Source organism: Trichoderma ghanense (genome assembly GCF_004382785.1).
Source record: "Trichoderma ghanense strain CCMA-1212 chromosome Unknown scaffold_0, whole genome shotgun sequence".
In the NCBI taxonomy this organism is placed as follows: Eukaryota; Fungi; Ascomycota; class Sordariomycetes; order Hypocreales; family Hypocreaceae; genus Trichoderma; species Trichoderma ghanense.
Window position 1 is genome coordinate 2,405,680 of NW_027395663.1, and position 266,874 is coordinate 2,672,553.

The 266,874-nt window shown below is 54.9% G+C and overlaps 83 protein-coding genes across 83 annotated transcripts; 42 read left to right on the top strand and 41 right to left on the bottom strand.

Moving 5' to 3' along the window:
* Positions 1 to 1,581: 1,581 nt before the first annotated feature.
* Positions 1,582 to 2,404, bottom strand: CCMA1212_000817 (uncharacterized protein; the record flags this gene model as incomplete). The annotated part of the gene is made up of 2 exons (XM_073698271.1): positions 1,582 to 1,933; positions 2,145 to 2,404. The coding sequence occupies 2 exons, from the start codon at positions 2,402 to 2,404 to the stop codon at positions 1,582 to 1,584; spliced, it is 612 nt and encodes a 203-aa protein (XP_073563328.1).
* Positions 1,609 to 2,452, top strand: CCMA1212_000818 (uncharacterized protein; the record flags this gene model as incomplete). The annotated part of the gene is made up of 2 exons (XM_073698272.1): positions 1,609 to 1,902; positions 2,111 to 2,452. Coding segments are annotated over 2 exons (636 nt in total), but the record flags the coding sequence as incomplete, so codon positions are not given.
* Positions 2,453 to 3,483: 1,031 nt separating this feature from the next.
* On the bottom strand, positions 3,484 to 3,831 carry CCMA1212_000819 (uncharacterized protein; the record flags this gene model as incomplete). Its single annotated transcript, XM_073698273.1, has 2 exons — positions 3,484 to 3,735; positions 3,790 to 3,831. The coding sequence occupies 2 exons, from the start codon at positions 3,829 to 3,831 to the stop codon at positions 3,484 to 3,486; spliced, it is 294 nt and encodes a 97-aa protein (XP_073563335.1).
* Positions 3,832 to 10,577: 6,746 nt separating this feature from the next.
* Positions 10,578 to 12,365, bottom strand: CCMA1212_000820 (Transcription initiation factor IIA large subunit; the record flags this gene model as incomplete). The annotated part of the gene is made up of 3 exons (XM_073698274.1): positions 10,578 to 10,662; positions 10,753 to 11,705; positions 12,246 to 12,365. The coding sequence occupies 3 exons, from the start codon at positions 12,363 to 12,365 to the stop codon at positions 10,578 to 10,580; spliced, it is 1,158 nt and encodes a 385-aa protein (XP_073562788.1).
* Positions 12,366 to 13,740: 1,375 nt separating this feature from the next.
* Positions 13,741 to 15,279, bottom strand: CCMA1212_000821 (WD repeat-containing protein slp1; the record flags this gene model as incomplete). Its single annotated transcript, XM_073698275.1, has 1 exon — positions 13,741 to 15,279. One exon carries the CDS (start codon positions 15,277 to 15,279, stop codon positions 13,741 to 13,743), a length of 1,539 nt encoding a protein of 512 aa, XP_073562789.1.
* Positions 15,280 to 16,037: 758 nt separating this feature from the next.
* On the top strand, positions 16,038 to 18,470 carry CCMA1212_000822 (RING finger protein B; the record flags this gene model as incomplete). The annotated part of the gene is made up of 3 exons (XM_073698276.1): positions 16,038 to 16,467; positions 16,545 to 17,475; positions 17,540 to 18,470. 3 exons carry the CDS (start codon positions 16,038 to 16,040, stop codon positions 18,468 to 18,470), a joined length of 2,292 nt encoding a protein of 763 aa, XP_073562786.1.
* A 2,068-nt stretch (positions 18,471 to 20,538) lies between these two features.
* On the bottom strand, positions 20,539 to 23,373 carry CCMA1212_000823 (Transcription factor SFP1; the record flags this gene model as incomplete). Its single annotated transcript, XM_073698277.1, has 4 exons — positions 20,539 to 20,640; positions 20,695 to 20,875; positions 20,942 to 21,988; positions 22,469 to 23,373. The coding sequence occupies 4 exons, from the start codon at positions 23,371 to 23,373 to the stop codon at positions 20,539 to 20,541; spliced, it is 2,235 nt and encodes a 744-aa protein (XP_073562787.1).
* Positions 23,374 to 27,347: 3,974 nt separating this feature from the next.
* On the top strand, positions 27,348 to 28,071 carry CCMA1212_000824 (uncharacterized protein; the record flags this gene model as incomplete). The annotated part of the gene is made up of 2 exons (XM_073698278.1): positions 27,348 to 27,487; positions 27,567 to 28,071. The coding sequence occupies 2 exons, from the start codon at positions 27,348 to 27,350 to the stop codon at positions 28,069 to 28,071; spliced, it is 645 nt and encodes a 214-aa protein (XP_073562785.1).
* Positions 28,072 to 28,077: 6 nt separating this feature from the next.
* On the top strand, positions 28,078 to 28,476 carry CCMA1212_000826 (uncharacterized protein; the record flags this gene model as incomplete). The annotated part of the gene is made up of 1 exon (XM_073698279.1): positions 28,078 to 28,476. The coding sequence occupies one exon, from the start codon at positions 28,078 to 28,080 to the stop codon at positions 28,474 to 28,476; it is 399 nt and encodes a 132-aa protein (XP_073562783.1).
* A 4,887-nt stretch (positions 28,477 to 33,363) lies between these two features.
* Positions 33,364 to 34,135, top strand: CCMA1212_000827 (Respiratory supercomplex factor 2-like protein; the record flags this gene model as incomplete). Its single annotated transcript, XM_073698280.1, has 2 exons — positions 33,364 to 33,997; positions 34,062 to 34,135. 2 exons carry the CDS (start codon positions 33,364 to 33,366, stop codon positions 34,133 to 34,135), a joined length of 708 nt encoding a protein of 235 aa, XP_073562784.1.
* Positions 34,136 to 35,039: 904 nt separating this feature from the next.
* On the bottom strand, positions 35,040 to 36,683 carry CCMA1212_000828 (Tip elongation aberrant protein 1; the record flags this gene model as incomplete). Its single annotated transcript, XM_073698281.1, has 1 exon — positions 35,040 to 36,683. The coding sequence occupies one exon, from the start codon at positions 36,681 to 36,683 to the stop codon at positions 35,040 to 35,042; it is 1,644 nt and encodes a 547-aa protein (XP_073562781.1).
* Positions 36,684 to 37,574: 891 nt separating this feature from the next.
* On the top strand, positions 37,575 to 40,072 carry CCMA1212_000829 (uncharacterized protein; the record flags this gene model as incomplete). Its single annotated transcript, XM_073698282.1, has 3 exons — positions 37,575 to 37,835; positions 37,880 to 39,864; positions 39,991 to 40,072. The coding sequence occupies 3 exons, from the start codon at positions 37,575 to 37,577 to the stop codon at positions 40,070 to 40,072; spliced, it is 2,328 nt and encodes a 775-aa protein (XP_073562782.1).
* Positions 40,073 to 40,662: 590 nt separating this feature from the next.
* CCMA1212_000830 (Peroxisomal membrane protein PAS20) lies at positions 40,663 to 42,073 on the bottom strand (the record flags this gene model as incomplete). Its single annotated transcript, XM_073698283.1, has 3 exons — positions 40,663 to 41,369; positions 41,435 to 41,914; positions 42,025 to 42,073. The coding sequence occupies 3 exons, from the start codon at positions 42,071 to 42,073 to the stop codon at positions 40,663 to 40,665; spliced, it is 1,236 nt and encodes a 411-aa protein (XP_073563378.1).
* A 1,817-nt stretch (positions 42,074 to 43,890) lies between these two features.
* On the top strand, positions 43,891 to 45,526 carry CCMA1212_000831 (uncharacterized protein; the record flags this gene model as incomplete). The annotated part of the gene is made up of 2 exons (XM_073698284.1): positions 43,891 to 44,404; positions 44,550 to 45,526. The coding sequence occupies 2 exons, from the start codon at positions 43,891 to 43,893 to the stop codon at positions 45,524 to 45,526; spliced, it is 1,491 nt and encodes a 496-aa protein (XP_073563377.1).
* Positions 45,527 to 46,186: 660 nt separating this feature from the next.
* Positions 46,187 to 48,572, bottom strand: CCMA1212_000832 (uncharacterized protein; the record flags this gene model as incomplete). The annotated part of the gene is made up of 4 exons (XM_073698285.1): positions 46,187 to 46,760; positions 46,825 to 47,983; positions 48,033 to 48,266; positions 48,350 to 48,572. The coding sequence occupies 4 exons, from the start codon at positions 48,570 to 48,572 to the stop codon at positions 46,187 to 46,189; spliced, it is 2,190 nt and encodes a 729-aa protein (XP_073563380.1).
* Positions 48,573 to 51,306: 2,734 nt separating this feature from the next.
* On the top strand, positions 51,307 to 51,849 carry CCMA1212_000833 (uncharacterized protein; the record flags this gene model as incomplete). Its single annotated transcript, XM_073698286.1, has 2 exons — positions 51,307 to 51,311; positions 51,366 to 51,849. The coding sequence occupies 2 exons, from the start codon at positions 51,307 to 51,309 to the stop codon at positions 51,847 to 51,849; spliced, it is 489 nt and encodes a 162-aa protein (XP_073563379.1).
* A 1,058-nt stretch (positions 51,850 to 52,907) lies between these two features.
* On the top strand, positions 52,908 to 57,821 carry CCMA1212_000834 (ATP-dependent bile acid permease; the record flags this gene model as incomplete). Its single annotated transcript, XM_073698287.1, has 4 exons — positions 52,908 to 53,264; positions 53,303 to 53,989; positions 54,059 to 57,199; positions 57,258 to 57,821. 4 exons carry the CDS (start codon positions 52,908 to 52,910, stop codon positions 57,819 to 57,821), a joined length of 4,749 nt encoding a protein of 1,582 aa, XP_073563773.1.
* Positions 57,822 to 58,222: 401 nt separating this feature from the next.
* CCMA1212_000835 (uncharacterized protein) lies at positions 58,223 to 60,792 on the bottom strand (the record flags this gene model as incomplete). The annotated part of the gene is made up of 3 exons (XM_073698288.1): positions 58,223 to 58,923; positions 58,980 to 60,518; positions 60,576 to 60,792. The coding sequence occupies 3 exons, from the start codon at positions 60,790 to 60,792 to the stop codon at positions 58,223 to 58,225; spliced, it is 2,457 nt and encodes an 818-aa protein (XP_073563772.1).
* A 1,057-nt stretch (positions 60,793 to 61,849) lies between these two features.
* Positions 61,850 to 63,386, bottom strand: CCMA1212_000836 (Vacuolar protein sorting-associated protein atg6; the record flags this gene model as incomplete). Its single annotated transcript, XM_073698289.1, has 2 exons — positions 61,850 to 63,237; positions 63,302 to 63,386. 2 exons carry the CDS (start codon positions 63,384 to 63,386, stop codon positions 61,850 to 61,852), a joined length of 1,473 nt encoding a protein of 490 aa, XP_073562889.1.
* A 739-nt stretch (positions 63,387 to 64,125) lies between these two features.
* CCMA1212_000837 (uncharacterized protein) lies at positions 64,126 to 67,191 on the top strand (the record flags this gene model as incomplete). Its single annotated transcript, XM_073698290.1, has 1 exon — positions 64,126 to 67,191. The coding sequence occupies one exon, from the start codon at positions 64,126 to 64,128 to the stop codon at positions 67,189 to 67,191; it is 3,066 nt and encodes a 1,021-aa protein (XP_073562886.1).
* Positions 67,192 to 67,980: 789 nt separating this feature from the next.
* On the bottom strand, positions 67,981 to 69,432 carry CCMA1212_000838 (Casein kinase II subunit alpha; the record flags this gene model as incomplete). The annotated part of the gene is made up of 6 exons (XM_073698291.1): positions 67,981 to 68,097; positions 68,161 to 68,580; positions 68,657 to 68,851; positions 68,897 to 69,123; positions 69,238 to 69,279; positions 69,360 to 69,432. The coding sequence occupies 6 exons, from the start codon at positions 69,430 to 69,432 to the stop codon at positions 67,981 to 67,983; spliced, it is 1,074 nt and encodes a 357-aa protein (XP_073563005.1).
* Positions 69,433 to 70,453: 1,021 nt separating this feature from the next.
* Positions 70,454 to 71,846, bottom strand: CCMA1212_000839 (uncharacterized protein; the record flags this gene model as incomplete). The annotated part of the gene is made up of 3 exons (XM_073698292.1): positions 70,454 to 70,998; positions 71,360 to 71,483; positions 71,562 to 71,846. 3 exons carry the CDS (start codon positions 71,844 to 71,846, stop codon positions 70,454 to 70,456), a joined length of 954 nt encoding a protein of 317 aa, XP_073563774.1.
* Positions 71,847 to 72,917: 1,071 nt separating this feature from the next.
* Positions 72,918 to 73,962, bottom strand: CCMA1212_000840 (uncharacterized protein; the record flags this gene model as incomplete). Its single annotated transcript, XM_073698293.1, has 2 exons — positions 72,918 to 73,417; positions 73,959 to 73,962. 2 exons carry the CDS (start codon positions 73,960 to 73,962, stop codon positions 72,918 to 72,920), a joined length of 504 nt encoding a protein of 167 aa, XP_073563185.1.
* On the top strand, positions 72,963 to 74,795 carry CCMA1212_000841 (uncharacterized protein; the record flags this gene model as incomplete). Its single annotated transcript, XM_073698294.1, has 2 exons — positions 72,963 to 73,539; positions 73,969 to 74,795. 2 exons carry the CDS (start codon positions 72,963 to 72,965, stop codon positions 74,793 to 74,795), a joined length of 1,404 nt encoding a protein of 467 aa, XP_073563296.1.
* Positions 74,796 to 75,843: 1,048 nt separating this feature from the next.
* On the bottom strand, positions 75,844 to 76,290 carry CCMA1212_000842 (uncharacterized protein; the record flags this gene model as incomplete). Its single annotated transcript, XM_073698295.1, has 1 exon — positions 75,844 to 76,290. The coding sequence occupies one exon, from the start codon at positions 76,288 to 76,290 to the stop codon at positions 75,844 to 75,846; it is 447 nt and encodes a 148-aa protein (XP_073563186.1).
* A 3,056-nt stretch (positions 76,291 to 79,346) lies between these two features.
* CCMA1212_000843 (uncharacterized protein) lies at positions 79,347 to 82,578 on the bottom strand (the record flags this gene model as incomplete). Its single annotated transcript, XM_073698296.1, is given in 3 exon segments — positions 79,347 to 79,455; positions 79,581 to 80,674; positions 80,690 to 82,578. 3 exon segments carry the CDS (start codon positions 82,571 to 82,573, stop codon positions 79,347 to 79,349), a joined length of 3,087 nt encoding a protein of 1,028 aa, XP_073563297.1. The 5' UTR covers positions 82,574 to 82,578.
* A 1,048-nt stretch (positions 82,579 to 83,626) lies between these two features.
* Positions 83,627 to 84,578, top strand: CCMA1212_000844 (uncharacterized protein; the record flags this gene model as incomplete). Its single annotated transcript, XM_073698297.1, has 2 exons — positions 83,627 to 84,048; positions 84,167 to 84,578. 2 exons carry the CDS (start codon positions 83,627 to 83,629, stop codon positions 84,576 to 84,578), a joined length of 834 nt encoding a protein of 277 aa, XP_073563298.1.
* A 315-nt stretch (positions 84,579 to 84,893) lies between these two features.
* CCMA1212_000845 (uncharacterized protein) lies at positions 84,894 to 88,583 on the bottom strand (the record flags this gene model as incomplete). The annotated part of the gene is made up of 3 exons (XM_073698298.1): positions 84,894 to 85,004; positions 85,077 to 85,355; positions 85,434 to 88,583. The coding sequence occupies 3 exons, from the start codon at positions 88,581 to 88,583 to the stop codon at positions 84,894 to 84,896; spliced, it is 3,540 nt and encodes a 1,179-aa protein (XP_073563299.1).
* A 175-nt stretch (positions 88,584 to 88,758) lies between these two features.
* CCMA1212_000846 (uncharacterized protein) lies at positions 88,759 to 89,187 on the top strand (the record flags this gene model as incomplete). Its single annotated transcript, XM_073698299.1, has 1 exon — positions 88,759 to 89,187. The coding sequence occupies one exon, from the start codon at positions 88,759 to 88,761 to the stop codon at positions 89,185 to 89,187; it is 429 nt and encodes a 142-aa protein (XP_073563193.1).
* Positions 89,188 to 92,234: 3,047 nt separating this feature from the next.
* Positions 92,235 to 94,067, top strand: CCMA1212_000847 (Superoxide-generating NADPH oxidase heavy chain subunit A; the record flags this gene model as incomplete). Its single annotated transcript, XM_073698300.1, has 3 exons — positions 92,235 to 92,347; positions 92,433 to 93,916; positions 93,991 to 94,067. The coding sequence occupies 3 exons, from the start codon at positions 92,235 to 92,237 to the stop codon at positions 94,065 to 94,067; spliced, it is 1,674 nt and encodes a 557-aa protein (XP_073563210.1).
* A 707-nt stretch (positions 94,068 to 94,774) lies between these two features.
* On the top strand, positions 94,775 to 96,075 carry CCMA1212_000848 (uncharacterized protein; the record flags this gene model as incomplete). The annotated part of the gene is given in 3 exon segments (XM_073698301.1): positions 94,775 to 94,781; positions 94,794 to 95,186; positions 95,282 to 96,075. The coding sequence occupies 3 exon segments, from the start codon at positions 94,775 to 94,777 to the stop codon at positions 96,073 to 96,075; spliced, it is 1,194 nt and encodes a 397-aa protein (XP_073562821.1).
* Positions 96,076 to 98,074: 1,999 nt separating this feature from the next.
* CCMA1212_000849 (2-isopropylmalate synthase) lies at positions 98,075 to 100,463 on the top strand (the record flags this gene model as incomplete). Its single annotated transcript, XM_073698302.1, has 8 exons — positions 98,075 to 98,082; positions 98,170 to 98,221; positions 98,262 to 98,326; positions 98,386 to 99,121; positions 99,183 to 99,207; positions 99,259 to 99,322; positions 99,382 to 100,279; positions 100,353 to 100,463. 8 exons carry the CDS (start codon positions 98,075 to 98,077, stop codon positions 100,461 to 100,463), a joined length of 1,959 nt encoding a protein of 652 aa, XP_073562822.1.
* Positions 100,464 to 102,239: 1,776 nt separating this feature from the next.
* Positions 102,240 to 107,299, top strand: CCMA1212_000850 (Uncharacterized protein; the record flags this gene model as incomplete). The annotated part of the gene is made up of 2 exons (XM_073698303.1): positions 102,240 to 105,826; positions 105,892 to 107,299. 2 exons carry the CDS (start codon positions 102,240 to 102,242, stop codon positions 107,297 to 107,299), a joined length of 4,995 nt encoding a protein of 1,664 aa, XP_073563182.1.
* Positions 107,300 to 107,878: 579 nt separating this feature from the next.
* Positions 107,879 to 110,719, top strand: CCMA1212_000852 (Cell division control protein 1; the record flags this gene model as incomplete). Its single annotated transcript, XM_073698304.1, is given in 5 exon segments — positions 107,879 to 107,883; positions 108,425 to 108,471; positions 108,608 to 108,804; positions 108,817 to 108,960; positions 109,052 to 110,719. 5 exon segments carry the CDS (start codon positions 107,879 to 107,881, stop codon positions 110,717 to 110,719), a joined length of 2,061 nt encoding a protein of 686 aa, XP_073563181.1.
* A 7,316-nt stretch (positions 110,720 to 118,035) lies between these two features.
* Positions 118,036 to 118,362, bottom strand: CCMA1212_000854 (uncharacterized protein; the record flags this gene model as incomplete). The annotated part of the gene is made up of 1 exon (XM_073698305.1): positions 118,036 to 118,362. A coding segment is annotated over one exon (327 nt), but the record flags the coding sequence as incomplete, so codon positions are not given.
* Positions 118,363 to 120,927: 2,565 nt separating this feature from the next.
* CCMA1212_000855 (uncharacterized protein) lies at positions 120,928 to 121,308 on the bottom strand (the record flags this gene model as incomplete). The annotated part of the gene is made up of 1 exon (XM_073698306.1): positions 120,928 to 121,308. One exon carries the CDS (start codon positions 121,306 to 121,308, stop codon positions 120,928 to 120,930), a length of 381 nt encoding a protein of 126 aa, XP_073563183.1.
* A 684-nt stretch (positions 121,309 to 121,992) lies between these two features.
* Positions 121,993 to 123,568, bottom strand: CCMA1212_000856 (DNA damage checkpoint control protein rad1; the record flags this gene model as incomplete). The annotated part of the gene is made up of 4 exons (XM_073698307.1): positions 121,993 to 122,801; positions 122,858 to 122,924; positions 123,266 to 123,363; positions 123,430 to 123,568. 4 exons carry the CDS (start codon positions 123,566 to 123,568, stop codon positions 121,993 to 121,995), a joined length of 1,113 nt encoding a protein of 370 aa, XP_073563865.1.
* Positions 123,434 to 125,629, top strand: CCMA1212_000857 (Histone acetyltransferase GCN5; the record flags this gene model as incomplete). The annotated part of the gene is made up of 3 exons (XM_073698308.1): positions 123,434 to 123,659; positions 124,381 to 124,503; positions 124,577 to 125,629. Exons 1-3 carry the CDS (start codon positions 123,450 to 123,452, stop codon positions 125,627 to 125,629), a joined length of 1,386 nt encoding a protein of 461 aa, XP_073563864.1. The 5' UTR covers positions 123,434 to 123,449.
* A 1,079-nt stretch (positions 125,630 to 126,708) lies between these two features.
* On the bottom strand, positions 126,709 to 127,683 carry CCMA1212_000858 (uncharacterized protein; the record flags this gene model as incomplete). The annotated part of the gene is made up of 1 exon (XM_073698309.1): positions 126,709 to 127,683. One exon carries the CDS (start codon positions 127,681 to 127,683, stop codon positions 126,709 to 126,711), a length of 975 nt encoding a protein of 324 aa, XP_073563416.1.
* A 1,783-nt stretch (positions 127,684 to 129,466) lies between these two features.
* CCMA1212_000859 (uncharacterized protein) lies at positions 129,467 to 130,186 on the top strand (the record flags this gene model as incomplete). The annotated part of the gene is made up of 1 exon (XM_073698310.1): positions 129,467 to 130,186. One exon carries the CDS (start codon positions 129,467 to 129,469, stop codon positions 130,184 to 130,186), a length of 720 nt encoding a protein of 239 aa, XP_073563415.1.
* Positions 130,187 to 130,549: 363 nt separating this feature from the next.
* Positions 130,550 to 131,580, top strand: CCMA1212_000860 (Thymidylate synthase; the record flags this gene model as incomplete). The annotated part of the gene is made up of 2 exons (XM_073698311.1): positions 130,550 to 130,635; positions 130,686 to 131,580. 2 exons carry the CDS (start codon positions 130,550 to 130,552, stop codon positions 131,578 to 131,580), a joined length of 981 nt encoding a protein of 326 aa, XP_073563846.1.
* A 781-nt stretch (positions 131,581 to 132,361) lies between these two features.
* CCMA1212_000861 (uncharacterized protein) lies at positions 132,362 to 134,184 on the bottom strand (the record flags this gene model as incomplete). The annotated part of the gene is made up of 3 exons (XM_073698312.1): positions 132,362 to 133,836; positions 133,901 to 133,988; positions 134,059 to 134,184. 3 exons carry the CDS (start codon positions 134,182 to 134,184, stop codon positions 132,362 to 132,364), a joined length of 1,689 nt encoding a protein of 562 aa, XP_073563134.1.
* A 1,786-nt stretch (positions 134,185 to 135,970) lies between these two features.
* On the top strand, positions 135,971 to 136,955 carry CCMA1212_000862 (Mannose-P-dolichol utilization defect 1 protein; the record flags this gene model as incomplete). Its single annotated transcript, XM_073698313.1, has 2 exons — positions 135,971 to 136,623; positions 136,689 to 136,955. The coding sequence occupies exons 1-2, from the start codon at positions 136,027 to 136,029 to the stop codon at positions 136,953 to 136,955; spliced, it is 864 nt and encodes a 287-aa protein (XP_073563132.1). The 5' UTR covers positions 135,971 to 136,026.
* Positions 136,956 to 137,461: 506 nt separating this feature from the next.
* On the bottom strand, positions 137,462 to 138,181 carry CCMA1212_000863 (uncharacterized protein; the record flags this gene model as incomplete). Its single annotated transcript, XM_073698314.1, has 1 exon — positions 137,462 to 138,181. One exon carries the CDS (start codon positions 138,179 to 138,181, stop codon positions 137,462 to 137,464), a length of 720 nt encoding a protein of 239 aa, XP_073563133.1.
* A 766-nt stretch (positions 138,182 to 138,947) lies between these two features.
* Positions 138,948 to 140,137, bottom strand: CCMA1212_000864 (Quinone oxidoreductase-like protein; the record flags this gene model as incomplete). The annotated part of the gene is made up of 2 exons (XM_073698315.1): positions 138,948 to 139,854; positions 139,944 to 140,137. The coding sequence occupies 2 exons, from the start codon at positions 140,135 to 140,137 to the stop codon at positions 138,948 to 138,950; spliced, it is 1,101 nt and encodes a 366-aa protein (XP_073563137.1).
* A 1,435-nt stretch (positions 140,138 to 141,572) lies between these two features.
* Positions 141,573 to 143,021, bottom strand: CCMA1212_000865 (Protein PNG1; the record flags this gene model as incomplete). The annotated part of the gene is made up of 2 exons (XM_073698316.1): positions 141,573 to 142,428; positions 142,510 to 143,021. The coding sequence occupies 2 exons, from the start codon at positions 143,019 to 143,021 to the stop codon at positions 141,573 to 141,575; spliced, it is 1,368 nt and encodes a 455-aa protein (XP_073563138.1).
* A 1,379-nt stretch (positions 143,022 to 144,400) lies between these two features.
* On the top strand, positions 144,401 to 144,867 carry CCMA1212_000866 (uncharacterized protein; the record flags this gene model as incomplete). The annotated part of the gene is made up of 2 exons (XM_073698317.1): positions 144,401 to 144,481; positions 144,577 to 144,867. Coding segments are annotated over 2 exons (372 nt in total), but the record flags the coding sequence as incomplete, so codon positions are not given.
* A 3,388-nt stretch (positions 144,868 to 148,255) lies between these two features.
* Positions 148,256 to 150,993, bottom strand: CCMA1212_000867 (U3 small nucleolar RNA-associated protein 4; the record flags this gene model as incomplete). Its single annotated transcript, XM_073698318.1, has 2 exons — positions 149,957 to 150,993; positions 148,256 to 149,898 (listed from the first exon to the last, which is right to left on the bottom strand). The coding sequence occupies exons 1-2, from the start codon at positions 150,963 to 150,965 to the stop codon at positions 148,256 to 148,258; spliced, it is 2,652 nt and encodes an 883-aa protein (XP_073563136.1). The 5' UTR covers positions 150,966 to 150,993.
* Positions 150,994 to 152,081: 1,088 nt separating this feature from the next.
* On the top strand, positions 152,082 to 154,376 carry CCMA1212_000868 (Xylosyltransferase oxt; the record flags this gene model as incomplete). The annotated part of the gene is made up of 2 exons (XM_073698319.1): positions 152,082 to 152,300; positions 152,355 to 154,376. The coding sequence occupies 2 exons, from the start codon at positions 152,082 to 152,084 to the stop codon at positions 154,374 to 154,376; spliced, it is 2,241 nt and encodes a 746-aa protein (XP_073563920.1).
* Positions 154,377 to 160,693: 6,317 nt separating this feature from the next.
* Positions 160,694 to 161,898, top strand: CCMA1212_000869 (Acetate permease A; the record flags this gene model as incomplete). The annotated part of the gene is made up of 4 exons (XM_073698320.1): positions 160,694 to 160,698; positions 160,827 to 161,273; positions 161,347 to 161,773; positions 161,821 to 161,898. 4 exons carry the CDS (start codon positions 160,694 to 160,696, stop codon positions 161,896 to 161,898), a joined length of 957 nt encoding a protein of 318 aa, XP_073563460.1.
* A 1,922-nt stretch (positions 161,899 to 163,820) lies between these two features.
* CCMA1212_000870 (putative transporter MCH2) lies at positions 163,821 to 165,323 on the top strand (the record flags this gene model as incomplete). The annotated part of the gene is made up of 1 exon (XM_073698321.1): positions 163,821 to 165,323. The coding sequence occupies one exon, from the start codon at positions 163,821 to 163,823 to the stop codon at positions 165,321 to 165,323; it is 1,503 nt and encodes a 500-aa protein (XP_073563440.1).
* A 670-nt stretch (positions 165,324 to 165,993) lies between these two features.
* CCMA1212_000871 (uncharacterized protein) lies at positions 165,994 to 168,614 on the top strand (the record flags this gene model as incomplete). Its single annotated transcript, XM_073698322.1, has 4 exons — positions 165,994 to 166,027; positions 166,091 to 166,150; positions 166,221 to 166,455; positions 166,523 to 168,614. The coding sequence occupies 4 exons, from the start codon at positions 165,994 to 165,996 to the stop codon at positions 168,612 to 168,614; spliced, it is 2,421 nt and encodes an 806-aa protein (XP_073563439.1).
* A 194-nt stretch (positions 168,615 to 168,808) lies between these two features.
* Positions 168,809 to 169,879, bottom strand: CCMA1212_000872 (Cytochrome b5 reductase 4; the record flags this gene model as incomplete). Its single annotated transcript, XM_073698323.1, has 1 exon — positions 168,809 to 169,879. The coding sequence occupies one exon, from the start codon at positions 169,877 to 169,879 to the stop codon at positions 168,809 to 168,811; it is 1,071 nt and encodes a 356-aa protein (XP_073563985.1).
* A 1,195-nt stretch (positions 169,880 to 171,074) lies between these two features.
* Positions 171,075 to 173,985, top strand: CCMA1212_000873 (uncharacterized protein; the record flags this gene model as incomplete). Its single annotated transcript, XM_073698324.1, has 2 exons — positions 171,075 to 171,301; positions 171,420 to 173,985. The coding sequence occupies 2 exons, from the start codon at positions 171,075 to 171,077 to the stop codon at positions 173,983 to 173,985; spliced, it is 2,793 nt and encodes a 930-aa protein (XP_073563441.1).
* A 1,591-nt stretch (positions 173,986 to 175,576) lies between these two features.
* On the bottom strand, positions 175,577 to 177,279 carry CCMA1212_000874 (uncharacterized protein; the record flags this gene model as incomplete). Its single annotated transcript, XM_073698325.1, has 3 exons — positions 175,577 to 175,765; positions 175,841 to 177,069; positions 177,174 to 177,279. 3 exons carry the CDS (start codon positions 177,277 to 177,279, stop codon positions 175,577 to 175,579), a joined length of 1,524 nt encoding a protein of 507 aa, XP_073563263.1.
* A 687-nt stretch (positions 177,280 to 177,966) lies between these two features.
* CCMA1212_000875 (uncharacterized protein) lies at positions 177,967 to 178,932 on the bottom strand (the record flags this gene model as incomplete). Its single annotated transcript, XM_073698326.1, has 2 exons — positions 177,967 to 178,416; positions 178,477 to 178,932. 2 exons carry the CDS (start codon positions 178,930 to 178,932, stop codon positions 177,967 to 177,969), a joined length of 906 nt encoding a protein of 301 aa, XP_073563258.1.
* A 1,317-nt stretch (positions 178,933 to 180,249) lies between these two features.
* On the bottom strand, positions 180,250 to 181,006 carry CCMA1212_000876 (uncharacterized protein; the record flags this gene model as incomplete). The annotated part of the gene is made up of 2 exons (XM_073698327.1): positions 180,250 to 180,812; positions 180,919 to 181,006. 2 exons carry the CDS (start codon positions 181,004 to 181,006, stop codon positions 180,250 to 180,252), a joined length of 651 nt encoding a protein of 216 aa, XP_073563438.1.
* Positions 181,007 to 181,153: 147 nt separating this feature from the next.
* Positions 181,154 to 182,718, top strand: CCMA1212_000877 (uncharacterized protein; the record flags this gene model as incomplete). The annotated part of the gene is made up of 4 exons (XM_073698328.1): positions 181,154 to 181,209; positions 181,273 to 182,326; positions 182,383 to 182,544; positions 182,602 to 182,718. 4 exons carry the CDS (start codon positions 181,154 to 181,156, stop codon positions 182,716 to 182,718), a joined length of 1,389 nt encoding a protein of 462 aa, XP_073563437.1.
* A 941-nt stretch (positions 182,719 to 183,659) lies between these two features.
* CCMA1212_000878 (Subtilisin-like protease 2) lies at positions 183,660 to 185,175 on the bottom strand (the record flags this gene model as incomplete). Its single annotated transcript, XM_073698329.1, has 4 exons — positions 183,660 to 183,829; positions 183,902 to 184,097; positions 184,154 to 184,456; positions 184,543 to 185,175. The coding sequence occupies 4 exons, from the start codon at positions 185,173 to 185,175 to the stop codon at positions 183,660 to 183,662; spliced, it is 1,302 nt and encodes a 433-aa protein (XP_073563454.1).
* An 8,848-nt stretch (positions 185,176 to 194,023) lies between these two features.
* CCMA1212_000880 (GPI mannosyltransferase 1) lies at positions 194,024 to 195,490 on the bottom strand (the record flags this gene model as incomplete). Its single annotated transcript, XM_073698330.1, has 3 exons — positions 194,024 to 194,299; positions 194,416 to 194,674; positions 194,775 to 195,490. 3 exons carry the CDS (start codon positions 195,488 to 195,490, stop codon positions 194,024 to 194,026), a joined length of 1,251 nt encoding a protein of 416 aa, XP_073563836.1.
* Positions 195,491 to 196,036: 546 nt separating this feature from the next.
* CCMA1212_000881 (Translin-associated protein X) lies at positions 196,037 to 196,940 on the top strand (the record flags this gene model as incomplete). The annotated part of the gene is made up of 3 exons (XM_073698331.1): positions 196,037 to 196,218; positions 196,290 to 196,307; positions 196,367 to 196,940. The coding sequence occupies 3 exons, from the start codon at positions 196,037 to 196,039 to the stop codon at positions 196,938 to 196,940; spliced, it is 774 nt and encodes a 257-aa protein (XP_073563837.1).
* Positions 196,941 to 198,530: 1,590 nt separating this feature from the next.
* On the top strand, positions 198,531 to 200,858 carry CCMA1212_000882 (putative secreted lipase; the record flags this gene model as incomplete). The annotated part of the gene is made up of 3 exons (XM_073698332.1): positions 198,531 to 198,748; positions 198,812 to 199,072; positions 199,134 to 200,858. The coding sequence occupies exons 1-3, from the start codon at positions 198,536 to 198,538 to the stop codon at positions 200,856 to 200,858; spliced, it is 2,199 nt and encodes a 732-aa protein (XP_073563838.1). The 5' UTR covers positions 198,531 to 198,535.
* A 1,010-nt stretch (positions 200,859 to 201,868) lies between these two features.
* CCMA1212_000883 (Bifunctional transcriptional activator/DNA repair enzyme Ada) lies at positions 201,869 to 202,555 on the top strand (the record flags this gene model as incomplete). The annotated part of the gene is made up of 1 exon (XM_073698333.1): positions 201,869 to 202,555. One exon carries the CDS (start codon positions 201,869 to 201,871, stop codon positions 202,553 to 202,555), a length of 687 nt encoding a protein of 228 aa, XP_073563839.1.
* A 904-nt stretch (positions 202,556 to 203,459) lies between these two features.
* CCMA1212_000884 (uncharacterized protein) lies at positions 203,460 to 204,272 on the top strand (the record flags this gene model as incomplete). Its single annotated transcript, XM_073698334.1, has 1 exon — positions 203,460 to 204,272. One exon carries the CDS (start codon positions 203,460 to 203,462, stop codon positions 204,270 to 204,272), a length of 813 nt encoding a protein of 270 aa, XP_073563832.1.
* Positions 204,273 to 204,819: 547 nt separating this feature from the next.
* On the bottom strand, positions 204,820 to 207,645 carry CCMA1212_000885 (uncharacterized protein; the record flags this gene model as incomplete). Its single annotated transcript, XM_073698335.1, has 1 exon — positions 204,820 to 207,645. One exon carries the CDS (start codon positions 207,643 to 207,645, stop codon positions 204,820 to 204,822), a length of 2,826 nt encoding a protein of 941 aa, XP_073563833.1.
* A 762-nt stretch (positions 207,646 to 208,407) lies between these two features.
* CCMA1212_000886 (Respiratory supercomplex factor 1) lies at positions 208,408 to 209,238 on the top strand (the record flags this gene model as incomplete). The annotated part of the gene is made up of 3 exons (XM_073698336.1): positions 208,408 to 208,463; positions 208,534 to 208,604; positions 208,706 to 209,238. 3 exons carry the CDS (start codon positions 208,408 to 208,410, stop codon positions 209,236 to 209,238), a joined length of 660 nt encoding a protein of 219 aa, XP_073563834.1.
* A 264-nt stretch (positions 209,239 to 209,502) lies between these two features.
* Positions 209,503 to 211,386, bottom strand: CCMA1212_000887 (Restriction of telomere capping protein 5; the record flags this gene model as incomplete). The annotated part of the gene is made up of 2 exons (XM_073698337.1): positions 209,503 to 211,257; positions 211,321 to 211,386. 2 exons carry the CDS (start codon positions 211,384 to 211,386, stop codon positions 209,503 to 209,505), a joined length of 1,821 nt encoding a protein of 606 aa, XP_073563835.1.
* A 1,073-nt stretch (positions 211,387 to 212,459) lies between these two features.
* Positions 212,460 to 215,110, bottom strand: CCMA1212_000889 (uncharacterized protein; the record flags this gene model as incomplete). Its single annotated transcript, XM_073698338.1, has 2 exons — positions 212,460 to 214,500; positions 214,569 to 215,110. 2 exons carry the CDS (start codon positions 215,108 to 215,110, stop codon positions 212,460 to 212,462), a joined length of 2,583 nt encoding a protein of 860 aa, XP_073563831.1.
* Positions 215,111 to 216,543: 1,433 nt separating this feature from the next.
* CCMA1212_000890 (Monoacylglycerol lipase ABHD12) lies at positions 216,544 to 218,070 on the top strand (the record flags this gene model as incomplete). The annotated part of the gene is made up of 6 exons (XM_073698339.1): positions 216,544 to 216,656; positions 216,734 to 216,807; positions 216,892 to 217,089; positions 217,154 to 217,161; positions 217,237 to 217,936; positions 217,988 to 218,070. 6 exons carry the CDS (start codon positions 216,544 to 216,546, stop codon positions 218,068 to 218,070), a joined length of 1,176 nt encoding a protein of 391 aa, XP_073563170.1.
* A 1,285-nt stretch (positions 218,071 to 219,355) lies between these two features.
* On the top strand, positions 219,356 to 221,241 carry CCMA1212_000893 (Glycylpeptide N-tetradecanoyltransferase; the record flags this gene model as incomplete). The annotated part of the gene is made up of 3 exons (XM_073698340.1): positions 219,356 to 220,089; positions 220,189 to 220,771; positions 220,840 to 221,241. 3 exons carry the CDS (start codon positions 219,356 to 219,358, stop codon positions 221,239 to 221,241), a joined length of 1,719 nt encoding a protein of 572 aa, XP_073563169.1.
* Positions 221,242 to 221,512: 271 nt separating this feature from the next.
* CCMA1212_000894 (uncharacterized protein) lies at positions 221,513 to 222,808 on the bottom strand (the record flags this gene model as incomplete). Its single annotated transcript, XM_073698341.1, has 2 exons — positions 222,523 to 222,808; positions 221,513 to 222,454 (listed from the first exon to the last, which is right to left on the bottom strand). Exons 1-2 carry the CDS (start codon positions 222,706 to 222,708, stop codon positions 221,513 to 221,515), a joined length of 1,128 nt encoding a protein of 375 aa, XP_073563168.1. The 5' UTR covers positions 222,709 to 222,808.
* Positions 222,809 to 223,563: 755 nt separating this feature from the next.
* CCMA1212_000895 (uncharacterized protein) lies at positions 223,564 to 224,679 on the bottom strand (the record flags this gene model as incomplete). The annotated part of the gene is made up of 4 exons (XM_073698342.1): positions 223,564 to 223,803; positions 223,868 to 224,155; positions 224,224 to 224,419; positions 224,555 to 224,679. 4 exons carry the CDS (start codon positions 224,677 to 224,679, stop codon positions 223,564 to 223,566), a joined length of 849 nt encoding a protein of 282 aa, XP_073563167.1.
* A 420-nt stretch (positions 224,680 to 225,099) lies between these two features.
* On the bottom strand, positions 225,100 to 226,338 carry CCMA1212_000896 (Glutaminyl-peptide cyclotransferase; the record flags this gene model as incomplete). Its single annotated transcript, XM_073698343.1, has 2 exons — positions 225,705 to 226,338; positions 225,100 to 225,628 (listed from the first exon to the last, which is right to left on the bottom strand). Exons 1-2 carry the CDS (start codon positions 226,328 to 226,330, stop codon positions 225,100 to 225,102), a joined length of 1,155 nt encoding a protein of 384 aa, XP_073563166.1. The 5' UTR covers positions 226,331 to 226,338.
* Positions 226,339 to 227,457: 1,119 nt separating this feature from the next.
* CCMA1212_000897 (uncharacterized protein) lies at positions 227,458 to 229,140 on the bottom strand (the record flags this gene model as incomplete). The annotated part of the gene is made up of 4 exons (XM_073698344.1): positions 227,458 to 228,453; positions 228,515 to 228,661; positions 228,779 to 228,915; positions 229,062 to 229,140. 4 exons carry the CDS (start codon positions 229,138 to 229,140, stop codon positions 227,458 to 227,460), a joined length of 1,359 nt encoding a protein of 452 aa, XP_073563165.1.
* A 1,750-nt stretch (positions 229,141 to 230,890) lies between these two features.
* CCMA1212_000898 (uncharacterized protein) lies at positions 230,891 to 231,615 on the bottom strand (the record flags this gene model as incomplete). Its single annotated transcript, XM_073698345.1, has 3 exons — positions 231,508 to 231,615; positions 231,364 to 231,452; positions 230,891 to 231,292 (listed from the first exon to the last, which is right to left on the bottom strand). Exons 1-3 carry the CDS (start codon positions 231,608 to 231,610, stop codon positions 230,891 to 230,893), a joined length of 594 nt encoding a protein of 197 aa, XP_073563164.1. The 5' UTR covers positions 231,611 to 231,615.
* A 4,750-nt stretch (positions 231,616 to 236,365) lies between these two features.
* Positions 236,366 to 237,201, top strand: CCMA1212_000899 (PX domain-containing protein YPT35; the record flags this gene model as incomplete). The annotated part of the gene is made up of 2 exons (XM_073698346.1): positions 236,366 to 236,845; positions 236,992 to 237,201. 2 exons carry the CDS (start codon positions 236,366 to 236,368, stop codon positions 237,199 to 237,201), a joined length of 690 nt encoding a protein of 229 aa, XP_073563163.1.
* A 2,142-nt stretch (positions 237,202 to 239,343) lies between these two features.
* CCMA1212_000900 (IQ domain-containing protein IQM6) lies at positions 239,344 to 241,098 on the top strand (the record flags this gene model as incomplete). Its single annotated transcript, XM_073698347.1, has 1 exon — positions 239,344 to 241,098. One exon carries the CDS (start codon positions 239,344 to 239,346, stop codon positions 241,096 to 241,098), a length of 1,755 nt encoding a protein of 584 aa, XP_073563698.1.
* An 854-nt stretch (positions 241,099 to 241,952) lies between these two features.
* Positions 241,953 to 243,764, top strand: CCMA1212_000901 (uncharacterized protein; the record flags this gene model as incomplete). Its single annotated transcript, XM_073698348.1, has 1 exon — positions 241,953 to 243,764. The coding sequence occupies one exon, from the start codon at positions 241,953 to 241,955 to the stop codon at positions 243,762 to 243,764; it is 1,812 nt and encodes a 603-aa protein (XP_073563697.1).
* Positions 243,765 to 244,697: 933 nt separating this feature from the next.
* CCMA1212_000902 (Transcription initiation factor TFIID subunit 2) lies at positions 244,698 to 249,405 on the top strand (the record flags this gene model as incomplete). The annotated part of the gene is made up of 2 exons (XM_073698349.1): positions 244,698 to 248,378; positions 248,449 to 249,405. The coding sequence occupies 2 exons, from the start codon at positions 244,698 to 244,700 to the stop codon at positions 249,403 to 249,405; spliced, it is 4,638 nt and encodes a 1,545-aa protein (XP_073563700.1).
* A 759-nt stretch (positions 249,406 to 250,164) lies between these two features.
* On the bottom strand, positions 250,165 to 251,741 carry CCMA1212_000903 (uncharacterized protein; the record flags this gene model as incomplete). Its single annotated transcript, XM_073698350.1, has 3 exons — positions 251,544 to 251,741; positions 250,387 to 251,452; positions 250,165 to 250,300 (listed from the first exon to the last, which is right to left on the bottom strand). Exons 1-3 carry the CDS (start codon positions 251,737 to 251,739, stop codon positions 250,165 to 250,167), a joined length of 1,398 nt encoding a protein of 465 aa, XP_073563699.1. The 5' UTR covers positions 251,740 to 251,741.
* A 1,404-nt stretch (positions 251,742 to 253,145) lies between these two features.
* On the top strand, positions 253,146 to 258,461 carry CCMA1212_000904 (Transcriptional regulatory protein SIN3; the record flags this gene model as incomplete). Its single annotated transcript, XM_073698351.1, has 6 exons — positions 253,146 to 253,754; positions 254,471 to 254,571; positions 254,623 to 255,196; positions 255,259 to 256,086; positions 256,155 to 257,858; positions 257,922 to 258,461. The coding sequence occupies 6 exons, from the start codon at positions 253,146 to 253,148 to the stop codon at positions 258,459 to 258,461; spliced, it is 4,356 nt and encodes a 1,451-aa protein (XP_073563694.1).
* Positions 258,462 to 259,488: 1,027 nt separating this feature from the next.
* Positions 259,489 to 260,873, bottom strand: CCMA1212_000905 (Acetyl-CoA acetyltransferase; the record flags this gene model as incomplete). Its single annotated transcript, XM_073698352.1, has 4 exons — positions 259,489 to 260,491; positions 260,560 to 260,632; positions 260,692 to 260,741; positions 260,809 to 260,873. The coding sequence occupies 4 exons, from the start codon at positions 260,871 to 260,873 to the stop codon at positions 259,489 to 259,491; spliced, it is 1,191 nt and encodes a 396-aa protein (XP_073563693.1).
* A 1,336-nt stretch (positions 260,874 to 262,209) lies between these two features.
* CCMA1212_000906 (Pre-mRNA-splicing factor cwf10) lies at positions 262,210 to 265,447 on the top strand (the record flags this gene model as incomplete). The annotated part of the gene is made up of 5 exons (XM_073698353.1): positions 262,210 to 262,229; positions 262,297 to 262,433; positions 262,510 to 264,650; positions 264,722 to 264,809; positions 264,882 to 265,447. The coding sequence occupies 5 exons, from the start codon at positions 262,210 to 262,212 to the stop codon at positions 265,445 to 265,447; spliced, it is 2,952 nt and encodes a 983-aa protein (XP_073563696.1).
* Positions 265,448 to 266,874: the final 1,427 nt, after the last annotated feature.

The window sequence follows — 266,874 nt, forward strand, 5'->3', positions numbered from 1 at the left end:
CAAGTAGTGGAGCGAAACCCTGCTTGTTAAGCACAGTAAAACGAGTGAGGGTGTCTTGAGCCATGAATCAAGTGGCACTTCTGCCAAAATAGAAATCCAAGGGCGGTAGACAGAAGAGGGCGAAAGGGGGGAGAATGTAACAGCTAAGCATCGCGGGGAGGCGCCCGCTCGAAGGTAAGGGGCGAGAAACATGTACATCCGCCGCAGGGAGGATGATTGTAAGAGGAGGAAGAGACAGTCCCACATTGATGATTGGCTACCAAACAGGAAGACGGTTGACTGAGCACAGCAGTCATGTCCTGGCCGGACACAATGGCATGCATGGCGCCTTTCAACACGCATCATGGCAGTAAGACAAGATGGGCAAATAAATCAAGGAGTAGATGGAGCTGAGCAGGCGGGCAGGACGGTGTAGGGCAGCCAGGCGTACAGCAAGACAGATAGCAACTTACATGAAGAAATCCAACTGGCCGAGATGCCAAGGAGGTGACACAGATACAGATGTATGTGGTACGAGGGGGGTGCCGCGCAGATGCCGTAGGTCAGAATAAGCGATGATCTCATATGATTTTGTGACCTGTCGGAGGCAGCTGCTGTATCAACTCTCACGAGGCTCCTTGATTGAGGTTGGAAGTCCTCGACCGGGGTCACCTGAGCCACCGGAGCAACCAATTTGCAGCACGAATGCAGCGACAAGCAAGGGCGGAACCAGAGGTGTGAGGCAAAGGAAGGGCGCAGTCGTCCCAGGCAGCGGCGTAAAGCTCCGGTTGGAAGACACAAGCGAGTGACGGCTGAGAGAGCGGAGAAGGGCGGTATAGAAAATATAACGACTCCCAGGGTTGAGGTTGACACTGTCGTTCGGTGGACTGCAAAGAGAGGGGGAGGACGGTTAGCCCTTTAAGACTGGCGCGAAACTCGGGTCCGGAGTGGACCAGCGGCTCAGCGGCTGGAGAGACGATGTCGACGGATGCCGAATTGAGAATTGACAGACGGCGGTTGAGAGTCGTTGGTTCAATGACAAGTGTCGCGAGCCCGGGATCAATGGCCTGCCTCGCCTACTAGCCAGCAACGAAGAGGCAAGGGGTGCAAGTTGGTGAAAGTTTGGGCCTTTGCCTCGTCTCCCTTCTTGTCTCTGTTGGTGCCCCAGTTCGACGGCCCCCAAGGCTGATGTTGAAGCTAGGTAATTGGAATGGATGACGAATGAAGATGTGATTGAATTGGGTTGGATTCGTAGAGCAAAAGTGCAGGAGAAAGGATCGATTGAGTCGAGCTGGTCTGCCCGTCTTGAAGGGGGCGAAAAAGCGAGGGAGCGAGACAACTGCGCAGCGACGGGACGAGAGATGAGATGTGAGAAAGCAGAGGGAGGGACGGCAGAGACGAAACGGCGAACGGGATCCCGAGAAGCTGGGACCAGCAGCAGCGGCCGGCAGAGGAGTGCGAATAACAAGCACGGAGAGGCAAGGTAAGGCAAGGTATGAATGCTCTGCCTCGACCAGGACACCGATGATTTGCTGGCTGGTTTGGCGCTAGAGCAAATGAGCCCCAAAGCCTGAGCAGGTCAAGTGGAGGGAGAGGTTGAGGCTAGCCGTACTGTACTGTAGCAGCAGACGAAGGAAGACGCGGCGGGCAGTGGAGGTTCGAAGCGGAACTCGAAGTCAGTTGCTGGTCGACGCTGGAGCCAGGCAGGGCTGCTTCTTCTCCAGTCTTCCTTGGCCTTCCGCCCTGGCCTGGCCTGACCTGGCTGCTCTCGCCCTCGCTCCCTGGCCGCGGGGATGCCTGTGGTTGCTGCCGTTCTGCTGTGTCCGTCCGGTTGTGTTGTGCTTGTGGCGCTGCTTCGGGCTCGGGCTCAGGCTCAGGCGCTCTCCGGTGCTCTGGATCTGGTGGGATGCTGCCTGCGGGTCTGTCGATGCTGGCTGGCGGTTTGGCTCCAGCCCTGACGTCGTGCAGGCACAGACACAGTCACAGGGGCAATCGAGCACGAGCTGACAAGAGACGAGACGTGACGAGACGAAGCACAGCCGGACAAGGCGAAGAAGGACCATATGGGTGTAGAGGCAGAGGCAGAGGCAGTGGTAGAAAAAAAAAAAAGTTGAGGACTCGACATGGGCAGCGAGTCCCAGGCCAGCTTTTGGCACCTCTGTTACCAGGAAAAGATTTGGGTGGTGTGTGGCGTGGATCCAGAAGCACTGGACCCAAGATGCAGGAGCTGCCGCCGCCGTTCAATTGGGGTTTGCTTCTGGGCTTGCAAGTAGGGGCTACCCATGGCTGCGCTGCGGACGTGTACCCGGTCCGCTTGGCTGAGGTAGAGATACGGAGGCTGATGTTGATCCCGGGCTGCAACTGGTGCTGGCAGCGCTTGCTGCGGAGTACTGCTGCAGGTATGAGGTACTGCAGTACGCGGCATATCGGCGCCAAGGCGGTACCGCTACCTTGCCTCTGCTCCCTGCGCTAAATCCGTCCCGTGCGGCCCTCCTTAGTAGTACGATAGTCCACTGGCCACTGCCGCAAGGCCATCTCATCTTGCTCGGGCCGCTCTCCTACTAATGATACGAGTAGTAATACTTACCCTTACCTTACTCGTAATACCGTGATTCGTTCGGACCTGTCGCCATGCAAATTCTTTCTCTTCACCCAAGGTATCTTGCCAACCCACACACTGTCGGCTCTCATCCGCCGAAGCGGCGGGGGAATTCTGCTGCCGGCCGGCTTCTTCATGCCCGGCACGATCACGGAGCTCTACGTCGGTTACCGTGGGCCTACCGAATGCCTTGCTCTTGGGTTAGACAAGGTGTCTTGAGAGCCTCAACCTCGACAGCAAGTAAGTACATGCTCCATACGTACCACCAGCATAGGTATAGGTAAGGTAGGCTAAGCCTGCATCGACGCTGGTGGCTTTGATGGGGTGCGACGGCTTGTGCAAAGCAGCTTTTGTTGATGACCAACACCCAACAGCCCGACCCCGGGCCCTCCATCCCCGGCCGCTCTGTTGGACGTCCTTGCATGGATTTTGGGAGCAAATAATGTTGAGGCAAGCCACACGCTCGTACGCCCCCAGGACTTGATTACATCCAGACGCTCGTCATGCAAGCTGGAGAGCTGATGGCCGTGTATTTGGTATCAACCTCAACCCGCCAGCTAATAAGATGCTGAGCTGGTAGCAGACCTGACACGCATACATACATGTAGACTACAGATACACGCTCGCATGCATGCGGCATGCCTCGTCAGTCTCCCACAGCCTCTCGTCTGTCTGGGTCGATCCGCCTCTCTTCTCCCATGCTGATTCGTCCAGCGGCGCCAGCATCATGGGCTCCGTAACTGCGCGTAGTCCTGCAGGTCCTTAGCCACTGCAACGCACCTCTGGGCCTCACCACACCCTCACATGGCCTTGTGCTTGTGTGTCTCATTTTACAATGTTGTACTTCATTTCATGTTATTCCAGCCAAGAGAACATTTCGTGCCTCGCCTTTCGCATCCCTAGTCCTACATGCTGCCGCCGCTGATCGTAAGCCCGTCCGTAGAAGCCATCTCACGCCTCAGCCCTCGCCCCAACAAGCCAGCCATCATTCCGCAGACCCGGGAGTCTCGAAGCCGCGGCTCTCGACTCTTGGACAGGCCCCACGCCTCCGTTCCCCACGCCCACAAGCTCCGGCCCACCCACCAGCATCTCTGCCGGGTACTCGTACTTACGCCTACACCCGTACTTGTACCCATCTTCAGCCTCAAGTCTCGTGGCTTGTCGTTGGTCGTGCAAGTAGAGCTACCTTGTCTTCATGGGCGTGCTCGTACCATCCCTGCTCGAAGCCTGGGGATCCCTTTCTGTGCTTCCATGCCTCAACTGCGGCTGACCCTTAGTGCCCGCTGCTAGGGGGGGGGGAGGGTGCTGGCTGGTATCAGATCAATGCGCTGCTGCTCCTCAACAAGGGCTGCTCCCAACCCTGTCCGTCATCAACGCCTGATGCTTGAGGGCATTCGCGGCGTCGTTGCCAGCTCCAACGAGGATATAGTGCAAGATCGCTCGCCGCCCTGCTTATAGACACTAGGCAGTTGAAGTGCCGGTGAGACTCTGCCGGAGTGCTTGTGGTTTACCTTGTACCCGTACACACATACCCTGGTAAGACACCTCACTTTTTTTGCAACGGTTAGCCCGCACAGTTTTTCTAATCTCAGGGACTACCAGCACTCCTGCCCGAAAGTGGCTCAACGGTTCTGAGACACTTGTGCCGTCTGCTTGCCTGTTCTCCAGCCTTTATGCTCCCTCGGGCTTACATACATATCTTGCGGCACGGCACTTTCCGTCTCTTCTCGAGGGCCCACCCTGATGTTAAGGCACGGCTAACACTTACTTCCAGTTGTGAGTAGTTTGACGCCGCCTGGAGATACTCCCCGCGCAAAGGACGTCCGTCCATGGACCAACAACGCGGACTACATGTATGCAGCCCATGCCCGAATCCTCTCTCTACTGTGCCGGGATCGACCAGACGGCCATCGGTGACCCTGCTTGGTAGGGCAAGTCGTCGTCCTGCACTCGTTGCGAGGACAGTCGATCCTACCTCGGGACTTCTTTCAATGCTTCGTTCTCTGTGCGGAAAGCGATTCCTACAATGGGCTCCCGGATTACCTTACGCAGAGCCTTCGTTTCTCACAAGTAGAGGCGAGTACGCTTTCTGGAGCCATATCATACGCGGAATCCGGCGTCTTAGTCCTAGCGGTTCGTCAGTCCAGTCACCAGCGCTTTGGCTTCCACGCTTCAAGTACGTGTCCACAATCAACGAATGCATCTGACGTACGACGTGGGACTATCCGGAGGCCCGTGGTGCTTTAGCATCTCCTGACCGTCGGTATCCATGATCCCAGCCGAGAGGTGTTGGCGCATGAACAGAGAGGGAAAAGACGGGGTAGGTAGACAAAGGGCGCGTACCTAGTCTTCAGCTTGCAACGGAGCACCGTGGATTCCAATTTGGTCCTTAGCCCGCGTTGATGCATCATTTTGCCCAAGATGGGCCGGTTCCGTGGGAATCGGAAAAGCATCTTGTGTCCAGGGATGAGGCCCATATGTATGGAGTACGTATGCAAGTGCTACGAGACACCAGCACGGCGGAGAATGCCGGTACGAGTGCCTGGGGGTCCTACGAGATATCACTGCTTTCCCCACGTTATGACTATGGGTCGGACAAGCAAGGCTCCTGCGAAGGGATCAAAGGCAAGAAATTACACTGCTGTCCTACGTCGTGCTGACGGGTACATGTATTCTGTCCGATTATTATCTTGTCTTCTCCTCTCGTCCTTGGTAAGACCAGCTCATCAGACCTTGTCCCGGCGCGACCCGCCAATAGTCCCACTTGAGACGGCCAAAGTGTAAGTCGACCAACAGCAAGTTCTGGGCACCAAGCATAGACGATCGACGGTGTATTGGCCTCTGAAACCACTGACCACTGACCTGAGGCCCGGCCGGTCCTCAGGTGACTCGTGTACACGCTGATTTTCCCGCGGTATATGTGACTGCATGTCTCTTGTTAACGAGGCAGTAATCAAAAGGACCACGGCACAACGACGGCACCGGTGTTCACGTGGCCGATTCTACGACCGTGAGACTACGGAGTAACAATCCCCTCGATGCTGGCTTGACATCATCTGCTGTACAAGGGTAGAGGCCCTGGCACTGTTCCGTCGCATTGATCTGATCACCCATGGCTGCGGCCGTCCACATTGCAGGACCTAGAACTTACCAACTTTGGTAGTACGGAGGGAGTACTGACCTGCCTACATGTACCGACTTACAGACAAAGTACTTCGTTTCTATACACAAGAAACGGTTTTCGGAGTCCTGCGTGAAGACGTTAGATCCGGGCATGTGAGAAGATCACCTGACGGCAGCCATAAGGTAGGATTACAGGAAGCTGTAAGGCGGCGAGATAGTATGGACACCTCGTGTCTTAGCATCCGCTACATACAAGTGTCTACATAGAAGTAGAACCTGTAGCATAATGCTTCATATCCGCACCACAATGTGTATCTCATTATAACTCACAACAGGCTGATATCGATGATCATCATCCCTCACTCAGCGTGCGGGTGCTCGTTCTCATTCAATGGCAAATCAGACTACTTTTACCTACCGTATGCTGTAGGCACTCTTGGTGCTTCTCACATTCTCGCGAGACGACAGAGAAAGACATCTGGCGTACGGGCCAATACATGTATATAACATTAAGAATGATACAGATTGCAAATGCTTTACGGAGCACTTCATACACGTCGTTCGCCCCGCATATCCAATGAATAACGGATCGAGATACCTACCTAGGTAGTCCTTCCATTGCACGTTTCAATCGCTGCGGGCCAAGCTCATATGATGCCTGGGGGTGTATCAGATAAAGCTACATGTACCTCACGGGAGGTACCCAGTAGTGGTATGGCTGCTTGTGGCAATACGTTACTGCCAGACCTACTACCGCTCTAGGTAAGCGGTCACACCTCGTCACTACTCGGATGCACCTTCTCCTCAGGTTCCTCCATGGAACTCAAGCTCTCGCCTCTCCCTCCGCCTCACATCTTCCTTCTTTCATCCTCAACTTCCTCCATCACCCCTGACGCTGATGCGGTCTTGCACGGTGTGGTCCGGAACCCCGCGCCCCAGCCGTTCTCCGTATGTACAGCAAGCACCGCACTTTTCGTTCAAGTCCTAACACGCGAGGACACCGCAACGACCATTCAAGCCTTGCGAAGTCCGCCACCTCATAGCATGGCCTCGATATCCTGGAACCAACAACTCACGGCAGCCGAACCTCCCTGCACACTTGAAGGGCTAAGCCTCTGTGCAAGTGGTGCCGGCGGGGCTTGTCGAGAGATACGATGTAGCCGCGCCCAGAATGCATACCTTCTGGAGTTACTCCGTACTGCTACCGCAAAGAATTCCATGCATGCAAGTCAACAGCTTGTCGAGTTCTGGGAGCGGCCATGCGCAGTCTAATCACCATCTCAACAGCTCCTCAGCAGCTTCGACAATGATCTGTTTGCATCGTCGCCTTCTCACTGATGAGGCTCTGTCCAGGGTACCGCGGGCAGCGCTGCCGGGAGGCAACGTCCAGCTGGGGTTCCCCTGGCCATGGATCGGCTATTCGCATGACAACCTGCCCCATGCCATGCTCCTTCTAAACCTCAGCCATCTGTGGCAGTATTCACGCCAGGTTAAAAGGCTGATTCTGAGAAGGGGCTCATGAAAGTAACTTCTTTCGGGGTCCTTGTCGACTTGGAAAATATTTGGCAACTCCCAACGTCGTATCGCGCAAAGGAGGGGGCCACAGGACGCTCCATAGGAGGGTCGAGCTAGCATCCTTTGGCCAAACGCATAAACTTGAAGAACCAACAACACACCATCTCGACGACGACTTCGCCGAAACGAAAGACGCTCTCTCGGCCTTCGTTTCCTTGTCTCCTTACCTCAGACCTGTCTCCGTATATTACCTGTCACTTCTTCGCCCTCCCTTCTCGCCACCCCTTTGCAGCGCTATCTGGGGAGTCGCCAGCAATCATGGTGTTTTTGACTACTCCGCCAACCTTGGGACGTCTAGTTATTCCAACTGCCGACTGTGGTCACATCCCGCTCTGGCTTGCGCCGCCTGCAGATTGATGGTTTGCTCAAACCCCGATTCTGGACGTTGGACGGTATGAGCACCTGAACGGCTTGGCTTTCTTAAAGCCTTCTCCCTGCTCAGGCGTGTACATACAAGTACTCTGACCGGGCTGGTGCTAATTAAGCATCCTTGAACCCTGTCGAGATGTTTCATTCGCCGCACTAAAATGCTGCAGAATCGACGCTGTTGCAGCGGACTTTGCGCCCCGTATCACCTGTTCTGGACATCCACAGCGCGGCTGACTGTCGCGGCGGAAGCGAATGGGTGTTGAGAGACTTTTCCAAACGAGCATCTCCAGATACCACTGTCGTGGCACGCCAAGGAGAAATACAACACTCGCTACTCAGCATAACATCACCTACGGCATCACGATGCTGGTACTTATGACCGCCTACCGACGGTTTGGTTACTGGTCGGTAATTTTATTGCCGGGCGGGACAAGATTAGGGTGACGTCCGTTGCGACAGCGATGTGCTGGGTGGGTGCGCATCGACCGGGATCGCGTCCTTCACTCCCGCTTCATGTACTTCGTACATCCCTACGGAGTACTGTACGGTAGACGGCACTGGCTCGTCGATGCCATGGTCATTTGGAAGCCAAGAGGAGCTGCACAGGATTCTACGTCACGTCTACATACTGGAAGGTGTTGCTTTACTCCGCAGTCGGCGTTGCTACTGCAAGAGTCCCTCTCATGAGCGCACCAAGTGATGGCGTTCAACCTCCAGTCTTGGCTAACCAACTCGGTTGCCCATGCCGGCAAACCACAGATCCGTGGTCGCAATGTGGCGTTACTTGTCTGCCAGTTGGAACTCAATGAGACTTGAGGCTATAACAAACGAGCGGAAAGGGCCAACCATTGTCAAGGGCCTCGGTGAGTTGGCATGACCCGCTTATCCGCACTTTCATGAGAAGAACAGAGGATCATTCGAAGCAACGTGCTGAGCACCCTCTATCACACTACGTACGGAGTGCAGAAAACCATTTCCATGTAAATTCCGATCATTCCGATCACAACTCTACAACACCGACATGGAAAGGGCGAAGCGTACCCTCGCCAACACATACTAGCCTTTGTCTGAATCATGGGCTCCCCCGAGGTCCCAACTGCGCCGTCTGCCTCTGGCCTCCTAATGGCGGTCCGGTGTACAGTTCACACGCTAGTGGAACGCAGATCACATTTGCTCGTGAGCGATAGGTCCAGATTCAACCTTGCAAACGCGACAAGGAATAGACGAAGCCATCCAGTTCCACCTGGCAACTCCTTCATCCCCTGTCGTTCTAAATATCTGCACGCCGTCCCGCTAGTCGTTAGCGCCGCTCGGTGAACCGGACTGTCGGGTCGAGAGAGTAGGGGTACGAAATTGCGGTAAATGCTCTGGGAGTCGCAGGATCGTAAGTCGGACTCTTGGGCGCAGAAAGCCACTCGAACAGCACGGTCGTCTGGCAACCGAGTTGGGTCACATCCTCCAACATTGTCGTACGCAAAGGCTTCTTCATGCGGAGATACTGCCCCATCTGCCCTATACTCAAGGAAATCTCCCAGAAGATCCCAGAGAGAAGGTATGTAAGATGAAGATGGCTGGCCAACCCCGCGCTCCTTCAACTGTCCGAAGGAATGGTGTGCTCTTCATTAACCCTTATCGAATAGGTAGCCTCTAAGACCGTACCGGCCCCAAGACCTCAGCTCTGCCAGGTTGGAGCTCCGACGCTTCTTACTCTGAATCGAGACTTTTCCTCCTGACTCTCTCATCGCTCTGACTGTCATCACGGAGTCGCCAGCGTGGGCAGCTCGGCATCAGCGAAGGGTCGGCGACAGCGAAAGGTTTCAGGCCCTCGACGCTACGCAAACGCGCGGGAGCGGATCCGCGGCAAGCGGTCGTTTACTCAGGCCGTTTTCTCTCTGCTGTTGCCGTCATCTGCCCGGACCAATAGCCCCAAGAAGCTTTCCAGCGGCCCTCCCTGCCCCTTGTCTTAGTAAATGCCTCAATTGGCCTTTTGCCGCAACACAGAAGTTCCCCCGGCTTGTCTTGCTTTTGGAAAGGCACGGTGTGGACGGCCAGCCGTGGTCGGCGGTCTGAAGATGGCCTGTGAGCCAAAAACTATCTCAATCCGGCAGGCCAGAAAGACGGAGCGGGTTGTCGTGCTTCGTTTAACGCCGAGGCGGGAGTCCCAGTCGGTTCAGCTATGACAGGCCTTATGAGCGGAGTACATAGGTAGTGTTACTGCCAACTTGGTACCTAGGTAGCTGTCATGATGGGCGATGACTCCGGGGCAAGTGGTTTCCTGGCATTGCCTCGTCATCCATTGCACGCGCATACTATCTGTGCCCCTTGGCTTCTTGGTCTCTGGCCCATGCCATATAGAATTGCATTTCCTCTCTGCCTCGAAGTAAGATGTATACATACATATCTGCAGCGCAGTCTGTGGCCTGTCCCGGCCTCGTTGTGCTGTGCTCTCGAAAGGCCTTAAGGGAAGAAAGAAGAGAGAAAGACAGCCAGTTGCCACTTGAAAAGAAGAAAAAGAAACGTCAAACGTCCATTCTTAAGGGAAGAGAACCCCTTCCCTACCAGCGACTGCTCCGTGACTGCAAAACCAAAAGCCCACCTTGACCATGCATGTGAATTTTTTTTTGTTCTGTTTCCCAGTTTGATTGATGATTATTCCTCCCTTTACTTTTTAAGGAGACGAAAACGCAAGTGACAGGAAGATGATACGAGGGGAAAATTGCGAGCAGAAAGCTTGAGTAGGGCATATAGAGGTATAAATGGTACCAAAAGCGGAAAACGAAAAGTGACTATCGCGACACCGAGAGACGAGCCTGAAATCGAGAGCGAGCCCGAGCCTAAGCTGAGAGCCATGGCTCGTGCAGTATTATGAGTAATGTTCCGCAAAACAGCAAGCACGGACGAGTTCATCTTCCCCTCCCCGTCCTTTCATGGACTACCATTCGTACTCGCCGGTTGCTTTGTTGAAGACGTACTCTTTGCCGTTGACGGTGAGGACGCCGTCCTTGAGAGTGCACTTCCTGTTGCAAAAGTCAGTAAGAAGGGGAATGGCAAATAACAGGGGCTCCGAACTTTGTCTCTTCAGACAAGCCTTGGGACTCTGCACTCACCACTTGTTCTTGACGCGCTGGACCTTGTCGTACATGCACAGCATGATGTGACCGAGGCCTTCGTCATCAACCTCGTCGTCATCCCGATCCTCATCGGGGTCATCCAGATCGGAGTTGATGGCGTCCTCATCAATGTCCTCGTCATCGTCTCCGCCATCATAGGCGGCCACGCCGCCGCGAGCCTTTCCTCTGCTTCTCTGCTTCTGAGCGGCACTTGCCGTGGACTGGTGTTTTGTGGCCTCTTTCAGCGACAGCATCAAGCCGCCTCCCTCCATGCTTTTAGCCTTGGCAGCCATCTGCTCGTGGAGGATGCGGTCGATGTCAACTCTGCCGAGCTCTTCGGGCTTGCCGTTGACGCCATGCCGTAGAAGAACGCCTTCGAAGCTTTCTTGTTCATCATCCTCATCAGAATCGCCCGCCATGGAATCTCCGGCGCCGTCAACCTGAGCGTTGCCCAAAGGCTGCTGCTGTTGCTCCGACGGGTGAGGTGGCTGCTGCGGCAGCACAGGTGTCGAAGCCTGTCCCTGCTGCGGAGACTGCATCTGAGGCTGCTGCCCCATGCGATCCTGTATCGCATTGATGGAGCCTGCTGCTCGCACTCCGTATTGAGCTTGGAGCTGCTGGGCCGCCCGGTTGGCGGCAACGCTGTTCTTGTTCTCCATGCTGTTATAGTTGGGGTAGGGCATGCCGGGCTGCTGAGTGCCGGGCTCCTGCTTGATGCCGGGCTCTGTCTTCACGTAAGGCTCCTGCTTGATGCCATTTTGCGGCAGGCCGCCTGGCGGGCTCGCCGTCGGCAATGACAGTGGCGCGGAGAACTGAGCTTGTGTCTGGACAGGCGTGGCTGTATTGTTATTGTTGGGAGGGGGTGCAGCTGCAGCTGCTGGGGGAGGTTCCGGCTTGGGGTCCCACGGAAAGCGAGCCACGTCGAGCTGAGAGAGCTTCTGTTGCCATCCCTGATGAATCGAGTCAGTATATGGATGAACAACTGAATGAGTGAGCAATTGGTGTGGTGTGTTGGTGTTGAGCTTGGTCACACGTGATGCATCAAAGACGAAAAAAGGACCAAGGGAAGAGGTGGCTATTGGCGGCCCAATCAGGCAGCGCCGCCCGCTGTCCTGCCTGGAGTCACTGGACTCGTTGCCCGTTGGCGCGGCCGGGGGGGGGGGGCTCTGGACTTAAAAAGGGCCCCAAATAGTGCTGTGTCGCCCCCCGATCCCCCCGATCCCAACCCGCCACTCCTCTCCACCCCAGGTTTCTGCTTCCCCTCCCAGGAGGTTTTGCGAGGCGTTGCGCAGAGCATGTCGCCGTTGCGGGCAGAACATGATGGGATTTTGGTGTTTTTTTTTCCCCTTCTCTCTCGTCGGGGGTGCTGCCAGCGAGATGCAGGCGTCGCTTGTTTGATGGATCGTAACGATGGCGGGTGATTGAGAGGGCAGCAAAAAAAGCGGCTCGCAAAAGTCGGGAACAAAGAACAAGACTCTGATCTGACTTACCAATCGCAGCTCCTCCAGCACGGCCTCTTCAACGCCGCTCTCTTCGAAATCGACTCGCGAGCTGTTGATCACCTCCTCGATGATCGTTTGGTAGACGTTTCCCACGGCTGAATTCGACATGGTGGGCAACAACAGTTCGGTCCTACACCGACGTCGATTGGGGTTGCTGCTGGGTGCCTTTTTTTTTGGGTTTGCTTTGCAGCCTTTGCGATGCCGCAACCGAGATGCAAGACACGAAAAAGATCAAGGGCACTTTGGTGAGCCCGTTTACCAGCTGCAGGGTCAGCCGGCAGGGAGTTATCGCACCGTAGCCCGATGGCGGCAGTCAAAGTCTCCAGCAACAGACTGTCGGAGAGGGGGATGGATGCGATGTTTGCTTATGAAATCGTCCCAGCGGCGCGAATGTCTCTCCTTTCTGCTTTCTTGCTTTCTTTTCTTTTCCCTTCTTCTCTTCTATTGACGAATCGAACGAGCGCGCAGCCCTATCACGAGACGGGCGTGTATCGACAGACGTCCACAAGTCGGTGGGTAACCGCCTCTCGCAGGCAGCCAAGCAGCTGGACTTGACTGGGTACCTGTAACTGTCGCCGCAGCCGCTTCAGCAGGGCGGAGAGGAAGAAGAGAAGGAAGACAGAGCCTGCAGTAGGCACTGATGGAAGTAAAATCTTGAGCAGAGCAATGCGTAGAATTCGCTGTAAAATTCCGGGTGCGCGTGCAGCGTCAACGATGGGCGAGTTCAAGTTCACCGTTTTTGGCGTATGTCGGTCCAGCAGCAAAAGGTATGCAATGGTCAGAGTTGGCAGCGCCTGGTAGAAGTGCACTTCTAGAGGGCTCGGTCGCTTAGTCATCCCCCAATCCAGCGGCTGAGTGATCCGCCCACCAGCGGCGGCTTTAGCGGTGCGTTAGCGGGCGGCAGCGCTGGAGCTGAAAACACCAAGAATCGCCGTCTGGGGAGGCTCACGATGGTTGGGTTGAGATGTATGTTCTGCTTATCCAAGATATAAATCACCCCAGAGCCAAAGAGCCAAGGCACAGGACAGATCCGAGGCTATACAAAGTCACGAGACTGCAAAATGATTAAAGCAAACGTTTTATTGCAAGCTACCTAACCAAAGCCCCAAAGACGTCATACATCAAACCGAAACCACCCGTAACGCCTCCAACGCCGTCCATTTTCCCATTCCCTTGAAACCAAAATCGCTGACAGTCCCTCCTAGTATGCAGCAGCTAGGACCTGTTACATCAAGCAATATACCTAATCCATTCTTGTATTTCTCTGTCGTGTTCGTCTCAGACATCCCAATCATAGCTCGTGTCAGATGGTTGACCCATTCCCATGTGGCCGCCCGTGGTGAAGCACTTTCATACCACGTGCCCGTTTCCCCAACGCCAAATTCAAAAGCAGACTCCGCCCAAAAGTAAGAGAGTAGACGCCGTTGATGAGGTTTTACTCTGGTGTTTTCGATGACTTGAAATCCGCCAAACGAGGTGCCATCTAGCGAATCGTCATGTGCTTGGCCATGTCAGCCTTTCTAGAGGCGGCTGAGGCCGCAGCACTGGCTCCCGCCCTCTTCTCGAAGATCTTCCAGAATTTCAAGCTCTCGTCGGCGGCGGCAGTGGCAAGCATCTGGCCGTCAGGGCTGAGGCAGCTGTGCAGCACACGACTCTCGTGAGCAGGAAATTCGATGTTGCGGACCAGAGTAGGATAGCTCCAGACGCTGAGAGAGTTGTCTGGGAACCCGCTCGAGCTCACAATTTCGCGGTGGTGAGGGCTCCAGCGCAGAGAGGTGACTTGTGAGCCGGTATCGATGCTGTTGACGCGAGCACCGGTAGTCGAATTCCAGAAGTGGATGTGACGATCGTAAGAGCCGCCGCCAGTGGCGAGCAGGTTTGTGTTCCATGGGCACCAGGCGAGCGCCTTGACGGCCGCCTTGTGGTTGGCCTTGGTGAACTTGGGCACCGTAAGAGAGCGGGCGTCCCAGATGGAGACCAGGTTGTCGTTGCCGCCCGTGGCAAGCTGGGCGCCATCGGCCCGCCACTCGAGCCCGCAGACCTCGGAAGTGTGAGAGACGAGCTCGGCAATCTTGTGCTTAGCGATGCGGACATCGTGGTTGAAGACAAGGCCACTTCGGGAACCGGTGGAGAGGAGATGCTTGCTCCAGCCCATGACGCCAACACGGGTGTCGTGTCCGAACATGCTCCGAATCTTCTGGCTCTCGGCCACGTCCCAGATCTGGACTTCGCCCGTGCCGAGGCCAATGCCCACGTAGGCACCATCCTCAGACCACTTGACACTGCTGACGTAGGTGTCGGGAGACGTCTCCATGAGGCAGTTGACGCTGCCCTCATCTGCGGACCAGACGTAGACGCTGCGCTCCAGACCGATGGCAACTTGGTTGCCGGAGCTCCAGTCCAGCAAGTTGAGATAATAGTCATCAATCAGACCAGGTGCGTCCAAGACACGCTCGGGAGCGGTGGCAATGCGTCGGCGAGCCTGGCCGGAGCCGGCACTACGCAACGGTCGGTTGTACTGCTGGCGCAGATCCACGGGCTTGGATGACTCCGGGGGAGCAGGCTTGAACTCCAGAATGCGAGTCTTGAGGCTCACACCGCAGACGTCGGCAAGTGAGTCCTGGTAGGCCACGGTGTTTGGCGAGGGACGAGAGTAGCTGTCATCGTCTTCATCGTCGAGGATGCTCAAGCCCTCAAAAGCAGCAGCGGCGTCCTCATTCTCTGGAGAGGCGGGTGCCATCGGTCCCTCTGAGATGCTTGGGTTGGATCTCTTCTTCTTCTTCTTGTCGGGAAGGTTGGCCTTGCTTGACCCGATGTTGGCAATGGCGGAACTGGCAGCCCGGTTGGGGATGAAGCGGTCACCGCCTTGGTTGACTGTCGTCTTGGACGTCTTCTGTCGAAGCGAGGGCTTCTTGGTCTTGAAATTGAGTGCCTTGATTGGCGAAGGAGTAAGCGGAACTCGTCCACCCGCCGCAAGGCCTTTGGGCGTCTTAACGGGGGTCGAAACTGCCGCAGTAGACATGGTGTTTGATATTCGTATGATATATCAAATGATCATATGTTTGTGGACAGAGGATACTGAGTGAGCAGTGATGAGGTTGCGAGTTGCAGTAAAGCTGTGAGCATTCGTAACGTTGCGAGCAGCAGGGTGATCGTGAGCAGTCAAGGCAGAAGGGATGTTGTATGTGTGTGTGTGTGTGTGCTCGTAGGACTGCAGAAACGGTGAAGATGCCGGCCGATGGTATATATATGCGAATCTTATTTACTTAGTCCACCGCCTGTGTTGTCCGGGCAACGACGAGCGGCGGATTTACTGCCCTTCCGAAGATGCGCCTTCGCGACAGCCCAGATAACCGCCGCGCGGCTAACCGCATATGGCTAGGCGTGGCGCGGCTACGACGTTAGGACGGAAGTCAAAGAAAAAATCAAAAACTGAAAGGTACGTACCTGGTCGGGTGTGGGCATCGACACGAACTTCTTTGTCTGCTCCGCAAATCCGCGACCCTCATCTCACATGCGCCGTCCAAACGCTTAACCTACATCATCCTCCGCCGAATCCACCGCCGAGTCTCGTCACCGTTGGCGCGTGCTGAAGCCAGCTGTCGTCTGGTTCCATCGCCATCCTTCGCTTTCTGTTTACTTGTTGTCGTCGCTCTTCTCTGCCGCGAGCCTCCTTTTGCCTTTGAACCGCCAAGCCACGCTCGGTTGCATTTGCTCATACTTTACACGAAAGGTTCCCGCTTGAGATGGTACTGAGTTTTTGACGCGGCCAGCTTCATCATGGCGCAACCGTCGACCCCCGGCCCAGCCTCGTCGTCCGTCAGTCTCTTTGGTCAAACCCCGGCAACCCATGCCGGTGGGACGCCGCAGCCCTCAACGGCCAGCCAGACCTCGTCGGAAACCCTGAGTAACGGTCAGGCGCCAGCCTCGGCGTCCTCCTCGAACAATACCTACATCATGCCGAACTCTCCCCTCAAGGCCCGCCCTCTGGCCGATGGCTATCGACCGAAAGTGACTCGCACGCTAGGACAGCGGCCTGCGTGCCTCGTCAATGCTTCAGTGACCTATTGCGGTAACAACCAGATTTACGCTTTTGGTGGCTTCGACCAGTACACGGACGAAGTTTACAACCATGTCCTACGCTTGGACCTGACGAGTCACCAATGGAGCTTGGTCGATAACTATGGCGATATCCCGGGAGTGCGCATGGGTATGTGTCATTCGACGTGCTGTTTACCAGGCATCTTCATTTCTAGGACAAGTCACTAATCAGCATCTCTCGTATAGGCCACACGGCGACCCTGTACAAAGGCGACAAACTACTCGTCTTTGGCGGCGAGAACGAGCATCGAACGTATCTATCCGATCTCATCATATTCGACCTGAAAACTGCGCATTGGACACAGCCTCTGGTATCTGGCCCGATCCCCAAGGGCAGAGCAAGACACGCCGCGGTGCTCCACGAAGATAAGCTGTTCATCATTGGTGGCATTACTGGCCAGAACAACTATGTGTTGGACGACATCTGTTACCTCGATCTCAAGACGTTTACGTGGTCCAAGGCATGGCGCTTTGTCGGCCGCTTCGATCACTCTGCCTATATCTGGGGCGACCGCGTCTGGGTCTTTGGTGGTCTCAGTGAGGACATGGACAAGATTAGCGATTTGTGGTGGCTTGACCTCAAAGGAAGCCCAGAGTTTGACTCCCGGCCCCATTTTGGCGTCTTAGATCGCCATTCCGCCGCTCACAGAACTAGCAGCTCTCCGAGGCCGCCTTACACCCTGGCACCCAATCCCGTCGTCGGCACCTCTGGCTATGCTGCCAACTCAAGGACGGCTCAAGTGAATCCTCCGTCATTCCAAGTCAAGTCCTACGCGCCCATGGCGCCGGGAACCATATCTGCCCTCAAGTTCGTTTCTGGCCCGACTGTGCCCTCCCAGGGTTCCGGCATCCATTTCCACACATACTCTTCGGGGACCTTGCTGGACTTTGTGACCCCCGCGGCCACCATCACGCACAGAGAATGTTCCTTGTCGGCCTTGGATCTCAGTACGCTGAGGTGGCAGAAATTGGCCGATGGCCGTGAGATCTACAAGACAGGATATAGGTGGCACTACTGCACTATGAATGAAGACGGAACCAAGGCGTGGCTCCTGGGCTGCCCAGTTGATCCTGCCGCAACCGATCTGGGACCGAATGGTTATGAGGAGTATTTGAGGTAAGGATGAGACAGCTGAGCTTGTGTTCGCGACGCTTCAATGACTGACGTTTGCGATCTGTAGTGACATCATGGAAGTCGACCTTCGGCGATATGGCTTCCTTGGGAACAACCTCGCACCAGAGACGCTGGCCCAATCTAGACCTTCCTTCGCCAACAGGCTATCTGATCAACCTTCAAAAGGCTTAGGCGCTGATCTTGCCAAACTGTTCAACCAGCCTCCCGAGACAGGAAGCGGCACCGACTTTGTCATCACGGCTCTTGCAGACGACGCTGATAGCGATGAGACGCTCAGCTCCGGGCTGATACGAGCCGACGATGCCAACCGAGAGCAGAGCTGGCTGTCGGCCGATGCACCGACGTCGATGCCAATCCACGTCCACAAGCTGATTCTGCAAGCGCGCTGGCCGCACTTTGCGCGCTTGTACAACGCCCAGATGGCGGAGTTCCACACCAAGAAGATGCACATCCCCGAGCCGTACTCGGTCGTCAAGGCGTTCCTCCTGTACCTCTACACCGACAACATCCACGGCACGACGGAGGCGGACAGTGACGCCACCACGGACCTCTCCGACGTGGCCGGACTCTTGGTCATGTCCAACATCTACAACATCCCGCACCTTCGCCTGCTGTGCGTAAACCGCCTGGCCAAGGAGCTGGACGTCGAGCATGCCTGCGTCATCTGGTACTGCGCGGGGCTGGCGAGCGAGGAATGGCTTCGGAAGAGGGCGGCGACGTTTTGTATGACGCACTGGGGCCGCATCGTTCGCACCCAGGGCTTCCTCCGTCTCCCCCGCAACGCCCTCGTCGAACTATCACAGGAGATCGACATGGAAGGCCGAGTGGTAGCAGGCGACGAGCTTGAGTGGGGGAGCGTATCGGGCCGGTACAGCGATGGCACGGGTCATGGCACTCGTAAAGAGAGCATCAGCAGCAGTACCCAGATGCAGATCGTCGAGTCCGATGACGATGACGAGGACGTGGAGATATCGTAGACTGAGGGGGATGGGGAGGAGTGACACGCTTGGCTAGCGGATATCTGGTCGCTCAGCTCCGCTCCACGAGTACAGTATGTCCTCTGTTGTTTACCCCTTGTTTCGGGTCATGATCATCCTAGGCCTCGATATAGGGGACGAGCTGAGCTTTTGTGCTTGGGTGCTTGTTGAGAGAAGGCGCATGCGGGTGTGAGGGCTTTCTTTGTGCATGCGGCTTTCCTTTTGGTGTTTTGGGGCCCTGGATTTCCTTGTTTGTTCGAGCATTTTCGGGAGTTGGTTGCTTATGACTTTGTCTTGATGCTATACCTTCCTTTATGACCAAGTCTGTGTATGTCGTATCGGGTAGCCAGCTGTTCGATCCGTAGGTAGGTATCTATAGACGATCTATATGAAGCTGTGTATTTTCCTGCCTCTTTGGGCCTCATCAACCTTCTCGATCACCCTTGGACAAGGGGCTGCACATCATGTGCCCTTTGGCTCACTTACCTCAGAGTGCTTGACTTGCATGGGAGCGACGTCGCACATACAGTACATGGGAAGAAAAACACAGAGGAACCTTTGGCTATTTGCCTCAACAGGGCAAGGATGGACAAATCGTAAAGACAAGGGACAGGGACGACGGTAAACCTTGTTCACAAGCATGTGCGAAATACCACATACGGAATCCAGTCGTGAGATCTAGCCGAGGTATCTCACTTATCCCAGCCATCACGAGAATAGCACATAGTGGTACATGTATAGGTACAGACACACAGACACACAATTTCAACAGCAAGTTCTTTTGAGATGCATCTTTTTCAACTTTCCCCGTAACAGCACAGATAGCTCCATTCTTCTCCTTTAGACTTCTCTCTCTATGACCGTTCCTGTAAGAAGAAAAAGGAAGAAAACGGAGAAGACGACGTTTAAAAAAAAAAAACACCAAAGGAATCAACTTTTTATGTACCCCATTCCCTTTTTTGTTGTTCGTACTCCACCACCCAAGCAGCAATCTTCCTTCTTCCTGCTTCTTTCAAAGCCCCCCTTCCCCAGAGAAAACCCTCAGCAGACATAGACGACAGTGCCGCTTGACCCCAATGCACCTGGTTTGGGGGGGTTCAACACGAGAGTGAGTAGAGAGAAGAGAGGACTTTGCGAAGACAAGGAAGGGAGGAATCCAAACAGTGTAAAACAGACATCAACAAAGTAATCATCAAAAGAACCAGGCCGAAGGGGAGATGAAAAAAAACGAGACAAACACCTGTTTTTTTGCGTCCAGTGCAGTTACCCAGTCTTCCACAAACACGTCATAAAGAGCAACACCGCCGATCATACAAAGTCGTAATGTAAAGCAATCTTCCGGTCTTTCCCCTTTTTGCTTGCGAAAAAAGAAGTCTTATCTTCACTTCCTCATTCCAGATTGAACCGCCTCGTTTCCCTTCCGCATCCTCTCTTCGGGCGCTTTTCGTCCATTAGGAAGCGAAAGCCTCTTGTTCGCTGTGCCAACCGGCTGTCTATAGAAAGCGTACAGCAATAGAAATAACGTCATAGGTAATAAAGTCGAGTGAAGGGTCTTCTTTGGCGACACTCAGCAAATGAAATGTCCTTCCAGTTCCGGCAATATGGCCGTGGTAACGTAAATTGCCACTTGTAGTGTTGAGTAGCCGTCTGATGACGGGAGGATCTGCTCGGCGCTGCGTATAGTGGGGTTGAAGCGGCAATCGCGCCATTGAATAGGGGAACCTCGATGGGGGAGATGAGGTGGTGTATTGAATCTGCCGGCCGTTGATTCATGCTTCTCCGGGAAACCAGCCGTCGGATGAACGCCGTCGCCATATGCCGTGCATTGCCAACATGCAAAGATTGCATGTATATGTAGAGCGAGCGTGAAACCGTGACCGTGAATAGACAGTTCCAGGCAGGGAGAGCGCGCTGATCACAACCAGATGATGAGCCTCCATCCCCACATGGATCAGCACGGCTAAAGGAACCAAGCTATCACTACTGCCGAGTCCGTAACATCGCTCGTTGGCTCGGACTAACCCATGCCGCTCAGGCGAGTCGAGCCGACGTATGCTGTGCGAGTCGCTCACTGCAGCATCACGTCCTCTCCGATGCCCGGCAGATTCAGACCTGCGGCAAGTGCTTGAAGTTTAAACTCAGGGTTGCAGGGAAGCGAGTGAGATTTGTGCTATGAGACCGTCAGTGTGCGAGAAGATGTGGCTGCCGGACCGTGCAGACTTACGTATTTCAGGCCGTTAAGATTCTTGTAGCGCTTGCCGCATGTTTCGCAGTTGAAGGGCTTCTCCTTTTCCATACCAAGGGTACCTGGATAGGGTGCACTTGTCTCTGGGTTAACAATCGAAAAGGTTCCATCGCCGTTCTCATGCAGCTGCTGCGTTTGGTGACCGTGAGCTTTGTGGTATCTGTTTAGTGAGCATGGAGGTTAGTAGGTTCATCCTGAGTCAAGACCGCGAAAATGGTTAGCTTACTTGAGTCCATTCTGGTTCTTGTATGCCTTCTCGCAACCGATAACGGGACACTTGAAAGGCTTGTGCTCTTCCGGCATCATCATGCTCTGTAGTCGGGCGAGCAGGACCTTGTTGGCCTCGGGGTCCGCAAACTGGCCGTGAGTCAAGCCGAGCTGCGCAAGCTGTGCTTGTATAGATCGGTTGCCCTGAGGGAATGCGCCGTTGGGGCTGAAGAGATGCTTGCCGGGGTCATTGATGCAGAAATTGGAGTCGTTGCCGTCATTGTTGTTGTTGCCGTTTCCAAACGTCATGTCGCCGAGGTCGGTGGCGTCGCCGCCCATGGGCATGCCAGGCAGGTCTTCGTCCATCTCGCTCATGCCCGTCTGCTGAGCCTGCTGCTGCGGCATCTGCTGCTGGGTCGTGAGCGTGGGAGTGTTGACAGACGAGACGGTAGGGTTGTTCTGGAACCCAAAGCTCTGGGCTGCGGGGGTGGGCGGCTGGGACGTTCGGAGGCCCTGTGTGATGCCAGAGGTGTTCATGTTGAGCTGTGGCCGCTGCTGCTGGCCGAACAGCTGACGTGTCTGGTGCATCTTCTGGCTGTCATCCATATCCATGGTGCCGAGGGCATCGTCCATTTCCATGTCAGCAACAGCATCCATCTCGTCATTCATGTTATTTATTGAGGTGGACATCTGAAGCATGGAGGAACCGAGTCGCTGAGAACCGCCCATCTGGAGACCGGGACCGCCCATCTGGCGCTGCTGTCCCATATGTTGTGAGCCTTGGCCGGGCGCCGGGGTCGACCTCGTGCTGGGCATCTTGGGCGAGCCCTGAATACCCAGGGCGCCGAACTGGTTGAAAGCACTGTTCCTGACAGCGCTGGGGCTGGCTTGTGTATGCGCCTCTTCATAGTGCTGAAGCAAGTCGTGAAGGTTGGGCAAGATCTTGCCGCAGCATGTGAAGTCACGCATGAAGTTGGCCTCGAGCTTGGGTAAATACGATGAAGAGTGGAATGACGGAGACTGATATGCGCCACCCGTAAACGGAGAGGTACTCTGCATCATGATGCTGTGGCAAATTCATGTTAACAGTTGCTGGTATCAAGGAGAATTGACGCTGCATTTCGCAGGCATGCTCTGTATGATAGCCATGGTATTGTGAGGTAGCGTGCCACAGCGGGGGGTCGCTTTGGTGCGAACAGGAGGGGAAGAAGGGATTGGATAAGAGGGAAAAAAAAAAAAAAAAAAAAAGTGATGATGTAGTTGACTGCGTGTAGGGTTCAAATGCCTCTCACGCCGGCTCATTGTCCTCTCAGAGGAGACCTCGGCAGTGCAGGCTGACGCAAATTGAACAGAGGCGGGTTTCCCTCTTTTCTCCCCCCTTTTGACAGGATGAGGACGACGGTGATGGCGGTGATGTATGTGGTTGGGGCAGGCTTGGAGGAGTGCGGCGGCCACAGGATAACACAAGGCCGATAAGGATAAAAAGTGTAGAGCACGATGCAGGGTGGGATAACACCAAGGAAAAAAAAAAGGTTCCACGACTTACTCGTCCCTGACGAAGCTGCCAAAAGACATGCCTCCCCAGCTCATGCCTCCCATGAGGCTGCCGGCGAGGCTCTCGCGACGATTCCTGTTGACATTGTCGCGGTTCTGGATGTTCATTGAAATGGGCTTGGGGCCGGCGCTGACAAACGAGTCCTGACGCGGGCGAGCCATGCCAGGATCGAGGCCCGGGCCGGTAGTCATGGCTGCGTCGTCGCAATCGCTCAGGTCGATGTCGAGGTCGAGGTCTATGTCGATGGCGGCGTCGAGTCGAGGGATGGCGAGGAGCTTGTCGGGCGGCGGGCTCTGCTGGGACTGGCGGAGGGCGGCGGTCCAGGAACACGACGACGGCGACGGCGACGGTGCTGAGCCGTCCTTCTGTGTGCGCAGAGCGGGGATGGACGAGAAGCCGGAGCTGTGTCGAGGCAAGGCGGGAGCAGCGGATAAGGATGCAGTCGCGAGCGCAGACGCAGACGCAGACGAGGCGGAGGGCGCTGTTGCGAGAGGGAAGTCGGGAGGAGTCGCTGGTTGGGGCGAGGATGATTGAGACGACGAGTCGAGCGAAGCTGGCGGCGACATGGACTCGGACGAGGCGGCACAGGCAGCCAAGGACGGTCCGGCATTGGCCAGTGAGGCGCTGGTAGCGGTGCTGGTAGCGATGCTGGTAGCGGTACCGGCCGGGGCGCGCTCAGTGGCGACGGCACTGGGACTCGAGCTGGGACTCGTCGTACCGGTACCCGTCCTGGTACCCGCCGCCGTACTGGCTCTGGCATTGGCACTGGCGTTTGCAGTGGCGCGGTTGTGGGCTGGCCGGGCGAGGGCATTGGGGCTAGCGCTGGCGGCCGTGGGGCCTGGCACTGGCCCAAGGTCCTTGTCGGGGCCCTGGAACCACCTGAGGGCGCTCTGCATCCTCCCGAGTTACAGGCACCAGAACAGAGGGGACCAAGGAAGCAGGGGAGACGTAGCAGCGGAGGTAGGTAGAGGGTGAGTCAAGGGACGAAGGCAGGACGAAAAAGCAATTGAACGCAGGCAGCGAAAATGGCACCCGACGGCACAATCAGGAATGCAGACAAGGCGAGTTTGCTCAAGAATGCGCAATCCTCCAAGCAGTCAGTTCCGATCGTTTAGGTCAGCCTGACTGCAGGGTGACGCTGCAAAGGCGTGCCAACGACTTGTTTCCTCCCGGTCCAGAGGCGGGAAGAGGTAGGCCGTGAAGCGCGGAGTACTTGGTACGGACAAGGTTCGCCGACCCTCAGCGGTCCAGCACCGTCGGCGCTACGGTGTAAGCGGGCGGGCTGTAGGCGTGCGGAAGTCGACTGGCTGTACTTGGTATCTTGGGACGCAAGGCAAGGTGTCGATTTGACGACGCTCACCAGGCGCAGGGCTGGGGATGCAATGCAAAGTGAACACGTTGCCAACACTCGCAATCAGCATGCGGTCAGAGATGATAGAGCGAGAGAGAGGACCAGAGCCGGGGACACGACGGAAGGATGAACCAAGGTTCCGCCGACGCCGTGAGAGCTTGGGTGTGCCTGGGAGAGCGAGGGTGCTGAGTCTCGGTATGTCACCCGTCGCTGTATTTATTGGAATCTTGGACCGCGCGAGTCGTGTAGCCCAGAGGCTCGGGAGACCTGACCAAGTCGATGGGTACGAGGTCAAGGTATGGAGGCAAGGTAGGTAGCTAAGGTAGTGCGTCCGCCCAAGGAGAAGAGCGGCGCGGCCTGTATATGTTATTGTTGTCGGGCGACTGTTGATTGACGGCTCTGGGCTGCATGCAAACGGCAGCGAATGGCGGCTGCAGGCACTCGGTGCAAGAGATACGAAGGGTGTAAGTCGGTTGGTTGGTCGGTTCTTGGTCGCTCAAACGGCGAGGTGCATGCACGGCTGGCTTGTCGAGGTGCATCAGTCACACACTAAGATACTCTGCACGGGTTGGCATGCCATGGCATGGCAAGCTGCCAGCGCCGTTTGCTCGATTCGATGATGGCACCGTGGTCCGGCCCTGCGAGCGGTCGAGGCAAGTAAGCACTGATCGATCGAATAGAGCTCGGGAGTTGAGGACGCACGGAGAGGCGGAGGGAGAGGAGGGGGGAATGGAGATGATGGGGAAACCTATGGGGTGGGATCTCGAGAGCGAGCAGCACGCATCGAGGACGAGGACGAAGGACAGGTCCAAGGTGCAAGATGGTTGACGGCATGATCACCACGACGAGCATCCACTCCTCACCCACACGCTCAGCGACATCCTGGCTGGCCTCAAGCCCCTGCAAGCCTGGAGCACTGATCACGGTGCGGCGTGTCAGTAGCCACAGTGCCACAGGAACAAGGGTTGGCGCTAACGGTTAATTGGACGGCTTCGTCCATTGCTGCCATTGCGGGAAAGCTGGCTGGCTTGGCCTCTGTTTCAACGTGCTGGCTGAAGTATTCCGCGGATAGTATATAGTGCCACGGTTGCGTGGAGTGGCAAGGATGGAAGAATGCAACGTAAAGTCTGGCTGGCTCTCTTCAGATTGCACAGCCGGCGCCCCAGGAGCGGACGTGCAAGGCAGCGACACAACAAGGCTCAAAGTGTCAAGTGTTAACTTGTACTAAGTGCATGTACACACTAGTACATTGGCATGCACATGCAGACGCTCACTAACGGAGGTCCTAGGCATGGGAATCAGCAGCAGTAGCGGCAGAATGGGCAGCAGCATTCATGCTGTGTGCCTCCTCATCCTCGGCGCCCGCGTGCACATATTAACAACATGAGCAATCAAGTGCATGATGATGCCTCAGTCCACCGCACAGGTGCCCGCTGAAATCCGGCCAGAGCAGGGGGACGAGGTCGTCATTGATCGGTACATCCTCGGCAGGCCGGTGCTACCACATGTGCATTACTTGTGCGGAGTACGACGCATGCGAGTCGACCACCTTGGAATCACGACTCGCCGGCCCTTGTCCTGTCCAACAAAGACGTGATCCTGGGTGAAGGTGTACTGCGGCTGTGGTCGTGCGGAACAAGGGACTCTTTGCAGCGCCAAGTGCCAGCAGACAGTGTGGCATGGCACACAACCAGCCCTCCGTGGGGGTTTGTGGCCGACTCAGACATGTCCCTGACGGAGCACATGGTCCAAACAGAAGCTCGGTCAGGACCAAAGCAGTAGTAATGCAGGTCAACGACGATGAATTGCCCGGTGCGCGATAGTGCTACAGTACGAGCTACTAGCAGTGGTATTAGGTCGCAGTCAGATGCATCTCAGCTCAGGCCAAGGTTGCCAGCCATCATCAGACTAAGGCGCTCTTGGTCCGGATGGGCCTGCGGTGTATGGACGTAATGTGCATCTCATCTCGCAGCAGTAGCGCTCGACCGGCGGCCTTCCCAGGACCTTTGTCCGCCCAGGCTTCCGGAGATCAGAAGTTACTCTGTTCGCTTTTACCTCTTCCGGACGATTGTCATCTTCAGAGCTGGTTGTAAGTCCGTTTCCACGACTCCCTTGGGTGGCAAGGGGCGCCATACCAACACCTTACTAGGCACATTCTACCGGGTTCCAGTACCAGCCTCGTACTTCATAAGCTATGATATATCGAGATCACAACAACCAGGCTTGTCATGCCGGAAGCGTGTCGGTGCTTTCAGGCGGGCCGGCATATCCAAAGCATTTAGCCAGGCAGCCAGGATGGAGTCCTGTATTCCACACCCGTACTCGTAGCACTGCTCCGTACGTTCCTTGGCACTTGGTCTGACCCCAAGAGAACAAACGCCATCTTCCCAGAATGCACAGCTCGGGTGCCAAGGCGCCAGCCACTCCCATTTGAGGGGATAACCCAAAAGCAACTTGAGTTGAATGCCATGTATTGGAACACGGGGGACGGAGCACTCCGCAGTGCACGGTGGTAAGGCCCTATGACATTTCAGGGACGAAGTGGTAAGTATAGTACGGAAGCAATTCCACCGACTAGTAGCAGAAACCCCCAATGGCCCAGTTGACTCGCTCCGTATACATGAAGCAGCTAGTATTGCGTACTAGCACCGACTTCGTCTGAAAGCACCTTTGCTCCGGCCACGTCGACAAAGCCAGCAAATGCGCTTGCAATCCCGCAGGCCTCGACCCGACAATAGCAAGGCGTCGGAGATGCTGTTGGCATCCCAAACCAGCCGGTGCCTGGGGCTACCTGACGGCCAGTCGCATTATCCAGCCCAGCCCATGGTGGCGTCTGGTAGTTCGTGTGTCGTGGTCGATACACCAAGCCACTAGCATCGACGCTACTCGAGGACTGCGTTGGAAGTGGTGAGCCACTGTGCAGCGCCGTTGCTGTGGAATGGAGCTCTGCTTTGACGGGACGGTTGACCGCCGGACGGTCCTCCTGTTGCCACCGGCGAGTAAGAAGCCATTTGGTTGTTGCTCGTACGGCATACTCCGTGTTTTGGCTTGCAGCATCAGCTGAGTGTGATGAGCCAAGGATTGAGATCCGGGGAAGAGGCGCATGCCGGGATCAACTCCGAAGCAATGACAGGAGGAAGAGCAAGGAGAGTCTCTTGAGCTGAAAGTCAGACAATACCTTACCGGTGCCTCACAGACGTAGACCGCCGAACGGTACCTAGCAGGTGTCAGGTAATGGCAGATTCAGCATCACCACGTTTGTGCCACCCGCGGTACCTTAGTAGGTACCTGGTACTTAGACGCAGCTTGGCGGGCAATGCCGTCAACCCGCACCAGGAATTTTCGTAGATGCCCGCACGAGTCTAGAAGTCGTCAAGAGGCTTCGCCCACTCTTTCCACGCAGAGGTTCGACTTGGGCAGCAAAGCATCACCTCACATGGTCGCCCGCTAGCCTCTGATCAGCCTCATCTGGCTGTGTCTCTTTCAGCCTCTGCTCTCGGTCCCTCTGCATCATGCATCATGCGTCGCCTCTCACCGCTCAGACTCCTCCACACAGGGCATCTCTACGAGAAACGGAGCATGAGAACCGACACTCGATCGAGAAACGCGGCGCTTCGTGATCCATGGGCTCTCGGCCACTATTCCGCAGCCGCAGGACGGTGAGCAAGCAGTAGTTCCGTTCTGTCTGATGCCGGCATGCCTACATGTATCTAGTTGTTGCTAGTGTTGACCCTCCAGCCTCGACTCTCAGCCAGAGCTACGCGATGATGTCAGGGACCTGTCCTCTTCATCTCTCGAACCAACGCCGCTGCAGATGCAGGCGCGGACTTGGACAGTTGCAGGGCTGGCCGAGAAATCTGGCAGGGTCTTGGACACCGCCAGATCTCCAATAGCGCCAGTGACCTGCAGTTCGCCCTTGACCCTCCAGCGAGCAAGCAGCATGAGTGGTGCTGGGCGTGACGAGCGATCGATGTGGGAGCATCACGCCAACATTTTGACAACTCAACATGTCCGGTTGCGAGCCCTGCGCACAGCCATTCAGGAGGCGGCGAGAGCAGATGTGCGCGTGTCTTCCTCATGCAATCTGAAGCTCAGGGCATCAGAAAGGCCGCGATTGGCGCCCAAGATTCCATCCGATGCTCTGCAATTACCACAAACAACGGGTGCCCAGCCTTTCGTACATGTACGTGGACAGCATACCTCGAACCTCGACTCCTCCAACCCATACCGCACTTACACCTAGGTGTGTATGCTTACCTGTCTTTTTCAGTCGTCTGCGTTATTACGGTCCCCAACAGAATTGCCAACGATCCCAGCTCAAGCAGAATCACCGATGAAGCACAGAGGGCGCACATACGCAATACTGCATTGTAAGGACTTGCAACAAAAACTACACCAGAGCAGCTCCATGTTCCCCTTGTTCGGGCCGTCAGCGTCGGAGGGTCGCATTCCGGATTGTCAAACGCTTCAAATTGTCCTTCGCGGGGCAGGGATTGCATCGCAGTCGCGTGCGTGCGTGCGTACATACGTACATACTGTACGGAATATCCATGCATATCGATCAATGAAGGGCACCTGCAGCTCGCCAAGTCCATGCTCCTGGCTCTCTCCGAATGCAACGCTGCAATACGAGCATCGACTGGACTGAGAGCTACCGCCACGATTCCGCGCCCCATCAGCCGAGTTGTCATTTTTGACATCACAAGGCCCAGGCGGGATCCATCTTGCAGTGGGACATATCTAGATGGAGTTTGATCCTCGGTCGGGTCATTGCTCGGAGCGCTGGATGCGCCTCTGCCGCCTCGCAGCTTGAGTCATTGCCGGCACATGGGTTTGAAGCTATATCCATTACGAAACGCAAATTTCTGTTGCCTCGATTATTATTAACCAAGGTAAATCTTCTCGACATGGGGATTGGCATACCGAGACTTGCCAATGGCCTCATGCCGGCGGCTTGCATGTGGAGAGGTGAGCCGACGCAACATCGGCTCTGTTGGTCTCGTGCTTTGCTTCAAGTCAAATATTGTTTCTCAAAGTCGCGTTTTTGGCAAGCCGAGGTTATAATGTCTTTTCTACCGGAAAAGATCAGGGACGAGAAAGCTCAAGAATACTGAAGAAGCAGCAGCCACATGCCGGCTTGCCAACGGGTTCCAGACAATGTCTGTTGTTTCCTCATGTCTTCCTATCCCCCTTCTCCCCCTTCTCCTCTGCCTTACATCCCGATTCCGCACATTGACGCCGGTTCTCTACAGTTATACGCCCAAGTCCTGAAACACACCTTTGACCTGTCTCGGTAATGCTCGAGACATGTCAACGCAGCTCTCAAATGGGTAGGTTGGAGAAGGGGTTCTGAGCACAGGACCTAGAACAAGCCACCCTGGGTACAGGCCGGGCCTAGCCGTGGTGACCTTGGGGTTGAGGATGGAGGAAAAAGTCCGTTGAGGAGACCAACAAAGTGTTTCTGGCATCTCCGTTGGCTTGCGCAACCAAAGCCTGTTTCGTCATGGCGTCTAGAGCCCAAGTGGGTGCTGCGGTCGACTTCGGCATCTCATGGAACAAATGGAACCCTTCCATGGCTTCTTTTGACAGGGGTCAGGCAGCCACCATTCCATTCCATCCGCCACGAGAGACGACTCGCCTTCGTCCGCTTTGCGCTAGCGGTTGCGAAAGTCTTGGCTGGAGACGTTGGACCCTAGATGCATCGTCTCAGCGCATTTGTTCCACTCGTGGTGTTGTCGATCGTTGCTTCAACATTGCCAGCCAAAGCACACTCCACCTCGGCTCCTCGCCTAGCTTTACATATTGCAAGTCAGTGTCTGCTCCGTACGGCCGAGAGCCATTTACTCGATGAGCAAGGTAGCCGAGCACCACCTTGTGACTGGTATTCCGTACAGGTATGTAGATAATACCTACTACAGTAGTACTACAAGTCCTACGTAGTAGTATATCCGGTGGATATTGACAGAAGTCTGATGCGAACGGGTACAATTCGCCTCGCTCTGTCAACCTCGTGGTAGGTAGATTGGTAGCAGTTGAGCTCCAAGGCTACTACCTAGTGCTGGCCGTCGCATAAGCATATTCTACTGCTCCATACTTCAGCAAGACCGTGCTTGAGCCTATTGAGCCGAAACCTGTATTTTTAGCACAAAAGGCCCGAGAGCGTTCCTAGTTGTCTTTCTTTTGTTGCGCATGGACTGCTATCTACGGTCCGTGTTGGTCTTTTGCGGTGGTTGTGAGCGGGCGTTTATGTGATCGGGGCGTTGAATGTTCTTGGGCAGGGAACAGCATGGCAGCAGCTTTTCCATCTCCCACCTATATACCACATCTTGCCGACCGCATGTCGACAACTCTGTCGCGACAGATTCGGACAAGACATGGCACGTTGCCTGTGTTCATTCCGAATATCAGATGTACAGAAGTCATCTCGACCATCGGAGAGTCATTGGCGACATGGCACAGCAGGGAAGGCGGGACAAGGCGTTGGCTCAGGAGGCTTCATCTGATTCTCCATCGACCACGAAACTGTAGGCTTGGTGTTGTTAGTCGTGATACAGACGCCTGACAAGATGACGTTGAGGGTTTGCTGGAAATTACAGCATGGGGCCGGCAGATGTTTAGATCTCGGTTCTTGTCGGTTCTCCCGACAATCGGTCGGTGCGTGCCCCTGCATGAACTGTGTTGTGTAGCAGCCAACTTGCATGAAGCTGCGGGCCTAACAACCGAAGTGACCATTCTACCAGGTAGGACGCATCGTGAAGTGAGTGTTTATCTCAGTACCATATCGGCTGCTGTGGTACCGGTTCGCTCGGTGGGCGGCAAGCATAAGAAGTGAAGTACAGGGCTATACAGTCAAGTTACTATCGATTTGCTCTTGTGGGACATTGGAATACTCTGGTGGTGCGGTGGCCGGAGGATGGCCCGGCTTCCGGGGAGACGGAGAGCAACGTCACGGCATCTACGGGGCCATATTGTCTGCCCCGGACTGAGGCGGTACATGTCCCTCTTGATGAAAGGTCAGGAGGCGAATTGCGATCTAGGGTTATTTATAGTCTTATGGGGTATAAGGAATGGTCCGACGACCAACGTGCAGAGGCAAGTGCCTTTCTCAACTACGTCGTGATAGGTGCTCAATGTATAAGCTTAACCGCCTATACACGTATATAAGCACGCCGCTCCAACTAACCCTGCCATGATACAACCGATTCTTATCAAGCTAAATCATATCAGATCGTCCATGGCATCCCAGGGGTCGCCGGCAGACATGGGTGGTCTGGTGCCACAGAGATATGTAGGGGTTTTAATAAGGCGCTGTAGGTTTTTTTTTTTTTTTTTTTTTTTTTTTTTTTTTTTTTTTTTTTTTTTTTTTTTTTTCTCGGCAGCACATCATGTCGATGGGGGGCTGGCGCCGGAAGCGTTTACCGACCGATAGTGTCACACGTCGTCGGCTCTAGATCCGAAAGGAAGTGGCAAATACTATCTGATATGGTGGTGTCATGAGGTGCATACGTGTAGGATCCAAATGTGCTTGACAGCTGAGGTCTGAGGTCTGGGGCTTACAGGGTACCTAGATGGCTGGCGAGTATATCAAGATGTCTGATGTGTGATGACCAGTTCTATGTAGCTCAATGATATTTCACGCTTGTCTAGTCAAGAGAATAATACGTGACGTTTCGTATGTATGTTTTTGGTGTCAGCTGGCCGATGAAAGCCCAGGCTGAGTAGTGAGCGTTGGCAATAGGTGTATGCTGGACGCCCTGCCAGATCATACCTACTTTACGATGCAATGCCGAGTTCCGCAGGCTAGGTAGCTTACACATGAATCTCCATTCTGTTTGGAAACCGAAAATGCAAAATCAACTGCGGAACAAGTCGCGTAGAATATATTTGGAAGATTCACAATCGTACGACCCGAGCTGAAGCGGACCGCGCCGAACTTCTAGAAGGAGGCATAGGGCGGAAGTTGGAAGTCGGGGGGGGGGGGGGGGGGGGGGGGCGGCCAAGATAATAAGCTCAAGCTCGTACGATGTTGCCGCCGCGCCGCTCCCAAGAGTAACAAAAGGGTCGTTGATAGTAGCAGGGGCACGTGAGACGATATTTTTGCGGAGGGAGCCGCTCGCTCGCGTGGCGGCTTCTCACCGAGTTGAACGCGGCCAAAAAGCAAGTTTGTTGTATGAAATATTCCGCATGGGGGGCTTTTTTTTTCTTCTTCGCCGCCAAAGACGATGCCGCAAATGCCGCAGCTGCGGCCTTTTGACAAGCATTTTGTGTTTCCTGCTGGTGCGTTTTTGCGCCGTTTTACATAAGCCGGGGGCCGCCGCCGCCGCCGCAGGAATAGGCACGAGGTTCGGAGCATGTAGGAACAAAGCACAGGAGAGAGCGTCAAAGGCTGGTCTGCGCTGCTGCGATGGTTTTGGGATGGGGAAAAATCGATGTTAGTGCGTAACGTCAGAATCCTAACTGATAGAATCTCGATTGGGCGTGACTGACTTTTGCCGGCATCAAACTTGGCAGGGGAGAATGAAGCAAGATGGAAGAAAAGAACATCGTAGAGCTGCCCGGACGGAGATGCGGGAACCAGACGGGAATTTCTCGGTGGGGAATTCTCGGCCTTTCTGCTGGCGGGCGGGGCGGCTCGGAAGGCGGAATCAGAGAAATTTTCTGTAATAGGATGGATGTATGTGCAGTAATCTGGTGTTCTGCAGTGGCTATCGCTTGCGGCGTGTTGACATCATGCCGCTCGGGGTGGGTGTGACGCCTCATCTCGCTGTGACCTTTGGACCTAGTGCTAGTGCTTGGGATGAGCCCGGCTTGCTATATGTACAGGGCGACTCGCTTGCCATCCGGGCGCTTCTCAGTCTGTTGTTGGCATCATCGCATCAGCATCATTACATACATGTTCCACCGGCATTGACGACATTGACTTGAGTTCGTCTGTCTATCAAAACACAAACTGCCTGCCAAAAAGCCACGCATCACCTTGAGCTTGGTTCCTGACCCCTTCACACCTGAAAACAACCATTTACATCATCGTCTCCAAACACCTATAAGTCTTCACACGACCGCCTGAATTGGTTACCAACGAATACTTGTACTACTTTCGATTCTCTTCATTAAAACACGCTCCATTTCCGAGGAAACCATCGTATCGGCCACAGTTCCATCCCCCGACCGCCGAAGCCTCGACCCATCCCATACCAGTCTGCTGCTCGGGGACCCACCACAGCTTTTCTGACACCACACCCACCACCCCTCTTTGCCGCTGCCTTTGCCTCTGCCGCTATCTGAGCTCGTCTGGGGTATCAAATATCGCCCGACTGCGCACGCCTTTTCTCCTCTCTCCGTCACATCAGCAAACCTCCGACAGCCATTGCGCTTCCCGCTCCAGCCGGCCTCGATCCTACATCGGCTTGCTTTTTCCCGAATTAGCCTATCCGCCAGACACACGCATATATAATACAGCTCTGAGCTACCCACACCTTCCTACGACCTTGAGCAACACCATCACTTGATTGTTCCACCACCACCAACAGCCATCATGAAGGTCCTCACCAAGGAAGAAGAAGCCGCCCACTACCGCGCCGTCGTCAAGGGCGGCATCGTCGGCGGCACCGTCGGCCTCGCCATCGGCGCCGCGGGCGTCGTCTACTGCTCGAAGCGCTACCCCAGCTTCCGCGGCCTGACGCTGCCCTTCCGGGCCTTCCTCGTCACCTCCACCGGCACCTTTGGCGCCATCGTCCAGGCCGACCGCGCGGGCGTCGAGTTCCAGAAGAGCAAGGACCCGATGACCAAGTACCGCGACGCCTCGCAGCGCGCCCAGGAGGTGATTCGCGAGAACGAGTCGGCCTACGAGCGCTTCCTCAACTACGGCCGCGAGCACCGCTACAGCATCGTCTGCGCCTCGTGGCTCGCCAGCATGGCCGTCGCCTTCGCCATGGTCAGCCGCGCGCCCATGAGCACCCCGCAGAAGATTGTCCAGGCCCGTGTCTACGCCCAGGGCCTGACGCTGGCCGTCCTCATCGTCTCGGCCGCCTTTGAGATGAACGACGCAAAGAACTCAAAGGGCCGCTGGGAGACGGTCATGGTGCTTGACCCCAACGACCCGGAGCACAAGCACCTCATTGAGAAGAAGATCCACCACGAGGAGTACGAGGGACAGGATCTGTGGATGGGTGAGTTTGCTTCCCTTTTCCGATGTCGAGAGAAAGCAGCTGGCTAACACGTAGTTTTCCTTAGACATGGTTGAGGCCGAGGAGAAGAGATTAGCTGCCCGCAAGGCTGCGGAGCGCGAGCAGAAGCAAGCCCAGTAAGCTGCTGAATGCACCTCACTCTCCCGCCCATGGCAGCTATCAGGGGCAGATGCTTCGCTTGAGGCTCTGCACCAGTGGTGTGTCATGGCATGCAACTTCTCGTCCGTCACACCCGGTTGTTGAGGCCGGTGTCTACCTACAAACCTCAAATACCCGTCGCACACAACGCCATATAGACATGTATCAACTCATGGAAACTCACATATTTCTAAAACAGAAAATAACACTCAAAACTACACGATTCAAAGAGGCTCCCTAGCATTTGGGTATTTGAGGGCGGAGCTACTGAATACTCTCCGTTTCCTTTTCGTTTTTTTTTTTTTTTTNTTTTTTTTTTTTTTTTTTTTTTTTTTTTTTTTTTTTTTTTTTTTTTTTTTTTTTTTGGCTGGGTGTTTTTCGTCACGGATAGAGAAAAAGAAGAGGCTACAATTCGAGTTGGTGACGGGATCACTGGGTCTTTTTTACTACTTGTTCAGCATTTCTTCTGCATTATGGGCGCGTTTGCATTCGCCTTGGCTATTCATGGGTGGCGCGAACGAGACACTGTATATATATAGGCACCGTTACGTGTACTTTTTCTTGTATAACAGAAACAGAAGAATTCAAGCAGATGGTCTTATGATACAGTCTTCTTTCAGACTGCCGACATTCGATTTTGGTAATGAAAGATAAAAAACAATCAATAATCAATAGTCTGGTTACATCTCCCCTTGATAGTTAAAACTCGTGGTGTTCGCTGCTGTACAATTACAAAGGGGAAAAGGAATCGACCTTTTCTATGCACGTGCTTTATGTGAAAAACAATATCAAAGACCTGATGACATGAAAAGGTATAACAGAGTAAACAGTTCAAAGCTTCCGACATATGCTCTCCCTCCTCCTCTTCTTCCTCGTCCCATCATCATCATACATCAATCGTGAAATGGCTGATTTGCGAGTAATACGCATGCACCGCCAGCTCCAGAACCATCACGTCGCCAAAGACGTCGCTGCCGTCAAAGCCTCCCACGACGAGCAGCCGGCTATCGTACAGCACCGTGCCGTGGTACCCGCGCCCGCTGGGCGGCATGCCGTATGCCTTGCGCCGGTCCCACGTCATGGTCACCAGGTTGAGCAGCAGCACGTCGTTGCAGTACTCGTGGCCGTCGTGCCCGCCGATGACGAACAGGTACGAGCCCACGATGGTGGCCGTGTGCGAGAGCCGCCGGAACGTCATCGGGATGTTGACCAGCTTCCAGATGTGCCGCTCCACGTCGTAGATCCACACGTCGTCGAAGCACTCGCCGCCGTCCGAGCCGCCAAAGATGATGAGCTTGCTGCCGACCATGTTGGCCGTGTGGTAGCCGCGGGCCTTGGGCCGCCGCTCCCGCGCCCCCTGGGCCGGCTTCTCGGCGCTCGAGATGAGCCGCCACGACATCTTGCTCGTGTCGCTGACGTCGAGCCGCCAGATGTCGTTGAGGGCCCGCACGCCGTCGCCGCCGCCGAAGACGTAGATGCCGTTCTTGTACAGGCACGCCGTGTGCGCGCGCCGCTTCGACGGCAGCTTGTCGCCCACGATGCGAGGCTTGGACCACCGGAAGTTGACCGTGTCCAGCACGTACACGTCGTTGTAGTACGCGGGGCCGTCGCCGCCCCCAAACACCACGAGCTTCTTGCCCACCGCCGTGCACGTCATGGCCCGCAGGGGCATCGGGATGTCTCCCACCATGTGCGGCACCGACCAGTAGAAGGAGTCGGCGTCGAGCACGTACATGGCGTTGAAGCACGTCTTTGCGTCGCAGCCGCCGAACACGTATACGTTGGAGCCGATGAGCGTCGTCGTGTGAGCCCGCAGGTTCGAGTGCGGCGATCCGGACACTGGCGCTTTCGACCAGTACATGCCGGATGCCGGCGCGGGCGACACGTCTGGCCCATCGTCGGGTCTGGGCAGCGGGGGGAACGTGGTGTGCTTGCCGGGCACTGGGCGAGAGACGATAATGTTCGATTGGCGAGTCGAGATTGCGGACGTTGTCCTCGACGACGCAGCCGCGGTTGCTGGCTTATGGTCTGCTTCGGCAGGGGTTATGTCGGGAACGGGGTTCGACGCGGCCGTCATCTTTCTATGCCCGGGAGCTGTTGCCGGGCGAGGCGGTGGAGGGGGGTGCGAGGCTGAGATTGCCCTCTGCCGCAGAGGCAGCTCGGCGGCCCCCTTGCCGCCGCGTTGGTGATCGCCGGGGACGTTGCTCCTGGCCGCAAGCTGGCCCGGCGTGTGGCTCCTGGGCAACGGCAAGATCGGCTCTTCGTCCTCCATCGCCGCGTATCGGGATGCCTTCTCCTCCACGGCTCCGTGTCTCTCGCGCCTCTCCTCCTCTCCGCCGTATGCACTCTCCGGCTCGTCATCGTCGTCGTCGTCGTCGTCGTCGTCGTCGTCATCGTCGAACATCAATCGATTGCCAGAGGGGTCGGCGCCAATGCTCTGGGAGCTGTGCTCGGGGTGTCCTGAGCTGAAGGTTGACGCCTTGTTGGGAGATCGGGTCGCACTAGCAGACGGCTGGCCCAGATCCTCCATGGTCTCGCCAACTGCTCCTCATTGCCCCCTAGTGGAGAGCAGCTCTGGAGGTTTGGCAGCACAATTCGCGACGTCTCACAGAGGGACGCGTGCAGTCTTGGGAGCTTGACTCCTTTGACAAGGAGACTGGGTGCTGGGCTTGAGGGGGTTTAGTCTGGCGTAGTGGGGTGGCATCAATTGGGTCGGTCTGGCTGTCGGTTTCGACGCTGCTGCTGGGAGACTTGTGTCTAGCGGCCTGGCCGCTGAAACGCCGAGCCCTGGCGATGGTTATAGCGGGGTGGGATAGGCGCTGTAGGCGCTGTAGCGGCTTGGACGCTGTGACGTATCGAGGGAGTTGCGATTGATGGATCTCTTGGTTGCGATAAGCGTTTTTGCGAGGTACTGGACATCGACAAACACCAGGATCGATGGATTCTCCTTCTATTTATGTTCAGTTCTTTTAGATTTTCGAGTACTAATCTACCTTCAGCGTTCAATGGCTTTGCCGTTCATGGAATTTATCAGTTCTCCTACTTGAATTCGCCACCCTTTGAAGTCCTGAATACGGCGGGTTCTAAGAAGAAACAGCAGGAGCGGCTCGACATTTCACCAGCCACACACACCAAGACTATTCACTTCAACATCCATATCGATAAAGTTTCTAGCTCCACTTCACTCAACTTTTCTTCATTGCATCAACCACCAAGCCTGGCTCGATAACATTTTTGCCCTGCATTCCGTCCTCAATTCTCATTTGAGGGGAAGATTTGACTTTTTTACTTGCATTTGGCCACGGCAGTTGTGAATTTCAAAGCAGCCTACATCTGTTAAGAGTCTCCCAGTCTGAGGTTTTCAAAACAGACCAAGCGACCATCTTCCTACCAACGTTCCTCACAGCGTCATCAGCCCAACATGGCTACAGGATCTGATATCCCCATGGGTGGCCCATTGCCGGAAGTCGAGTCGCATTCCGAGGAGCGAGCTGCGAAGCGAATTAAGATTGACGACGCAGCTGCTCCCCAGGATCAGAACGGAGAGACTGGCCAAGACACGACTCGCCCTTCTCAGAACGACAACGCAGCTCAACCCACGCCTGAGGCTTCAAATCCATCGCAGGCAAATGGCGAACCGGCAGACCGTGTTAAGGGCATGGCTTCCATTAAGAAAGAGCAAGTGCCTCATCCCAGTGTTTCACACATGATCTCAACTAACTTGAGCACTCTAGGTATCTCATCGACATGTCAAGGAACCAGGACGAGCGTCCTCCTGCTGTGGATGATGACGCCGCTGAGGGCCGTGGCACAAACGGCCGAGACCGGCCTCAGAGAGATGGTGAAGACTCCAGATCGCAGGGAAAGAAGGGAAAGAAGAAGGCAAAGGGCCAGAATACGGATCGCTCTTTCGGAAGATTTGACGATGCTATTCCCCTCTGTAGCAGCAGGGCCTATTCCCCGGAATTCTCGCCAAAGGAGTGCCGCTATGGTGACTCGTGCAAAATGTGCCATGACCTTCGCAAATACCTGAGCGAGGGCCGTCGAGAGGACGTCGAAGCTCTGGGCGGGAAATGCCCTGCATTCGAGGCTTATGGCTACTGTGCTTCGGGCTGGAAGTGCCGGTTCGTCAAGAGCCATATGCAAGAGATCGAGCACGCGGACGGCAGGAAGGAGCTGGTCTTGAGCGATAACCGTCCCCCCAAGGCAGAGCCCAAGGAGGCGCCCAAGCCCAAGGAGGATGAGTCTGCTGAGCCAGAGACATCCGAAGAAAAGGGACCGGATACTGAGGAGCGGGTGAAGAGCGAAGATGAGCTGCGGCCTGATATCTACAACGTCGTCACGATGGGCCAAAAGATTCAGCTCAACCGCAAGAGACTCGACTTCACCAAGGCGGACCAATACATTCAATGGCTGAACCATGAGGGTGGCATCAGCCAAGATTTCCATCATCGCCGAAAAGACCAACCGGCGATGGGACTCGAAGACCTCCGAGCTCGATTTGTCGACCCGCCATTCAAGCCATCCGAGAAGCGTCGCCTGTACTTTGGCCCAGAGACCCCGACGCTTGCTCCTCTTACTACTCAGGGGAACCTTCCATTCCGACGGCTGTGCGTAGAGCTCGGCTGTCAGGCCACTTACTCGGAAATGGCCTTGGGAATGCCTCTTCTTCAGGGCTCCAAGCCTGACTGGACACTGATGCGCGCCCACAAGTCTGAGATTACGCCCCCCAAGATGAACCCTGGAGCCATCCCGTTGTTCGACGACTATGACAACTCACGCGATCTCAAGTTTGGCGCCCAGATTTCCGGTAGTGCTCACTGGGTTGTCACCAAGGCCGCCGACGTTCTCAACCGCTACTGTCCCCACCTCCGCCTCATTGACCTCAACTGCGGCTGCCCAATCGACAAGGTCTTCAAGGCCGGCTCTGGATCTGCGCTGCTGGAGGCCAGTGGCAAGATGGAGCGCATGATTCGAGGCATGAATGCCGTGTCTGGCGAGATTCCCATCACCGCCAAGATCAGGACAGGAGTTCGCAAGGATCGACCAACAGCCACCCAGATCATTGGCAAGCTGGCCTTTGGAGCTCGCGAGCATCGCGAGCGCCTCGGGGCTCCTGGATGCGCCGCTCTCACTCTCCACGGCCGCAGCCGCGAGCAGCGGTACACCAAGACGGCGGATTGGGGCTACATTGGCGAATGCGCCGCCCTCATCAAGACCTACAACGAGGAGAAAGCCAAGATCACCGACACCATTGCCGAGCCGGACGAGAGCACGCTGCCCAACGCCAAGGATGGGCGCATGTACTTCCTCGGCAACGGCGACTGCTTCTCCCACGTCGACTACTACGAGCACATTGAAAACGCCCGCGTCGACACGGTCATGATTGGCCGCGGCGCCCTCATCAAGCCCTGGATCTTTGAGGAGATTGAAAAGGGCCAGTACCTCGACAAGTCGTCCACCGAGCGTCTTGGCTACATTGAGAAGTTTGTCAAGTACGGCCTCGAGGCCTGGGGCTCGGACGAGCTAGGCATCGGCTACACCAGGCGCTTCCTCCTCGAGTATCTGAGCTTCGCGCACCGCTACGTGCCGATTGGCTTGTTGGAGCACTTGCCCCCGCGGTTGAACGACCGGCCACCGGCGTACAAGGGCAGAGATGAGATGGAGACGTTGATGGCGTCGGACAACTACAAGGACTGGATCAAGATCAGGTACGTTTGCTGGTTTCTCTCTTTTACCTATTCTTTACCCCCCCCATAGGCGCTGTANCTCCTTCTCTACATGGTCTGCAAACTATTATCCTGATGATAGAATATCAATTGACGTGTACATAACAGCGAAATGTTCCTCGGACCGGTTCACCCAGGCTTCCAGTTCCAGCCCAAGCACAAATCGAATGCCTACGAAGCTGAAGGCTAGTGGGTGGTGCTCGACACCGCAGTCTGGACCGCATAACCGACGTCTGGACCATGAGACGAAACCGTTTTGCTACAGCCCTGGGAGGGCCTATCGTGGACTTGACAATTGATGAGCAAATGACTGGCTTTTTGAGAACATTCGGCTTGTTAACATACGCAAGATGGTAGAATATTCTTTACTCAAGAGATTCACAAGATTTAACTGGTCATTGATGCTGTTCCAAACTTCGTAACGTAGATTAAGAGAAAAGACATATGTAACAACTGATAATACAATGGTAGTAACCAAGACACGCCCACGCCCGACTTTTGTACAACAAAAGAAGATCATCAGATCAAGGGACCTTATCCCACCATCTTCATCAAAGCCCATTGGCCTATTGTTTCATGAAGCTAATGTGGACAGAATGTACGTTTCCAAGATGGAAGCTCTTCGCTCTCAACTCCCGCGATGTAGTAATATTGACAAGGTGAAACAAAGAAAGTGACAAAAAGGTCGCCCAAATGAAGGTTTGAGAAGAAATGAAATGAAATGCTTTATGCCCTTTCGTCATTGCGGCGCAAACCAAGAAGAAGAAGATGATGATTCGTTCAAGAGTAGAAGTGACTCCTCTGCATGCCGTCAGCAGTGGCGTACTCCTTCTTGCCCTCCTCTGACGTCGACGAGCCGGTCAGCGAGTTGGTCCTGCTGTCGGGAGCGGCCTTGAGCTTCTTCGGTTCAGACGCAGATCGCTTGAGGACCTCGAGGTAGGTTGAGGGCAGATAGCCCTGGCGGCCGTCACGGCTTCGGCAGTGCCACCACTCGCTGGGCTGGCCGGCAGGGTCGTTCTTGCTCAGCACGGCGACGAGGTCTCCCTTGCGGGCCTCCAGCTCCATGCCGTTGGGCTGCTGGGGCGTAAAGTCGAAGCGGAGGCGGCAGAACTCCAACTTGGCGGGGTCAACAGGCTTCTGAGCCTCGAGGGCCTGCAGCTCGAGTCGCTTCTCTTCCTCTTCGGCGTTTGCGGTGATGCTCTTGATGAGCTTCGACATGAGGTAGGGCAGGCCAAAGGCGGCGAGGAGGAAGAAGAGGAGGGGCTTTCGGCTGGCCTTGGGGGGCTGGGGTGAGCCGCCGGGGCTGCTGGATCGACCCTGGAATCGGGCAAAGTCTGAGGGGGTGAGGGAGGCGGCATCGGCCGGGAGGGGACGGCCGGTGAGCTTTGCGAGGAGAGTACGGATCCAGCGGATCAAGGTGAAGATTCCGAGCAGAGATCCCAGAGTGTCGCGCAGGTTGCTGAACTGCTCGGCAACGGAAATCATGGCTGTTCCACGCATTAGCAACCGAAAGGGCGAATAAACGGGTAGTATGTCGACAATGTAACCTTACCAAAGAAGGAAGAGTGCGTGGCCATGTATGTGCTCTCGAGCATCTGCGCAAAGCCGCCAAAGGCAGTGACGACGCCCTCGAGCATCTGGAACGTGGCGGCGGTGCCGTTGCTGAAGCGGTTCGCCAGGCTGTTGGGGTCGCCCATGGGCATGCCGCCATACATACCGCCGCCGTACATGCCGCCCATGCCCCCGTATCCGCCATACATGCCGCCATAGCCTCCATACCCGCCTCCAAAACGTGAGTAAGGACTTGAGTAGGGGGATGAGTATGCGCTGTTGTAGGCACCATAGGGCGAGGCTCCCATGGCTCCCATGGCCCCCATGGCGCCGACGCGGGAGTGGGCGGCGGCGTTCTGGTTGATGGAGGCGGAGAGCGATGCAGGACGCTCTGGTATCGGGGGAGCGTCCATGGAGGCGACTGATGATGCAGGCGATAAGGGCGCTGCTGATGAAGAGGCTGGCGAGGAGGGAATGTTCACTAGGGAGGGAGGCGAGTCAGCATGTGAAGGTCACGAGCGAGCGCGATCTGGTCTAGAGCAGAGCAGATGCGAAAGAAACACAAGAAGCAGCTCCGACGGTTGGACTTACGTGAGGGACCAGCACCAGCTCGCTCCCAGGGCTTAGGTGGCGAGGCCATTATGAGGGGGAAGTGTGTGAAATGAAGAAGGAAAACAACAACCGGGGTATCACAATGTTATTGCCGCGAAGGGAGCGCGTGCGCCTGTTCGAATCTCGCTGAGGTGTGGCTGGTAATAATAACAATAAGGAGCAGAAGAGGGAAGAGGGCTGGTGTTGCCGAAGGATCTGGTTGATGTTATTTCGTTTCGGTTTTTTTCAGCTGGGGCTGTGACAGGCCCCAGTGTGTAAGGGCAGATAAGCGACTGGCACGACGACGGAATCGGCAGAAGGCAGATGGCGCAAGATCAGGCGTGGGCGATGGATGGACGCGACGAGTCTCGGCGATGGAGACGAGATCTGATGAAGGCCGGGACGATGGACGGAGCGGGAATTGAGAGGGAACGGGTTGGAAGGGGGAGATGCGATAAGCTAAGGCTCGACAGAGGCCGAGCGAAATGGAAGAGGTTTGAGGGGACACAAGCGGCTGGAGGCTGGAGGCAATCGAGTCCACACTGCAATCACAAGCCCCGGCTTGGAGGTAATTAATCGACCTGGAAATCCCGGGGCTCGCGTGGGCTCGCACAGGGTACGGGCTGAGTACGACCTGCCCCGTCCCTGCTGACGCGGCGCAGGGGGTACCGAAAAGGTATCTCCCTTGCAGCTTGCCTTGCTTTGCCCACTGAGGCGGAGCCGCGGGCTGGGGGGGGAGGAGAAGCGGGGCGCCGCGGGCTCCTGCTGGATTTGCTGGTTGTGCTCAGTGTTTGCCTCGGCATTTCCATGACGACCGACGGCTGGCTGCTGGCCCGACCTGATTTGTACGTCGATTGTGTACCGATTCGTACAGTTAGTAATACGGGCTGCATCTCGACTTGGTGCTAATGTACAAGTACATACGAGCAACTGCGCTGCACTCGACTGCACGTCGCCGCTTGTAGCGACCTCTGTAGCGGAGGCGGGCACTGCACTCGCTGAACTGGATGGTGGTGCGCGACCAATTGATTGCTGTATGGGTACAATGACAACGTCCCGTCAACGCAAGGACGACATGCCGTGTCCAGCAATCACAGACCGTATTTCTATATGAAATGCGGTTTTATTACATTATGTGACTGCTTGTTTGCCGCTCTTCATTGGACTTGTGCCAGTCGTCGGCTCAACCGCAGACGCGCAGCTTTTCAGCTCTCAGCTTCCCAGAGCCGCGGTCCGTCTCGGCCTGTGACTGGCTGCGAGGTTGCATGAGCCGAGTCTCACGCATATGATCCATGGCGATGCATGCGCATATACATACGAGTACAAGCAACCTGTCAGCATTAAAATGAGAATACTAAGCATGCACCCCACGGCTGCTTTTATCTTGACTGACGATTGGCTCAGAGCGCATGTGGGATTGAGATTTTCCATGGCAGTCAGCGGGAGAGTTGCCTTGCAGTACATTGGCTATGGATATCTGACATGAGCGTGCGTGCGCTGCAGTTGCAAGAGATTCGAACTGGTGCACAACGAAAGTACTCCGTACGTATACGCCATCTGCATGCATGCGCATTTGGGCATCAGCACCCCGTTGGATGAGTCGGAATGAATGCCAGAGGAACTTCAAGTATGACCCTGTAGACGATGACAAGTATATGTCTTTCACGGTGTTATAGAAGTGAGATGTGTTGAAGTCGCAAAATGGGCTCTCAACCATCACATGAAGGTGCTGATGTGCTAGTGCGTAATAGACAGTACCTACCGACCGTAATCTACCTACCAGGTACTACCTAATTGTAACTGTCCGCTCTCACCATGACCATCCCGTCAACTTCACTGCATCACCATCAAAACCCACCGCATCTCATGGACCAACAACGCAAACGGCCTCCCAGCCCAGGCCTCATCCCCAACCCTCTCATCAAGAAACGAAACCTCGACTGGTCCCTCGACTCTCCAGCCTCCCATCTCCCTCCACCTCGCCCCATATCACCCCCTCCTCTCGCCAGCAAACCACCACCAGCTCCCCCCTCGACAACCGCCCAGATCGAGGCCGGAGCCGTCCAGATATCCGACCACCTGGCGCGCTTCTCGTCCTCCCTCTCGTCGCACCTGCGGCCGACATCGGCTGACGTCCCTCGGCTGTCCATCGCCCGCTACGCGCGCCTGTACGAGAGCTGCGCGGGCAGCCCCGGCGGTGCCCATTTCGTGGTGCATCAGCACGACCACCCCGTCGCCGGCACCCACTACGACCTCCGCCTCCAGATCAACGAGACCAGCAGCGTCAGCTGGGCCGTCATGTACGGCCTGCCCGGCGATGCCAACAGCAGCCGCCTGAGCCGCAATGCCACCGAGACTCGCATCCACTGTCTTTGGGCAAGTCTGCTGTCTTGTCTTTGATTCGCACCGCTGACATTACCACCGCTTGTCACTGTTCTACTAATCATATCACTTGCTTCATGGAGTATCACTCCAATGATATATGTACCGTCTACTGACCGCTGAACACACAATACGTATCCGAGAACAGAACCACCTCGTCGAAACGGCCTCTCCAGACACAGGCTCCCTCCTCATCTGGGACACAGGAACATACTCCGTCCTCCCGCGCCGCAGCAAACACGCCCCTCCAGACGACCCATCCTCACCGCCAGCAGCAGCGGCATCAGCAGCCTCCTCTCCTCACTCATCACCGCAGCAGCAGTCCCCTCCTCCTCCTCCGCAGGAGACGGCCCAATCTCTGCTCCACGCCGCCTTCCAGACGCGCAAGATCCGGCTGCGTCTCCACGGAGCAAAGCTCCCCGACCCGTACGTCATCAACCTGCGCCTGACCAGGTCGGAAGATGCCGCTGGGCGGTCTAGGGGCCTGAGGACGCGGGCTGTGGGGACGAGGAGGCGGCGAGGGAGGACTGCGCGGGTTCGGCCACGGGAGCCTGAGACCAGTAGCGATTCTTCTTCTTCTGATGATGATGATAGTGGTCAGAAGCATGATGATGGCCTTGATCTGATCGAGGGAGAGAATAAACAGGAGCTCTCTCGACATCAGGCCAATCAAGACGCACCCTCCGTAAGCGAGGAGCATCTCGTACAACAAGACGCACAAGTCCATCTCACAAACGCCTACCGCGGCGCATCCAACACCATCGGCAGCGTGTACCAGCGAAAATGGTACCTCTCGCTCGACCGACGCGCCTCCGGCTTCACTGAGAAGCGGCGTCACGGCGGCCGCAGCCTGTGGGAACCTCCTCCTCCTCCGCCTTCTTCTTCTCCTCCGCCGGCAGCAGCAGCAGCATCGTCGTCGTTGTCGCCACCGCCCACTACAGACGATGGCCATTTGTCGGGCCCAGAGCCGGGATCTTGCCGGCTCTCGTACCCGTTTTACGTCCGGGGGCCGCAGTTTGAGCGGAGCGTCGTCACGGGCCGGCTGGCGGAGGATATTCTGCGGGATGAGGGCGTGACTGGCTTTGTTCCCAGGAAGGGGTGGATGCCTGTGCTGAAATGAGTGTCTTTTGAAGAGGCGATGATTGTTTCTCTCCTAGGCCGTCTGAACTTTGCACTTTGCATCATCGGATACGAACAGTTTATCGTCGACATCGTAACATTTGACAGCATATGCTGCTACATCAAAGAGTAGCTGTCCCTCCCGTAAAGCCATGCGTCAAAATCAGGTCAGTCATTCAGACTTTGCTTCTCTAAATAAACTAGTACCTGGGTAATAAACTACCATACTGCTGCATTTTTTTGCCCTTACCGATTCTGCCTGCTCCCACTCAGTGACTGGGCAAACAGCCCATGTCCAGCAAGATACCGAGGGAATAAGAAACAAAGCAAAGAAAGCTGGCATCCTAGTTACAAACAATTGGATGCAACGTATCCTCATGCAGGCCCCATCTGCTGCCAAACAAGAAAACAAACTACGCCAAGCCGCAAAACGCCAGTCTATGCCAGTGACAGTCGGCACCCACCATCATCCCTCTATATAGTGGTTGACCACGTTCCTCGTCTTGTCGACGTCGAATGCCTAGCTCCACCGGAGGAGTGCGAGACTTCGCGTAGAAACACAATAACTCGCTCTAGAAGACACAAACGATAGGAAAGAAAAAGGGGAGGAAAAATGGGTCATCGAGACCAGAACGACGACCAGAAAGAAGAGTAAGGGACGTCACGAGTTAGAGATAAGAGTGGGAGCGATTCTTCTCTTCTTCGGCTCCTTGCCCTCGTCCTTCTCTGCTTCGTCGGCGTCTCTCTTCAAGCCCGCAGTGGCAGCAGTGGCAGCTCCAGGTTCGGCTCCGGGGACCACTTTGGGCGTCTCCGGAGGCGTGGTCAACGGCACGCCTGTGACCCTGCCGGAGCTGGCGGCCGTGATGGATGGCACACTCCCACTAATGAGCGGCGGGTTGCTCACGACACCAGAGGGCTGTGTGGCCACAGACGACGTCGAGTTCGACCTTGCCGGCGAGGATGGGCGCTGAGATGGACCTGCCGATGTGGACGGCGGGGAGGGCGCCGTGAAAGAGCTTGCCGAGCTGCGCGACTGATGCTGCGGCCCGCCGGCGAAGGGGGAAGGGGAGGCAAAGTTGGACGTGGGCGTCGAGGTGGATGCATTTTGGCTGGCCGAGACTGCCTTTGCACCAACCTCGCCCTTGTAAACCTCGCCGAGCTCGCCAGGGGCAAAGGTAAGCGTAGAGCAGAATCCGTCCGACGACGAGATAATGAGAGTGAGTCCATCAGTTGACCTATGCCGGTATCACGAGTTAGCCTGCATCATTTCACAAAAATCGAGCGACAGCATATACGCACCAAGCCAGATCGGTAAAGGTCGCGCAGTGCAAGTTGCTAACTATGCATATCGGAGTCTTCTGCTGTGTATCATAAAGCAGGACAGAATCCTGGGTGGCAACTGCGTACACCATCCGATACGGAAGGGCAAAGGCAGGCTTTGGGCCCGGCGTCGAGGCGTTATTTTCGGCTGCTGTCCCCTTTGAAGGAGCAGCCCCTTCGACGGCGGCGGCGGCAGCAGCACCAGCGTTATTCGAAGTGACTGTGGGCAGCGGGGGAGGCTCCATGACAGAGGGCGTGGTTGATGGCTTCGAAACCGGATCCGGGAGGGAAGGTATGCTGTCTTCTGCGGAAGAGGTGTCAATGGTGACATGTTTGGTCACCGGCGGAGACTGGCGGAGGGTGTAGAAGATAGGAGAGCACTTGACAACAACGGACGGCTTTTTATGGCCTGGCAGGTGAGCGATCGGAGGCTTGTTGATGCCACCTCGAGTGTAGATATACACCGTATTGATGGTTTCGTAGGTTGGCTTTGCGTCCTTGTCCGTCTGGTGCTGTGTCTGGTACTGCCCGGATGGCGTGAGCAGAAGGCTTCCGTCAGGAGTAAATGTGAGTCGTCGGAAGAAGGAGGTGAGGGTCTCATTCGCGTAGAGGCTTGCATTCTTCGCTCCTAGGGCCCAATTGGTGCTGAGCGAATGGTGAGGCTTCGGCGACGTCTCCATGGGCATGACGGCGGGAAGTGGCAGCGAAGGCGCTGGGGAGACCGAGCGGCGGGACGAGAACGAAGACCGACGGCTGTGGCTGAGTACGCTCGGCGGGTTCATGGGATGAGGGGCGGAAGTAGGAGTGCTCGGGGCTGAGGGGGCCGGTGATCCCACAGACGTAGCCGAGTCCACGGTGGACAGCTGGGCTCGGTGACCGAACTCGGGCGGCGCAGGGCTGCTCGAGGAAATTCGCCGAGGAGGGAGATCCGCCTTGATATGGCTCGCTAGCCGTGGCAGTTTGTCGTCCTGGCTTAGGGTATACTGGCCGTCCTTGGTCCTGAGAGAGTAGATGTGTACGGATCGATCGGACGACTGAGTTGCAATGTACTCGTTCAACGGGTCCCAAGTCACTCCCTGCACGTAGTGGCTGTGTTCGGCGATTTGCCTGACGAGGGTACCTGAGGGCATCGTGTTAGCTGCCGGCATGTGGCACGTAGCATGACAATACCTATTGCAAGGACACACCTGAGCTGGCGTTGTAGATTCGAGCTATGTTATCCATGCTGCCGATGATGAAGTAAACGGCATCTGGCGACCATGCCAAGTCGTATATCTCGGCTCCGCTAGAGCGACACATGTGCTTGGCTCTCCAAGACTCCTTGTCATCCAGACCTTCCGATCCAAAGTTGGTGGTCGGAATCTCGCTGGGAACCCATAGGATGACATTGCCGTCGTCGCCGGCCGAGGCAATCGTCTCTCCTTGAACGCGGCACCCATTGTTAGTTCTCCGACGCTGGAAACGGAAAGGGCAACAATTGTATGGATGGAGGGCGAATGCTTACCCTTGGGAGCCCATCGCACCACGTTGACCGCCTGGTTGTGCTTGGAGAGCGTCGACAGATACTCGACCTTGCGTTCGGGGCCGTCGGCTTCGACCCTCCAGACTCTCACGTGGTTGTCACCACCAGCCGTGGCCAGGCGGCCCTTGCCGTTTGGCTCAAAGTGGGCAGAGTAAATCGGGGCATTCTGATCATGCCAATTGATGATGAGCGGCGAGGCTTTCATCCTGAGTTGGTCGTGTTAGGGTGGCTGTCGGACAAGCTGCATGGAGGAGCTTCTGGAGCTGCGTTTGGAGGAGGTGCAAGACACGATGGTTGCGCAGCTGCGTCGTTGATGCGACGTGCTGAGGAAGGCTGGCTGGATGAGGGAACAAAGACGGTACTTGAAGACTCGGGCTGGCCGGCAGCTGGTCGCAAACGCGTGCAGAACGCTGGCGGCAGAGGCTCGTGGTTGTCGAAGAGTCAAAGGGCGGGAGATGGGAGTTGGAAAAAAGAGGCTGGCCCACGACAAAGAACCTTGGGAAAGCTTTCCATGCTGCTTGCCGTGGAAATATTATTGGCGCCGGCCCGGCTGAAATCGAGGGGCGGCAGCAGCGTGATCAGCGCACTGGGAGGCTCCACCAGCTGCCAGAGGCTACGAGGCCAGGCTAGAGCCCGGCTGGAGGCTACGGCGCGGGTGGTGACCTCCACTGTCCACCATCTCTGGGGGGGCTGGGCTGCACTCCAGCGCTGTTGCAGGTGCCGAGTCCAGTCTGGTTGCGGCGCCGTTTAGGGTGATTGGGTGAGCTGCCAAGGAACCGCCCTCCTGCAGCAGCAGCCTCATGATGCGACGACCGCGACGACCAGCCCTGGACACCGCCGGCAGTCGTACGAGCACAAACACGGACGCATTCGACAATATTCGCAATTGATTCATCAGTGGTGTCGGGGCACAAAAGACGAGTCGAGCTCGGCCATTGAGCGTCCCAAACGAGACGAATGTTTGCCCTACGCCTGCAAGTCAAAAAGAACATCCAAGAGCCAGTGTCAGATGCCCGCCCAAGTCTGCCGCTGTCTTTGCTCTGCTGATTGGCCCGCCCTCGTCACATACGGGATTTGATACCTGGATGTCGCATCTCACACAACGCAGAGTCTCGACGCCCTGCATCACGCCGCACCAGCTGCTTTGCAATCGCCCGGCCAAACAAGCCACGGAGCACACCTGGCTGGCCTGGCTGAGGCCTGCATCGAGACGGACCATTTGATGCGTTTTCAGTACATCATATTGACGGCTAGTGGTCGCGAGATCCTGTTGCCGCGCCCTACAACTTGATTGGCATGGAGTTGGACAGGCAACACGCTCCAATTTCTCAAAGCATCTCTTTGTTGCTGCCACTGTGAAGCACCTACCGCACTGATGATCTTCCATTTCTCATGGCTGACTGACTGCATGGTTCTGCCCTGCCCCCCCGCTCGCCCTCCTCTTTCTCTTATCCCGCTTTCCTTTCTTATCCCTCAGACAGGGCGTTCAGGTGTTGGCATTCTCTTGCGAACTCGTTGCATAGCTCTTATCGAACGGACCTAGACAACTCGCTACAGAAACCAAGCATACCCATGTAGCGAGAAACGCACATACGATATACGAGGTTCTGACATGGAATCAGCATCTCAGGTAGAAGCACCCTTGCAAAAAACGGCCCGCTTCAGATATTCACAAGAACTAGCAGAACGCGGAATCGACGATGGAGAGGATCAAGGTCGCTTTTGGCCTTCCCTACCTTATGCTCCTGGGCGAGACAAAGATCAGCGAAGCAGACATATACTCAACTAACAATCTCTTCCCCAGGCGTTCCTCCATCGTCCGCTAACACTGGCATTCTACGGAGTAAATTTAAGCGAGATCTATCAATCGGCTCCAGGATGGTCCAGTTCGTCCGGTGACGGCCCCAGAAACCGGCGCGGTGTCCTTATGATTTGCCCGCAGACGAGACCAAGATGAATCCTTCGACAAGATAGTCGTCAGACTAAGGCTGAAGGGCGGCATGGCAGGGAGCCAATCACCAAGGGGCCAATCATCTGTAGCCAGCGCCTCGTGCTCCCAGAAAGCGGGAGAATCAACTGCCTGGTCTGTTACGAAGATGCTCCGGCTCTATGCCGTGTGTCAGGTGGCCAGAATATTACAACAGGCTTCCGTCATATTCGCCTACTCCCTGAATAAAGTGCATATAGCAGCCACGATGTCTAGTGACGCGGTGCTACCCTCGGACTGGACTGCTCAGACAGCGAGCTCCCATCCGATAGCTCAGCACCGCAGCTGCTGCTGCTCAATGCGATGCAACAGTGCAGGATGGCATGAACACTTGGCGATTGAGATACGCGACTTCACTCCGATGCGATCAGCCTGCTGGGCGTTCACCCAACACCAAAGCGTGCGCCGTGTGAGTCACTCCACGGCCTGACGGATTAGGCAGCCCTCCGAAAGGTCATTCGCATGCGGGTTATATTAAACGTCGGTGGCTAGAACGTGCCGCTGGAAGCGTATGTTGTGCTGTTATCTCTAATGCCGTCTTCCTTCTTTTATTCTTGGGTATGGCCCGACGACGGTATTGAAGAAACACCGACCATCACTTGCGCATCGGCTGGAAAAGCTAAGAATTGCTTCGCAAGAATCTTTCGTGTGCTCGTGATGGACGTGGTCGCTTTATTGTACATGCGCCTAGCCTTTGTTTGACAGAGGCCATGTCTTGACCACCGATATACGAGGGTACCGCACCCAGAAGTTCTTCAAGCCCACCGCATGACTGTTTGGTGAATCGCGGGACACATAAGCTAACGGCTTTGGTATGTGCCTGTATGGAAGCTGTGCGGGCCTATGCGATTTGGCCGCAGCAAAAGCATGTGCTTTATTATCGCAGCCAATAGGTATGTAGGTATGTATGTATGTATGTATGTACGTATGCACAATGATAAACCGTTGGACAATGAAGTAAGTCGATCAAAGGATACACTTCCTATTTTGCATATGAGTGTTTCGCATTAGTCGAGCAGAGGCCGCGGAGAGAGCGGTGAGATTTGACCTGAATGTTGGCTGTCATGGCACGGATACGACGGTGAATCTGCGCTTTGAATCTCTTCTGTCTCGGGAGTCGAAAGATAACAATGAAACAAAGACGATGTATCTGCCACATGGGCCCGAACGTGTTGAAGATGATGTGTCACGAGAGGATGAACTACGTCGTTTCTTCAGGACGTGGATAGGAGAGGACAGCGCGGCGAGCAGCTACACGATGCTCTTCCCAAAGCGCTGGAAGCAGCGTTCTGGAGCCAATTGGTCGTTACTCTATGCGAGCGTAGTTCCATTCCGAATGCCCATGGCGGCGGCATCGAGCCAATCAGCGGCAGGCCTGATGGCGTTGCTCAAGGCCCTTTTGATGAGGCCTGGCATCAGCCAGCATCTGGAGATTCTCGGTTCGCGATATGCTGCCGTCTTGCATGTCTGGTGGCCTATTGCCGGCCCGGAATAGGGGGAAGTTTGGTCTTCTTGATGTTCATGCTGATGCCTTGGCCAGCGATCAGGCACCAGAATGATGGATAAATAGTGATGCCTTGATACCTAGTGCGAGGTGGTTTGCATCAATTTCTTGCTGCCTCGTTGCCTTCGTACGGAGAATAAGGGTGTCTAGGTAGTACTCCTACTTAGGCAGTAATATAGGAGAATGCCTAGGTACCTACTGAGAGGAATCAATGGTGGCAGCCTGAGGCATACGCAACCGCTACCTCAACCTCAGAGCTGCTTTCGGCAATCACAGGTATTACATCTTGGTGCTCCTCCTCCGTGCTTCTTCCAAGGCACGGTCGAACGACTCCCAACTGAGCCTATCAAAAGTGCAGCTATTTCCTGTCCAGACAAGCGCCTGGACCCTTGCCCAAGCTCCTTCTGGCTCGCCGCAACCAAAGAGCATAATAGCGTACTATCCTGATCGAACCAACGGCGGGCTGCCCCAGGCTCCGACACACACACGAGTACCTACAGACATCCACACCTCCCAGCCAGATGCTCCGTACTAGGGGAGCGGAACCACGGAGAACGGCTGCCTCTGCTGCTTCCCACGCGCCTGAGATGCGCTATCCGGCCGGGGTATCCCAGGAGATGCAGCGGCCTGCGAGCTTGGAGGATTCGACGTTGCATCTGCTAGCCTGCGGGTGCTGTGGATATCGCAGCTTGGGAGTCGGCATGGCGCTCCTGCGATAAAACCGCTTTGGCCTCTCGTGACGCGAACCGACTGGATGCTGATAACTACGACGCATCTTCGCCTGTGGTTCATTTTTTTTTATCTGGATTCATATTTTCATTCCTTATAGCCGTCGCCGTTCTGCTTCCTTCCTGTTCATCGCTTTGCGTCTTCTGCTTGGCTGTGGGCAGAGAGCGCTCTGCTCCGTTGCTGCGCAATCCATCCCGCGTGCTCATTGATGCTCCCACTGACGTCCGTGAATTACTACTACTGCTATCGGCTTCAGTAAATCGCACCAGCTCCGTCGCCTTGAGCTCCAGCCGGTGCGCCGGCGAGCGTTTCTCGCCGTGATGCCTCACCAGCTTGTCCTCGGCGCTATTGCCAAACAGGGCGACCCCTTGGGCTCTTTGGTGCTGCCAACCTCCATTGCCGGTGCGGCCGTTGTTGGACTTCTGACTCTGCCTGCTGTCTTTGCTCTTCTTCACCAGGTTCGCAATCGAACGCCCAAGGACAACTTCTACCAAGATATTGACGGCACGAGTACGCCCGAGGCTGTTGCTTCGTTTTCGAACAAATGGCCCAAAATTGCCATTCTTGTCTCTTCTTTGACGACTTTCGGCCCGTCCCTGGCCCTCTCCATCTTGTCTACCCTTCATTCCGATCAAGACGACCTCTTTATTCCCAACTGGCTGGCAACTGCTGCTCTGGTAAGTCCAACCCTTCCCGCAAACACCAATCAGCGCAGTTGATGCGCAAAGTGGCTAACAGCTCTTCAAAGGGTGCCATTGTTATCCAGGCCGTGTGTATCTTTGCTCACCGGGCCCCTGTCAAAGCCCATGATCTCGGCATTTGGGCATTTGTCTCGACATTTATCAGCATCTTGATCATCCTCCTTCACTCGCTCCACGCTGTGCAGCTTGGTGTTACAAAGGATGATCCCATCCTCGTCCTTCGACTGGTCAGCTTGGCGGTCGCAGTCCCATTGCTGTTTGCAAACATCTCAATCCCGCGTCGACCTGTCGTCTACTGCAAAGACAGACCGGTAGATGCGCAATTCACAACATCTGTCCTCAGCCGATTCACTTGGTCTTGGGGAAAGCCCCTGGTAGCGCTGGCGTCAAAGAAGGGTGATCTGGACGAAAAGGACATTCCAGGACCGGATCACAACTTCAGAGCCCGTGACTTGGTCGAGGCATGGAACAACTTCAAATTCGAGGGCCCGCTTCTGAGGAAACTTCTTCGGGCTTATTTACCTCTCTTTGTACTCCAATGGGTTGTCACCATCGCTCGCTCGTTTGTCGGGCTAGGGCCGTTTTGGGCGATGCTGCGTGTGATTGAGCTCCTCGAACGAAGCTCTGGCTCAGGCGAACGTCCAATGGGTCAAATATTGGCATACATCATTTCCCTTGCCGTTTTCTCTCTCTTTTCGCAGGTACGGGCAAACCACCGCTCCTTGCTAAGTCATGGAAAAAACACAAGCTGACTTATACTTACCGGACAGTGGCTGCAAGGATGGGTCAACTGGTTCGCAATGTACAAGACATCAATCCCTCTCCGAGGCCAGCTTTCGGCCCTGGTCTTTGAGAAGTCTTTGAAACGCAAAAATGTCAAAATCGCAGAGAAAGAAACCCCAAAGCCGGACGGAGATGCCGCCGAAAGCGCCAACGACGCGAAGAAGCCCGAGGAAGAAGATACCGTTCTCAAGTCTCGCCAGGCCATTGTGAACCTCGTTGGTGTTGACGTTCGCCACGTCTCCAACCTCGCGTCCTACCAGTTTTTCATCATCAGCAGTTTGGCAAATCTTTTTGTATACTGTGGTTTCCTTCTTAGCTTGATCGGTTTCTTGCCCTTCGCTGCCGGTATCCTGGCCTGGGCTCTCGTCATGCCGGTCAACACATACGCCACCAAGTTTTACATGAAGTACCAGGCCAAGCTCATGAAGAACCGTGATGCCAAGCTGGCCATTGTCAACGAGGCGCTCTTGGGTATTCGCCAAATCAAGTTTTCCGCTTTGGAGGATCAGTGGGAGAAACGTATCCAGGAAGCCAGAGAGCAAGAGCTGACGACCTTGAAGAAGACCTTCATGGCTGACTCTGTGCTGTTTGCTTGCTGGGTGATTAGCCCGATTTTCCTTGCGGCTGCCTCGCTGGCCGTCTACGCTCTGTTGCACGGCAATCTGTCCGCGTCGGTTGCCTTCGTCAGTATTAGCATCTTCAAGAGCCTGGAAGCCACCCTTTCAGCTCTCCCCGAACTTCTTACGGCTTCTGTCGATACACTTGTTTCAATCCGGCGAATTGACAAATACCTTAGCGGTCCTGAGATGAAGAAAGTTGTGTCAGATGGCCCGGACGTTGCTTTCGACAATGCCACCATCTCTTGGCCTGTTGATGTCGAAACTCCCGACGAAGAGCGCTTCATTCTCAAGAACATCAATCTGTCATTTCCCGCAGGCGAGCTTTCTGTGATATCTGGCAAAACAGGAACGGGAAAGAGTCTGTTGCTTTCCGCTGTTCTTGGCGAAGTCGATCTTCTTGAAGGCGCCATTTACACACCCCCTACCGTACCGGCGCTTGATCGAAACGACCACAAAGCTCATCCAGGAAACTGGATTCTTCCTGGCTCCGTTGCGTATGTGGCCCAGACACCTTGGCTTGAGAGTGCTTCATTCCGAGACAATATCTTGTTCGGCCTCCCCTATATCGAAGCTCGATACCAAAAGGTTATCGAAACCTGCGCGCTGAAGAAGGACCTTGAGATGTTGGCCGATGGCGACAAGACTGAACTTGGCGCCAATGGAATCAACCTTAGCGGCGGTCAGAAATGGAGAGTTACCTTGGCCCGAGCCATCTACTCACGCGCCGAGATCCTCGTCATGGACGACATCTTCAGCGCTGTTGACGCTCATGTTGGTCGACACATTTTCGAAAAGTGCATCAGCGGCGACATCTGCGAAGGGCGCACCCGAATCCTGGTCACGCATCATGTCGCACTGGTTGAATCGAAGGCCAAGTACTTGGTTGAACTTGGCGAAGGCACTGTCCTGCACGCTGGCCTGACATCGGAGCTTGCCGAGGACGGCACCCTGGAAAGGATCAAGACCAACGAACAAACGCAAGAGGAAATTCAGCAGGAAGAAGCAGCCGCTGAGGCTTCAACGGTCGTCAACTCCGAAGAGGCGTCCGTTGCTGGTGCTGATGGAGAATCAAGCGGAAGCACCGCCGAAGGAGAACCAGCCAAAGACAAGGCCGCCAAAGACTTTGTCGAGAAAGAAACTCGCGACAAGGGAAAGGTCAAGAGCCGGATCTATTTGACCTATCTCCGGCACAGCGGCGGTTGGCTCTTCTGGATCGTTCTCGCCCTTCTATTCTCCAGCTTTGAGGCAGGGAATCTGGCTCGTAATTGGTGGGTTAAGATCTGGACAGAAGGAAGTGAAGAGCAAGCTGGCGGCGTGCATGCGTTTGAAGCAGAGCAGAAGCATGGCTTCGCATATAGCTTGTCCTTCCAACATGGCCCTTTCCATGTTGCTTCCGGCCTGCTGAACACCGAGTCGAAGGAGCACAACTTGTCCTACTACTTGTTGATCTATGTCGCTCTCTCGGGCGCCAGCGCATTCGTCGGGACGCTGCGCTTCATCTGGTCCTTCATCATGAGCATCAGGGCTAGCAGGACCCTGTTCAACCTGATTCTCTTCACTGTCCTACGGACTCCGCTGCGTTGGCTCGACACGGTTCCCGTCGGTCGCATTTTGAACCGTCTCACGGCCGATTTCGACATCATCGACAACCGCATCAACATGGACTTCGGGCTCTTGCTTTGGCGTGGCCTGGGCCTCGTCGGTGTCTGCATCGCTGCTAGTCTCGTTTCACCTTATATCCTCCCCATGGCTTTCGTTTTGGTCTTCTTCGCCGTCGCTGTTGCTAAACAGTACATGGCTGGCGCCAGACCGATGAAGCGGCTCGAAAGCACCTCCAAGTCACCCGTCTTTGAGCAGTTTAACGCGACATTATCAGGCGTAGCGACGCTCCGAGCCTATCAGAAGACCCAAGTATATGTGGAACGCATGCACGGCCATCTCGATGCCTGGGATTCCGTGAGTATATATGGCAGCCTGTTCAATAGGTGGATGAGCTTCCGCATGGCTTTGATCGGTACTGCATTCAGCTCCATCGTTGGCGTCGTTGTTGCCTTGTCGCCTTATATCGACGCCTCCATGGCTGGCTTCACATTGGCGTTTGCTGTGGACCTTTCCGGAAACATTCTGATGACTCTTTGGAGCTACACGAGCCTGGAACTTGACATGAATGCTACAGAGCGTGTCATTGAATACGCAGACCTCAAGACGGAGCCACTGGATGGCGAGAACCCCCCCGCGGCCTGGCCCACGTCAGGAGATATCGAGGTCAAGGACCTTGTCGTTGGCTATGCTGAAGAGCTCCCGGCCGTCCTGAAGGGTGTGTCATTCAATGTGAGGAACAACGAGCGAGTCGGTGTTATTGGCCGTACCGGCGCTGGAAAGTCATCCCTGACTCTGGCTCTCTTCCGTTTCCTGGAGGCTCGTTCTGGTACCATCTTGATTGACGGCGTGGATATTTCCAAGATTGACCTCCACAGCCTACGGTCACGCTTGGCCATCATTCCCCAGGTAAGTAACAAAGATGATGTTTTACTATGCCGACTGCTAACGTGTGAAATTCTCATAGGACCCCGTACTATTTTCTGGAACTATCAGGAGCAACCTCGACCCCTTCAACGAGCGCACTGACGAGGAGCTCCGCGAGTCGCTCCACCGCGTCCACCTGGTCGACTCGCAACCGGCAACACCCGCCAACGAGCCATCCTCTGCCGCCGTCTCAACCGCCTCCCCGGCCAACGTCAACATCTTCCGCGACCTCTCGAGCGGCATTGCCGAGTCTGGAGGCAACCTGTCCCAAGGCCAGCGTCAGCTCCTCTGCATGGCTCGGGCCATTGTATCCCGACCCAAGATCATGGTGCTCGACGAGGCCACCTCGGCCGTGGACATGGCCACCGATACGCTTATCCAGCGCAGCATCCGCGAGGAGTTTACGGACAGCACGCTCATCGTGATTGCGCATCGTCTCAGCACGATTGCCGACTTTGACCGCATTCTCGTTCTCAGCGAGGGTGTCGTGGCGGAGTTTGGAACGCCGAAGGAGCTGTGGGAGAAGGAAGGGGGTGTGTTTAGGGATATGTGCGAGAGCAGTGGTGAGAGGGATAAGCTGCGTGAGACGATTTTGGGTAAATAAATGTGTGGGCTTTAGGGGTTGGTAACGAAAAGTTAAGACGGAACGGGGCATAAAAGAGGTGAAATTTTCATGTATAGTTTGTTTTTTACATTTGCTGGAATAGCTTCTTCTTACGTATTCTGGTATACGATGCAGTCAGACTCAGCAGATTAATTGCTGCAAACATACTAGGTAGACTACCTGAATGATTCTTTGAATGGTCATGATCTCGTGTGTCATCATTGGTAATAAGTCTAAAGTATCTGATCAGTCTGGATAACATTCTTGCATAAAGTCATAAGATCCCCGACCCCATGTTAGAAAAGGGGGAAGAGGTTGCCATTTTCCCTCCAAGTGCTCGAATGTGACAAACGTGTGAACAATCTGAATAACTTCAATCCTTGTATTCGTCATCACTCCCGTCAATTAGCTGCTCCGTCATCGCTATCCCCATCATAGTCGACATCATCCGAGCCTGCGGGCACCACCGACTTGATGTAGTCCTTGAAGCCCTTGCTCATCTTGACCACGGCGCGAATGTGCTTCTCTCCGATGGTAACGGTCTGCAGCCCCTCTTCATTGGAGTCACTCTCGGCCAGCGCCAGCGCCGTTTGCATGGCATTGCGAATCTCTCTTCCGTTCCACTTGAGGGCGCGGACCTCCTGGCTCGACCAAACAAACTCGCGAGCCGCCATGGCGACGCGGATCTTGCCGCGGGAGTCGCGGTCCAGGCGGTCAAAGTTGTGAGTCCAGATGCGCTCGCGCTCCTCGTCGCCGAGATTCTTGTAATGCAGCGCAACGTGGATGCGGCTGAGGAAGGCAGTGTCAAAGGAGCGCACGCGGTTGGTGGTGAGGAAAAGGACGCCGCGGTAGTACTCCAGCGCGCGGAGGAAGACGGAGACGAGGCCGTTGCGCGAGATGTTCTTCGCACGGCGGCGCTCGAGATAGACATCGGCCTCGTCAAGCAGCACCAGGGCTCCGTAGCGCTGGCCCAGCTCCAGGAAATAGTTGAGGTTGGACTCGACGCGGAATGCGTCGATGCTCAGATCGCCGCTCGTGAGGGCAATGAGCGGTCGATTGGTCAGCTCGGCAATGCACTCGGCGGTGCACGTCTTGCCAACACCTACGTCCACTGTTAGCTCTGTCTTCTGCACTTTCTCAGTGATTGTGATATCGCACCTGGAGCCCCGTGCAGCAGGAAAATGCGGCCCTCGCCCTTGTTGCGGATAAAGTCGTTGCCCCAGGGAGCGACCTGACCGTCGACCCCGGTGGTATATTGGCCGATGAGGGCTCTCACAGTCATTTTGATGTCGTCGTCCAGGACGAGGTACTTGAAGGCCTCTTTGTCGGGCTTGACCGGGCTGAGATTAGCAACGTGGAGGTTCCCCCAACGACGCGTGCCGAGGATGAATCCCGGGATCGTCTTGCTGAGAACGTGAAAGAAGAGGTCGTTGCTGGGAGGCGCGTCGCAGAGGGGATCAAGATCCTCAAACCCGACGTACGGACCATCGTCCTCCATGACCCGACCTTCATCACAAACAGTGCAACCGCATCTAGGGAGGTTCTGAGGAAGGAAGTCTTTGTTCGGAACGCCTTGAGTCACACGGCGGCGACCAGGAGGAGGATATCGCCTGCCCTCCCCATCAGGAGCTGAGTCGTAGAACTTGTCGAACCCAGAAGCATCGCAAATCACACGACCGTTCATAAAGCCAGTTGGGCCACCAGGAAGTCTGCTGCCAGAGCCTGAGTTGACAAGAAGACCATCGTACTCCATATACGTTGGTCGCTTCAGAAGCTCCCAATATAGCCTGCCTTCCTCGACGAGCTTCTCACGCATCGTGCGATTACCCTGAGCAGCAACGTCTTCCTTCCAAAACTTTGCAGGAATGACTGACAAAGAGCTTATAGCTTGCTCACCCGGCCATGGCGTGACAACATAGCTCTCCATGAATCGACCAACCTTGACGCCGTTGGACTCCAGCAGCCAGCAGCTGATTCGATAATTGTCGAGGTTACCGTGGGAACGATTCCCAACACCGACACTGCTGATGACGAATGCCGTCCAAATGTCGTGTTTCTTAGTGTAAATGACCTCGCCGGGCTTAAGAAGCAGCCAGAAATGCTCAAATGTGGCTGCAGGCGTCTCGAGCTGGTGACGCTCCTCTTCCTTGCTGATCTCGTCCTGGAGGCTCCCTTCGAGGAATTTGAGAAGGACATCGATGTGCTGGTTTGTCGTCTCGATATATTCAGCACTGTGCCCAACAGGCTGGTTTTCGCGGTACTCGGACAGCTCCTGGCGGTGATGATACAGCACGCGATAAGGTGCGCTGATCTGGACAGACTTGCCGCCGAGGTTGAGGTTTGGGTAGTAACGGACGACGGCTCGAAGGGCATTGATGAGGTACTCCGAGTAGATGACCATCAAGGGAGTCTCGGCTTGAGGAGTTCCCGGCGGGTCATAGTACTGCTCTTCCTCGGTATAATAACCCTCACTTCGATAATCGAGGTCATCAAAGGCAGACGTAATGGGGCGCTCCATCTGAGGCCGTCCTCGACGAGGGTGAACCATGCGCCTGCCATCATCAGGCCTACCGTCAACGCAGACAGTAGTGACGATCTCAAAAATGGGCTTCTTGACAAGTTCGCCCCCCTCATCGGCTTCATCGTCCTTGATCTCATAGGAAGTCACATTCTCAAATGGCTTGGAGCTTTGTTGGCCTGCCAGTCAAGCGATCAGCAGTGGATTCATCCCGGTGGAAAGAGGTTGCAACTTACGCCCAAGAAAGCGTCTAGTGCGGGAAACATGATTGAGGGTGTATAGGACGTCAGGCACCTCGCCGTCGACAGCATACTTGGGTCCTCGCGAATTGGGCAGCATGCTGCGCGGTCCCAGCTCCTCAAAACCTTCGCTCATGCTGTCCTCGCGGGAGTCATAATCTCGGCTCGGGTGTGCACGAACTTCGTACTCCCGAACGATGCGAGGGCCGGCCATGATGTCTACACGGTAGTTCACAAAAAAAAGGAGTAGAAAAGACGAGCGTGAAGAAGTAAAGCAAGGTACGGGGTCGATGGGCGAATATGGGGTACACAAGAGGAAGTGGAACGGATCAAAGAGAGTGTTTTGCTTGATAGCAGCAGACAGACAGACAGACGCCTTTATAGTCACTAAGACTCTCAACTCATCGACTGAGATGTTGGCCACTGAGGCAGGAAGTGTATGTGATGCGTTACACATTGGCTTGCTCCAAGGCAGCAGCCTGGTCGCAGCCAATCCAGGCTAGTGAGGCTGTCTGCCTGACGCTCAGCCCGCAGGAAGCAACCGATGCCATGCGATCATCAATCAGGTTTGAGCTTATGCACGACAATCGCCGGACCATCACATCAGGCCTGCAGTGCGGGTGAAAGCCGGCTGGGAGCGAATGCAACGGAGGGGAAGCCTGAAAGAGGCTGAGAACCGCACCGCTCGTTGGTCCAAACCCGCGCTCTGTTGCCACTTCTCATGCAGCTGCCTGGGGGCTGAAGGATCATCTCACAAACATCCTGAGGGGATGGAACTCCGTCGGGCCACCTAAGTCGTTAATTTGAAGTGGCGAGTTGGCGGCAGAGACAAGTTGTGCGGCGTGAAATTGCTGTACAAGGAAGATCTACTCGCCGCCGTGACTGTGAAATCAGGATATCTTCCTCCCGTATTACTGATCGTTGGTAAAGAATTGCCGTCTTTCCCTAATCAACGAGGGGTCCGGCTCAATGTTCATGTTCCATTCATTCTTCTTTTCGCCCTGTTGTATCTGGCATATGCCTGTTGGGCTGTCGTGAATCGCTTCGCAGAGCTGACAGTGCCTAGCTCTGGAGATTAGCGTGGCAAACGGACTTTCAGTGAATGTAAGACGGCATATACAAGACAAATAAATAGGGGATACAAGAAGGAGTAAGTCAGGTCACATACCCGAGATATCCCGATGCAAGAATGCTGGTAAAGTGGGAGTGAATAGCTTTCCCGCAACACATGGAGCTGATGCCACGGAGCCCTTTTTTCTCGTCTCACTGCTCTAGGCACCGTTTCTCGCATTCGAAGTCACATTGCTGGCGTGGGCAAGCAAGAACTTGCAGCATGTAAGTGTGAGTTTGCATGCTTTGGTCCATCCATCGTCTTGTGCAATACCGAGCTTGATGCTTGTTTCCCCTATCTTGTCTCCCTCAATCTTGTACGGAAGGGTCAAGGGGACGCCCGTCGATTCTGTTTGCTGTTGGACAAAGACACCTAGCTGGCGGACTAGCTCGAGAAAAGCGACCATGGCAGTGTCGAACTTGCGGTGCATAAATGTGAGTCCAAGCGGCATGTCTCCTGAGCTGTACAACTCGAGAACATGCTTCTTTGGAGGTGCGTGCATCGGTCTCCCGCCAAGCCTGCTGGACGCCGGGTTGGAGACTTCGTACCGGATGATCTTGGAGGTGCTTCCCAGGGGCACAGGATCATAGCCTTGAAACTTGTAACCGAGCTTATCGGCAACCGTCACCAGCAGGAGCAGCGCATGGCCCCAAGCGGCATTGACTTCTGGCCAATCCACGGGCTTATTGGAGAGCCTGCCGAGGCGCAGGCCGTTGATGGTAGCAAAGCTTCCGTCGTGGCTAATGCAAAACGTGTCGTTGTAGACATTGGACCGTTGTAGCTTCTCCAGCAGCTGCGAGTCATTGTTATACTTTGCGTTGACGCTGTCGCGCTCGGCCTGGAACTCTGCCATTTTGGCGGCAAAGGCGTTTCTCTCCCTCCAGAAATTCTCCTCCTCTTTGTCCAGCTGGCGTGACTCTTCCTCCAATGCCCAAACTTCGTCATCCAGAACATCCTTCTCGGCTTCCAGCTTCTTCAACTCTTCCATTGCAGCGGTTTTGTCCTTCTCTGCCTTTTTCAGAGCTTCTTTCCAGGCTTTGATGTCCTCTTCACTCGGCTGGTTGCTCTGTACGTCTTTAAGATGCTGAACATAGGCGTCCCTTTCCTTGGATGCGGCATCGAGCTTCTTCTGAAGGCCTTCCACCAGCAGTTCGGTACAATCCACACAGACCGGGTGATCGATGTCGGACCTGGCGGATAAGATCTCGAACAGCCGGTTGATCTTGTCTATGTCGTGCCCCATGTCTGCCTGGGGCTCGTCTTCGGGGGCGCCATTGGTGCTAGAGGCTCGCCGGCGAGGAGGGATCATTGCTCGTTCCTTTTGCTGCTGCTGATCCGGCAGAGGATGCCCAACCTGCGACTCCGTGAGGTAGATGAACGACATGGTGTTATCGCGGGGCTGGCCGCCACGGTACCGCTTGAATGTCGGCGCGCCAGCATTCTGGGAGACTTTGTCGTAGAGAGACTTTCGCGATTGCTCCTGTGCTTGGAGTGCTGACGGTTGCGCGCTCGAGGGCTTGATCGCTGCTTGCGGCGATGACGTTGCTGCTGTACGACGATGTGATGAGCAACTGCGTGTACCTTTCGCGATAGCAGGATAAGCAATACATACAGACGAGAAGATCATATGCGGCCGGGTTGAGGTCGTCGAGAGAGCTGTCGAGTTTCAACGGTTGGCGGCACTTTTGGCAGTGCATCTTGAAGGCAGGGGAGATGGAGGAGGGGGTTCGGTTGAAGGCTGAAGAGTCCTTTGCATGCCCTGGCTGTCGATCGGATGAAATAGATGGATGACGGGAGACAAGATTGAAGCGAATGAGGCCTTGCAGTGTAGTGAGTGCGCTGAGTGCAACTGTGGGCTCTGTTAGAATCCGATCGTGAGTTGAGGTGGGAGTTTGGTAGAAGTTGAGTACGAAGCAAGTGGCATGGAGGTGCAGTGAATGGCTGTATCTTGTGACGCCATGAAGGAGCATGCCAACATGAAGCCCCACTCGACACTTTTGGCTTCCACCTGTCGGCAAGCCCACAGAGCTCCAGATAGGCAGCTCTGCCCTGTGAGCATGGATCGTTAGTGGACTGACAGCGCTGTATTTCCAGCTTATCAGCGCTAGACTGCCCTGGCAGTGGAGGTGCAGCCACTTAACGCGCAGCCGCGAGCCGGCCGGAAGATCGCGACGCGAAGCTCCTTCGCGGTACTTGCACAAGTTCCCTCAATCCCTGTCGCACCCCGTTGCTCCCGCAACCAATCTTTTCTATCCAAGCTTCAACTTGTCGCATTTTCGCCCAATTTCGAAGCTACAGGCCTGCCGGGTGGTCGGCAGTCTGCAGTGCTGAGAGCCAGCCTAGCCTCAGTGTTCTTTTCAATATCAATTGGCATTATTCCTCTTTTCTCTCTGTAGCTGCTATACCAGCGTCAACACCCTTGAGTCCGGTCTAGCCATGGAACCGCCGGCAAAGCGCCGCCGCATGAGCCAGCTGCTGCTGGACAAGGACAATGCCGACGAAGACGACGACGAGCTTGCCTTTCGGCCGTTCGAGGTCGAGGCTAAGCGAGACCCCGACTACAAGCTCTCTGTCGAGCGAGCCTATGCCGACCAGCGGTTCCAAGCCACCATGGCGCATATCTTTGAGAAGTACGGGCGCGACTTCGAGGGCATCGGCGACGAGATCGATCTTGTGACGGGCGAGATCGTGGTGAACAACGGCCATGTGCGCAACATGCGAGACGAAGGCGACGTCGGAGACGGCCTACGGGGCGATCTGATGGACGGAGAGGACGACGAGGACGAAGGAATCCTGCTGGAGGATCTTTATGGCGACGAGGAAGAGTACGAAGAGGAGGAGACGAGGGAGAAAGGGAAACCTGTCGGCGTTGGAAGAGAGCGAGCGCATAATGGCGACGATGCAGACGACGATGACGACGATGACGACGACGAAGATCGTATAATTCAGGGTCGCCAGGCAACTCGCGACTCACATTCAACGGCCTTGGTGTTGGGGTCATCGTCGAGGAACGCATTACTCGCCCGAACCTCGCCATTTGGCGCGCACAATGCAAACCCCCTGCACTTTGAGCCTCCTACAGAGCTTCCCTTTGCTTCTTCAGCATTCACTTTCGACCGATCACCGTGCGCTTCAGAGCCCTGGGGATTCCCCGGTCAATACGCCGACCCTCTGTGGGATCGACCTGATTTGTTCACAGTCCAGCGGCCACCGAGCCAGCAATTGCCACTCAAACCTAGTCGTTACCATTTTCCTGCGCGAAGCGGCGAAAGCTCAATCTGGGCCCCTGGGTCGAGGTTTCGAGCGGACGAAGAACCTCTCCCATCTGCATTTGCCGCCACATTTGGAAAGCATTTGCTTCCGAAGAGGAAGAAGATTCTTAAGCATCCACTACTGCTCCCTTCTACCAAGCCGAATGAACATGGTGATAGCCGCAAGTCAGAAGCTGAGGAGCAGGATGAAGAGGACGAGGATGTAATCTTGACGGGGAAGAGATCCCGAGAGAACCCAACAGAAGCTACCGGGCATGCCGAAAATCTACGCCAGTCCAACAACTCAGCCGGAGAAGAGGCTGGGGAGAGGGGAGGTGAGGGAACCTCAAGCGACAGCGGCTACAAGTCCGCTCAAAGCACACGGAGGAGCAGAAAGCGGAAACAAAGGGCGGACGACGGATCTATGAGGGACGAGGCCGTCCAACCTCTTGGAATATCGAGAAAGGCTGCCAATTCAAGACCAAAGAGACTTCCGCACAAAGCAAAGAACTCAGACCAAAGGGCACCATCACTTGAGTTGCCCGCTGAAACAAACGGCTGCAGACGCTCTGGACGGATGAGGAAGCAGGTCGAATACTTGAACAAGATTTCTTGGGCTCAGGCCTTGGCAGAGCAAAGGGCTGAAAAGCAAGCCATGTTGCTTCCTGCGTCAGACTCACAGAAGATCGACGGCGAGGACGACGACGAACATGCGGAAATGGGGAGTAGCACTGAATCGAAGTCAACTGATGAGGATCATGCCGCCCTGACAGAATCGGAGCATGACTGTATCCCGGACTCGGCCGCCGATGACGATGACGATGACGATGACGATGACGAGGAAGAGGAAGAAATAGGGGAAGCCGAAGTGGAGGAGGAGGTGGAAGCAGAAAAGGAACAGGAAGAAGGGGATGAATCAGAAGAAAGAGAAGAGGAAGAAAGAGAGGTTTCACCTCCCATCATCGACCTAGCGACTTCACACGAACCCCAGGTTCGCCAATCCCGTATCGCGGAGCGTCGCAGTATTCAGGTACCAGCTGGATTTCCCTTCAAGACGACCGATTCTGGATACCTTCTTTCCGACGACGAGGCTCCCACTAGTCTGTCCAAGCCAAGGAAATCAATTTCGCAGAAGAGGCACGAGGGCGTACTCCCGTTACGAGAGATCCGCAATGTCAAGGCTCAGGCGCAAGCCGAAATCTCTTCGTCGGATGCCGGCAAGGAAGGACGGCAAAATCAATCTGGCAAGAAACGCAGACATAAGGCGGATGCCGTGATTGGCTCGTCCCCCACGGGCAATAAGAGCAGCAGTGGGCATCCTGACGTCCCATCCGAAGACTCCAGCGGCGTGGCTCCTTTGTCCTCGTCTCCCACTCGCTTCCTATCCCGAATCACCCTCAAGGTGTCCCTAGACGACACGCCTCAGCCCTCGGACGCCACGTCAGAGGAAGCCAAGCACCAGCTTGAAGCTATCCAATCTTCAAGCCCAATTGCTCGCGTCAGTGAAGACGCCCTGAAGCCCACAACCTCGAAGCAGAGGAGACGCCAGTCCAGGAAGCCCGTCAGCCCCGTCATCGAGCAACTCAACGCAGCAATCGGCCAGCTAAAACAGCCGGTGGAACACACAGCCCTGCCCACCGTCATTGAAGACAGCTCCCACGAGACATGCGACGATCTCTCTCCCGTCGAACCTCCTTCTCCCGCCAAGGCTTCTCTGCACGATAAGCCGGCTCCTCCGTCACCTAACCGCACACTCTCGTCTCCCGAAGCAGCACCTCGACCATCCACACAATCTCCCTCAAAAGTCCTCCCAGGATCCCCAATCAAATCCCCCACAAAGAAGCCTTCAAAACGTCCTGCCGCCGATGAAACCGAAGAACCTCTACCATCTCAAAGCAACCCGCCCCAAACCCCCCGTCGCCCCCACCGCCGCCTCAAAGTCCCTTCTTCCCGCCACTCCATCCTATCTCTGCTATCCGACGACGAGGACGAGGACGAGGAGATTGACGAGCTGGGCCGCAACCTGGCCGCGATGCCCCTCAGGTTGCAGAGTTCCGTGGCGCAGACGACCGCGCGCAAGGTGTGGAGATCCAGCTCCCGCACCCGCGAGGTGTATCGCACGCCTGTGAAGAAGCGGCCTTCGGAGCCCGTGAGCCCGGGGAGCCTCGTCAAGACGCCTGGAGGCACGCTGAGGGCTTGTGGGGTGGATGGGTATAGGTGCGGACGGGATTTCTGTTTTACTTGTTTGTAAGGGGGGGAGGGGCAGTATAAAGCAGAGTTATGATGGCTATGATGACTTGGAAGAGGGAAACTACTTGGTCGATAATAGTCTAACATATCGGGATGGTAGTCTCGTCAACAATCTTCTTCTCTTTTCTTGCCAAGTGCAAAGGGGGGATCTACAAGAGATAGGAAACGCAGTGGAAAATGGCAATGTATTACCCGCTACCTCATATTAGCTACCCACAAATGAAAACGAAAGAAAACAATCAAAAACAGTGTTCCAAATCATAAAATGAGAAGCGCGTTAAAACCATGCATATATGTTGGGATTCGCTTTCCTCCCCCTCCCTTCCCATCCTCGCCATCCGAGTTTGTCATATGCCCCCCCGAATCTCCCGAAAACGCCGTAGGCCGACTGACTGAATGCTGTCCGAGCTGACGGGACTGATCTGAGTAAGATCGGGGTCCCAGATAATCAAATGAACTGATGAAAAAGTTGGAAGGAGGGCGAGGGGGTAAGTTGGGGGCGGGAGAGGGGGGAATGGAGAGACATTTTTTTTGCTGGCTGTAGTGATTTCCTAACCGCTCGCTTTCTTTCTCATATCCAGCACCCGATATTGTTGGTCACACCTCCCGCATGCATGACATGTAGATTTTTGTCGTTGATCAATTTTTTTTTCTTTTTACCCCTTCATTTTTTCTTTCTTTCTTTCTTTCTTTCTTTCTTTCTTTCTTTTACCCACGACGTTATCTCAGATGGAAATGAGATACTCGAGAGGATCAAAAAGAGGGCAAGGAAAAAAGACGCATTATGAGCTCATGAGGACTTGTAAGGACCTCCGTTGGCACCAATCAGATTTTGCTTGAAAACTTCAGGATCCCGAACAGGGTCGAAGTAAGGATGGGCCTGGGCCTCCTTTGCGGTAAGACGCTCCTGTACATTGGGGGTTAGAAACATGTCTCCAAGCAAGGAGCTTTATCAGGAAAATTCACGAACCTGGTGATCGTAACGCAGCAGCTTGTCGAGGAAATCGATGGCTTCATTGGAGACAAACCGCTGGTTCTCCGATGTGACAAAGCTGTGCCAGGGTTTCTTTTGGAAGCGTCCCAGAATATCGTCATACTGCTGGTCCAACTCGATCTCGTACTTGTCGAGGTAGTCAAAGAGGTCATCCGTGCCAAGAACCTTGGCGATCTTGACCAGCTGATCAGAGTTACTGTTGCCGTGGAAGAAGGGCTCTTTGCGGAAGATCATGGAGGCGAACATGGCGCCGAGACTCCACATGTCGAGGCTGTAGTCGTACTCCTGGAAGTCGACGAGCAGTTCGGGGCCCTTGAAATAGCGAGAAGCCACACGGACATTGTACTCGGTTCCAGGGTGGTAGAATTCAGCCAGACCCCAGTCGATCAGACGAAGCTATCATGTCAGGTCAGTCAGTGGCGGTTCATCCTGGGTGTTGTGAGAAAAAGCAGGGGTGGCAGTGCGGCGGTACCTTTCTGTTCTCATGATCGATCATAACGTTATGAGGTTTGACGTCTCGGTGCATGATTCCCTTGCTGTGGCAGTAGTCCAGAGCCTTGAGCAGCTCGAGAATGTAGAACCGCACATCCAGGTCGTTGAACTTGGGGTACAGGCTTCGAAAGTCGGTGTTGTTGACGTACTCGAATATGAGGGAAGGCGTCTTGCTCTGTGACACGCCAGACGCAATTCCGCGTTGTTCTCGTCAGCTCACGACACGAATGAGGAGATAGAAGGTAGGTATGGCATGTCGGCCACTGACCTGCGAGTCCCTAACGACATCAAGCAGCGCAACAACGTTGGGCCCGCCGGCCAAGTTCTGCAGGATCTTGATCTCCCTCTTGATCTTCTTCTTCTTGACGGGCTTGAGGACCTTGATAACGCACTTCTGGTAGTTGACAACGTTGATGCCCTCGAACACCTCGGAGTACTTGCCACGGCCTAGGGTTGCGCAAATCCCGGGTTAACCACGCGTCCCTGATGCCCAGCAAACAAGCGCACAAGAACAAGGGGAGCAAGCGCATAGACGAGCGGGACGCAACACGCAACACATACCAATCTTGCGGACGACCTCGTAGTTCTCGAGAACCCCCCAGCCTGTGATACGCCCAATGGGTTAGTCCGCAGCCTCCTCACGTGCATGTTTGGATGGGATTCAAAGGGCAGGATCTCCGCACTGATGTTGACGCTGTCGTAGTCCCAGTAGCTGCGGGGCATGTTCTGGTTGACGTCGGCGTAGACGCGCGCCATCTTGGCAGGTCTTTGGTCGCGGGTCGGCGACGCAGACGGAGATGGCGGATGGAAGGACGGCGGGAGGGCGGAAGGAAACGATGCTGGCGATGCGTCTGGGCGAGGCGCTGGTCCAAGACTTCTGGCGACGAAGGGACGTGAGAATCAGTTGCAGAGGTGGGATGTGCCGCCCGGGCCACGGCTCCACTGTTTGGCGCCAGCTGCGAGCCCCCATTGGCCGCCGCGCTTATCGCTTAGCCGGTTTTTTTGCTGGGCAGCAGACAGCCCGCTGAGTCAGGAAAAGGTGCTGGGCGATACTGACGGAGCTGTAGCTTGCAACAACCAGCCCTTCTGTAAGAACTCCATCGCCACATGTGAACGAGCTGGATCGCATGCATTCGTCTTGTAGGGAGCAGGGGCATCGTATACCAGCTGCCTTACATGGGGCCATCATTCAGTGGGAAAAAAAAAAAAAAAAAAAAAAAACTTGGCGCGTCGAATCACAAGTCATTTGCTTCGTTATTTGGGTATCTCATTACAGATCGCAGTGCCATCCATTCCTTTCGATCCAGTAACATGCTATGATTCATCCTTCCCATCCATAACCTCGAAATATCATCGGGCTCATCATTCATTGATATCCTGACAAACATCAATACCTGCCTCGCTTAAATATCATGTTAGTTCAGACACACAACCAAATGATCAACGAAACAAGTGAATAGACCGCGTAGTCTCAGAGAGAAGATTAAAAGAGTTCGTCACGCCGCTATTGTCAGCCCTCCCCAGGTTTGGTCATTGGTTCTTCGGGCCTCCATGCGCGATCTGACTAAGGATGACGATACAAATGTTCTCATCACGATGCGGTAAGGGCCGGGGTGGGAGATGAAACAAGTGAGTACCTACTTTTTGAGCTGCCATGGGATCGCATCAAGCTGCAAATCTGCTCGAAATGCAGTACCTTCTAGTTGTAGCGGAAACAAACAGGCGGCTCGCCATGAGCCAGAGAACAAAGCCCCATGAGTGCCCCAGATGGTCGGCTTCAGTCGTAGTCGAGAGAATCGAGCCCTGCTTCGACCACGTCCCATGTTCGCTTCCGCAAGTCCGGCTTGGATTCCTGCTTGGCCGCCTTTGACTTCTTCCTCTTCCTCTTCTTGCCTTGAGAGCCAACGGCGCCGCTTGAGTCCTGTGCCGAGGCAGTCCCTATGCCATTCGCGGAGGCATCTTGTGACAGCTCTGGCGCTTTGGATTCGGCTTGCTTTTCCTGTTGCCGGCGGAGCTCTCGAAGTTCGGAGTGGCGGAAGATGGCAATCTGCTCGTCGGTAAGGGTTCTTTTGACACCATCTTCATAGTATCCAAGGCCGTCATCTTCTTCCTCGTCCCACCAGTCCTCGCATGGTTGAGCCTCGGGGGTCTCCTGTGGCGGAAGACTGGTGAAAGTATGACCAAAGTCAGCGGCAGCCTGGCTTGAGAAGTGACTTTGCTGAAATGCCAGCAACTCGTCGCCTGTTATCTGCGGTATCTGGAATGGGAGCTCGTCAACAGCCGACATCGTCACGCGCTCCTGCAGGCTAGGAGGTGGTTGGTCTAGGCAGCTGAAATGGCGGGATTATCAAAAAGACGTCCTGGGTCACGTGCTCCGGAATGCCGCCCAGCAACCGAATGAATCGTGGGCGTCGGCGCCACGTCTATGCCAAAGAAAAGAGGTAGGAAATGGAAATGAAGATAAGAGAAGAAGAGGAAAGGGTTGAACAGTGCCAGTTGGCTTTTTTGCCGGTCATTTTTACTGGGCTTGATGCTGTTGTGGTGCAATACCAGCCAGGCCATCGTCATCTCAGTCTAGGTAGACCGGAGCAACGCCAATGCACTCTCAAACGCCCGCACAACCTCTTCGTCTTATCATGCCATTAGCATTAGGCCAAGCAAGATGCATGTCGATGATACTCACGATGCTGCTGCCTCTGGGCCATCTTTTCCTCGGCGATGTTGACAAAACGCTGCCGAGTCTGCAGACGCTTCACCGCTCGCTCATCGTCGTAAGCTGAGGCAGCCGAAGACCATACTTGAAAATACTGCATAAGAAAAAGAGCGTTTCCCCTTGGTCAGAAGGCATTGTAATGGAACCAGTGAGATTGAACGGCTTGTCGTACCTTGGCAAGACTTTCGGCCTCTTTGAGGATTTCTCGCTCCTGCTCGTCCGCCTCCACCAGCGCCTTCTCGTACCGCGCTTCAAAATCATCCCAATCAAACGGCCCAAGAATGCCGGGACCATTGGGCGTCAACCCGCCATTCTGCTGCTCCTCAGGCTCAGGCGTCTGAACCCGTGCCTGGCGAGGCCTGTCGAAATCCAGCACGGCTGTCTCGTCCTTGACGTCCTCCTTCGTCCCATAGACGGGGAGGCTATCCGCGCCATTTGGCGATTTTGATGAGGCCATGGGGAGAGGCTGACGATGCTCCGTTGCGGGCGGTGGAGCGGGAGTGATGATCCTTGCGCCTTGTCGTGGTCGCTCTGGCAGGTCGTGCGTGGCTGCGAAGGGGCGCAAAAGGGGGCTTGTTGAAGCTTCGGTATTGGCTCCCCCCGTCTTTGCTGGGAGGGAGACTGAATCAGGGCGGAGCCGGTCCGGCGAGGCGACTTGCAAGCTTGTTTGTGTCGCGATTTCTGTGAGGCCGCCACCAGAGTGGACGCGCGTGTGGCCGGGCCGTTTCGAGTTGAATCAATCGGATCTCGCCAACCGAACAAAGATTGGATGGTCGGAAACAGAAGACTGGCAATAGGCGCAGCGATGTCGCAACTCCCGCCCAGTGAAGAGATGCCGCTAGCTGCCGCAATCGACGTCAGTCTGAACGATTCACAGGAACGCTTGGATGAACAGAGGTTGTTTCCAGGCAGCAGAAGCTTCATCTTCCAGTCCATTCGATGTCTGGTTGAATCAGGACAATGAATGACAGATAAATGGATCGGCTGTTTGTATGTACCTAGGCGCAGTCTCTCAGTGCAGGCACCGGCCGATAGTTACAGTGGATGCAGGCCGCTGAAAGCTTTCACGGCAGCGGCACCTCCCACTTAAACGGCGCTAGCAGTGGAGAGCCACAGCAGCCGCCTCCCTTATTAGCCTTCCAGGTTCCAGCACTCGAGGCTCGTTATCGCACTGGACCCCGTGATCTCATTTGCTCAACCTCTGCCCTTGACATCCATGTAGGCAGTCATCTGTTCATCCATCTCATCTCTCTCTTCTTTATTTCTTTCTCTGTCACTCTCACTCATATACACCTCCCTGTCTTATAAATCGACGGGCCCATCGAAACCTCGAGAAACAGTTGCCCCTGCTCGCTCGCTTCTTCCGCCGTCTCTGTCCCGGAGCCTCTTTCGGAGCCTCACGTCACTCTTCATCCCATCCTCCATGCCGACATCTCGTCTCTGCATCCCGCCATCCACCTAAGACTCACTGTTCCCTACCTTACTTTACCTGATCTTACATACCAATCTGCGCGCTCCTCTCAGGCTTTTATAAAATCTCCTTTGGCGAGAAACCGCCAAGCTGGCCTCCGACATGGAATGCGACATCTGCCACCGCCCGCACGACGCCCAGCGCCGTCCGTTCCTGTGCGCCGTAGACGCCCGGAACAAGATCTACGACGGCCGCATGAAGCACCTGCAAGTCGTGCTCGAGAGCGACGCGCTCAAGGCGCAGATCAACGATCTCCTGGAGGGCTCCCGGCCAAGCAAGCACACCTGGGACGAGGCCGTCGCTCGCACGCAGGCCGCGGAGCACAAGACGGACGAGATCCTGGCCGCCGCCGATAAGCTGCGCGACGAGATCAAGGCCGCCCGAGACGAGATCCAGGCCCGGAAGGCGGCGCTCGCTCGCCGGAGGTCCGATCTGGCTTCCGTCTCGGCCGGGCTGGCGGAACGGAGGGCCAAGCAGCTCAAGGACGTGGAGAAGTCGACTCAGATGCTCCGGTTTCGATGGTCGCAAACCGCTGAGGACACGGCGTCTACTCGGACCTTCCTATGTACGGAGGCCGTCCGGCTCTACGGTCTCAAACGGGTGGCGAAGAAGGGCATCACGGGGCGCTACGAATATAGTCTCGGCAGGATTCCCATTGTCGATCTAACCAGTATGGACTGTGAGTCTTTCCCATGTTTCCCAAGCTTCCTTTTGCTCCCCAATTCCCCCGCTTCCCTTCCCTGTCCGTGTCTATATAAAAAAGAGTAGGAAATAGGAGAGTTATATACTAGAAGAAAAATGAAAAGAAGGAAAAAGAGAAAGGCAAGGAAAAAAAGAGAGGTATATACAAGACAAAGATGAAAAGGAAAGCAAGGAAAAAAGAGAGATATATACAAGACAAAAGATGAAAAGAGAAGGAAGGAAAAAAAGAGAGCTATTTACTGGAGAAGATGATAGAGGATGAAAGAAAAGCAAAGAAGAGAAGATGAGAAAGAAGAAGAAAGATGACAGGAGAGAAATAAAGACACGAACAGAGAAGAGAGGAAGAAGATGAAGAGCCCAAAGCAAAAACCAACCCGCGTCAGGAAACATGCTAACTCATTCCCAGCCCTTGAGCCCGAGGTCATATCCACCTCTCTCTCCCACATCGCCCACGTAATCGTCCTTGTCTCCCATTACCTTTCCATCCGCCTTCCTGCCGAGATCACCCTCCCTCACCGCGACTACCCCCGACCAACCATGTTCACCATCCAAAACTCCTACCGCCACGGCGATGTCACGTTCCCCGGTACCCTCGTGACCGCCCCCCTCTCCGACACCCCCTTTTCCAACCACGTCCCTCGACCTCGACCTCTCTTCGTGGACAAGCCTTTGACGCAGCTGTCCAAAGAGGATCCCTCCGCCTACTCTCTGTTCCTCGAAGGCGCCACGTTGCTCGCCTATGATGTCGCCTGGCTTTGCTGTTCGCAAGGCGTCAATATTGGCGACAGGACCTCCTTTGAGGACATCTGCAACATGGGCCGGAACATGTATAGTCTGTTGATGAACAACCAGTCGTCGGCCGCTGCCAAACAGTATTCGATTGGCGCGCCAGGAGGTGATGGCGACGACGGTCCAGGCTGGATCGGACGCTTCGCCCACGGCTCAACCTTCTACTTCCTGGCCGGCGACGAAGGAACCCAATTGATCAAGTCCTTCAAGCTCCCCAACCCCTTGAAACTCGCCGATAAGCTGAAGAAGAAGCTTCTCGGAGACGCGCCCGCGCCCGATTGGGAGGTCCTTGGCGATGATGAATGGAAGGACGAAGGCTCGGCTGGCAACGGGGCGTTTGATCCAAGGGCTGCGGGAAGCAGGAATGGTGGCGGTCTTTTTGACGGAAAGGACTCGCCGAGGACTAGCAATTCGAATGGGTGGATGAAGGTCAAGAGCAGATGATTGTAGACTCTAGACCAGCATGAAATGAGAATATTTTTCCCACCCAAGAGTTCCTTGCGCTGCTGTGATGTGATTGTCTCCGTGTTGGCTTGGCCGCGTTTTTGATTTGTGCAGCGTATTGCTTGACCATTTTATGTCCAAGCTTCTTTTCTTTTTCTTTCTTTTTTTCTTTTTCTTCTTTTTTCTTTTCGGTAAATTGTATTTGATGGTTGCCAGCATCCCTTTTGGAGCTTGGATCTGAACATTTTATGTTCATTTCTTGAAGCCAACACTTTTCTTTCTGGAGCATCACAGGTGGACAGTTTATGTTCACGTTCTTCTTCTGCGTGCCGCCCTTTTCTTTTTGAGGCGGCAAAAGTGGTTGTCGAACATTTTATGTTCGAACTTGTTGTATCTTTGTAGTTGTAGTTGTAGTTGTATTTGTAGTTGTTGTTTGTTTGCCGGGGGATGGTTATCATCAGAGTGTATGTGATCCCCAGCAAACTTGTCCGAATGAAGATCTGCTTTTGCGTCTTCATGATTCGGACGAGAGAGAGAAACAGTTGTAAGTCAGACAGGCCATTTCTGATTCGTAGAGTATGTACTCGTTCGTATTCATTTGTTGGTCCTGCTGTATGCTTCTCTTTCTTTCAAGATGAGCATGCTTGTGGATATGGAGATGTTCCTTTTCGTGCATTGCTCGGCGACTTGGTGTTTTCCATGGGTCGGTCATGGTTTGCTCCCAATTCGAGAGATTCATTTCCCTCCCGTTTGGGGCCAGTCCAATATGAATCCGTTTGATCCACAAAGGAGGGCATCCAGACACTGTTTCCCCCCCATGTTCTTGGATGATGGATTCGTTTCAAAGGTTTTGGTAGAGGTCGCCGACAGCCTGCTCCTAATTCGTGAGATTCGTTTGCCTCACGTTTGGGGCCAGTCCTTGCGGAGGGCGAGCTGCGACATGTGACCCCTAGAATTGTTGTTTTTTCCTTGCAGCGTGTGTGTGTGCGTGTGTAAGGTAGTCCTTGATCGGTGAAAGTGTTCCATCCAAGAGGCAGCACGTGGCTTGTTACCAATTCGAGAGGTTGGTTTTCCTCCCGTTTGGTGCCGGTCCTGACGGAGGGCAGCCACGGCTGAGTGTTTTCCAAGTCGCAAGGCGTGAAGTTTTGGTTCGTGCCTTGTTTTTGGGCTCCAAGCTAGAGGTGCTGGTGGGCATCGGACCTATATGAGAAGTGGTTCCGCTCAACTCAATGGTGAAGACGATGATCCGTGATTGAGAGTTGGATCGTAATCTGAGATTGTCTCCTTTGAGGATCGGTTCGAGTCTGAGGTCGATGTCCACCACCGCGTGGGTTTCGGAAAGGCGATGAGAATCTGGATTCGATCGCTTTCGGAATTCGCGAGAGTGTTTCTCGGAGATACCGCTGGGCGAAATTGATCGCAAAGAGATTGACAAAGATGGACCGTGTGCGCGGCGGCTTGAAATGGTTGAGTCTTGTCGCCGCGCGGTGCCCATGGTAGCGGTATCTCCCGAGATGCGCCAAGAGACCAGAAGGAGATGATCATGATGAAGATAGATGTCGGTGTCCTCTGGTCTCTGGCAGCTCTGAGTTTGATGAAGTCCCCGTTTTGCGTGCGTCGTGTCATGATGATTGGTTTCGACGCACCATTGAAAATCGCCGCGCAGGTGAGTCAAGATTTGATGTAAGTGCGCGATGATTCTCTGTGTTTGGGAGGATCAGATAGCAAGTGACTATTGGTGATTGATGCAGTCTCTGATCACTCCCAAGTTCCCCGTTTGATTGCGTTTGCAGGAGGATCAGAAAGCGAACGGTAGTTGCTGCCCCTGACCTCTCCCAAGTTCCCCAATGTTGTGCGTCAAAGAGCAAAATAACAAATCGACTGTGATGCTCTTTGACGCATGTGCTTTCCCCAAAGCTGTGCGTCAAGGGCGTGAAAAGTGATGGTTGGTTTGGCCCTCGACACGAGGGACATTGGAATCTGGCATAGCTAGCGATGAATATGATTTGCGTGTCCCCGTTCGCTATCATGCGCTCGATTCCAATGTCCCGGTCCCGGGAGCAAGATGATGGTCGGATCACAGCTGCATAAACTTGCGTCTGTGCAACGGCCATGTAGCATGGTTGAGTCTGGTCTGGTCTGGTCTGGTCTGATGCGGTGTGGTGTGGTTTGTTTGAAGGAGTACTGTGTTTGAAGGAGTACTCGGCTCGAATGGAGTACTCCGTATGGAGATGTGCTCCGTTCGAAGTGGCTGTTTGTGTGGAGGTCCAGCCGGAATAATATCCAGTTGGAGGTTGTTTGTATGTGGACAACTTCAGAGGAAGTTATCAGTTGTGTGATGGAGGACTTTGTGGAAGTGGTAGTTGTTTGTTTGATGAAGTCCTCCATATGAAGTAGTAGTTTGTCTGTTTGAAGATACTGCTATGTTGATAGCAGTTCTTGCTGTGTGACCGAATCGTGACCGAACCAGATGTTGACCAAACCCAAAGACCCTCCCATATCCTGCCCCCAGGACATGTGTCGTTGTCGAATTCTAGACTGTATTGTTCGAATCGACAATAACAGAGTGGCAGGCAGGGAAGCAGAGCAGAGCTGAAGCGAAGGTAGTTGTTGGTTGGTTTTTTCGCTCTGCTCCCCTGCCCGCGATGCTGACTGAACGTGTTTTGTGCCGAGCACACGTCGTAAAGGCGTAGGTTGTCGACGTGGCTCGGCATCATTGCAAGTCGGAGTGTGCGAGCGAAATGAGGGAGAGTGAATAGTGTTTGTTCGCGTCGCTCCTCCGACTTGTCGCAATGATCCCCGAAATTTGGTGTGTCCAAAATGTCGAACTGGTGTAAACTGTTGTCGACATTTTCGGACTCTCCTGGGAAAGGCGACTCGCGACTGATGACTGCTGAATCATGAAGAATCATCCGTGCCCAAGTAGATATAGCCGCGCCTTTCCCAAGAAACAAAGAAAAATGTATGGTTCCCATCATACCGTGTCATGGTGTTGACACTTGGACAAAGCGATCGCAACAACAACAAAAAGAGACTCGAACAAGAAGAGTGTCGTACAGATATATGTCGTCGTCGTCGTCGAAATCGCTTGTCCAAAAAAAAAAAAAAAAAAAAAAAGANAAAAAAAAAAAAAAAAAAGAAAAAGAAATATAAAAGGCAATATAAGGCTCTCTCAATGGTCCATAAAGAAAAATGCCACGTCAAATACATATCCTCACAATATGTATCCAACAAAGGGCCAAAGTAAGCAAAACGGTCGGCGGACGACTGAAAGAGTGAAGTCGTATCCGCGTTCCAAGTCCCTGACAGAAGACATTTTTTTGCCCAGGTGCCCAAAAACCATATCGAGAGAGCCTCAAGCTCCGCTGCTTTTTTTCTTTTCTCCCAGTCGCTTTTCGAATCTCATCGTGTGTCCAAAATGAAGAATATTCAGACACGATTTGAGCTCAGCTCCCAAGAAATAAGAAAAGGAGTGATTCGACCTGCGCAATAACCAAGATTTGTCGAAAATGTCGGATAACCAAAGAGAACCGGAACTCCAACAGGCGAAAGGAAAAAGGAACTCTAACAGGCGAAAGGAAAAAAGAAGAAGAAGAAAAAGATAAAAAGCAGTCGTAGAGCTCGTAATTGCCGTATCATCTCGTATCATCATCGTTCATCGAACATTAAAGATTAATATTAGAAATTAAAAATTAATCGTTCGGAAAAGAAAAAAAAAGATCCATCAAAAGGGAAAAGAGCAAAAGGATATGAGCCACCACGCTCGTCCTTCATCGCTCGTCCGCGTTGCCCAAACGCTGGACTCCCCGCCGAGCCTCACTCTCTCGGATCGCCCTCATAACGGCAGGCGATGCGATCGTCACGGTGGCCGGTGCCTCGTCAGCGGCATCCGCTCCGCCGTCGACATCCGCTCCATCACCCGTGAGGGTTCGGAGGGACTGCGGAGATCGAAGCTGGGCATCTCTCTCCGCTGCCTCTGGCGAGCGAATCTGAACCGAAGACTTCTCCGGGCGCCTCGCGTGAAAGAGGGAAACAGGTTGTTGGCGCCTCCTCATGATGTTGCGCAGGTCCCTTGCCAGGGCTTCCTTCACGGCCTCTGGGTCGGGCTTCTTGACTGGCTGCGGCAACGGGGTCACGGGTGCGGGAGTCGCGGGCAGGATGGTGTTCCCGCCGGGGAAGAAAAGCCCCCCTACCTTGATAGGCGCGACGTCAACCTGAACCACTCTCTTCGGCTCGGGGGTCACAACGATTTCCGGAATGTTGGCTGGGGCCGGAGTCTCGGTCGCGGGTGGCTGCTCTTCAGCAACCTCCTCTCCAGGGGCCAGGGTGGCCTTGTCGTCGTCGGGGGACTCAGAACTGCCCGCCTGGGGCTGGTCCTCTGGAGTTGGCTCTTGCGCCTCTGCGACTGGCTCCGGCCCGGGCACAACAGGGTCGGCTGGGGCTTGCTCCTCCGTTGAAGGTTCGTCAGCGGCGCCTTGGGTGGTAGGATTGCCCTCGCTCGTCCGGAAAAGGTCGTTGAGCGACCGGTTGGTGGCGCCAGCGCCCGCCATCTCAGGCGGGAATGCCCACAGGGGAGTGGGTTCGATCTGCTGGCGGAGATCGAAGAGATCGTTCAACGATAGATTGGTGGAAGTAGCACCACCGGGGACGTCGGCCATGCCTGGCGGGAACGCCCACAGAGGAGTGGGTTCGATCTGCTGGCGGAGATCGAAGAGATCGTTCAACGATAGATTGGTGGAAGTAGCACCACCGGGGACGTCGGCCATGCCTGGCGGGAACGCCCACAGAGGAGCGTCCTCGTTGTCAGAGGCAGGCGATGGCGACCGAGAAAGGTTGCCGGGTGCTATTCCGAGCAGAGCGCAAATCATCTCCTCCTCGAGGGACGATCCAGGGGAAATACCCGGCCGGATCTCCGCTTCGCGATGAGGCGTGGATGGCCTCGACGGGACCTGCGGGGGCAAGCCGTCGTCGGACCATGCGCTCTGCTCTCTCCAATCTTCTTCACCTTCTCCCGTAAAGACAAAGGGCCATCGCGGGGGCGAGGCGCTCTGCGGGGAGTCCGGAGCAGCATCCGGAACAATGTCGTCGACGTCGGGGGTTGGCTCTTCGGGTTGCGCGCTCTCGGTGACGGGGATCACCTCGATGGCGGGGGAAATTGGCCCGTTGAGTTCCGTCGGGTTGCTGGTGGGAGGGACTGGCTCCTCCGGCTCTGCCATGTCCACGACAGTGACAGGCGGGATCGCCTCCTCCGGCTCGGCCATCTCCACGATCGAGGATGGGGGAACCGGCTCCTCGGGCTCTACCATGTCTACGACGACAGTGGCAGGGGGGATTGGCCCTTGGGGCACCACCATTGCGCCATCTTCGCTTGAAGGCTGCTGCTCCATGGTGACATCGCCGCCGACATGCAAAGTAAGAGTCAACCGAGCCAAAGCTGCGGTTAGGGACTCTACCTCGGGGTCGGCCGCGGCGCCGTTCAGATCCAAGGACGCCATTTCCTCGTCCAGGCCAGAATCCCGAAGGATGCCCAGACCGAAGAATTCCGAGATTGGCGAGTCCTGGATGGTGTCTGAGTCGTCGTCGAACGAATCAAAAGGTGCAGGCCGGGCAAAAGCCACGTCCTGCATCACTTCGTCGTCGTCGTAGGCGTCGGCGCCAGGGAACGAAACAACGACATCGTCGGGAACGGAGCTGAGGAATGATGCAAACGCCTCGAAATCGTCGTCATTCACAAAGCTGGCCTCCGGTCCGTCGGTGTCGGCGAGAAGGTTGTCGATCTGGTGATCGAGAAGGTCGGGGTCCATGCTGGCATACTCGTTGTCCAGGTACGGCAGCATGTCAGCGTCTGATGAGAGGCCCATCTCCAAGTCGATCCCGTCCTACTGGGCCTCGACAAGGATCTGGGCGCCCTCGACAACAGGCGACAAGGCCATACATCCGCGGGTTTCATCGTGGACGCCAGGAGCCTGACCAGCAGGGGACCATGGCGCCACAACTTCCAATGGCAGGATGGGTACCGGTGAACTGGGGTTGCCAGATGGGAATACGAGCCGCGGTACCAAAAGGTCGACGTCAGCCATCTCAACGTCGAATTCCACCTCAATTGAGGCCTCGTTCTTCGTGGAACCTTCACCTTCCGCCTCAACTGAGACCTCGGGTTCCTCGGTTTGGGCTGAGTCGATGATCATCAGCACGCCGTCACCTTCACCTTCCACCTCAGTTGAGGCCTCGGGTTCCTCGGTGCGGTCTGTGTCGATGACCATGGGCATGCCGTCTCCTTCCACCTCAGGTGAGGCTTCCGGTTCCTGAGCTGCTTGGGGTACCTTGGCGGCTGACATGGCCTCGCCCTCCACCTCAATTGAGGCCTCGGGCTCGTAGGCCGGGGCGCGCACGAACAGCGAGCTTTCACCCTCCTCCTCTGGTGAGGTCTCGGGTTCCTGAGCTGGGCCTTCACCTTCCTCCTCATGTGAGGTCTCCGGTTCCTCGGCCATGAAGCCGTCTCCCTCCTTCTCGAAAGCGAATTCGGGTTCCTGGGCGTGGCTGTCCGTGCATCCCTGTAGCGGGCCTTCACCCTCCTCCTCAGGTGAGGACTTGGGTTCCTCGGCTGGGAAGCTTTCACCTTCCTCCTCATCTTCGTGCGAGGACTCGGGTTCCTGGGCCTCCAGGCTATCAATACACAGCGGGCCTTCACCCGCCTCCTCCGCAGAGGACTTGGGTTCCTCGGCCGAGCTTTCACCTTCCTCCTCATCTTCGTGCGAGCACTCGGGTTCCTGGGCTCTGCTGTCTTCGGCACCTTCCAGCAAGCCATTGCCTTCCGCCTCAGGTGAGACCTCGGGCTCCGGTGCCTTGGGGCCGGCTCCGACCAGACCTTCACCCTTGGACTCCTTCTGGTCCGCAGGTTCCTCGGTCTCCGTTGATTTGCTGGCAGTCGTGGCGTCGTCGGCGACGGGATCCGACCCGGGAACAGCAGTGGGCCAAGCAGAGGACTGGACCGCCGGAGCGGCAGCCTCCCTTGACTGAGGCACTGGTTCGCTGTCGGATGGTGTCGGCGTCGGATCGCTCAGCTGCTCAGCTGCGATCTTCGCTTGTTCCTTTGCTGCCCTGACCTCGGCGAGCTTCTGTCGGGCCCATTCCCTGATTCGGCGGTTCTCGGCCACCTGGTTAGGGTCGTAGGGCTCCCGAGGGGTGGGCCGCTCGGTTCGCCACCACTGGACTTCGACTACTCTCGGATTGTACTTCAAATACTCATCGCGATAGTAGTCGAAGTCGGGAAACATGCGGCGGTAAACTCGGTCGCCCCAAGACCTGGGCGTCATGGGCGAGTAGCATTCGACGACATAATCCGTAAGGTCGAATTCGAACTCCATGGCGTGATGGATTCGGCGGATGATGGCGTTGGCGACAAGACGAAGAACCTCCTTCAGGCCGGCCCAGATTGTCAAGACAACGAAGGGCGAGGCCATCAGGAACCACGCGAGAAATGTGCAGTCAATCGCGAGATCGACTTCACGACGTAGGTCAGCCGTCGCCGACGCCCAGGGCTTCCAGTACCGAAGCAGCGAAAGCCAAGACGCGACGGCGACGAAAAAGTTCTTGTCCGGGGCGAATGCTACGACAAGCGACAGGTAGGCAAAGACCGCGGGCCATAGGGCAATGGCCACGTTCGTAAGCACCCACACGATAAAAAGGAAGGCCCAGATGGGCAGGAAGAGGTTGATATCCGCAAGCGAGGCGTGCTTGGGAAGGGGAACGAGGGTAAAGATGGTTGAGAACTTCATCTTGTCTGTCAGTGGTGTGAGGTCGTTCGTTGGTGTGTGCGTTGGTGCTTGTTGATGATGATGGTGGTGGTGATGATGATGATGGAAACTGGAGAAAGAGAGAGAAGCGAGGGAAGAGAAGAGCTTGGGGGGCGGGGGGGTTTATTGTTTTTTCTAGCTAGGCACCCGTGCGCACATGACCTCGCTTCGTTCTGACCAATTGAGCGAGTTTCTGAGGTTCTCACCTTGTTTTCGTGGGCGGGAGTGTTCGCCAGCTGGCGAGTCGACAGGGCCGAAGCAGGGCATTGCCTCACTTTTTTCTCACTTTTGGGGCCCCGTTGACAGGTGCCAGCCCTGAAAGTGAGACGGCCACAACAATATTATCCGAGTTGGCAGCCAGGCGGCGTGCACGCGTCACGCGTTCGTGGGTGGTGGTGAAGTTTTGCGTGGGATCGCAATGGCACGGCTCCCCTCGAGGGCTTGGTGTTTTGGTCCTCTACGGCGACACCCCGGGCCGCTCAGCACCACCACAACTGGATCAAAAGCAGGAAAAGTCGAGGCAGGCTCCTTACTTATATACCTATGCGCATGCGCTCGCCGTTTGCTATTTTTTTCTGATATAAGCCGCATTCTTTCGCAGTGTTCCTCGTGATGCCGTCCAGTCGTGCCGTCTAAAGCAGCGACATGTCGTTGAATCAAGCTCGCATCTGTGTCACTGCCCCCCCACTCCCCTAGTCAGCCAGCTCCTGTCGCGCAGATACAAGCTCCCGCTACTGGCCAGTCACTAACTGAGTTTGTACATCCAGGACAGGGGTCACAGTGAGGGGCAGCGCCTGCCGCTCCTTAGTCTGTCTGTGCTTGCTCTCCGCCAGCTGCAGCTCCTCCTAACAGCCATCAGTATTACCCAAAAAAGTGAAGACACAGAATCATCACAGGACCGACAATTGACAAACTCGTCATCTGGCTAGCATTGCACTCACTTCCCCTTCAGCTTCCTATATACCCGCTGCCACTTGCATTCACGGCCTCAAGTCACGCCTCCCGCTCAGCTTCGATTCACCGCCGCCGCCCGCCATGGAAGAATCATCGCCATCCGCCGCCGCGGCTGTCCGTCCGCTGCGCATCATCGCCGTCGCGTCCTTCGTCCCGTCCTTCGCCCTGAGCATCGCCCACGGCGTCCTGTCGCATAAGGCCGTTCCGGCTGTCGGCCTGGTGCCCCAAGCCGTCTCCGTCGCCACCTCGATCGCGCTCCTCCGCTCCAGCGCCAGCGCCAGCGGCCAAAGCGCCGAGCCCGACGTCGAGTCCATCGACTCTGCCGGCCGCAGCACCTTTTCCGTCCGCGCCTTTCTCACGCATCCCATCACCGTCTTTGTCCACGATGTCCTTCTTGCTGCTGCCATCATGGTCGTCCTCGTCTTCACCTGGACCCATCACGGCCGCTCTGCTTCGCTCAGTATGCTGGCTGCTTATGCTACGCTGCCTCTCTTGACGAGCTTGTATGTACATGTACTGCTGCTGTCCCCCCACGCCCCTCTGAAGATGATGGATGCGGATGCCCGCATTCGGCTCCTTGCATGCTGTGGCTTGAAGATTTAATTAACGTGCGCCGCGCAGCTTCTGCCACCTCCTCGCCGCGGCCCTGGCCGTCTACCAAGGGCTCGCTATTCACGGCCTCTTACAGTGGGTTGCCTGGCAGATCCTTCCTCCAAGTTGCCCCAACTGCGAGCACCACCTGCGGCCCACCTCACTGCCCGAGATCCCCTGGTTCCAGAGCATCAAGAGTTTGAACTTGGGTCTAAGATTCCCGTGGCGCCCTAGTGATGACGCGCCCTTGCTCGCCCCGTTACTGGCGGAAGACGACCCTGAGCGCTACCGCGACGACCCTGAAGACGACGAGACCACGTCGCAGCCCCAGGCAGTCGAGGTGCGACCGAAGAGGACTCGTAAGACCAAAGCCACTCCCGCACCATCTGACGAGGCCTCGGAGACCGACCAGCTTGGGGACTCGTCTGTGAGAGCTGACTAACTGGGGTCAAGGACAACTGTTTTGATACCGACAAAAGCCTTGCTCTGCGGTAGAATCTGCTCGAAAGACTGCGATCAATACTCCCGGGGTCGCTGTCACGTCAATTTCATCTGCAACTATGCCTACGCTGCACACGCCATTTGCCTCACGCGTCTTATTTCTTTCTCAATGGGAAACATCTTGGGGCGCAAGTCGTTTAAAGGAGTTGCTATTATCTTATCGTATATTTAGACTAGCCACCGTCATTACATCATTAGACCGTCGTCGTTTGCTAGAGAATACATGATATCCGTTCCTTGCCTGAGCCACAATTGCTTATACTTCAGTCTCGACTCCGGCTTCCTTGCTCTTGTGATCGAGCATGCCGCTAACACTGTTTTCAACCTTGTCCACCTGATGCTTCATCCACTTCGCCGTCCGAGGCGCCTACACCAGCAGTTAGCTTTTATCCATACCATGAATGTTGTTGACCTTCTTTTCTTCTGCCGCATGTCTTACCTTCCACTGCATAAGACCTCGGTGCTGTCTGTGCAGAGCTTTGTCTCTCCGCTTATAGTCTCGTACTTGGTCTATGGGACCCTGCTTGTGGTCGGGACTGCCATCGGGGACATACTCGTGCTCATCGGAGCTATCGCTGTCACTCGATACTTCCTCGTCCACAATTCCCGCGGCCTTCTCCATCTCATCGTCCCCAAGAGTGTCTCTTGCAGCATCGATGACTTCCACAACGTCTTGCAGTTGCTCGCTACTGTTGGCCCATTTGGAGTGCGCGGCGCCCTATCAAACAATGTCAATGAAACTCTCTTGTCGTTGTTTCGGGGAGCACAAAGGGTAGTTGGAGTGATGTCAACTTACCATTCCTGGCCAGAATGCGACTTTGAGCTGGAGAGTCCCGATCCTTTCGCCACACTGATCCAAGCAGCACGATGTAGCTCTGTTGTAATCGCCCTTCCAGATTGGCAGCTCCAGCGTCGTCTCTTCTCCGTCCGCAATGTCTTTCAGCCAGAACACGCTGAAAGCAACAACCTCCTTGCTCAAAACTTTCTTGTCTTTGAAGGCAATGGACAAGCAGCTGCCGTATCTCGTCTGCACGGCAAGGTTGAGCGGCCGCTCTCTGCTCGCAGCCCAAGTGGCCTCGCCTGATCCTCGAGGGTACATTTTGGCGGAACTAATGTCAGTTTTGAGCTTCAGTTTCGCATGTCGCAAATCGTCAGGGCAGTCTGGGCTCGTTGCAACGGGCTGCACGTTGACTGTGCCATACTGCCAGCCGAGGAGGCTGCGCGGGGCCTGAAGCTGGACGCTGCGCCAGACCATGGACAGTCGAATCTTTCCACAGCCGATGCCTCCAGAAATGGGCCAGAACCCATTCCTCTGCGAGCGATTCTTGAACACTTCGCGCAGAGGCAGATGGACGATACCCAGCAACGGGTCATCCTCGTGCGTCCTCGCATCCCTCACGGCGACGTAGACTTCGCAGGACTTCCAGTCTCGAATGAAGCGCTCGCAGTTTGCGTTGAAGAAGGGCTTCGTGTTCTGGGGCTTGGTTCGCGTTCTGTAGGTCTTCTTATGATTGATGATTACGGTGCAGTAGGCGCTCGGCAGGCCTTCCCCAGTCTCCTCGTCGCTCGCATTTCCATCCTTGTCGTTCGGATTCTTGCTCAACTGCTGAATCTCGAGCCCCGTGATATTGTGAATTTGTAAGCTAAAGATGCCGCTTGGGTATCCGTCAGGCGGCGGTGCCGAAATGATCATGGCATCTTGTTCCGACTTCATCTCCTGCATCTTCAGCTGCTCCAGCTCTCCATTGTCGTGATCAGTTGATGACTCTTTCAGCATGGCTTCTCGGAGCTTGCGGTCGCAGCTCTTGCTGACTTTTTCTTCAAGCTGCTCCATCGATCTGACCTCCGGATCATGAGTCTGCTGCTCGAATTGGCATTGTTGGATCCTGGCTTTTGAGAAGTATCCAACGCTCCACTCGAGCTTCCCGGGCATGTCGTCTCCAGATTTGAGTGCTCGGAAGCCATCCGTACGGTGCCACATGTGCCCGTTGGACTCTTCCCTTTGCATCAGGTCTTTGAGATCCACCTCAACCCGCCCGAGGTCGTCATCCGCCGTGAACCGGTCAGAGTCCCAAAGCTGGATGCGCAGTTTCTCGTCAATGTTGAGCTCTTCGGGGGTAACCAACATAAAGCATGTCTCGTCCCAATACGGTTCCATTTCGGCCTGTAGAATGCGTGTGCTCCAGAGCACCTTGCCAAACTTGGCCCATCCAACAGACACGTATGGATCTGAACCGGAATTTTTGACGAGTGGCATGCCGGAATCTCCCATCTTGAAGTCGTACCCACGCTTGATGTGGACCATGACAACACCCTTTGCGTACGTGTCCTTCTTGAAATCATCGCCGGCAAGCAATTCCTTGAGATTCAGTGTGAGACTCTTCGGTGCGACATATTGCGCCATTGCCGCATCGACAGCTGACTGCACGAAGTTGCTAATGAACGGCACGTCCATGATGTTCAGCCCATGCTTGCTCAGAGGAACACAGCTCAAGTCGACTTTTGGCTGGCCGAGAAGTGTCAGGGTACACAGATCGAAAAAGGGAGGATCAGGGGTCAGCTGGAGACGCAGCCTCACGGTGCCCACTGCGCCTTGCAAATCAACCCAAACGGGAACCTTGATGTTTCCAGGAAGGTAAAAGGCCAAGTAGAGATGCATGTCTTTGCTTCGCTCTTTGAAGGATTTGCTGGTCGATCGTGTCCTGTAGGCGAAAGCAACCTCCAGGTTGATGAAGTCACCTTCCTCCGCCTCCATGCCCCGTGAAATAGATTGGTCGCTTTCGCTGTCCGCATCTTCCCCTCCAAGGCTTGTATTGCTGCGACGCTTTTGGTCTTGATCGGACATGACCTTCCCGTCCTCACCGACAGCCTGGGCAGCCGCTCCAGTGGGCAGCCACCGGATGCCGAGGATGCGCATCGACTCGCTGCCTTGTCCTATGTCCTCGACGCTGACCATGCGCACCATCTTTGGCAAGGAAGCCTGCATGACATCCTCCAGCATATCTGCCAGGCTGGCGAAAAGGTCGGGGTTGATGAGCGGCCACACGGAGCTGAGCAAGGAATTGAGCCACAAGGTTGTCTCTCTTTCGTGCTTCTCGGCCTGCTGCTCCATCTGCCGACGCTGGGAGCGCCAGATCTCGTCCTGGATGGCGTCGTCCACTTTCTTCGCTGTCCAGTCTCTTACACCGAAAATCAAGGCACAGAATGCACCTGCGCCCGCAGCGACCAGGGCAAGCCATGGCAGCGTCCTTTGGGCGGCAGTCTTCCATCCCTGATCTTGATGGGCGTCTATAAGCATCACCTCGCGGATCATGAAGGTCACCACAAAGATGCCGCATGCACCAGCCAGCGAAACGACAAACCCGCGGTTGCTTGCGCGACAGACTTCCTGGCGCAGGAAATCGAGATCGGGCGGCGGGAACTGGTTCATCAATGCATGATGCTTCTCTTGCGAATGGCCTTGTTCTTTGCGAAGCTCAGTCTCGGACTTGTCCTTTTCTTCGAGTCCCGAGGTTCTTTTCGACTGTTCAAAGGGATCTTCGTTGACGTCCAGTTCTTTCAGGGCACTGTCTGTGAAGTCGTGAATCTTGATCGGTAGATGAGTGACCGGATCAGTAACCTCACGCTCGGCCCTTTCTTTCTTGGATTTTTTCTTCTTCAACTTTTGTGGACTGAGTGTTTCGGGGTCGAATTCTGAGGTGTCCTGGATAGGGTTGTCGCTCTCTGACTGAGACGCTTCCGCTTCGCCTTCCTCATACTGACTTCGATCGTCCCCGGGATGACTCTGGCATGGCTGTTCATCGACAGCATCTGCATCACCCTCTAACGCATTCTGTTGTCTCTCCTCTCTCTCCTCCTTGTACTTGCCAATGGTCGGGATCGGGTGTCGTTCGCTGTATGGAGCTTCGTAGTGCCGGGCATGTTCGACGTCTTCCCTGCCAGCCATAGTGAAGGAAGCTTGCAAGTGATCAAACCACGTGTGTACACATTGAACAGGATTCAAAGACGGATAAGGTCCTCATTCTACTACTAAGGAAGTTGTTCAAATGAAAGCCTTTATTATAGCGATCGAATTCACTTGTCTGGCCTGGCCAACAAATTCCTTGATGACGGCAGCGACGATGGCCCATCGTTCGATCTGGGCTGGGGATTATCACAACTACGTCATGCGCGTCCAAACACGGGCCAACCCCACACGGCAGCACGGTGTTGGACTGGGCAGGTGCGCTGCGGCATCGCATTTCATTACGTTGGCCGCGCTGCTCAGTGGCCACTGCCGAGACACCCAGAAAAAAGACAGCGAACGGCGATTGGCCTTTACGCGACGTTTTGCTTGCAACGGAACGTCATTCATTCATGCGCAGCTTCACTTCCAGGCTGTGCGACTGCACTCTGCCATGCAATTCGACCAGGATCGCCCGTGTGGTAGCAATGGAGCATCAAGCAGTGCCAGGTCGCTTCGCGAAGCACCAAAAAGGGACACCAACCGCCACTTGTCGCCCCTACGAAAGGAATTGCACTCGGCAAAGGCCAGCTGTGGCATGCCCTAGCCCGTCTGATGTGCATGCTCGCCGCCGCAAAAGGAGGCCGTTTTCGCGCGGCGTCGATGCTGCCCTGATCGTCCTCGAATCGACAGGCATTCCTACTCGAACGGTATCAGCGTTGTGGAACCTGTCAGGACCGGTTAGACGAGCTGCAGGTCTGACGGCGGTCCAGGAGTTTGTTGCTTCCAGGTTATTCAATTGACGTCGAATGAGCTCCAACGAGCATCGGGCCGTGTTTTGCTTTCTGCCGCACGAGGGCGTGACGCTTCTCGTCCTTGAATTCTCCTACACGCTATTTGTCGTCCTTGCATTCTCCTACACGCTATATCCGGTCCTGTGTGCTTCGTATTCGGGTTGCCAATTAGGGGCAGGGGCTGCTCGATTTGTGGCCTGCAGTCGTAGCAATTCGCAGCATTTCGGCGGTCGAAGCGCTTGGGAAGAAGGCCGGTTGTTCAAGATTCGCAAACCATAGAAGCAGGTTGATTTAGAGCATGCGAAAGGCATTGTTTTATAGCCAAACTGCTGGATCCCGCCACGTGAGAGATTCGCAGAAAAATCGTACGATTCTTTCATCATCGTACGAATGTTGCCTCAGATGTCTCGATGCTACGTCTGCCAATGCAAACAGCCGCCTCTAATGCTGGCAAGGCCTTGCAGGGCCCAAAACCACCGACAACATAGGGGCTCTCAAACGCTCGGATGGATGGGGCCGCAGGAGCTGGGCTAAAAATCTACGGGGTCGAAAGAGGACAAGGCCGAAGCGAAGCCATACCCAAAACATCTTCGTCCAGGTTCTGTGCGCGAAAGTGGCAGGGCGTCCATCTATCACGACCGCGAATGTTTTAGGTTGCTATTGCTGCTCGTTTCAGTTGGAAGTAAGGTAATATTACTACTACTGAGGTTAGTTTCTGTGAAGACCGCCCTCTCCAGCAAGGCGAGACGAACAGCAAGGAGGAAAAGAAACTTGGCAGATCCTGGCTAAAGTCTGGCATCAGAGGCCAGTCACAATCAATACCGAGTTAGGCCGCACAGACGCAAGATGTCAAATAAGGTACCTACTACTGTACTTAGGATACTGGCTAGGTATGGGTACTCATGGGGAAGGGATACCGGGAGCCGCCAAGCTGGGACACACCAAACAATTGAAAGCGAGCACTCTAAAATCCGGTTGTTTGATTGGAAGGATTTTTGACAAGCAGATGAAGATACGGCTAGATTGTTCCGTTATACTCACTGCCAATTGCGGAAGCCAGCCAGCCCTCTCAATGATCCTCCAGATCCTGCTCTGATATCGTCAACCAACAAGTCTGGAGTTTATTCGCCAAAGCAAGCTCATTCCGGGTGGACGGGCTTGGCGAGAATCCCATAGGCCGGAAAAAGAGGCATTGCCGTTACAGCATTGACACATGGTTCGATTTGACAGCTGGGTCATCCGTCCAACAGCCGATATCACCAGACACGCTGCTTGGTGTTTGGCCAAAAACAGCAGATCGAGTTGCTGCAGAGCAAGCCAGCCTCGTGGCACGTCCCTTCCGCACAGAAGCTTGTCCTGCACACCAGACGAGACAGGGGTCGCGAAAGCCATTTTAGCTGTCCGTCACCGTGCAGCTTGGCTCAGGGGACACAAATCGAATCGCTTGTTGGCCAGCCATCTGGCGTTTTAAGCGCCGAGCCCCGGGCCCGTTGCCTCTTTGGGCCTGGCATCGCGCCTTGCCGGACCCTGGCGCTCTGCGGCAGACCAGTCACAGCGCATCTGGGGCCTCCACGACAGATGCGAGGACACAGATGGGCGGCGGCTTCGGTGTGATGGCTGATGTTCTCGACGGCTCGTCCAACTATTTATGGGATAACCAGCAGCAGCTGGAGGCATAGCAGCGTCCCAGGAGCGGGGGAACCTGGATGGCGGGCATTTAGAGCCTGCAGGTGACGTGAAGTCAGCGTCCAATCCAGGTACAGCTCGGGCATCGTTTGTGGTCTGGTGTTTCTTTGACCGGCCTGCATCTTGACCCATTACATACTTGTACCACCGGGGCTGTCCGTTCTGTCCTGAATCTCCCACCTCCTCCGCCTCTGTGGCATCTGCAATCTCAGAGCATCTCCTTCGTCAGATTGCCCGGGCACTTCTGTTGAAACATTGCAGCCCGGAGCCCCGTCGAAACAGCAAAAAAGGCTCGTCTCGTCTCGAACCCTCAAACACACACGCCCCCAGCAGCCACTCCCCTGAGCGCCGCCCCAAGAACGCCCCTGGACCAGCGCCCGAAACGCCGCTACAGCAGCCCCTCGGCCAGCTCTCTCACACTCGCCGTCGCACAATCCGCACGACAGTCTCACTTTTGCGCCGTGATTCTTCGCCAAATTTGCAGCTGCTGGCCTGGAGGCTGCCGGCCCGCGAACCCTCGCTGCCTCGTTCGGCGGATCGCTTCACTGCTACAGGGGCCTAGGTAGAGTTTCAAGCCACAGGGAAGCTCTGCATCCGAACAGCCTGGCTTGGAACATTGGAAGGAGCCAAACCTGGAGCCCATCAGTTCGGATCAATCCACCCTCCGCGACCAGCCGCCGTCTTTATCACCGCCTGGCTCCCAGATTCTCGGCTTCTTCTCTTCCCTCCTCCCCTCAGCTGTCGTCAGGCGGGCCGAAAATTAGCAGCCGTTTTCTTTTTCCTTTCTCTTCTGCGGACGTCCCGTTGGGCCTTATCCTTCAATCCTCTGCTGGCTCAGGTCACTCTTTTGATTGTATTTTCTTAATCACAACCTTCGTTCCCCAGCGACTCCGAATTTTGGCTCCATCATTTCCTATTTCTCTTCTTCCTTGAACGTCCAATTCGAGGTGGTCCCAAAGTCGACGTATAAGAGCCTGAGGATTGGTGGTTTTGGAAAGGAAAAGAAAAGCAAAAGCAGGGCAACACTGTTGTTCGGAGCCAGAGGATTGCGTGTATCTGGGTAGACCCAAGGGCGTCTCGTTTTAATATTCCAGCACTGTCGCGGGCGACAATTTAATTCCAGGGCTTCAACTATCAAGAGGAGGGATTCCGAAACCGAAAATACCACCCCAAGATGGCCGGCCAACTTGGATACGGTGAACTGATCCGCAAGCAGTTCACCGCCCAAAAGCTCTTCTTCCACTTTCTCTTCTGGACATTCCATTTTGGCATCTTTGCTTATGGATGGTGAGCTCATACACGTCCCGAACGACTCCGCTTCGGCCGGAGGCAGCGAATGCAGTCTTGATACCCAGTACTAACATGTCGCCAGGTACAAACAGGCTGCCGATGACAGACTGGCGGGTCTGAACTCACTCAAATTCTCAGTATGGATCTCTCGAGGTGCCGGTCTGGTGCTCAGCGTCGACTGCATGCTCATCCTGCTGCCCGTCTGCCGAACCATCATGCGCTGGATCCGGCCCAAGATCCGCTTCCTGCCCCTCGATGAGAACCTGTGGATGCATCGCCAGCTTGCCTACTCGCTGCTGTTCTTCAGCATCTGCCACACGTCCGCCCACTATGTCAACTTCTACAACGTCGAGAAGAGGCAGATCCGCCCCGTCACCGCCCTGCAGATTCACTACGCGCAGCCCGGCGGTATCACCGGCCACGTGATGCTCCTCTGCATGCTGCTCATGTATACCACTGCTCATGCCCGTATCCGCCAGCAATCCTTCGAGACCTTCTGGTACACGCATCATCTGTTCATCCCCTTCTTCCTCGCACTCTACACCCACACCGTTGGCTGCTTCGTCCGCGACACAGCCGATGGCTTCTCGCCATTCGCCGGTGAGCAGTACTGGTCGCACTGCATTGGTTATCTCGGATGGCGATGGGAGCTCTTCACCGGAGGCTTCTACCTGATTGAGCGTCTGTATCGCGAGGTTCGTGCCCGCCGCGAGACCAAGATCACTCGTGTCATCCGCCACCCGTACGACGTTGTCGAGATCCAGTTCAACAAGCCCTCTTTCAAGTACAAGGCTGGCCAGTGGTTGTTCCTCCAGGTGCCGTCCATCTCAAAGTACCAGTGGCACCCCTTCACCATCACGTCGTGCCCCTTCGACCCCTACGTCTCCGTCCACGTCCGTCAGGTTGGTGACTTCACGAAGCAGCTTGGTGATGCTCTTGGTGCTGGTGCTGCCCAAGCCAAATTCTACGACGGCGTCGACCCTATGGGTATGTACGAAGTCGCTCTGCAGAACGGCCAGCAGATGCCTGCTCTGCGTATCGATGGTCCGTACGGAGCTCCGGCCGAGGATGTGTTTGAGAACGAGATCGCTGTCCTCATCGGAACTGGTATCGGCGTCACTCCGTGGGCGTCTATACTCAAGAACATCTGGCATCTCCGCAACTCTCCCAACCCTCCCACTCGTCTTCGCCGTGTTGAGTTCATCTGGGTGTGCAAAGATACCGGCTCTTTTGAATGGTTCCAGACGCTTCTTTCTTCCCTGGAGGAGCAGTCCAACGAAGCTGCTCGTGTTCCTGGCAGCTCCGGCGTGGAATTCCTCAAGATCCATACCTACCTCACCCAGAGGCTGGATATGGACACTGCCCAGAACATTGTGCTGAACAGTGTCGGTGCCGATATGGATCCGCTGACTGAGCTCAAGTCACGGACCCAGTTTGGCCGACCCAACTTCGCCCGCCTCTTCAGGACCATGCGTGATGGTATCCTTGACAGGACGTATCTCGGCGGTTTGGAGGGAAGCATGAAGACGACTGTTGGCGTCTACTTCTGCGGCCCTTCTGTTGCAGGTAAGCTTTCATCATCTCTAGCATACTGCTCTTGAAGAACATTCTTCGCTGACATGTCAACCTTCACTATTTAGCTCGTGACATCAAGACTGCTTGCAAGGCTGCCACGGCGCGCGAAGTCGAGTTCCGCTTCTGGAAAGAACACTTTTAATTTGAAATGCCACAAAGATCTTACCGAAATTTCTCTGTATACCAGACAATACCAATTTTCTTTTTTGTTCTTCCCCCGTTTCATATTGCAAAGGATTGATATCGAGCATGATGGTACATGTGAACCTCGTAGGAGTTCACGTCTATGGGAGCGCAAATGGCCACCTTCAATCTATTAGTAGCAAGGGGGCAGCAGCGGCATGAGGTTGCGGACGGCCACTTGAGGTTTTGTGGAAAACAAAGACATGTGTTTTCATGACGAATTGCTTTTAATAAAAGGGCCTAAGGTTGACTTTATGCCTCAATATGTTCAATCACACTTCGATTTGTGTTCAATGTGCGCACAAGTCTTTCATATGACAATGGAATGAACAAATGCCACAACAATAAAAGGACTTCACACTTGATCATTTATCAACATATCCCTTGAGCAGTGTAAGCACTTGCATGTGAAAGACACTGTCTTGAGGACATTGCCAACGGATCCTAAATGTAAACGGCATAAGAAGATGCAGGACTGACCGCTAGTCTGACATGTTACCGAGCATCACCACATCTATAAGAGCATCCTTCTGCATATGAACCTCATTCGCCCCTGTTCGTATTATCGCAACCGTACAGTCACAACTTGAACTCGAGCCGAAGACTCGCTCCGTAATGCCAACCAGCCAGAAACCCAAACGACACAACAGCAGTGTCTCCGCAAAGATGTCTCGTCAGCTCAAAGCCGTTAACCCAACCCAGCGCACACTTCCCTTCTCCTCGCTCCTAAAGAGCATCCCCGACGAAAGCCATGAGAAGACATTCGCAATGCTTCATACAGAAATCACGGAATTCATCAAGAACGGCATCGGCAAGAAGATCGCCAGCACAAGCAGATCTCTCTGGACGCTGAAGCACTCTGCAGAGTTCCTGAGCCTTGCGACCATGGTCGCTCGACCGGGTGCTGACGGGAACTGGGAGAAGCTGCTTGGGTCGCGGCCGTATCGGTGCGCTCTTTTGACGGGCGTGGTGATGATGCTCCTTGAAAAGCATGTCTTTTCGGATCTCTTGTTTGGGGCTGGGGAGGAGCAGGCGGAGGTGCTGCGGATGGAGGACAGTTCCATGGTCAACGTTGAAGGTGCGTGATGTCCTCAATGGAGCTTCTCCAGGTGGTTTCGAGCTCTTATTTTCCATGGGATCCTTTGCTGACGGTGAATGTGTTGAAATTTGCAGGCTTTCGACGTTCGGCCCTCCGCGCAGACACCAACAGAGTCTATCTCGAAGCAACAGGCGGCATCCCTCCGCTCTTCTGGAAACGCGTAGACAGCATCACTGCTCAAATCACGGAACTCCTGACCCCTCTTTCCGCAGCCGTCGGAGGAGAAATCGCGTCGCCGTCACCGTATCAAGCCCTGCACGACATTGTTGCACTCGCAGGCTGGCTCAACATCGCGATGCGACTCTCTCCCAAAATCACGACTTTCGAATGGGTCCAGCCCGGCGAAGCATATCGACACAGCTTCGTCTCCGTCGGAGAGGACAAACAGACGAACACAGCTTCATCCGAGGCCCGTCGAGTCCGCGCTCGCGTCATGATCTCCACGACACCGAAAATTACGCGACATGTGCGCTCCAGCAAGGGCTTCTTCGGAGGCACGGAGACGTACGACGTGATGAAGCCGCTTGTGTTTACATACACGGGGCGCTTCAGGGACTGGGAGGACAGCGTTGGTGTCTCTTCGCTGCAGGGTCATGTCCGTAGTAGGCTACTTTCGTCTCCGATTCCGCTTTTGCCCTTGCTGGTGAATGCTGTGCGACTGCTGGCGTTGGCTTGCCTCGTGGGTGTGTTTGGGCTGGTGGTGTTTGGGGCTTGGAGTTGCGTGCCTGGGGCGTATCGCGAGATGATGCTTTTGCCGATTCGCTTGTCTTTTCGGGGCTTGAAGTGGTGGCTGGGTGTGATTGTTCGGCATGGAGAGGTGAATACGCGGTATAGTATGGTGAATACTGGCTGGTCTTGGACAGGATAAGGGCCTATATCTGGATACGGTTGTCGACGCGAGTGTAAGGTAAGAGGAGGAGACATGCAAGGTAAGGTAAGGTAGGTGGCGTTTGGCGTTGATAATACCTTGGTAAGAGAAAACGGAGCACGGAGTTTCTGTGCGCTTTTCGATTCAATCAGAGCCGGATTGGTGCATTTATCGTTCATTGACCCAAAGGAAAGTACCTGTATATATCGTGACTATGTGTGCCAAGTGCTCAATCTTCATGGGGTTCAGCGTGACAAGATGGTCCAGGTCAAAGCTTTGCGGTCGCCCATTAGCATTCTACGCACCTTGAGGAGTATGCCTTGAAGTTTTCTTCACCACGGGCAATTCATTCTGCCCCCCCGATGAAAATATTGTGCTTCTACGAGCCATCATTTCTTGCACTTTTCTCACAAGGTTGGTTGGACTCGTTTGGAGGCTGAGTGCAGGGTAGGCTGCTATTATACAAACGGAGAAGCGAGACAACCCCTTTATGTAATGAGAGAACCTAATGATCGTCACCTCACAGCCCAAGTGATGTGATTAGTGATGTGATTAAATGGGTGAGTGAAGCAGTGATTTGAAGGTGATGCTGATTTGACGACGAGGGAGCTTTCTCATGCCGTGCGCCCCTTCCACCATTGCGAGTACAACGAGTCAACACCTTGTTCAGGCATTTGGCCTGCATCTTGATACTTATACATAGGTACGTACGTACCTGGGGTGCCTGGGTAAGGGACAGTACCTACTTAACGTGACAGTGCAATTACTCTAGACTCGTCGAACAACTTTTTTTTTCAGATTGTAATCACGTCTCAGTTTTTGAAATCTCAGCCGCAGACTTGGCAACAACATCACGGACTCTGTCACGTGAGGTGGGCAAGGATCACTGACGTGAGAAGGTTGACCCCTTGCATGCTATCACCATTGTCATCTCTTGCTTCAGAGACATTACTACCAGAATGTCTGGAGCCCGTGGCCAAGTACCTAGTAGAACAGTAACTGATGTCGACGTTCATGTTCCACGTGCAGGATAGGCAAGGTGTCGACAGGCGAGTCTTTCCTACCCATCTGGTAATTGACCTCAACAATGTACCCTCGACTCCATCACACCAGGCACCTCCCGTTCACACTTCCCAGTAAGTTCTATGCAAGTTCTAGACTATTGGTTTGACAAGCCGTCACAAACCACATCGCATCATAATTAGATAGGTGGCTTGGTCTATAGACGGAGATGGCACTGCGGTTTGTCGCCTCACCCAATCAGCTTAACAAGCCAGCCTGCCATTAAACCTCAACCAGTTACCACCATTCCAGAGCAATGTCTTTCAATCTTGTATGTGTAGAGGAAGGCTAGCCGTACTGATGGGTTTGTTTGTTCAGGGTCTAGTAGGTATTATCTTGCGAATACCTAGTTGTAAGACCTCGGACAGCCGCGACATTGGCCAGCCTCTCTCGAGTACCCCTCCACAGCACCATCTACTAGGTAATACCTTGTGTAGGCTCGGAGAAAAAAGACTTGGCAACTGCAATACTAGGTATTTCACCAGAGAAAACCTGTCTCTGCCATAAGGTAATCATAACAATGAGGCATTACTAAGTCTCTCGAGGTCCGGCTGCCGGTCCGGCCTTCAGTCTCGGGCGTCCGTGTTCGGAGGCGACAAAAAGTCGAGTGGAGCCCCCAGCGCTGGACCCCACGAATAGGGCGCTTGCATTTGGAGATGCTGCGATTGGATAGTTCGCACGGCGCCCGTCTTGCCTTGCAGCCCATCGACGTCGTTGTGTGACTCAAAACTTTTTCGACTGTCTGCCGATCAAATCCTCTGCTTTCTCTATTTCATCGTCCATCTTCTGCCTCATTCTCTCGATATTTTCGGGACAACACTTTGCCTCTTCTCTGTCCCAATTGGAACGGCAGCTCGTCTTGATCCCTCGCACCTGAGATTCCCACCCCGCACCAACTGGGTCGTGCCAACGAGGCAGACGACGTCCCGCCGCTAAGATGCCCATGTATGTCTGAATCTCGCGCTCTTCAACCATCAATCGAGCAATTCGGACAATTGCAGGTCGACTGACGCTCTCGCGCCTCACCTACAGCCTCAAGGAGCCGTGGAAGAAGTACAAGCCCTTCAAGGCAAGCTCCACGTCTGTGCGATCTCAGCTTTGACCCTTCGACTAACCTGGTCTAGCCGCTGCATCTGCCAAACCGGCAATGGCCCGACAAGGTCATCGAGAAGGCCCCTCGCTGGCTGTCGTATGTCGCCCGATATATAGTCAATTCCAGGATAGGAGGCATTGCTAACATTGGCCAAGCTCTTGCCTGCGTGATGGCAACCAGAGTCTGCCCGACCCAATGGTACGTTCCCCCCCCTCCCCCATGAGCTTCTGTTACAAGAGCTGGCATCCCTACCTGTGTCTCGGAACTGACATGTGCTGGTCGAACACACAGAACGGCGAGGAGAAGTGGCGCTACTTCAAGATGCTGTGCGCCCTCGGCTACAAGGAGATCGAAGTATCCTTCCCCTCTGCGTCCCAGATCGACTTCGACTTCACCCGCCGCCTGATCGAGACCCCCGGAGCCGTGCCGGACGATGTCTTCCTGCAGGTTCTCTCCCCGTGCCGACCCGACCTCATCCGCAGAACTGTAGAGTCAGTCCGCGGCGCGAAGAATGCCATCATCCACATCTACCTCGCGACGAGCGAGTGCTTCCGGCAAGTCGTCTTCGGCTACACGGAGGAGCAGACCCTGGAGCTCGCCGTGGAGTGCACCAAGCTCGTCAGGTCTCTGACCAAAGACGACCCCACAACTGCTGGAACCCGATGGCAGTTTGAATTCTCGCCCGAGTGCTTCTCCGACACAGACCCTGACTATGCCCTGAGAGTGTGCCGCGCTGTGAAAGCTGCGTGGGGCCCCGATGGCGCAGCTGGGGACCAGATCATCTTCAACCTGCCCGCCACGGTCGAGCTGTCAACACCAAACATTTACGCAGACTTGGTGGAGTACTTTAGTACCAACATTGGGGACAGGGAGAGCGTGTGCGTGTCTCTGGTATGTAAACCTTCTTTGTCTCTGACTTCCTTGTCTCAGTCACGCTAACGGTCCTCGGTAGCATCCTCACAACGATCGTGGATGTAGTAAGTTGAGCCGATCACAGCATCACGGATGCGGTCGCTGACGTGATACAGGTGTCGCAGCAGCAGAACTGGGCCAGATGGCGGGAGCTGACCGAGTAGAGGGCTGTCTGTTTGGGTTCGTACCTTTCCTTGTCCTTGTTATGACTCCCGAGACATTACTAACCCCTCTTATAGCAACGGAGAGAGAACGGGCAATGTGGATCTCGTCACCTTGGCTCTTAACCTCTACACACAGGGTGTGAGCCCGCATATCGACTTCTCCGACATGAACTCGGTCATCGAGGTCGTCGAGTCCTGCACCAAGATTCCCGTCCACCCGCGTGCTCCTTACGGCGGTAGTCTGGTATGTGCGGCCTTCTCGGGCAGCCATCAAGATGCCATCAAGAAGGGATTCCAGAATCGCGCTCGCCTCGGACTCTCCAACGAGGATCCATGGGCCGGCATGCCCTACCTGCCCCTGGATCCCCAAGACATCGGCCGCAATTACGAGGCCATCATCCGCGTCAATTCGCAGTCTGGTAAAGGAGGAAGCGCCTTTATTCTGCACTCGAAGCTGCAGCTCGACCTCCCTCGCGGCCTCCAGGTTGCCTTCTCCAAGGTTGTTCAGCGCCGCGCCGAGGAGCTTGGACGCGAGCTGCTGGCCAACGAGATCACGGATCTGTTCGAGGAAACTTACTTCCTCCGCGAAAACCCCCGTCTCAGCCTGGTTGATTACAGCATCAGCCCAGACCGATCACAGTCACCCATGCCCGCTGCAAATGGCAGAACTCAGGACACGAAGAGTTTGATCCGTATCTTTGAGGGCGTTATCCTGCTGGACGGTGTCGAATACAAACTGCGCGGTCGGGGCAATGGACCCATCTCTAGCATGGCGGCTTCGCTGAAGGATGTCGGCATTGATCTCGATGTTCACGACTACAAGGAACATGCCATCGGAGAGGGTCGCGGTGTGAAGGCCGCTTCCTATCTGGAATGCAAGCCTACGGGCAGCAAGCAGACGGTCTGGGGCGTTGGTATCCACGAAGATGTGGTATACAGCTCGCTCCTGGCCATGCTGAGCGCGGCAAGCAACGTAAGTTCTCATCTGCATGAACGGTAGTATGTAGTGAGTTGATGGCTGACGACGATGCTTTTCGGGCTTGCAGTTCTTGACGAGTCGACCCACCAGCCCTCTGCTGAAGCCTGTTGCAAATGGTCCCTCTCAGGAGACGCCTAATATCGTCTCCGTTTTGGAGGAAAAGGCGAACGGGATTTAGAGCAATGAAACTCAAAAGGAGGGGACAGAGGCGCTGGTTTTTTTTTCCTGTTCTTTTGTTCAAAAGTTCTTCATTGCATTACCTCAAGCAAACCAACTGGCACGGGGACGTCTTCTCTCTTTCTGATGAGTGGGCGATATGTGAGACTATCAGAAGTAGCTGAGGGCTGCGTCACGGGTAGTGTTCTCCACGTGAACACAGAGACACAGCATTCAGGAGATTGGGCGTCATCCCTGTTGTCTTTGTTCCACAAGTTTTCTACCTAGGTAGCTGTAACAACAAAGAGTCACAACCTAAGCTCGAAGCTGATCACAAGCTGTGTAAGCAGCTGTACGTTGGCGAAGAGAGGTGACGATCAAGCAGTCCGATTGGGCGGAACTCCTGATGACCAACCAGCCCCCAGATTCGTCGTATGGGCGCCGTCAAGGAGGCTGGTGATGTTCTCGACTCTGTCCCAAACCCACAGGCAGGTGGCTGGATGGATGGTCGGCTGGTGGCTTGCGCCCGCGGCTTCATCAGAAGTGGGAGCTAGCAGTCAGACAAAGCCGAGATGGCGTTGAACGGCTCATGGCCATTGTGGGGACGCAGCTCCTGTTCGGCCCAGCCCGCAGGTGCTAAAAGTGAAATGGATGACGGAAGAAGAACTGAAGCTGGAAATCATAACAGCAAAGCGGGAGTCGGTGTAAACACCCAGTAATAGTCAATCCAATTCGTGTGGTTCTTCGTAGGCTCTGGTGGAATAAGGTAGTCGTCAGGCACCGGCGCTGCAAGCAGATTCGCAGTGCACCTCCAGCCATTACCTAACACCAGCTTCATCGATAACCACCTCACACGATACTAGTGCCTTAGCTGTTACTCCATACTCCAGCTCCAACAGAACAAGGAATCCATCCTGCTGCCGCTCTGCTCAAAGTACTTGCAGTAGCCCCTCGACTCATCCAGCACACTCAGCTCCGCCCCGTTGCTTCTCCCCTGGCTCCTCAGCCGCAGCAGATGCGCGGCCTCTGTCGCCCGGTGCCTTGCATCTTACCGCTCGCTGCTCGAGCTCGAGCATCAACCTCCAGCCACCCAATATTATTGCTCGCCAGCTCCTCGCCTCCACTGCCTCCCCCCGGTCGCTCCTCCACCTCGACCTGCAGCTCCCGACCGCCTCTTTCGCCCGATCGCAGGCCCTGCGCTGATTCGTCCCGCAGCTCGATCAATTGGGCTCCAATCGCAGCTTGGACTTGGCCTTTTCAGTCGCGGCATCATCCAGCCCAAGGCCGAGCAGAGGCAGCTTCGCAACCCCCCCCGGCTCGTTTCGTTTCGCGGACGGGGCTCTTGTGAGCATCAGCCGGTACACCGGCGGAAATCATTTCTTTTCTGTTCTGCTGTCTCCCCTCGCGCTGACGTTCGGCGTAAACAAAACCAACAGGAGCGGCGACAGCATCTGCCCGCACTTGATCGGCCGCGCGCTTCTGCATTGCATTTGAGCACCGAACGGAGGTTGACAGCTGCAGGAGCCCTACATAGCAGCTGACCGGAGGCAATCTCCCCCCTACCACCTCCGCCTCACGCCTTACGCTTTTGACGTTTTCCTCTGGTGGAATCAAATCTCGAACCGTCTTCTCGGAAGCTCCCTTCGCAGAACCGTGCATCTTGCCTTGCCGTGCTCGGCCTCAGTGTACGGCTAATCACCGTCTCCTTTTACGCTGAGATAGTCTTGAGCATAGCATTGGCGCTGCCTTCGCTATACCACCTTCTTCCAAAAAACACTCGACAGTCACAGGCGCAATCATGTCTGCGCCGTATTGGGGTTCATTGCCCCAGCCCAAGGGCGTCCACAGCCGGCGAGTCTCAGCAGATTACACTAATGAATTCGCGCAAAACGACCAACGGCGTTCGCTCGACGTCCAGCCTCAACGCAAGGCAAACCGCAACTCAGTCCAGACAGCTTACACCGATGCTCCCACCGAGACCACGTTTAGTCCCAGCTCCCCGACGTCGATGCCGGACTACTACCAAGGCCTGGCTCCCAGACCAGCCTCACATCATCCGTTTCCTCAGGAACAAACATATGAAGGATATGATAGGCAAGATCGTCGGCCAAATCGAACCGCTGTGCCTGACAAGTACGAGAGCATATCTCCCGCTCCTTCTGCCACAGACACAGTCGTTCGACAGCCACCTATGGACTCTCGCGATCCATACGCAGACGGATCATACCAATACCCCGGACACTCTTCGCGACTAACGAATCCCATCGATCTTTCTACTTTCCCGACGCTTTTCGATGGTGGACTTGCTCGAACAGATAGCATGGCATCTACTCAGACTCGAGGAAGCCCGGCATCTGGACCGTCCGAACGGCGCAAAAAGTTGGCAGACCATCGATCACCTCTCCAGAAGCTTGAGCTGACGCTCGACAGCATGACCAAGGAGGAAAAGAGAGCGCGGGTGCAAGCTGCGGAGGCACGAGCGAGAGCGAGGGCTGCCAAGAGGGCTGCTGAAGCTGCCGAAAGCCGCTCACAGGCCGTCGACCAGCCGCTCTCGCCCGCGGCTCCCATGCAACGTCAACAACCGCCTCCCGCTGCAGCAATTGAGTCGACTCCCCCGACCGCTCAGAGAGCAAAATCACAGCGGGATGCCAATCCGTCTAGAGTCGTGAGCGCGCAACCACAACGAGCCGCCGAAGACCAATACTACCGCCAGACTCAAGATGTGCCCCGTCAACAACCCAGGCAGCTGCCTCAACCGCCGGTGCGCGAGGAGCAGCAGCCGAGGCAATTGCCCCAGCCACCTGTACGTGAGGGCCAACAGCCGAGACAACTACCTCAACCGCCTATACGCGATGAACAGCGCAGATACCCGCAAGAGGGACCGCGATTCGATGACCAACGCCGATACGCCAGTCAAGAGGTTCCTCACCACTCTCGGGCTAGTAGCATGGAACAGCGCGCATTTATCCCGGCAGCGGATGTTCCTAAGCGCAATCTCAGCTTCCGGGAACGCGATGCCTCTCGTGAAGCGAAGCCGCATGATGTGGACGCGAACCAGTCCGCCAAGGAATCGAGCGGCTTCTCTTTGACACGTAGCGGAAGCAACAAGCTGAGAAAAGAGCCTCCGGAGGAAGTGTGGCATCGAATACGCTCCGATGCCGAGCGGCGACTGCCACCGGCGCAGCAGCAGCCCGCCCAGACTCAATACAAAGACACGGCTCGGTCTCCCCAAGCCACAACGGGAGTGCCACCAGCAGCTGCGCAATCACGCAGCAAGGAGTTGCCTCCGCTTCCCCTTGTGGTGAAGGATGAGGCCAATGTTCGACCGGAAGTGAAGAGGGCTCCCCAAGCTGCTGCCGAGGCCGATATCGAACCCATCCAGCGGCGAGCCACAGAGCCTGTCTATGCTCGGGAAGAGCGAGGGCTGAATGCCGACTATGCCCCCGCGGCTGCCATTGGCAGGATCATTTATGAGGCGAGTCAAAAAGCCCGAGGACGCTTTCCGCAGTCGAATTCAGCAGCAGCAAAGAGCTTGGAAGATCAGACGGGCCATGATCTAATCGAGGATACACAGGAGCCACAGGGACCACTGGAACCGCATATGCCGCATATGCCGCAGGAAACTCAGGCATTGCGTGTCCCACAGGACCGTATGCTACAGGAGTCGCCGGAGCCCTTTGAGCGTCCAGAATCAAGACTGGTATTCAAGGATCCGGAAGAGATGCGCCCTGGTGATGGCCTCTACAGCTCCCCACAGTGGCTGGATGAGTGGAAGAAGGGCACTGTCGGCACCCTCTCTGGCACCCTTCTGGACCTCACTGCCAACAAGCCAGCTGGACTGACAGAGAGGAACGACGCTTGGCTGGACAGGGAGCAAGGCGGCCACCACAGAAGGGTCAGCAGTATGACGGCGAGGTCGCGCAAGGCCGAAGCATTTGATGGTGAGTATGACAATACGAATGGCGCGCCAACTCGGTTCAAGCCGCCGCTGTACCTCAAGTGCGGTCCGCTGCTGAGATACTGTGGCCTGCGTCATGAGAGACTTCCGCCTCGGCCCCGGGCGCCAAATGTTGTGGAAGATCGAGAGATCTGGAGAGGAAGCGTCATGATTGTCACCAATGACGCCGAGTCCTCCTATGAAATTGCGCCGACGCTCCGACTGTTTGTGCAGGACGTCGAACTGTTGCCGCCTCCTCCACACCAGGTTGACGGCGAGCTTTCGCCCGAGTACGTGGATCCCATCGCCGGGCATCCCAAGCTGGGTCGTCGCGGCGAGACACTGTATGTTCGGCCCGTGGACCACCTCGAAGAAGGCAGAGATCTATCGCATGACGAGTCCGAGGACGGTTTGTTTGAGAAGATAAGGAGTCTGCCAGACGAGCCTTTGGCTCAAGGCCTCAAGGACTACCCGGGGTCCTTTGCGAGCCGCCGAGGACGAGTCGAGATTGACGGAGAGAAGATGCAGAAGTACAAGGACGTGAGGGGCTTCCGTCTGCATGCCGAACAGGGCAGTACATTCTGGCGGTTCAACATTGAGGTTGAGCTACGAGAGCAGCAACAGCGGATTGCGTACCGCATCAACCGCGGTCCGGCGATGGCCTTCTGGGTGCCTGCACGCGGCCAAACCATGAACATGATGTTCTATACGTGCAATGGCTTCAGCGTCAGCGTTAACTCAAACGAGCTCTGCGGACCCGATCCCATGTGGCGCGACGTTCTGAACGCTCACCAGACACGGCCGTTCCATGCCATGATTGGCGGAGGCGACCAGATTTACAACGACTGCGTGGCCTTTGACAGCCCGCTCTTTGACGAGTGGCTGCAGATCAATGTGGCGGAAAAAAAGCTCAACGCGGCCTTTACACCCGAGTTGCAGGCTGAGCTGGAGGGCTTCTATCTGGAACGATACTGCACCTGGTTCTCGCAGGGCTTATTCGGCCTGGCCACTTCGCAAATCCCCATGGTCAACATGTATGACGACCACGACGTGTTCGATGGATACGGCTCCTACGCTCATCTGGACATGAGCTCGCCCGTGTTTTCTGGACTGGGACGAGTTGCTTTCAAATACTACCTGCTCTTCCAGCATCAGAGCATCGTGCCGGAGACGGAAGTGACCGAGCCTAGTTGGATCCTGGGTGAGCAGCCGGGCCCATATATTCAAGAGGTCAGCCGCAGCCTTTACATGTCAATGGGCGGAAAGGTTGCTCTGCTTGCCGTTGACTGCCGCACGGAGAGAACCGAAGACGTTGTCTTGGACGAGAGGACGTGGGAGAAGATCATCAGCAGGCTGTATGCGGAGGTCAGGCGGGGACAGATTGAGCATCTGCTTGTGCTTCTGGGTGTTCCCATTGCCTATCCCCGTCTCGTCTGGCTGGAGAATATGTAAGTGACCGCTCCCTCCCGGATTTGATTTTCGGCCCCTTTCTTCCTCGTACTGACGTCTGTAGATTGACCTCAAAGTTGATGAGCCCGGTCAAGGCGCTTGGCAGGACGGGCGTGCTCGGCAAACACCTGAACAACCTCAACGGTGGCTATGAGATCCTTGACGATCTCAATGACCACTGGACGGCCAGGAATCACAAGAAGGAGCGCACAATCATCATTGAGGATTTGCAAGATCTGGCTATTGACCGATCTGTGCGAATCACAATCCTGAGCGGCGACGTGCATCTCGGAGCCATTGGTCAATTCTATTCCAACCCCAAGCTCGGTCTACCGAAGCATAAGGACCCGAGGTACATGCCCAACATTGTGTCTTCGGCCATCGTCAATCACCCGCCGCCGGACATTGTTGCCGACTTGCTCAACAAGCGCAACAAGGTCCACCACTTTGACAAGGAGACCGACGAGGCCATGATTCCGATCTTCCAGACTGGCGTTGATGGCAAACCGAGGAACAATAAAAATCTCCTCCCCCATCGCAACTGGTGCTCCATCCGCATGTGGGCGCCAGGCAGCACGCCGCCGCCATCACCTCCCATGTCTGACCGAGGAAGGAGTCGAAGCCCGGGAGGCGGAAGCTTGCTCAGGAGGCTTTCCTCTAGGCGGCGCAAGTCTACTTCGCAACAACCTTTCGATGTCTCACGGGAATCCGTGCGAGGGCCTCGACCTCCAATTTCCGGCGGAGGAGGCCTATTCAGGAACTTTTCACGACGGGGTTCGGTTGATCAACAACGCCCCGGGGGAGGCGTGACTCGAACAATGTCACTTGGCCGCGGAGAGGCGGCGCAGCACAGGGATGACTTTGTGCATCATGGACAGCACGGTAGTCAGGGCCGATTTGACGACAGGAATATGAGCGGTCAATGGAGCGGGGAATTCGACGGTGGATACATGGACCATCGCGCGCAGGGACAACCTCGTGCTTCGGGCCTCCGTGGTGGCGGCGGTAGCGATTTCGAGGAGTTTTCGGCGGGCGACGAGGCCTACTTCACGGCACAAACACCTCGACGCGCACAGACGGTGAACTACCACGCCGGGACTGCCAGTAGTCACGAGGTGGACCTCCCGCCTAGCCGTCCATACCATCGAACACCCACGGGCCTGTCATTGAAGGACGTGAAGGACGCTGAGAAATTCGAGGTCAATTTGGAAGGCGGCCTGGACATTTCGCTGAACATGGAAGTCAACTCCAAGGACCCCACGGGCATTACCGTGCCTTACCGAATCCTCGTACCCAAGCTGTTCTATGAAGCATCTTCCAAGGACGACTTGTTTGCGACGGCGGAGCCCACTGGCATTCGGAAACTATTCAGCTTCAGGAAAAAGCAAAAGGCCCCTTTGGGGGAGCCGGAGCCGGATCCAGCAGAGGAGATGGGATATGATGACGAAGACGTGGACGACGAGAGGTACTAAGGTGATGTATATGCTCTGCGATTGGTCTTATATATCGAATGCTTGGATATATGTGCTTGAGAAAGGATACAATGCGTATATCACCTGTAACTACTTTTTTTTCCCCCATCTGTGTCTTTGGTTGAAAAGCCTGGGGGGGGGGGGGGGGGCATGTTTGATGACGGGCCTTTGGAGTTTTGATTGCGTATATATGGGGTTCTTGGATATTGACCTTCTTTGAATATTTGGATATACGGACATGAAAGTACAGAACTCCATTTGCGGAGGATGATGAGGTTGAAAGCTTGATATTTACTCAATGTCGTATGCGGTCGGGGTACATGAACGCTGTCTAGAGCGTCTTTGAGCTTTCAAGTTCTGCATCACCTTCTACCGATGGGGAATGAAGAGGGAAGAGAGAAATGAAGTTGAGGTGGTGAGAACCCGAAAAGGTGCAAAAAAGGAATGCCCACTATCAGAGTCGAACTGATCACCTTGTCATGTCAAGTAGAATACTAGTGACACGCTATACCGCTTAGCCAAGCGGGCTTTTGGATGACTAGATCTTTGTTTGTCATGTATATAAACGTTTGCTAAATCATGCGGTAAAGTTGAGAGCACAACAGCAGAAATCCATGGCCCTTGCTGTGAAGGCTTGGGGTTGATTGACCCCCTTGGTCGTTGATCTCTTGGAGTAAATGCAAAACGCTGAACTCTACCTCTACTTTGGGTTTGAAGCCAGACAAGTACTGCAAACCCCCTCCGTCAAGCCTCAGAGCCTCCTCCTATAGGTAGCTTCAGCGGACTGCGCCTGAAGATTAGGGGAGGTCTAGCGGCCCCGCCACAGGCCTGGAACTCGCTGTGCCTCGGAGCATATTCCCCCACAACTTGTTTGCATAAGGTACCACAGTAGCACCACGGTACATGAACTTTGGGCATCCAATCTTCAGCGCGGGCATCGTCATTGATTACCTTGCATTTTCTCTGTTCGCAGCCTTGCCTCGCCTGTGCTTTGTCTGATATGCGAGCCCTGCATGGATTGAATGTCAAGCGAAGCACTTCCTTCTTGTCATTTGTCTTCCTTCCTTGTCTGGTGTTCAGAGCACACGCAGCGCAGACAGACAGACAGACCCTGGCCCGTTTTAGCTGTCCCGCCGACCCCCCGAAAAGGGAACAAGCAGAAACACCCGAAAGTGTGCTGTCATTAATATCCATCTGCGCTGGTCTAACAACCAAGCGATCGATTCTGCCCAATATCCGTTGATCCAACGCTCAGTCTCTCTCCCCCATTCTTCCCAACGCAACTATTTCAACGATTTGCACCAACAGAACACGTTGTCGACGGCGCCCATCAAACCTGCTGCGCGAGCAAGGGCCCGCGGCCAGCAATTGGGGCTCAAAAGATGCCCCCTTCCGACCTCTCGGTGGCCGAGGAGATATACAGGGGCCTCGCGAGCCTACTGCGTCTGCTGTGGAAATGGATCAAGGGCCCGGGCATGCACAGGGCCGCCGTCGCCGCCGCGGCCGTGATGCGCCAGGTCAGGCGGAACCTGACGGCTAGGAGGCTGCTGAGCTTCCCGCACCTGCTGGCCTTTTTCTGGATGCTGCTGCTGCTCTGGGGGGAGCGCTGGATCTTTACGAGCCATGTCGGCGTCTGCGACTGGAGGAACTGGGAGAAGTGGGTGAGTTTGACTCTCGGAACGACGAGATACCTCTTCAAATATATCACCTGGGGAGAGAGAGACACGGCTAACCAAGGCCAATGAACAACAGCCCAAAGGCGCCACGCCCCATCACCTCGTCCTCATCGCCGACCCCCAGATCCTCGACCCTCACACCAACCCCGACTGGCCCTCGCCGGTGCTGGCCACCGTCGTCGCCGTCACGGACCGATACCTCAAGCAGGGCTACCACGCGCTGCTGCACCAGCTGCACCCGGACAGCCTCTTCTTCCTGGGTGACATGCTCGAGGGCGGGCGCGAGTGGAAGACGAGGCAGGGCCACTTCGTCGACCCCAAATGGGGGGCGCGCGGGCGCACGGCCAAGGAGCAGCGCTGGGTCAAGACGTGGCACCGCAAGTACGGCGAGGACTTCTGGCTGCGCGAGTACCAGCGCTTCGGCGACATCTTCTTCGCCCCCTGGAACGACGCCGGCAGCAAGCCCGGCCCCTGGCAGAGAGGCCGCAAGCTGGTGGCGAGCTTGCCGGGCAACCACGATATCGGCTTCGGCGCCATGGTCCAGCTGCCTGTGCGGGACCGCTTCCAGGCCTACTTTGGCGAGGGCAATCGGGTCGACGTCGTGGGGAACCACACCATTGTCTCGGTCGACTCCGTGTCCCTGAGCGCGGGGACGTCTGCGCAGAGGGCCGAGCACGATTTATCGGCCATCTATGGCCCCGTCCACGAGTTCCTGGACGGCGTCCAATCCACAAAGCGAAAGATGGCGCAGAACGAGCTCGGCTTCTGGTACGGCATTGAGCGCGGCATCAAGCACAAGCACGACGTCGAGGATCTGGGCAAGGCGGACTTGACCCGGTGGCCGAGAGACCCAGGGCCAGGGGCCGCCGACTTCCCCACGCTCCTCCTCACCCACGTTCCTCTGTATCGCGAACCTGGAACGCCCTGCGGCCCGCAGCGCGAGCATTGGCCGCAGAAGAAGGGATCCGACGAGAAAGATCCCGCCAATGCTATATCGGTAGTGGCCGGATACCAGTACCAAAACGTGCTGTCGGAGGAAGATTCCGTCAGGCTCGTCAAGAGCGTCGGCAACGTGGTCCACGTGTTCTCGGGCGACGACCACGACTACTGCGAGCTCGTGCACTCCGACTCGAAAGAGAACGTGCGCGAGATCACCGTCAAGACAATGAGCATGACGCAGGGAGTGCCGACCCCAGGCTTCCTCATGGTCAGCCTCTGGAACCCAATCGACAAGGACGGCAAGCCTCTGCCCGGCGCGCCCGAGCAGACGGTGCAGACCCATCTGTGCCTGCTGCCCAACCAGCTCTCCAAGTACATGAACTACATCGCCTTTACCATCTTCTCCCTCATCATCCTCGCCGTCAGGGCCTTCTTCGTCCCCGTCCTCCGCCTCACGCCGTTTGCGCTACCGCCCGAACGAGGCAGCGCCTCCCTTCCCATATACAAAGATAAGATCGAACCACCCATCACATCCTCGTCCGGCACGAGCAACGGCGGCGGCGGCAGCACGCGCTGGTCCGGTAAGAAGGGCAAGCACAGGCATCGATGGAGCACCGACGGCTCCAGGGGGCCGCGCATCACCATCAGCGAGGACTACTATGACGGCGGCAAGGCGTGGAAGACGACGACGGGCCGCGGCGATAGGTTCTCCTTCAAGGTCATGGCCACGGAGATGTGGACCACGACGTGGAGGGTGACTTGGATCTCGGTGCTCATCTGGATCTACTTGATACGGAATGGCTAAAGGGTTCCTTTTCTTTCCTTTTGCTCCCGCGGCTGGCAATAATTAGACTGAACGAGTGGTGTTCTTCTCTGTTTCTTTTTTTTCTTCTTTCACCTCTGGTGTTTTGTATATGAATGGGGGACTGTAGATGCTACTTGACTTTATAGTCATTGACGGGGGAAATTGACAAATACTGCATGTGTTGGTAAACGGGCAAAGGGGGGAAAGATGCATCATCATCAGCAGCATCAGGGCTATGGCTAGAACAGGTTGATACCAAGCATCCAAATACCGAACTGTACCATAAGAAAACATCATTTTTCTTTGCATTTACTGGATAAAAGGAAGCGAAAAGCGATCAAAACAAACGGCAATGCCAAAACAATGCAAGTTCTCTCCTCTCTCATCTCACCCTTCCCTTGCCTTCGCCCCCATCACCTCGCCCTCCTCCCAACCCCAATCCTCTCCTCCCTCGCCCTCCTCGCCCTCCCCTCCCTCTCCTCCTGCACGCCCTCCATCGCCTGCGCCTGCCCCTGTCCCAATCCGAGATCCCCCATCGCCGCCGTGGTCTGCTGCGTCGCCGCCTCTCCTACCCCTGCTGCTGCTGCTGCTGCTGCTGCTGCTGCTCCTCCCGCGGCGTCGCCAGCACCAGCGCCCTTGGACGCGGCCGCGGCCGCCGTCGAAGTAGCAGCCCGGGCCGCAACCTCCGCCGCGTGAGCCTGCTGCGCCGCCCGGAGGGCCTCGCTCGCGCGACGGTCTTCGTACGAGGCGATGTCCTCGGCTGTGATTTGCAGGGTTGTCGGCGGGCGGCGAAGCATTTTTATCGCCTTCCCTTTTTTGCTTTTTTTTTCTCTCTTCCTCTGCCCCCTTCTTTGGCTCGTGTGTTCTTTTTTTTGGCGTGTGTGACGCCTTTTCTTTCGAGGGGCGCAGGAATCAGAGATCGTGTATACACTTTCTTTGTGTGTCCGCCGATAGTAGGATAGAAAGAGAGGAGAAAAGATTTCCAGTAGTACAACGGCTTGTGATCAAGGCTTTGGAGACCTTCTGGACAAAAGACTCCTTCGTGAGATTCCGATGGGGCTTCGTTTACACCGAGATGTATATGATTGCCTTTCACCAAGGAGACGCAGCTCGGGCTGTATCTTCTGATCCTCGCGTGCCAAATCCCTTTATGAGATGAAAGAGTTATGTTCGAAAAACGAAATAGGTGAGATCTGTTGTGTAAGAACGCTCACTTTGCGCTGGCAGATTGAGAGAGTGTATCGGCGGGCTGTTGAGACGCGAATATGTCCGCGGTGTTGATCATCGAAAATGAGAGGTTGAGTCGAGTGAGGTTCAAAAGATCTGGAGCCAAGAAGGGCAAGCTCCGCCAAGAAACCACTTCCGCGGCAGTCGCAAGCCAGGGTGGGGGCTGGCGTGACTGCCTCTTCTGTGTCAGACACTACAATTCACACGATGCAGACGATAACACACGCATAAAGATAAATACCATATTAGGTAGCAGTTCTATCTCTGATTCTATTATTATTATTATTATTACAATTATCTAGTTCTATACTGTTACAACATGGGTGAAAATGGCCAATTCGTCGTACTCGCACATCAATGATATTAATACATGTCGGCATAGACAAATCATCGCTCTTCGCGTTGTGGTATCATTCAGCAACTGGTATCTGCATCCATAAAGACCGACTCAGCTCTCATCTTCCATCCTGCCATGGTATATGTTGACAAAGGAAATGAAATGCGGCATTTGGCACGTGATCCAATGATATCCCAAGCCATCTCATCATGCAAGATAATATCCAAAAAGAAAAGAAAAACCCAAACGAAAGCCAATCAATAAATCATACTCAACGCTTCAATAAGCGTCATCAATCTTGAACCCAAGGAAAGCTTCAAGTCCATGATCCATGACTTGCTTTGAGCCCGCAGACGGGCCCGCCAGTCGGCCGACTCCCTCATGGCCCATCTCGTCATCATCTGCCGGCACCCAGGGACCGTCCGCGCTGTCGGTCGTGTATATGCTGGCGCTGTACATGCTCTCGCAGCCGTCGCGCAGTTGCCGAATGGTATCAAAGATGTGGTGCTGCGGTTGAGCGCTCACGGGCGTCTGCAGCTCCGCTTCAGCATCTGTCTGCACCGTTGAAGGTGTTGACGCAGCCGACGTCATGCTACCCGAAGAATCTCGCTGTGCCGACCGCTCCGACTTCTTCTGTGAGGACTTGTCCGAGGCGATGAGCTCGCCATGTGTTTCAAAACCGAAACCCTCAAACCAAGTTGTCACGTCTTCGGCCAGATGGCCCTCCTCTTCATCTGGTTGCGCAATCTCCTCCGGAAACAGGCCGTCCAAGTCTGCACTGGCACCACCCAAAATGGCCGTCTGGAATGCCGTCCAATCAACAGGATGCTCGTCTTCCGTCGCTTCCACTGTTGCCATTGAGCTGCGGCTGCCAGTGTCACTCAAGACAATTGGCCCGTGTCGGAAAGGGGGAGTGGTCATGGAGAAGGGGGTGCTGTTGAACTGAACAGTCTCGTCTTTCACTTCTAAAGCATGGTTCATGCTGCGACTTCGACGGTGGCCGGATATGCCCGAGCTCCTATTGCTGCCCGTGGCAGATCGGAAGCCCTCCGGGATGGGAGGCAGGAGTGGCATTGTTGGAGCCCTGACAGCAAACCTCGCCGGGTTCTTGGGTGGCACTACAGGCAGCACCGATCTGGTGGAGGATGAGTCGTCTTCTTCAACGACAGCCTGCTCCTCTTCCTCTCCTTCAGCTTGATACAGCACTACCTGTGGCAATGGCAACTGTCCTAGCTGCCTCCTGTCAACCTTGGACGGCGACTTTGGTGAAACGTCGCCGTGTATGATTTCTGGAGAGATGAGAATTGTGGAGGGCGGCGGCGGTACCGTGATTTCAAACGGAAGGGCTCTCTTTTTAATGTCAGCCCTGCTCATGGGAATGGGCGTGGTGCCTCTCTCGGGCCACTGGAACGAGTCACGGAACAATGGGCTTTGTTGTTCGGTAAGTGGACCTCCGAATTGACGTGGCATGCTTGCAGAGACGTCCGACGCTGCCTTTTTCCGTCTGTCTTTGCTTTTTCGTTTAGGCGACTTCTTGCCGTTGTCTTGGCCATTCCAGATTGCTTCGATTTGGGCTGGGCTCAAAGGCTGCTTGTCGGTCTTGATGTGTTGCGATTTGAACATCTCGGCCATGTTCTCCGTCAAGGTCCACCGAGAAGACCGTGCATGCTTGCGTGACTCGATCTCAGCCGTCATTTGACTTGGTCGCCTATGCACGGGAAAATGAAAGGAGCTGGCGACAGATACTTTGCGTGCCACGCCGCACTCTGTTTCGTGGCTGTGAATCCAGTAGCCGGAGCGACGTTTGGCAACGCTTGGTCCGGTCGCGGGCGATTCATACACAGGTGCATTGGACGAAGCCGCATTTGTCCCTGCGTCTGCGGGATTGTGCGCCTGATCGGTATCTGGCGAAAGCTGATTGGCTGCAGCGAGGGTGGCGGCCGTTGTCACAATGTTTGTCTGCAGTTTGTGTTCAGACTGTTGGCTGGAGCGTCGCATGTCTTTGATGGAAGGGCCGGGGAAGGGCGAGAACTGTCGCAGTATGCTACGGCTCCGACTGTGGCGGTGACTGGGCGGGTTTGCCTTTTCAAGCACCGTGCCCTCAAAGAGATCCTCTTGCGGCCGCTCTGGTCGGTGTGGGGGATAAGGAATCGAAGGCGGGTCTGTTGGAGCAGGTTCCGCCGTCATTCCAGGTCTGGTCGCGTCACCGTTGCCAACAGAGGAGAGTTTCCTGTGGTGAAAGGCTGCGTCGCTCTCGTAGCTGCCTCGCGAAAAGGATGGGGTAGTCGGTGTCGACAGCGCGGGTTGCGACGAGGCAGATGACGAGACTGCAGATAGGCGGCGAAGGCTCTTGGTACTTCGTAGAATCGTCGAGGCAACCGAATCCTTTCTCCTGTGAGGAGAAAACCATGACCGTGACCTCTCCTGCTTCTTGTCCTTCGCTGCGTCCTCAGACTCGGCTGGAGATCCATCGGCCTTGGCTGCATCGCCGGACTTGGCGCGTGAGTGGGAGCGAAGCAGTCCTAATCCGCCCGACTCCTTCTGGAAGTCGAGCCGCTTGGTTAACCTCGTCATTTCCGGAAGCAAACAGCTGTGTCGACGGATTGAGCTGGTTGAGACGAGCGCTGGTGTATATAAATAGTTGCGCAAAAGCCAACTGAGCAGGGTATCAAAGAAGAAGAACAAGAAGAAGAAGAAGAAGAAGAACAAGAAGAAGAAAAGTACAAAAAGACCGGCGACGAGGACTGGACAATGCAGGAGTGGTGACCGAGCGGGATTGCGCAGAAGGTTCCAACGTCCTACCAGGCGCAGGCGATAGGAAGGGTGGAGCTGTGGGTAGGCATGGTAGTATCACCAAGAAGTGATCTTTTGTGTTGGTCGGGCGTGCAAAGTGAGGCGGTCGTCGGTTTGCTTCGATTGCTCTGGTGCGTGCTCGCTCTTTTTTTTTTTTTTTTGCTTGCTTTTTCCGACTTCGTGTTGACTCGTGGAGCTGTTGGGGGTGATGAGCAGCGGACTAGGGAAGGCTAAAAGATCTGATGGCGTTTGACCTCGTTGGCGGCATCGCCCGGCCAGGAGTAGCAAGCAGAAGAAAGAAGAAGACGAAGAAGAAGGGAAAGGAAGGAAAATGGGCCTCCTAGACGGAGGGGAAGGTCTGGGGCGATGGATATAGGTAACAGATAAGGGAAAGAGCAGTAAAGTAGTAAACGTGCGGGAGCGAGGCTTCGCGACTTGCGTGGGGATAGTTGACTTAAGAGGCAAGTCCATCCAGAAGGTGCGAAGAACAGGACAAGCGTAGGTACCTACAGTACATTATCATGCCACGGCCATGTCCATCATCTTTGGATCCCGGCGTGCATTGGCCTTGGAGGCTCCTTCCCTTGCAGACGTTGCGAAAGGTGGCCGGACAAGCGCAAAGTATCCGGTACAAACGAAGAGTCCGGCCGACGGGGCTAAACCGGGGCTGCTGCAGCCAATGGATGCCATTGGAGCGACTGATGGGATGGCGTCTTGGTTGGGGGAAGCAGGCACGGGGCAAGGCAGGAGCCACCTCGGAGCTGCTCACTGCTTTAGCACGCAAGGCCAAGCCTAACCGAGACCTTCGTCCCGCAAGACCAGTCCTAGCGGGGAAGTAGTTTGTACCAAGTGCTCGCAACTTTTTTTTCTCTTTTTCCTTTTTTCCCTTTTGTCTTGCTTGCAATTTGGCTAATCAGGGAGATTTGCGGCCCAGGCACTTCAAGGTCCGTAGAAATGATGATGCATCTTCAGCCCGGACTCACGATCCACCACTGCTGAGTGCCAGATGTTCGTGTTCGTAATCAGCCAGAGCAAGGCAATATGCGGTAGCACCGATGACAGGAGCCAATAGTTTCCTTGTGCCTCGGGCTGCAAAATCACTGTATTCGGCACTTGCGCCGCTCAGCTATTAGAGTCTTTCGGCGCGGCTGTGGTGGGGTGGCCTAGTGGTGGCCAATTCTCTCGGTCACGACGATAATAATAATCATGGTGAACGAGGCAGGAAGGAAGACAGACGGACAGCCGTTGCACAAAGCCTAATAGAATCGATGGATCGCGGCTTCGGTGGTGTTCAGGTCATCCATGCCTTACAGGCTCAAGGTACAGGCTACATCCGGAGTATTAGGCGGCAATGGCGCTGATGATTCGTTAGCGACGGCGGCCATTGCAGAGGTGCCCCTAAGCAGACGGGCCATCCCTGGCGAGGCCTAGCGCAATGTACGTAAACCGCCCTCGAAAAGCACCTGGAGCAGCTCAGATGCCGGCTTCTCCCCACAGAGGAGCCCCCAAAGTGTCAGCTGCTGCTACGTTGAGTCTCTGTTCACGCCGAGAATCGTTCATGGGCCGAGTTCGATGGAGTTGATGCTGCATGTCCTTTGTACGGGGTGCGGAGGGAGTAACTGCTCATGTCCAAATACCGTCTAGGACAGCATGCAAGGTGTCCGAGGGCCCCGCATCTGCGTTGCAGGACCGAAGATGCAGAGAACTTGATGCTCGTCGATGCCGAGCGGCGAGTAATGAGCGGCAAGGGGACTGAGTCGAATTCAACCTGCCAGTCAGTGCTTTGCTCGGAGTAGGAAATGATTGGAGACACGATGCAGTCATAGGAGCAGGGCTCAGCATTGATAGTGAGAAGGCTACCACTCATAATCTTGGCTGTACAGCTCGGACGCTTTCACATGAGGATGCCAGTGCTTTCTTTCAGCTGCCAGCTCAGCTACACTTGCTACTCTCACCACTCTCGGCACTCCTAACCAGCACTTCTAATAATAGACCGTTTCAGCCCACAGACGTTTATTCGAACACTGCGGCATTGATCAGTGAGTTTCGTGATGTGCAACGCATTGCCATGGCCAAACGCACGTATCGTCGACGCCAAAAGTGCCCAGGGAGGTACAAACAATGCCAGCACTAGCACCTGCGCATCTCTTCACCGTAAGTCTTCCATTTCTCCGTCTAGGTATCCTTGGTTTACCGTAGCAGGTGCGGTACTTAGATACATCATGCCAAGCACACCTCCTCGCATTTGCAACATTGAAATCTACGTGATGCCCGGTATTATTGAACTCGGGACAACCTGCGCATCGCTGGACCAGCTGCTCACACGACGAAATGGACGGGCCGATGCCACTGCCACCAGCTTGCAGGTAAGGTAAGGTACCTGCTACCAAGGCGCGAGCAGGTACTTGCACATGGACAGAGCTCCGTGCTCCGCCAAAATTGCCGAGCTACCTCATCGCGGGGAACGTACAGGCTACCCACCGACATTAGAGCTTTCTGTAACTGCCCACAGCTGCGAGTGGGTTCCGCCAGGTTCATCATCATGGGCTCTTTTTTTTTTTTTTTCCCAGCTTCATGGCGAGCTGCCTGCTGGGCGTCGACAGGAGGGCTGAGGGATTGCAACATCGTTGTTCCAGCACACCATGAGACTCTTCCACATGAACAGGTGCTTGNAAAAAAAAAAAAAAAAAAAAAAAGAAAGAAAAAGCAGAATCAAGCCCAGATCTTGGGTCCCTCCCCCCTCCCTTACGGACCATCCCGGCTTATTCTGATGGTGGCGCCCAGCTAAGGACACTAGCGATTTACGCTCCGTGGATGGTTGATGGCCACCCCGCGAAATCAAATACCTAACAATCAATCCATCAATATCTTGGGCCATTTTATCCTCGTTCCGGCCTCGGTGAAGTCCGCTGCGACCAACAAGGTCTAGCTGCGTCAGGCTATATCTGAACACGCCTTACTATTCTCCTAGGGCCTCGAATGGCCCAGTGCCCGATGTTCGGCATTTGCTGGTCAAAAGGACAAGCAAGCATTGATGAGGGATTTGAAAGTGACAAGACGAGACGAGACGAAACGGGACAAGACGAGACGAGACACCGTCATCATGACTTGTCGGCAGGGTATTTGTGTATCCTACGGAGTATCGAACCCTGACATGCATGAAAGCGCAAGGACCTGCCATACGGGGGCACGGGGCGAGTCGCAGTGTATTTGCCTCATCCACATCATGCCCCCTAGGCGAACAGAAGCAATGATCAAGGACGAAGCAACATCGAGAAGGATAGAAATAGCCATTGCCTGTGCTCTGAGATTGTAAGAGACCCGGTCACTCAGACAGACAGTCAAACAGACAGTCAAACAGACAGACAGACAGACATCAGCGCATCCCGCCAGTGCCGAAGCACGCATCGCATCATTCACGTGCTGCCACCTCGGAGGACCGGGAGAGGAGCTGCGCTGTGTCGCCTCCGTTCATTGATCCAGCATTTGATCCTTCGGAAGCCGACAGCATGCGTCCATGGACGTACGATCTGGCCATGCACGTATTCTTCTGTGCTACCTTGCGGATACCTGGTCGTTTGTGCGGAGTATTACATACTGTATTATTACTGCTGCTGCGACCTGATAAGGAACGTGGGCGAGGTCTTTGGATCGGCATCCACCAGCAATCCTTGTCGGACAAAAAAGAGTCCAAGCTTGTTGGATCCCATGATCCCCAGCGGGCAAATGCTACGGTACCACCATGCCTGACAATCCAGACTCCAGAGGGCCAACTGCCACCAATTCATTATTGTCAATAATACCCCAACTCGATGCCGCCAGCTACCTACCTATTCAGCTATTCAGCCATTATATCATCCATTTTACACGGCCGCATCGCCTGGACCGCCGTCTGGACCTTGCTTGCCCTGATCGCAGAAGTAATTTCGATCTCCTAATTACCATGGTGACAAGGCGGTGTCTCACTACACGCAAGTCTCACTCAACAAGCCATCGATTTGATCCCATCTCACTCGCCGCCTGTCAGTAGTAGCGCGTACCTTCATACTTGGTAGTAAGAAGTATAGGCCATCTAGTCTATAGGAGGATTAACCAGAGACAGTAGGTGTCATGTCATGCCCAACTGCTTGCTACCCCTCACGTCGATATCCCTCCCACCTTACGGACACCCTGTCAGTAGAAGTAACGCTGCCCACATGCTGATAATCCACACATCTTGGGCACCGTCGGCCGAGAAGGAACCACACGGCTTTCATTATTCGTAGCCAAGTTCTAGATCCCGAGGCCAGGCAAAAAGCCCCAAAAGCACGACAGAGAGACGCCCGCTTCGATGCCCCCCCGTTGCCACGCTCCTCTTCCCAGCAGCCGATCGGGGCCTCGGCGGGGCGTGAACATGTTCATGTTGGCTGCAGACGGGGATCAAGAAAGAAGGGCCAGATTGCTTGTGGCTTCCAAGCTGTGCATATGGACTAGTATGTATGTATACCCTACGTACAATGCTGTTAGCCAGCTGCAGACAAAATGCATGTTGTGAATCGGCTCTTTCCAGGCAGCCAGAATACATACATGGACTGGCCTCGCCCTGCTTGCTGACGGATGAAACAGCTGCTCACATGTCGCCATTCACCCGACGATGCCTGGTCAGGTATATCCAGCGCGACATGGAATTATGAGGAATTCCTACCTAGGTTGTAATACCGGCAAAAAGCAGGACACAGAGGCGGCCAAGAGGTGGTCTGACCACGGCATGTGCCATGCAATGTTGTGCGGTTTTCGCACGGGCAGGCTCTTCCAATGCCAGGTTGCATCCAGGCTGAAAAAAATAAAAAAATAAAAAATAAAAAAAGAGGAAGAAGGGCTCAAGCCCATCATTCATCCCGCATAAAGTAGAACAAACGAACGACTCGGGAGAAAAAAAGTCCACATACTGTAACATGAAGGACATGACCGGGGTTCTTTTCTTCAGAGCGGTACTAACGCCTGCAGTCGACGAACGTCCCGGTAGCTTCGGGCCAACTCTTCGAGTCATCTGTCATCTTGCATGTTTGCCATTGTCCAGAGAGGCAGCTACATACAGTAGCAAAGAGCCTTTTTTTTTTTTTCTTTTTTTTTTCTTCTTTCCTTTTTTCCTGCTTTCTTTCCTTTACTTTTAGCCAGAAACGTAGCGCCCGCGTGTTTCGCCGATGGAAGCCATTCGTTTTCAGCCCACGAGACAACATCGTTGCCTTTTTCCTGCCCGTGAGATGTAGAAGATGTCGGTTGAACTTGGCCTGCGAGCAGAGATATCTAGTACTACTTCGTTGGAACGTCACAGGCATCAAAAATCCGTCGCCCACCTCATTCTCACCTCCGTAGCCATGGTAGAAATCCCGGAATGTGATTGCAGTGCAGATGTACGTAATCTAATATATTTCACCTTCCCAGACGACGTTACACGCCAACTGTTCTATGCGGGGAAGATTTATATCCTGATACCAAGCTCACAATGGGAATAGACACGTTTTGCATGAGAAACGGAGCGTTTTTCGATAGATTTGAATCATCTGATCGAAATGATTTGTAGTTTTTGCTGCTGCTGCTGCTGTTGCTACTCAGCTCATACCGTACGTAGGCTTTCCCCTGCCATCACGACAAACATCCAACTTTTAATATCACGAAAGTGATCCATTTCTTGTCCCTTGAACCCATGTTCTAAACTGAACCAAACCGCAATCCCTTTGAATGAGGATTCATGTATTTGCTCAGCCGAGTCGTAGTGTAAGCTGTATCTATATCAGTAGGTATTTCTGCCTCACCAAAACCACTCCAACCCCCCACCAACCATACCCAACTTCCCCCCCAAAGGTAATATTCACAACACCCAAGTCGCCTCCATCATCCCCATCGACGTCCCTGTCTTGAAGAACGACGCAGCCGCATGCCTCGGAAACGTTGCCCTCGACCCCTCCAGCTTCTTCTTCTTCTTCTTCTTCTTCTTCTCCTCCTCCCCCACGCGCCCTTCAATCAACGGCTCGCAATCCTCCTCGTACTTGGTTTTCCCCTCCTCCAGGATCCTGACTGCCGCATCGCTCGTCTTATAGGCCGTTCGGCTGCCGCAGCATATGGTGAAGAGTCGTTTAAGGGACTGCAGGACGTCGGTGTGCCATGAGGTGGACGGCTTGGGGGTGTAGAAGAGGGGAGGTGGCAGAGGGGAGGGTTGGGAGCTGATCCGGAAGCCCTTAGTATGAAACATTTTACAAAAAAAAAAAAAAAAAAAAAAAAAAAAAAAAAAAAAAAAAAAAAAAAAGAGATGATGTGTGAGATACCTAGAGTATCAGTAAAGAGATGGACAACAAGAGGCTTCTCCCGAGGGCTTGCAAAGTACAGTCAGAGAGGCCTCGAGATATCTCGTAAAAGATTTCTTAAACAGATGTGAATAAGAGAGAAGGATGAGAAGCAGAAATCACATAGTGTTTCACGGAGGCTGCCAAGCTCTATATACCAATCAAAACCGCCATCTCACTTGAGCTATCGCCGCTCGGCAACAATAGTCGAGATGCATTCCATCGACCTCCTAGGCGACCGCCTCGTTTCGCTTTGCAGAATCTCACATGGGGGTGGAGCTTGTTCGTGAACTGAACGCAAGGGGGAATTTTCAACGCGTGTGAGAAACAGCGGCCTTTTTGGTCTCTAATTGATGTCTTACACATGCGACAATGAATGGCCTTCCATATCGTGCTATGACGAGCTCGGCCGCCGCACCATTCCACCAAGTCAAGTCCGGGAAGGGAGACACATATGGTGGCTGCAGTGTCTGAATCTCAGAAGAATCCGGGCCTCTGCAGTAAAACTGCCATAGTGGAAAATGCCTGAAACCTGGTCTCGTGATGTGCTCTTCGATTTTTCCATTGCTCTGCGCTATATGTAATCGCCTGCCTTACTCATATGCTTCCGAATCAACCTCGTCATCTTCATCTCCATCATCGTGCGCGACAAACGGGACAAACCGAAAGTCCAAAAAGCTCCTCTTCCCTCCTTCCACGTCCACCATGAACTGTAGGCTCAGGACGCCCTGGCTGTCGCCTCGAAGACTGACTTTGCTGGCGATCCGCATCGCCTCGCTGGCGTGTCTGATAAAGTCAAACTTGTATGCCTGTGACCAGCGATCGTTGATGGTGAAGGTTTCGAGAAGATCTTTGCCTCGTGCAAAGTCCACACTGGAGCTGCCTATATCTCCGGCGCAAGATAGGGTCAGGAACGGCGAGGTCTTGGTGGCTGCGATGTGCAACTTGACGGGTCCCGCGGGTATGATCTCGGCAATGCAGTCAAACAGGGTGCGGGAGGACATGATGATTTTGAACGTTAGGTCGTTACGGTCAAAGGGGATGTCTTCTGGTATCTCGGGCAGGTAGGTCGCCAGTCCCGCGGTGGTCTTGATGCCGGATTCTTCGAGGGTGACCTTGAAGGCATCGCCTTCTTCCGCGTATAACAATGTGCAGGTTCCAGGTATGCCAAGAGTCTGGTTGCTAAACGCACTTGGCCTGTAATTGCGTATGTTACTCCGGTATGGGTCCTGGTCGGCCTTCTGAGCTCGAGCAGCCACATCCACAGACCCAAAGATCTGCAGCACCTCAAGAAATGTCGACAGTGGGATTTGAAAGTTGGGGTAATCGGGCTCGCCATCTTCTGACATGGGAAAGTTCACGGTATACGCAGAGAAGAGAGTCTTGTCCAGAAATGCAACCCCTGCGTCCACTGTTAGTCCGGTCCTCTACGGTCGTCAAAAGGTCGTGCTCTCACACCTTGCATTACTCGCGAATTGTCGGCCGCAAAGCGGATGCCATCCTCGGTAATCTGGACGTGCACCCTCTGTGCGAAATCTATGCATCGAAGAAGTTGGTATAGCGGTCTCGGCGACGTCGAAACTGCTCGAAAGATGGGCTTTGCTTCCGTAGCCATGGCTGAAGTGATGTCCCCTTGGACGACGAATGGCGGTCAAGTGGTGGAGGAAGTGGAAAGGGTGTGTTCGAACAGACCTTCTGGGCCGTATAATGCAAGCTTGAAACGGCAGGAGAACAAAACAACTCGATCTGGAAGCCTTCTTTTTTGCTTTCTTCTTGCCAACTAGTATACAATGGGTATCTTAGACATAAACTCCGACCGCACAGAACATGTACACGGTTCCAAAGCTGTGACGAGTTAGCACATACACTGCAGTCAGCCGCGTCACGCATCGCCGGGGGTTCGCCATACGCAATTGCTAGAGAGGCAGGAACGCCGAGCGCAACGACGCTGACCAGAGAACGATCTATAAGAGCAGGAAATCAGTTGCATGCCCCAAGTTGAACAGACGTCTAGAATACAGAAAACTCACTCAGCGCAAATACACCGGTAATGGCGATTCCCAGAGAGAGAAGAACGAATGCGACGGTGAATTGGCTCTCCTTAGCAATGACGGGGACGAACGGACTGCCAGCAGCAGCTTGCCAGACTTGGTGCAATGAGGAATCCATGTGCTGCGCCGTGTGCAAAGGAGTGATTGATGGCTCCGGGCTGCGTTTCACGAGAGATGGCAGGAAGGGAATTCAAGGCGATCGGCTCCTCGTGGGTCGGACAATCAGTCAATCAATCAACCGCGCCGTGAATTGCGAGATTGTTGGAGCTTGAAAGAAGCTCGCCCAACGCCACCAGCTGTCCACGTTGGAATATCTGGCCCATTAGGCGAATCGGGCTTAGCGTGGTTTGCGGCCGGGCGACGGATGATGTAAGCAGCACTCTCACTTGTTGGTACGAGTACTAGCTGACATGAGTGCTCCCAATCCTGTTTGAAGGCTTGAGATTGACTTGGCTCGTTTGCTTTGAAATTCCAACTAGTCTTTAAACATGACTGATGGGAAAAAGGCTTGATGAAAGTTGTAATTGCGCTGATATGTACTCGTACGCAAGACGAACATGCAAAGATGTTCCTCCGCAGACAGGACCAAATCCAGCCTAGTGCGTCCCTGCGGCTCTAAGCTCCTCCCCCACAGCAGCTTACCTAAGCCAGCGCAATCGACGCTTGGACCATGAACTTTCTCGAACCCGCGTCAAACGTCACGCCGGTGACTTCGTACCAACTCCGTCTCCATCCTCCCTTGGACCACACATGACATCCTCAACTCTGCACGACCCCAAAGGCATCTCGCATCGATTTGCGTCTCGAGGCCCAGCCGAACCGGCGCAGTCCGACACCATGGCCGATGTCAAGGAAGAGAGTAAGGCGACTCCCCTCCAAGTTACTTACACGCCCAACCCCACGAACTGACGCATCGTCGCAGATGGCAAGCGCAAAGCCGAGGACGATCCCGTCTCTCCCGCCGCATCTAAGCGGGTTAAGCACGACGAAGATGCGGCCGAGGCAGCAGAGCAGAAGCCCGTCGAGATGAAGCCAATTCCCTTTCCCGAAAAGGTGCGCAAACCATCCCCGGCATTGCTTATACACAAATAATCCGTCTCTCTCTCATGTACTGACTCCTCCTTAGCCCGCCGTCATCGAAGAGCGCAATGGCGAAATCGAATTCCGCGTGGTCAACAACGACAACGAGCGCGAGTCTCTCATCATCCTCACCGGCCTCAAATGCATCTTCCAGAAGCAGCTCCCCAAGATGCCCAAGGACTACATCGCGCGACTCGTCTACGACCGGACGCACCTCTCCATTGCCATTGTCAAAAAGCCGCTCGAGGTCGTCGGCGGCATCACATACCGGCCCTTCAAGGGGCGCCAGTTCGCCGAAATCGTCTTCTGTGCCATTAGTTCTGACCAGCAAGTCAAGGGTTACGGCGCGCATCTCATGTCGCATCTGAAGGACTACGTCAAGGCCACAAGCGACGTCATGCACTTCTTGACGTACGCCGACAACTATGCCATTGGCTATTTTAAGAAACAAGGCTTCACGAAAGAAATCACTTTGCCCAAGCATGTCTGGATGGGGTACATCAAAGACTACGAGGGCGGCACCATCATGCAATGCTCCATGCTGCCGCGCATTCGATACCTGGAAATGGGCCGCATGCTCCTTAAGCAGAAGGAATGCGTCCAGGCCAAGATTCGAGCCTACTCCAAGTCGCACAACATCCACCCGCCGCCAAAGGAGTGGAAGAACGGCATCCGCCCAATCAACCCCCTCGACATCCCCGCCATCCGCGCGTCCGGCTGGTCCCCCGACATGGACGAGCTCGCGCGCCAGCCCCGTCACGGACCCAACTACAACCAGCTCCTCCACCTGCTCAACGATCTCCAGAACCACAACTCGGCCTGGCCGTTCCTCGTCCCCGTCAATAGAGACGACGTCGCCGACTACTACGACGTCATCAAGGAGCCCATGGACCTCAGCACCATGGAGAGCAAGCTCGAGGCCGACCAGTACGCCACGCCCGAGGACTTTATCAAGGACGCCAAGCTCATCTTTGACAACTGCCGCAAGTACAACAACGAGAGCACGCCCTACGCCAAGTCGGCCAACAAGCTCGAGCGGTTCATGTGGCAGCAGATCAAGGCCGTGCCCGAGTGGTCGCATCTTGAGCCGGAGAAGTAGACAAACCGTCATCGTCTTCGCATACACAACGAGCTGATCTTGAAGCACGACTTCTACGATTACATGCTGTTGGAGGCTTCAGTGGTCTATCTGCTCTTTCGATTGCTCATTTTCTCTTTGGATTCTTGTCACTTTGCTGTTCTTATAATCTGTCTGCTTTCCTCGAAACTTGAAAAGAGCAATGGCGTCCCGGTACGGATATGCGGCGTCTACGGATTGATTTGTTTGCCGGTTACAATATGAGCTTCAGACTTCTCTGGGGATTCGGACTGGAAACGTTTCGAATGGGAGCTTGTCCATTTGGTGCGATAGGTTACGTTATACCAATGATCCGAACTTGAAGAATGTTTACATTGGCGTCACAGGGTGGATTTCAAGGTTGTTGCGCGAGGCGCATCTTAGTCTAGGTAGTTTGAAGAGAAAACATGGGACACATACCAGATGTGCCCATGGACTTCATCTTGTATCTGTAGTATATTTTTCTATGGCGTCTTCTTTAACAAACGCTTGCCGCAATGTCCCCGTCTTAGAATCGAACCCTCTGCTAACAAAAGCATCATCGCTTCAAGGCAAAGCATAAGATGATTGCCGCTTCTCTCCATTTTCCTCAAATCGATCCCCAGTGGGGTTGGGACACCATCCCTACTCCCTTCCCTTTCTCTACCTTGGTAGCTCTACACAAAGATTGCATTCCGGCCCAAATCCGGAACCAAAAAGAACAATAGAAGAAGAAAATGACAATCTCACAGAGACACGAAGGACACAAAAAGCTATAGGACACCATAAAAAAGAAGCGAAACATCAAACGCGCTTGACCGCCGAGACTCCGAGCGAGGGAAAGGAAGGGGGAGTCGCCAAAAGAAAAAGACGACCAGTAAATCAACAAGACAAAGCTACCATCACTCCTCCAAGCTGCGACCAAAGCGCTAGGAACAAAAGGTTTTGAGGGCAGAGAAAATAAAAGGGGGGAAATCTATAGATTGCGATTTTGAGAGGTCTAATAAACGCCAACGAAGGAAAAAGAGTGTCTCTGAGTTGCTCCATCAGCTTGCAGACACCCTGTCGCGAGAGCGCGGTCTTCACGCGCCTCGAGCCCGGGCTCCCGGTTGACTGGTCGAAGTCTCGCCTGCTGGTAGTCGAAGGTCCGAATAGTTTCGTCGAGACGAGGATGAATGACCAAGACCTGACTGCAGAGTCGATCGCGTCGCTGAAATCAAGATCTGCCCACTGCGGATGGAGTTCTCGTTTTCGATTGTGCGGCGGAGCAGGGGCTGGAGAATCTCGGGAATCTCCGACCACTGGCCAGCGCGGGCCCGGTGAAGCATGCCGTCGGAGAGGGGGTTGGAGGCCGCGGAGCTGGACGGATGCGACTGGCTGAGCATTTCGGCCGTCATCCGGTCTGTCAAGACTGCCAGCTCGCCGCTATCAATCGCATTCTTGAGCCACTGCTCCCATTCTTCGTCCAGAACGACCGATGTGTCACCGGCCTCGCGCCTGGCCGCCTGTGCGCGCAGACGCTCGTTGAGCATCACGCCCACGCTCGACAGCTCCTCGTCGCTCTCTTCCACGTCCATATTTTCGTTGTCGTCCAGGTTTGGCATGGCGAGGGTGTTTATCCTAACGGTCCGCGCTGGCTGGGTGGACTGCCACGGCCGGGCAGCGGTCTCGGTCCAGTCGGGGAGGTCATCGGCTGCCGTATCTCGAATCACAATGCCTTGCTCGGCCTCAAACTTCTCCTTGGCCCACTTGGTCCCCTCCCACTTGGTAAGGGAAGAGATTTCGGCGTGCGTGAGGCCCAGGGCGTCAAAGGCTCGGAAAAGGCGACGGTGCCACTGCCACCGGCTGAGTCGGATGCGGTGAGTCGGATGAGTGTAGTCCAGCCCCGGATACTTTGCTTCTTGCGTGTCGAGATGGCCGTAAAAGGCGTGCGTCTCCTGGCGAACTTCGGGGATGAGGCTCCGCTGAAGCAGCGCTGAGAAATCCTGGGGGTCGAAAGTCTTGGGCTTGGGAAACATGTGCTCGTACACGAGCTGGTCAATAGGCGGGCCCCTCATGGCTGCGGTGTCTGGTCCGGCAGAGTGGCCGATTCACGATGTCAGACGGCTGGGGCGTGTACGTGCGCCAAATTATGAGGAGCGTCGCCAGTCGTCTGATGGAGGCGGTTGGGAGCAGACGTGGGTGAGGGAAGGTCTGCCAGGCGGTCGTGGAAAGCCTCGGGCCGACGACGGACAGGTGTGACGATCGAGTGAGGGGGTCAGAAGAGTTGTTGAAGGTCGGAAGACCAGGTCGGACGAGGTTGTCGTGTGTTTGCACAAGGAAGGCGAGAGAAATGCCCGTCGTCACGGAAAATAGGCGGGCGGGTTTCGGGTTGGGAGTCGGCCAAGGAATGAAGACAAATGCCTGTCCGAGATTACTTTTGGGGATCGATCCGAGAGAGCGGCCACGCACGGAGCAATCAGACCTGGAATCTTCCAAGGGGGCCAGAGAAGACGTTCGGGCGAGACTCAGGCGGAAAAGACGCAACGGTTGTTTCACAGCTGGCGATATCACGTTGTCTGGCGGCCGCGGAGGGCAGTGAATTTCACTGTCTTCAGGTTGAGGAACCGATAGGGAAAGGAAAAAAAAAAATACAATGATTGTGTGAGTGAGCGAGTGCTGGTGCCTGTGACAGGTGAGTGAGTGAGCGAGCGAGTGGATAAGGTAACAACTGCAGGATGCTCGGTAATAACTTGAATCTGCAGCGCTACGCACCTACAGCGGAGTGGAAGACAAGGTTGGGGAAGAACAAGAGGTCAGGGCGCCGGTGCCAATCAAAGAGAGTTGCCTAGGGGTCTGGCCGCCTGATCCTGCGGCAAGGGACGGGTACCAAGACCTACCAACTCGGACAGAAGCTGCCGCCGGTTGTCAACAGCACATGGAAGTATTCTGTACTACTGCCTCGACCACGCAAGAGTCCTGGTTCAGGCACTTGACTGGAAGCAGCAGTTCCATCTGATGGTGACGAAGCTGGATTGGCATTCTGCGAGTGACGATCGCCGTTTGATTGGGTCGGCGACAAGGGAAAGAAGAGTCTGAAGAGACGGGATGGGACATGACGGAGGTTTCAGCAGCCTGGCGCTGTCGACTTAGCGGGCGGCGGTGCCTGTAGGGGTCGGATGTGTCGCTTCTGGGCGGGTGCCCGGGCCTGTATCTGTACCTAACGCACCGTCATCGGAGGGTTTTCTATACAACCCGACCTTTGAAGTGAATTGAATGCAAGCTCAGAGGCATCAGCCCAACATCAGTGATGCTGCAGCTCGGGTAAATTCAATGCGCTTCCCGACAGCCTCTTACTGGATACCTTATATATGTACTGAACCTGCACAGCATCCGGTGGCTTTTCCTTAGGTTCCGTCGTAACATCACGTTAATCTACCCAACTCAGCGGACATGTGTGCAACAAACCGCCATCAGCCGTAAGCATTGGCCGCAGCAAACCGGTGCCTGAAAAGCGGCCGAGACGGTGTTGCCTTTGGGACGAATCCGGCCATGAAAGACGAGGCCCCCTGCTCCGTGTAAGTAAGATCGTGTGCTCGTTCATCATCAGGCGTCCGTTATGATGGGTTTCAAACAACAGGCAAATAGACTAATCGACATGGCACCAGTGGCTACAGTCAAACTTGGGGCGCCGTAGTTCGGCTGTGTGGACACTTGGCCGATGGAGGACAAGGTCTCATGATGTGCTCGACTGCCAGCTATTGACTCATGGTGCGAAAACGATGGGCAACCTCAGTCAACCCGGCATCTCAACGGCAGCATCACCACCTACATTGTTCAAGTGCCTCAAGTAGACCACAGATGGAGCAACGGAAACGAGTCAAGATCCGGACAACGCTTCCCATCCTCCCACCCATCGAGTCTCGCGATGAAATCCACACTCCCAGGCTCATCATCCGAGCACCGCGCATCTCCGACGTGCCTGCTCTGCACACACTCCGTAGCCAGCCCGAAGTCATGAAGTATTCTTCAAAGGGCCCAGACAAGACACTTGAAGACACGCGCAGGAGCCTCGACGACCTGCTCCCTCCCAACGACAGCAAGACATACTACTTTCTCATCTTCCAGAGGGACACGGGCGACTTGATCGGCAGGGGCGGCTTACATGGCATCTCAGGACGGACTTTGGGGTGGCCAGAGATTGGCTATTCTTTCAAGCCAGAGACGTGGGGGAAGGGATACGGCACCGAGTTCTTGACTGCCTTTGTCCAGAACTGGTGGAGTTTGCCTCGCAGGGAGGCCGAGATTGAGGTCGATGCGACGGCGTTGGATGCCCAAGAATTGGAGAGTGAGGTTTCTCCATCTGCAGTCGAGAGGCTCGTTGCCGCGGCAGACGTGAATAACTTGGGGAGCAGGAGAATTCTGGAAAAGTCGGGATTCATGGCGTTCAGGGAGTGGACGGGTCCAGATCCCCGCGAGGCCTACAAGGGCCAGCAGGCCAGAATGGTTGCGTTCGCATGCGTTGCGCCAGGGCAGGAGACGAGGGGCGGAGGTTCAAAGAACAACATGTCCATAATTTGAAGAGGGGATTCGAGTCTCGTTGTGTCTCGCAATTAATAGATTCGGGTAGAGGTAGGCAAATGTTGGGTGATTCTTGAGAGTGAAAGACATATAGTAGATTCCTCTTTACTGTAGAAACGGTAGCGCGCAAATGACCTTGATGGACAGGTGCGCGAGATCACGTGTCGCCCTTCCGCCTTAATTGATTGAGCGCGTCCCAGCGCGTCTGCCTCACACAATGTGTCACATCAGCTTCCCACGACCCCTCCATTCGTGTTCCTCCCCGTCCTCAAGACAGAGCCTGGCCTTTGTACGCTCGTCTCTTCCTCTAAGCGCCCTTGATCCCCCTTCCCGTTTGCGCTGTTCCCATACTCAGTAGAAGCCATGGGTTCTGCGTCACAACACGAAGAGCACCAATACCTCAACCTGGTCCGCGAGATCCTGGACCAGGGTGAGCGACGACCCGATCGGTAAGCCACCGGTGACATGCATGCATAAATCGACAGAAACAACCAAACAGACAGACTGACACCCGTCCCCCCCGCAGCACAGGAACAGGAACCCTGTCAATCTTCGCCCCCCCAAGCTTCAAGTTCCAGCTCAACGACAACGGCCGCCCGATCCTCCCCCTCCTCACGACGAAGCGCGTCTTCCTCCGCGCCGTCATCGCCGAGCTCCTCTGGTTCATCGAGGGCAACACGTCGTCCAAGGCCCTCAGCGACGTCGGCGTCAAGATCTGGGACGGCAACGGCTCCCGCGAGTTCCTCGACAGCGTCGGCCTGGCCCACCGCGAGGTCGGCGACCTGGGCCCCGTGTACGGCTTCCAGTGGCGGCACTTTGGCGCCGAGTACGTCGACGCCCGGACCGACTACGCGGGCAAGGGCGTCGACCAGCTGGCCGAGATCGTCCACAAGCTGCGCACGAACCCGTATGATCGGAGGATGATTCTCAGCGCGTGGAACCCGCGCGACTTCAAGAGCATGGCCCTCCCGCCCTGCCACATGTTCGCCCAGTTCTACGTCTCGTACCCGGGCCGCGGCCGGGGCGTCGGCGCCCCGGAGCCCTCGGAGGAGGACAAGCCCAAGGGCCATCTGCACTGCCAGCTCTACCAGCGGTCCTGCGACATGGGCCTCGGCATCCCCTTCAACATTGCCAGCTACGCGCTGCTCACGCACATGCTCGCTCACGTGTGCGATCTGGTGCCCGGGAGCCTCACTCACGTCATGGGAGACGCGCACGTCTACATCGACCACATCGATGCCCTTCAGACACAGCTCGAGCGCGAGCCGCGGCCGTTCCCCGAGCTGGAGATTGCGCGGGAAAAGGGCGGCAGCATCGACGGCTGGAAGGTCGAGGACTTTGTCGTCAAGGGATATGACCCCCACAAATCTATTCCCATGAACATGTCCGTATAATCGGATCTCGGGAGACAAGAGGAAGCACCTGTAAGATGGAGAATCGAAAACAGATGGGGCCGGCTTAGGAAGGGGAACAAAAGGCTAGAGGTCCCCTTTCAGGGCCATGGCAGTCCCACATGCTGCAGCGCTTTGGCCAATCTTCCGTCTATCTGTGGCAGATGCAGGCTAATCAGTGCTGTTCTTTTTAGAGACTGCTATTCTGTTGTTCTACCGTCTGCTTTGCTTAGCCATTTTGATCAAGAAGAGCCTCCCTGATATCGAGGCAGAGGATCAAGAATGCTGCGGCAAGCGACGGGACTAGAATGGGAGAATGGCACTTCCTAATGTCAAGAGCATTGATGAGTCTGCATCTGCCACAGAATAGGCGGGATGCAGACCTCGGCGCTTACCATGGGGCACTCAATGTACATAATGATAAAAGGAAAAGACAGGGGAAATCGGGCATTGGGATTCCAGGATATAATATGGACGTCATGAAACGGAACATCACAGAGCTACATCAAGAGACTTTTTTATGAAATTTGAGCAGAGAAAAAAAATCCTTGTACAAACAGTCGTCAATTCCAGACGCCCAAGCCATTTTGATTGTCGCAGTGATTTGTGTACGCGCAACACTGTATCTATGAGCCGCTATACGTTGTGTACTTTCAAAGGGCAGAATAAAACAAAAAGTCAAGAGAAACAGAGCTTAACTCGCTAAACTCCGGAAGAGAGGTCGTTGTCTTCATAACGTCGTAATAATGGAAAAGCGCCCTCCTCTTCATATAGACAGCTTTTTTCAAGTATACGCAGATTCCTGGTATCGCCGACTAGGCATGGGTCCAGAGCCTCCCAGGTCGTCTTCCACGGATCGCCTATCCCACTTCTTCCTCTCCTCCCGTATGCGATCTCTGTCTCGCACATCCCATCCCGGCCCCTGTCGCCTGTCGGCATCGGCATGACTGCTGGTTCGCCGCTGCGACTCAGGCCGGCGCGGATGCTGTTGCCGCTCCCTGCGCCCGCCCGAGTCTGCATCGTCGGCGCGGTAGCGGTCTCGCTCTTCACGCAATCGGTGGCGGCGACGGCGCTCCTCTTCGCTCGATCCTTCAGATAACCCGTCCGAGGCAAGGTCTGAGTGGTTCTGATTCAGCCGCGAAGGGGGAATATGTTCGCGACTCCTCCGCACACGGATCGGGTCGTTGGCGGAGCTGTGTCCCCTTGAGCTGTTGCGGCTGCCTGGGATAATGTTGGAAACCGTCTCCGAGAGCTTCTCTCTAAAGCCGCCAAACGGACTGCCTCTTCTCCTTGCTTCTTCGGTCCGACTGTCGCTGCGATGGGTCCGGAAAGAAGGAACGCTGGAGCCCGCCGACGGCGGTGGAGGGCCCGATGACGACGGCGGAACGACGCGACGGACCCCGGGAGTAGTCGGCGAGCCGGTGCGATGTCGCCGCCTGGCTCTCGTATGCATGGACTCGTCTACGGACTCATCGCCAGAGGAATCGGACGAGTATCGCTGAAAGTGGCTATGTCGACGAGACTGGCTAGGTCGGCTAGGCGTTGTTCTGGTAGAGTCAGGGTTGAGATAGGTACCGGAATAGCTATGGCGGATGGAATCTCTGTGTGGCTGGCGTGTGGAAGCGTAGTCGGAAAAGCTTCGACGTCTCCCGGCGTCGTCAGCGGGTCTCTGGCGGCGAGACCGTTCGGGCGAACGCATCGAAGGCCTTTGGCCGAAATTAGCCCCATGGCTTTCGCCTACACGGACATAAGTGAACCTCTCGTACTGGTTTGGATCAGCAGCCCTCGACCGCGGCGAAGTCGAGCGGAAGGGATCCGCGGTATGGACGTAGGCAAACCTGGGCGCGGCAGGTTCAGCAAACGGCGGGGGCCGAGGCGCAGAGCCGGAGCTGGGCATGCTTGCTCCCTCCTCTTCCTTGGAGGCTTCATCGCGCATTTTCTCGGCGCATTGCTTGTGCCAGCGATCGACCATCGGATCCGGCTCTGAGGGGAAGACGCTGGCGGGCAGATCGGGCGGGAAAGCCTGGCCCGTCTCGGGATGCCTCAGGGCCCAATGTTTCACGGCATACTGGATGAAGGGGACATGCATTTCGGGCTCGAGGAGGATTTCTATGGACTCCCATCGCGAGAAGCCTCGAGGCGTCAGGGTTGGGATAGAAGGCGGTGCGAAGTCGTTATCGGTGGGCTGTAGACTGTGCTGGCAGCCCGTCACTTGCCATATGTAGGAGATGGCTGAGTGCGGCGTCTCCAGGAAGAGTGCTGTTGCGGCGGGTTAATACATGTGTGCGCGGTTCCGTCTTTGCCCGCATGCCACCTGACGTACAGTCGTAATCACCGCCCACGGCTTTGTAGAACGCAGCGAGCTTCTTGGGGTTGAGATGGGCATCGTTCCTGTCGCCGAGCTCAGTAACCTGTCGCCAGGCTCATTGTGATCAGCCATGTTGTCTCTTATCCATGTCGGGAGAGGTTGGGGACGCGTACGATAAAGCGCGCCATCGCTCTCAGCAGCGCATCGAACTGCATCGTCGGGCTCTTGTCCGCTTCAAACATGTAGGCATAGCTGATGTCCCCCGATGGCGATGCGCCATTCGATCGCGGGACGGCCATTCTGAGCGGCGACCGGCGGCGTGAGAGGATCGCATTCAAGACGGCTCTGTGGGCGTTCTATTCCCCTTTTTCTTCTCGATCCAGGAACAAAAAAAGAAGCTGAGAGACAAAGAAAGAAGAAGGTGGGTGGGCGAAGGTGGTTGATGTCACTAGCTGCGGCAGGGCCCGGGCCTGGGGAGCAAAATAGCTAAATACCTAGGCTATGGCCGTGGCCGAGATTTTAGAGGCGGCCCAACAGCCTAGCAGAGCAAGCTGTGCGCCACACCACAACGGTCGATTCCAAGGAAATAAAATCAAGCGAAAAAGCAAGCGAAAGGGAGAAGAAGACGCAGACTCGAGAAAGACAAACAGGCTCGGCTGTGCCGTGAAAAGTAGGTAGCAGAGAAGGAGAAGGCTGGCGTATCAGAGGCTGGCCAGACAGAGGCAGATGCTGACGGCGATTGGATTCCACGCAAATGGAAATCGAAGCCTTGGGACCTTTGGCTATGGCACGAGTAGTAAAGTGTGCAGTACAGGGCCCGTGATGATGATTGCTTGCCGGTGACCAGACGGGGACCAGACACGAATGGCGCAAGCGGCCCCTCACGGACCCTCACGGGCTGACACGTGCGTCGTGGCTGCAGGTGGTGCGAGCCTGGGTGCGTGGCTGGACGATGGACACAGGCGAGGCATGTCGACTGATACCTAGTTGTAGCCTGCTGCTGTGCGGTGGTTGGGGCGAGGCGGTTGATCGCTTGCGGTGCTAGCTGGCAGACTGAGGTGTGCAGCAGATGGACCGGCGCATGCGCTTCTGCTGTCCGTTCTCTGCAGTACACGCAAATGATGTCACAGACGACCGAGGATGGCAGTCATTGAGCAGGGGGCAGAGAAAAAGGAGACGAGACAGTGCTGATGTGAGTGTTGTTGCAGAGACAGCATTGCATGAAGGGTAGAAGGATATGGAAAGCTGACAGAAGTGGAAGTCGACACTATCCGCATGTTGGTGTTGGGCTGGTGCTCGCAAACGGCACCTGCAGCCTCTCGCAGTGGGTTGAGGGCTTGAGGTCCCGGCTCCGTCCAGCTGCCCGCCTCCAACTAACTGCCCCGCTAAGCCCGCTGGCCTTTTGGCGGCTGATCGCCCTCTCCAGCTGTCTCCAGGCCCACTGCCAGCGCCATGAGATCGACAGCGTCTGAAGCGAGAACTCGGGCAGCAAGACGTGGAAACGGCAGCGGTGAGCTGGATGGACATGTCTGGGAGGGATGCCTTTCAGGGTCATGCACGACACAGTATGTGAAGAATTCTTCTCTCAATATCTCCGGGTACTACTATTTCCAATGCTCCAAGATTGTCGGCCCCGATCGTCAACCATGGATGTCCAGGCAAGCAAGCACCAGCCTCATGCTGAGCCACAGCAGACCCCAGAACGTTCACTCCCCGCCCTGCCTTGATGTCATTGGATCCAGGCACAGGCGCAATCTGGCCTGAAGCCGAACTGACCGGGGCTCGGACGAGAAGCGTCGCAATTCCGCATCGGCGAATTTGAGGACGACGCAGAAGGCAGAGAACCAAAAAAATGAGAGGGCATCATACTAGCCTGGAGCTTGGAGCTGCGACCATCTTGCGACTGCTGGTACTGCGGCGCAACCTCGAGAAGAGGCTTCGACACTCTCTAGGCTCCACTAGGAACTAGGCGCAAGCGGCGCATATCGCCGGGAAACTTTTTTCCTTCTTCCATCTTGGCTTCTTTTCCTTCCTCTTACACGGGCTCCCTCGCTGTCGCGAAACAACCAACGACCCCCCAAACAGCCTCGTCCCGCCTCGGTCCAAGCTCAGCCTCGCACCAGCTCTCGCTCTCGTACGCCATGGACGCCGTTCGGTCTCTCGTCCAGCCGGTGACGCAGAACCTGCCGGCCCCCGTCCGCGACCTGGGCGTGTCCATCCTGGGCGCCACCTGCTACAAGGCGCTGCTGCTCGACGTGGACGTCGAGAACGCGGAATGCCTCAAGCTTGCCGTCAGCAAGGGCCTGGGCATCGGCATCGTCGGCGCCTCGCTCGTCGTCAAGGTGCCGCAGATCCTCAAGCTGCTGCGGTCCAAGTCGGCCGAGGGCGTGTCCTTTTTGTCGTACGCGCTGGAGACGAGCGCGTACCTCATCTCGCTGGCCTACAACGTGCGCAACGACTTCCCGTTCAGCACCTATGGCGAGACAGCCTTCATCCTCGGCCAGAACATCGTCATCAGCATGCTCGTGCTCAACTACTCGGGCCAGCCCGGCCCGGCCGCCATCTTCGTCGCCCTGCTGGCCGTCTGCGCCTTCAACCTGTTTTCGGAGAGCCCCGTTGACATGCAGACCTTGGGCTACCTGCAAGCGGGTGCCGGCATCCTTGGCGTCGCCAGCAAGGTTCCTCAGATCCTGGCCATCTGGAAGGAGGGAGGCACCGGCCAGCTCAGCGCCTTCACGGTTCGTCTTCTCTGGCTATGTCATTCGTCCAACAGTAACACCGCTAACAGCTGTCAAATGTTTAGGTCTTCAACTACTTGGCCGGTTCGCTGACCCGCATCTTCACCACGATCCAGGAAGTCGACGACAAGCTCATCCTGTACGGCTTCGTCGCCGGATTTGCCCTCAACGCCATTCTCGCTCTGCAGATGATCTACTACTGGAACGCTCCGTCGGCCAAGGCCAGGGGCAAGCGGAGAGAGGTCATCCCGGTTGATGCCCACGACACCCAGGGAAGCTCGAGCTCAAGCTCTGTTTCAAAGAAGGGCCCTACCACTCGGCGCCGTGGCTAGACGAGGTTTCCTTATATCGTTTCTCTTCTGGTATATTGGTTGGGAATATGGTACTGGCGGAGGAATAAACTAATGGGAAATAGCGGTGGAAGACGTCCAAAATGCTTGGCCTAATGTATGTAATGAAAGCTACAGCTATTTATCAGTATTACCATTCCTGCCCTTCAAGGAGTTCCTGACATACGGTTCTCATCATTACTGAGCTTAATACATGAAGCGATAGCCACCAAGTACATGGTACCAACACGACGTCGATTCTCAAGGCAAAAGAAGTTCAGATTCCGTATGATAGAGTACAATATTACCCGCTAAAAGATGCCGACTAGGTATGCGGCCAACTCTAGTCTCATAATCACTGCCGTGCAGACATGACAAACACACATGCAAGACCCTCATAACGCCAGCTAACCCGAAGCAAAGCAAAGGCTCCTCAAGGGCTCGCCTCAAGAAGACCAATGATGACCTAGAACACATTACAAACTCAATTCACGCAGAGACTTCATGCCCTAGCAAACCGACAGGCCGGCAATCGTCCAGCCAATGCCGCCAATCCAGACCCTCCGGCCGGCGCACTGCAGGCAGCGCTTCTCCTCGCCGAGGTTGCTCACCGAGCAGCTGAAGCAGACGTGCTTGCCGCACGCGCCGCACGCCATGTCCTGCGCCGCGCCGCCGTCCAGGTCCATCCCATTGTCGCCGGCACCATCGGCTCCCGCCAGCGGAGCGCCGCAGTCGTCGCAGGCAGTGGGCGTCGGCGCGCCGAGGGGATCGGCGAGGCCGGGCGACGAGGTGCCGGAGCTGGGCTGGGAGCCAATGTTCCAGAAGCGGTGCAGCGACTGCTGGCCGGCATGCGTAGAGGAGGACGTCGGGAGGGGACTGGGGTCGGAGCTCGAGACGGGCAGCATCTGGTTCGCGGCGAGGCCTTGCGCGACGGCGGCGACACCGTGCTGGTGATTGTGATGCTGGTCCTGCTGCTGCCTCTGCTGTGCCGAGTACAGCAGATCCAGGGTGTGCTCTGCGGGCGGGCATGAGTGTGGGCTCAGACGATGGTGGTGGGCGCGCCATTCGTAGAACTTACGATGGACCTCCTCGTCTGACGGCCTGTTGTCGCGGTAGCGCTTGAGGGTGCGGCTGTGCAGGGCCGGCGCGTCGAGGGCCATCATGGAGCTGTCGGGGGCGGATGGCGGGAAGAGCTGTGCGGCGGAGCGCTTGCGCTTGAGGAGAGCCATCTTTTGAATTGTGCCTTTGTGACCTTTTCTTTGGTGGTGGTTTTGGGTTGAAGAGGGTGAGGAAGAGATGCTAGAATTTGTTCGATGAAGACGATGATGAGAAGAAATTGATGTAGTAACTGCACGCACGCACGCTGCTCAATGCTTTGTTAGAGGACGATGATTGAAACAGACTGTCGTGACAAATGAAGACCAATTGAAGCAGACACAAACGATGGGCGAATTGGGTTTTGGGCGAAACAAGAAGCTGGGAAGAAGTAAGAAGCTGGGAAGAAGTGAGAGTGAGACGGCGGGATCAAAATGGTAGTCGAGGTATGTAACTGGAAGGCGGGTCCCCTCGGCTGGTATTTGGTAATACTAGCAGCTGAGAGCGCGACAAGAGACGCTGTAAAGGATTGGCGCGAATCTTCGCGGTTTTTGCACTACTTTTTTTTCTCGTAAATTTCGTGCAACGCGTAGAGTGGCATATTTGCGCTCGGGCTGGTCGCGACAAGGCTAAAAGACGGGGGTTCAGTGACGACGGCATCTGCAGGCATTGCGGATGCATGGACACTATCAACAACGAAGATTCAATGGCTTCCGTTGGAGCTTCCCGTGACTAGGACTACATTCAGCGAACAGAATACAATACGTCAAGGGACGTTGTCTCTAATATCATGAAGCAACTTCAGGTTGACATTGAGCGGACGGAACGACTGCCGCACGTGACTAACCAAGTACATACCTACATAATACACAACCACCAGCAAGCTCATCCTCTCACCTCTCACACAACCCTCACCACCAGCTTGCCCAGCCCTCCCTTGCCGTAAACAACCTCCTCGCACCCCTTCCGCACCGCCTCCAGATCCCCCAAGTCCACGACCCTCATCACCGGCTTCGCCTTGCCCAGCGCCACAATCTCGCCCGCCTTCTCCAGGTCCTCGCGGATCTCGAGGCTGCCCGACACCATCTCGTACTTGATGCCCGTGCCCCGGAGCTTCCACCAGTACGCCAGCTGCGACACATCCAGCAGCAGCGCGATCCACCACCGCCACCGCTCCTCGCCGATAATCTTCTTCGCCGTGGCCTTGGACGGCGTGCTCGAGATTGACACGAGCACCCCCGTCCTGGGGTTGAGCAGCGGGATGCCGTCGTCCATGCTGTCCCACTGCGTGTTGTACATGATGTCCACGCTGCCAGGAGGCACCACGTCCCTCGGCGGCTGCGTCTGATAGTCAATCACGCGGTCGTACACCCCCGGCAGATACCGCTCCACCAGCGCCATCTTCTTCGTCGACACCGTCGTGATGACGCTCGTCGCGCCAAACACGCTGCGCGCCGTCTGCGCCGCCATGGCCCCCGTCCCGCTCAGCCCGGCCGGGATGAACACCGTCTTCCCCTCGAGGCTCTCCGCGCCCAGCAGCTGCAGGCCGCGCCGCCACGTCTGGTACGACGTCGTCACCAGCGTCGCCATGCCGGCCGCCTCCTCAAAGGACAGGTGCGCCGGCTTGCGCAGCAGGAAGCGCTCCTCGGCCAGCGCGTACTCGGACAGGAAGCCCGGCGGCGGGAGCGCGAACATGGGCTTGTCGATGTAGGCGCCGTAGACCTCGTCGCCGACATTGAAGTCCTTGACGGCGCTCCCTATGGCCACGACGACGCCGGCTCCCTCTTCGCCGAGCTGCGTAGGGTAACTGTATCATCCAGTCAGATGTTGCTCTCCTTGCTGTGCGAAGAGCCCAAACGGGATGTGAGAGGTGGCATGGTGCCGACTTTTCCTTACGTTGGCGTGTAGAACAGTCCCAACTTGCCCCTGACGGCCTGTAGCTCGCCCGTGTTCACGCCGGCTGCGTGTATCTTGAGGAGCACATGCGTCGGCAGCGTGATGCTCGGCACCGGCACCTCTCGTAGTTCGTAGACCTCGGGTCCGCCCTTTCGCGTCGCCACAAGCGCGCGCATCGTCGTCGGGATATCCATGGTGATGTTAAGGTATGGTCTTTTGAAGCACAGCACCTCGGGTAGAAGACTTGTGGAAGTGAAGAGGTTGTAAAAGGCCTTCCGTTAAAGGTACTATAACAACTCCAGCTCAATGTACAAGCCCAATGCAACACAAGCAATCATAGCATCACGCAATCATCATCTGCAGCGAGACATAATCACTTATATATATATATATATAAATATTCACATATTTGTACATACATATAATAGGTAGAGGACCATATACTGAAATCAACCGCCCGATGTGACCATGGGATCCCACTTCGGCGGCGGACTTGGCCGTTCGGCGTTCGGTGGGTCTCGTTCCGATCCAGCGGCCCGCCGAGACCAAAGGGCTCCCGTCCCCCCCTGGCGATCGTCGACTAAGGTATGTATTGTCCCGGCATCCATATCAACATCATATTCCGCAACGGCGGAGTTTCAGCCTCGTCTCTTTTTCTTAACTTTCATCGTAAAAAGTCGTATTTCTAATCAAGTCGTAGCATGGGATGGCTTGGTTCATCCTTCAGCACCGGAGTTACTCCTCTCTCCTCCGACGAGGTACCGCCATCACGACCTCCAGGAAGCATGTTAACACCGAGCCTTAACAGCGCCATTTGTGACGAAGGAACACACAAGGCGCAGGTCTTTCTCATATGTGTATAAGACGTGTATTGCAAATGTGTATCACAGATGCTGCCACTTGAACAGACGCATGCCTCTGCTGCGCTACGCTACCATCAATAGCTACATCAAACATGGTATACATCCACAAGTCTACCTTGCTCCCAACAGAAAAAGAAACATCGCCTGCAAATACTTTTTGCCCTTCTCTTCATCCCTGGATTCCTCTCCTCCATATCACAATGCTAGCCCAAAACAGCCGTACGCCCCATGGGGTTTCGGGTATAACCCCCATCTCATATCCCAGAAAACCAAGAAAATATCAAGGGCTCACGCCCGTGCGCAACAATTTCGTCCCGGTCCCCCCACCAAATACGCCCAGAGCTCCCCTTACCAAGCAACAAAGTAGAAAGTATATAGGAAAATCGCGATATAAGTGATGGGTACAAGTCTGACTCTTCCCAGAGCGACAAGAGTAGGTTGTTTTTTTCTTCGGTTGATGAAGAAACGCCAAGTCTATGCAGAGAATGGTGAAAATTATGTGAGAGAAGGGTGTGGTCGATCCAAAGGAAGGCGGCTCAGCCTTCAGTGGCTGTATGAATATAAGAAATCGGATAGTGGCCATGTCCTCGACAAGACATGGTTGACTGTCATTGGTAGTCGTTGGGTATCATCGACGTGAAGAATTTTCTCGTGTGTTACGTGGTAAGGCCGTCAGCTGCCGTTGGATCGGCCGACATGAGAAGGTAATAGACGAGAAGGAAAAGTGCATTGTCCTCGCATGTGACATCTGCTCTCTTCTACCCTCTCAAGGCAAATGCCGCCTGTGACTAGGATCACGGGGCTGGCACTGCCGGTCGTGTTGCCGCTGTTGGGCCGCCAACCATTCGGTAGATCCAACTTGGCGGGAAGGATTCTCGGCTGGCAACTTCGTGTCCTGGCCCGCACTGCTGCCGCTGCCGCTGCCCGCAGAGCTGGAAGCTCCGGGGATGATATCCGTGACAGCTTGAGCGATAGTTGCCACGACGTAGCCCCGAAGTTCCTGGTCCTCTTGCTGGTCTTCCTTCTCGAGGCGAAAACGCTCTTCCTTGGACTTGTTGGCTCGGCGGAGATTCTTGATCTCCTGCATGATGTAGAGCATGACTTCCTCGGGACATCGGTTGCGCTCATTGGCGGCTTCGTTGGTGCGCACATATCGCCGAGTCACATCGGTGGCACCGTCAGTTGAAAAGGCGATGCAGTACGACATCTTCTTTCCCCACCCTTCGGTGTAGAGGCGCGGGTTGTCCCAGGCTTCCTCGCAGGCGTCGACGTGGATCCATCTCTTTTGATGGTCGGAGTAGACCTCCGTCCAGACGTGATCTTCGGCGTTCCAAACCCATCGCACACGGCCCCCTACCGCGCGGCAAAGCATGCTGAAGCAGTTTGCCCACTCTCCGACGCGGCCTCTCCGGGTCTGCAACAGACGCCACACATCGCCGTAGCGCGGAAAGCGTTCATAGGCGCCACAGCTCTCAGCAGAGCAGCGATAGAGCTCGACTCGTAGCGCGGCGCAAGCTCTCTCCTCGGGGGTTGGTGCTGTCATGCCCTGGGCGATTGTGGGTGACAGGCACACTGGGCATGGGGGGTTGTTCACCCATGTAAAGAATGATCGCCGGAACCATCTATTGCGGGAGGAGACAAAGTTAGGACTCTGTATCAAGGTGCAAGGGGCAGGGACACGGTTCCCTATCGTCAAAACCTACCGAAGAAGAGCGCGGATGACGCAGTCTTGGTATCCCCATTCCGGTCTCCGGCCATCACCCATACTCTCTGCCTGAGCCTGCAGAACCTGGCTCTCCTCCTCAGCTTCTCCATAGATGCGGTCAAGGGGGATGGTCTGGAGGGCTTCATCCAGCAGACCAGGGTTCTCGTATTTTGTGGGTGTGAGTGATAGGCTGAGTAGGAGGTTTCGGAATTTTTGTGAGTCTCGATCGGTAGCGGCGGGGGGCGTTGGGATCTTGGGGAGGTGGCGCAAGGCTGAGTATGAAGGCGGTGTCGTCGATGCGTGGGATGAGCGCAAGTAATCGCTGCTTGGTGAGGCAGCGCGGTAGGCGTTCGAGGGCCGGTCTTGCAAGCTCAATGAGCGAAGGTCGTTCATGCGCTTGTCGCGCATCATGCCCTCGAAGCGGACCGACAGCCCGTGAGCCCATTCGTGCCCATAGCTGCCGCTCTCTGATGAGTGCCCTGAGCGGGCAGGAGAGTCTCGGCCGTGCATTGCGGATGAAGACGGGTAGAGAGGAGATTGTGATCGGTTAACGAGCGAAGCGGGTCGACAACGAGGTTTGTGGAAAAGAAGTCGTCGATGCGGTTGAAACCGGTATATTTCGTCTGGAGTGAGATCGCTCCCGTCTTCGATCTCAATTCAAGCCGAGGGCGCTGCAAGATGCAGAGTAAATAGACAGGAGCTGGAGAGAAGATTGCGTCGTCGTCGATGGAGATCTGGGTCGTAGGCGACAGCGTCGTAAGCTGCGGATGCGTAGGCCACTGAAATTGCCACAGTGACTGTCCCAGCACCCCTCAGCGTGCGCCGAAACGAACTGGCCTGGCCGCGTGTTCTGGGGTAGTTTTCCCGGCTGCTTCTTCGCTGGCAAGTCCTCGCCTTGTCCCTGGAGTCAACTGCCGTCGACGCTGAAAATGTTCAAGCCGTCGCCAGAGAGAAGCGCTGAGTCGGAGGAGGAAGTCTGAGCATGAGCATGAGGAAGGACAGTGGAAAAAAGAGGCGGACGGGGGCTTAGCGGAGGTTGTAGGCGATGGCGTGGACATGGGCCTCTTTTTGGGGGGTCAAGAGGCCTGCAGACTGCTGGAGCGCTGCGTGTACGTACTTGCGTACCTCCTACGGTACCTCTAGTAGGTACAGGGCAGCCTGGGCGAAATAAAGGGACCAGGCCAGCAGTGCAAGTGAGAGCCGTCGTGGCTGGTCTGTTCTGCTCTGCGCTGGGGTGCCGCTTCCTCTTTGGAAAGCCACTGCTGGCGGTTTACGCGTCAGCTGGTTGGTGCAGCCAATCACAGCCGCCGTCTGGCCCATCCCAGGGCTAGCTTTGCTCGGTGAGAACGACCCGGGGCGGGTACCGTTACAAGGCGGCCAAGCCGGGGTACTTTGCACTGTGTCCGTACCGTACATGTGTTGCAGACGCAATTTGGAGAATGCGCCCCAACATCAGATGCCATGGCGAGACGACTTCTGCGAGATTCAAGCAAAGCACTATGCTTTAGAAGATATAGTCGGGCCAGCGACGCTGTAGATTCAAAATACATTGTCACTTGAGTAAGCTGTGTTACGACTGGAAGTGCTTGAAGAGTCAGTTGGTCTCATTGCGCTGCCGCGATGCCTTTGACCCAGTACAAGCTAAAAACGTCCGTCATATTACAAATGTTGATACAATGCCCTCATATAAGCCGATATTTCAGCTCGCCGCAGAATTGTCTTCACTCTATGCTTAACTTCTTTCTTCTTTCCATCTTCCCCGGATCGTTTCTCAGAATTCGGCAATGAACGAGCGAAAAGGCTGAGATCCAGGTCCAGGGAGGCTCGGCGTCCGGCTCCAGCCAGGTTGCTCGTCCTTGCACCAGCATGCGTCAGTGCCCTATCCACAGCTTATCGTGGACACGCGCGGCTGCGATTACGCGCACGAGAATAACCCGCCGCGAAGCGAGAGGACTCGAAAAGGGGAATGCGTGAATCCAGCGCCTTCAGCTCGCAAACCGCCCAGCAAAGTCACAACTGACAAAACACACTATAACAAACCGCGAATTTCCCTGCCGGACTGTAGCCACTTCATACGTGTGAGCGCAAAGCGCGCAGAGGTATCGCGGCTCTCCTGCTGGGCCGCCCGCAGGTACCGGGACTTGGGCCCCTCCAGCACGCGGCGATGACGAGGCACGCAGCGCATGATGCGCCTTCCCCATTTCTGCTGTGGCACAGCCGATGCCAAGATGCTAGCGCCATGGCTGCGCACTGCGGCGTTGCGCACTGTGCCTTCGGTCCCGAGAGGCACGTTTTCCGCGCGGCTCGCCAGTGGCTTTACAGACTGACACTGGGTAGAACGTACTGTGCTCAGTAAACGGAGGCGATGCAAGCGCCTCAACTCCGTTTCTGAAGTATCGTGCCTTTGTAGGGCTGTCGTCTTTTTCTCTCGTTTCTTCCTGAGCTGTGACACCAGCCCAAATTTCCTTATACGGGGTTTTGACTCTTTTTCTCCGTTCTCGCGGCTCCGAGGCACCAGCTGATTTGACCCCTGCCGTGCTCAGAATTGCTAACCGCAATAGGTACCAACTTGTCCATATGGCTCATGCAACCGCTGCCGATACGACCCAACTGCTTCTTGGCCCGGCCCTCTTTGACTAAACGATCTGCGTCAAATTGGAGGCTCTCCATTTCAAACATCCGTTTATTTTTTATTTTTTATTTTTTTTCTTTGCCAGTTCATCGCTTTTGTATCGTCTGTTCCCCTCTCTTGCCTCTTCGCCTCCATATTTGCCCGGTCATCTCCAGGTCGAGGATCGTTGGGATCAGCAAGTGGCCACAACAATCACACCTTCACATCCACTCACACCCTCAACAACTAGAAAACACCTCTTGAGGTCTCAGGATTAATGCTTCGAAAGCAGAAGTGCCCCCCGAAACTCGCTTACTTGAACAGGGCTCGGGAAACTGATCGATCCAATACTGCGGGAAAACGCGGCAGTGTGTGATTTGAAAGTGACGGGAAAAGGAACCAGCAGAACGTGGACCATTCACACATACAGTATGCGATGCGCCCTTCAACACCGTACGGCTGGTACTGCGAACTCCGCGGCCACGGCTTTTGTACCGCAGGCGTCCAAGGAGGGCTTCTCAGATCAGCCTTGCGAGTCTGTTCCTGGCCTTGCCGCGGCCAAGGACTCGGAACTGCCCCCTCCGCTATTGTAAGGGCAAAAATTGGAGGGAGACTATCACGATCCACGACAATGGCTCACTACGACCAGACCCATCTTGCCACAGACATCGATTCAAGAGTTGCAGCTCAAATTTCAAACCGGAATGTCAACTAGGCGATCCCCTCAAGTCCCCGAATGCTAGTGGTTCTCCCTGCAAGCATATCACACTCCGATTCTTCTCGGCGCCCAAAGCTCTGCAATACTGAATGCCATACCCATCTATCCGCTCCTCATTTTTGTGTATTGCCATGATTTAGCGCAAAGAAAACAGCCAGAGAACCGTGCCTTACTGTACGTTGCTGACTCTTCTTTTTCAGTCAGCGTATTCTCCCATCACGGTTTCGACCCAGCCTCGAGACTGGACCGGATGTGGAAGCTAGAGCAAGGGCTCTTGAATTCGTTGCTGTACGGAGTACGGAGTACGGAGTACATCAAGTCCATCACTTTGGCATTCTTCCTCAGCGTCCGTCCAATCACAAGCTCGCGGAACAATTTCTCTGTTTTACGCTCACAGCTGGGGCGTGGTGCTAGGGGCGCGAGGCCGCGTCATCCGATTCTGCTTGTACTTCGTACGCAGAATGGGGTCCTGTGTGCCACGACGTCCTATCGCCACTGCACGCTTGTCAGGCAAGGGATATCAATTCCCTACCTTTGCCTACTATTGAGCGTCTTCTCCTCCTTACAGTTAGCAGGGCGTGGCGTTGAGGCCCGAGAAAACAGCAATACTCGAAGAGCGGCGGAGAAAACTACGGCGCAGTTCCGACGTTCCAAAAGAGGCAGAACGTATTATACGAACGTATGCCTCCTCCATGTCGGTGGTGAAAATGGACCTCTCTGCACCCATGACACTCGGTTATTTGGCTGTTATACATACGTCGACGAGTCTGGCAGCCACTTTGCCGTCCGCAAGAAGGCTAAGAAGACATCACAGCGTCACGGGACATGTCGTTTGACATTCTTGGTGTGAATGTGAGAGGCGCTCCCTCATCCACCGAGGCTATAACTATCGAAGCTCGACTGCCCTACAAAGTACAGCCAGCCGGGATCACAAGGTCGTCAACCACAGCCCAAGGGCGGATCTCGGTCCACAACTTCTGCCGTCTGGCTGGTTGTCCTACAGGTCTCGTGGGATGCTAGGGCACGAGTATAGTACTGTAGCTACTGACATATTGGATGCTAACACGACACTCAGCCCAGGCTTGCCCTGCATTCCCCGTCGTCCAACAACACCGCAAGAGCTTTTTCGTCCCACACTTTCTGCATTTCTATCCGGCACTGGATGGATGAACTCCGTAGGAGGCCCATACAGTACGCCTCGATATGCTCACCCTTACTGGCCACCTCACATCTTATATTGGAGAAATGACCATCTCAAGCAAGGATCCTGATATCATGGCCCTCATCTAGCCGCATCTTGATACGCATAATCACATCAGGAAATCGATAATTTGACCTTCTGCATGTGGATCCCTGAAGCCTGCCCTATTCACAGTCGTCATCAACATCCATCCTCGCTCCACAAGGCCTCTTTCTTATCTGGCGCTCAATTTCCGCATCCTCCAAGGCACCAAGATGCACAGCCGTTGGATTTTACCAATGACCTCGTACAACACATACATCGTACCGCGTATCACGAGGCTACGAAAGGGCTAGGGCACCCGGTTGCCCTTGTTCAAGCGCCGCTTTTTCCATGGGGGACGCGCGTTAACGGGACCTCGCCCCCTGCTTGCCCAAATGTCATTGTCGTCGTCATGCTTGCCAGGCTCGGGCTCTTTTTTCCTCTATTAACTCCATTCGCAGTGAGGAGATGTAGACGGTTCATGTTATGTATGAGTGCATGATTTTGTGACAAACGTCGCTGCTCATTCCTTCATATAGACCATATGCTAGTACTTCGTGTGCCTTCGTAACAGAAAGCGTGTGTATAACAAGAATCCTACAGCCTTCCCATTCCAGATAGAAGTCGTATCTTCTCCCCTGACTCGAACCAGCCTTATAGTCATGAGACACAATCCATATTTCGCTTCGTATGCGAAAGTACAAATGATAATGCCAAGAAGTGGTGATATCCTGGTGGAGTGTCCAACGCGCACTCTCGGGGCATAAAGGGCGAAGCATTACGTATCAGCCCGGAAAGACACACAAAGAGTCCATTCGAATCAGTCAAGGTATATACACCGATACATATTCCCTCGGTACAATAGCTTACCTACCTTACCTAGAACTACCTAGATAGGTAGCATCTCTTAACGTACTCTTAGATGGAACATAACACTTCAACATCCATTTTATATGCTACGAGCCGCAACCGGCACTCTTATAGAACATCAAAGCAGGAATACCAGGTAGCCCAAGCTCCAATACATGAACTCTTACATATGTACTCTGTGATCCTGGATGAAAAACCTCGTTCCGTCCGCGTTACTTGGCCATGCCATGCCTTTCCCAACCCGTCTCCCTTTTTTGCTCTGTTTTGATACACACAACAGCCACCTGCCATTACACAAGTGGAAAATTTGAAAAGCAACAGCTTTAGTTCTTCTCCCATTCCTCCCCGGCGTAATACTTCTCGGGCATCTCCACATCCCAAGTTGGCCTCTCCACTAGCGCAACCTCGAGCGGCTGGTCCGCGGCGTTGAGAGCCACGATGCCAAGGATCGGGCGGTACTTGTAGGTTATCCACCAGCTCTTGCGGTCAGTTCCCGAGCCGCTGGCACTGCCGTTGGTGTTCCCGTTCGTGCTGCGGAGCTGGGCCAGGTCGCCCTCGGGAGCATCAGCCATGTCGTCGTCGCTGTCGCTTCCGTCCTCGTGGGGAGAGGCGGCATCCACATCGACGTTCACCCACTGCCCGTCCACGTACTTGCCGACACGGTGTGGTGCGAGGTTCTCAGCCATCTTGCCTCCAGCACCGCTAGTGTGGCCGGTTCTCTTGCGCTTCGTACCCGGCTGGGCTCCATTGCTGACGACAGAGTCGCTCTCGGACGCGGGCTTGGGAAGGTCTTGGGCAGTGTCGAGCATGAGGAGGAATGACACGCCGTAAACCCAGAGGCGGGATCCCTGCCATAGGGCGCCCTTGGCCAAGTCCAACAGGTCCTGCACGGGAGCCGGAAGAGCCTTCCGAGGGTTTCTGCGTGACCATGGCGTGAGCGAGCCTTGCAGAGGGTGGAAGGTCAACACGTTCCACGAGGTCGTAATGGCGGCGAGGGTGTAGTCCTGAATGGCCTCCACTCCGTCGTCACTCGCAGCTTTTGAGGGTACAGCATCCGAGAATGACAAGACGACGGGAGGTGAGGGCAGCTTGGGCAGCAGGTTTGCGTTGGGGTTGCGAATCCAGCGGCCACTGACGCTGCTGGCCGTGTCTTCCTCGTCACCCGACGAGTCGCTGTCGCTGTCGCTAGCACTATCTGATGACGATGCCGCGTCATTTTCTCCATCTGCTTCGATAGTTTCCTGCACGTTGTCGTCCGGGCCGCGTAAGATCCAGGTGTCGATGTAACCGGCAATGTCAGCAACCGCAACCATCTTGGAGTCAGATGTGAAGGAGATGTGAGTGATGTTTCTCTCGTAGCTCCTCAACCCTCCGTTCTTGATGTATCGCGGGATATGGCGCCGGAGACGGGGAAGCCGCTGCAAACGAGAAGCGAATCTTGGTGATTGGTCCGGCTCATTGACCTCCTCCAGACTAGCCATGACAACGCGAGAGCCGTCCCTGATGGCGCAGAGCCATCTTCCATCCGCAGAAAGCTCCACCTTTGAAGCACCATGATTCTTCAGCTTCTCTGGGAGTTCAAGCGCAGACAGCTTGACGTCTGAAGGCTTGACCGGGTCTTGGTGCTCCAGCCGGAAGGCTTTCACATCTGTTGCGGTAGACACAATCAGGAGAGTGCCCTCCGGGTTGATTGTAGCAGAACTGATATTGGAGTCGCCCTTGATGACAATCGTCTTGAGGAGTTTGCGGTTCTGGTTCAGATCAAATTCCTCTCCAGTCGTGTTGAAAATCTCCGTAGCAGGCTTTCGCAGAGTCCAGATATGAACCTCCCTGTCCCACCAGCTGGTGATAAACCTTGCCTTGTGTGCGCTCGCAAGGGGAGGCTGCTGTGGAAGATTGCTGATTGTTCGGTGGTTTTCGCGGCCCATTTCCTTCAGGGGAACAAGCATGAGGTTTGAATCGGGGCCTATGTAGGGAAGGTTAGCCATCGACACCTTTGAAATAAGGGATCAGCATTGTCTCACCTCCAGTTACTACGACGCTCATGCGGCCATTCTCAAACGAAGCCATAGTCTTGACGTCGTGATCGTGGTATCTTCTTCCCCAAACCTTGGTCCAGCGATTACCCGCTCCCACATTCTGCTTGTACAGGACAGTGCGGCGATCCATTCCTCCGCTCGTGATGGTCGATCCATCGGCGCTGATGGCGAGACTGAGAACATCTTGTTTGTGACTCTGCAATCTCTGAGACTGCGTGTAGGTCTTGCCATCCCAGATGCAGACCTGGCCTGTAGAGTCGGCCGAGACAATATTACCGTCGGGCAGGCACTTGACCGACCACACGATGATATCTTTCGAGCCTCCGGCCAGATCGGCGCCCAGCGTCATGTGGCGGAGCATATGGCCCTTTGTAACGTCGTAGATTCGGATGGTGCTGTCTGAGCAGCCCACGACTGCGATTTTGCGTGACTGGAACGTGATGCTGACCATCTGCGCCTTCTTCGTGGGGGATCGCACAACGACTCGTTGGAAACGCAGGTCATCGTCTTCGATCGAGTACATGGCCAGCTCGCCGTGGATCGTGCCAGCAATCAGCTTGTTGGTGTGCAGTTCGTCTGAGGCTCCGGTCAGAGCGGGTGGCTGAGCGGCCAGGCACCAGATGTCGCCATGCTGTCCGCTGGCGTGCCTCTTGGGCTTGCCCTTTTCAAGATCCCACTCGGTCACCGTGGAAGTATATCCGATACTAAAGAGACGCGACTTGCCCACGACGACCCTGCCGTCGCCCAGGTCCTGGTTGGGCTCGTTGACCCAGACGAGGCCGTCAACGCTGCGATCCTTGCCGCCGCGAATGACCAGCTCCTGGTGCCATTTTCCATTTGAAGGGTTCCAGATCTCAATGTCACCGTTGGCTCGCCCGACTGCCAATCGCGCAACAGCGCCCTGCTTGGCAGACTTGGTCTTGGGGTGGGAGAAGGCTACGGCATTGATGGCCGAAGGCTTGTAGGGCACGAACCGGCAGCGATGGATATCCATGGCGGCGATGGATCCAAATTGCCGTCGACTGCGAAGCTGATTTGAACCAATACCGATTCCTCGACGCGTTTCCAGACAAAGGAATGCCCCGAAGCTGTGAAGGATGAAGCGCAACGCCGTCGGTCGTGATGCTACAGAAAAAAAAAAAAAAATGTTCCAGCCTTGTCCAGAATTTTTTAGGCCTGGCGAATTAAGCAGCGGCCCATGCACGGCTGCCCCTCCACCCCACCAATAATCGGCCTGTGGCAGCGCCTCGTCCGCTGCAGGGCGTTTTGATCCCCTATAAAACTGCTGTAGCGGCGCGTTGTGCGAATCTGATGCATCACTGCAGCCCCTGGACATGAAGACATGAGATACTGCACCAAGGTATTACTTACTGATTATGGTAACATTGCTCCGATTTGGGACCTCAGACTGTGTCGTGGCTTACGTTTCTCTCGTTCTGGAGGTATCTCACACTGCATCGGCGTGTATCTTGCTCGTCCATGAGTCTTATGTAGCAGGGAAGCGCAGCCTTGTTCCACGAAGACGTCCGGCTGAACAAGATGAGGGCACATATTATGAGGTATCTTCTACTAAGGGACATGCTTAATTTTGCAGACTCTCAGGCACTCTTACAGTGGCCTATCATTGATAACTACCATATCTTCTTGGGGCATCTACTCCATGCGCCTAGTACCTGAGCTGGCGATGTCCAGACGCTTGATGCAGTTGAAGACTCGGTGTGTCAAGTGTGAGGCTTCTTTGCTTCCAGTTCGCGACTGCTCCTACAGCTTATCTCTTTCCCTCCTGCCAGATCACTCTAGAAAACATTGGAAGGACCATCTGGAAGGCGAACGTATGCCAGATACCAGACATCATGGGAAGGAGCTACCTTACCTTGCCTGTCTCAAGCGAGATGGAACCGATGCTTCCATCACTTCGCCAACCTGATCTTCTTCCTCTCATCCATCTTGCCTTGTCTTGTCTCCTCAAAGATTCCCCTTTCATTCTCCAACAGTTCGGCAACTTTTTGGGCGCTTCTTTTTGGGATCCAGTTTTGGCTGCTCTTTTGGAAGCATCTTCACTACTTCTCTGTCGACTTGCCTATCTCTCAATTCCAAAACACACAACATCATGACGCATCAGCCTCCTGAGAGCATCGGCCCCAACTGGCCACCTCACAGGCTCTCTGCCGTCCGACGACGGGCACTGTTCCTCATCGGTTTGTTTGTGCTGTCTCTCTCTGCAACTCTGTTTGTCAGACTTGTTGCGATCGAGGTGGCAACGCCTGAACAGACTCTTGTTAAGCGGCAATTCCAACTCGGTGGGTTTCTGGGAAGCGTGTTTCGAGAGGTACTGTAACAAGTTCCCTTATCTTCTATGGCATTATTACTGAACAAAGAAAAGGTTGTCGGGACCAGGCCCGTCGAAACACCAACGGTGGCTCAACCCGCGAAACAAGATGCCACTGCCTCTTCATGGACATCAGGCATCATCGTTGAGGCATCTGCAGCGGCAAATGGCCTCCCTGAACGCCCGAAGCCAAACACGCAGGACATGCCCAAGTCAAATCAACCTGGTAGTAGCTCCGATAACTTGCTGCAAACCTTAGCAGCGGCAGTCAAGGAGGCAATCATGAAGTCCACACAGCTTCCATCGAACATGCCAATCCATCGTCAGAAGAACGCTTTATCGGATATGATTGTCAGCCAGTCCAAGTCAGAGCCAGCGTCACCTGACTCTTCACTTGCTTCTCCTCAGGCACCCCACCCAAGTTCAAAGGAGAACTTTCCACCGGGCGGGATTCTTGGTGGCTTCTCGGGAGATGGTCTGCTGCTGCGGATTCACAATGCCCGAGCAATCGGAAATGAACCCTCGTCGAAGTCTTCTGCTGGTGGTCCCTCTTTCTTGAGCGACGTGTCAAAAATTGTTGCAGAAATATCGGATATCGATCCCATAGCAGCTGCCAAGCTCACGGACACAGTCCTCGATGCTCTTCATGTGGATTCATCCGCCGTCGCTTCAACTATTCCAAAGGTGGCAACCCAGGCTTCTGTTTCGGCTGCTGATCTACTGCCTCTTGTTATTCCTGCTGTTGCCCAGGCCATGGACCAACCTCTGCCCCAAGTGCCTTCTGTGAGCTCACTAGACATGGCGGAGACTTTGGACAAAGTCCTCCAGCAGGGAACAACAGTCATCAATGATCTCAGCAGGGGCATGGAAGATATCACTGATCCATCTCTTCTCGGTGTCTTAAACGAGCTTGCTATGATCGTTGGCGCTGTCTCCAACTATCTGGAAAAGCCTCTTTGCGCTGTTGATCGGGTCGTGGACAAAACCTCCTTTGAGGCAGTCATACCTTGTGATTCCGCCGAGGCACAGTCCCTCAATTCAACCGGCCAGCTTACAACATTGGCTGCACCTCTGCTGGCTGAGCCAACACATCATACTTCTAGTTCAGGGACAATCACCACTATGGCGCCGCCTTCCCCATATTCATTAGGAGATCAGGCGCCACCCCCAAATCCCGCTTCTCCATCCCAACCTGCGGCAGAAGGCCCATCAAAGACGAGCAGTCCGTCGCCCGCAAACAGAGAGAATGGAAACGGGCCTGTATCAAACGGCGGTGCTCCAGCCGAAACACCCTCGCCTCCTTCAGCTTGTCCGCCATGTCCATCCTGCGAACAGTGCACTTCCAAGATCTGTTCTGTGAAGGGCCCGGACGGAACAAGCGACCGCCAGCCACCCGACGCTTCAACAGGCCCTTGTCCGGGGAGGGGCTATAAGTGTGATGAATGCCTTGACGGGTGGTTCTGCCCTCCGCAAGAGACACCAGCGCAAGTTGTTCCTTGCGGACTCGGGTGGCCATGCTTCCATTGTTCGGAAGGCTGGTTCTGCACTCCCGATGCAACACCTGGTCCAACGTCACCTCCAAGTGCCACGGCTCAGCCCTCCTCCAAGGACACGGGAAAGCCAGGCACAACTAGTGCTATAGCTCCAACAGCACTTCCCAGTGCCGGTGATCTTCCAGCCGGTTGGGATCATCTCGGGTGTTATCAGGATGAGATTTCCAGAGTCCTGCTCAACATCAGACACATCAGTTATGTCCAGGGAGACATGTCTTCCAAGGTATGCGTCGACCGCTGCCAGTCTGACGGGTACGAGTTTGCCGGGACGGAGAATGGGAATGAATGCTGGTGTGGAACCTCCCTTCGAGATGATGCTGTGCGGCTTCCAGACTCGCAGTGTGACAAGCCTTGTGGTGGCCAACCAACCGAGCTCTGCGGCGGCAGTTGGACTATGGATGTTTTCTCATGCTCTGACGAAGCTGGGTCCCAAGTACCTGATAAACCGACCGGCGGGTTCATGTATCAGCTCCTGTCAACCTTCAGAGGCAACAGCAGGGGCACAGTTCACCATTCTACCTGAGCCATTTCTGTTGACAGTGGAGCATCAACCCCCTTTTCTCACGAAGGGATTTGCGAGCGGCAGTCGACTTCGAATACTGTGTCTATCATTATAGTGGGCTTAGCAACGCTTGAGGCGAGTTGACTTTTGTGCCTTGAGGAATTTCATGTTACCAGCTGGACATCATTTTGATGAGGAGGGGCCTGATGTGTATAATATTTGGCTTATGGTGAAGACTATCCTCAGACCTGAGAAGTTAGACTACGAATGGCATATATCAGATTTACTGTTCGCTGAGTCTTTGAGACTTTTGATAATTCCTGCCCATGCCTCCATCACTAGCTGCTCGCTGATGTTTCGATTTGAGGTATCCCAGCGATGCCGGAGCCTCAACATACCTCAAGGAGGCTATAGTCTGTTGGGCTGTTCATTACCACAAGGTAGACTCAACTCATCGTACCTGTGAAGGCTTGGCTGATACAAAAGAGCCGGGCGAGGCCGCAAAGATCAAGATAACACGTACGAACAGCGCCTCAGATGTTCATGGACAGGTACGGCACAATTCTACAGCCGCTGCACGAATTCGCACGAACATTGCTCAGACAACAAAGAGATGCTAACCACATCCTGTGGAGTTTCCAAACACGCCCGCTCAACAAAAACAATAATGCAGCGAAGAGTGTGTAAAGAGTCTGCCCCCTGATGAGGCGGCTACCCATTCCATGTGTTTGCCATTACCATTTCGTGGTCCGTAAGGTACGAGGCATGCAAGGTACCCAGCCTTGTGAGCACTTTGTATCACCACCACCATACCCAGGTTTGCTTTCTTCTCCCCTCCACCTCCCAAGGTACTTTCCCCTTGGCCAATCGTTCCATCGGCGTTCTCCCAAGAGGGCCAGGCCACGTCACGGTAGTATCCCGAGACATTGGCCCAACCCGCTGGGACAGGAGGAGTTTGAGGAGGGAGTTACACAAAAGGGGGGGACGGGTGTCACCCACAACGTTGTTGTTATTGCTGGCAGGTTTGGATAGGCGAATACGACTTGCAGGAGGAAAATGGATGTTGGGTATCACCGCAGCTTTTCTTCTTCTCTGTGGTGCGACGAGGTATAAGTGTGTACCACAAATAGTTCGTATTTCATTGATAAGGCTCTTATTTATTTATATGGCACAGACAGTAGCATGCAGATGCAGCCAAGGAAAAGCCTCTTCTGCTTCTCCTGCGCTGTGCCGTGTCACTTGAATATTCCGCGGCTGCTGTCTTTCTCGTGTTGTTGGAATGCCATCACCCGTTCTTTTCATAGGGTAGGGGTAGCAGTGGTGCAAACGGCGGCCAGCTACCCTGCAGTAAAATTACGCAATAGCCGGCGACCTTTCTCACCAAAGGCACCATCAGAACCTTGGCAGAGAGGTCACGCCGCAACACCACATGCGACGGTAATGCATGCCAAGGGTGAAAAGACCGGTGAGGAAAAATAAAGCCTCCGACGAGAAACAGATGGTTTTACGGTTTCACAGCCAATCCGTCCGAGTGAAGGGTTCGTGCTTAGGTACAGGGCGATGATTGCATAAGCGTGGTGGTTAGCCGAGGTCTAAGGACTCTCGGGTCAAAGGAGACGTCAGGCGTATATAACACCAGCAAGCGCCAAAATCCACGACCACCAGAAGCTAAAACCAGCCATGTCTGCTTGGCGTACTGACCGTCAGTATGTCATTTGGGGTAGCTACAAGGACTCATTGACGCGGTAACAACCTGATCACCGTCGAATGACTCCGCACAGAAGCGACAATCACTTGTTGGAGACGTTAGGGCGAGAGGCATGTGAGCTGCTGTGGGCAAGGACACAGCCCGTAAGATCCACGACTGAACGCGCGCTCTCGGGAGCAGAAGTGGTTCCCGACCCGGATAACGGCATCTTAGGACAATGGAGGCATGTTCCTTTGCCCGAGTATTTCGTGCCTCGTACAGATGGATTCGATGTAGGCCGAAAGAAGCGACGGAAGAAGCCCATCGCCGTATAGGTGACGATGGGCTCTGTAGAACTGTATCAGCCGCAAAACGAGATGGAACTCGAGAGCGTAAACGCCGGGATGTTCCGCCAAGGCCAGGAAGGGGCCTCTTTGGAGAAGCTCTAGACGGTCTTGGCTTTTTCTTCATCTTCAGCTTCGTAGACAGTATGTATTCGGCCACGGATCGACTCGTACGAGGGCGCCTCAACCCCACGTTTTGGCTAGTTCGATGAACAGCCCATTTCCCGCTCAGCCGATGACTCCATCGATGCCCGTCGCCCTGGATCTATTGCGGGTTGGAATGGACCGCAAGCAAGATGTGTTTTGTGCGGGGAAGCCCGATGCTGGGGAAGCGGGCTGGAGACCCAAATCTTGACAGATCAGAAACCCCGAACACCGAATCTGGGGGAATAAGATGCTTAGTTCATCCGCGCGCTAGAGTTGACAAACGACCGCCATTTGCGGGGGAATCGGGGCCGTAGCAAACTTCCTCGTCGTGGCAAGCAGCATCGTTATTATCTTTCACCTGGCTAAAAAGATGCGTTGTGCAACTCGAGCCATTTCACCATGACTAGTTGATCGATCTGGCAGGTTGAAGATCTGCGATGTGGTGCCCCAGGTGACGATGTGGTTTGCGGATGGAGAGGGGCCAAAGATCGTGGACCAGCAACTACAGGCCGCGACCCCAAGGCGAAAGACCCTCAAAGCGACCATGACGAGCGCTCATCTCTATTGCGTGATGAAAAACCGGACGTGGCGGGTGGCTGTCTGTAAGCACACAGATACAAGCTTGCTCCTTCGCGCGCCCACTCACCCACGCCACCTCCAGCCCCCGAGCCCATTCGCTGCGTTGAAGTTGACGACGTGATCTGATTGAGAAGCCACAGGCAGAACATTGCAGCGGCTCGCACCAGGGGAAGGCTGATATCGATACCGTCTCGGGGCGGAGGTGGCTGTGTTTTCGCTTCCGGTCTTTTACATCTTGCTCGTAGAGTATATGATAACCTCGTTATCGAGCCATATGTCGCAAATAGTACTCGTACTTGGAGAAACGGTTCGACACGAGCGAAACGCCGGGCCAGGACGTGATCAGGCGCCTAGGTTTTCGAGGGGCATAAAACGTACGAGTATGTTCCGAAGATCTCAAATTGAGTTTCATGGCTGGTTCTCCCGGCTGATGAGCAGACGAAGCTCTGACGGTCGATCGGGCCACTATGTGGGCTTGGCGATATTTTGTAGCATGGAGACAAAGCACGGAGGCGTCATGCAGTTAAGATGAAGAAAATAGGTGTGGCGGTAATGATGAGTGATGTACCAATGCGTGGATGCCGCACGAGTTGCAAACAAGCTCTCCTGAGGAGAAGACGAGGAGGGGCTCAAGAGGGGGGGGCGAGGAGCTTGCTGAACGATAGTAGCTCAACAGCCGTACACCCGGAGCTCCTCTATTTTCTCCGTTCCAGCAGCCCGCCTACATGCTACTAGTTCCCCATGGACATTTGCTTTCCTCCGACGATCCGCAAATCGTTGACTCGACTCTGATGAGGAAGGGTACGGACTATCAGGCAGCGTGTTAGATGAGCCGCCTCGTAGCGAATTTTGGACAATCTTGCGAATCCCCCTTCCGTCCCACGGTGGCCATACGGACACGGCGTTTACCTCCCTGTGAAGGGAAAATGAAGATATGCGCGAGGCGCCAGCTTCAATGGTATCTGCACGGAGTAATATGGAGGGACTCCACAATGTTCGTCGCGACCGAAGGCAGACAGATCTCTGCAGGCCCCTTTCCATCCTCTCCACAGCCCGAGAGGTTCATGGGAAAAACAGGCCTGGGGGATGATTAGATGATCAAAAGCATCGAGATTCACAGTCCATATCTTGTCCACGACAACGTGACAATTGTGGCCGCCTTTCAACAGGCTCGCAAATCATACCCTAACCTCTCCAGTGTGATTTCAGGCATGCTTGCTCTCTCGCCCTCTCTGTCTTCATGGTTCCTTGCTTTTCTCTTCTCGATCAAAAGTCTGCTTTCACCGATTGCACCGAGGAGCAGCAACAGCAGCAGCAAGAGGCTGCGCGCTTGGGCCTGACCCTGGCTCGACGATGCAGAAGCGTCATGCAGCATTTGATTAGCGACCCAGACCATGGCCACCAGGCTTGACTCGCGCACGGAGCTCCTGTCCGAATGGAGGCATGGGCTCGACTTGGGTTCTCTGGCGATCCCCCAGTACCGCTGCCAGAAAGCACTAGGCAAACCAGGGTCCGTCACCGCATGGAGCTAGCATCCCTTTGCCAGGCGTTCGAGTGGTGGACCGGGGGGAGGGATCAATGTTGGTCAGACCGGGTCTCGAGTGCTCGGTGATATTTTTACGTGCCATCGACGCCGTGCCAGCGGGTGCTGCTTGTTAATATTGCTTCCATTGCAATGTGGCCAACCTGTAACTTGCCATGCGTCAGCTACTACTCTGAGGTTGGTGCACCGTGTCGCTACCAACACTCTGAGCCGCTTTTTCCATGAGTGATATTCGCATTGATTGTCAGGAGAATCGTCAACGACGTGGACCCGCTCGCATTGGGCCAACAACAACAGCAATTTCTATTGTACCTGTATCTATCCGTTAGCCTTCCGCGTAGGAGACATGAGACGCCTCAGAAGCCAGTGATAGCCATTGGGGGAGTGTTCGTACGAGGCATGCTTACCTTTACATGGTGCGCAGTTGCGAGCAGGCTCTTATTGGAACCAGGCCGGCCGAAAGGGTGTGTGATCACATCTCACCATCCCTTCTAATTGCTTCATCCATCGCGGATCTAGCTACTTCGCAGAGGCTAGCGAATGGGCCGTTTTGAGAGTACGAGGTACGAAGTACGGTGAACGATACTTCATCGGCTGGCCAGCAGCCTTACGAGCGGACTGCCTATCAACGCTTCTCATTCCCCTTCCGGCCAGGACGAACCTTTTGCTCATTCAACGAGCATGGGCTTCGCCAAGCCTCGACACGTCCATTTTCCACAGCGACCAATCCACTCGACTGTTGTTGGTTCCTGTGGTCGGGCTCGGTGACGGGCGCAAATAGCCTAAACTCTGAAAAATTTCCAGAAAAGCCTGGGCAAAAGTGGCTGGCCAGGCTTGGCCCTAATTCGTTTGTGGCGGCTTGTGCCGGGGGTAAGGACGATTTTCCTTTCTCTCTTGTCTCGCCGTCTCGCGCCCTTTCGCCATTGCAACCACCGAAGACGACGGAAGGCGGCCTAAGCCTGCATGAGATCAAGCACCAGACGACGCCTCTTCGGAAACAAGGTCCATCGTCAGCTCCAGGAGGATGTGGGTCAATACTACCCCAATCCTGGACTCATTCGACGGCTTGACTCTGGAGGGCAAGGATCTGGAACCCCAAGCTTCCCCCCCACCCCTCTACCCCAATCGTTGTGCTCTGGTTTGACCATGGTGCTTTTTTTGGCCACAGAAATTTGGAGTTGTAGTTCCCTTCGTCCATCCATCCTAGCGGGAGGTAGCCTTTCCATAAGCTCAAACATAGCCTCGAGCAACGGAGTGTCCCGTAACCCTAGTGGCATACCTCGACCTGTTCTAGGCGGCAGAGAACGCCATGAACGGAACCTGCGCTGTTCGCCTAGCTCCTAGCCTGGGCTAGATGGGGCTTGCGGGAACAGTCCTCGGCAAGGAAGTCGACCGTTCTGAACATGGCCAGGGGAAAGCCCATCCCCCATACTAGGTAGGTAGGTAGCAAATCGTATGAACTGCGAGTACCTGACTTGCGGTACTCCGTAGCGAAGTGACGAGGTGCAATTGACGTGCTTGACAACCACCTGGAGTTTCTCCGTATGTTGATTAGCATTTGAAAGGAGCGGGCACCAAGTTGAGGTGGACACAGCAGGCTCGCCACCCACCTCTTTGGCTTGCTGGCAACGGGACTAAAATCCTTCATGTACTGCGTGTATGTGCGAAGTACGGAGGAGAGCCGAGCCGTACATCACATACTGGATGCAAGAATATCCCAACGACCCCATAACGAAAGCTCCCTCGGGGCCTACGGGACAAGTCCGTCGCCAGCGTGTCACTCGTTGCAACCCTTTTCTTTTGCCAGTCTCCACCTGCTAGATCTGTCGCACGTTGTTGATTGACTCGCGACCGCCGGATTGTCCCCCTGTATCCCGCAGTGCGGTGCTAGCTGTAGGCACGGAGTACGAGGCAGCGGCGGTACCAAACCGCGACCTTGGGGGACATTGGGTATCCGCCGACGAAGGTCTCAGCCATCGGTCTCGTTTTGTCCGACCCTGCGTACGGCAGCAAGGCATAGCGTGCTCAATGTAGCAAGATGCCGTTTATAAAAGCTTCTTTGCTCCCCACCCTCCCTTCTTGCTGCCCTCTCCTCTTGCTCCGATCGTCCCTAATTCAAAACGTATTAGCAGCTGCTTTGTCGTGAAGCTCTGCTTTCAATCAACCCACAGTACCCCGGTCATAGCTGGTCTATCCAAGAAAGCTCTTCATTCAGCCTCACTTTGGTGTCCCCAACCAATTCGATCGATTCCCAAGCGAACAGCAATTACAATGGCTGACGAGGTCCACGTCGCTCCCAACGAGAAGGAGACCAACGGTGTCGAGCAGACAACCACCCCACGCCATGGATTCAGACACAGCCACCATGGCGACTTCAGCGAGATGACCCTTGGCCAGTATGCTCAGGCCTTTGGTGGTGCTCTTCAACCCGGTGCCTGGAGGCCATATGAGCACCGAAAGCTCGCCAACCCTGCTCCTCTGGGTCTTTCTGCTTTCGCCTTGACCACGTTTGTTCTGTCGGCCATTAACATGCACGCTCGTGGCGTCTCCGAGCCCAATGTTGTTGTCTCCCTCGCCTTCGGCTATGGCGGTCTTGTCCAATTGCTCGCTGGCATGTGGTAAGTCTCGAACCTTTGGACCACCCGCTGTTGCACAAGTGGAGCCGAGTACTGATGACATGTCTTCATTCAGGGAGATTGCTGCTGGTAACACCTTTGGTGCCACCGCCCTGAGCTCTTACGGCGGCTTCTGGCTCTCGTACGGTATCCTCTTGACTCCCGAATGGGGCATCACGGCTCCCGATGGCCCTTACAAGGGCGATGTTGCCAGCGTCCTGGGCTTCTTCCTGACTGGCTGGTTCATCTTCACCACCGTCCTGCTTATCTGCACTTTGCGATCCACCCTTGCCTTCTTCCTCCTCTTCTTCACTCTCGACCTGGCCTTCCTCTTCCTGGCCTGCGAGCAGTACGCTTCCGACCTGGGCAACGCCTCCGCTGCCCTCGCCCTGCAGAAGACCGGTGGTCTGTTCGGCTTCTTGGCGGCCTTCTTGGCCTGGTACAACGCCCTGGCCGGTATTCAGGACAGCAGGTTCGTATCCTCCAGACATGGTGGCGCGTTTGTATGTTGCTCGCCCGCTGACCAATCAATAGCAACTCCTTCTTCCAGGTCCCCGTCATCCACTTCCCCTGGTCTGAGCAGGCTCGTCAGCGCCGTGCCAGCAAGTCTGAGCGCGCTCAGGCCTAAATCTTTGTCGGTGATAAGCGATGCATGTGCTTTGCTTTGCGCATGAGCGATGTTGGAGGAGCGTGGATTGATACCTCGTGAAGCGAAGTCGTGGTTTCTGGCAAGCCGGGCTGCGAGCAGGAACCAGTACCTTACCTCATCTTGAACCGGGCGTTTCTTTTATCTGTTTCTCATTTTCTGATTCCCAAACGTATTGCGATGTAATGCAGGAAGCGGCTACCCAGCTGCTGATATACCTATTAATGAAATCGACGTTTGCGTCTGCCCAATACTTGGAAACTGCCACCGTGAACATTTGGTTGTGCTACCTGCCTTACTGCCTTACTGCCTTATCTCTTGGTACTACGCAGTAGCACTGCTTAGTGGTACGAACCTGACAGCACCTTCCTCACGACTCTAGAAATTCTTCCGGGGCAGGACCTACCTACTATCTGCAGCAATTGACAAGCGGCAGATGTAGGAAGGCACCCGCCCCCCCACGTCGCGACTGCCATCTTCCGGGGCAGCATTTTATCTCAGATTTCTGCCGGTCTGCACGTCTGAGTTACTGACCTGTACGGCACCATCTCATCACCCTTAGTACTAGACGGCAGTGTTTTGCGGCACACGATGTTTCACCGTGAGGGTCATGAAGATCACGCCCATTCAACCTTGCTGCAATTACCGTCTAGGCCCTCATTCATTGTGCTCTGCTGCTGTTTGAGACATTATCCCTGAGGTACATGCGTCGTCGACGGAGAATCCAACCGCGTCAACGTCTCCGTCTTATTCTGCTTTGACCACCTTCTCGCGTCATCAACAACTAGAGGTCGAGTCGGATATCTATCTATAGACGTCCAACGCTCAAACAAGCGCCGACGTTTCGCTTCTCCTACACCTAGTGCAAGGTACAGAGAGATGTTCCATCTGTTGGCGCAATCGAGGGACGGTCTTGGCAGCCCTACCGACGGGCTTCAAAGTGCCGGTCTCAGAGCAATCTCACGAGAGCGGGAGACGCCCCTGCTAGCATGTTTCAAGTAAGGTGAGGTTCATGCTCTGAACAGAAGATCATCAAGAGGCGCAGCGAACATGAAAGCCAAAGCAATATGACTGTCGTCTTCTTAAAATGTCCCGAGATGCGGAACGGGATACCTAGTCCTCCGGCTTCCGCCCCGGCATCCCAAGGTGTCCAGTCCGCGATCCGGGACTTTACTGATTCGCAACGACCGACGTGGAGACTTGCCGGGTGCAGACCTCTCATCCGGTTGAACTTTGGCTGGTTTGCCTCTTCTCTAGGTATGGTGCGTTTGCCTTGACTCTAGCGAAAGACTGGAGCTGGCCACTGAACTGCTGCTCGGACCCAATTCCCTGACATGGCTGTGTTCTCGGTATCAATTACGTTTTGTTACTATCTAATACATTAGACATCTCCGATGGAATCGCTCACCGATCGTGAGAAGTCGTACATCGTGGGTGCAGAACTGCCTATTGAGACCAGGTAGTCGGAGAGGAGGCAGCAGCCGCAAGAGGAGCTGAGTTTACAACCCCCATTCAATAATCTTTATTAATCCCCGGGCAGATATTCCCGGCTTAGAGCGAAGAGATTGTTGACCGCGCCCTTTACGTTAGATTCCGAGCCAAGCTTCGGCGTGGCCCAAAACAGCAAAATCTGGAAGCATTTTTAAGTAATTAGTTGCCTCTTCAGATCTTTACGGACAATGGGGCCGATTTTGACCCCCCGATGACCCATCCAACATCACATACATAATGTTGCCCATTTAGCCTATCGCCAAGAGAACATTTTCTCTTCTCTATCGTCTCTCCCTTGCTCTTGCTGTTCCTTTCCAGCAAACAATCGGTTTCCTCCCACTGGCTGGCCTTTTGACTTGATAGTCGCCCCTGTGCAGTTCTCGGAAGCTGTTGAAAGGGTCTGGACGGGAAAGATGAATCAAGGCCAGACGCAGAGCGACAAGTATGACACAGAGGACGCCATTCTGTCGGCCTCGGAGCCTCGCATGGACAACAATGACCAAGGACTTATGAGCGACGAGACGGAAAAGGCAAACCTGCAACTCATGGTTGAGTCACGAGATCAGCAGCCCGAGAACAATGCGCCGCCTCCACCCCCAAACGGGGGCTATGGCTGGGTTGTCACCGCCGCCATCTGCGTAGTCAACGCCCATACATGGGGCATGAACTCGAGTTACGGTGTCTTCCTGGCTTATTACATCAAGAACAATACTTTTCCAGGGGCCACGACTCTACAGTATGCTTTTGTGGGATCTCTCAGCATCAGCTGCGCCATGGGCATCTCTCCGTTTGCGACGCTGGCCGTGAAGAAGTTCGGCACTAGGCAAGTGATGCTGCTTGGCGTTGTCGTGGAAGCGGCCAGTTGGATCGCAGCAAGCTTCGCACACAAGATATGGCATCTCTTTCTCGCGCAGGGCGTCTGCTTCGGCCTGGGCATGGGATGTCTCTTCACGGCCACGGTGGGTATCATTCCTCAGTGGTTCACGACTCATCGTTCCCTGGCCAATGGCATAGCAGCTGCCGGATCAGGTTTGGGAGGACTCGTGTACTCTTTCGCCGCCGGCGCCATGATAGAGAACCTGGGGCTTGCATGGGCTTTCCGAATACTCGGTATCCTCGCATTTGTCGTCAACTTCATCTGTAGTCTCCTGGTCAAGGATCGCAACAAGATTGTGGGATCGACACATATAGCCTTCAAGAGCACTCTTTTGGCGAGGCCCGAATTCCTGCTGTTCATCTTGTTTGGCTGGTTTAGTATCTTGGGCTATTCGGTGGTGATTTTCAGTCTTGCCAACTATGCCAACGAAATCGGCCTTGATTCGTCTCAAGCAGCCCTCATCAACGCATTCTTCAACCTTGGTCAAAGCATTGGCCGGCCGATTATGGGATATACCAGTGACCGAACTGGGCGGATGAACATGGCTGCCGTCTGCAGCTTCTTGGCCGGCATCTTCTCGCTGGCCGTTTGGATCAATGCCAAGGTATATGGCGTCTTGATCTTCTATGCTATCATCTGCGGAACTGTTGCGGGCACCTTCTGGACGGTTGTCGGACCTGTTGCGGCCGAAATCGTCGGGCTACAAGACGTGCCCTCAGCGCTCAATCTTCTGTGGCTGATGATTCTGCCCCCTTGCACCTTCAGCGAGCCAATTGCTCTGCAGATTGTGACTGGCACGGGCAACTATCTCGGCACCCAGCTATGGACGGGACTGATGTTTATTGCTGCTACAATCTGCATGGTCATACTTCGCGGATGGAAGATTGGTGAGATCGAGGAGCTTGCGAGAGCGAACAACGAACGACCGGAAGAGCTTGATCCGTACAAGACAAACAACGGGGAGGAACTGGTCGAGCAAGGCCGAAAGGCTGGTCGACGACGAATGCTGATTGACTTTTATAGGAAAAGGGTTGTCTGAGGATCGATGTGGTCTTTGAATCCATGTCATGGCACAAATCAGGCTTTTGGAGAGGCGCCTTTCTTGAAAGTTTGATGGAGAAGGGGGGGGGGTGCATTTTACGACAAGCGATGATGTTCATGCATTGAGCGAGGAACCTGGGCGACTAGCAGCAGGACATATAATGAATTACATGGAATATACCAGCATTTGCCTTTGTATATATACAACGTACACTATTCATAATGTATTTACAAGCATATAGAAAAGTCATTACCTGAGTGTAGATATTGATGGCTTTTAATCGTAGCTTTTCCTCTGAAGATGTCAATGTCTCTTGTCGTGGGCGCCATGTCTCGAATCTCTCTCAAGTCGTTTGTGAACGATTACAGTCGAAGAAGCAAGCCAGCTGATACGATGCCCTGATGTTTTAAAGATGGTACAGTAGGTAGGAGAGACGTGTGCAAGCCCCCCCCTGCAAAACGCTCGGAGGAAGATGCAGTTCAAAAGGCACGTGAATTGGCGTCGAAGTCGAGCCCAAGATTGACGCGCCGCCCCGCAAAGGATTCACGACCGAACCAAGTGCGCGGCGTCATCGCTTATCGGCACGATTCACCTCCCACCTCTTGCACCTACTGTATGCGCCTCCAAGAAATGGCCTGTGGCATAGCATGAATCACAGCCCGTGGCGATGTGGCTGCTGGAAAATGAAGGGGCCTTTCAAGGTGAGCGAGAAGATGCGCGCCTTTGCGCTGGACGCCTGAGCTGACCCGATCTCTTCTGTGCAGGGCGTACACTTTGGCTGCGGCCGGGCAAAACGTACCTCTTTGGGAGGACGGCATCAGAGTGTGAGTGACGATTCGCGATTTATGTTGAGCGGATTTTCTTACGGACAGGCGCTGATTGAGATGGAAATAGACGGCCAGCTAGTCCTTTTACACACCACCATCTCGCGCAAACACCTGACAATCACGGTCGATCACGTTACCGAAGGACACGCCCACAATCCCTCGAGCCGGTCCCATATCAAGATCGAAGACCTCGCGACTAAGACAGGCACGGTGGTCAATGGGCAGCGAATCAAAGGAGAAGTCTACGACGTCCAGGTCGAGGAATATGAAATCATGCTGGGCAAGTGCCCCGACACGTTCAAGTACTTGCGCCCAAACCCGTGGATGCGGATGCTGGTACAAGTGCGCTCTGCTGACAAGATGTCCCAGGCTGAAATGGGTTCCAAAAGTCTTCACCTTCTCGTTTACGAACAAAGAGCTGCAGACGCAGCCGCTGAACTCCCTCAAAGAACGATTCGAGCAGCTAGACATCAAGCTGTTGACCGACTACAGCGTGAAGCACACGACACACGTCATATCGAAGAAGCGAAATACAGCAAAGGGCCTGCAGGCCCTCATCAATGGCAGACATATCGTCACGGAATCCTTCCTCGATGCCATATCCTCTGCCACAGAATTCTCCGGTGGCGCAGACAGCCAAGAGCCAAGCTCTCTGGAGACAGACTTTCACAGGTTCTGGCCCGGTGAAATGAAGCATCTGCCGCCACGGGGCTCCGAACCAGTGCAGCTCCCAGACGAACTGTATGCGCCCGATAGCCGGCGCAAAGATGTCTTTGAAGGATATACCTTCATCTTCTACAGCCAGATTCAGTACGACAACCTCATGGCGCCGATCACGAACGGAGGCGGTAAGGCCATGCTGCACCCCATCCAGCCGGAAGAGACGCGGCCCGATGATTTTGTCCGATACGTAAAAGGAGTTGCGGGTGAAAAGGGAACCGGATCTTTCAACGATGGGAGCGAAGGCAAAGGAGTTGTTTTGGTGAGGTTTCTGCCAGCTAAAGGAGAGCTTGTTGATTGGTACAGAGAATTCATCACTGCGGTCTCGCTGCTGTTAGACCACAGGCCTATTGAGCAAAACGAGTTTCTAGAGGCGATTCTGATCAACGATGCAAGGCAATTGCGACGACCATTGGAGGTAGAATCCTCCCTCAGATCCCAAGATGCTCAGCCTGCAGAGAATGCACAGCCAGAGCGAATCACTCAACCAAACTCGGAGAGTCAAAGCACAAGAGGGATGGCTGAACTCTCTCAAGAAAACAATTCCCAGTCCCTTCCGCGGCGCAGCAAAGTGCGGAGGCCAGTCAAGAGGAGGTTTGCGGGCTTTGACGACGACGAGATGGCTATAGAGGAAACACCTCCTCCTACTGCCCAAACAGCGGCGAGACCACAGTCACCAGTGCAGGAGGACGAGGGAGGGTTGTTTGTGTCACAAGAAGATGACGCTCCATTGGCGCCAGACACCAGGCCGGTCGGCACCTTTCGGTCACAGAGAAAGAGAGCGCCATCCCCTGTACCAGAAGCTGATCTGATGGAGGGCATGGCGCCGGCTGTAGCAAAATTCAAACGGCAACGTCTTGAAAGCGGAAGACGCTTCGCTGAGCCGTCACCTGAACCTGCGCCGGAACAGCCTGTCCATGCAAAGTCAACCAGCGAAACGAAGAAGAAGAAGAAGGTCAAGGAAGAGATAGATGTTCTCGCACTGGCTGCGAAGAACCGCGAAGAGGCAGAGGCCAGGGCCCGAGCCGAGGCCGAGGAGCTGGCCCGTCTAGCAGAAGGCATCGACCTGGCCGAAATACGTCGGCACACCATTGTGGAGGAGATTCAACTTCGCCGCACAGACAGGGCATCGGACAGGACGAGGGAACAGGACATTGCGGACGGACGATGGAACCCCAAGTGGAATGGCATGAAGAATTTCAAAAAGTTCCGCAAAAGGGGCGAGGCAACGGGAAGGCAGCCGGCCCGAGTCATCGTCGCCCTCGCCGAAGTCAAGACCAAGGAATTCGGAGTCGGCGACAGTTACTGGCTGGAAGATGTCAGTAGTGACCGCAGAAGAGCCACAAGCGAGCGATCTGCCGTTGGCGCCAGCGAGGCAAGGGAGTCCAACTCTCCCTTTGTGGAGCCGCCGATGCTTGGTGCCTCTTCGGCGCGGGTCATCGCCTCTGATAGCAGCGACGAGGAGGAAGTAGCAGAGGCAACGTCAGAAGTATCGTCTGCTAGAGCTGCGGCATCGAGAAGAGGTGGAAGCAAGGAGGACTCGCAGGGGAGCACGAGGAGCCAGCTCACCGGCGGGCAGTCTCGGGCGACGAGCAAGGCAAAGAGAGCGGCGACGGAGCCGGCGGCAGCTAGGGACACGCCGCCGCCGAAGAGGTCGAGAGTGGCGCCGAGCTTGCTGGAGATTGAGGATAGCGATGATAGCGACGACGAGCTCAAGTTTCGATTTGGCAAGAGACGGTAATTCTAGTTTGCGCATAAAGCGTGTCGCATAGCGCTATGCTACCTCTTTATTCACGTAATATGTGATTTTATCCGGTCAACTTGAGGGTATCTCTCTAACTGTGAATGCATAGCACTCATGATCTAGGCAGTTCTTTGCTCTTTGCGTTGTTGCACATAAGTAGTCCTTCTTCTCAGCGCATAGCCCTGATCCATCTAATCCATTCTATCCATCTCACTCTCCTTGCCCTCCGGCTCGTCAACCAGCAGTCCCACAAGACACGCAGCCAGCATGGTCTCGTAGTTGACCCAAGGATGAATCTCCCCAAACAGCTTGGTACCGTCCCTCCCCGCGCCCCTCATCAGCTCCGGCACGCCTCCGGGATGGAACTTTGCGTACGGCGTGACGTTGTACACCTTGCCGTTGATGGCCATCCAGGCATCCTTGCCCTTGCGGCCCGTCTGCACCTTGAGCATCGAGGGCGTCACGCGCAGGTAGGGCGTCGAAGGGGCCACGCCGCGGAGGTCGGAGTTGGGGCCGGAGATGCGAGCCCAGTCCAGCGGAGAGTGGCCCGGCGTGAGGACGACTTGGCGGCTGGGCTTGGCGGGCTTGGAGGAGTGCGTAGGGGGAGGCGCGAGGCCGGAGGAGGAGGAGGAGGATGCGGCAGGAGGGCATCTATTGGGCGTGGGACCGCGGGCTCGCTGGGCGGAGTTCGGGGCTGGATATTGATTGAGGGCGGGAATGCGGCCGTTGGGTCGGGACGAAGGGAGAGGCGGAGGGGGCATCGTAAGGGAGACCGAATCGGCGAGGGAGAGGCTGGGGACGGGTTGTGGGAGGCTCGTGGCCTCGGCTTTGGGCGTGGTTGGACTTTCTGGCTCTTGGATGACTGGAGGAGATATCGCCGTGGGGGCCATCGTTGGAGGCGGTTGGATGGTCGGAAGTGTCGAGGGAGGGACATTGTCTGGTTTGCGCTGTCTCAAGGTCGACGAGGTTCGATCGGTGGAAGAAGCTGCTGACGACCCTCTCGAGCCCAGCGCTGTGTCGTCGTCGTTTGATGGCTGGACGGCAATCTTTGGTGCGACTCCATGGCTGGCGCCTTTCCCGTTCTGTTGCGCCCTATTATTCCTCCGCTCTTGATCCGATGATGTCTGGCTCTCCTTGCCGTCCGTGATGGCGCCGACTCCTCCTCCCCCGAGACTCTGCCACGGCCACCGCAGCCACTGCGGCTGCCTCAGCGCCACGAAGACGAAGGACGCGACGATCAGCGAGATGCCGAGCAGGGCCATGGCGCGGGCTGAGACACGCAACGAGAAATGAGCGAGATGAAGGGAGATTCCAGAAGAGGCGCAAGAACCGCCAGAAATGGTCATCAATCGACAATCGCCAAAAAAAGATGACGGCAAGCAAAAAAGGCGTGCATCTGGGGGCTCTAAATTTGGATGGCATGGCGTTCGCGCCCTAAACCGTAAATAGGGGGTCCCTTGAAGTTGCGCGGCCAATGGGAGGCTGAGTTGTGATCTGGGCCGGGATTGCGCTAGCGTGGACCGGGTGGGAGGAGGACTAGGCCTGATGGGGTAAGAGTGTAGATGAAGAAGAAATGGGTTGTTGAGGCGGCTGCTCGCTTTGGGTGTTGTTTTTGTTTCATTCAGGGGAGCTGTTCGTCTAACATCTGTTTTATTACCTTTGCGTGACTCTTTATTTTTAGCTTCCAAGTTGTTTCTCGTTGAAGATTTTAGGTAAGTAGCGGGTTCATGCAGATAAACAAACAAATGGGCGATCCCATGATTTACCCGTTGACGCCATCGCTGATGCTCGCTCACGGCCCTTGGAGAACATGCGAGGTATATAAGACCAGGTAGGTCGAAAGGAGCGTGCACTGATGATTTTGTACGGAGGATTCTTCCGGTAGCTTAATCTGTGCCGTGGGCGCACACGGATCTCATCACTCTGCCTCTGCCGGAGCCAGGGGCTTGATTCGATGGCATTTGCATGCGCGAGGCGCGAATGTCGACGTAAATATGCGGCACTGGACAATGTCAGATAGCCTCGTGTGGACTGTAGCATCCCATCGTGCATGGCTCGATATCCACCGGCCCGCCATCACACGCTGCCATATGGACCAAGAACTGTCACGGATGACCATCTCCTCTCAACGGCTCCATGCTCGTACATGCAAGCTTGGACGAATCCTGTACTTGGTAGACGCGCGAGGCGAGCGCACTCTTACTCGTACCGAGCACTGCCGACCCCATCAAAGCCCATCCTGGTGCCCTTTTCCAACGGCATGTGCGTGCATGCAGTGGACTTGCATCTCCCTCTGCCCGCTCTCACTGGACGGCTTCCATGCATCTTGCACCAAGAGACTCCTTACCGCCTTTCTGAATACAGACTTGCGGGGGGGCATAAACCCTTGCGCTTGAATGGATTGGGCCATTCTCGCAGCGTGGGTGCAGCTGGCGTCTCCTCAAATCGTCAGACGATATGCGATGCCGTTCGCCTGCATGTATCGCCGCCTCGTTTGCGCAACGTAAAAAGGGACCCAGACTGCCGCTGCTCGGTCTGGCTGTTGCGCATTTGCGTCGTCTCCGTCTCTCCGTGTGCCGTCTCATGCTTGTCCGTATGTCTTTCCAGTCCGTCCCTGTGCCTGCTCTGTTCCGTCCCATATCACCAACTTACTCGTACTGCTACCTGCGACATCCCTCCATACCGTAGGTAGCTGCGCCAGTGGACCTCGTTACAGGCTCTTCCCGGCTCCTTTTATCCCTCCACACGCCCCCTAATTTCTGGCCCGGGCTAGTCACCACAGCGGCCTTAATTACCTGCCAGCGCTGCCCGAGGCCCTGCAGTGGCGCTGTCCCGCGCGACTTTGGACGCCCGGAGGATGCGCTCAGGCTCAGGCAACGCATGCTCGGACGCTGTCGTCGACAATCCCCGAGCCACGTCCAGGCCCAAGCCCAAGCCTCATCTCCAACCTCGACTTCAATCTAAACCTCAACCTGAACCTCAACCTCAGCTTCGGCCTCAACCCAGCCGTCACCACCAGCAACCGCGTCACTCCCTCAAGCCGCAACCCTCCGCCTCGCGACTGTCCGCCTGCAAGCCCGCGCCGCAGCGACCAGCGACCAAAGCCTCGACGACTACGACAACGACTCCTGCACCTCGATTGGGCTCGACTCCGCCCAATCCCCAGGGACCGCCCCTCACCCTCCCGACAGCTGCTCGACAGCCGAATCAACATGTGCTTTCTGTGAGGGCTGCCGCTGCTCCGACTACGCGTTCTTCCACAAAGAGGGACGCCGCCACGATGCCTCCCGGCGACAAGCCTCGCCAGCCTCAGCTGAGCGCTGGAGCCTCCCGAGGCATGACCCGAACGCCCCTGACCCCCAAGGTCGCCGTCAAGGGCCCGCCAGCAACCACGCCGCTGGCTCGCAAGTCCTCGTCCATCGTCGGCGCGCAGTCGCCGCGCGGCGAGAGCGCCGCAGCTCCTCCGGGCTCATATCTCAGCCATAATGGCACCCCGCGGTCGGGCGCCAGGCAATCCCGTGCCGAGAGCACTGTTTCGACGCCGGGCAGCTCGACGAACCTTGACAAGATGAGCGACGGTGGGTGGGAGACGAGGAGCAACCGCGGCCTGGGCGTGTCGCCTCTGGCTCGTAACGATAGCCTGAGCTCTAGGAGGAGCGTCACCAGCTCATCGTCCAACGGGCAAGGCGACGACTCCAAGTTCTTCTACGCGAGCAGCGTGAAGCCCTCGGCTCAAGCGCCGCCTCCTCGACCGTCCTCGGTCGTCCATACTAAAAGTACGCCGACCTTCTTCTACGCGAGCGATGCCGCCAGCAAGCGAGTCACGAGCCCTCCGGCATACCCCAGCTCAAGCACCCACTCGCTGGCCTCGGCGCAAGAGGGCGTCGCTACGAAATTCTTCTACGCGAATGGCGCGCCAGACATGGACGCGAGGCTGTCAGCGCGCAGCTCTGGGACGGGCTCAACCATCTCCAGCGGCTCCAGGGCGACGCGCGCCAACACCAGCAACTCCTCGGCCGCGGGATCTAGCACGACTCAGCTATACTCGCGGCCGGTATCACCTTCAAAGAACCTTACGCACCCTACACTACCGCAGCAGCAGCATGCACAACCGACGCTCCGAGCCAGTGCCATGTCACCCACCTCCCCGGTTAGAGCCTCGGCTCACCCGGCTCCGAAGCTGGCGGCCGCCCCTGCTCAGGCCAACAAGAGGCGAGTGAGCATCGAGTCGCCTCTGCGGTTAAACAAGGGGCACGGTCGCGCAGGCAGCGTCGTGTCTGTAGAAGGAGGAGCCGCCGTACCGAAGATCGCCTCACCTACAAGCGTACCGCCCATGATCCATGCGCCCGACATGACACCGCCACTTTTGAGTCCCGGACTGGCGCAATTAGCACAGCCAATGACGATGGCGTCGATTTTACAAATGGCCGACGAAATTGAAGATGAGGATGAAGAGGACGAAGAGGACGGGAGCGAAGGCGAGGGAGAAGACGGAGAAGATGGAGATAGCGACGATTCAGAAACTGACTCCGTCAGTCGTAAGAGATCTTCTCAGAATTCGGAGCCTCTGAGCCACCTTGTCCTGAGCGCCCGGCGCGAGCGCAAAGTTCAGGACCTGGAAATCACAAACGCTTCTCTCGAGGCCATCAACAGAACCCTTGAGCGGCAGCTGCGGAAACAATCAGCAGAATTGCGCCGCTTCCGACGCTTATCCAGAGCTGGGCGCCTTCCCGGCGGCTCTGCAGCTTCTAGCCAAGGCGGTGCCTCTCTAACCGTACCGGACGCCTCAGGGGGCCTCACCGACGTCAGTGAGAATGATGAAGATGCCGCAAAGTTGAAGGGAGAGCTGGACGAGGACGAAGACGAAGAGGATGAGGAGGACGAGGAGGATGACGACTCGCTAGTCGACTCCGATCTATCCCACGGAAACGCAGCCGCCGACCCGAATTCTACCACCTCTCAGTCAAAGGTGGAATCACCTGGCGACAAACGGCGGAAACGGGACGAGCGTCGTCTGCAGCTCGACCTCACGAGGCATCAAGAGCTTCTGCTCGACAGCCAGAAGATGAACCAGAGTCTCAAGAAGTGTCTGGACTGGACAGAGGCGCTCATCAAAGAAGGCCAGAAGGCACTGGCCTACCGGGTCCGGATTGCCGACGTGGATGCCATGCCTGGCCGCGTCCTGGCGGCTTCATACTACGACTACGGTGACGACACGTCCCAAGTCGAAGACGATACGGTGTCCACCGTTTCCGCGTCGCGCTTCGACGACGATACCGTATCAATCATCGAGTCCGAAGCGGAGGCATGGCCGAAAGAAGCACAGGATCGCGACAGCGGCATAGAACTGCCCGTTGCGGGTCACTAGCTAACCGACTCTTCGCAAACACCATGGAGAGGAGGGCCAGCAGGATTCTCCTTCTTCTTCTTCGCGTCTTGGCCAGCCGATATGCCCATTTCTACTGTGCATCTACTGCTTGCTCTCGTTCACATCGCCACTCATGGATATCTCGTCTTTTACTTCCTCTCCCACTCCTCCTTTTGCCCCCGGCTGCTGCAATATTTCCTTGTCTTTGTCTCTTTCTATCCTTCTCTTTTCTTTGTCTCTTTCGTATTTGCGACAGCATATACTTTTATGCACGTATAGTTGCATCTCGGGATATCGGGGATACAAGGCGCTCATTCGGATTTGCATGGCGTTCTACTTGATACTTTTTTATTTTCTCTACTCTTTACTCTTCTTTTCTTGGGCTGGTATCATTCATCAGCCCCCCTTTTCACTCTCGTTGCGTTTATGAAGGCCATGATCACTGCATTCTTCTAACTATTCGCCGTCTCCATTCTTTTCCCTCGAGAAGCTCCCTCATATCTCCCCCCCCCCCCCCAAATATCATTCTTCTTCCACAACCTGAGTGAGAGAATACACTCTGGTTATGCAACTTTAAAGGGGCTTCAAGGACAAATTGCGTCTTGCCTTCTTGCCCTTTCTTTCTATGATATCCCTTGTCATATTTGACTACTCTGTTGCTTTTTTGACGTGTTTGTTTTTTGTCGTTTTTCTTTCCACATGTCTAAGATCAGATACCCGCAGAGGCAAAGCGAAAAAAAGACGAAAAGAGAGAAAAGAGGGAGGACAAAGCTATCCATGGAACACGCATGAAGAAATATGCCTCCCCCAAGACGAAGCGTAGTCTTTCACGAAGAGCGGTTTCTTTTTCTCTTCTCTTCCCCCTTTCGAAAGACAAGGTGGAAAAGGGGGGAGAAACAAAACATATTTTTTTCATCATCGTTAGCCCCATGCGAAAAAAAGAACTACCCTCGAGAAGCTCAAAAAGGTAACGAGCCTTCGCCCAATGTTTCTCTGGATATATACAAGGGGAAGAAGGGGGAGGGAAACAAACAAACCAAAAAAAAAAAAAAAAAAAAAAAAAAAAAAGCCCTTTTCCATCATCAATCTATTTCTTTACGAGAGTGCGAGATAACGCTGCCTTTTCGGTGAATGATAGAAAACGGAATAGAAGAAGAACAAGCGTTTTATGCCTTCCATGCTTATCTGTCTGCTTGCCTATGATCTGCTATGTGATCGAATGCTAACTACACTTTCAATGTATGTTCCACGGGACAGGTGTTTGTGAAATGCGCTATAAGATGCAAGAAGTAAATGCGCTGGATATATTCAAAAGAAGACAGGGACAGGGGAGAAGAAGACAAAAAAAGAAAAAGCTGTGTACTCTATATAATAAGATTATGCCCGATCGCTCTCTATCCGGCAATCTCGACAGTAAGTCTCTAAACAAACAAAGGTCTCATATTCCCATTTTGTGCTCCTCCACTCTTCCCCCCAGCCTTCTTCCTCTTCCTCTTCCTCTTCTTCCTTCTTCCTTCTTCCTTCTTCTTCTCCCTATTCATGTTCATTACCGCCCCCCCCCTTAAATCTCCTCCATCACATCTCTCCAAACTTACGCCGCCGGCTGCTCTGGTTTAGGCACGTTAGGCGCATCCTGAGCCACCTCTTCCGCGGTCATATCCCTAGACTTCTTATCCTTCTTGTGCTTATGGTCCTCGTGCTTGTCCTTCTTCATGGCTGCCTCGGCAACGAGCTGCTCAAAGAGCAGATAATCGCCCTCTTCTTCGGGAGAGCGCTCAGCCTATAACAAAGAGCAGTTTAGACGCTTATTTCTAACGTAGCTTTCGTCAACGGGGAACCAAAAAGGGCAACATACCTTGATGAAAATCTCGCCAATGAGCATGAGCGCCTGCGCTCGCTCTAACCGCTTCGACAGCGGGACCTTCTTGTCCTTGAGCACCGCATCGCACACCTCGCGCAGCACTCCCTGAATCTCAAACTTGCTGCCCCTCCAAGCAGCCGTCAGGATCTTGCCCGTGACGCGGCGCTCGTACTCGACGCGCTTCTCGTCTGTCCAGTCCTCGCCTCCCCGCTCTTCCATCTTGGCCATGTCCTCCACCGTCTGCTGAGCGTCGATGGCGCTGCTGATGGTGTTCCAGGTATCCTTGACCAGCGTGCCCTTGTCCTTCAGCTTGCTGAAGAAGCCACCGATGCCGAGGAACTTTTGGCTGTTTAGGAGGGTCGAGGCCTTGGACATGTAAGTCTGGCCGATGGCATGGAGAATGTCGATGCCAAACGACTCCATCTTGAGGTTCTCCACCTCGAGCCGCATCTTTTCCTGGAATGACCGAGTGACGTCGGGACCCTTGTCCGTCTCCGTCCACACACTGACCCGGTCCAACAGCTTTCGTGTGAGTGCCTCCACGCGCTCCTGTCGGATGCGCGCGCGCTCTTTCTCGTAAGCCAGCAGCTTTTCCCGCTGCTCCTTGCTCATGCCACCCTTCTTCTTCCCTTTGCCCTTGACGTCGTCCTCTGCGTGATCTACTTCCTTCTCTGTGTCGTCGTGGGCCTTTTCGGTAAGAGCCGGTCGGATGGGGATCTGCCGGCTCCGGGAGCCATACGAAGGGGCCGGAGATGTAGCTTCAGATCGAGGCGGCGGTGTCGCAGTCGCGGGTTGCACAGGTGTCTTTGCCTTTTCGTCCTCTACCACCACTGAGGGAGGCGGCGCGGACGCAGGGCCTGCGAATGTCTCCTGGTTCTCCTTCTCCTTCTCCTTCATGCTCTCTTTCATTGCCTCTGCGGTTCCAGGAAACTCTTCGTCTCCCTGCGGCGCAGCCTCTCCTTCTTCTCCCTCATCCATGGCGATGTCCATTGTGGCGGCCAAATCCTTCATTAAGCTGATCTCGCCGATCCAGTCGACAAACGCCTCGCCGCCGAAGATGGCAGAGAAGAACTCAGCCGGGTCGACGAATCCCTCCTGCGGTTTCGCGTGGTCCTTTCCATATTTGTCGTAGGCCTTTCGCAGCTCTGCGTCTGAAAGCACCTGGTAGGCCTCGCCGATGGCCTGGAACTTTTCGTGTGCTGTCGGGTCGTTGGGATTCTTATCTGTGTGTCAGGGGCAGCCGTCAGTCGGTGTACAGGACGCAAGGCGCAAGGCGCAAGGTCCCAAAAGACTTCAAATGCCAGGAGAGGGATAGACGGCGATTTACCTGGATGGTGGACAATAGCCAGCTTGCGATAGGCTTTTTTGATCTCTAGCTCCGTGGCCTGCGGCTTGACGCCGAGGGTGTCGTAGTAGGCCGTATCGACGACCATTTTGGGCGAACGAGCGAGAGAGAGTTACTCTGGCGAGCGTGAGTATCGCAGATGCGGCTTTCGAGTGAATGACGAGCAAAGCGAGAAATGGCTGGCGGCGCTGCGGGCTGTGTCGGTATCGATGTAAGGCGATGGTATTCGCGGCCGTTAGTCGAGGGAGTGCATATTCGCTCTCTTCAGCCGAAATTTTGCCCAAAGGCTGAGTGCGCTCTGTTTCGTCGGCGCTACGTAATGGCGGGGCAGTGCTGCTGAATCGCGATGTACCGATACCTGCCATCTTTGTATCTTTGGGGGGAACATCTCAAAGTAATCCGGATCGTCAGGGTTCATCGACATATGGTTCGCATCCCTACCTTACCTTATTTATGCGCAGATGGCAAACCCGATGCCTTTTCACATGAATGTTTTCCAGCAGGCTGCCCATCAGTGGGACCAAGATGTCATTCGACGATGATTGCATCCTACAATCTGCACAACACACGTGGCTATTCAAGATCAACGGCAGGCACAGCATGGAGCCCATAGCGTGGCTCTCTTGCAAAACTATTTAATTAGGCCGCCATCAAAATGCGCAGACGATATCTTACACGACAATGAGCGCCACTCAGGCGAGATCCTCAACAATAGACTCGAGATTTCATGGAGTTGAGAGCCAGCGACAAATTACAACCACCCCAGCATCCGACCTCATTCGATTCCTGCAACCTTCATGCGCTCAAAGCACTTCTCATAGGCTTCGTGAATTCCAGGAACCTCGTACTGATACTCCTTGAGCTTGGTCTCCAGCTTCGTCGTGTCCAGCGAGCAGTTGCTCCGGCCCGCCTTGATGACCTTGGCCTGCTCTTCCAGGGTAAAGTTCTGCCAGCTCAACCCCGGCCGCACAATCTCCTTGAAAAGCGTGAGGACCTCGTTGTGAGAGATGGCGCCTGGGTTGGTAAAGTTGTAGACGCCAGTCTCACCATGCTCTGCAAGAACGATGGAGGCGGGTAGAAGATCATGAAGGATGGTGTTGCTGTTGGGAATGTTGACCACCTTCTCGTAGCTGAGGAGCTTTGTCACAAAGTTGCGCGGGTGAAGGTCGTCGCTAACGGGCATGCGAAGACGGAGGATGAGGCAGTTGGGGTAGCTGCGCAACACCTAAAAGGCAGGTCAGTCTCACTGTTCGCTAGAGCAGCATACTCGGGCATTGTGACTTACCGGTTCAACATGGCTCTTGATCAAGGAGTAAAAGCTTCCCTCAAAGTTTGGACCGTCTTCCTCCGTATAGCCACGCCCGCCGATGGGATGAGTCTTGTCGTACTGATAGATACACCCAGTGGCGAAGATGGTGCAATGGATATTGGCTTGAAAGCAGGCATCTGCCAAGTTCAAGGTGCCAATGGCATTAGATCGTACCGTCTGGGGCTTGTTGTCCTCGCACCAGTCGACGTTGGGCCTCCCAGTGCATCCGGCAGCGTTCAGAACGTGGGTTGGCTTGGTGAGTAAAAGCTCGGACAGCACAGCCTCTCGGTTTTCCATACGGATGGTCGTGGTGTGAACGTCCTTGCCCTGTTCCTCCAGCAGACGTTTCAGTTGACCGGCAATCCAGCCATTGCCTCCCCATATGAGAAAGCGCGGCTGTTGGTGATGGCCGTTGGAGAGCTTGCTGACCATTTCGATGAATCTGTGACGATTGTAAATCAATGGCAGCCGTATGTATTTCTGGTCGGACTCTCTTTTCCTGCCAATCAGTTGGAAAATGGAAGAGGAAGATATTGTCTTGAGAAGAGACGGTGAGCGGTGGAAGCCGCATCTTGGAGCAGCGTTGAGGAAGGCGCCATGTCTGCTCCTTGCTATACAAACTGTTGCTGCCTGATGGAAGGTGCAACTTATCAACGTTGCAAATCTAATGAGGTGTTACTCTACTTGCTCGTCCTGGGCGCTTCCTTCCTTACTTTGTCTGCTTGTGTTACAACCAATCTTTCCTTGGAAGCATGTCGTGTATCTTCTTTCACCTACTTGACAGTTCGGGGCTTGAAAGCAGGTTAGTACCTATGGACTGTCACAGGCTTCCTAGCCAGCTCCGGCAGTCTTCAGTTGATGTTGCCCAAGCTTTCCGAGACCATTCTCGTCCGGAATCGCCAGCTACCAACATGCCTATCAGTGCCTTCCTGCCCATCTTCACTGCATCGAGATTAGTGTTGCTGTCTGCCATAGGGGGAACTGCCTGACGGCCATTGAATAGGGGGTGCAATTGGCCGATCGTTACTCTTGTCTACCTCGTAGCAAATGCCACAACGCTGGCAGCCGGACACAGCTCCGTCCAGTGTGTTATGATGCAATCTACAAGGCACTTTACCTTGTTCGAAGGGCTCGGCTCTCGTCTGGACATGTCGGGATTAGGGGTTCATTGCTGCACGTTAAGTTCTGGGAAAGAAACGAACGCTTCAAGCCCGTCTGTCGTTGGTCCGCAGCGAGCTGCGTGCACTGTACATTCAAAGCCCTCGGGCTGTTCGCCTGCATCTGGATCGTTTCATTGCAAACTTGCTCAGAGTCCTAGCAGGCTTGCAAATCCCTTGCTTGCCGCAACTGATGACTTTCACTCATTGTCACAAGTCACCAGCTCTGCATTACCGGGCAAACCAAAGCCTTCAGAATTCGCAAAGGGATGTCATGACAGTTTTGATGTCGTACCACAAGATCTGAACAAAATCCTCGGTTAAAGCCTTTCAATCATGTATCTGCATTTGTGAAGGGTCTTTTACGCAGAAACTCCACCGGCATTAATATCATCGGCTTGTCTCAGCTTACGTGCATCTCTCACCGCCGAGAATCCCGTTCACGAGACGGAGTAGTGCGATAGAAGACGTCTTCGCGGCTGAGTCATCAGGCCAGGGGCTCAGGTGAAATTGGTGGCGTTTTTTCTTTTTTTTTTTTTTTTTTTTTTTTTTTTTTTTTTTTTTTTTTTTTTTTTTTTTTTTTTTNAGCGAGTTACACGGCTCGCGTGTGAAGCTTGCCATTGCCGTGCCGTACTGGACAGTTGAGGCGGTGTCTGTTGTTGCTTTTTTCTTGACATCCGTCGTTATTCGTGATACGAAGCACAGATACTCTACATATAACGATTACTGACCATCTTGACGCATGCCGGAGTGTATGACGCGGTTGTTCAGCCCCCATCATCGTAGAAGTAGGTTTGAGGTGCTCATGACGGACACTCTCTCCAATTCCTACGGAGTACAATAGACTGCTCTGTTGATTACCCCTTAAGGAGTCTCCCTCTCCATCATTCCGTATTCGCAATAGCTGGCGGAATTGGGCGTCCGCAATCCCGTCCCGAGCCCATCTAGCGCTGCGAGTGATGGAATCGGCGCAGCCGCCCAGCGAATGGCCTTGCAGCCTCTTGATGCTAACCCTACTTGCCTGCCTCCGTTCCTCGCCAGCCTGTTCCGAGCAGAGTTTTGGTGTGGGGTTCGCGTGCCTTTCCGCCCAGTCAAGCCACTCCTCAACCGTATTCGTATCCACCAGCTCCCACTTCTTGGCTGCCTTTTGGCAATCTTTCATTTTAACCACAGCTTGCTATAATTCCTTCTTCCCCCCATCATCGACTCTGCTTTTTTTCCCCTCTCGTTGCTTTTCAGTCGTTGCTCTCTATCTTCTTACTAGTACTTCTTGTTTTACAATATACCCCGTACTTTCTCTTCTTCTTCTCCATCTTCATCTTCGTCTTTGTCTGTTTCTTCGCGCTCATTTGGTGGCACTCCGACCCAGTCGTGCGAACACGGTAGCCAGACGCTTCTCAGTAGCTCTTCTTCACTTCAGCTCTGCAAAATTTTGCCAGTTGACTCTTCGCACATTCTATCAACGCCTGTTACGCGTGCACACAAGAACCACCACAATGGGCGCCATCTACTACCTAATGCACCCGCGCGAACTGCGCTCCATTCTCCAATGGTACGTTTAGCTACGGGGACCCCGGAGTGAGGGGAAAACACATTGCTTACTTGAACTCTACAGGAAGCTGTGGCATGAGCCCGTCAACCGCCGCGACCCCAAGACCGAGAGTGCGACGCTACAAGAGTGTTTCCGCTACTTGAACATGACGAGCCGTAGTTTCTCAGCGGTTATCCAGGAACTCAACCATGAGCTCCTGGTCCCTGTGACGCTCTTCTACCTGGTGCTGCGTGGTCTCGACACGATCGAGGACGACATGACCATTCCCCTCTCCACTAAGGTCCCCATGCTGCGGGAGTTCCACGTGACAATGGAACAGGACGGTTGGCAATACCACGATAGCAAGGAGAAGGACAGAGAACTCCTGGAGCACTTTGACTGCGTCATTACCGAACTCAAGAAGCTCAAGAAGCCTTACTATGACATTATCAAGGACATGACGATCAAGATGGGTAACGGTATGGCCGACTACGCGCAAAACACCGAGATGATCGAGAACGGCGTTCAGACAATTGAGGAATACGAGCTGTACTGCCACTACGTCGCGGGCTTGGTTGGCGAGGGCCTGACGCGACTGTTGGTCGCTTCAAACCTTGCCAACCCAAAGCTGGGCGAGAGACCCGAACTGACTGAGTCCATGGGTCAATTCTTGCAAAAGACGAACATTATCCGAGATATCCACGAGGATTGGGTAGACGGCCGGCGGTGGTACCCCAAAGAGATTTGGAGCAAGCACGTCGACCGATGGGAGGACTTGTTTGACCCCAAATACCGAACACAGGCAGTCGAGTGTATTTCATCCATGGTCCTCGACGCTCTGAAGCACGTTGAGGACTGCCTCTTCTACATGGCGGGCATGAGGGACCAGAGCGCCTTCAACTTCGTTGCCATTCCACAGGCCATGGCCATTGCCACCTTGGAGCTGTGCTTTAGGAACCCGGCTGTGCTGGAGAGGAACGTCAAGATCACCAAGGGAGACGCTTGCCAGATTATGCTGGAAAGCACGCAGAACCTTCAGGTCCTCTGCGAGGTCTTCAGAAGATATGCCAGGCGCATTCAGAAGAAGAACGATCCTCGCGATCCCAACTTCCTGGCAATCAGCGCGCGGTGCGCAAAGGTATGCATGCATCCCCCAGCAAGACGTGCTATAACGGGGAATCTAATTGGTTCTAGATTGAGCAATTCATCGAGACCTTGTTCCCTAGGCAGGATCCCAAGAAACTGGCCCAGGAAGCCAGGGCAAAGCAGACGCAAGAGCCTACCATGTCCACTGGCGAGACTGCCATCATGATCGGCGTTGTCCTCGCTGTCTTGTTGACCATGACGGGTCTGATGGTAAGTCGACCCCCCTTGCGAGACCCATGAGTGCGCGATAAATCTAATGATGGATAGGTCGGCATTGCTTGGTTCATGGGCGCCAGATTCGACAACACTTTTTCCGACACCGCCAAGCTATTCTCCAGCAGCACCGGCAACCCCACTTCAATAACGGGCCGCGACGAATTGTAACGACACTACAGGGATATTTTCTCACTGGAACATATCGTCGATGACGATGCTCCTGACGCCGTTCATGTACCACAAAGATTCTTGGCTTATGATATCTGCCAAGCTGCACACTTACATCTAACCAACATACCTACTTAATGTCTTTAATATCTAGAAATCGACGGGCAATGAATCATCGAAAAAAGGGGGTACATTACTGATGACATGTGTGACAGCTTTCTGCTTTTCTCCTCTCCCTTTCTCAATCTGCTTTTGCTTTATCCTAGCACGGATGTCAAATTGCAATCCAGTCCTCCCATGACTGTGGTTGTGCCGAAGAAGTGCTGATATCAACCTTTGCCATTGCTCTTGGTCTGCTCTGACGAGCTGGACGCGGCGCGGAACTTTCTACCTTGGGTCTTTCACGAGGCTAGATCCGCGCTGGCGAGCGAACAATCATATCTTTTCTGCCTTTGACTTTGTGATGTATTGGTGGTCAGGACGAAGAGGCTTTGACTGATGTGACTTGTCAATTGTTCCAAGATGCCCATTGTTCTGGGTTCTGGCAATAGCAGTAGTTGGGCAAATCCATCGATCGCTCATCATGTTGCTTCTGCAACATCGATACGTTAGATATCTTACAATATATAGCCATCACCATTGTTCTTGCCATCCCAATACGACGTTCCTTCCTTTTGTCCAAGATCATATTCAAAGCAGTTGTGCTCTGTTCCTATTAACATGTACCTACGTTGAGCCGCAATTGCATAATCCGACTACAGTTTGTTCCTAGGGAGATGGCCTCATATCGTGATTAGGGCATCTCTCGCTCTGCCCATTGTATGTTTATGAAATGGCATGTTTATAAGACTTTTATGCAGTGCGCGCGCGCCGTGTTTTGTTTCTGTCTTCTTCTAGAATACGCCTAATGACGAGGGGACATGAGCACGGGGGTTACATGCTTAAAAGTTGCCGTTGTTGGCAATGAGGCTGGTGGTCCCAGCAATGTTCTGCTTCACACTAGCACCAGTCTTGGCAGCCAAGTTCTTGATGAGGTTGCTGACATCGTCAACAGTAGAGACACCCTCAAGAGCCATCAGGTAGGCAGCAAGACCAGCAACGTGGGGAGAAGCTAAACAAAGTGCACAAGTCAGTCATTGATTCGATTTCGGCTGTGAGTAGTTCAAGGGGCTCATATGCTTACCCATGCTGGTACCGCTGAGGACTGCAGTGTCGATATCGGACTTGATGCCGACGCTCAGAACATCGACACCAGGAGCATAGATGTCAACACCAGTACCAAAGTTGGAGAAGCCGGCTCGGATATCGGTGGTGGCATCGATGGCACCGACGGTGATGGCCTGAGGGGCAGAGCCGGGAGAGGTATTGGCAGTATCTTGCTGTACGACTGTTAGAAAGAGCGTTTGGGTCAGATGAGAGAGGATATGCAACATACGTTCTCGTTACCGGCAGCGACAACGGGGACAATACCAGCGTTGGTCAGAGCCGTGATGGCGTTGTTGACAGCAGTAGAGAATGAGCCTCCCAGAGACATGTTCATCACAGCCTTGCCGGAGAGCTTCTTGGCTTGGACGTCGTTGACAACGAATTGCATGCCATTCAGAACGCCCGAGTTGCTGCCAGAGCCGTCGGCGTCGAGGACCTTGACAGCAACGAGCTGAACATTCTTGGCCACTCCAAAGGTAGCACCACCAATAGTGCCGGCAACGTGGCTGCCGTGGCCGTTCTCATCGGTGTCCTGAGCACATCACTGTTAGCCATCGTTCGTCAAATGAAATCTGCATCAATTCGTAAACCGGCCTCAGAACGAAAAAAGGTACTTACGACAGAGTTCACAAAGTTGGCCCCAAAGGTGGCACGGCCTTCGAACTCGCTGTGGGTGATACGAATGCCAGTGTCGACAACGTAGGCAGTAATGTTGGAGCCAGCAGAGGTGTCGAAGATGTAGTTCTGTCCACCGACCGCCTTGTTGGAGAGGCGGATCAAACCAGGGGTAGCATTGGTCTGGGCAACGAGGGCGGCGTGCTGAACCTTGGTGTCGGCCTCGATGTAAGCGACCTCTTCGGCGTCAAAAATGTCCTTGATCATGATGTCATCGGCATCGAGAGCCATGGCACGCCAGGTGTGCATGCTGAAGGAGTGGATGGCGGTGGACAACTCGTTGCCCAAGAGGCCACGTTTACCGAGGTTGCGCTTCGCGATCTTAGCAGCAAACTGGGCCTGCTTGGCAGAGATGGCCTCCTCGCCAAACGAGTTGTTGTAGACGACAATGTAGCGGTTGGGAATGATGTTCTTGGCGAAGGGGTTGGTGACGAGGCCCATGAGATGCGTCAAGTTGACATTGTTGACGATGTCCCCAAGATCCCGGGACTGACTATGACCGTGAAGCGGCATGGCAGCCGCCAGAGGGGCGACCACCATGAGGAGATATGCAAGCATGGTGTTGAAGGGTGCCATATTGAAGAAGATGTCGTGTAGTTACAAGCGCACACGCAACGAGGAACAAGAAAAGTCGAATATTAATGTCGTTAAAGCTGTTTGTCGTGAGGAAAGGCCCAGCCCGTTCGCTCCGATGGAATGAATGAATACTGATAATGATGATGTTCTTGAAGGAGAGAATGAAGAGAGGATGGACGATCAACGGTCCTCTGCAGCCAGCTTGCTCGATTCAACGGTTGAAACGATGAAAGGACCGACGGCGAAGAAAGACAATATGAGTGGTCCAAGTGCGGAGGACCGGGCCGGGGACTGCTGGGCTGCGAGAGGGGGGGGGGAAGCGACAAAAAGATACCGAGCGAGAGAGGAAGAAAGAGTATGAAGAGGACGCTGAAAGTCCAAAATAAAAGAGGAGGGAATGAAGCGTAAGTAAAGTAGATGACGGAGAAGAAAGGAAGAAAACAATGACCAGGGAGACCGGAGAAAAGAGGAGAAACCTGGTAGGGAATCAAAAGTGAAGAAACATCCTGGCTGGGAAGTGGCCTCCCACTCACACTGGCTCGCACCTGCACCTGCACCTACGCCTGCACCCTCTCGCCCAAGCTGCAAGTGCAACTGCACGGCAGGTGCTAGGCAAGTGCAAGGCAAGGGTCTCCGGCCGGGCTGCGTGCTCCGCAATGGACAGCAGGTGCAGTGGACGAGAGCGCCGAGAGGGATATGAGGCACACGAGATGCAAGTCGCTGGGGATTGGCCTGGTTTGGTCGATGCTGCAACAGCAGCCGGCGGCACCCCTGCTAGCGGGCAGCTTGTGCCTGACTTGGCGGTCCAAGGTTCTGACGGGCCCTGTCTAGTGGCCACAGGGCCCCTCTGTTGCTTCTGTAGCGCCGGGCGCGAAATGCTGAGACTGGGGCCGAATGGTGTCTCAGAGCCGGCGAGCAGGGGTCGCTGCCAAGCGAGTAGCAAAACGTCGGGAGCGGCTTGGGAGAGGAGAGCTCAAACGCCAGCTGCTTATTGCTGCTATGCGTGCTGCTCTAGTACGGTACCTTACTGTCGGGTGGTTTCCAGGTTTCCTCCTGGACCGCAAAAGTCTAAAGTCTAGCTTTTGAGTTCGTGGCTTACGCATATTTCGTGCTTCAGCCAGGTCTTGGCAGGCCAGGTACGAAACTTGGGCATGACGAATCAATGCTGTTTAGCGGCGTGTTTCGCCCATGCTCACCAAAGGCGTGGACTGAGGTGCTGAAAGGTGCTGGGTAGGTACACGTACATGCTCCTGACGTGCAGCTTGTGTAGGAATGTCCTGCCAATGTGCTGCTAACGTGACAAAAGGAAATGAACGACGGCGTAACAGATACAGCAGCTGCTGACTGCCCGTGTTGTTACTCGGGGCTCCTTGGTTTAGTAAGAGCGGCAGGCACAGGCTGACTCGATGTTCAAAGCAGTGGCACATCGCCAACTCATACCCGCGAATCGAGGGCGACTACGACCATATGGATGGCATCAAGGCTAGTTCCGAGTATGCAAGACTCAAGAATATGTAACTGCATTTATGCTTGTTCGTTAGTGCCAATGCTCTGAGGGAGTTGGTTGGCCATCAATCACGCTGGGAAAGTGTGACTTGCCGTTGGTTGTGTCGATCAGCTGCGGCTTTGATTGATGCATGGCAACGATCGCAACTTCCCAGCTGCAAACGGATCACGCAGATAACAACCTAGCCCGCAGATTCTTGACTTGCTTCTGCTGCTGCTGCTCTACTACCTAGCAGTAATTTCGCACCAACCTGAGCAACCACTCGCCGCTTCAGTTGCGATTCAATTCTGCTCCTTCGCTGTGCCTTTTCGCTGTTGTTCAGCATCTCGATTCGAGCCTCACGTGTGCCTCCAAGGCTTCTGTGAGCATCTTGTACCCAGTACTTGATGGCCTGGCGCGCTCCCGCATCTTCAGCACCTCGGCAGCCCTGGAAATTGGCGATATAAGCTTCCGGTGGCGTCAGGGGTCGAGTTCCAGTGCCCCACCGCTGAAACGCACCGCTAGTGCATCTGAATTTGATTGCCCTGCCCGGCGACGTGAAAGTCGGCGGCTGTTCCATCCAGCTGGAGCAGCTGCTGCCATCAGTTGATTGGCCTGGCAGAGAGGCAGTCTGAAACGCGCGCTACGGAGCCGAGTCAAGCCGGCGCCTTTGTTCGTTCTGCGACTGTGAGACGCCGCAGAAATGAGAATCGTTAGTGGGCGTCCGTGATGATTTTTTGGTGCCTTTTCTTGTGGTGCAGTCGATACTGGACGACCCAAGCTTTCTCCCTTCATCGTATATGTCTCTGTTTGATGCGAACTGAGCACCCAACATGCGGCTGCTCTTCCGCGTTGCAATCTGCCGGTGCTTGCTAAACATCGAAATATATTCATTGGTGAGCATCCATGTGGTCTTGGTGCTTGCTCGAGTCATCTTATGGCTTCAGTTGGCATAAACACGAAGCCAGAAACTCTCGGGGTGCATCCACTGTTCACCCCATTGCACGACGCAAGTGAAGCACCAAGACGGAGGCCATTGCTACAACCAGCATGTGGTAGAATAAGGTCTCCAGTAATGGTGAAGCGATGTAACTCTCTCGAAGAGATGCCGATATCAAGTAGAGTACTTCGTATCTCGAGATCCAAGTCACCGAGCCACTTACGGAGCACAGCGACTTCGATTTGGCACTCCGTAAAAAAAGAGACAAGCTCAAGCTGTCACGTTCATCCATGGACGACCTAGACTTCTGCCATCCTTGCAATCCCACTCTCTCTTCTTCCCCACGCCATCTCAGGCATGGCCCTGACAGGCTGCAGGCCATCTGCGTGTGCTCCGTGGTGTTTGGGATTTAGTGTGCAATTTCCGTACGCCAACGCATACGGACTCCCTTACTACGTTCGCCGGCGTGCATGCAGTTGCTTCGCCTCATCACGGGGTCAAAATGCCAGGCTCCGTGTATTTTCATTGAGATGCTGCAAGAAACCTCGGTGATACTCGGACATATTTCACTCAAGATGGTAGAGATGTTGAAGTGCCATTCACACTCCGTATTTTACAATCCCACCTCAGCCTAGGTAGATGCTCCCTCTATACATTTGGCAACTGCTTGGACTTGCTGAACAAGCCTTCCATCGGGAGAGGGGAAAGGCCTGTGGTACATGTGACCGTCAGAATACTCGACATCCATGACCGCGTTTACCTACGAGCATCTGGCCATGCCACCAGCTCATAGCTTACGTGGGATAGCCACTTGGGAAATACCTGTAACCCAAAGATACGTGTCTTCCGCGGCCTGTGGCGGATGTAGCAGCACCCGTATGATGCGACGCATGATCCAGCGTTCTCAATTTGAGCTCAACTTAGCCCCCCCTTGTGTTACGGCCTCTTCACGTCGTCCACTCACAATGAATAGCTGGGATAACTGGGATAAGCAATTCGAGTCACAGCGACTCCTTCAAAGTACAAGCAACAATAAGCGATGCCTGCCTCCAACGTCTCGCGTCTCGGAAGGCGCTCTTAGGCTCATTGGAACGAATTAAGCATAACAAGAAGCTCCATGCCGGCGTGAGTTCGACTTGCAGCGATTCCCATCCTTTTTTGAATCGTCCAATGCTAGTCTAGTCAAACACGGAGCTGCTTGATTCTAGTATGGGCCATGCCGTTTTCTTCTCCTTCTTTTTCTATCTTTATCTTGTTCGTTGTGATGCATGTGTTCTTGGCCGCGGCATCTGCAACCTTGAAGTTGGCCATGATGTTTCTGGAAAGGTCCCGTCTCATCTTTTCGTTCCAGAACTGCATGGTTCTGAAAGATATGGAGTACCTACGCACATCAACCGCGACTGTTTGTTTCATTCGGGCATCGAAGGAGTTGGTAGCAGGATTCCTCGGCGATCGCTCAGAGGAGCCGGAATCCTAGTAGCAGTGCAGCGTTCCATTGAGGAGGATGGTTGCGGAAGACGGGTTGCTGCCTTCTACTCGGCATCGTGATGTCCGCCTCTTGCTGCATACACGTATGTATATGCAGCATCTCTGCGCGCTTTTGTTGTGAAGGGGCATAAGACTGAAAGCAAGAACCGAAACCCTGCATACCTATTGTAGGCTGAGCATTGTGTTCCTGCGCGGATGGCTTACAATTTGGTTCAGATCGTCCCATTCCATCCTATGCAGACTCTTCTCTACGTGAAGATCTTTTCCCACTACATTCTTTATCCTTTAGTTGTTTCTTATTTGTCGAGCTTGTGGTGCAAGTTGCATGACATCGGCTCCCCTACCCTATATCTGGCGACTGCGGTACCAGTGAACGAACAACACTGTGGTGCATATACAATGCTGCATTACAGAACTGACCTTTGCTTTGTTCCGTTGTGGAAGATTCGTTTCACAATGCAAGTTGGGAGCTCCGTGCCGTGGTGATATGTCGGTGACGAACAATAAAGATAACGGCATGAACATGAAGACTCAAACTGAACATCGATGCATTATAGATAGGCAAACTTTAACAACGAGGATATATACATCGACCCAGATACTAATTCAGTTCGAGTGCTGTTGAGACTTCCCAACGCCTTATAAAGTCGGATCGTATACTGACAAGGTATGTACCTAGTAAACGACGCTCAAATTGGAGGCGGCGAAGGCACGGACGAAGCAGCTGAAGGGATATTGCTGTACTCACGATCCACTGTTTTCTCTCTTAAAAACGTGTTGTCTCACCAAGCCCGGTTGACAAGCGGTATTCGTGCTCACTTAGGCCACGGCTATATGGAGGATGGATTCGAAATCTCCACGGAGAATGCGCAAACGGTGTCGAGAACGAAATACGGGCTTGCAGCGTATGCATCTGCTTAGCAACAATGTCGCAAGATGAGATCCGTGCTAACCAACTGCCCTGTGTCCTTTGCGTCTACTACCTGATGGGAGAGGCTATGGATACTATTCGTCACGAAAAGAGGAAGACATCATCTTGCTTCTCTCTCAATCCTTCATGCTGTGACCCAGCTTTATGTCTTGGAAGAGGATGAGTTCTGCTTGGGCAGGCATAAGATTGAGGTGGGGTAATTTCACTTGTGCAAATGAGATGTCTTTGACGGGCGGCTCGAAAGGCTCGCAGGCCAATCAATCCATCAAGACGACGAGATTGGTACGGAGCACAAGGCACAGAGGAAGGGTAGACGAAAAAGGAAAATACAACTGCGTTTGGGGGGGTATACAAGAACATATACATTCAATACCTATCGTGCTCTGTACTCTGTACATGCAAGATGCAGACCTTGGCAGCCTTGAAAGAACATGAATCCATCCATAAGGTACTGCCTTATGGCCGCTTTCTTTAGACTCTTAGGCACGGCGGTGGGCGTCATTTGAATCAATATTTTGCTTTAGCGGCTTTGACGCCTAAATCGTCACTCCAACACTCGGGCAAAAAGTAAGCCGCCCTGCGCTGCACTGCACGCAATTACATTGGATGCGCCTCGGGACAGCCGCTACGGAGCGCCATTCGTCGTCTGACAGCCCTTTGATGCCCATTAAGTTTCCGCCTCATTTCATTTCGTTTTTTTTTTCTCTCTTTGCTTTTGCGTGCACTTTGTGACGTCCTCACTCACCATCTCCCTCTGTTCGCGCTCTCTCCTTCTGCCGTGCCATCTTGTCTTGGACTTCTTTTCGGCCTTGTCGAGACATTCCGCTGCCAAACACCAATTATCTCCAGCTCGTGGCCGCCTCGTTGCCTACTGTACATTCCTGCGCAGGCGAGACAGATAAGACTGCTACGAGGACCTAACCAACGATTCTCCAATTTCCATCATCTGATCGGCCTGGCCCTTCTGCTTCCTGCACCGCCACCCCTCTGTCGCTTGCAATCTCCGTATCGGCACGCGACCAAGGCACCGCGTAAAGTGCCAGCGAAATTCCGTCTCGCCGGCCCCAAACCGACCTGCCTTGCCCTGCCTTGCCCTGCCCTGCCCTGACTTGACCTGTATCCTGCCTTCGCCAACGCCCTCGTCTTGCCCGTACTGTGCGGTGCAACAAACTCCCTCCGTCTGTTTCCACCCTCGCCGAGAACCCGCGAGTCTGTGAAGACGGGCCACTGACCTCGCCCCGGCCACCGTTTGGGGGCGTACAGCTGCCCAAAGAATCAGAGCTGGAATCGACTCCCGTTGCAAGGGCGGCTGACGACGCCACGATATCGAGCACATCGAGCCGTGAAATGCATCTCTCGCTGTCTCTACAGAACCCACAGACAAGAGTTTGAAATTGGCCTCGGTCTATGCATGATGAGAGAACCCATGGATGGCGTCAGCCACGATGATGCAAAGAGCACTCGCAGTCTGAGGATGGATCTGGACGAGAGGGCTACCGAATGCCCAGACGATGTCGAGATGCGGCAGGACGATCCAGGCGACGGAAGCCTTTCGTCTCCAATGACCACTTCCATGGTCGCCTCGTTTCTCAACACCACCTCGAGTCCCGTCTCTCCCGGTCCGTCAAGCCCATCATTCCAGATGGCCAAGAGCACGTCCTTTATCCCGCCCGCGCGGCCCAGCAGCACGCCGTTCCCGCATCCCGAAACCCGAACTCCCCAGATCTGCTGCCTGGACGATTCAGAGTCCAGCTCTGATGGCAGTGGCTGGGACAAGTCCTCGACCGAGCCCGTTGACGCTGCATCGGGAAGACCGCTCGCGCGGCATTTCGACGAACTCCCCACCGAAGTTCATGAGGCGATCCTCGACCACATATTTGGCTACTGTGTGTCCGCTACGTCGAGAAGCACAATGAGGATCTCGAGTCTGACTAGGGGCTGGAGCACGGCTCTTCGCCATTCGCGCAGGCGAGAGCTCACTGCGCTGGCTCTGGTCAACCGCGTGTGGAGGATACTGGTCCAGCAGAGGCTATTTCGTCACATCAAGCTCAAGGCGACGCTTGATTCTATCAACAACGCAATGGACTTTTTGGTCGAGCGACCCCATCTCGCCGAGTATATCAAGCACATCGAGATCTGGTTCCCCGTCTTCCAGCCGACATACGGGCCGTTCGCCCTGTCGAATACTCTCACGCTTCCCACCGTGACGACGGATGGACTTACCAATGCCACGTACACGTTGCCAGGAAACAACTGCACTCTTGACCAAGTCTTCCTGTTCATTGCCGCCGCGCTTCCAGAGACCAAAGTGCTCACGCTGGAAGGCGGAGAGCGGCGCAAGGCACCCGGAGTGGTCCATTTCGACATGAGCACGGGCCCGCCTATCGAGGAACGGCGGCTGGAGCCTCTCGTCTCGGTGCGCACTCTGGTGACCAAGGGCCAGTGGAATCTCATGAGGGACGACGAGGACTTCAAGTATCTCATGAGGGCATTGCCTAATCTGGAGGAGTGGCAAGGGTCCTACAGCAAGCCGAAATCCAAGACCTACATCACAGCAGCAGAGTTCATGCCGCTCTTGCCCAAGCACGTCACCAACCTGAATCTCTGCATGGAGAGCGACTACCGCCGAGAAGGAGTGATGCCGGCATTTTATTACAAAGTGGTGCAAAAGGCTCATCTCTGTTCCAGCCTGGCCTTTATTCTACCGTCGTTGGAACACTTTGTCTACACCGGCCGTATCTGTCACCATTTCTTTTATGATGCAGCGCGCTATGCAGAGCACCAGACAACGAACCTTAGATCCGTCGATATCACCGTCAAGAACTGTTGCCGCCAGTCCTTTAGCTTCCATGACTCCGGCTCTGGGATCCAGGACATGGCGTTTATCGAGGCTTTTGAGAAGCTCGTCCTCTCCGCGGTCCGCTCGATGGAGAGGTTCAAGAAGCTAGAGTACCTCAGGATTCGATTTGTCGACTTAGGTTCGTGTCTCTTCTCCCTGCCAATTCTCTCTCACTCAGGTACGACTGCCGCTTGCTAACCCAATTGCCAACAGATTCCGTCTTGCCGCCGCTGAACCCCTATTTCTTGGTGCAGGGTGGAAAGTGCACTGGGGTATGGAGCGACGTTATTCTCACCGAAATGAACAGAGTCCGGCCTGATGTCACCTTTCCCGGGTTGAGCGATAGCTTTGGGAACATCGTCTACAGTAAGGATGGTCGGATGATTATTGCCCCTGAGCCGTCCAAGACGCGCATCACCTCTCTCAAGCTGGCCAATTACCGATCGCTTGCGACTCGGATCACGATTCAGTAGCCATCGAGCGAGTCAATCACGGGGGGTTACCAGATTGAGAGCAAGTCTCACCGAAAATCTCGCATAAATCTTCTCTCATCTTCTTCATCTTGGAAGACGTGGCAAGCATAACGAAAGTGGACCCGTGTCCCTTTCATGAAATGCACATGTTGGAGAAAAGGATAACGAAATGCCGTCTACATACTTTTTTCTTTCTTTCTTTACAGGTGTTTTGTAGCAGCGCGATGTAAGACACGCAGGATTCGGTTTCAGGTCCTGCCCGCCGGCTCATTTTCTTTTTCTTCTAGTCGGATTTTCATACCCAGGGACAGTTAAATAATACGAACAAAGCTTGGAGTTGGGTTCTTACTCGCATATAGGGTTCTGGGCCGCGATTTGGGTTTGAGCGCATTGCTGCTTTGAACGCCATGATAGGGTAACATCTTGGGCGTTTGGCATCGCAGAGAAGGGGAAGGGAAATGATTTGCAATGAGATTGAGAGATATTGGGCCGAAGTTAGGTTGATACCCGTAATGCGATTTTCGGTATTCATGCCCATCAACCGTCATGCACAATCACTGGCTCCTAGTGATGGATGTTCAGCGATACTGGTCATGATCATGGAGAAAGACGGCGTTCTGGAGAGTGAGAAGCGCTGGAACATGCTATCAATTCTCAGAGGATGGATCCTCTTTCCGTGCCGGCGAGCTATCTACGTTGTATGCACCTTTTGAATGCTCCTCTCCGCCCCGTCGCTGATGATGATGCCCAGTATCCAGCAATTGATGAGGAAAAAGGCCAGCGAGGCGAGCCACAGCCCAGGAAAGAAGGTGCTGACACCAAGGAATTCCAGCTCGTATGCTTGCTGCAACCAAGCAGCCTGGCCCAAGATCCAAAGTAGCAGCGCCGTGATGCCGCGCCTGGGAACACGAAGCATGGATGATTCAGGCAGATAGAGGGGCAAAAAGATCATGTACCAGAGGAAGTACTACAGCAAGAAAAAAACAAAAGTGTGAGTTTTTTACCGAAGCATGGAATGGAGACAAGACGAATCAGGGGAATTTTGGGGGGGAAGGGAAGATGTATCCGACGCTTGGGACTTACCTGTGAAGTGCAGACCTTGTTGAAGGTGACAAAGGCAAACGTCTGTGCCATCATGGACGTGGCAAGATCCTTCTTCGCGAGGACAAAGGGGATGAGGAGGCACGAGAGGAGGAGCTGGGGGAGGAAGGCGTGGAGGGAGCTGGAAGACGGGTTGGCGGAGGCCAGGTAGAGGTAGATGTTGTACGGGGAGAAGTTGTGGCGGTGGTCGATGCGGGTGACGTGGTGGAAGTAGGAGTGCGTGAGAAAGGGGGTGCCGTAGCTGGGGAGATGATGTTAGTTGCCCGTTGCTTCTATCCCTTGATGGGTTTGGGAGACAGGGCATCAAGAGAGGAGAAAGCAGAAGAAGAGAGGGGACGTACGTGTAGTACATGAGGATATTGAGTCCCATAAAGGTCGATAGGCTGATGAGCGTAAGCTTTATCCTCTCAGGAGAGGCGAAGCGGAGTACAGCATCCGCAAGCGACGCTGGAGGCTTCGACGCCCTTTTGCCCAGATGCTCATCGTCCATCCACCAGATGATTGCCGGCGCGTAAATAAAGGGGTAAATCTTGAAATGCACGCTCAATCCCAGAAGGAATCCCGCCACCCCGATCCTCCCCCCCTCCACAGCCCACAGCAGCGCCATGGTCAAGACGCCCAGCAAGCCCTCGGAGCTGCCCCTGGTGCTAATCGTGGCGACCATCGGATTCCACAGCCAGATGGCGGCGAAGGCGCCGGCCCGCTCGGTGCTCATCCCGCGCTGCTTCCGGAGGACCCTGACGATGAGCCATCCGGCGAGCAGGTCGGCCAGCGCGAAGACGACCTTGCCGAAGGAGAAGAGGCGCGGGCTGGCGGTGGGGACGAGGAGCCAGGCGAGGAGGGGCGTGTAGCGGTACGTTTCGCGCGCGTAGGGGCTGAGGCCGCGGGAGACGGAGCGGGCGGCGTCGGTGAAGACGAGGTAGTCGATGTCGGTGTACTTGACGGCGGAGTGGGCGTCTTGCCAGGTGCCGTAGAGGAGGAGGGCGAGGCGGAGGAGGGCGGCGAGGGAGAAGAGGGGGATTGGGCGGAAGAGGGGGGTGAGGAGTGATGAGGGCATGTTGGCAGAGGCTGGTGAGGGAGGGATTGATATTGAGGTGAGATGAGATGAGAGGTTGAGGTTGAGGTGAGTGAGGCTCTAATAAGGACAGCGTGTTGTGATGGTGGAGGAATTGCCCAGGATCATGGTTCCTGGTCGAGGCAGTATGACCGGAGCAGTTCAAAGTTGTAGATGGCCAAACTGGATACGGAGTCAATATCAATTGACAAAAAAGGGGTGTCTTTCCGATGAACTGGCCTCGATGAACTGCATACGAAGCTGACCGGATGATATGACGATAAGCTGCCTTTTGCCGCTGTTATAGCTCTGACCTCACAAGCGTGTTAAAACTGCAGTGGGGCCGGTGCAGGCAATCTGGCGCTCCTGAGTGGCTGTGTTTGGCCGCCCGCGTCTCCACTCTCAACCACCAGGGCACCTCGAACCAAACTTTTGGGGGACCAAGCTTCAGTTGAAGCTGGTTCATCCATCCAAGGCATCAGGCAAAGATAACAACATATAAACGACAAGAGCTATCACGCCACTCTCACGCATCGAAAGAGCAAAACCATGGCCGGAGGCACTAAGAGAGACTACGATGGCAATGCTCGCGCAAAGACGTCGCAGCAGCTGCCGCGGGGCAGATTCCACGCCATGTTTGAGAATATCCGGGATGAGCTGGATGAGCATTACGATCGCAGGGAGCGGGTCATCAAGGCGTCGAGAGACGTGACGGCCCAGAGCAAGAAGATGTCAGTCATTACGATTTCAATCTCATCTCTTTGAAAGAATAAACAACGACCGTGCTCATACTTCCTCATAGCATCTTCACATTACAAAGGTATAACTCATTGTTGAGGCTTGGCTCTCCACTAGGCCTAGTTGACTGACTCTTCGCAGGGTCAAAGAGCTCAACAAAGACTTCCCGGGAGACATACAGAAAGACGTCGACACGCGCCTCAAAGAAATCGCAAAACTCCTCTCCCCCATCGCCGCAGACGTCCAGTCCATCAACCGCTACCGCTACGGCAACTCCCTGAAATGCCTAGAGGAGCTCGTCGAGGCGCTCTCCTTTGCGCACTACCTGCGGCACCAAAAAGTCATCACCCCGGAAGAGACGCAGGCAGCCACGCCCGCCGACGTCCTGCTGACGCCGCACGACTACATGTTTGGCCTGTTTGACCTCTTTGGCGAGCTGATGCGGTTCGCAACGGTCACGACGGCGCAGTCGGGCAAGCTGGTGGGTGACCACGAGAGAAACATCCTGAGCGACATACAGGAGCTCGGGTGCTCGTTTGAGATGCTGCCGCAGATACCGACCAAGGACTTTAGGGGCAAGATGGAGGTCATGCGGCAGAGCATCAACAAGGTCGAGAAGCTGGGCTATGGGCTGGTTGTCAGGGGGAGTGAGCGGCCGAAGGGGTGGGTGCCTGATACGAGGGATGATATTCCCCGACCTGCGTCGCCTGTGTGAGGAGGAGGTGGTGGGCTTTGCTTTGCCTTTTTTTTGTCTTTGGTCACGTTGCGTCGTCGTCTGCTGTCTGTTCCTTGTCGAAAAAAAAAAAAAAAAATTCTCCGAGTTGTCAGGAAGCTGTATATGTCATATTATGGTTATTTTTCCTTGTCTTCCCACATGGCGCGCTTTATCCTAGTCATTACAAATCCAGATGAAGGCCATATATGGTAGATGCAGCGAGTGCCACCCTCTCTCTATACGCGGTATACTGAAAGGACTAGAGTTTTCCTTCTCAATTCGTGCTTCGAGAGGGGGATCGAAGGCCATCCATACCTTCGAAAGTATAGTGCAAATGAGCTTCAGAGACTAATACAAGATACCTATGGTTAGATGATTATTGTGTCTCGTTATGTCCAGCCGTCTAACACCAAACTAGTGGCTGAAAAGATCGAGATCGCCTTATACCAGTTCGACCTCGCCTTAAGTACATTAAGCTCCCGTGGCAATGCTTCAATGGACAAACACATACGAAATTCCACCCCCAGATAACAAGAGGGACACACTTATCAAAACCCAGCGTCTTCCCTCAAAATCTGCCGACTTGGTCAAAAATTGTCCGTATACTCCCCCATACTATCCATTAGGGGCATAAGGCGGCGTCGCCTCAAACTCAAGCATGCCCAATATCTCGTACACAACTTTCAATTCTCTCGTCTCTCTCCATTCTCACACAGATTCTCGGACGGGAAATACCATCGTGACCATACTAGCGCCCTCGAGGCAGAAGAGTTCCCGTTCTGACAGCGCTCACCGACTTGCCAGCTGCGAGAATCTGTGCACATGACCCTCACTTCAGTCGAAAACACTTCGAAAGTGCGCACGCACAGCGTTCAGCATCACCTTCGGAGGGATAAGATTATCTCTCCGAATTCTCTCCTCCTCCTCTTCTTCTTTGCCCTTTCTCTTACTCTTCCTTCTTCCACCTCTTTCTTCCCTCCTCCCACCCCACCCTCAACATCCACGCAACCCCTGTTGAGCCCACGATACTTTTGTTAAACAGGTAACTTTCTTGAGCCAAATCCCATTAAATCGACAAAAGAAAGCCTCTGGTTACGGGCTCAGAGGTTTCCTCACCTAACTGGTGGCTTTGATGAGACTTTGATCATCTTGGCCGGCAGAAGAGATGGTTGAGGTGGCTTGATCAGCATCCATACTTAACTCTCTCGTTGCCCAACGACTCTTCGTCGCCACAGCGGCATCCTACCATGGTGTGGTCTCTCTGATTATATCTACAAGAACAGTCTTCCTCCCTACCGACTATCTTGGCACATCTGCCTCTTCCACAACTTTCGTTACAGGGCTGCATCCATATAACAAGCAGCGACACTACCAGCTGCACCTCCCACCCGTTTCCTTGCATTCATCGGCTTGACGCTCTGTCGTCACGTTTGCCAGGTATAGCTCCTCCTCTGATTCAGCCTGTCGTGTGTTCGGACTCGGATCTAACTGACAAAAGGACCCGATTTCCCTTACACGCCTTAGAGATATTTCTTGTCACTGCATCCAAAATGGCATCCAAAATCTCTGAGCCTCATCCGCATGCGCCAGTAGCCATGAGGTATCCTGGGGTGATATGTGGTAACGAGCAGATCCCCGCCGGCCTCGTGGGAGCAAACTGCAACCAGTCAACCTTCTCTGTGCCGGCTGAATGGCCTGGTAGAAGGGACGGAGTGGTCGCTGAGATGTATGTTGAGCACCTCGCGCCTGCAGCCATCGAGCATGAGGAGCCCATCGTCTTGATCCACGGCGATTTCCACAGTGGTGATGTGAGTTCTTGAGCAACGCAATGACACCTTAGCAGACAATAATATACTGACATGTTCAAACAGATATGGCTCACAAAGCCCGATTTTGGGACAGGCTGGGCCGCGTATTTCGTCAACAGAGGTTATCGCGTGTACATCGTCCATTTGCCGGGCAGCGGCTTGTCCAGCTTGCCTATTGCCCACGTCATGCCTGGCCAGCTGTTGCCAACGGCTCAGTATATGTACCCGAGGAGCATTGAAAATCAGCTTACTGCTCCCGAGAGAAACATGATTCGAGGCGCGACCGCATGGCCGACGGCGGGTTTGCACAATAAGTGGCCAGGGGTAAGACCGTCTCCGTCCGGATTGTTCGACTAAACACAGATAACTAACATGATACTAATAGACCGGCCAACCTGGCGACCCGTTCTTTCATCGCTATCAATGTTCACTGCAGGCCCTTCTTGTGCAAAAGCCCGTGCGAGAAAAGTTGGCTCAAAATGGCCTCCGCAACCTCCTTACTATCACCGGAAAGGCAATCTTGATCGGACAAGGAGCCGGATGCACCGCGGCCTGGCTCGCTGCGGATACTGTTCCAGACCTGGTAGCCAAGGTCGTGGCTATCGAGCCGGCCGGACCGCCAGCCGCGAGGGCTCACAAGACTTATCGCGAGGGCCGGGTGTACAGCCCATGGCTGAGCGGAGATGACAACGTACGGAAGTTTGGACTTGCTGATATCCCTCTGACTTTTGAGCCTCAGGTAATTGGGCCAGGGCTGGATTTTGAAACCCGCCAACTTCCCGACAACAACGGCTGCTACATGGTGCAGAGGTGGAGGCCGGGAGGCGTGGCTCTGCCCAAGCCGCTCAAGGCTGGACAGGAATCCGTACCACAGCTGGTTCACTTGAAGAAGATGCGCCACGCAATCATCACCGCCGAAGCGAGTTCTCATTCCATGTTCGACTGGGCCACTGTGCTGTTCATGCGACAAGCCGGTGTGACGGTGGACCACGTCGACCTGGCCAAGTTTGGTATCAGGGGAAACGGGCACTTGATGTTTCTTGAGACCAACGGTGATGACATTGCTGGGATTGTGGCGAACTGGATTGAGGATTTTGACGAGGAGCCAGTTGCTCGCTCGCAGACAGCTTCACTCGACCAAGGCCAAGCAACCCCCCAGGTTGTATATGCTCTCAATGCAACCCAAGCCCAGAGCGCTCCGCCTGGTATCGGCGAGAAGCGGAGACGCCAGGAGTTGGATAGCAACGATGCTCTGCTTTCTCCGAAACGGCAAAATATTGGCATTGAGAGCACCGTGGCCGAACATTCCCAGGTTTTGAACACAGGGCTTCAAACGCCCATGACCGACTTCTCGCAGGCTTATCAGCTGACTGACCCTGGCTATACTGGTCTTCAATCACCTGTGGCCGAATGTTCTGTGGCTGATGCCAACATCGGTCCGCAAAGGCTCATGGCCGAATACTCCCAGCTTCAGGAATCAAGCGACTTTGACCGGAGAGAACACCAATGTCATGTGGTCGAACGGTCCTTGACTGCAAACACTGGCCCTCAATCGCCAATGGCGGAACCTCTTCAGGTCGGAAGTCAGAGTCCGGATGCGACAACTTTTGCCATCGAAATTCAAGACAACCAGCCACAGGTGCTGGCCCAACCAGACGCGAGCTATCCAAGTCCAGAGATGGACATTGTTGAGTTGGCCTCCTTGGCAAAGTCCACTCCCGCCGTTGAGCCTAGTCCCGTCGTCGAGTCTGCCCCCGTCGTCGAGTCTGCCCCCGTCGTCGAGTCTCATCCCGTCAATGAGGATGCTCCCATCCTCGAGTCTGCTTCCGTCGTCGAGCCTGGTACCATCATTGAGTCTGCTCCCGCCAATGAGTCTGTTCCAACCGTCGAGTCTGCTAACGATTTTGGGTATGCTCCTCTTACCGAATACGATTCCTTTGCCGACTTCATGACAAACCTGGCACCAGGCGAGGAAGCCTTTTTCCCGTCCATGGGTCACTTGAGCGACCAAGTTACCATGGAAGAATACCAGTTTCCTCTCGATTGCCTTTCTATTGAAGACCCTTGGAAAGACCTGGAAGACTCGGAGTTTCTGAATATGTTTCAGTAGTAATGGTCATAGAAACCAGGGTGTGGAAAGAAACTGAAACAGGCGCCTTTGGGGGCGCAACTTCCTTACATTATTGGCTTGATCTTGCTTATTTCAATTTCTTTGGGATTTGGGGTTCTCTAGTATTTAGTCATTGGTGTTCGGCTTCTTTTCATTTCGGCGTCTTCTTCATCATTCCTGCGAGGACATTGCCGGGGATACCAATTTCGATTTCAGGTGCGCATGGGTCGTATTAACAAGGATTTCTCACTAAGGAGTATCTCAAAATTAGCATGAACAAATTCAAAGTATTGCTGGGACTTGATAAAATTGTCTTACTGTGAGATGTTCTCAAGTTCCGAGTGTTTGGATGCCTGTGGTCTGAGTGTAAGTCGTGCCTGAGCTGCTAAGCTGACAGACGAATCGAGAGCAAGATCGCGGAAGAGACAGGTCAACCCAAGATGAAGCCGACTTGATGAAAAGATACACTCAATTATGCAAACAGCCTTGCAGATATTCACAAGCCAAGGTTGCAAAGGAGATGAAGTCGTGATGCTTCCTTACCTAAGGTAGACTACCTACCTTACCTAGAGGTACCACAAGTACTGTTCAGTGTTCACCATCTCTGTGGTAGTTGGGACATTACCTAATATAGTTCCACGGAGTTGTTCGTTCTTGCCTTCCAAGCTGGATCATCGGGCTAGTTGTTGCCTACCGATCTGATGCGGTCTGATTGGTCATATTAAGAGCAAGTGCCCGCTTTTTGACTTCGTTACACGGACGAAACTCGCAACTGCCGCAACTCTCACAACTTCACATCCAAGTACTTAAACACTTGAAGATGCCCCGGCTTCGCATCGCCAGAATGTCCAATCATCTGTTCTTCAACGTTGTCACCACTTGAGCTGCAAGCATCAACGGCTAGTGATCGAATCATAGCCTTGCCGTGTCTTGCGCTGCACCCTTCGCTACGCATAGCTACAGCTGCAGCTGCCGTCATCGGCCGCACCACTATCCACATGTTCACAGCCATGGACATATCGCATATTCCTCTCTTCCTGGACGACGACTCCAAATGGCAGGCCGTCCAATCACGCGATGCCGCAGCCGATGGCTTCTTTGTCTACGGAGTCCGCACCACCAAAGTCTTCTGTCGTCCAACCTGCAAGGCTAGGCTAGCTCGCCGCGCAAATGTACGCTTCTACGCCTCCGGGGATGACGCCAGGCAGAACGGCTTCAGAGCGTGCAAGCGGTGCAAGCCTGAGGTGCTGGGCCTGATGCCCGAGGAGGAAGCAGTGCAGAAGATCCGGGCGTTTGTGCGGCGTCACCAGGCTGCCAGCGGCGGAGACCAAGATGTGGGCGAGATGAGGATGAGCCTGAGCCAGATGGCCAAGAAGACGGGTCTCTCCAAGTGGCATTTCCATCGCGTTTTCAAGAAGTGCGTTGGCGTCACTCCCGTGGAGTACCTGAAGATGTTGCGAGACAATGCCGCCGGCCTGAGCCCTGGAACCGAGAGCGAGGGAGGACTGAGCTGGACTGACCAGCTGGATCTGGTCAACATTGACATGGACTTTGACTTTGGATTCCTCAACGACCCTGTAGCCGTGGCCACAGTCCCGAGCGCCGACGGCTCAGCAGCAGCCACCTCACAGAGCGACTGCTCGCTGTTTGCATTTGACGATCTCCTAGATTGGCCCGAGAACGACGCAAACGAGTGACCCCGCTCGTGGCGACCCGGTTGACCTGAACTAATCCGTCCGGCACGGATGCTTATTCGACCCGGCGACAGCGAACATGAAGTCTATAATCTCGGAGTTCGGTGAATTCGACGCCAACGGGGCCTACGGGGTGGCGATTTGCTGACGGCAGCTCACGCCTGTGACGAATGTGCTCGCTCGGTCTACGAAGGAATTAACAGGACGCCTTTTTTCCATATGGACGCCCCGTCCTTCAACCAATTGATAAAAGGAACGAGGTGAAGAGCGAGAAGAAGGAAAATACCTGGAATCTCGCGAGCATACGATACATCTCACCGCATCACAGACAGTCCAAGTACAGCTTCGAAGTACTTCCGTCTGGGGTCCCGCCTTGGCAGCGCCATCACTTCCCGATCGGGCAATTGGTTACTCACTGCTGACTAAAACAGAGACGCTGATTGGCTCGCGCTCCCTGGCAGCGGTTCCCGCATCTCTTATATCGAGGGAGCTTGGATCGATTCGACAGTAGCAAGACGTCAAAAACCGGCCGCTTCACGCTTAAAAGATATCTCCGAAGTGCCTGTTGCGAATTACCAGGCCGCCCATTGGCTCGGTCTGTTGGGCGAATTGCGAGAGGGTTCCATAACTACGCATCCAGCGATCTCTTTACAAGGGCTGTCCTGATGCATCGATCTCACAAACCGGATCTCATGATAATATAAATTGTCTCCTGCTTGCTTCCTCATCGACCTTCTCTCATCCTTGGGCCGATTCACATCGTCTTAGTTGCTTATCATTCTTGACAATTATTGCCTGATTCACATTGGCAATCACTTATATCACCAAAGCCACTTTGATGTACGGCGGCCTTCTCCGCTACAACGTACAACACAACAACGAGGGGGGAAAGGAAAACGCAAGCACCATGTCACAGCCTCCATCAGAATCATCTCCTTTACTACCCGCAGAGCCTGCCATAGAGCGGCCCTGGGACAACAAGTCCATTATTCAGCCCGATTCCTCCTCAATAACCTCCTCCGCCTCCTCAAGCATGGACCTCACAGACGTCCTCCGCGATGTCATCATCGGCTTTTCAGATGGCCTCACAGTGCCATTTGCCCTCACGGCGGGCCTCTCCAGCCTCGGCAGCACAAAGCTCGTCATCATGGGTGGCATGGCCGAGCTCTTCTCCGGCATGATCAGCATGGGCCTGGGCGCCTATCTCGCCGCCGTCACCGAGCGGGATCACTACAACTCCGAGGAACAGCGCGAGCTCAGCCTGGTCGACTGCAGCCTCCCCCAGGAGCAGCGGGACGACATCTTTTGCATTTTGGAAAAGTACAACATCTCACGGCAGGCTGCCACCCCCCTGGTGGAGGAGCTGTGCAAGAACCGCGAGCAGTGGATTCGCTTCCGCATGGACTTTTCGCTGCGCCTTGAGAAACCAAACATTCACCGTGCCTGGATCTCGGGCCTCACCATGGGCCTGAGCTACTTCGTCGGCGGCCTGATTCCCATGATCCCTTACTTTGTCATGAGCAAGGTTGGCGACGCGCTCTTCGTCTCCATTGCCGTCACGGTTGTCATCCTCCTGGGTTTTGGATACGTCAAGAATTACGTCGCCATTAGGAATCACAGGGCTGGTCTATGGGGCGCTATCCAGACGCTGATCATAGGCGTCCTGGCTGCTGGGACGAGCTACGTTCTTGTCAAGGCGCTTGACAGAACAGATGTCTGAAAAGAGTTTGTTAACAGATTGGTCTTGTACTATATTGCTTGAGGGCCTGGCGTTTGGGATGGGAAACGTGCAAGACAAAGGCGGGAACAGCATGCTGGCGTTTAATGGTAGCATAAAACTTGGGCAGAATACCTTTAGCGACGAGTTAACGGCATCAGGAATGATTTCTTCACTCCAACCTCTGCTTCCATGTAACTATATGTATTCAATACATGACCCTACTGAGTGAAGAAGTTGTCGTTTCCATGTCCAGCTCTCTGTCCTCTACACAAAGACTTGCCTGATGAAAGATGAGCTTGAGTTGCAATAATTTTGTTTCTCCAAAGACCTGAGCTACCTGGTAGATACAGCTTTTGTACTTTGTTTCATCCGCTGACACCTGCACCCAGGTAGGCATCGCTGAAAGTTCCGATATACACTTCCCGAGAGATATAGCCAACTTGTCCCATCTGCATCCTCATCGCCGGCAGCGAAAACACCTCCTCCCCCTCCCCCCCATTCACAACAGTAAAAGCAAATGCATATACACGCTCGATAACTTTTTCGCCTAAGGAATGCAAAAGTCTATCCAGCTGCCGAGGTAGTCCAGCCTGTTACCCTGGTGCTCCTGATTCTTATAAATCTCCTCAAACTCGGCAAAGTTGAGCCTGCCCCAACCCCCTCGCTCGGCCGCCTGCTGCTCAGCCATGTTGAGCTTCTTCCATCTCCGTAGCGTCTTGACCGATGGCTCGCTGGATATCTTCTTTGGCGCCGGCGGCTTCTCCGTGTCCGTCTTGGCCCCGTCCTTAGAGGGCTCTTTCTCCTTGCGTTTGGACGAGGACGTTGGTAGGGACGAAGAAGCCACGGGGACGCTGTTGGGGCGGAACTGTGGGAGAGTAGGATCGCGGTGCTCATCTTCGGCTTCGTCCAGAGGCTCAGACTCAGATTCGGTGGTCTCGCCCTCGGCCGGGTTCGATGAGTGTTCGCCGGCTTCAAGAGCATGCTCTTCCCGTATAATTTCCTCCACAATACTAATTTCGACAGCATTTCGGGGCTCCTGGTGACTCGAGTCAAGCATGTATCCGGACTCCTCCAGGAGTTCCTCGAGCGTCTTGTGTCGAGGCGATTTCTCGGCATAAATCGACACGTCTTCTTGCGGGCCGCCGTTGCCATTATCCGTCTTGTCATCCGTGAGGCAGACGGCATCGATCTCAGCTTTGTACTTGACACGTTGCTCCTTAGTCGCGGCTGCCTGTACCGCAAGATCTTCGGCTTGTTTGAAGATGATGTCAAGCAGCTCGTTGAATGCCTGCTGCGTAACCTGATAGAGGATCTCCTTGCCAGCGTCCTTCTCAGCGACGGGAATTCCTAGCCCCGCCCAACGCTCGGGTTGACTTGCGAATGACTCCGAGCTCTCGGATTGAGTCTCCAAATCGCTCGTGTCTTCTGCCAGTCGGGCCTTGGAGCTGGAGCGCGAGTGCGTCGATGGGAGGTGCGGGCTGGCCCTTTTCGAGCTCTCCCCCATGATGCCCGATGTCGCAAGAATGTCCTCTTCCTCTTCCCATTGCGAGGGTGGCTCTCCGCCTTCCTCCTCGTCTAGGTAGAAGTGCCTCCTCTTCCACCTCTCATGGAGCTGGCGCCGAGCCAGGTCCTGGCGTCGGCGGGTCATTCGGGGGCCGTGTTGGCGATAGTGGTTCACATAGCTTGCTCTGATTTCGCTTTCAGTTGGGATCCTGTCGGTTGCCCGGAAGACATTGGTGAAGTTGTGCCGTTGCGATGACGGATAATCACCGTGGTCGTGATCGTCGTCGGCCTCCTTGTCCTCCGTGGCGTCGTCCTCTGATGTCTCGTCCGTAGCGTTGTCGTCGAGCCCGTTGTTGCCCGCTATCGCACCAGGCAGCTCATCGAGACTCGCAGGCGGGTGCATCAGGGCCAAGAAGTATGCTCGGTCGACGTCGTTGGCAGTCAGGGTACGGACCGTACGCCAGTTGGTGTCTACATCATCCGTGGGCGGCATCCGTCGACGAGAGTACGGGTCGGTGTCGTAAGCAAAGAGGTTGGTCAGGATCTCGTCTCGATCCGCCGTGTCACTGGTATCGGGCACGACGGCGTCCTCCATCCCAACGTCAATCTCAACATGTCCGTCGGGATACAGGGTCTTGCCGCTGAATGGCAGGGGCCCGTCTGCTGTCGGAACTCTACCCTCCCGCCCGAAAAGGCTGCTCAGGGGTTGGCGGCTGGCGACGAGCTGCTGAGCTTCGGAGCTGGCGAGCAGCTGGTCTTCGAGACCATCAAGGATATCTTTGTGCATCTGCTTGTAAAGGACGTAATAGGCTCTGAACATGCGAAGGAAGTCACGTCTGTCGACGAAGCCATCGCCATCGAGGTCGTATCCATCGAAGACTTTCCGAAGCTTGTCTTTCCGTTTGCGGTACGACAGGCCTCGCAGGAATTCAGAAAAGCCTATCAGATCATCTTTGTTGTCGTCGTAAAAGGCAAACATCCGGTCATGAATCAGGTTAGGAGAGGCATGGCGCGAGCCACCCGTCGGCACGAGGCACCGCTCAAAGGTCTTGCGATCCATGGCAATGCCGAGCTCGCTGGGATCGTCCCGCCACTCGGTGTTTGCCATGAAGGTCCATTGTTCCCAAAATGCCTCGAGCTCCGGCCGTTCGAATCCCGTTTCCCGCGTTAGCCTGGTGATCAGAGCTCTCGGCAAGTTACGCCGGCAGCTGTCGGGATCGCCAGTGTACCACACGGGCTGCATCTGCCTGGGGCCAAACGGGGGTGCAGGTATCCGAATCTTGTAGAAGATGTGCGTCTTGATGTGCACGCCCTGGGACTCGCACGTCTCGCAGAGGTCAAAGTCGGCGCAGTTGGCACAGCGGTAGCGAACCCCACGAATGGGGACCATGCCGCATGAGTTACACTGGCAGCCCCGGTGGACGCAGCCGTTGCGCTTGGCATTGTCCTCTGACACCCGGAATAGAAGGCTGACTATGTTATGGCCAGCTCGCTGCTGGGGAGGATAGTTGCTGGGATCGTTCCACCATTCTTCGTTGGCGGGCTCCACGACGGTCTCGCCGTCGCCCACGGGCTGTGCGGCCGGGACGTCCTGATTCTCAGCGTGGTCGGCATTTTCAGCGTTTTCGTCGGGAGGGAGCTCGGAGGAGGAAGAGCTGTCGCTGTGTCTGTGTCCACGGGATCGCCGCCTGCTTCGGCGGACGGCGTTGCTTCTGTGAAGGCCGCCGCCGGGCAGGGGAGCCTCTGGCGCGGTGCCGAGCCGGTTCTGATAGGCGTAGTATCCGATCGAGACTGCGGCGACGGCCGAGACGAGAGCGACAGCGATTCGCGGCCGAGTGAGAGACTCGGCCGATGGAGTCGAGAGCCACATGGCTATTGTTGTAGCATCGTGGCCGCCAGGTCGAGAGGGCGGTTTATTCCGCTGGTCGAAGTCTGCCGAGAGTTGATGCTAAAAGCGGCACGATCACGGTGTGTCGAAGAGATGATGCCGATCGGAGGTCTGTGGATGCTGCTATCCGCAAGCCACAGTCGATGTGATCTGGGGTATCTTGACTTTATGTCGAGTCTAGTCCAGGTGGTTGGATCTTTGGTTAGACTTTGGTGGTGGAAGACGGAGGAAATGCTGCGGCGTCGCGTTAGAAATCAGATGGCGAGCACCACATGCGTAACAGGTGCGTGTTGCTTCAGGTTCCAAGTTGCCACCGACGGACACCAACGAACAGCTCCCCTCTAAAGGTTGGCGCTGTTCCAGCAGCTAGACGCGCTGAAAGCCACTGGAAACTCTCCACCGTGTAGAGCCGAGATAGCACCAGCAGCACCATATAATAGCACGCCTGCTGGGAGCGGGCTTTGGCGCTGGGGCCGGCCATCCCACCTATCAAAGCGCCGCCCCGGCAGGCGACCCGAAAGCGTGCAGCTTTGATGCGGGTGGAGGGGCCGCATGGTGCGGTTTTCAAGGTTGTCGTGCGGTCATGGACAAAAGTTGGGACGTTTTACATATCAAGACACCACAGCCCGGCCATTCCCGTTGCTCTACAAGAAACAACTGTCTCTAGACTTGCGACCCAGCATAAACACTGCACCTGACTGATTGTATAGAATCTCGCCATCTCGAAGAACAAGATCCGACATCATGGCGAACCGGCCGCCGGAATTCACTGGGCAGATGCCCTCGTCCTTTGACGACCAGTGCGATTGCTCCCATCGCTCCATAGACAAGCATATCCATTACGCAGCACAGCTAACATGCATTCTCCAGAGAGCTCTACAACGAGCGGCCCATGCAAAAAGTCAAGCGCAAGCTCAAGGAAGAACCCCTCGTCCCTCTCGGTGAGCCTCGAACCCCATACTCCTCCTCTTACCTCCGTTCATGCTCCGCAACCATCCAGCAACGACACACAAAGCTGACCAAAGCGCGCGCGCGCCCGCAGGAATCGGCCTGACCGTCCTCGCCTTCGTCAACGCCTACCGAGCCCTCCGAAAGGGCGACTCCAGGCAGGCGAACCGAATGTTCCGCGCGCGAGTCGCCGCCCAGGGCTTCACCGTCATCGCCATGGTCGCCGGCAGCATGTACTACAGCAAGGACCGCGAGAAGACCAAGGAGCTGCGCAAGCTCAAGGAGGAGCGCGACGCCGAGGAGAAGCGCCAGCGGTGGATCCACGAGCTCGAGATCCGCGACGAGGAGGAGAAGCAGATGAGGGCGGCCATCCAGAAGAGACAGTCGGGGCTTGCGGGCCGGGCAGATCCCGCTGCTTCTGCTGCTGAGGGACAGACTGAGGGCAAGGGGGGCGTGCTGGGGAAGATGGGATTGTGGGCAAAGGGGGAGAAGGCGGCGGCGGCGGAGGCGGAGGCTGCTGGGGAGGTGGCACCGGAGAAGAAGGTGAAGAAAGAGAATCCGAAGAGCTCTCACGGTGCGCTGGGAGAACTATATGGATCCAAGAAGGATGATGGCTCCAAGAAATGATGAGGGCAACTTTGAACCGCTAAAGAGAAAGGGACAGGTATGTATGGACATGTACGATAGTTGAAGAAGAGGGGGTAGACACTCACCCCAACTTTCTGCTTATAACTCCAAAAGGAACAACGCATTGGTATCATTTTCGGCCTCTATCGCTGCCATTGAAGTCTATGCCATTCAATACTCAAAACACATTATGATATCAAATAGGTTCCAGCGCCTGCGACCTAGAAAACGAAAATCAACATCATAGCATTCCTTGATTATCCATCAACCCATTGAACCGCCGCTGCGATTGCCTCCTATTAGCCCGGCCATCTCCAGCAATGCCCTGTCCGCCTCGATGTCACCCGTTCCCAGGTTGATCCTGCGACGGGCTTCCGCTTCACGTTCTTCCCAGGCCCATCTCTCAGCTTGCGCCTTGGCCTCGTCGTCACCGCCACATCCCCAAACTTCCATATTCTCAATCCGGAACCTATCTTGAAAGTCATACCTCCTCACGATGCTGGTGTGGAAAGCACCGCCTCTCGACTTGTAGTCATGGTTGAACACTCCAAACTCGAAAGACTCGTCAAACAGCAGAGAAACAGCTCCTAAAGCATGTATGCCTTCCTTGCGGTGCGACTGAGTCGGCTTGGGGTGCGGGCAGCCAAATGCGAGACACGGCCGGTTACCAGGGGGTTTCGTGAAAGTGACGTAGTCTGTATTGATTGTAGAGGCGGGGAATACATCGTGAACAGGCTCTAGTTGGAAGAGAATCGTTTCCGAATCGCCAAAGCACTCTTTGTGAGTGTGCTTCCATGGCTCTCGAACGTACACGCCAAACGTCACGCGCTCGGATTTGCTGCCGTGAGGAAACCGTTTCGTCGGGAGCGAAGAGGCGAACGATGCTTCTTGGCCTCCCTCGGGAACGTCTGCTAACCTCGACCCGCTGACCAAAAGGATGGTTGGTGCTCTCCAGTTGAAGATTTTGGTCTGGAGGCTGCCCATTGAGAATCCAGCATCATTCCCCGAATACAGCAATCTCACTCTCCGAAACAATGAAGCACCCGGTAGGAACAGCGAAAGTTGCGACAGCGTGTGCTCGGTCAGGATGTCGCCAGGAGTTGGTAGGAGAGGTTGCGCAATCTTGCCAACAATGATCTGCGCATCGCCAGGCTTCTCACCCTTGTGCTTCGAGAAATCGAGATCCTTGGAGAAGAGGAAGTGCTCAAACAGGCCATTGAACCCAGAAAAGAGGTTGGGAAACAGGACCGGAATAACAGTCTTGAACCGGGTATAGCCAATGCCTGGGGAAGTCTCGACGTCGACAAAGGAGGCCAGTACACACTCGGCCGCGGCTCGTAGCGACTCTAGTTCGCGGCCTGCGACCCGACTAGAATATTGAGATAGACTCTCCTGAGGATCCAGTGGCGCAATCAGCAGCAGCAGCATGACAAGTTTGCGGAAGTTGTCGGTCGGGATAATGGCCTCTTTCATGGCAGCGGCTTCTCCGTGCTTGGCGGCTTCGTTGATGTCGAGCAGCTCAAACGCCGTAATGACAAGATCGTCATCGTCGTCATCCTCCTCGGCTTCGTCCATCGGCTGGTCAATTGCGAAGCCCCTTGACTTGGCACTCGGCTTCGGAGCAGCGTCCTTTGAAGCGGAATTCCGTGGTGTGGAATCGGCCTCCATCACTTTCCGGTCATACACGGCCAGGCTCTTGAAGAAGAGTTTGGTTCTGTCCGTCGAACCCTTCGCAAGCACGCGTTTATACCGCTCCGTCATGATGACAACGACCATGATCAATTGTGCCAGCTCAATCACCACCGGCGCCTCCTGCAGAAAGGGAAAGGCACCCAGATACGAAACCATCTGGTAGATTACCGGCGAGGCCCCGAGGATGTCTGGAATCTCCAGGAAGCGGGCTATCGTGTCCTCCTTGAGGTACCGGATGTCGCCCTGCTGGTCGGCCAGGTTCTTGAATACATCTTTCAGTGAGTAGTACTCCAACGACGTGAAGCACTTCTCTTTAAATCTGTACGCCTGTCACGCACAATTAGCGATTCTTATCCAGTTGTTTTCATTGCACGGTGCAGTGGCGCTCACAAGCTCCTGTGTCAGTTGCTCGTGCGTCCGTCGAGTCCGCCGCGGCTGAGAAGGGGCTTGGCCCATGATGACGAAGAGGATCAAAGGTAGGGATCAATCAATCAATCAAACGTTCAGTCAACAGAATTGCAGGGATGAATCGGGGTATCACAAGGAGCACGTCAACTGGGGGAAAACAGGATGGTTGCAAGGGTTGGAATGTAGCGAGTTTCATTAGGTAGGTAGTTTAGTAGGTAGGTAGGTAGGTAGAATAAGTAGGTTGTCGGCTGCCTAGCTCTTTGTTCTCTTCTGAGTTTGGGGAGAAGCAGCCATGAAACCATAACGCAGCCGAAAGGGATCGTTGTCGTCACCCTCAGCTCGATGAGTCAGCAAAAAGTGCCTCTGTGCTGCTGAGTGCCTCTTTTTCCTTGATATCCCAATGACTTTGGTGCTTGATGATGATTACCTACACAAGAAAAAACATGAAGCCTCGTTAGAAGCGCATCTTCCAGATGCATCAGTGCATTCGGCCAACAACTCGTAGCAGTTTGCTCCAGCATCTGTGGAAGGGAGACTGAGCACGTTGGTGCGCATCCATCCGAACACAAACCCTCAATGTCTTGACCTCTATAAGGTAAATAAGCGGCGCCTCTTCCACAAGAACCGGCCACCTACAACAGACGCCATAACGTCTGAGATCTTCCGTAGTATAGTGGTCAGTATGCAAGCTTGTCACGCTTGAGACCCGGGTTCAATTCCCGGCGGGAGAGATCCGCCACACCTCTTCAGAGGTGGTTTTTTTTTTTTTTTTCTTCTTCCTTTTTTCTTCCTTTTTTCTTTCCAATTACCCTTTTTTCATGCACTCGTTCTGACATCTTGACTTTGCTAATCTTTTCAAAAGAATAAGAGACAATTTGGTTTTTAGATCAGTTCGCCTCGTTTGCTTACATCTCCAACAGAATACGACATGACCCCAGCAGTGTTGATACGACGTATAAAAAACGATCCATGTCCTCCATGCCAATCCAATACTCCAGACCCCTTTCTCCCGCTCCCGCGAAATGCATGTCTTTGAAGCATCTAAGAAATAATAACAAATAACAGCTCTAGCCCATACGCAGCACTGCCAAATACTCTATGCCATCGCCAAGAGTCAAACACTACTCTTTCACTTCTTTAGCCGTGACAGACTGGATGAGGCGCTTATACTTGGCTTCGTTCTCTTCCTCAGGATCTGGAGGTCTCAGAAACTCAAGCTGTTTGGTCGAGTTGGCCGACTTGGTCCAGAGAACCGTCGGTTTCACTTCCACTGTCTGATCAGAGTCCGTCTCGACCTTGGGCGTCGATCCATTCGTCTTGGGTTCGTCAGACACGCCGTTTGCCTTTTCGTCCTTTGACGCCCTTGGCAAATGCATTGCCAACAACACATACTCGGCACGCGTCATGTTGTCCATAACGTCGTCCATGTACCGCCGTACCTCATCTTGGGGGGCCACTACGCGCATCAAGTTCTCCAGAATGCGTCCAGTTTGTGTAGAGATGCGTATCGTGACGGGCTGGTAGTAGTCTAGTTTGGGATCCCCGCCGTACTCGGATGTGCTTCCTTTGCGGACAATGAGGAACGATGCAACCACTTCTTGGCCAGATGAGCTGGGTAGGTATTCCAAGATGCTGAACTTGGGGAACAGGTAGCGATCGCCGGTCCCAAAATCAAAGACCACGGCGGAAATGTCAGGCTTCGGCGCCGGTGGCGGGCCCTTGGACCGCAGTGCCTGAGGGTTCGCCTGCTGGGGGGTTGGAGGATTCGAAGCTCGCATGTGGCCATTGGGAGCGTCGTTTGGGGGCTGCTTTGCTTGCGGTGGTGGTGCAGGCGGCGCCTGAGGAGCAGGCTTCGCGTCTCTGTGCAGGCGGTCGAGGATCTCCTTTAGATCTGTTGCATCTGTAAACCCGGGACGGCCTTCAGCAATGCGTCGAATCATGTCGCTGGTTTTGGGGTCTTCCAGAGCGGCCTTCACAAGCAGTACGACCAAGGGATCGCTCCTTGGCGGCGGTCTTAGTTCGCTTGATCTCTGGCGAGGGTTGGAGGTCAAGACAATGTCGAGAATGGTTCGCACTTCATCTGCGAAATACTTGACCGTCCTTCCATCTACGAGCAGCCTGTCGGCCGAAGGGCCCTGCTGGCCGCCGCTCCGCCGATAATCCGCATTCAACTGGTCAATAATCTTCTGGAAGCGGTCGAGTTCCCCTTGTTTAGCCTGACCGACGGCAACTCTCTTCATGAGATCTCTCAGCTCAGGATCCCCCGACGCCTTCTGGGCCAGCAGGGCAATGACCGGATCGTTGGGCACAGGCTTTGCCGGAGGGCGTCCTGCAACTGGCGCCGCCGGCTTCCCCCCAGCCGGAGACTGAGCGGGCCCGGCATTGGCCGGTCGTGGATGCGGTGCCGTAGTCGTGGATGGCGGCGGTGGTGGTAAGGGCCTTGCTAACGGCGTGCCGGTATGAGCTTGCTGCTGTCCTGGAAGAGAGTTCGTGGGCGGTCGAATTGGAGGTGGGGGAGCTGCTGCTGCCGGGGGAAGAGTGGGCGGAGGCGCAGCAGGGGGCAGAGCAGCAGGCTGCGCAGAGAGCGCTGGGCCGGGCGATGGTGATGTGGCTACGTTGATGGTCGTAAGCGGCGAGGGTGTAGGCTGAAGCCCGGAGATGCTCGGCGAGGACGTCGATGGCCGCTGAGAAGGACTCGGGGCGGCGAGGGGCTTCGGCGTGGTGGCTGCGGTTGGGATTGGCGTCGAGGTCGTCGATCCAGGCGCAGGCGGAGGGGGCATTGAGCCATTCGGAGGGCCATATTGGAGCACCGGTCGGGCGAGCGGCTGAGGTTGTGACTGTGGTTGCGGCGGCTGCGCCTGGGCCTGCGGCTGAGACACTGACGGTGACTTTGGCACCTGCTGCGGTGTCCGGGGCGGGGGAGGACGCTGCTTGGATTCCTTGACCACGTACATGGTGGCCTCGATAATGTGCGGCTCGATGGTGATGGTGACGTTGCCGACTCGGGTCATGCTGTCCTTGGGCGGGTTTTTCGGATCCTCATTCAGCACGCCCTTGCGCTTGTGAGGCTTGGTCCAAAACTTTTCAAAGAGTCCATCGTTGATCCATCGATATCGAGACCGCGAGAGGGATTCCGCAAGAACGCCGCTGTCGAGGGGTGAGCTAGGTTAGCGAGCGCGGGCTTTACGGCGGATCATGGCAGGACGTGCCTTTCTGAGATTGATTGATACTCTTTGGCGGACAGGTCGTCGGGCTGCGCGCTCTCGATCGTGGGCAACGGCTGCCCGGGCTGGAGCGAGGTTGGCAGCGGCGGCGGCGGCGTTGGCGACGGCTCCTTGACGACGGGCTCGGGCGGCGGAGGAGGCGTGACGGAGCGGTCGGCTCGCGGAGTCAAGTTTCGGCGTTTGTTGGCATTCTCAACGCGGGCCGACGTCCTCGCGGGGAGCTTCCGCTTCTTCTCCATCGCGTCTCGAGGCGGGTTTACACGGCTGCGGCAGGCGACGGGCGACGGTTCAGCATCATAAGAGCGCCATGCGAGGGCAGCGAGCGGCCTGGGGGCGCGAGGCCGGGCTGCTGGCAGAGCAGTGGGGAGGGACGGGCGGCGATGCTGCGCAGAGGCCAGCGAAGAAGCGACAACGAGCCAAGGCAGAGGCGTGCGAAGCAGAAGCAGGACGAAGGTGCTGAGCGGTGCAAGTCGGTTCCAGGCTTCTTTTGGCCGGTGTTGGTACAAGTACTCGTACAAATCCTGGAAGCTGCCCAGCCGGTTAGTCATGCGCTGATTGGCTGCGGGTGCATCTGCGCTGCTGCAGTCCAGTGTGGTGCCGTCGAGCTTCGGCGGCAGGGGCCTGATTGGCCCGCTAGGGACCGGGCTGGTTGGCGGCGCCGCGGGATTGGCGGGCTGCTACAGCGCCATCCCACTAAGCCCCCCCTCTGGACTGCCAGGGCCACAGTGCTGAAGGCAAAAGGTACAGGGGCCAAGAGGGCCTTGAAGGGCCTTGTCAAGCGCGCTAGAGGAACTGGTGGAACCTCATATGCATCACCGAGTTCTGTTGGGTTCAGTTGCTCAGCAGCAACATGACCTGACATCCATGGAAGCTCAAACGGAGCACATCCGGACGTTTGCAAGTGAGAGCCTCCAGGAACCTACAGGGCGATTTACGGTGCTTGATCACCGCAGAGGCTGACGCTGAAGGCGGTGATTACCATGACTCGGGATACAAAAGGTGAGACTTACCTGCATCATACGGCGCAGCACATGTATCGTCATCAGACCGAGCACATGCACCTCACTGAGTACATGTATCTACAGGACATACGCGGCACGTCTTCTTTACTGTACTCGGAGAACGGTGGATGGGATGTCGATCCTACCGAGCCTCAACGGCCTGCAGCCACGAGTGCCCAACGTCCCTCCATGGGGTGCGACTACATGGACCTCGGAATGTACTCCGAGGAGGCCGCGTACTGTCGACGACGTCTCATGTAGAGCGGCAGATGTGCGGAGTACCTTGTTTGTATACATGAGGTCAAGTAGCTTGCGGCTGGGAATACGAATTGCCTCGTTGGCTGTGGTGTGGCAGGGCGAAGTTGAAGCATCGTGTTCACTCATTGCAGTATTACTGTATGCATATCTAGGTAGTGGCCACGCCACACTGAGGGCATACGGGTAGATCCGGTGGCGATTGATACTCGGACTTTTGTTGCTCGGGTTCGATCGACGTAATAAAATGCATTCGCAGGTAGGATACTCATGGAGATTTGTCCGTGTGTATTTGCACGCATGCCCAACCACGGAAGACATACGGGCGAAGAGAGAGGGTGTCAAGCCTGCAGATGACTGGAGTTGTGAATGTGATGGCGCCAACCAATTGACTCAACGGCGTAAGCAAAGGCATCAGTCAAACCGGGGAAAAGAAGACAGACAGGGTACAGGCATTGAAGGGAGTGTTGAAAGAACAAGAGAACCCAAGTCTTTGCATGTAAATATCTTGACTTTTCAATAGAGTAGGTATCTTTTGTCTGCCTGCAGTGGCTCCATTGAATGCGACGACGATCCGCTTACGAAAAAGCTCTCCCCCGCCATAATAAGTTGGTTGACGGACTCCGTCACCCGTCAACACCTGCGTTTCTGCAGCCTCCCGACACCAAAGCCTTGCACCGATCCCAGACGCAAGAGGGCCCGCTGTTGCGCCCTGTGCTTGTAAGATGGCTGCTCCCTTGCATCCCGTCCTTTGGGCATCCATCTCGCTGGCCGCTGTGCCATTCGTCTTCTATGCCGCCCTCATAGGACTGGGCGTGATTCCCTTCTTCCAGCGGCAGTAAGTTGCACTTTCATCCATTCCGAATGCTCTCGGTATATGCGTCACCCAGACTTGCTCGACTCACTACCGTACAGCTTCCTATATGCGCACACAATCAACTCGCTATGGTGGTCGGATATCAACTCCCCCATGGGTTGGGGCTTTGCCAGTCCGTACCCGTCACCACTGCTCTTCTCGCGTCTGCAGTTGGCGAGATTACACCACTAACAGCTTTGGTTACCCATTCCAACAGAAAACCAAGTCACCCCCTTTGGACTACAAACTTCAGATGGCGAGACAATCTACGCGTGGCACATTCTGCCACTGCCTCTCTATCTGCAACATGAAACCACAGTGGCAACACAGGATATGGGATACTGTAACGACTTTACACAGACCGAGTCATTTCGATTGCTCTCCAGCGACCCAGAGGCCAGACTCATCATCTCATGTAAGTACATTCCCACAGCTCAGAACCTATCAGAGAAAGCCGTGTACTAACTGGGGTTGCACAGTCCACGGTGTAAGCTTGCTTCAGCGCCGTGATGACTGCTATCCATCATAGGGTACATATCAACTCACTTTTACATACCTACAGAACGCAGGCCACATCGCCCAAAACACTCGGCCGGTTAGCTATCACGCCTTGACCGACACATCATCGTACCACGTTATAGCCATTGACTACCGTGGCTTCGGCCGTTCCACCGGCACGCCCGACGAAAAGGGCCTGATCCTAGATGCCGTCGCCGTCGTCGACTGGGCAATCAATGTGGCAAGAGTCCCCTCAAATCGAATTGTGCTACTCGGCCACAGCCTTGGTACCGCCGTTGCCAGCGGCGTCGCCGAGCGCTACACCCTCCAAGGGGTCGAGTTCGCCGGGATCGTGCTCGTCGCCGCGTTCAGCGACTTGGCCACAATGCTCAGCGGCTATCGTTTCGGAGGAGTGGTGCCCGCCCTGGGGCCGTTTGCCTTCTGGCCCTCCTTCCAGCGTGTCCTGGACAGAGTCCTCGTGGACAAGTGGCACTCGGCTAACAGACTTGCCAATATTGTCCGCCATTCTAGGAAGAGGCTGCGGTTAAATTTGGTACACGCAAAGAATGACAAGGACATTCCCTGGACAGAGGATAACAAGCTGTTTCGGGCTGCCGCAGGGGAAGCCGTTGGTATTCTGGATGATGATGAATTCAATACCTGGAAGGAGTCGCGGACCGTCCGGACGAGTAACGAATCGTTCGTCACTACCTGGAGAACAGGCGAGGATACCATCATTCGTCAAGAGCTGTTCCCCTATGGCGGTATGTCCGCGAATCCAATCATTGGGCCTGCCCAGCTGACCGTATAACCAGGACACAATGACGTCTTGGGCTTTGCGCCAGTGACCTTGGCCATTATGAGGTCGTTTGAACTTGAAGGCACAGCCTACGACTAACGGCGTTTACATGTGGAAAGCAAAGGATGCAGTTATCGCCGACCACGAGCTGTAGACTTTACAAAGCCAAGCAATTGATGATTGGATATCACCATTTAGCATCTTTTCGGCGAACAAATGCTTGTGAGGGGCGTCTCTACATAAGACCGTGGGCCATCACGAGCAAACAATAGCCATCCACGCACAACGGACAGTCGAGAGCATAAGTGAGACTAGGATTCACTGCGGTGCTGAGGCGTATTTCGTCGTAGCTACAGTTGCAATCCTCACCACATCTCGGATCAATTGGGCCTCTGTCACATGAAAACCTTTTCAGAATGGAGGCAAAAAAAGAATGCTCGACGGAGACAGGATTCGAACCTGCGAGGCCGAAGCCATATGATTTCTAGTCATACCCATTAACCACTCTGGCACTCCGCCTATTGGATGATTGATGCTACTATGTGGACCGCAAGAGGCATATAGAGTACAGGAGAATCGAGCAGGAGAAAAAGAGAAGATTTTTTCCTTGGGCCCAAAGGAAAAAGCGCAAAAAAAGAAATGTTTCGACGGAGACAGGATTCGAACCTGCGAGGCCGAAGCCATATGATTTCTAGTCATACCCATTAACCACTCTGGCACTCCGCCAATCAGATGATTGATATAAGGAGATGCATTATTCAGTATTATACGGCTACTCAGTTTTGCACTCAACATCAGCTTCCCATTGAATTCAGGGTAGGGACATGACATGGTAAGAGACAATTTTCGATAGGATGCAATACGCACCTGCATCCTTGGCGCATGCTCTGAGCTCGTGATCATTCTTGAGAGGCGTGGGAAGAAATTCTGGCTCGCATGCTTGATGATTTTCTTGGTGTCAACGGCCCAGCTGTGTCTCTTGTGAGTCCAAGTTCAATGGTGACAGTAAACAGCATGTATGACGAAGCTGAATACACGTACTGGGACCCCGTACCTGTAGTGGCTTGCGCTTGTTGAGACAAACTTCTGCCACAAAAGAACCAGTAGGTATCGAGATAATCAAAAGACAAAGTGAAATCATTCTCATTCTTCTGCAAAAAAAAAAAAACCAAAAGTACAGGATAACAGGACAATTGACATACAGTGGCCTCCAAGCATCTCAGCTGAAACACTTGCCATCAGCCTCGCTCTCACAACCCCACCAAGCTCGGCTCAGTGTTGCTTCACCCCACCATCTCCCACCTCGTCTCGTGTCCTGAACCTGCTGAAGAGCCAGCCTCGAGGTTCCCCCCCTCTTACACACTCACCACATACGTTACACACGATGCCAGTCGAGGAATCCAAGCCGGTCGACGAGACCGTCAGCGCGGTCGACGCCGAACTCAAGGCCAAGCAGGCCGCGGCCGAATCCGAGGGCGAGTCGGAGGATGACGAGCCGACGGCGGGTGACGCCGCAGGACCAGCAGGAGCAGCGACCGGCTCCGGCGCTGCTGCGGCGGCGGGCAAGAAGAAGAAGAAGTCGAAGCGGAAGAAGGCCAAGGAGCTGCTGACGGGCAAGTCGGGCTCGAGCGGCGGCGACGACACCGAGGCGGACCTCAAGAGGGCCATCGGCGGGCTCACGCCGCAGCAGCTGCAGGAGCTCATGGCGCTGAACCCGGCGCTGGCGGGCGAGCTGGCGGCGGCGTCGGGCAGCGCGAACCCGTCGCCGGACCAGATGGCCGAGATGCTCAAGAAGATGAACCTGCAGGACATCATGACGGGCCTGGCGGCGGCGGGCAAGAACGCAAAGGACATGGCGTCGTACAAGTTCTGGCAGACGCAGCCCGTGCCGCGCTTCGGCGAGGACGACAAGACGGTCGAGGAGGGGCCGCTCAAGATCCAGACGGTCGACGAGATCCCCAAGGAGCCCGCGCCGCTGGTGGCCGGCTTCGAGTGGGTGGAGATGGACCTGACCAACGACGACGAGATCAAGGAGATTTACGAGCTGCTCAACGGCCACTACGTCGAGGACGACGAGGCCATGTTCCGCTTCAACTACGGCCCGGGCATCCTGAAATGGTGAGTTGGCGTTGGCCTGGGAGCCGTTCTACCTCTTCTACATATCCTCCGCTGGTGTTGGGCTGGTAATGCTAATCAAAACCTCTGGGGAAAAAAAAGGGCCATGATGCCTCCTGGCTGGGCCAAGCACTACCACGTCGGCGTCCGCGCAACTCAGTCCCGCAAGCTCGTCGCCTTCATCTCCGCCATCCCCGTGCGCGTCCGCGTCCGCAACAAGGTCATCACCTGCTCCGAGGTCAACTTCCTCTGCGTCCACAAGAAGCTCCGCGGCAAGCGCCTGGCGCCCGTCCTCATCAAGGAGATCACCCGCATCAGCAACCTGCACGAGATCTGGCAGGGCCTGTACACGGCCGGCATCGTCCTCCCCAAGCCCATCAGCACGTGCCGCTACTACCACCGCTCGCTCAACTGGCAGAAGCTGTACGAGTGCAATTTTGTCCACCTGCCCAACGGCAGCAAGCCCCAGTACCAGATCCGCAAGTATGCCGTGCCGGATCGCACCTCCACCAAGGGCCTGCGCGAGATGAAGCCGGCGGACATGGAGGCCGTCGTCAAGCTGATGGACAAGTACATGAAGCGGTTCGACATTGCCCCCGAGATGACGGTCGAGGAAGCAACACACTGGTTCTGCCCGACGGTCGAGGCAGGCCAGGACCAATACATCTGGTCCTATGTCGTCGAGGTAAGGGAGAAATCAACCCCGAAGACCTCTGTACTCTATTCGCCCCTACTGACTTTTTTTCTGGCCAGGACGATGAGAAAAACATTACCGACTTCTTCTCCTTCTACTGCATCGAGTCCTCCGCCATCAACAACCCCAAGCACGACGTCATCCGCGTCGCCTACCTCTTCTACTACGCCACCGACGTCGCCTTCAAGGAGCCCTTTGACAAGGCCGCCCTCAAGGCCCGCCTCAACGACCTCGTCCACGACGCCCTCATCCTCGCCAAGCTCGCCCGCTTCGACGTCTTCAACGCCCTGTCCCTCATGGACAACGCGCTGTTCCTCGAGCAGCAGAAGTTTGGCGCGGGAGACGGCCAGCTGCACTATTACCTCTTCAACTACAGGGCGAACCCCATAGCTGGAGGCGTGGATAAGAAGAACCAGCTTGATGAGAAGAACCTCAGTGGTGTCGGACTGGTGCTGCCTTGAGGGAGGAAGAGAGCAACTGTCTTTTTCTCTTTTATGCTATTGTATGCTGCATACCATGTGTGGTATAAGATGAAGAAAGACGAAAAAGAGGATTAAAGAAAGAAAGATAGAGATGCATAGTAGCTAGCCTCTTGACGCAAATAATCTAACAAAAAGCTAAGACTAGACTTGTCAACCCACGACAAGACTCGCTTGCATTGCAGTATGCCTCTTCCGTATGCAAGAATCATCTCTGCCTCCCCAAACATTTGCACACATGTCTACAATCGTTCTATCCCAGTTTCGCCCACGCAATGAACCGCTCCTCTAGCAGGCTATTGAACCACTCCGCCCGATCCATAAGCGGCGCATGGCCCATGCCCTCGACAATCAATCCCACGCCCGGCTCAACATATTTGATCAGCTTCTCCCCATTAGCCACCGTAATCATGTTATCCGCCGTGCCGTGCATAATCATGATACGCTCCCTCCCCACGCGATCAGCCATGGAGCGCAGCTGCGCGGGCGTCTTCCGGTGTCCCGCCGCGGCAGTCAGCTGGCACAGGAAGCCCTGCCTCGTGAACCACCCCTTCTGACGCTTCTTGTAGAGCTCCTGCGCCTGGAACCGCTGAAAGTTGGTATCAAACGGGAGATACTCCCCGTCCGGCGTGCCCGGCGCAGGACCGCACCGAGGCGTCGTCTTGGGGGAGGGAAGCGTCGCCGCGTCGTCGGGAGCGGCGAGCCACTCGTCGGCGAAGAGCTGGCGGCTCGTGTCCGCGATGCCCTGCTCCTCGGACTTGGGCACGACGAAGCCGACGCGCTGCCAGAGGGCGTCGCCCCACGACTTGGCCGGCCCGCTCTCGAACTGCGGCGTCGTGGCCACGAGCGTCAGGGAGCGCAGGCGCTGAGGGATGGCGCAGGCGACCTCCTGGGCGATCATGCCGCCGAGGGAGATGCCCACGACGTGGACCTCGCGATCGGCGGTCCAGCCGACGTGGTCCAGCACGTCGACGACGTCAGCGGCCATGGCGCTGGTGGTGTACCGCGCCAGGGGCTTGTCGCTGTCGCCCATGCCGCGGTTGTCGAGGATGAGGACGGAGTATTCGTCGCTGCGGTCGTGGCCAAAGTACTTTGTTTGGCGCTGCCACGAGGTTTTCACGCCGGCTAGGCCCATGATGAGCTGGAGATGCCGTGCATTGTCAGTATACGACAGGCGACAAGAGTGGTTTATTGGCTCTGGTATGAGGAGAGAGGATCGAACGCGTAGTTGCAGAGGCCCATGGGTATAAGAGCAAGACATACCACAAGTTTAGTCGGCCCTTCGCCATGAATTTCCCAAGATATCTTCACCGGCCCGCCTCTTCCATGTGCAGCCTCCACGAAACCTCTTTGATGAGGCTCCAGAGCCCATATCACCGAGGGATACGCCGGATGCTTGATTGTCTCCTCCGCAGTCGGTCTTATGAACGCCCTGCAATCATTCAGCATTAGTCTCCACGAACCATTTTTCAACGACAATGACGATTGTTGCTAGGAATAACGTAAAGAAATAAGGTGCGTAGAATAAGATGTTGATGTAAGCCGGCGCATAAAGTTATCAGTGAGACACGAGAGACGTGTGCCACTTAAGAAAACACTCCGTTACACTCGCCCACTGGGTACTCAATGGGTTGAGGGCTGCACTTAAAAGAGACGAAGGGGACTTGCATTGTTATTTCCAAGCTGGTTCCCGGAAGGATCTTGTCTCAGGGTGCGGCGAACTGATTCTCGAGAGATTGAGACCTTGGATAACAAAACGTGGGGAACTCGGTTCTCCAACTGAGTATGGCAAAAGTTGGCGCTCTATATCCACCTAGGCGAGATCAGAACGAATGGAGAGAGAATTGCCCAGATACAAAACCTCTCAGGGAAACAGTTCGTTTAGCCCAAGAATAAGTGAAACTGGCCAGTTGACGACAACAGGGCCGGCATCTCGTGAGGTTGGAGGTCAAAGCTGCTGACATCATCACCAATACGTAACGTCATTCGCGCTGGGCCTCGGCATGCCTGAAGTGTCCGAGAGCATCTGATCAGTCATGATGCACTTCATTTTTTTGTTGGGCGATGCCTGCTCGTCTATGCTAAAATACATTCAGTCTTACATCATCTTGACAACGTCTTCGTATTCTGTCAAACTTCCATGCCGTCAAAAAATGCAATTCATGTGTCGCCAGATGCCAATGGCCCTTTTCAGCCAGGCGAGGCTGCTAGATATTCTAGTCCGGTTGCTTTATAAACCGAGGACGGTAGCCTTCATCATCCTCCAACTCCGTTTTTCGTTGCCCGCCGTGCTCTTCACGATCCTCACCTCTCACCAGCCAATCGCCGGCGCTGAACCTCTCCCAAAGCCTTGGTTCCGCTCAAGAAGGCGGCCACTCCGACGGCGCCGATCGCCGGCAGAGTCTGGAACAAGTTCCACTTGGTGTAGTAAAGGAAGAAGACGCCCTCCATCGCAACGATTGATCCGAAGAAAACAACGTGCGAGATGGGAGCGCTGCTCAGAGCCTTTTGCACATGGGCAAAGTTTCCCCCAATGGCGAACCACTGTGACCAGTTAGCACATCCATCTTGTCGTCTCTCATGCCCACGGTGGTTCGAGTAAACCTACGCCGATAAACAGGGCCGGGATCGTAGCTAGCACGGCAAGTGAGAATGCAACCGAGACGATCCTGGGAGGGTTCTTGGGATCGGCCCGAAAGATGTGATGAATCTCAGCGAGCTTGCCATAGCGCAGCGGCTTCTCGTAACTCGGCACAGCGGTAGCCGGGTCCAGCTTGACAGTGAAGTCGAAAACGGGTGTCACCGAGCCCTTGGTCGAGCCAAAAGATCCCAGGACAAGGCTGGCTTCGAGAGGCTCCTGAGATAGAAGCAATTGGACGGGAAGGTCTTTCTGAGTCTGCCTTTGGTATTAGTTGTTCGCTTTGTCCAGCCAATTGTTTCGTTTGATCGTAGGGCTCAGCGTACGATTTCAACTGTTCCCTTTCCAGACTCCTTCACGGTCAGGGGGAAGGGCGCTTCCAGACCAGACGCCTCCTTCACGACCAAGAACGCTTGGTGCGGCCGCTTCGCCTTGGAGCCCTCCTTTGTCGTGAGCGTCACCTTGAGCTTGTCCTGGTGTCCCAAGGTAAGGGTGTTCTGCACTCGATCATCGGCAGAAAATCTACATGCCCAATTGTCAGCACAACCATTCAAGTCCCAAGTGATTCTGTTGCGCGGACAAGAGGACGAAAAGCGTCGCAAGGCTAGGAACGCAACCGAACCGGAAGCTCTGTCTTGGCACCAAGGGAAAGCTCACTTCGCTACCGCATCGTTGCCGGCTTTGGACGTCACCTGAACGGTCCCGTCCGAAAACGTCCACGAGGACGCCGCAGAGGCGATGCTGGCGAGCGCCAAAAGGGTCGAGGCCACGGAAAATCGCATGGTGGGCAGGCGGGCGGGTTGGTGCGACGAAGTTGGAAGATGCGCTGCTCCCCCAAAAGATGACAGACAGCTTCGAGAGCTTTTGGTGCTAAAGGTTACGTGTTGAGTCGCAAGGTGGGGGCTGTGATTGGCCGGCTGCCAGGTACAACACACGGTGCACGCGATTATAAACACTGTAGGATCTGCACCGTACAAGTATTCTGGGGGGAAATGGAACGTATGAATCTCTGCGCATTCGAGAATGCTTCATGTTGATTGTATTTCCAAGGCAGTCTAGCTGCATGTACAGGGCAAAGCTCAATGTAATTTCGGCTTTGCCTAGATCACAAGTCCTGCCTCAACAACAAAGCCATAGCCTCCGGCTTTGATCTACAGAACCTGAGGAATTCGTTCCAATCGAGACAATCACCCCCAACCGAGTCATAACTCTGTCCTCTGGCTCGGTTCCAGCGTCGTCTCGCTCCTCTTCTCCTTCGTAGCCGCTTTCGGGAAATGCCCAGACAGATCCATCCACTCTGCCGTAAAGGCCAGAACAAGCTTCGTCCAGTCCATCACAGTCGGCATGTCGAGATGCTCGCCGTCATCCGCCATGGTGTGCCACACGTCAGGAAACGGCGTGGGGATCAGGTGGAGGATGTCGACGCCTCGCCTGAGGAAGGGGATATGGTCGTCTTCGATGCCTCCGTAGCCGAACTGGTTCGGATGCTTGTCCGCGTCCGGCAGAAACGGGCGGCTGGAGTTGGACTCGAGCAGTCCTAGGTCTCGCATGCGCTTCTCCAGTGCCGCCATGTTCCTGTACGCCCAGTGGGTGGTTAAGAAGTAGGACGGCACACGGGGGTTGGCTGATCCAAGGAGGTCCAAGAGGACGAAGAGGCTAATGGAGTGAAGGGGCGTCCTGAACGTCGACATGGCAGGATGGAACTCCGATTCCCACGTCTCTGCCAATGATCTAGGAAAGAACAAGTTAATGATGCCATCCCTCCAAACGCAGAGATACAAAAAAGCGAAAAGAACGTAACCCCTACCTTGCCCCATACAGCGAGTCCGTCTGCGTCCAGCGCACGAAAGCCTCCTCCCCATCCAGCAACAGAATCTGCACCCCGGCCCCCGGCTCCAAATCATCATCCAGCCCGCCGCTCGCCGCCATGTCAGCCCACTTGGCCTTGAGCGCCCCGTCGATGCTCCTCGCGACGTGCATCAGCATCGCGCATGGCGCCGCGCTGTCCGTCGCCCCGATGAAGTCCTTGGGCTCGACCTTGCTGTCGTAATGCGCCACCAGCGTCAGCCGCCCGACATCGCCCGCGCCGTACCCCGGCGGGTCGCGGCGCAGGATGATGTTCGCAAACGGAACGTCCTTGTCGCCAGTCGCTGGCGTCTTGGAGGTTGAGTTCTGCCATAGAATCTCCCAGTCGGGCAGGTTCGTCTTGAAGAAGTCGACAAAGTGCCGCTGCGTCTTGACCTGGCCCTCGGTCCCTGGCACGCGCGGGATCAGGATGGGAGCCAGGAGCTTGCCGTTGTGAATGTCGAAGTCCTGGCCGGGAGAGGGCAGGCTGCGCAGGTCGTCGTCGGTCAATGTCCCGATGCCGAGAGCGGCGCCCACTAAACTCAAGAGCGGGACCGCGAGGGATGCCCGCAAGACGTTGAGATGCATCTCTTTTGCTTATATGGAGTGGTGGTGATAGTACGTGATCTGAGAGGCTCCAACCTGCAGGGCCAACCTGCGTGCTCCCACCAATACCTGAAGCAGCCAAAAGTAAGCAACAAACAGAGAAAGACAGAGCGAATACGAGACGGCGACGCTAGAAGAAAAAAAAAACCACGGTGGACGTCAAGACGAGGCTGTCATCCCCTCGGCAGCCACGACATCAGTTCTCACGGTTTGGAATGTCATTTACAAGGGAGGTTGTCGGTCCAAGGGTTATCGCCAAATATCTGGCTGGTGTTATCTTAGCCCCAGCCAAAGCACATGTAAGACCACTATTAACGGGGTGTCGTGGCCACTGCGGGATCAGCCCCGCTAAGCCGCATCGCGGAGGCCCTGGAAAGCTGGCCCTTGTTCCTGGGCTTTTGTTGAGCCGCTACTTCGAACTGCGCTTCATCAACGTGTCTAGCCGGTATGTGGCTTAAGGGGCTTTGTTAGGGGTCTCGATCGATTGGTACTGGCCTTTTGGACTCTTCATCATGTCAATCAATGACGTTTGCTTTCAAACCGCCTGCAGATTCAGATTTAGCCAGGAACTCCTCCAGTTCTCTTCGCTCAAACATCCGATACATGTCGAAAGTGTTATTGATCAAACAATGACGCCTAATCGTGCTGCTGAATCTATATGTACCCCCCGTATTAATAGGAATACCGAGTAAGAATATTACACATTGCCCCCCATGGCCCGGAACGCAAAAAGGCCAGAGCAGTTCCATGATACAAGAGCGTAAAGCACCATCCAAACGCCAAGTCAGCCGTGCGCGTCGTGCACAGAGCTGCTCAAAAAGATCTCGTCTTTCCTTTTCTATGTGCAAGTGTCCCCAATCCATATCTTCTAATCGAAATCTTGCCGTGTCATCTGGCTTTCTTTTCCTCTTTACCATGTTTTGAAGCCTGCCCACCACCAGGGCGTTGAAGTCCTCGTCCCACACCAAAAGTCTCCAACTTTGGTTCATGAAGGCATTAGTTGTCTTGAGAAGTGTGAACAAAGAGTACACAAATTGAAAGTGAAAAGAAAATGGCCTCAAGAATCAAGGCTCCTCTAATTCTTCGAGTTGGTGATCCATGATGTGCATCTAATGCAGCTTAGTGGCGGCTCGGGCAGCCATCTTGTTGGCCATCTGCTTCTCCCTGGGAATGGTGAGAGCGTTGATGCCCAGAAAGTTGCAGATGCTTGTGATCACCAGGTAGGCCCAGCGGAAATAGACCACCATGGAGAAGATGAGATAGGCCCACAGGTAGACCAGCTCGAGCTCGGGGCTGATCTGAGGAAGTCCGATTCGAGGCAGGTTTCCGAGGACGGCACCGCCGACCAGCGGCGTCAGCATGACAGTCCAGTAAGGGAACGGCTGACGGGTCAAGTGCGCCAGAATCATCTTGGTCGTCAAACGCCCAAACACAAAGGACATGGTGAAGCAGAAGAGAGTAAGATGGTTGTCCCTCATGAGCGAGCTGTAGGGCGAAAAGACCCAGGCGCCAATGCAGATTGTGAAGACGGCCATCGGAATCCACTCGAAGAAGACGGGGAGAACAGGGAGGTTCTTTGCTCGGCGCGCACGGGCAACGTTGAGGACGCAGAAGGGGATGTGGCAAGTAACCAGCAGCAAGACCAACATGCCGACCCAGATATCCCGGAAAGACACATCTCCAATGAGGTGAGCCACTCCCTCCAGGTGGTCGCCCCAGATGTGTGCCAGCGGCTTCGTGAAGACGTCGGGTCCGTAAATTCCAGAGACAATCATGATGCCGCACGCAATGAGGAGGCCTTCGGTAGGGCCGTTGAAGAAGCCGAGGTATAGAGTGTGGGTGTGGTACGTCTCCCACGTCGAGAAGAACATGGGAAGGCATGGGACAAGTGCCGTGAAGACACCGGAAGGCGAGGTGCCCAGCCCCATGGCCGCCGTCTCGAGCAAACTGGCGAGCGTGCAGTTGAGTGAATCAATGCCGTGGTCGAAGAGCTCGCCCAAACCACTCGAGGTGCCGGTCCTTCTCGCCTGCTTCCCGTCGACATTGTCCATCGTCTGGTACATGAAGAGGCCAAACGCAAAGCTAAAGTATAGCCATGACGGTGCCTACACGGTGTTTCTCGGTCAGCATGGCGAGGCACGCGTGGCTTGTATGTCGGTGACGTACGGGTCCCACCAAGTCGGGCACGTAGATGACCATCAACCCGACGTTGAAGAGGATGAAGAAGAAGCCCAAAAGGGTAACCATGTTGGGCGCAAGCCATAGCGGCAATATCTCAACGAAGGCATTCCACTGCAGAGCAATTCCCATTAGCTACCGTTTTGCAATATTCCCGCCTTTCATTGTTGTGTCCTCGCGAGGAGGGGCCGAGCAGCGCCGATGGGCAACGTCATGCGGAAGCGAGGGGCGGTTCGATCGGTGAAGCCATACCCAAGGACCCAGGATGTATTTCGATACTGGTGATTTATCGACGCTCGAGTATTTGTACGACTTGAGATGGATCAGGGCATCGTCCGAGATGCACTCGGCCACAGCCTGCTCTAGGTCCACCGATTCCGGGTTAGCCACTGCCAGTATAAAGGCACAGGAAGGGGGGAAAAGGCGATGCCCTCCATCTGTCATTTCGATAGCGCCGCCACCCGGCCACGACTCATCGAAACGCAGCAGGATACCCCTTTTCCACCCCTCAGCTTCAAACAGAATCTCGGCTTACTTGTGTTAGGAGCCATACTGCCACCACCTCGTGTTGAGGTAATATCGCCTTGGTGCAATGGCAGCGTGTTGCTGGACATCGTAGAGGGGGGGGGAGGCCGGGGCCCGGAGGGAGGTAGGAGCTTTCTCTTTAAAAGAGGACACAAGGAACCGGCGCCAAGGGGGGAGCCTCGTCAGTTGCTCCAGGTTTGTCTCTTGCGGGAAGAACTAGTACGAGCAGGTCACTTCCTTGCTCCCGTGCGTCCTAGTTAGACTGCGCAAACCTCAGACAAAGAGACTTTTTTTTTTTTTTTTTTGCTGCTGGTCGCCCAAGTGACCAAGAGTCTGGTTTCGTTGGGAGGCGTGCATGAGGAGCGACGGTTTGTGGTCCCTCGGACCCCTGCTAAAGAGACCTCGGAAAATCTGCCCGTGGGCCTCTGGAACCGCTAAACCCGTCCCAGTCCCCTGAGCTGGAGGCGCTACAGGGCTCAAGAAGCCCCCAAGAAGCCCCCCCAAAGAGCTGCTGGAGAGCTTCCACGGCTCGCCTAATGATGACGCGGGCCCCACTCTGCCCACGCAATCTGCCAGTTGGTGGTGGTCGCCAGCACGTGAAAGCCGCCAGCCAAGTGCATGTACGTAGATTTGGTCCAATCTCCCGACTTCAGACGCTCAGCTTTCGTCCTCAGTAGCGGTACATGTACCTGGCGAGACGCTGCGAGTTGTTGGGGATTCAACGGCGCTCTACCTGACTTCTTGGAGGAAGGGATGCCATTGAGTCATTTTTGGTATCACAGGTGCTAACGGGTAGTGTGATGTGTGATTTGAGGTTGGCCACACCGGATTGATGAGCCGGCAGGGAGCGAGCGCTACATGTCAAGGCATTATAGTAGTTGCTGGCGACGCAATGAGGGTTTGCGGGTGTATCTTGCACCGAAAAATCCTGTGACACCATGATGGACAACCACTAGGTACCTTAGTACTAGATGCCTAGTACTAGATTCATATATTAACTACCTAGTAGGCAAGTACGAAGAAGAAGTAGGTAAAGGAGAAGAGCAATCTGACAGAAAGAGGAGAAGACATCATGTCACCCAATGACAGGCTTCCCGATGGGTGGGTATAAGGCTAGTAGTGTTCTGTCTGGTCAATAGACCTACAAATCTCGAGCCTCATCTGATTTTCCATCGTTGACTCGGCAATCTTCCTCCCTGCAGCTACCTACCTTATCACGTCAACATGCACGTAAACCCTGCACAGAGTCTCCTCAAGGGAGGCCGTGCGTATCGATATTGCCAGATGCATCGAGCCTCTCCCTCGCCCGCGATGATGTAAATTTCTTGGGAACAGTCGCGTGATCTTGGAAGCATCATGTGCCAAACTCAACAAAAACTGCAAGTTCACATGTCCGAGATAGACTCGCACCAATGCATTCATCCATGCAAGATCAACCGCGTAGCCTAAATACATGCACCTCCAACGTTTTTCCGTCCCCGATTCACCGTGCTAAGGTAAGGTAACATTGAAGATATGGCTGCGAATCATGTGCTAAGATAAACCTCCGAATACCTTACCCCAGGTAGACAATTAGAGGACCAGGGCGGAGGCAAGCAGACAAAGAAGATGACACGCAATTATAATCGTATCAATTGTATCGTAACAAAACAGGCATGCAGAAGTATTAAGTAATTTCATAGCCCAACCTCACCCCGTACGTGTACTGACAACGTCGAGGAATTCATACGTAAAACGCGCGCTCCAATGAAACCAAACCAATCAACCATTACGAGCAATCTTCCTCGGCACTCTAATTGCTTGCTCAACCGCACCACTGCCCCTCCAAACTCCATCGTCTTACAACATGGCAAACCCAACAAACATGCTTCCCAGGAGGACAGCCAGGCCATAGGTTCGTCCAACCTCAACCGCGGGGGCCGCCATCGACTTGCCCTTGCCGCTGCTGCTGCTGCTTCCTCCTCCGGGGGTACCGGTGTAGATGGTGTCGGGGCCTGCTGTGGTGGAGGTGCTTTCGGCCGTTGTCTGCGTAGCAGTGGCAGTCGAGTTGTACCGCTTGGGATCAGTGGCACCACAAGGGTTGTCCTCGGCACAGTTAGAAGCACACGTGTTGTCTAATCCGCAGTTGTTTCGGCACTGAACGACATATTCTTGGCAGATGAAGAACGGCAGCGTCAGGGTGTATTCGGAAATATTGGGCTGTTTGTTGTCACCGCAGAGGCAGCCATAGCTCAACGTTTTCTAGTAAGAGGCACCGTTAGCATGAGCACAAAGGTACACTTGCAAGGAAGAGTACACGAATAGAGGCGTACAGGATTACACTCGTTGACCAGCGTCTGCTTGTTGGTCGTCTGCTGGCAGATGAGGGGGCACGTCGACGTCTCCGAGTTGCACCAGTTTTCTATATTCTTGTTAGCATCGAAGAGCTACCGTTGGTGGACGAGTCTATATCTCACGTCTTGTCGACAGAGGAACACTGTCGGGGTCGATGTAGTAGTCCTTAGCGAGCGAGACGGCCACCATCGTGGCGGTGACCAGAAGTGACTTGAGGGACACCATCTTGACTGTGTATGTGGTATATGTCGAGGGAGAAGACGCGCTTCGTGATGGGTGTAGACCAAGGATGCTGTGAGGGACTGTCGCCGAGCAGCGTTAGTAATGCAGCTTGCAACGAAACACACTCGAATGCTTGTTCGCGAGACATGAAGACAGGAGAGGAAGAAAGAGGAGAGAAGACGGAGGAAGCAGCTCGGGCAAGGACTCACAGATTATGTAAAGGAACCGGCAGGCGCAGGAGAATGAATTGCGGATCCAGAAGCGAGAGACTGGGGAAGGAGAAGGAGCTCGAACAAACGACTCGTTAACGACAGAGATGGCAGCGGCGGCGAGAGAAGAAAGAGAACGGAGACAGGATCAAGACGGAGGCAAGCCGCGAGAAAAGCACCTGGCACTTTTATGAGCTGGTCCCGGCGGAGGCGACGGAGGTCCGGCTTAGAATGTCTCCAGAAGAGCCAGAGTGACCAGGGCGGGGGGGAAAGCGAGGCCAGGAGTCTGTCCACGGGCCCCCAGCTCGAAGCTGGTCCCTATCAAGCCGATGGACGCACAAACGGCCAGCTTCAGTATCAGGCTAGCTCCAGTTCGTGTTGCCCTCCACAGGCCACCCTTTGGGCAGAGGCAAACGGGGCGCCCTTGGGTCTCACATTGTGTGTATACTTGACTGATGGATGTACTGTATAGTTGTAGGTACTTCGTGGTTGGGCTGTCGGTAGGTGCAGAAAGAGGGATGGAATAGGCGAATCGATGCCGCGAGTCGTGATAGTGCCGTACTAACAAGCAGCGGTACCTCGTAAGGTTGCATCTGGAGGTCGATCTAGTGCTGCTGCTACTGCACCCTCGCACTCAATTCCTCAGAAGCTTTGCACCAAGCGGCGACAACAAGCAAAAGTATCGAACAGCCGACTGCTTTGCACAGAGCAAAATCAACGTTCGACAATAGTACAATGGCTTTTCGGCGGCACAGGGGACTCGAAAAGCTACAACCTCGCAAGTTCATCCATTCCATCGTCGAATTGCCCGCTAGTGCACAGTCGTAGCGCGTCTTCGCTAGTGGAAAGATCCGAGCTTGCAGTATTAGCTTCTCCCCCCCCTTTTATGAGCTTCTAGGCAGGCTGGGAAATGAACCGAGCGGCTTACTGTCGCTCGCGGGAGGTGGGAAAAACGGGCACGAAAGAGGCTGGATCTGCCAATGGCGTTGAGCGCAGTAAGCCAGGCTCTCCCTCTGCAAATCTCCGTGGTACAAGTTGTTGACTCTGGCGTTCTGCTGTCCGACTCTGGAGATTCTCATTCACTGCATCCCTTACTACTACTTGTATGTGCCAATGCGTACGAGTACAAAAGCGACAACCTGATGGCATCGTGCAGCTCGTCGACCGGACTCTTCCATCAAGCCGTGCCGCAGGCAAAGTCGACGGGGATCAAACATTACGAGCCCACTAGCCAGCGCTGGGAGGCAGTTGAGCCTGTTCGCCCATCGAACCAGGGTTCTCCGCTTGGTCGTTGACGAAGGGAATCGAGAGAGAGCCACCCATCGCGCCGTATCAGTCGCCCCCCTTCGTATTCTGTTATGCATGCAGATGGAGACGGGAGCTACAGAATCGCCCTTATGCAGACACTGGCTGCCAGTAGGCACATTCAGAACGTCGAAGGCAGGCGAAAATGCTCCGCGTTCTCCGCACACTAACAATAACAACAAGCTTGAGAGGAGGCAGTCATGAAGTTGACGTCGCAAAAATTTCCGCGAGGAATGCAGCCGTCTCTGCTGGCCTGAATAGTCACATTCGTGGGGAGATCCACCAGGCCGCGATCATCATACCTGCAACATTGCAAAGAGTCCTAGCGATGCGAAGAGGGGGCGCGGGATCACGAACGACAGCTTGTATGAGGTATCTTGTGTATGTATTAAGCTGCTCTCCTCGCCTCTGTACGGGCACGATTTTGCGCTTGGCTCTGTGAGCATTGAATCAGTGAGGCTTCTTCATCTTCCCTGACCATGTCAGGGGTCTGTGTGCGGTTATTGCTTTGGTTCAATGGTACTCGTGTGTATTGTTGAGGCTCGAAAGTGCCGGGAGAGCCGCCTTTCGGAGTCGACGAGCTACAAGGGCTGTACATGACCTGTCAGACATGCACCCCGATCCCGGCCAGAGCCCCATTCCTCCTCCCTGCCTTCTTGGGCAGTTGGTTGCTCGGTGTCATTTCTGCGCAAATATGCTTCCGTTTCGTCGCATGGGGGCCTGACGAGCACAGACGGCCCCGTTCGAGTTGTTCCATGAGCATCCACCCTGCATCCCCGACATTGTGATGGAGGCAAGGCTCGGGGTACAAAACTGAGTGCTTCTGCTCGTACGTACTCACGTATAGTGCCTGTATACCTCCTTACGACACGAGAGAGCAGAGATGCCCACCGCCGCCGGCATTGAAAGCTTGGCTCGCCGATCTGAGAATCTGGGGCAGAAGCCAAATTGGAGGGAGGAGGTTGGAACCAGCACGACGATTCGCGAATGAGAGTCCAGGGCTGCGAGAGCGTTATAAAGAGGGTCCCGTTCAGAACTGTCCTGTGGAGAAGGAAAATTGGACGCTGGTTATCCATCACATCAGGCGATGATCATCCCCGAGCTTCCAGGCATGAACAGGCCAGACTATTGGCGCAGGCTGATACTGACTCTGTAGTTTTCTGCCGAGTTCTACAGTACTCTTTCGTTTGTGTGCCAACATGAAGGCACGACACACCGTATCGGAGCCAAGGCGGCTGGATTGTGGCATGGGAACCGCATTACGAGGTGATTCGCGACGTATACGTTCGGTGCACTTACAGGTAAGTGCCTCCTCGAACGGTCAAGAGACGGTGAGGACATCGCCGATGGCCTCTGCTGTTGATGGAACGGAGCGCACTCCCTTTGATATATGAGATTGAATTGGGTAATTACGGCGTGTCTCAGCCACGTCGCGAGCAGCCGTCGGCCAACGCTGGATATTGTTGACTGTTTACATTAGCACAGAGCACCAAACCATTGATGATTGCGATGGGTCATCTGCTCAAGCTGTTTCATTACTATTCCAAGGAAGAGATAGCAGTGACTGGGTGACAGCCAGCGTGGGCAAATGCCAGTCGATCAACTGTCAACTTGAGCACACCGCGGTATCGGACGAAGCAGTTTCCAGCTCTTCAAGACCACGTTACGGCTCCGAATCAAGACGGCATGCGATGCTCCCTTGAATTTATCCCTGGGAGGCCTGCAGAGCCGTACGGACCAGCCCCTCCTGTCATTGTTCATCCGGCAGTACCGGAGAGCGACTGAAGAGGGATACCTTGCTCATTATCATCACCGCCATTGAGATGGCTGCTTCACTCAGACTCTGTAGGTCACATTGCTCTGTTGAAGAGACTGATCGTATCTATCGCCTCTTCATGCACGGGCAGAGCCAAAATGATTGGCGTGGTAAAATGCATGGCAAAAGGGCAATACGAAGGTATGCAACGTCAGACTCCCATCCACCGAAAACGCCAAAGCGTTCCATGGCCATCGTATATCACCAGACATCATCGGGCAGCTCATCAGCAATACGATGAATCATCGGCCGCTAGCAAAGGTGCATGCATGTAGCCTCAACTCTCACCTGGTGGTGAGATGACTGTTCAAGCCCGACAGAGCCGTGATCTCCTTCCCACAGCACGCTTTTTGATGGCAGAATCATGATCAGGCAACTCTGGGAACAGGTACCTAGGTAGGAGTCGTCGCCTTGAGTGGATATAGTAGAATATCAGTCTGTGAGAGCAACTGGAACAGTGATATACGAGTATCTGCATAGCAGCGGCGCTAAGGGTTCATAGGGAGAGCCACGCATGGATCATGACGAGAAGGTGCGTGAATGGCCGATGACAAGGCCCCATTGACCTCAACTGGACTTGAAGCATCGGCCCCAAGCCACGCAGCAAATAGTACACACAAGCGGCCAATTACGATAGAAGCGCACAGCTGGTTCACGATCTTCCCGGCAAGGCTCTGCGCAAAAGGCATGTCGCTCCACAGGCCCCTGAGGCTCTCGATAGCCGCTCCTTGGCTGCGAATCTGCCACATGGGCTCCTGGCTATGGATTCCACGAGATGGAGATTCAGAACCTGTGGATCTCTCGAACCATGCCCGGCAGTTACAATCTTTGATCACCTTGCCCTGGGCATCATGATCGTACATACAAAAGGTGAATGTCTTGGCCGAGGAGCACCTCCAGTCTGTGTTACCAGGCACATGTATGTAGGTACTAGGTAGGTACTGTGGTCGACCAATTCTCACTTACGTCACAGCCTCATGGCTTGCTTTGGTGTTTTGATCCCGACCAAACATTGGAACCCCACGTTCGTGACAGGTTTTAGCTGCCGTGCGGAAGTTCCAAGTCGTTACGCCACTCTGCCGGACTGCCGGGCCATTTGCTTGCCAGCCGGAGGCCGTGTAAGATAGCGAGCGATAGGCCGCCAATTCCAGCAGACTCTCATTCGATGTCCTTCCTCCACCTACAACCGCCAGCTTCTCTCCCACTTCAACCTAGACAGTCCGCGGCATCGAAGCCACGACGGCCCGGCCCTCCCGCCCTTGCCAGTGTCATTTCCTTTGCGTCCGGACTGACCCTCGACGGGTCCCCGCGCAATTACAGAGCTCCTCCAGAACACGACAGGGCCGCTGCTCCGAATCAGAATCAAAAGACACGACATCTCGATCGATAGCCACGCGAGCAATTTGCGATTGCCCTACACATGGCTGAATGGCGCCGGCTGTAGACGAGGACCATGCGCCAAGCGAGTTGACGAGCGAGGCAGGCCCACGGCCGCCGGCGGACGGGTCTGGCGCAGCGGCAGCGCCGAGTCGCACTCTGAGCAGGCTGGATACGCAGCTTGCTTCCAGAGACGACAGCGCCTCGCGAGAACAAGCCAGCCATGCTGCTACTGGTGGCAGCGCCGTCGAGGGCGAGGAAGCGCTGCGCACCGCAACGACGCCGCCGAGCTCCGTCACCTCGCCGCCGCCGTACTGGCCCCATGCTTTTACACACCAGCGCACCGTCTCCAACCTGTCCGCCGAGTCCATCCTGCCGATAACGTTGCGCGACAACGACACGAGCGACGACGACAGGAACAGCGCGTGCTGGGCCAAGAGCGTCGAGATTACCGACTACGTGGTCGTCAACGGGAGCAACACCAACATTGGCGCCTTCGTCGTCTGGAACGTCCGGGTCGAGACGTTGAGTGTGAGTTGCAGTCCTTTTGCCCGCCCTTTGCGCGACCATCTTTGGCGCATCGAAGCGCTCAAGGACTTGCGCTTTTGGCTCCTTGTCGCGTCTACGTATAAGAGCCCTCGTCTGACGAAACCCTCTCTTGGCTCGATGCGTTATAGGGAAGCTACCTGAATATCCGAAAGCGCTACTCCGAGTTCGACGACTTCCGGCGAAAGCTCACAGCGTCGTTTCCCAACTTCAAGGCCGCCGTGCCGGAGCTGCCGCCGAAAAGCGCAATCTTCAGGTTCCGCCCAAAGTTTCTCGAGAAGCGCCGCGCTGGACTGCAATATTTCTTAAAGTATGGATTTCCTCTTTGCTCTGCCCAGTAATAATGTGCTCTTGCTTGCTGCACGGACTTCACGGACTAACATGGTGCCTTTTCTCCAACCCAGCTGTATTATGTTGAACCCGGAGTTCTCCGGGTCACCTGTTCTCAAAGACTTTCTCTTTGCGTAAACCACGCGGCGTCTTGTAATTCCATCGAATTGCATCTTTATACGCGCGCGTCCTGTCTCTTGTCAAATGTTCATCTGGGAGGGAAAAGGGAAATATGGACAACGGCGCATGGATGTACGAAACACCAGAGGCGCACCCACGTGTGGCCGGACGACGATGAAGTTGAGGATTCTTCTCTTTGGGTAACATTCTTCTTCCATTCCATTCTGAGCATGTCTCTGCTTTCTACAGATTTTGTGTTATTAGCATCGTTGGAACGAACTCGGTAGGTGATGGTGGCATGATGATGTGTTATTGTATAATCATCAGCTAGCTGTAGGTACTAGTCGTATATATATAATGATAATGAGGCATCTTGTACCGGTTCTACAGATACAGCTAGCTGTATGGATGCCAAATAGACTGAGCGCTCTGATAACCCCTGCGACGATAACATGCATTTCATGGACCCCCTTGAGCGATACGCGCTGCGCCATGCCAATTGATTCCATGCCTATCATACCACTCCCTGTTCCCCCAAACCGCTTCCAGAACATACTCGTACATGCAACATCTCTGCATGCGGCTCCTCACATTCCACACCCCATCACGTCCCTCCATCTCCATGCATTCTCAATCATCAAAAGGAAAACAAGCCCCAACCTCTTGTATTTCCCCATGTCATGCTCAGCACAACTCCATTGCTGCGCTCCGCTCTGCCTTGCACCGCCTCAAACATGTTTCGTTAACTATTACTACCTAGGCCCAACTCTCCCGACCGCAGCGTTTGGTCTTGGTACATATTTGTTTGGCCCAGAGCGTGCCGTTTCCGAGACAGAGAGAGAGGAAGAGGCGCCATGATCCGGAATCCTACCCTAATCCCTTCTCGGCTGGGCGCAGCGGATTCTGGGAACGACATGGAGATCGATGGTCCCAAGAGGCTTTCGGAGGATTCCGCATGCACGGGGCTGACAGCTGCGTCACTGTGTGCTTGTTAATGTATTTTTCTGCTCTCTTTCTCTGTACATGTGAAGATGCCTGATTCATGAGAGGATCAAATGTCTGTCTGTTCCTTTGTTGGTCTCCCTCGACCGAATGATGTAGAACCCCGAGAATAAGGGCCATGCGTACCACATCTTCTCTCAGTAAAAACAAAAGAGGAGAAAGGAGAAAAAAAAAAGACAGCGACTACTCTGGGATTTGATGTCCCGTCAATCCCATTCTCACAGGGACCTTGGAAGATGGGATGGACCCACGTCGCGTCATCTTATTGCATCACTATAGTAACTCATGGTTTCTGATCCGTAAGCCCTCTGAAAATAATACAGTAATACCTTGTGTTGCTTGTAAGCCTGCCGTGCCACAATCCCCAGGGCGAGCTCCAGCTCCCTTCAGCTCCCCTCCAGTGCGCATCCGGCTCTCGCAGCACTTTGCAGTCCCGCCATCATAGCCCCAAATCTCAGATGCGAGGCGGAGCCTCTCGCCTTGTCATGATCGTTTGATGGAGGGCCCCGACGCTTTCGGGTCCTTGCGTCACCCCGTCATCAACCAAACGGCACAGAATCCCCAGTTCAGGGGCCCGTCTGATAGGTGGTCAGCGCCCGATCAAACATGTTGCCTGGTCCAGCAGACGTACCGCTGCCCTGTTCATTGGGCCCGTGGAGGGCGGCCACGGTCTCTTTTTTTAGTTCTTATCAGCGTCTTAAAGGGCCGTCTTCCCGCTCCTGGTAGTGCGGCCTGTGATCCAAAGACAAGCCAGATATAAAGCCTTCCGCCGACCTTGAGCTCAGCTCTTAGATTCGGAGCTTCTGCCGGACAACCCGAAGCTCTAGGCCGACCTTCAGCTATCTTTTCAGCTTTTCTTTTTCGGCTCGACATACTCACTAGCAGATCGAGCATTGACAGGATAGACCGACGTCGGGTAGCCTTTTGATTGCTTCGCTTACTTCGCCGGCCACACATGCGATCCCGCACAAGTAGTTGTCTCCCATGGGAGGTCCCAGGCGCTGTATGAACGTGTTCGACGACCGGAAGCCATGCATTCCAGAAACCCGACAAACTCCAGCTTCACCTCGAGCTTCTCCACCCTCACCTCCTCTTCAGCCAAATCGCAGCAGTATCTCGACTCCCTGATACCGCCGTCTCGAGAAGAGTTTGAGCGCATTGCCCATGTGCAGGAGGAAAAGGAAGAGGAAATCAGGCAAAGAATCAAGGAGCAAAAGCGCAGGTCGCACCAGGAGAGCAGGCGAAGCTTGCAGTCGAACAGGAGCGATGAGAGGAGCGATGCTGCGCGCGTGATTCAGAAGACATTCCGGGGCTATCGAGCAAGGCGTGAGATGAATGGCTTCACACTGGATTCGAGCACCAGATGGATAACGGCCATTCGCGAGGCCCAGTTCCGCGAAACCACACGACCTCGAGGCAGGTCATTCACCGGCCAAAGTCAAGATACGCTGTCGTCTGGGGATACGAACGATATCCACGCCATCGCACGGTCAAACTGGAAAAAGCTGGGCATGATCGCCTTGCGCGCCGGTCATGATGACGAGGAGGAAGAGTCCGATTCGGACAGCTCATGCGAATCAACTCGCTTGTCGCCCCGAGAGAAGGAAGAACTGAGAAAACTTCGAGAGGAGGCCAATGCCCAGCGGCGATCAACTGCTCTCACACTGGGGCTGCAGTACTGGTTAGAAATCGTAGACCAGAAGCACCGATACGGCACCAACCTGCGCATGTACCACGAGGAATGGAGAAAAGCCGACACCAACGAAAACTTCTTCTACTGGCTCGACTACGGCGAGGGGCGATACATATCGCTCGACACATGTCCGCGAGACAGACTGGAGAGGGACCAGGTCCGATACTTGTCACGAGAGGAGCGCCAGTACTATCTGGCCACGGTTGACGACCAGGGCCGGCTCTGTTGGGCGAAGAACGGCGAGCCCATTGACACGAGCGACAAGTACAGGGACAGCATATACGGCATCGTTCCTGTAGACGATCCAGCACCGCCGTGGCGGACGGTGGCAGAGCCGAATCCCTACGCCGAATCGTCCAGCGGACTGACTTCGAGCTCATCAGCATCCTACTCAGATCCGAGTCACGAGCAGAATCGCGCAGACAAACATACCAACCCACCGCCCGATCCGCGCGACGTCAAGAAGGTGAAGCAGTTCTCCGCCACGTCGACCCTCAACAAGCTGCTGCGCAAGACGGTCAAGGACGGCACGTGGATCTTTGTCGCGGACACGTCCTTCAGGCTCTACATCGGCATCAAGCAGGCCGGCTCATTCCAGCACTCGTCGTTCCTCCAAGGCGCCCGCATCTCTGCCGGAGGACTCATCGGCATCAAGGAGGGCAAGCTCACTTTCCTATCGCCCCTGAGCGGGCACTATCGACCCCCGACGTCCAACTTCCGCGCCTTTGTGCGGAGTCTCAAGGCTGAAGGCGTCGACGTGGGACATGTGCCGATATCAAAGGCATACGCCGTCCTGCTGGGCCTCGAGACGTACACCAAGACCCGCCGAGTGGGCAAGGACCTTGTGCACAAGGCGATCCACAGGAAGAACAAGGCGATCCATCCCAAGGAGATGAAGAAGAAAGAGGAGGAGGAAAAGGACACGAGCAAGAGCGCGCAGAAGGAGCGGCAGGTGGTGGCAATGGAGAAGCGGCAGACGGAGCTTGAGAAGCAAGCGCACGTGGAGGAGACGGCCATCAAGGCGCTGAAGAGGCTTCATCTTGTGCCCACAGCTGGACAGGCGTCTGAGAAGAGGAGCGTCACATCTCGTTAGGGCAAAAAGCATCGGACTGCTTTATTTTGGCTGAAGGCATCCTGGGATCGGTATATGACGGTACATGAGAAATACCCCTGGTTTTGTTTAGATTAACTCATTCTTTGCTGTATGATGGATGGATGCATAGAAGAGCGAATTGAGATGTGATTTTGGTTCATTGGAACTGTGCCTTCATATTCCTTCCATTACAGGTAAGGTACTATCGGGTCGGGTGCTTACAAACATGAAGTAACCGGGTAGTTGCCAGCAGCCTACGCGTACAGCAACGAAGCAATGAATGGTGATAGATGCTTTAGAGCCTAGTAGATGCCGAAGCCGGGGGAGACTCTCTCGTTGTCTGCTTGATAGAACCTCCCAGAATCCATGAGGACCATCCTTGTTGGATTTATCCCATGTCGCCCCAATGCGTACAGTAGAGCTCGAAGCACTGGAGCGCCAGAGCTCTGAGCGCCCTGGAAGCTCCCCGCCAGCTCAAAAGGGGCGGGGGCTGAGCGCCGCGAATTAGTGAGCAGGTCCGCTGTAACGATGCCACCTCCCAGGCGGTTTTGGGGGGTAAGAGCCACTGGAGCCACTCGCTAGAACCGCCAAACTCCATGGCGCGCAGGCGCTAGAACCCCCTTCTGGCGGCAAGGGAGGGAGAACCAAGGAGAAGAAAAAAAAAAAAAGCGACAGAGCGTCCGTCCATGGAGCGAGAATCGCACAGTTGAGAATCAACGTCACGTCGCACGAAAATCACAAAGCGGCAATCCGGTGCATCGAGCAAAAGACGTCGAGGCAACGCGTGTCCCGCCAGCGACAGCGCCCTCTGCAGCAGCCCTGAAGAAACATGACAGGCGCGCTCCGGCTTGCCAATGGCCTCCATCACCCGCTCCAACCGGCGAGCTGAGGGCCTTCACCTCTATGACCGTAACGTGAACGCCAGCCCCCTCACGCGCCCGGCGCCTGGGCCAAACTCCTTCCACCACGGCGCGGCGGCGGGCGGTCGCACAAAGCGAAGCCTCGACGTGGCCGAGCGCGACCTCGACGCCCTGCGGCACAAGAAGACGAGGATCGCAGTCGAGATACTCGCAAAGCCCCAGCTGCCTCGCGAGCCCGTGAATGTACAGCCGCCGATACCGCGACGAGCCGCTGTGGCGAGCAGCGCAAGTGCGAGTACGAGTAGGCCGCCCGTTGCCCCTGTGCCGCCCACCAGGCCAGCGTCCACGTCCACGTCCACGTCCACGCCCGCGCCCATCTCCGCAGCCGCCGCAGACCCGGAGCCGCCCAACGCCAGCCTGACGAAGCACCAGGCCAAAGTAATCAATGGCATACGGCACGAGCTCGATCGCCTGCAGTCGCGCCCCGACGACACCAGGGACACCAAGGAGCAGGGCCGCAAGCTGCGGTCGCAGGAGGCCACCCGGTTCAAGAGCGAGCTGTCTGCCTATTTCCCGGACTACGACGAGGTGATAGGCAACGACCCCAAGGAACAACGTGAGCAGCCCGTCATACTACCCTACCTCGCCTCTTTTCCCTTTCCGGGGAGCTTTCCGCGCAAGATTTCCGCTCGAATCCTCTCGATAACGTCCTCTTTGTACGCTGCACTGCTTGTTTCACACGGCCATCTGACCATCTTCACTGCAGATTTACTCAACCCCGACACGCCGATTATTGTTGTCGACACTAGCTTGTCGCGCGCGATCCCCGACGCTCAACGCACTGGGCCTCGACCCCACCACCACCACCAGAACCCGAGTGGCGCAGACTTTCCCGTCAGAGGATACGGCGATGCGTTGTTCACCGACGTGTTTGACTCGCAGCGGATCGATTTCGGCTTTCTAGACGCCCAACACAAGAACAAAAACATCGAAGACCCCTTGCCCGATAGCCTGTTCGAGCCGATCCATAAAAAGGCAGAGAGGGTCGAACGGTCCATTCGCAACACCGAAAAGGGTCGTGCGCAACATGAAAAGGACCAGATCATTCGGCTCCTAGAGGGCCTCCAGGGCCATGACTGGCTGAGAGTCATGGGAGTCAGCGGCGTTACGGAGTCGAAGAAGAAGAAGTTTGAACCGGCCAGGAAGCACTTCATCAAGGGTTGCCAGGCGATACTGGCCAAGTTTCGGAACTGGAACCTTGAAGAGAAGCGGCGGAAGCTTGAGAAGGAGAAGGCTCTTGCGGAGAAGGCAGAGCAGGAAGATGAGAGCGACAACGGTGACGCAGAATCCGAAGAAAGGGAGGATAGCCATTCCGGAGAGAGCGATGACAGTGAGGACGACGAGGACGGGGGCGAGGACGAGGCCGAAGAGGATGAACCCTCGCAGGACGATGCCAGCGAGACGTCCTCTCCGGCCAAGCAGCTGCGACGAGAAGCCAGGGCGAGATCGAAACTAGCGGCAGCAAACTCCAAGCGGTCACGGCCTGCTCACAAACCTGCACCACCGACAAAGCCTCCAGAACCCCCGAGAGAGTTCAAATCTTTCTTTGCCAAGAGGTATGAGCGCGAGAGCGCTCTGAACAGGCAGAGACGAGCCGGCAGAAAAATCCTCGCCTGGGGTCATCCCATCCCCGACATACCTCAAGCCCACTTCATCCTGCCGGAAGAGTATCGGGATGAGGAAACACTCAAGGCGCGGGAGAGGAAGAAGCGCAGGGACAGGCGAGAGCTGCGGACTCTGAAATAGGTAACCATTGAATCATTGCTAGGGGCGTCACGCGGGGGGAAACTGGAAGGGCAAAATACAGATGGGCGTCTGGCGGGTCTGCTTTACAGGGCGTTTGGCGGTTAAGGTGATATCATACTCGTTCTCAGTTCATAATACTCGTGGAAGGACGATGGCTTTAGCAACATGAAAGTGTTCAAAGGCAGCAAAGCATGTAAGATACGGTAGTAATAGTACTACCTGCTATCCCTAAGTGATAGGCTCGTCGTACCAAGGGGATGCGCAATTTCTGTAGAGGAACATCGAAGGATTAAGAATCTCAACATTGAATCAACAAGGCATGATTTGAAACGAGCGTGACCTTGAACTCACCAAACATGCGAATCTGAGAACAAACTGAGATGCAGGCAAAAGGGCGTCGTCAATGCGTCGCTGCGTGAGGACTGCCGGCCAATGGCAGGAAAAGCTGCTCTGCTGGGGTACAGCAAGGTTGGGCCAGTCGGAAGCCACAATGGGCTGCAAGCTGGTCCGTGCTCCTTCGAGCTTCTTTCGAGAGACGCGCCCGCCTCTGGCAACTTGGATTTGCTAAGCAGACCTTTGCTACTATCCAACTTCCACTTGGTCGCCTTCGCCAGCGCTTCACAGTCCCTTTATCCTCCTCTGGGCGTATCCAGCTGGTGCCAGATCGCGTTCTTCGTCCGCGGCGCCCTTCTCTGCCGCCACACCCGTCGTGCGACTTGCCCCCGGCCTCGGGCTCTGAGCGGCGACGGACAGACTCGACTCCAGATGCGATGCAGCTGACGCAGATCTGACAATCCTCACATTCGTCTCAGATGCGCTCGCGACGATTTCACCGACCTCGATGCAGTGACTGAGCCATATAAAGCTCGCTGGAGCCCCGCCTCTCTTCCTTCTCTTCCCACCTCGCTCTTCAAACCACCGCGACCGCCACCAATGGCTGCTGCAGCTCTCCCCAACGGCACCAGCGGCACCAACTCGACGCCCGACATGGAGGAAGCGCTGTCGCCTCACCCCCTGCTGGACGTAGAAGATGGCCTCCCTCCCATCGAGGACCGGACTGTGTCTGGATATTTCGTCTTCAAGCAGGAAGTAAACCTCGAGGTGAACTTTCGAGAGCGGCGCATCGATGGCACGACGAATATTTTCATTGTGACCTTCGCCGACAAGGCAGTCGACGAGGTCCTCCTGGACGCCGCCCAGTGCGAGATCGACACGAACAATATTACGGTCACGGAGATGCGAGAGGTCGACGGCGAGGCCGTGGAAGGCCAGAAGCGTAAGGTGGCTGCTGAATACCACGATCCCTACGAGAAGCTCGCGCAGCCCAAGGGCTGGAACCTGAGGGCCGACCACCACGACATTCGCCGCATCCGCGCTCGCTCCATTTTTCACAGCCGCAAAGCCGACGTGCCCGCCGAAAATAGAGGCTTCGAGGGCTTTACGCCGGCATACGGCTCGCTCAAGATCAACTTTCGAGGCAAGGGGGAACAGGAACGACCGAGGTTGATCATTAGGAAGTCAATGTCGAGTCTGGATCCCGTGGAAAAGTCTACCAAGCAATTCAAGATCACCATACCCTTTGTGACAAAGAACCCCAGAGACGGCCTGCACTTTGTTGGCGTTGATCCGCTCGACAACCGGTTCACGCACATGTACACTCGCCATTCGATCCAACCGGGAACTGCGTGCTGCATTTTCCCCTGCGTCGACGACCACGGCGCTCGGTGCGACTGGAGGATATCCATCAAATACCCGCGAACCCTCGGTGACGCCCTCCAACAGGCCCTTGCGACGAAGAAGGATGGTCCATCTCACAATGGCGCGGACAAGTCGCAGGCCGATGGCCAGGACCTTCACTTCAAGCTCGCAGAGGAGGACAAGCTGCGAGAAATGTCTGTTGTCTGTTCTGGCTTCCTTATGGAGGAGACGGTTGATCCTGAGGATGACCACAAGAAGATCATGATTTTTGAGCCGGAGAAGCAGGTTTCCGTCCAAAAGCTCGGCTTTGCCATTGGCCCTTTCGAGCACATCAATCTCTCGTCAGAGTCCCGAACCGAAGAGGACGAAGTGAAGCTTGGGATGAGCGCACTGAAAATACACGCCTATTGTCTACCTGGCCGAGCCGACTGGGTCCGCAACACTGCCGCTGCTCTGACTATGGCCGCCGACTTCTTCACCTATACTTTTGCCAAGTACCCCTTTGGCAACTTCAAGCTCTGCTTTCTGGATGACATGGTGGAGGACACTGTGGTATTACACTCCCTGGCCTTCGTCAGCAATCGACTCTTGTATCCCGAGGATATCATCGACCCGGAGATTGAGACGACGAGGAAAGTCGTCCACACTCTTACATCTCAGTGGATCGGCATCAACATGATCCCCAACACGCGTAGAGATATGTGGCTTGTCGTTGGCATGGCGCACTTCATGACAGACCTATTCATGAAAAAGCTCTGTGGAAACAATGATTATCGGTTTCGAATGAAGATGATGTCGGACAGGCTTGTCGAGTTGGATGTCGACCGGCCGTCACTATCGGACCTTGGACAGAACCTCCATTTGGGCGAATTCGAGATGGAGTTCATGGCACTCAAGGCGCCAGTCGTGTTTTTCATCCTCGACAAGCGGCTCAGCAAAGCGTCCGGCGGCCACGGATTGACCCGTATTCTGCAGAAGCAGTTGACCAGGGCGCAGATTGAGGGCAGCGACAAATTCCTCGTTCTCGACACTGAAAAGTTTCGAGCTACGTGCGAAAAGGCTGCCAAGTACCGCCTCGAGAGTTTCTGGAACCAATGGGTGTACGGCTCCGGCTGCCCGCGGTTCGACGTCAAGGCCAAGTTCAACAAGAAGCGGCTTTGCGTCGAACTCATGTTGATACAAGTACAGCATCAGACTATCAAGAAGATGGAGCTCAGCAAGGACCAGTTCTTGCGAGCGGTCAGAGAGCGAAGGGCACATCTGAAGACCGGCGAAATCCAACCGCTGTTCACTGGACCCATGACTGTTCGGATACACGAGGCCGACGGAACGCCGTACGAGCACATTCTAGAGATTCGCGAGGATGCCACACGGTCCACCAAGTTCGAAATCCCTTACAACACCAAGTACAAACGCCTGAAGCGAACGCGCCGTATGAAGGAGAAGCACAACGCAGGTGCTAGCATGGAGATACCCGAGAACACTGATGACGCTCTTCTCTACTGCCTCGGAGATGTTCTTCAGAGTCCAGAGGATCTGCGTGATTGGGAACTGATTGAATGGGACCCAGAAACCGAGCGCAAGATGGACCAGGAGTCCTACGAATGGATTCGAGTCGATGCCGATTTTGAGTGGGCGTGCAGCATGAACCGGACTCTGGAGCCGTACATGTACGTGTCCCAGCTGCAGCAAGACCGAGACGTTGTCGCCCAGCAAGATGCGATGCTCTACCTGTCCACTGGCCCGCTTCATCCGATCGCCTCGGGATTCCTCGTGAGGACGCTTGTTGACCGCCGCTATTTCCACGGCATTCGGACCATGGCGGCACAGGCCCTCACTAGGCAAGCCAACATCAAAGACATCCCGATGCTGGGTCTGCGACAACTCATGCGCGCTTATCGCGAGATGTTTTGTTATGATCAGACAAACCAGCCCCAGCCAAACGACTTCTCCGACAAGAGACAGTACAACGTCCGATGTTCGATCATCAGGGCCATCGCCGAGGTCAGAGATACCGCGGGCTACTGCCCTGTCGAGGCCCGACAGTTCATCTTGGACCAGTTACTCTTCAACAACAACGAAAACAATCCGTTCTCCGACCACCACTACATTGCCGTTCTCGTGGAAGCGCTGGCCACGTCTCTCATCCCGACGCAGGCGGACGAGTGGTTCAAACGCCAAGTCAAGATACCCTCTGATGAAGAGCGCCACTTCCTCGACCAGGCCCTGGAGCAGATAGAACGAGTCCTTAGACGTGACGAGTGGACAAGCTCCTACCAGAATATCTGGACCATTGCAGGGCTGGATGCGAAGCAGCGCCTCATGAAGGCAGAGGTGATTCCAATGGACTACGCCGACTTTGGACAATACTTGCTGGACGGGACGCAGGACCTGATTCGCATCAAGTGCTTCGAGGCTCTCATCGACCTTGGAGCCCTGATGGATCCGACTTTCTTCACCTTCCTGTTCTACTCACTCATGACGGATCGATCGCCCTTTGTTCGCGACAAACTTATTCAAGCGGTGGCTCGAGGGCTTGCTGCCATTGCATTCGGGGAGCACTCAAAGGCCGTTAAGAACGAGCCTGCCTCGGATGAAGCAGATGCTTTGTTGCTCATCCAGGATAGCGCCGAAGAAGTGGCTGCCAGGAAGGAGAAGTTCGCTCGAAAGGAGAACCTAGATGCTGCACTAAAAGCTCTGAGGAAGGAAATGGACGAGACGTACGCTGCCGACGAGAGGCACTACAGCACCGCCATGCGCAAGGCATTGGACCATCCCGCTCTCGGACGGGCTGAAGTCGAATCGCTTCTTGACCTGGCCGCTATGATGTTTGAAGAAGCGAGGAGCTGGGTGCTCACCCTTAACTTGCCCAAGGGCTGGACGGTGGAGCGGCCTGCGCAGCAGCTCTCGGACCGGGTAAGCAGTCACAGATTCTTCTCCCCCTTTCTTTCTCGATCGATGATAATGGATTGCTAACTGTCTGTAGTTGATCGTCAAGTTCAAGTCTTACTACAAGACGAAGCCCAAGAGTGCAGCGCCTCCACCACGACCGCCCGTGCCCGACGCCAGGGTGCCTCTCCCAGCGCCAAAGCCATCATCGATCAAAATCAGCACCAAGGCTGGACAGCAGATCTCGCCGTCGCGGCCTGCCCCTTCTCCGATTCCGACGTCTTCTAGTGATACCATAGTTGCCGCGGGCCGTCCAACAAATGGCACTGGTCTTCCTCCCAAACCGACCGTCAAGCCGGAGTCTCAATCTGGCATTCTGGCTAAGCGGCCTCGGCCAGAAAAGGATAACATCCCGTCCTCGAAGAGACCCAAGGTGGAAGCGGAACCACCATCGAACCTCGACAAGATACCAACCGCTTCCCCGAAGAAGCGGCGCATGGTCACTCTCAAGACCTCCAACCCAAAACGACTGGCTGTTATCCTTGGCCAGACGCCAACGCCGACATCAAAGAGTGCTTCAGCTACTCCTACCTCTTCCGGCATCTTGGGTAGGACCGCGTTGCCTTCGGCGGCGCCCAAGGAGCCGAATCCCTCGGGACCAGTGAAGGACGCGAATGGTGCAAAGCCCCCGCGCAAGCCGCTTCCCTCTGGGGAGGTGAGAAGGCCCCTGCCAACGGGCGGTTCGTCTTCGGGCTTCCCGCTTTCTTCGTCGACTAGTAAGATATTCGCGAAGCATCGTCCACCGATGCCTGGGCCAAAGTCGTCCAGTATGTCGCCGCTTAGGTCGCCCATCAAGTCACCCATAAAGTCTCCTATCAAATCGACTGCTTCTCTTCCGGAGCCGAGTCAAGCGGCGGCACCGGCACCGGCACCGGCGCCGGCTCCTGCACCTGCTCCTGCTTTGCCGCCCGCTTCAGCATCTGCTCCGGGCGCACGCCCCAAGATAAAAATCATCCGAAAGCCTCAACCGGCACAGCTTCCTCCTCCGTCTTGAAGCAGCGTTGCTGATGCACGAGCGAGGCGCAACGGGAGCGCACCTGAAACCTTTGTTTCTTTCCAAATCTTTTTCAAAAGTACCCCTTAGACCCCTGTCCTGTTTCGACTTTTGACGTTTTCTGGTATCATTCTGGCGTTGAGGGGGAGGCTAAGGGAAGGAGGTCTGACGACGGCAACGCTTTTTTTGTTGCCTTGGAGTTGGGGTCGGTCAATGAAAGATGAAAGTGCTCTTACATCGCAATGGATGGAACGCAGGAGGGGGTGGGTTAATATGTCTATGATAAAGAGAAACAGAGTTGGCAGCCCTCATGATATGACTTGGATTCATGTGAATACATTCGATGGATGTCTGGGTGGAGACGCCTGTGAATTTATGGTGGTGTGCCTTTTAACTTTGGTGATGGCTTCATTTCGCGATGGCTTCACGATGCGTAACTCATGCCGTCACTGCTACCAACGTCGATCTGACCTCGAGGAAGAGCCGCATAGTTTGGCTGCCGAGATTTCCAACAGCATTTGTTTGATCGTATGAATTTGATTGGCGATATGCGTACGGTTGCAATGTTGCTGAAAGTGGTTGCATTTCGCCTCGGCCCAGATCTTTTGTCTATCTTTATAAGGGTATATCATGAACAACACGGGTGTGGGTAGTTGAAACAACACGAAGCCTCCGACCATCTGTCCAACAAGTCCATCCGATACGTCAAGCAATCGAAGAACACAAAACAGTTTCTGTGCCGGCCACAAGTTACTTTGACTATGCTTTAGTGTCTTCTTCTCTGCCCCATCGCGCGGTCTCATCGCCGTCCTTCCATTCTTGCTCGACGTAGCCAAGCTGCCGCTTGACCTTTTCGACAGTCTCCTTGTCGCCGGTGTTCTTGCCAATGTTGTCACTGTCGTATCGAGTTCGTCAGCTATCGCCTTACGTATATGACCGTCGCATCCTTGCATGCATGACACTTCCACAAAGAATACTCACCTAATCTTGACAGCCGGCCGACCAGCAGCTGAGCTGAGCTTGATGACAATGTTAAGCGGCACGGACTTGGTGCCCGTCTTGAGGTGCGTAAAGTCGTTTGTCAAGAAAGTGCCGACGCCGAACGTAGGCTGGAAGCCATACTTTTGCGAGATTTCAAGATACTCGAGGCAGCGGTCAATGTTGAGCGAGTCAGAGAAGACGATAATCTTCTTCTCCTTGATGCCTTGTTCGTCATAATAGTCGCGCAGCAGCTTGACATACTCGGCAGGGTCGCCAGAGTCCTGGCGCACGCCCGCAAACATCTCGGCATACGTCTTCATGCTCCCATCGGGCTTCTGGAAGGCTTCGGGGCCGAATCTGCCGCCGTCGACTGGGCGAATCGGCAGGCTAAACGCCTTGAGGAATTCCTTTGTGCCAAAAGTATCCGTCAAGGCAATGGACAGGTCTGTACCGAAGATGCTGACCCAGTGGCGCAGGGCTTCTTCGGTGGCCTTGGCGTAATCATTGGTTATCGCGGCGATTCCCATGAACCACTCGTGAGCGACGGTGCCGACGGGAGGGATGCCGAAGCGCATGGCCAGGTGCACGTTGCTCGTTCCCGTCAACTTGCCAGGGAAGCCCTTTGCGGCCGCTTCCTTGGATGCCTTGACCAACCCGCGGAACACCAGCGCTTGGGTGTGATAGTCGCGGCGTCTGCGGGTTCCGAACTCGGACGTGGTGCATCCAGCTTCCAACAGGCGCAGGCCCTTTTCAAAGGCCTTTTCCTCCTGTCCCTCGTAGTTCCAGTCCGTGTCCATAAAGCGGAAGTAGGCCTCGGAGGTCAGCGCCAGTATGGGGATCTCATAGAGGATCGTTTCGGACCACGTGCCCTTGATCTCCATGTGGACGTCGCCAACATCGGAGTCAGAGCCGGTGTCCTCTCCGACGGGCGTGAAAGTCGGAAAGACTTGCTCTCGAGGTCGCAGACGGAAGTCCTTGAGGAATTCGAGGTAATCAGACGACAGATACTTGCAGTGCTCCTGCAGGAACCGGTATTCTTCGTCAGAGAGGGAGATGTTGCCGAGCTCTGTCAGAGGTTGCGTCAGCTCGGTGTACAGCAGCGAATGACTCAAGCTAGACGGCAGTGGGTAGCTATGTACAGAAGAGAAAGAGCATACTTTGGATTTGTGTCTCTAGCCAGTTAAAGGCAGCTCTTGACAGCTTCTTGTCGGGGGTTCTGTTGGTAAAGGCATAGGTGACGGGCACGTCCTTGAAGAACTTGAAGACGGCGCATTGCATCGTCAGCTTATACAGATCCGTGTCCAGGAAGGAGATGACGCCCTCCGGAAAGGGCGACGAGCTGTTGAAGTCCATGGCTGAAGTTCAACGGGCAGATCGGAGATAACAGTCGGTTGTCAATGGCAGAGGAGGAGGAACTGCGAAGAACGAGGCGGGTTGGCTATTTATGAGCAGTCGTTGAAAAGGTTGTTTTGGGTTAAGTTTGGTCTAAGTCTAGGGAAGAGTCGTGGCGGGGGCTCAAGTGTTCGAGAGTCTGTCGCTGATAAATTGCCGGGCCGAGTCAGTTCACAAAAAACAGGCGAAGGATTAGACGAAGGACGAGGAGCATATGCGAACAACGGCGCATAATAGAGGTAATTCTTCGCTATGCAGAGCTGCTAAGTCGTCTCATGGGACACCGGAGCAGAGTTCTGCTGCATCATAGTACTCCATAGGCATCTTCACTCTATCCTTGTGATCTCATTCCGGGTCATTAGTATTTGGTAGGACGAAGGAGCCACAAATGGCGGCACGTCAAGGCAGCGTTGTATGTGCTATGGCAATTCGGTTGAGAACACACATAGGGTACGGAAAGAGGAGAGCTATACGAGTACCTTGAGGGATCAAATTCGCACTTTGACAAGGACCCTGAGCTAGCTGCATTACCTGGGCAGAGCAACAAAACAGCTACTATAGCTACCCTTTCTGCGCTGTAGACAAGCACTATAAATCAGCTCATCTCTACCTAGGTACCTTGTAGGTACCATATAGTGCACGAATGGCAGCAGAATACTGTGCCCTTGCGCCTATTTTGTTCCGAAATTTCCTGCTGCATTCGACACTCTTCTCGGCTCTACTAGCTCCGATTCCAAGGCTGCCGTTTTCTGCTAGCAAATCTATCTGGTGGGCTGCATGATATCATGACGCGCCGCCGTCGCCGAATTCCGCTGTGCCGGCATCAGATAAGGGACAAACAATGATCCGGCGCCCTCGGCCGCGAAATCCAATTCCGCCCCAAAGCGCTTATCAGCACGTGACTCAGAATCCTCCGCGGCAAGCCCAGGCAATGGCCGTCAGATCTCGTCACCCTCTCGGTTCGGAGCTCTCCAGGTTTGCAGAGCGTACAAAGTTGTGTGCCCAGCAGGCTGTTGCGAGACCCATCAGCAGCATCTGCCGCGCCTCTGATCCCCTTGGCCGCAGTCTTGTTTTGGGACGCGGATTCCATGTAGGAGCACACCGGCTCAGCTGTGCCCACAAGCTGTAAGTCGATTTTCCTTGCTGCTTCGGCGCGACACAGAACAGCCGTCCGAACCATCTCTCCTGAGCCGGCTGGGAGCGTCCACGGGCAGGCTCAGGCCACAAAGCTGTCCTCGTTTGAAAAATTCACAGGATTTCGCAGCGTCACTGAAGAAAGAAAAAAAAAAAAAAAGAGAGAAAAGGAAAACTTTCTGGTTGTTCTTCTGAACTCTGCTAATTATGAACCCGCCCCTCGACAGATCAGCATGAACAGTCAAAATCTCCACGGCCACGGTGGCGGCGCGCCCTACGACCGGGAGCGCGAAATGGACGAGCGGCATCGCGCCATTCAGCAGCACGAAGAGATGGCTCGCCGCGACCAAGAACGAGAAAGAGAGCGCGAACGAGAACGAGACGGCGACCGCTACCCTCCAGCACCGCACCAGAGCAGCGCGGGCTCAATCCCAATCCACCAGCCGGTGGCCTCGCGGATCTCGGGCGCCATCCACAGCCCCGGAGGTCTGCTCGCAAACCACAATGGCAACGCGCCTCCCATTTCCCTCGGCGCTCCTCCGGGCCCCTTGGGTTCCTTTGGCGGACCTCTGCAGAGCGAGCACGCGCGGCCGATCCAGCACGGCGGTCCCGGCGCTGCGAACGGCCAACACCAGATGTTTGCCTCGATTTCCCATACACAACCTCCTCCGAATGGTTCGCAAGCTGCCCCCGGCGGCGGAATCTTTGGGGGGCCTCTACAGCCTCAGCACCCACAGGAAGGCGGTCGGGGAGGCCAACAAAACGCCACGATGGTTGGCGTAGCCCCTGGCGGGCACCAGATGCCGGGCGGCATCACACAGGGCCAGCAGCCCATTCTGAATGTGAGTTTGGGAACTCTCCTTTCCGTTAGCGCGTGTTTTTGCTTTCCTCTCGAGGTGAATTCAAAGTGAGTTCGAGGAGGCTGGAGTCTGCGGGACCTTGTGGGCAACTGGCAGCCAGCCGCCAGTCCTTTCGGCGACACAGTTCAGATGTGATTCACCCTAGCCCCAGACCTTACGCCTGTCTACTTTGCTCTCTCTCTTTCCCCCTTTCGCTCACTTCTCTTCTTCCTCTTTCTCCCCTTCATCTCCTCTCGCGTCAGTACAGCAATCTCTTTCCGTATTCACTTTGATTTCCAACGCATTCATCACTCCCCAGCAAAGCTATTCCCACACATGCTTGTATTCCCTTTCCAATACCTTTCGTTATATCATCATTCTACAAGACCATCACTCTGCGAACATGAGCGCAAACGCAAACCCCGTGATGGACATGGATGGTGTGCAGCATTGCTCTGCGGTGGCCATCACACTGCCCTCTGGTCGCCCCTTGGCAAGTGTCATTAACCCAGTTGCGCTCCAAACTCGAGCCTACTTGGATTTCCCAACTGGGGTGCGAGAAGTTGTCACGGCGTTCGTCGGAGGTGGTGAACGCTTGATTCTGGCCTGCCGCGATGACACCAGGCTTTGGGGTTTCTACCACTACTTTCATGTGCCGTCGAATCCTGCCAATTTTTGTCACATTTGCTGGCTGATGGCTAACGAGTTGGATCTTTTAGGATGCCCTGACTTACCTTGATCAAGTCAAGGTGCAATTTCACGACCAACCAGATGTCTACAACCGCTTCTTAGACATCATGAAAGACTTCAAGAGCCAGGCGTACGTACAATATGAGCTATATGCAGGATCCAGACACTGACACTCACTCAGAATCGACACCCCGGGAGTCATCAACCGTGTCTCTGAATTGTTCGCAGGACACCCAAACCTTATCCAAGGGTTCAACACCTTCCTACCGCCTGGATATCGGATAGAGTGCGGCGCCGGCAATGATCCGAATACCATCAGAGTCACCACGCCAATGGGGACTACAGTTCAGTCCATCGCTGGGCGAGGGCCTCAGCCCGATGGCCATGGACTTGCCGTGGGTGGCCAGCCTCTGTTCCCCGAGCGAGGAGGCCAGTGGCAACAGAGGCCTCAGCACAGTATCGAGAGCCCGGAGGCTGCCTTCAGCACTCCCGTTCAGAATGGTGCGAACCTGTTTGTGCAAGCCGCGACCCAAGGCGGCGCGTTTGACGGCCCAGGAGGTCATCAGCAGCGCAATCCCCCTCAAATACCAGGGAGCGGTGGCCCTCCCGGCGGACCGAATTCACGGAGTGCTCATACTCCCATGCCCGCCTCCGGCCCAGGCGCAGTCAACGGCGGCGCTGCGAATCCCGCCAACATGGAACGCCGTGGCCCCGTGGAATTCAACCACGCCATCAGCTATGTGAACAAGATCAAAGTAAGTCTTCATAGCTCATCCGCCTATCTGCGCGCGCTTGGCTAACTGAAAATTTCCTGCAGAACCGCTTCCAAGACAAGCCAGAAATCTACAAACAGTTCCTCGAGATCCTCCAGACTTATCAGAGAGAGCAAAAGCCAATCCAAGATGTGTACGCTCAAGTAACTACTCTCTTCAACTCGGCACCCGATCTCCTGGAAGATTTCAAACAGTTTTTGCCGGAGTCTGCCGGCCAGGCTAGGGCGCCTCCTGGTCGTCAGGACGACGGTGCCGCCGCTGGCTCAAGCCATACTCCTCAACCGGGGATGAGGGACGGGCAGAAATTGCCCCCATTGGGAAGCTTCCCACCACCAGTCAGTGCGGCAAAGGACAACAAGAAGCGACCGCGGACTGATAAGCAAACCCCTACTCCCGGTACTCTCCTTGCTGAACCCCCGACCTCGGCACGTCTCCCTCCGCAAACCGTCAATGGCAGCAAGCGGCCAAAGCTCAGTCATGTAAGAGGCAGCGGAGATGGCGCCTCCATTGAACCTACCCTTACGCCGGTTATGCCTGAACCTTACCCTCCTCGTTCTCCTGCGACGTCAAATCAAGAAGAGATTGCCTTCTTTGAGCGGGTCAAGAAGTACCTCAGCAATCGGTCTTCGATGAATGAGTTCCTCAAACTTTGCAATCTCTTCAGCCAGAACATCATTGACAAGAACACTCTTTACCACAAGGGTGCCCTCTTCATTGGCGCCAGCCCAGATCTGATGAGCTTTTGGAAGGCCTTTGTTGGTGTCGACTCTCAAGACGTGGTCATCGACAACAGGCCTGCGCCGCCGGTTGAGAAGGTCTCCTTGAGCAATTGCCGCGGATATGGCCCAAGCTATCGTCTTTTGCCAAAGAGGGTAAGCAACACCACTCGAAGCACGATTCTTTTTTAAAATTGCAGTCAGCTAACAGACATGTCTTCTAGGAGCGTCTTAAGCCTTGCAGCGGCCGCGATGAGCTCTGCAATTCGGTCTTGAACGACGACTGGGCTTCGCACCCTACTTGGGCCAGTGAAGACTCCGGCTTTGTTGCTCACCGAAAGAACCAATTTGAAGAGGGTCTCCATCGTATCGAAGAGGAGCGCCATGACTACGACTTCAACATCGAAGCCAACCTCAAGTGCATCCAGCTTCTCGAGCCCATTGCTCAGCAGATGCTTGCAATGTCCCCAGCTGAAAGGGAGGCGTTCCATATGCCTTCGGCTCTTGCTGGCCAGAGCACTTCCATCTTCAAGCGCATCTGCAAGAAGATCTACGGAGAGCGCGGTATCGATGTCGTCAACGACATGTATACTCATCCTTTCGATGTCATCCCCGTGCTTCTGGCTCGTATGAAGCAAAAGGATGAGGAATGGCGATTCTCGCAGCGAGAGTGGGAAAAGGTGTGGCATGCACAAACACACAACATGCACCTCAAGAGCCTGGATCACATGGGCATCCTGGTCAAGTCAACCGATAAGAGGAACTTGACGGCAAAGCATCTGATCGATGTCATCAAGACAAAGCATGAGGAGCAGCGTCGTGAGCGCATTCTCAAAGGAAAAGCGCCTCGCCACCAGTTTGTCTGGGATTTCAAGGACAAGGAAGTTGTGCTCGACCTTTTGCGCCTGATGATGCTCTACAGCATGCATAATGGGCAGCACAGCGGCCAGGAGAAGGAACGTATCTTAGATTTCTTCGAGACGTTTGTGCCTACCTTTTTCGACCTCCCCGAGGATGTGGTTCAGGAGAGAATTCCAAAGATGCAGCCTGACTCGGGCGAAGAGGAGATTGAAGACCAGACGCCAGCTGAGCTGACCAACGGCCGTAGTCGCCGCAATGGAAAGAAGGGCGATCTCCTTAGAGGGGTCCTCGACCCTGGCCGAAACGGTAGCAAACCACGGACTCAGAAAGAGGACAGCGCTGCTTCTGGAAGCAAGGAAACGACCCCAGAGGTCGGATCGGCCAACGAAGAAGAGATGGCCGATGCCAACGATGACACTGCCGTTCCTGAAGTGTCGAATGAGCGATGGATGCCCACCATTCCCAAGCCAGTCGTCGTCGGAGACAGCGATAACGGCCTCTTGGATGCCGATGGCGAGCTCAAGGCAGATGGCTTCTTCACCCGCCCATGGTACAACTTCTTCTGCAACCAGACGATCTTTGTCTTCTTCAGCATCTTCCAAACGCTATACTCGCGACTCCTGGACATCAAAGACAGCAAGGAGGCCGTTGCGGCTGAGATAGAGCGTCTCAACAAGCCCAAGCCTGCCAGAGACCTTGGGTTCACAGAGAACCACATGACCTTCTTCGCCCCCGACGACGAGCCTGCCAAGTTCTGGCCCAAGACGCTTGAGCTCATCGAGGACTACATTACCGGCGATGTTGACGAGAACCGGTACCAGGATGTAATGCGACACTACTACCTGAAGAACGGCTGGAAGCTGTATACCATTCAGGATCTGCTCAAAACTCTTTGCCGCCTGGCGTTGACATGCAAAAGCCTCGACGCGAAGGAAAAGACGCCCGATCTCATCCAGCAGTACCTCATCAACCGGGAGAGGGAAGAGACGAGCTACCAGACGGAAATCAGTGCGCGGAAATTCGCCGAGAAGTGTGTCAAGGATGGCGACCTCTTCGTTATCTGCTGGGTAAGTTCCAAAAACACCGTGTGCTCCTCATTCGCGGCCTCGTCTGTTGACACTTGATGCTAGTTCCCTCAGAAATCGGAAGCCACGGTTCGATGGCTCCAGCGAGACGAGACGACATTCTACATGGATGAAATGCAAACCCGTGACAAATGGCAGTATTACATCTCTTCCTATGTTCGAGTGGAGCCTACAGAAGGGGTTCCTCGATCCAAGCTGCAGAAAGTCGTCCTCACCCGCAACTTGCCCTCCGGAGACTCCGAGTCAGACGAGGACGCCATCCCCAAGCCTGTGTCGTACAAGGAGGACCTGACGGTCAGCATCTGTCTTAAGAGCTCCAAGATGATCTGGGCCCCAGGTACTTCCGAGTACTTCATCTACGACCAGGCGCCAAAAACCAAGGAACAGCGCGAGCGTCGCGAAAAGTTCATCAAGGCGCTGAGCAACTACCGCGAGCTCAAGTTTTCTGAGAAGATGATCCACAACCCAGTCTGGGCCAAGGATATGAGCCCCGAGGAGGTTCAGGAACAGAACAAGAACTTCCGCAGGTGGATGGACGAAGGCATCCCTCCACCAGTTTCAAGTGAGGATGTGGATATGGATTAGGTATCAGAGGAATCGGACCTCACTCTTGCTTTGTTTGAATGACGAGAATCTTTTTTTTCTTTACCCATCCTTTGATTTTCCTCGCTCTGTCTCTTTGGACAAAAAGAGATTGTGCGGGCATGCTGCGAGCGGAATTGGGTTGCGCCTTTTTACTTTTTCATGCTTCAAACTTGTTCACCCTGGGTCGCAAAGTCCTTTTCTTTCTCCCAATCAGAACTCGAAAAGAAGCATTTTCTGCATCAAAACTCACACACACACGAAAAGTACAGCAGGCGGCAAGTTCAGCTGATGGCAAAGGCACACGAGATACGAACACGGTGGGGGTTCGTGGAGAGCCTGTTGGAAGTGGATGTCTCATGAGGCCTTGGGCTTTCTGCTGGGTAATTTCATTTTGCAGCGGACTTTTCTATTAGTTGTTGTTTCGTATCTTCCTCTCCCCATCTAGGTTGTTACGTGTTATCGTTTTTCTTCAAGTACAGGTAGCTTTCCCTCACATGCCAGTACTAACCTACGAGGCGGCCTTTTTTTTTTTTTTTTTTCAGCAGAGATCTGGTAAGAGGTAGGCGTTTTTTGAGCGACATGACTGACCAGGAGCCTGCATCTATTATTGAACCTCTTATCGATGTCGCCCTCTTACCAGTTCTCTTGCCAGAAACACCCATGAGGCCCCTAGGAAGGTAGTAGTAGGTAGTGATGATGGTTCAATTGATCAAAGTTACTTCCAAGATACCACCAGGATATGACTTTGCTCCAGTACTTTGAGAAAAAGAATTGCCCACGCAAAGTTATTGTGAACGTAAAATTGAAGATTTTATTCTGTTTGCATTATTCCTATGTATATTCCAACTCCAGCCCAGCCAAGCCTTCATATAGTGGTTGGCAGTATATTTTATGGGAGTCTAAATCTCTTCGCTCAACCAAGGCTTTTTGTTTCCGTACCTCGCTTTCAGCTTTCAAGAAACTCGTATATTCGTAAAGATTATAATTTCGATGCCTCCAGTCCGGAGGCTGGCTCAGATGCAGCAAGTCACTGCAGGTTCTCGATAACCAGGGCAGAGGCGCCGCCACCGCCGTTGCAGATACCGGCAACACCAATCTTGCCCTTCTTCTCCGCCAGGACGGAGGTCAGGGTGGACAGAATACGTGCACCGGAAGCACCCAGGGGGTGGCCAATGGCAACGGAGCCGCCAAAGACGTTGACCTTCTCAGGGGTGAGGTTGAGGAGCTGCAGGTTGGCGAGGGCAACGACGGAGAAGGCCTCGTTGATCTCGTAGTAGTCGACGTCCTCGGGGGTCAGGCCGGCGTGCTTGATGGCCTTGGGAATGGCCAGAGCGGGAGCAATGGTGAATCGCTCGGGCTCACGCTCGGCGTCGCCCCAGCCGAGGATCTTGGCAATGGGCTTGAGTCCGAGCTCCTTGAGCTTAGCCTCGGAGACGAGAACAACGGCGGCGGCACCGTCGTTCAAGGGAGCGGCGTTGGGAGCGGTGATGGAACCGTCGGGCTTGAAGGCCGGGCGCATGGACTTGAGCTTGGCCTCGTTGAGGTTCTTGACCTCCTCGTCGCGGTCAATGACAACCGGGGGCTTGCCTCGGCCGCCGGGAACCTCGACGGGCACAATCTCCTTGAAGAGACCGGCCTCGGTGGCAGCCTGCGCCCTCTTGTAGGAGTTGATGGCGTATTCATCCTGAGCCTCACGGCTGATGCTGTGCTCGTCGGCACAGAGCTCACCCTGAAGACCCATGTGCTCCTTCTTGAACGAGTCGGTCAGACCGTCCTTGAGGACGCCGTCGACGAGGGACTGGTCGCCGTACTTGGCGCCGGTGCGGAGGTTGGGCAGGTAGTGGGGGGTGTTGGACATGGACTCGGCACCGGCAGCGACAACGACGTGGTTGACACCCAGCATGATGTTCTGGGCACCGAGGATGACGGCCTTCAGGGATGAAGCGCAGACTTTGTTGACGGTGGTGGTGATGACGCCCTTGGGGAGGCCGGCAGCAATGGCGGCCTGGCGGGCAGGAGCCTGGCCCAAGCTAGAGAGATGGAGTATAAGTATCTGTCTGACTGATCGATCGCTGATTCGGGTTTCGCGTTTTCTTACTTGGCGGAGAGGACATTGCCGAAGAAGACCTCCTCGACGTCTTCGGGCTTGACGCCAGAGCGCTCAACAGCTCCTAGAATGGTGTTAGGCCTCGAGTTTCGGTACAAGGACGGTGGCAGAAAGCAAGCGGACCTTTGATGGCGGCGGCACCAAGCTGCGTGGCACTCAGGCCTGAGAGGGAGCTGGATTCGAACAGTTAGCAGTCAGGCTGTGACGTGTTAACAAGGCCGAGGGCAATGCATTTCTTACCCCAAGAATGAACCCACGGGGGTTCTGGCAGCGGAAACAATGTAGACGGGGGGAAGACCAGACATCTTGGAGGGGGATTGGAGGAATTGAAGGACGGAATGAGGCTGGAATTGGTGTGAATAGGGGGGAAGAGAGATGGGAGAGATGAAGGAGAGCAAAAAAGATGGAGAGCGCCACCAACGGGGTTTATATACGACTAGTGCAGCCCAACAGATAGAGCCGCGATTGAGTGATGACAGCCTTGAGGGGCCTTGGGGACGTACTCGGACAAGCAAGCCTGGAAATGGGAGCAATTATGGATCACAGGAGCAAGGCTGGATGGACGATGGAGACGGTCAACATCAGGGATAGTATTCAGGTACCGAGACAGTTGGTCAATGGTTGCAACGCTGGCATCGTCTTGACCAGATTGATAACATTGATGGTCCCTGATCAGTGAAGCCAAGCGGCGGCGTAGAGGGGCAATTCCTGGTCTTAGCGCGGCCTCTGGGGGGGACCCCTCTATGGAGCTTTGGAGCTTGTACCCAGTACCTGAGGCTTCGGATATCCGTGTCCGGCACTTCAGGTTGGAAGAGGTTTGGTCGAAGTCGAACCAGAAGCAATACGGTGGATACAAGTGACGATTGGAACTATCTTGAGCATCCCTGAAGTGCTGATAAATTCGATTGAATGCAATTTTTCAAGGTTTCTTCAATTCATCAAACGGTACGGATACGAGTACAGTTGATATCCGTCGTGAGATCGGGATGCCATTGACCTCAAGTCCCACGCGATTACGCTACCTGAGATGCGAGCCGGGGCCCTTCCCGTATCCGTATCCGTAAACGCGGCAGTCAGTCAAGGAGTCAACCAACACGCGGGCGATTATTCAATCCTCCGATCCTTTGCAACTTGTGTCGCCGATATAACAGACAGTAAATGCTATGACTAGAAGACAACAGATGCATGTCATCTCGATTGATGTTGATGCGGCCTGGTTGGAACGTTTACAACAGAAATGGAGAAATACGAGCAAATCCCGAGGCGAGAGTCTTGCGTGCAACTTCCAACTCATAGAAACTGAAGTCAACACCATGACCCCACCATCACTGCTGATAGGTACGCCGGAAAGTAACTGATACTTCTTCGTAGGTACCTGGCGGCGAAAGGTGATGCTTAGATAAGCGACGATAAGCTCCAGTCTTGCATATCGCCACGTGACATGTCCCTCCAAGCAAATGCCTGCAAAAAGAAAAAGTTGGCAGGGTACCCGCTTTTGGCACGAGGCAGGCGGTCGGTTTAGCCAGAGCTGGTACTTTCGTACATACGCGACTTGCGACGATACCCGTGTCTTTGAGCCTCGAGCATCTTGCACTCGTCGCCCGCCATTGACCTTGGCTTTTGGACCAGACCGACGGCAAAATGGATGACCTCTACGATGAGTAAGGCTTACTGTCCATTGCAGGGCATTATCTGGCTGTGATCGAGCTGCTGACAAGCTCGCCTTAGGTTCGGAAACTTCATTGGGGAAGAGGTTGAGTCTGAGGCAGCATCCGAGGCTGGAGATCAGGCGGGCGACTATGCGTACGACGACGAGCAGGAGGAGGCCCCCAGCGTCGCGGGCCAGGAGCTTATGGAGCTCGATGGTAAGCATGTCACAGCCTGGCAGGAACAGACACAGCACGACACAGACGGCTGATTGCAGCCAAACTCTCTGAACAGATGGACCTTCCAACGCCGTCATCCTCCACGAAGACAAGCAGTATTATCCCACGGCCGAGCAGGTGTATGGCGCCGACGTCGAGACGCGAGTAGAAGAGGAAGATGCGCAGCCCTTGACGGAACCCATCATTGCGCCGGTCGAGCAGAAGAAGTTCAACGTGGAAGAGGCTGATCTGCCCCCCGTCTTCTTCGATCGCGAGTTCATGGCCGATCTAATGAACTTCCCCGACCAAACAAGGAACGTTGCGCTGGCAGGCCACTTGCATCACGGAAAGACGGCGTTCATGGACATGCTCGTGATGGAAACCCACGACATCGCCGACAGGCTGGACCGGAGGGTCGGGAAGAAGCGCGATGAGGCCCTGCGATACACCGACGTGCACACGCTGGAGCGGGAGCGAGGAGTTTCCATCAAGGCTGCGCCGATGAGCCTTGTCCTTCAGAGCACCAAGGGGAAATCACACCTCTTCCACATCATCGATACCCCTGGCCACGTCAACTTCGTAGATGAAGTGGCGGCGGCTTTTCGGCTGGTGGATGGCGTGTGTCTGGTTGTGGATGTGGTTGAGGGTGTGCAGGTCAACACCGAGCAGATCATCAAGCACGCTGTTCTGGAGGACATTCCCCTGACACTCATCATCAACAAGATGGATCGTCTGATCCTGGAGCTGAAGCTGCCCCCCAAGGACGCCTACTTCAAGCTCAAGCACGTCGTCGAAGAGGTCAACACCGTCATCGCCAACACTGTGCCCACCAAGGCGGCTTCCAGGCGGCTCAGTCCCGAGAAGGGCAACGTTCTCTTTGCCTGCACGGAGATGGGATGGTGCTTCACGCTGCCCTCCTTTGCTAAGATGTATACAGATACTTATGGCGACATCAACGCAGACGACTTTGCCAAGCGGCTGTGGGGAGACGTCTACTATAACCCCAAGAAGCGGAATTTCACCCGCAAACCGGCGGAGGAGAGATCTGCGAGATCCTTTGTCCATTTCGTCCTAGAACCCATCTACAAAATCTTCACACACTCCATCAGCGATAGTCCAGAACAGCTGAAGCTCGTCTTGGCTTCGCTCGGCATTGAGCTGAAGCCATCGCAGTACAAGGCCGACGCGAACGTTATCCTCAAGCTCGTATGCGAACAGTTCTTTGGCCCTTCAACGGGCTTCGTCGACATGGTCGTCAAGCACGTCCCCTCGCCATCAGAAGGCGCACAGCGGTTGTTGGAGCGATACTACACCGGCCCCTTGGACACAAAGGTTGCAGAGTCAATGAGGACATGCAATCAGGACGGCCCGCTGGTGGTGCACGTCACAAAGCTCTTCAACACCTCGGATGCGAAGAGCTTCTACTCCTTTGGTCGTGTTCTGAGCGGCACTGCTCGGCCTGGTGCCGCCGTGAGAGTCCTTGGTGAGGGCTATTCTCTCGACGACGAAGAGGACATGACAATGGCTTCCATTGGCGAGGTATTCATTGCAGAATCCCGGTACAACGTTCCCACAGATGGTGTTCCCGCAGGTAACATGGTACTTCTGGGAGGCGTCGACAACTCCATCGTCAAATCTGCAACAATTGTACCCCCCAAGCTGGAGGACGATGAAGATGCATTCATCTTCAAACCTGTGACTCACTTTACCGAATCAGTCCTCAAAGTAGCCGTTGAGCCCATCAACCCTTCCGAGCTGCCCAAGATGCTTGACGGACTCCGCAAAGTTCAGAAATCATACCCCCTGATTAGCACGAAAGTCGAAGAGTCCGGCGAGCACATCATATTGGGAACCGGAGAGCTCTACATGGACTGCGTCCTGCATGACTTGCGGCGCTTGTATGCCGACATGGACATCAAGGTATCAGATCCGGTCACAAGATTCTGCGAGACGGTGGTAGAGACATCGGCGACAAAGTGCTACGCCATCACGCCGAACAAGAAGAACAAGATCACCATGGTGGCAGAGCAGCTGGAGAAGGGCATTGCCACAGACATCGAGACGGGTGCTGTCAGGATACGTGATCCCGTACGGAAGACGGCCAAGTTTTTTGAGGAGAAGCACGGCTGGGACAAGTTGGCGGCCAGGAGCATCTGGGCTTTTGGTCCCGACGAGATGGGACCAAACATTCTTCAAGACGACACCCTGCCCACGGAGGTAAGCCGACTCGGCTCACTACACTGGTTGAGCTCAAACGTTTGCTAACAGTCTTCTCTTCGTTATGACAGGTTGACAAGAAACTGCTGAGTACTGTCAAGGAATCCATCAGACAGGGCTTCAGTTGGGCTACCCGTGAAGGCCCCCTCTGCGAAGAGCGTACGTTCTGACGGCCTTTTTTTTCTGGCCCTGCTTTGGGTATCCTCGCAATTTGCTAACATGTTTTTATAGCCATCCGTAATACCAAGTTCAAGGTCACAGATGTGGTCTTGGCCAACGAGGCGATTTTCCGCGGTGGTGGCCAGATCATCCCTACTTCTCGCCGAGCATGCTACTCATCCTTCCTCATGGCCTCTCCGCGCCTCATGGAGCCCGTTTACGCCGTGTCAGTCACGGGCCCCGAGGACTCTTACATGGAAGTCTACAACGTGCTCGCCCGACGCCGAGGCCACGTCCTCTCCGACGGCCCCGTCGCCGGCACACCTCTCTACCGCGTAAACGGCCTCATCCCCGTAATCGACAGCTTCGGCTTCGAGACGGATCTGCGCATCAAGACCCAGGGCGGCTCCATGGTCAGCCTGGTGTTTGACAGCTGGAACATTGTGCCCGGCGATCCGCTTGACAGAGACCAAGTCACGAGGCCACTGCAGCCCGCTTCGGCGCAGGCTACGGCCAGAGACTTTGTGCTCAAGACGAGGCGGCGCAAGGGTCTCAGCGAGGACGTCAGCGTCAAGACGTTCTTGGAGCCCGAGTTTTACCAGAGCCTGATGGAGAGTGGCATGCTCGGGGATGTATAAGTTTTGGTGGCATTACCGGATGTGAGATGTGGTTGAAGAAAAGGGCGAGGTTGGAAATGCAAGCCGTTTCGGTGGCCAGCAAGATCGGCATCGGGTATGTACATGTATATATGAAGGCTCAGCGCAAACGTTGAGGCTCGACTTGATAAAAAGACCAGAAAGGGACCATCCAACAACCAGAACTTCACATCTCAAGGAGTACGCATCACCTCCCTAGTGAGTTTCTCGTCATGATTGGTGGAAGAATGGCGTGTAATACATGGTTGACGGGTTTGCTTTTCAAGGAAAATCCATGCCCTCTTCCTTAGCTTCTAAGCTTGTTTTACCTTTGATCGTCATTGCGTTTACGTAGAGGAAGGCAAGGGGGAGAGAAGCTCTGGGGTATATGGGGGGCTTAGTCTCAAAGTTGCCTTGCTTTGTTTCTTCTTGATTCGGCATCACGGGTGCGCTTGGGCGGCAGTAGTGGCGATGATCATGGACAGCTTTCGTGGGCTCCGTCATATGTGATGTTGCCACTAATAGCACAAGCAGCATAGATGTAGTACAATACGTGCTGGGAGTGGTGATTCTTCAGACAGGCAGAGTGAGAAAGTTTCCTTCCCTTCGTGACGATTGACGAACGGATTCAACATCAGCCATGCCAGTCAACGGAAGCAGTACGGGCGAGCATTCACAGGCACGGAACGGGTAACTAATAGTTCTGCAACTGGTCCATTCATTTACATGCATATATATCCATTGCTATGGCTCATATACATGCTACATCTTCATTCTTCTCCAATCTTCTCTGCCTGCTATTACCCAAAAGGATGCCTCTGTACATATGTCGTAGGTAGCATCTCGCAATATCAAACTTGCACATTCGAAGCGAGGTATTGCCTCGTGGCAATGTTGGTCTGCCGGCCACGGTACGTGACATGATTCAAGAAAGTTGACAGGTCAGGACAGCCCTCCGACAGGGGCTCACCGCCTGTAGAAATCCGCTAGGCCTGTTTCTGTTGCGATTGCTTTTTGTCCTTGCTGAATCGAGTTGACCTTGTGGTGACGTCCATGTTAAGTCGTATACATACAATAAACCTTGTGTGGAATAGCCTCATGAACCCAGCCATGCCTCGTTCGGGCCGGCATGTCTGTATATATCGAGCCGTATCATGAGAGGCCATCAGGTCGAAAATTTGGTGTCCAAGGAACCTCGCAACGTTCGATTCAAACGAGGTGTTTCATGATTCACATCTTCTGTTAGGGTTGAAGAGAACTGTAGAGGGTGGAAGATGATTGTTCAGGTACAAGAAAAGCGTAGTGCATGGAGGCTATTTCGAGGTTGGCTTTCGAGGTCGGCTTCGGCGACTTTCACGGATCTCATCGCATACTCGTACGCTTGCTTCGTCTTGCAATAGGCTACCTTGAGCATGCATGATACCCAGGGT